A 288,358-nucleotide genomic window follows, 5' to 3' on the forward strand; every position below is an offset into this window, starting at 1 on the left:
TACTGTTACAAGGTCTCAGGTGTGAATGGGGAGCAGGTGTGTTAAATTTGGTGTTATCGCTCTCATTCTCTCATACTGGTCACTGGGAGTTCAACATGGCACCTCATGGCAAAGGACTCTGAGGATCTGAAAAAAGAATTGTTGCTCTACATAAAGATGGCCTAGGCTATAAGACAATTGCCAAGACCCTGAAATTGAGCTGCAGCACGGTGGCCAAGACCATACAGCAGTTTAACAGCACAGGTTTCACTCAGAACAGGCCTCACCATGGTCGACCAAAGAAGTTGAGTGCGTGTGTTCAGCTTCATATCCAGAGGTTGTCTTTGGGAAATAGACTTATTAGTGCTGCCAGCATTGCTGCAGAGGTTGAAGGGGTGGGGGGTCAGCCTGTCAGCGCTTAGACCATACACCACATCAAATTGGTCTGCATGACTGTTGTCCCAGAAGGAAGCCTTTTCTAAAAGATGATGCACAAGACCGCAAACAGTCTGCTTGTCTTCAGCAAACGAAGGACATGGATTACTGGAACCATGTCCTGTGGTCTTATGAGACCAAGATAAACTTATTTGGTTCAGATGGTGTCAAGCGTGTGTGGCAGCAACCAGGTAAGGAGTACAAAGACAAGTGTGTCCTGCCTACAGTCAAGCATGGTGGTGGGAGTGTCATGGTCTGGGGCTGCATGAGTGCTGTTGGCACTGGGGAGCTATAGTTCATTGAGGGAACCACGAGTGCCAACATGTACTGTGACATACTTCAGCAGAGCATGATCCCCTCCTTTCAGAGACTGGGCCGCAGGGCAGTATTTCAACATAACGACCCCAAACACACCTCCAAGATGACCACTGCCTTGCCAAAGAAGCTGAGGGTAAAGGTGATGGACTGGCCAAGCATGCTCCAGACCTAAACCCTATTGAGCATCTGTGCGGCATCCTTAAACGGAAAGGTGGAGGAGCGCAAGGTCTCGAACACCCACCAGCTCTGTGATGTTGGCATGTAGGAGTGGAAGAGGACTCCAGTGGCAACCTGTGAAGCTTTGGAGAACTCCATGCCCAAGAAGGTTAAGGCAGTGCTGGAAAATAATGGTGATCACACAAAATATTGACACTTTGGACATTTTCACTTAGGGGTGTAATTACTTTTGTTGCCAGCTGTTTATACAAGATATTTACAAAAATGTGAGGGGTGTACTCACTTTCGTGAAATACTGTAAGCAAGTATATACAATATATGTATATTAGGGAAACACCACAATAAGTAGTCATATAGTACAGTTATAAATACACACCAATGTTTATATCATCACAGTCAGTGGGTAAGGTAAAAAAAACAAATGACTGGTATAGAATAAAATAGGAGGAATCCTAGAATCCCTAATTAGCATACAATAGAATATATAATATATGTACAAAAGAGAAAAATTAATAAAATAGATATGAAACGAATAAAGAATGGTGTATGTTTGGGCTGCCTATATGGGCACAGTATATAGACCGAGATGTCCCGCTTTTTATGTGTTAATTATACATTGTGACAGCTATATGGAAAAATACACCAAACAAATGCAATCAGTCAACCAATTAGGTACACTATAGATCATATCCGCTAATCGGGTGCATTATTAATCATATAGTAAGACTGGACCCAGCATGTGCTACAATAGATGGATCACAGTGATATATATTATATATTAGTCCCATAGGCTTATATCTACATCAGCCACATCCACATATCTACATAGATTAACCATCAAATGCAAAACATGTAGGTGCACTACAGCTCATATATTGAAGTCTAGACTCAGCATGTGATGCAGTGATTAAATCAAAATTGTATTCAATAGTCCCATAGGCTTATATCTGCATCCAGTCAGAGGCCCCCAAGGGTGACTTTAGTGCTCAAGATATTTCCAGGTGACTTCTGTGCTCCCCCGTCTGATTTCCTACTCACCGACTCCTGGTACCCCTGAAGGGGTAATGGGCATGTAGTGCTTTAAAAGCTCCCTGTTTGCGGTGGATGCCTCAGGTGTATCCTGGCTGGTGGAAGATGTTCCTTACAGGAATCCGACTGTTTAGATGATATTAGATTGGTCCTCAATAGCAGCGACAAGGTGGTGAATCCAGAGTCCTTTCCAGGGGTCCACAGATGTGCAGGATGCGAATCTCTGTATTCCTAGTCCTGGTGACACGCACCTGGCCATTTACTTCTAGTTTTCGGTTGTTTGTGGATTTCCAGTTTGCGGAGATAGGATGAGGGCTAAGGAGTGATGAAAAGCCCAAGTTGGCTATCAGCAGAGGGCATGCGTAGGCACACACACCGACATGTTTCACCCACTTGTGACGTGGGTTTCTTCAGGGTCCTGAAGAAACCCACGTCACAAATGGGTGAAACATGTCGGTGTGTGTGCCTACGCAGGTTACCTTAAAATAATTTATAAGCCCCCCTCCCCTAAAATGTGTCCAAATGGTCAGTGTGTCCTTAAATTAATTTATAAGCCCCCCCTTAAATTTTATCAATGGGCCATCAGAGGGGTTGAGGAATCTAATAAGTGGGCCTTATATTTTAGTCTTTAAATAATACTAAAAATAAATGTTATACTGATGTTGGGCAAGAATGTTTTTTGTGTAATGTGCTTGCAATGTTATGTGCAAAAGTACTTTTTTTTTTCTTGTTTGACTCCCCAGTTTCCTTCAACGCCACAGGAATGGCAGACTGTGGCATCCTATTTTGCCACCCGTTGGGACTCTCCCAACTGTGGAGGGGCTATAGATGGGAAGCATGTCCACATTGTGCCACCACCCCATTCGGGGTCATACTATTTTAACTATAATGCCCTGTACACACGATCAGACATTGATCGGACATTCCGACAACAAAATACATGCATTTTTTCCGACGGATGTTGGCTCAAACTTGTCTTGCATACATAGTCACACAAAGTTGTCGGAAAATTGGATCGTTCTGAACACGGTGACGTAAAACACGTACATCGGGACTATATACGTGGCAGTAGCCAATAGCTTTCATCTCTTAATCTATTCTGAGCATGCGTGGCACTTTGTGCATCGGATTTGTGTACACACGATCGGAATTTAACCGTTCGGATTTTGTTGTTGGAAAATTTTATAGCCTGCTCTCATACTTTGTGTGTCAGAAATTCCAACGGAAAAAGTCCAATGGAGCCCACACACGATCGGAATTTCCGAAAACACAATCCGATCGCACTTTTTCCGTCATAAAATCCGACAGTGTGTACAGGGCATAAGGGGGTTCATAGTATTGCGTTAATGGCGGTGGTGTTGGCACAATATGAATTTCTGTATGTGGATGTCAGGAAGAATGGCCGGATGTCGGATGGAGGAGTCTTCGCCCAGACGAAGTTCTGCTAGCGTCTCCAGAGTGGTGGCCTGGGATTGCCACCTAATGCGCATAACGTGGAAGGACTCCCCTTTGTCTTCATTGCAGATAAAGCCTTCGGTCTGGGCGAGCACCTGATAAGGCCATTCCCCCAAAAGGACCCTCACCCCAGAGAGGAGGGTTTTTAACTACCGGCTGGCTAGAGCAAGAATAGTTGGAGAATGCCTTCGGGATAATGGCCAGCTGGTTCCTCCTGTTTCAGACAGCAATCCACATGGCGGACTACAAACTTAAATCACATTGTCCTAGCATGCTGCATCCTGCACAATTTTTTTTACGCAAAAATTCAAGAAATTATCTTGCATCAGTTGGGCCTGAGGCCGGACTTAGAGAATCCTCTGACGGGCCTGGATACTGGCCGCACTGGCTTGGCCCCCCAAAGCGCCTGTGAAATTCGGGATAAATATGTTAATTTTTTACAGGTAGGGGGGGCCATTGCAATGCCAGCCAATGTCTAGTTTTTATGAATAAAAAATAAATGATCAGATAAAATCTAGAAATGTATTTACTGCTTGCCTTTCTCCTAGGTTCTCCTAGTGCACTTGTAGTGCCAAGTGTATTTTCCTTTAGTAAATAAGCCTCATTGTCACTGTAAACACCAAATAACTTACAAAACTGGTATTGAGCATTGAAAGAAGAAGCCACACATTGTTGAATCGCAAACTTTTTAATCTGTGCTCATTCACATGTGTGTTTATAAAAAAATTTTAGAGAATATACAGTGGGGACGGAAAGTATTCAGAAAGTATTTTTCACTCTTTGTTATATTGCAGCCATTTGCTAAAATCATTTAAGTTTATTTTTTTTCCAAATTAATGTACACACAGCACCCCATATTGACAGAAAAAACACAGAATTGTTGACATTTTTGCAGATTTATTAAAAAGAAAAACTGAAATATCTCATGGTCCTAAGTATTCGGACCTTTTGCTGTGACACTCATATATTTAACTCAGGTGCTGTCCATTTCTTCTGATCATCCTTGAGATGGTTCTACACCTTCATTTGAGTCCAGCTGTGTTTGATTATACTGATTGGACTTGATTAGGAAAGCCACACACCTGTCTATATAAGACCTTACAGCTCACAGTGCATGTCAGAGCAAATGAGAATCATGAGGTCAAAGGAACTGGCCTGAAGAGCTCAGACAGAATTGTGGCAAGGCACAGATCTGGCCAAAGTTACAAAAAAATTTCTGCTGCACTTAAGGTTCCTAAGAGCACAGTGGCCTCCATAATCCTTAAATGGAAGACGTTTGGGACGACCAGAACCCTTTCTAGAGCTGGCAGACTGGCCAAACTGAGCTATCGGGAGAGAAGAGCCTTGGTGAGAGAGGTAAAGAAGAACCCAAAGATCACTGTGGCTGCGTTCCAGAGATGCAGTCCAGAGATGGGAGAAAGTTGTAGAAAGTCAACCATCACTGCAGCCCTCCACCAGTTGGGGCTTTATGGCAGAGTGGCCTGACGGAAGCCTCTCCTCAGTGCAAGACACATGGAAGCCCGCATGGAGTTTGCTAAAAAAAAACACCTGAAGGACTCCAAGATGGTGAGAAATAAGATTCTTTGGTCTGATGAGACCAAGATAGAACTTTTTGGCCTTAGTTCTAAGCGGTATGTGTGGAGAAAACCAGGCACTGCTCATCACCTGTCCAATACAGTCCCAACAGTGAAGCATGATGGTGGCAGTATGATGCTGTGGGGGTGTTTTTCAGCTGCAGGGACAGGACGACTGGTTGCAATCGAGGGAAAGATGAATGCGGCCAAGTACAGGGATGTCCTGGACAAAAACCTTCTTCAGAGTGCTCAGGACCTCAGACTGGGCCTGAAGGTTTACCTTCCAACAAGACAATGACCCTAAGCACACAGCTAAAATAACAAAGGAGTGGCTTCACAACAACTCCATGACTGTTCTTGAATGGCCCAGCCAGAGCCCTGACTTAAACCCAATTGAGCATTTCTGGAGAGACCTAAAAATGGCTGTCCACCAACGTTTACCATCCAACCTGACAGAACTGGAGAGGATCTGCAAGGATGAATGGCAGAAGATGCCCAAATCCAGGTGTGAAAAACTTGTTGCATCTTTCCCAAAAAGACTCATGGCTGTATTAGATCAAAAGGGTGCTTTTACTAAATACTGAGCAAAGGGTCTGAATACTTAGGACCATGTGATATTTCAGGTTTTTTTTTAATAAATCTGCAAAAATGTCAACAATTCTGTGTTTTTCTGTCAATATGGGGTGCTGTGTGTACATTAACCACTTCAGCCCCGGAAGGATTTACCCCCTTCCTGACCAGAGCACTTTTTCCAATTTGGCACTGCGTCGCTTTAACTGCTAATTGCGCGGTCATGCAATGCTGTACCCAAACGACATTTGCGTCCTTTTCTTCCCACAAATAGAGCTTTCTTTTGATGGTATTTGATCACCTCTGCTGTTTTTATTTTTTGCGCTATACACGGAAAAAGACCGAAAATTTTGAAAAAAAATGATATTTTCTACTTTTTGTTCTAAAAAAAATCCAATAAACTCAATTTTAGTCATACATTTAGGCCAAAATGTATTTGGCCACATGTCTTTGGTAAAAAAAAATGTCAATAAGTGTATATTTATTGGTTTGCGCAAAAGTTATAGCGCCTACAAACTAGGGTACATTTTCTGGAATTTACACAGCCTTTAATTTATGACTGCCTATGTCGTTTCTTGAGGTGCTAAAATGGCAGGGCAGTACAAAACCCCCACAAATGACCCCATTTTGGAAAGTAGACACCCCAAGGAAATTGCTGAGAGGCATGTTGAGCCCATTGAATATTCATTTTTTTTGTCCCAAGTGATTGAATAATGACAAAAAAAAAAAAAAAAAATTACAAAAAGTTGTCACTAAATGATATATTGCTCACACAGGCCATGGGCATATGTGGAATTGCACCCCAAAACATATTTAGCTGCTTCTCCTGAGTATGGGGATACCACATGTGTGGGACTTTTTGGGAGCCTAGCCGCATACGGGGCCCCGAAAACCAATCACTGCCTTCAGGATTTCTAAGGGCGTACATTTTTGATTTTACTCCTCAATACCTATCACAGTTTTGAAGGCCATAAAATGCCCAGATGGCAGCCCCCCCCCCCCCCCCAAATGACCCCATTTTGGAAAGTAGACACCCCAAGCTATTTGCTGAGAGGCATGTTGAGTCCATGGAATATTTTATATTTTGACACAAGTTGCGGGAAAGTGACAATTTATTTATTTATTTATTTATTTTTTGCACAAAGTTGTCACTAAATGATATATTGCTCACACAGGTCATGGGCATATGTGGAATTGCACCCCAAAATACATTCTGCTGCTTCTCTTGAGTACGGGGATACCACATGTGTGGGACTTTTTAGGAGCCTAGCCGCGTACGGGACCCCGAAAACCAATCACCGCCTTCAGGATTTCTAAGGGTGTACATTTTTGATTTCACTCTTCACTGCCTATCACAGTTTCGGAGGTCATGGGATGCCCAGGTGGCACAACCCCCCCCCAAATGACCCCATTTTGGAAAGTAGACACCCCAAGCTATTTGCTGAGAGGCATGGTGATTATTTTGCAGCTCTCATTTGTTTTTGAAAATGAAGAAAGACAAAAAAAAAATTTTTTTTTTCTTTTTTTAATTTTCAAAACTTTGTGACAAAAAGTGAGGTCTGCAAAATACTCACTATACCGCTCAGCAAATAGCTTTGGGTGTCTACTTTCCAAAATGGGGTCATTTGGGGGGGTTTGTGCCACCTGGGCATTCCATGGCCTCCGAGACTGTGATAGGCAGTGAAGAGAGAAATCAAAAATTTACGCCCTTAGAAAGCCTGAAGGCGGTGCTTGGTTTTCGGGGTCCCATACGCGGCTAGGCTCCCAAAAAGTCTCACACATGTGGTATCTCCGTACTCAGGAGAAGCAACAGAATGTATTTTGGGGTGTAATTTCACATATTCCCATGGCATGTTTGAGCAATATATCATTTAGTGACAACTTTGTGCAAAAAAAAAAAAAAAATTTGTCTTTTTCCCGCAACTTGTGTCACAATATAAAATATTCCATGGACTCGACATGCCTCTCAGCAAATAGCTTGGAGTGTCTACTTTCCAAAATGGGGTCATTTGGGGGGGGGTTTGAACTGTCCTGGCATTTTATGCACAACATTTAGAAGCTTATGTCACACATCACCCACTCTTCTAACCACTTGAAGACAAAGCCCTTTCTGACACTTTTTGATTACATGAAAAAATTATTTTTTTTTGCAAGAAAATTACTTTGAACCCCCACACATTATATATTTTTTTAAAGCAAATGCCCTACAGATTAAAATGGTGGGTGTTTCATTTTTTTTTTTCACACAGTATTTGCGCAGCGATTTTTCAAACGCATTTTTTGGGGAAAAAACACACTTTTTTACATTTTAATGCACTAAAACACACTATATTGCCCAAATGTTTGATGAAATAAAAAAGATGATCTTAGGCCAAGTACATGGATACCAAGCATGACATGCTTTACAATTGCGCACAAACGTGCAGTGGCAACAAAATAAATACATTTTTAAAAGCCTTTAAAAGCCTTTACAGGTTACCATTTTAGATTTACAGAGGAGGTCTACTGCTAAAATTACTGCCCTCGATCTGACCGTCACGGTGATACCTCACATGCATGGTGCAATTGCTGTTTACATTTGACGCCAGACCGACGCTTGCGTTCGCCTTAGCGCGAGAGCAGGGGGGACAGGGGTGCTTTTTTTTTTTTTTTTTTTTTCTTTATTATTTTTTTGCTTTTTTATCTTATTTTAAAACTGTTCCTTTCATTTTTTTTTTTTTTAATCATTTTTATTGTTATCTCAGGGAATGTAAATATCCCCTATGATAGCAATAGGTAGTGACAGGTACTCTTTTTTGAAAAAATTGGGGTCTATTAGACCCTAGATTTCTCCTCTGCCCTCAAAGCATCTGACCACACCAAGATCGGTGTGATAAAATGCTTCCCCAATTTCCCAATGGCGCTATTTAAATCCGGCGAAATCTAAGTCATAAAATGCTCGTAGCTTCCGGTTTCTTAGGCCATAGAGATGTTTGGAGCCACTCTGGTCTCTGATCAGCTCTATGGTCAGCTGGCTGAATCACCGGCTGCATTCTCAGGTTTCCTGTTGAGACAGGAGAGCCAGAGAAAAACACGGAAGACGGTGGGGGGGGGGGCATTCTCTCCCACTGCTTGTAAAAGCAGTCTAGAGGCTAATTAGCCGCTAGGATTGCTTTTACATGAAAGCCGACCGCTGGCTGAAAAGAATGATACCAAGATGATACCTAAACCTGCAAGCATCATTCTGGTATAACCACTCAAAGTCGTGAATGGTGTACCTGAAGACAAAAAAATGGTTAACAATAAAGCACAGTAAACGGTAAAGTATAAAAAATTGCATACCTGAAAAGCAAACATGATAAAACATAATAACAATAAAACATTGCAGAATAGAATACAGTAAAAAAGAGCAGAACAATAGAGAGAATAGAGAGAGAGAGAATAGAGATTTTTTTTTTTTTTTTTTTTTTTACACTTTTTTTGTAACTGTAACTTTTATAACTGTAACCGGTTCCAGGTTCGGGTCTCTCAAAATGCGATGGCATCTTGGGAGACCCTGTGAAAGTGTGCCTAGTCTGTGCAATGCTGTACCCTACGCTAATACTCAACTAGTGAATGGTAGCGTTCAAAACATTCACCAATGCAAAGACCAGGTTTGTCAGGACAGGAGGGACAATAATAGCGAGTGTCACGCCTATATCCACGCTTGCTGCAGACACAACATCTTTTTTGGGGGAGTTCGTTGGGTAGGGGTACTCGGGAGGACATAAAAATGCCTCTCATGCAGCCGACTGCATTTGGTTGGGGATGTGAATGGGGGAAGTACGGGCACTGCAGAAGTGGTGGGTTCCCAATTAGGATTGGCGAATGCAGCAGGAAGGGCATTATGGGCACGACGGGCCTGTGTTTGTCTTTTTGGTGGCAGCGGGACACTATTTGTGCTTGCCACCTCACCAGCTTGAACTGCACTTATGGGACTCGCCACGTCACCAAGTGTTACTGCAGTGCTGGTTTGACTACGACCGGGGTGTACTAGGCCGCTGGCGCTTGCCAGTTCACCAAAACGCTACCAAAAAAACTGTTAACGATCGCAGGGATCAGGCCTGACTCTGCGAACGCTGCAGTTATGCGTTTAGTGTTTTGTAAGTGACAGTGATCGATTGATACTGCACTTGGGTGGGCTGGGCTGGGCCGGGCGGAGGGGCAAAACGCAGGTGCTAGCAGGTATCTGGGCTGATCCCACTAACACTGCGTTTTTGGGAACCCTAAACTGCTGGGGACGCTAGTATAGATCTGATCAGATCAGATCAGATATTGATCAGTTCAGATACTATACCACTAAGGGAGGTGTACGGTGCGTGCGTGGGTGTTAGCGCTACTGGCACTAACCTGACGCTGCCTGGGGCTGGTGCTTGCCAGTTCACCAAAACGCTACCAAAAAAACTGTTAGCGATCGCAGGGATCAGGCCTGACTCTGCGAACGCTGCAGTTATGCGTTTAGTGTTTTGTAAGTGACAGTGATCGATCGATACTGCACTTGGGTGGGCTGGGCTGGGCTGGGCCGGGCGGAGGGGCAAAACGCAGGTGCTAGCAGGTATCTGGGCTGATCCCGCTAACACTGCGTTTTTGGGAACCCTAAACTGCTGGGGACGCTAGTATAGATCTGAACGGATCAGATATTGATCCGATCAGATACTATACCACTAAGGGAGGCGTATGCTGCGTGCGTGGGTGTTAGCGGTACTGGCGCTAATCTGACGCTGCCTGGGGCGACACATATCAGCGCCGGGCGATCAAGGGGTTAAACCTTTATTCGGTAATAAACGGCGGGTGCCCTGACACTATAAAAAATAAACGAACTAACCAGCGTCACCCGTAACGGTTATACGATGATCAGTGGTGAAAGGGTTAACTAGGGGGCAATCAAGGGGTTAAAACATATATTAGATAGTATATGGGGGTCCCTGTCGCTATAAAACGCTGACGGCGAACCTAAATATTTACGTCCCTAACTAGCGTCACCAGCGACACTAATACAGCGATCAGAAAAATGATCGCTTAGCGACACTGGTGACAGGAGGTGATCAAGGGGTTAAAACTTTATTAGGGGGGTTAGGGGGGTATCCTAGACCTAAAGGGGGCCTAACACTCACTGCCCTAACACTGTAACTGTCACAAACTGACACCAATACAGTAATCAGAAAAAAAAAAAAAACCTGCTTGGTGTCAGTTTGTGACAGGGGGGGGGGGATCGGGGGGCGATCGGGGGGCGATCGGGGGGGGGATCGGGGTGTTTTGTGTGCCTGGCATGTTCTACTGTGTGTGTGTGTGTTGGTGCACTCACATTACAGTCTTCTCTCCTCGGCCCGGAACGGAAAACACCGAGCCGAGGAGAGATGACATAATTTCCTCTGCCTCTGTGTACAATACAGAGGCAGGGAAATGATCCCATTGGATGAGAGCGATCGCGAGGGGGGGGCTACGAATGGATGGCCTCCCCCTCACCACCGATCGCCGGGGGAGATTTGCCGACCGCCGCAGGCACCGGGGGGGGGTCCGATTGGACCCCCCACCCGTGGGCAGGCAAGGACGTACAGGTAAGCCCTTTTGCCTGCCCGTGCCGCTCTGTAGACGTACATCGTCGTGCGGCGGTCGGCAACTGGTTAATGAGGAAAAAAAAACAATGAACTTAAATGATTTTAGCAAATGGCTGCAATATAACAAAGAGTGAAAAATTTAAGGGGGTCTGAATACTTTCTAAATACTTTCCGTAAAAATAAAAAAAATATTTTTTTTTTTGGTTTTAAAACTTTTTTTTTTTTTTTACAAACAGGCTTTTTTACAAAATTTGGCTTTTAACATTTTTAAAAAGTCAAAGCCCAGAATGTGGTCAGCAAAAAAGGAAGTAAAGAACATGATCAAAGTTTTTTTTGGGAAAAAGGGATTAGATTCTCCCCAAAACATCGATCATGTTCTTCATTTCCTGCTGCATATTGTCCAGCCGATTGCACATGATGTCAAGGCTATTGCACATGGCATCAATCTCCCCATTCCAGGCCATGATCTGGCCAATCAGTCTTTGGGCACTGTCCATTGTAAATGCTTCCCCTTCCACAACCAGCACATCACCTAAAATTGATGAAAAAAACATGTATTTAGAAATATGCAGTCATACTTAGATTACCTGAAGCTGGGGTGTCAGACACTCACCTGGTGGGGTGCGCATCTCGCCCACTTCCTCCACCTCTCCTTCGCCCACCTCTCCTTCCTCCACATCCCTGGGGGGGGGGGGGCGCAGGGAAATGGTTCTGCTTCCACAACATCACCTGAAATTGATGAAAAACATGTATTTAGAAATATGCAGGAATACATACATTACCTGAAGCTGAGGTGTCAGACACTCACCTGGTGAGGTGCCCATGTTTCCCACTTCCTCCACCTCTCCTTCCTCAACATCCTCGAGGGGCTGGGACTAATTTCCCATTCAGTCCGGTGAGGTCAGGGGTCCGTGAGATCCTGCTGTCTGAGTCTTTTCTCCCCTATGAGAATGAAACAAAAAGGTATACTTAGCACACAGATATTTGAATCTAGAAATAGGAATATGAAACATTGCTTAGAAGTGGTGTACAATTGTCTGTTTGGAAAGAGATCCAAGTTGAAGACATGATTAAAATTCCCTTTTAAACAAACTGCAATACTTACCTTTTTTGGCCAAGTTTTACAGATGGAGACACCCCAAGTATCCCCTGGAGCCCCTGTGTGGGTTACCCTAAAAAAAAAGTTCTCTGGTGTCCCACACTAATGCTCCTGAGTCCAGATGTGTAAACAGCTGCTGAGTGTCCTCTCCTTACATTCCACTGAATGAAGTTTGCTATTCATTCTAGTTTTAAAGACATCTAGACAACAATGTCCTAAACGTCTTTTAATAAGACAAATTACAAAGACCAAAATGTTGCTTAAACTCTGTATCAACTAAATACACCGTATATATTTTTTGAACGATGTTTCCTACGAACAATTCATGTGTACACGAACATGAAAGTAGCCATTTAAAACTGTACAACAACAATGAAAAGCACATGGAGCAGCATGCAAGTTAATAATCAGAATAAAGAACACGACAAGTACATTTTTTTTTTTTTAGGAACTTTCTTTATTCTTCTGTACTGATCCGGCTCCCTCAATTTAAGGTCGGACCAGCCTTTCCTCAATTGGTCTTTAGAGCCTCGTACCCCAAAATTCTGATGCAGGGTCTTCACTACTTTGGACATGATTTTGGCCTTGTGCAAATTTGGCTGGGTGTACGATCCATGCTTCCCATCATTCGTCGTTCCTCCGCAAGATGTACACCATCTCTTCAAAGGCCATATTGGAGGCCTTAAATATCCTCTTCCCGAATCTGGACATTTTGGGCTCCTCATTACTGGAAGAATACACACCTGTTGTGTCTCCACCATATTGCTCCTATTGCAGAAGGGGCAGGGAATATTCATGAAAAAGAACGTCAGGGGCGGGCAACGCAGGTGGAGTTTCACGTATGTGCACTGTATATAAAGCTGACACGCAAGTGCCGTACTTACGTTCTGTACGTAGAGAAGGGGCGGAGAATATTTGTGAAAAAGAATGTCAGGGGTGGGCGAAGCAGGCGGTGTTTCACGCATGAGCATTGTATATAAAGCTGACACACAAGTGCCGTACGTACGTACTGTGCGTAGAGAAGGGGCGGGGAATATCCATGAAAAAGAATGTCAGGGGCGGGCAACACAGGCGGAGTTTCATGCATGCGCACTGTATATAAATCTGACACGCAAGTGCTGTACGTGCGCAGAGGAAATAGGAACGGAAGTTGCGAGCGACTGAAACGAAGGCAATTTTTATATGAATTTTCGAACATCAGTGGCCTATACTGCTTATAGATTGAGGCCTATATTGGGATAAGATTATTTTTGTCTTGTGTATTGTCTTACAGAAAAAATTAATAATAAGTTTAAAGGACCCTGAATTCATGTCACAATTTATTGACAAGTACAGGGAGATGAGGAATCTGTGGGTAGTCAAGCACAGTGCATATTACAACAAACCAGTAAGGAAGGCAACGCTTGAGAGACTTCTTGCATTTGTGCAGACTTTGATCCCAGAAGCAACCTTGGAGATTTTGGAATGTAAAATTGGGATCTTGAGAAATATGTACAGGAGGGAGCATAACAAGATCCAGGCTTCCCTGAGATCAGGAGCATCAGCAGATGATGTGTATGTACTCCAGCTGTGGTACTTCGAAAAACTGCGTTTTCTTGATGACCAGACTGAAGCCAGGGAATAGCTTTCGACACCCTTCCCTTCACCCCAGCAGAGGTTGATGAGGAACAACCTGGGCCTTCCATCCTGGAAGAACCGGATGCGCCAAGCTGGAGCCAGGTATATTTTAATTTTATTAATAAATTATAACAACATTTAGTTAACATTAACTATTAAGGATTTTATCCAAAAAATTATATATACATATCAATTGACAGTAGTGGCCAAAAATGTTTGTCACCAGCTTGAAAAAATGCTGGGGTCAGAATGATGCAAATTCAATGTTAATACATATAAAAGAGTAAGTCATGAGCTGAAAATTGTGTGTGATTGATGAACCAAAAACTAAGTCCCTTTTCTATACACAGGATGAGCTCAGCCAGGAGGAAGTTATGGAAAGTGGCAGGCAGGAGCAGGCCAGGCCCAGTGACAGCCAGGAGGTGGCCGGGCCCAGTAGAAGCATCACCGAAACACAGGTGCCTCCCCATGCAAACAAAAAGGCCCAGGAAGGGGACGGTGACAGAGGAGGCATCACTATGCCTCATTAGAGAAGCTCCAGAGGTCCTGAGGAGCCCACTCGAAGCTGAAGAGGCCTATGGATGCTATATACTGACCAGGTTGTTCGAATGTGAGAGGGGCCAATGCCTCCTCTGTGAACAAATTATTAGTGATGCCCTTCACAAGGGGCTAAAGGGCAGGTTAACTGCCAACAGCAAAATATATGATCTCACCCATCCTTCTCATCCTCATCCTCCTGCAACAAGTCCACCACCAGAGCCACAGCCTCCATGGAAGGCTGCAGCAAAGAGAAGAACGTGATGACTTGGGTTCAGTCTGGTCTGACAGAAGACGCAGGCTGGTGTAGTACCATAGCCTGGGGACATATACGGTATGTCATCTGCTGCTGGTCTTGATCACTGGGACTCCTGGACCAGATTGTGCTCCCTATTATATGGACTCCTCAAGATCCCAATTTTCTTTTCCAAGGACTTGATGTGCGCTCTGTGTGTTTTTATTCAAATACATTTCTAAAAGACAATGTCAAATTAACAAGGGGCACCAACTTCCTTGAGGTTCCAAAAAAAGAAAAAAAAAAAAAATAAATGTATATGTATATGTATATATATATATATATATATATATATATATATATATATATATATATATATATATATATATATATATATATATATATATATATATATATATATATATATATATATATATATATATAAATTTATTATTTTTTTTTCTTTTTTTTGGAACCTCAAGGAGGGTGGTGCCCCTTGTTAATTTGACATTGTATTTTAGAAATGTATTTGAATAAAAACACATAGGCAAGTATTTTCAGAAAATAAAATATCCATTTATTCTGGTTAACAAGATAAAGATGAAGGGAACGCTGGGGAGACTTTAGGAATTTATGAAGCCTTTTGGCCCCAGAGCACACATCAAGTCTTTGGGAGAGATAGATAGATATTTTTTTTTTTTTTTTTTGTGTTAACTAATACAAAAAAAGGGAGACCACTAGAAAATAATTTATAAATAATCTTAAAAAAAAATCTTGATGAAATCAAAAATAATAAAAGGATGACTCAAAAAATAAATTTGTAAACATTATCATGGAGCTATTTTAAAAAATACAATATCATGAGATCAGGAGAAATAATTCAGAAATCTGTTTGAATATAAGCAGCAAAACAACTTTGTTCTTCTAGCATTATAAAGAAGACAATAATGCGCTGCATTAAATGATCACAGAATTTGCAGCATGATGAATATGCTAGCTCCAATACGAACACTAGTTTTACTAGACCGATCGCTTCCGTCTCGTACTGTACTTGCTTCAGAGCATGCGTCGTTTTTTGTCCATCAGACCGGCATACAGACGAGCGGATTTCTCGATAGGAACTGGGTCCAGCGGAGTTCCGGCGGAACAATTTGAAACATGTTCCAAATCTAAAGTGATTTTCAACAGAAAAAGGTCAGCTGAAGGTCCGATGAAACCCACAAACGGTCGAAAAGTCCGCTCGTGTGTACACAGTATAAGGGTCAACAAAGCATGTACACAAATCAATCCGATGGACCAAACTCTGGTGTTCAGGTTCCTTTAAGAACAATGGAATTCCCAAGTTGGCTCCACACAGCTCACACATAGGTCATAGGCAACAAACACAAAAAAACAACCTCAAATAGTGCAGTACCTGTGTTATTAGGCGCAACAAACCACACAAAACCCACTTCATAAAATGCACTCACATTAGGTAAAAAAACAAGCATATAATAAAATCCAGCATCTTGCATAATCCAGTGAAAACTCAGCCGCCAGGCTCAACCTCTATGCGTTTCACCACCAACGCACGTGGCTACATCTGGAAGGAAGCCGAGTGGCGTGGTATATTTATATGAAAAGACAAATGATAATGGCCGTGTATCCACTTCCGGTCTGCGCATTCACAATGCTGCCGGAGAGCCACGCATGCGCATTGTGCACAGAAATTTGAGATCGTGCAATGCGTGCAGAAATTCATGCATGCGCAATAAAGGAAAAACAGCAGTCTGTAAAATAAAGGACTACAATAAAAATTGCATGCGTGCAAGTTTCCGTGCTCGCGCAATGTGCTCCTGAGTTAGCGCAAGCAGGATTGCTAAAAAAAAATAAAAAAAAAAAAAAAAAAAAAACAGTAGTCTTATAGTAGGGACTACAAGAAAATGGCTACATAAAAAGTGGGGCTTGGTAGCTAAAGGGATAGATGCTGACCTTTAGTGAGAGACAATAAATCAAATCTAGAGACATAAATATAAACAAGCAAATCATGATTAAACAATAATGATACGAAGAGTCAATAGGTAAATTACATCAAATAAAAAAAAAAAAAAAAAAATCAAGGTAAGAACTAGAGTATTAACAGTTTGTAGCATATAAAATATACATTTTTATAGTAAAATTGTACATCCTAAAACCAAGTAATAAAACTAAATTTATAAAGTATATAATGAAATGAAATAAAATCTACTGTTTGTAATATGTGGACATGACCAGTCACAATGTGTGCAACTAAAAGAATATTCGAAGATACGAGCTACTTTGTCAGGAGTGTGTCGGGCCTTCCATTTTGTGCTCAGCTACGGGTACGTTGAGGTTGTTGAACACTACTCTCAACATGTCTAGATCTGCTGGGGGTGTGCGTGGCTGTTCGATGAGCAGGAAGTCATCGAGGTAGTGGATGAACGTCTGACAGTGGGCCTGGTGTGACAGATTCCATGTGAGGGCCTGAGCGAAGACGTCGAACAGCCACAGGCTGCTCTTGGACCCGAAGGTCAACTTGGTCGCAAAATAATAGGACTTCCTCCACTTGATACTGTGCTACCGCCAGAGGGATGGCTTAATAGGGAGGAGTTTGAAAGTGTCTGAGATGTCTGCTTTGGACAGCCAGGTGCCGGGACCTATCCTAATGATGGCCTGAATGGCCATGTCTACTGAGGCGTATTTGAGGGAAAATTCCTCGGAAGGAATCAGGGAGTTCAGGCTCGGTATGTGAGAGGAATGAGGCACAGACAAATCGTACACTAAGTGGAGTTTATTAGAGAATATGCCCTTGACAAGCCCAATAGGGCTGACTCTCCAGACTGGAAAAGGTGATTGAGAGAAGGGGCCGATAATGAAGCTTCTGTCCAGTTCCGTCTGTAGTAACGCGTCTATGGCCTGTTTGACAATAGCTGCTGACTGGAAGTTCCTGCATTTGTGGGTTGTAAGGGGTAAGGTGATGAAGCCAGTGTGGAACCCCGTTGTGAAGTCATGCACTAGGAATACGGGCCATGAGGGGTTGGGGTGTGTAGAGAGGAAGAAACCCAACCAACTGACAGCTATCCGGCCTAGTCAGGACTTTCCCCCGTGTTTTAGTTGACGGTTGGCTTTTGAGTGTGCTTTGTGGCATTCTGTGCAGACGTGGAGTAGCCTGCACTGGCCATGGAAGCATTCGCCTTGATTGTAGTTGTTACAAATGGCAGAGCCCCCTACAGAAAAGATAGGCCGTCCTAATCTGTCCAGTTGCCGCGACTGACCTGTGGCTGCGTCAGAGCACCAGTTTTCCGTGCGGGTAGCGGACTGGCAAAATCATACAGAGCGGGGAGCGGAGGCCTGCGAAGTGGCGGCAGAACAGCTCTGTGTCAGAAACACTCCAGTCAGTTTTGATCTGGAACTGACTGAGCCTGGCTGCTGCCTTGGCCGAAAACAACCAGTGATAGTGGTTAAGGGCGTGCCTTCCTTACTTGTATCCCAAGTCCGTGGCTGAGTGGAGATATAGGTCCAGCTCTTGCCTCCTGCTGGGGGTGGCTGAGCAGATGACATCTCTAAACATTCCAAATGCCAAGACAAACTCGGTGACCATTAGTTGAGCCTGGGGTCTTTTAACTTGATAAAACAAATGCAGGCACCTCTGAGTTAGACTGTAAAGTGTGTATTATTAAAAACATAGTAACTTACATCAAGGTATACAAGGAAGGTTACATCTGTGGGTAAACGCTCTGTGGGGCATCCATCACACTGATCAGTAGAAGGTATGCTTCAGCTGCTCTGTTGGCTCTCCCATCCGGCAGGAAGATGGTATGGTGGTGTAAAGTTGGAGAAGAGGCTTGGAACACTTCCTGCAGTGACTGCAGCACTGGAGGGGATGACATCACAGGTATGATCGCGACATGTTTCTGGGTTGGCGCACCCTGGTGGTGGGAGGAATGCATGCTCCTTTTTCAAGCTAGTTCAGATGAGCTGGATGTACTGGTATTTATATATACATATTGCTGCCATCTAGTGGAAAGTTTGTATTGCTACAGGCAGCATTTTTAGTAGACGTTTAACAATAAATGGATAGGAGGTAAAATACATTCTCGGATAGAGAAACACACACACACACACACACACACACAATATATATTCCAAATATTCCATATGTGCATTCAAAAAAGGCAATGGCAATACGTATTTGTGATATGGAAATAAATATAATGTAATATGGGTGGAAATTATATCACACTAGCGATAGATTATAATTAGGTATATCTGAAATACCATTATGTACAGTATTAATATGACATCACTGGTTATGTTTACGTAACCTTTAATATGTAAATGGGCTATAAGCAGATATTGTCTGATAAAAAAAATATAGATTTTACATAAAATTCAAATAATTACAATTGTTGATAGTATTCTACAGGATGGGAGCAAGAGTCTCATTAATAGGAGTAAAATGGCAGGTGGTATAGTATAAAGGGGAAAAAACAATGAGATAAAATATGTACAGTATCTCGCAAAAGTGAGTACACCCCTCACATTTTTGTAAATATATTATATCTTTATGTGACAACACTGAAGAAATGACACTTTGCTACAATGTAAATTAGTGAGTACAGCTTGTATAACAGTGTAAATTTGCTATCCCCACAAAATAAAGACACACAGCCATTAATGTCTAAACCACTGGCAACAAAAGTGAGTACACACCAAGTGAAAATGTCCAAATTAGGCCCAATAAGCCATTTTCCCTCCCCGGTGTCATGTGACTCGTTAGTGTTACAAGGTCTCAGGTGTAAATGAGGAGCAGGTGTGTTAAATTTTGTGTCATCGCTCTCACTCTCTCATACTGGTCACTGGAAGTTCAACATGGCACCTCATGGCAAATAACTCTGAGGATCTCAAAAAAAGAAATTGTTGCTCTACATAAAGATGGCCTAGGCTATAAGAAGATTGCTAAGACCCCAAAACTGAGCTGCAGCACAGTGGTCAAGACCATACAGCTGTTTAACAGGACAGGTTCCACTCAAAACAGGCCTTGCCATGGTCAACCAAAGAAGTTGAGTGCACGTGCTCAGTGTCATATCCAGAGGTTGTCTTTGGGAAATAGACGTATGAGTGCTGCCAGCATTTATGCAGAGGTTGAAGGGGTGGAGGGTCGGCCTGTCAGTGCTCAGACCATACACTGCATCAAATTGGTCTGTATGGCTGTCGTCCCAGAAAGAAGCATCTTCTAAAGATGATGCAGAAGAAAGCCTGCAAACAGTTTGATGAAGACAAGCAGACTAATGACATGGATTACTGAAACCATATCCTGTTGTCTGATAAGATAAACTTATTTGGTTCAGATGGTGTCAAGCGTGAGTGGCGGCAACGAGGTGAGGAGTACAAAGACAAGTGTGTCTTGCCTACAGACAAGCACGGTGGTGGGAGTGACATGGTCTGGGGCTGCATGAGTGCTGCCGGTGTTCTGCCGAGAAAGTTCCTCTCGACGGATAAGGACCCCCCTCTACTGCGCAGGCGCAGTGCTTGCGCAGTAGGAGCCGGCGAAAATAGCCAAAGAGAATAGAAATCAGTTGTACACGGCGCCTGTAAGAGGGCCCCTCGCGGGCTCGCTTCGCTCGCCACGCTTCGGGCACGGCCTCACTTCACTCGGCACTTTTTTATTCTCCCTCTAGGTCCACTTGGATGGTGGGGCTTGAACCTGGACCTAGGGCGCAGGCACAGTGTACAGCTGATTGAAGTTTTTCAGCTTCGGCTATTTTCGGCGGCTTCTAGTCGTTCGTGCTGCGCCGTACAGGGGGGGTCCTTATCCGCCGGGGGGAACTTTCTCGGCAAGACACCGGCACTGGGGAACTACAGTCCATTGAGGGAACCATGAATGCCAACATGTACTGTGACATACCGAAACAGAACATGATTTTGACCCCAAACACAACTCCAAGGCAACCACTGCCTTGCTAAAAAAAAAAAATCTGAGGGTAAAGGTGATGGACTGGCCAAGCATGTCTCCAAACCTAAACCCTATTGAGCATCTGTGGGGCATCCTCAAAACGGAAGGTGGAGGAGTGCAAGGTGTTTAACATCCACCAGCTCCGTGATGTCGTCATGGAGGAGTGGAAGAGGACTCCAGCGGCAACCTGTGAAGCTCTGGTGAACTCTATGTCCAAGAGGGTTAAAGCAGTGCTGGAAAATAATGGTGGCCACACAAAATATTGACACTTTGGGCCCAATTTGGACATTTTTACTTAGGGGTGTACTGACTTTTGTTGCCAGCGGTTTAGACATTAATGGCTATGTGTTGAGTTACTTTGAGGGGACAGCAAATTTACACTGTTATACAAGCTGTACTCTCACTACTTTACATTGTAGCAAAGTGTCATTTCAAGTGTCAGTGTTGTCACATGAAAAGATAGAATAAAATTTACCAAAAAAAAAAAAATTATTATGCATCATGGTACCAATGTCAGATACATTTACTTACTGATCTGGGAATCCCACCACCCCCGATATATCATGCTCATGGATCACATGACGGACTATAATGTTTTGCAGAAAAAAGGTGGAAGGTGGGGGAAAGAAGTTAATATTATGAAGTTATAAAATAGTGGACACCTCTATTTCTGCATTCAAGCCGCCAGATGAGAGGGTATCTAGAGAATAGATCCAGAAAGTCTCGCGTTCACAAAGCCTGTGGAATCTTTCGGCTTCAGAGAGGTTTCTGGAAACCTGTTCTAATATCCACACCTCTAGACCTACAGACGATTCCTAATGGTATTTGGCAAAGTGGCGAGGAACGGTGTTTGTCAATGCCTCCCTCTACCCACCCATGTTCTCCAAATCTCTCTCTGAGTGGACGAATAGTACGTCCTATGTATAATAAATTGCAGGGGCAACTTAAACAATATACTACATGGTCAGAAGAGCAGTTGTAAAAGTCAAACTTGTAAGTTTTCCCTTTTGCAACAAACTCTTTTTTCCCCCCATGTTTGATGAACGCACAAGTTTTGCACAGGGGTTTGTTGCACCTATACATGCCAACAATGGGAATGAGACAGAATTGAGTGGAGGGAGTGCAATGATTGAGTTTGCTTGGGGCTATTTTTTTTTTTTTTTTAAGATTGGGGGCTTGCCTGTACGTTACTTGTGGTTGTTCTGGGAGAAGAGTTTGAAGATGAGGATCTTCCAGCAATATGTTTCAATGTTTTTTGAGAATGTGCCCCATTTTTTTGTGTTCTGCATGGTATTGGGTGGTGAAATGAATTGTGTGATCAAAGGGCCCTTTGTTTTTTTTTGTTTTGTTTTTTTAGACAGTTGGTCAACTAGGTAATGTGAATATGCTTGTTGAATCAGGGAGTCGGGATACCCTTTTTCTTGTAGCTTACTTTTCAAGATGACCTTATGTTCTATAAAAACTTTCATTCTGGTACAGTTACGTCTGAGTCGGCAAAACTGGCCTTTGGGAATATTGTCGGTCCATTTGTGATAGTGGCAGCTCTTGTAATGTAAAAGAGAGTTGCCTGCCATGGGCTTACTGTAATTTTTGGCGTGTATAGTATCCCCAATGTAGTATAGTTCTAGATCGAGGAAGGCCAGCTTGTGTTAGTCTGTGAAGGATAGGGATGAGCTTCGTGTTCGAGTGGAACCCATGTTCGACTTGAACATCGTCTGTTTGATCATTCACTGAATTGCGAACGATATGGGCCGAGTGGCGCGTCACGGCCCATAATTCACTGCGGCATCACAGTGCATTGCTGGCTGATTGGCCAAGCATGCACTATGACTCGCATGCTTGGCCAATCACAGCGCCGTCTGTACAGAGCTGTAATTGGCCAAAGCCAGGGTGGCTTTGGCCAATTATGGCTCAGGGGGTTTAGTACACGCCCCACACTATATAAGGCCGCCTGCACATCGGCCCTGTGTAGTGTGTTCCGGCGTTGAGACAGAGAGACAGTGTCATTTGATTAAAGTTAGATAGATTGGGCAGGACAGTCAGCTGCAGATAGATAGATAGACAGATAGATAGATAGATAAAAAGGGAGGGGCGTGGCCTAACACCGGACCAAGATGGATGCTTAGGCCGAGCTCTCCAGCACACAGGAGCAGCTAAATTAAGCATCAGGATCCCACAACACATACCTAACCATGGTAAAGGGTGACCGGAGCTCCTCATCTACCAGGGAATCGCAGGAGCCAAACCAACAACAGGTTAGCAACATCCCAGCGATGTTCCGAACATCGCAGGGTGAAGGCCTCGAAGCCGCGGCCTCGCCTAACTATCCCGTCCCGCTCGGCGGCTCCAGCCCTGCCGCGGACAGCGCGAACGGCGCTCACAACCCTGTAATGCTAACAGGTCTCCCAGCACAACAACCTCAAGCCCTATGCCTAGCAGACTTGCAAGCTGTGGCCCTTGACATAAAAGCAACCCTAGCAGCAGCAGTTACAGATCTAAAGACTGATATACAGGCTGTAGCAGCAAGGATGGGATCAGTGGAGCAGGCCACAGCACGCCATGCAGAAGCTATTAAACAAGTACAGAAAAACTCAGACATGCACCTCTCTCATATCATTGAGATTCACCGTCACCTGGAAGACCTCGATAACAGAGGAAGAAGACATAACATTAGAATAAGAGGAGTCCCAGAATCATCAGATCAAAATCCAATAGAACAGACTGCTGCAACAATCTTTAATGATCTGCTAGACAGACCCCCAGACTCCCCCATCGATTTTGAAAGAGTTCACAGAGCCCTCAGACTGAGAGGAAGGGACACTGATCCTCCTAGAGATATTATTTGCTGCTTGGTAAACTTCCCTCTGAAAGAAGCTATTCTAAAAAAAGCAAGGGAAAAAAACAGAGTCCTATTCAATGGAAATGAAATTAAGCTATACCAAGATCTGTCAAATATTACACTACAGCAACGCAGAGCTCTGTGTCCAATTCTTGATCAACTGCGCACCAGAGGAATACCGTATAGATGGAAATTTCCATTCTGTCTATCAGCATCATGGAGAGGACACAAAGCACTACTACGCACACCCGATGATCTTCAATCCATCTGTGACACATTAAATATCCCTTCAATCGATGTCCCAGAATGGTACAATTCATTCATGATAAACAACTCTTGGATTGAAGTAACCAACAACTATACTCCCAGAGCCCAAAGGAACCGAGATCGCCGTCGCAGATCGCCATCAGCTCAACACAACAGAAGAAGACTAAATCAAGGGAGCCCTGGAATCTCACCACCCAGATGCAGGGACCGTATGGACCATCAGGATCATATGGACACCTGAACGTTATCTGTCTATAGCCGTGATGTCTTTTACCCTCTGCCTAAATAGACATCTTCAACTAAGCTATAATATGTGGATACACCTCTCAGAGGAAACAGAAGTAAGAAGATTAACAGACTTCTATCCAAACACAGAGATCCAAGCTTTAAGTTAAAAGAAAAAAAAAAAAGTTGACTGTTAACCTTTATCTATCCCCACATATTCTCTTTCTACCCATTTACATTTATGTTACATACCTAAATTCAAGGCAAGTATACTATCCTCTAAAATACTCAAATATTTACAACTACTTTGGGGAAAACAATATTTTGATGGTATGTTGAATAAGATATGATCTATGGGAAGAGGTCCGTAAATATTGTAATTTATGCTACCACTCTGATACTCGGGTAATCTGAAAAAAGAAAATAGGAAAAAAAAAAAAAAAAATCAATAGTCACAATCTCAGTTACCCAATGTCAGACATGCTGTATACTCCAAAAATTGCAATATCTACATACACTGGACTCCCCAGGTAATAAACAAAACTTTCAAAGAACATAATCAAAGTTTGACTTGGAATATCCTCTACTATAAAAATAAGAGGAGAGTTATTAGTAGCTTGTGGTTTAATTAGCAGATCCAAACTAAAGTTACATCTAGTTTATTCAGACACAACTTACGTTACTATCACTTCATTTTGTTGATCGATCAATTTTAGAGCAAAGGAAACGTATCAAGGTGGATTATACTAAAGGCCTTCAAAAATCCAAGGTCCATGATATCTAATTCAAAGGCTCTCAATCACTCCCTCAAAGAACACATAGGGGAATGTGCTATACAACTCGTTGATAACATCCTCATTCAAATAGAGGTATCAAATATATTAAAACAACATGCATCTCATTAAACCACCGTGATACCTTTCATTTGTATCTGATGAAAATAGAAATACAAGTAAGTACAGTTATTGGACATACCCAATAGAAGATTAAACAGTTGCCTAATCATTAAGGCATAATTTGCTGAAAATTTATGACCTCTCTCTAACCCCTTTTTTTTTCCTTATTCTGTGTATCTAATTTTCCATCCATATATTATGTACTGTTTTTCTTTAATTTACAAGAAAGTTATGTTATTGAATACAAGGGTTCCCTCTAGTGGCCGAAAGTCATAATTGTAAAAGTTGATCTCAATAATTTCTGACCTAAAGAACTCTACTCATAGTAAGGCATAGGTTTATGTATTACCTTATAAACATACAAAAGTTCAACACACCCTAGACCACAAACTATATTAAACTTTAATTATTCTAATATAGGTATTTTTTATGAAATTTAATAAAATATACCAGATTTCTGAAGTATTAAAACATTATATTATGCTAGCTGCTCTGAAGTGCTAGAAAATAGTAACAAGTAAGAAAGAACTGTTGTATCTCATACTGCTTATTAAAAATAAAAAAAAGAGAAAGAGAAACACAATAAGAATTCATCTTGCCCTACTTAGACCTCGTACCCACACAAAGGGTAAGGAATCTCTCTACCCTTTGACCCTTCCGGATTTTTTTTTCTTAGGGTAGACTAGCTGGTCTAACCTACCTCCGGAACATTTACTCCTCCCACCTATAGTTGGGGTTTTTCCTTTTTTTTTTTTTCTCTCCCTCTCTCCCTCCCCCAAACTTAAGTACTCTATTTAGACTAAAGTAAAGACGAACAAATATAATAACCAGATTTTCCATAACATAGGTCATTCCCACAATACCAACATCTTAGAATCCAGTTTTTCGAGTGACCGAAAAACTACCTCCAAAATGCCTATCCAAAATCAACAGAAAATTTTATCAACAATAAAATTACTCTCAATAAATGCGAAAGGACTCAACATACCGGAAAAAAGAACCAAATTTCTTAATGAATTCCATAAACAGAAAGCAAATATCATTTGCATACAAGAAACCCACTTTAAATCTGACAAAATTCCAAAAATACAAGACAAAAGATTTCCAACAGCTTTTCACGCCACCAATCCAGAAGGGAAAACTACAGGAGTGTCAATTCTGATATCTAAACAAACACCAATCCAGATCCATGATACATTGCTTGATCCGGGGGGGAAGATACATATTTCTGAAGGGTAAGATAGGGCCACACACCATAACAATAGCAAATGTTTACGCCCCCAATTCAAAACAGGTGGCTTTCTTTCGCAAGATAAAAGACCTGTTAACAACCTTCAAATCAGGCATTCTTATCCTTGGGGGAGATTTCAATACTCCTTTAAACCCCCTCATTGACACCTCAAGTGGAACATCGAGCCTTCCCTATAAAGCACTGAAACAAATCAAAATTCAATTTCAGGAACTAATGCTGCACGATGCCTGGAGAACTCTATATCCACAAACTAAAGACTACACCTATTTCTCCTCTGTCCATCAAAAATACTCTAGAATAGACTATTTTTTTCTCTCACAACCTGACCTCGACTTACTGACACATTCCACAATCGAAACCATGACTCTTTCTGATCATCACCCGATAACCTTGACATTGACCTTTCCGGAAAAAAAGACGATTACTAAAACTTGGAGACTTAATACCACCATACTAAAAAGATCCCATAGATGTATTAAATTTTAATACATTAAAAGAATATTTCTCACAAAATGAAAATGATGAGACTTCTGTAATCACACAATGGGATGCGCACAAATGCGTTATTAGAGGAGAATTTATCAAAAAACTAGCCAATTTAAAGAAAGAACAACAATCCAAAATAAAATCACTGATAGAACAAATCCACAAATTAGAAATAGCACACAAAAGAACTGTTGCACTCTCAACATTTGAGGAGCTAACAAAAGCACGAACATTACTATCAGAAGAAATTAACATGAAAACCAAAAAAGACAATATATCCTAAGACATAAGATATATTATGAACAAGGAAATAAGAGTGGGAAATTATTAGCAAAAGCAGTTCAAAATAAGAAAGTTGCTTCCACAATACATCAAATAAGAGATAAACAAGGTACACCATACTCGTCGAATGAGGAGATTGCTAAACAGTTCGAAAATTATTATCAATCCTTATACAACATCCCTTCCAATCCTAAATGCCCACATAACACAGATAAGAGAACAAAACTCATTCAAGACTTCATAGAGAAATATAGTCCCCCTCAAATAGCAGGAAACATAGCTCAAGAGCTTGAAGCTCCTATATCAGGCCCAGAATTTGACAAGTCTATAAAGGATATGAAAATAGGCAAAGCCCCAGGACCAGATGGACTACCCTTACAATATTACAAGACATTCACCAATATACTGAAACCAAGATTTCTAAAAACCTTCCAATCACTACATACTGAAACAGCCCCCAAAACAATTACTAGAAGCTCACATAACTGTAATTCCCAAAGAAGGAAAAGACACTAATTTGGTTACTAACTACAGACCAATTTCATTAATAAACGTGGACTTAAAAATATATGCCAAAATACTAGCTAACAGACTCTTACCCCTATTAACCTCCCTTATATCTTTGGATCAGGTGGGATTTATCCCAGGGAGAGAGGGACGCGACAATACAATCAAAGCATTAAACATAAACCACTGGTTAACATCCAATAAGAAACAGGGATTTTCTCTCTCCCTGGATGCTGAGAAGGCGTTCGACAGAGTGGCCTGGGACTTCATTGACGCAGTAATAAAACATATAGGAATTCTGCCTATAATGAGATCATACATTAGAGCATTATACTCAAATCCAACAGCACGAGTTCGTGTCAACGGCCACCTGTCGAACGCCTTCCACTTATGAAATGGTACTAGACAGGGATGCCCCTTATCTCCACTTTTGTTTGTCCTCACACTAGAACCGTTACTAAATAAAATCAGATCAAATCCAGACATTAAGGGAATAGAAATCCAAAACCACACGTATAAAGTCGCAGCTTTTGCAGATGATATGCTTCTTTTTCTCTCAGAACCGCACATCTCTATACCCAATCTTGTACAAGACCTAGAACACTATCAATTACTATCAAATCTAAAAATTAATTACTCCAAATCTAACGCCCTCAACATCTCCCTTTCCCCAAGTTCAGTAGAAATTTGCCAAAAAAACTTCTCCTTCTCATGGGCCAAACACAGTATTACATACCTCGGAATTGAAATACCTACAAATCTAAATGACCTCTTTAAACTTAATTTCACCCCTATCCTAAAAGAAACACATGACGATTTAAAAAGATGGAACTCCTTAAACGTATCGTGGTTTGGACGAGCTTCCCTAATAAAAATGACAATTCTGCCCCGATTTCTATATGTGATGCAAACAATTCCCATTAGACTACCAACGGCATTTTTTGAATCCTTTTGCAAAGCTTTCTCTACCTTCATATGGAAAGGCAAATCTCCCAGAATCAAATTCACTAGACTAAATCTACCTAAAAATAAGGGGGGGAATTGCATTACCTGACCTAAAGAAATATCACCAGGCTGCCCTCTTAGCTCGAATAGTAGACTGGAACATCCATAACACAGTGAAAGACTGGGTATCTTTAGAACAAAAACAACTCTCCCAACAGCTTAAATCTCTTCCATGGGATTCATCCAAAAAATCATTCAAAAGATATCAAAACACACCCCCTAATAGGCCCCACATTAGAAACCTTTCGAATCACCTTTAAAAGAATGAATCCCTCTCCTTGGCTTAGCCCCCTCACACCGCTTAGAAACAACCCAGACTTCCCCCCAGGGCTAGAACAAAATTTCCTTGCAAATTCATGGCCGCATAAGGAAATCCTGGTCAGTGGTTTCTTTCAAAGTAAGAGACTTCTGTCCAGAGAAGAACTAAACCAAAACATCAACCCAAACCAAATTTCACAATGGAACTACTTACAAATTAGACATTTTTTGACCAGAAACGAGACAGCCCAATCATGGACAAGACAATTCACGACGTTAGAGGAACTTTGCACAAGAAAAACCCCACAAAGACACATTCTATCTATTCTATACAATTCGCTTTTTGAAGACAAAACGGAGTTCTCCATTGCGTCGTGCCAAGCGTGGGAACAAGAGCTTGATATATCTCTTACAGAAGACTGGGAAACAATATACATGCATGCACATAAAGGATCTCTTAACGTAGCCACCCAGGAGTGTGGATTCAAAATAATTACCAGGTGGTACAGAATTCCCACCCTACTACATAAATTCTCTCCATGTATTTCAGACAGATGCTTGAGATGTAAACAGGAAGAAGGCTCTATGCTCCATATTTGGTGGTCATGCCCTCTATTACAAAACTTCTGGAAAATGGTTCATGAAACCATTATCTCACTCAGTTCAGAGAACATAAGTTTTAATCCAGCACAATACCTCCTACACTATAATTCAATCCCCAAAAAACAATATTTAAAATCTTTGATAAATGCAGCAAGACACTGTATCCCATGCCACTGGCGCTCAAACTCTATTCCATCGAAAAAAGAATGGTTCCGGAGAATAAACAATATAGAAAAGATAGAAGAACTTATAAGTATTTCTCAGGAGAAGATTTCGAAATTTACATCAACATGGTTTAACTGGTTTGAATTCAAAAATTCACAGTCTTACAAAGCTATAATTAACTAATTAATAATAGGATTTCTTCACTAAAACAAATCATACAGAAAAACCAAAGAAATCACTAGACTACTATAATAAATAAATAGTCTTTATTCACCTTCTCCACCCCCCCAAAAATTTTTTTTTTTTTTTTTACCCCACCTTGCTCATATAGTGTGTTAACTCACCTTAATATTCATTAAGCAACTATGTATAAATATATAATATGTATTTGCTATAGTTATTAAAACTGTCCAATTCATTTTGACATTACTATTGATTGTGAAATCCACCTTAACCCAAATGTTACTCTGATGACTATGAGATTATGTTATATTTCATTTATATGACAACGTTGTATTACATCTATTTGTTCAATCAATAAAAACTTTATGAAACAAAAAAAAAAAAGAAAAAAAGTCCAAGAGGTTGCTGCACTTAAAAATGTCCTTGCTTTATTTCACAAAATCTTCAGAATTACAAAGCAAGCATAGTCATTCCAAAAAATATCAAGGCAACAGATGCCTATACAGTTTCAGATATGAGTGGATTACGTGTCGGGCTGGTATGCTTACGCCCTTCCTAAGATCCGTTGAAGCACATCTGAAGGTTTCATTGCAATCACTCATTTAAATACAAGTTTAAATGAAGTACTTCACACATTGAATCAATATGGCTAATTAGTTCAAGTCACATAACATTTAACATCTCTATATGTGTATATATCTATAGTATGCCATAAATACAAGGACTAGCAACAAGTATCTAATCTCTCTATCTCTTCACTCTTATTTTTCAGTATACCTATAGAGGTACAGAAAAATAATACTTTCATAAGTAAAAACAAAAAGATATCCCCATCTTAGAATCGCTTTATCTGGCTATTTTTAAATATTTATTCCAACAATTAAACAAATAAATAAAGGTCCACATCAACATTTAAGCCGTAAGGAACAATAGTATTTAAAAACAATGTATCCAGTATACTTCTCTTTTCCTTAGAATCAATTCACGGTTACCCCCTCTCCTGTTTTTCTCAATACCTTCCAGGACCATGTATTTTAATTGTGATACATTGTGACCAAATTCCAAAAAGTGTCTCGCCAACGGTAATTGGGTTAGTTTGTCACGTATTGAGTATTTGTGTCTAGCTATCCTGTCTTATTTTTTGTGTAATTTCTCCTACATAAACTAAACCACACGGACACTTTATGGCATAGATTACATATGAAGATTGGCATGTGTAGTGACCACGTATAGGGATATTAAAACCCCTATGTGGATGTGTAAAGTATTTACCTTTAATCATAGAGTTACAGTACATTGTATGTATGACAAACAGGGATATGATCCCAAGAAGGTTAATTTGGCTGCTGTAGCCACAGGTTGGTCCGATTTTATCAATCGGTCCCGTATCGTTCTGCCCTTTCTATAGGAGGACATGGGTGGGTTCCAGAATTCTTGCACCATGGGGTAACTAGTTCTTAAAAGATTCCAATGTCTTTTAACAATTTGAGAAATTTTGTTAGAGAAGGGGTGATACTGCATAATAAGGGGGATTCTCTTGTTTTCTCTTCGGGATGACCTGCTATGGTCTATGTTAGCATAATCAATATTAACTAAGGCTTGTGGATATCTTCTATTGGTAAGTTTATTTTTCATTTCATTGAGTCTCTGATCACGGCACAGCGGGTCACTCACGATCCGCTGCACCCTCATCATCTGACTCTTTGGAATGGATGAAAAAACATTTGGAGGATGAAAACTGTTGAAGTGTAGCAATTGGTTACGATCTGTAGGTTTCACATATAAAATCGGTAATAATCCGCCCATTACTCAATTTAAGTATAGTATCTAGAAAAGAGATCTCATTTTTACCAATTTCAATATTAAACTTGAGTCCAGGTATTAAATGGTTAATATATTTATCAAACAGGTATAAACTTTCCATGTTACCGTCCCATATAGCGAAGATATCGTCCACAAATCTATACCAACATTGGCAATGTTTAAAAAATAAATTATTAACATAAAAAAAAGACGTCTCGATCATGTTCATGAATGCATTTGCATATGGGGGTGCAACATTTGAACCCATCGCTGCTCCATTCAGTTGTAAAAAATGAATATCTTTGAAAAGAAAATAGTTTTCCTCAAGTGTAATTTTCAAAAGGTCAAGCAGAAATGAAACTTGTTCAGTTTTATAAATGCCTGATTGAGTTAATAGTCGCTGACATGCCTCCACTCCCAAATCGTGTGTGGGATAATAGTACATAAACTAGAGACGTCCCATGATATTAGGATGGAATCTGATGACACATTTGTATCTTGAATTTTTGACAAAAAGTCAGTAGTATCTCTTATATATGATTTAGTGTTTAGCAATAATGGTGTCAAACACTTATCCAGATATTGTGCTAAATGAGTTGTCACAGATTCCATCCCCGATACTATGGGACGTCCTGGGGGATTTTTAGGGTCTTTATGGATTTTCGGTAGCATATACAGTACCGGTGTAACCGGATGTTCACATATCAAAAACTCTATGGTTTCATCGTCAATGATTTTTTGTTTAACTGCATTGGTTAGGGTTGTTTTTATTCTTTTTTGTACTTTAAAAACCGGACAGTAGTCAAGTCTTTTATAAAGTAAGGAGTATCACTAAGATGTTTCATGACTTCATATTCCTACATAACAGTGTCCATTACCACAATAGCTCCCCCCTTGTCAGCCGGCTTAATAGTGATATCACGCCGGACTGACAAGGAGTTTAACGCTGCAATCTCGTCTCTTTTAAATTGTGAGGTATATGGTCTCTCTTCTTTCTATCACACAAAAAATTTCTTTACATCATTTTCCACTTTCTCTATATATACACACCTCTACTGCAGCACACGAGGTAGGTGGTACCTTGGTACTTTTTGGTTTTAAACCCATATTTTTAATTAATATTGGTAGTTCTTTAATTGTGGCAGTGGACACACCAGAAAAGTGCGCTTTAAATCTTAATTGTCTAAAAAATCTATACAAATCCTGTTTAAGTACAAAATCATTCATTTTCTCTTTAGGGCAGAAGCCCAAACCCTTATTAACCACTTGCTTACTGGGCACTTAAACCCCCCTCCTGCCCAGACCAATTTTGAGCTTTCAGCGCTGTCGCACTTTGAATGACAATTGCGCGGTCATACAACACTGTACCCAAATGAAATTTTTATCATTTTTTTCCTACAAATAGAGCTTTCTTTTGGTGGTATTTAATCACAGCTGGGGTTTTTATTTTTTGCTAAACAAAAAAAGATGGAAATTTTTGAAAAAAAAAAAATCATGTTTAATAGTTTGTTATAAAATTTTGCAAACAGGTAATTTTTCTCCTTCATTGATATGCGCTGATGAGGCGGCACTGGTGGGCACTGATAGGCTGCACTGATGGGCACTGATAGGCACAGTTAAGGCGGCACTGATGGGGACAGATAAGGCGGTACTGATGGGCACAGATAAGGCAGCACTGATGGAAACGGATGGGCGGCACGGATGGGCGGCACGGATAGGTAACACTGATGGGCGGCACTGATGGGCACTGGTAGGTGACACTGATGGGCACTGATAGGTTGCACTGATGTGGGTGCTGATGGGTGGCACTGATGGGTGGCACTGTGGGCACTGATGGGTGGCGCTGATTGATGGCACTGTGGGCACTGATGGGTGAAGCTGGTGGGCACTGGTAGGCAGCACTGCTGCCTATTGCTTTGTGTCAGAAGATCGCCGTGATCGGGACTGATGTCCCGATCACGGCCGCCGGTGATCAGGTTTTTTTTTTCCACCTCACGCTGTCAGCGCGAGGAGGAAAAGTAGCCGATTACCGGCTCTGTTTACATCACATGATCAGCTGTCATTGGCTGACAGCTGATCATGTGGTAAAGGGTCGGGACCAACCCCTTACTCTGATCTGTGATCAGGCGAGTCTCATAGACTCGCTGATCACCGAGCGCGCCGCACGCGCCCTGTAGGGGGCGCGCAGGCTGCTCGTGCACGGGACGACGTCAATAGACGTAGTCCCGGCAATTTAGATCCGCGCTGTTGCCGTCATTTGGCAATGGCCCGGATCTGAAGCGGTTAAGTACACTTAATTCAGCTTTAGACAAAACAATGGAAGAGATATTGTGTACCAGATTTTCATCTCTCTCTTTCATTTCATGTCTCTGGAGGTTCTGGCGTCTGGTGGTTACACCCCCTGCTATGTCTTTTCTTTGTTCGCCGGCCACCCCTCCTGGTCCGGATTCGGTCAGGTTTCCTGGTAAAAAAGTAGTTTATTCACTGGTCGATGACCCAGTAGATGTCATAGACGAGTTTGAACTAGCAAGATGTTTACGTTGTGTTTTTCTGTAGCCTTTTGAATGGTAATATGTAGGATCAGTCCAATTGTAGACACGGTCATTTTTATAATCTTCATGGTCTCGTTCAAGTTTTGTACGCTTGCGGAGTTGAATATTGGTACGAAATCTCTCTAATTTTTCATTATTAGTTTTCTTAAATTCCTGTAGTTCCTCTTGATTAGAACATTGTTGTAGCTGTCTTTCAAGTTCAGCGATCTCTTGCTGTACGAGAATCCTCTCTTGTTGTAAAAATTGTACAGTTAATGTTATGATATCAAAGGAACATTTATTGAGGATCTGAGCAAATTTGGTTTTAAAGTCCATATTCTGTGAGAATAGAGTTGGGATCAAACGAACCCTCAACCCTCTGGGTATCATTTGCGTCTTATAGTATTCGGCTAACGTTACCTCGTGAAGTTCCATGGTAATGGCTCTTTGCATTCGTTTCTCCATTTTTCTGGTAAGTTGTATTGAGGAAAACTGGATCAGAAAATCCCTGGATCCCGTGGTGTCAGTGAAGATCCTTGAAGCCTCGGTTTCAGAGAATGAGTATGAGCCACTCGTTGCCATCCTTGCGGTGATTCCTTGATAATAGCTGGTGCTCGTTCCCAAGGGAAAAATATATTCGATTGTAGAGGAGAACCGCACTCTGCTTACAATTTAGTGCCAGCAATCAGGTCTTCCCACCGACCTCATTATATAGAGAAAAAAGTCTAAGAGGTTGCTGCACTTAAAAATTTCCTTGCTTTATTTCACAACATCTTCAGAAAAGAATTACAAAGCAAGCATAGTCATTCCAAAAAATATCAAGGCAACAGATGCCTATACAGTTTCAGATATGAGTGGATTACGTTTCGGGCTGGTATGCTTACGCCCTTCCTAAGATCCGTTGAAGCACATCTGAAGGTTTAATTGCAATCACTCATTTAAATACAAGTTTAATGAAGTACTTCACATGTGGAATCAATATGGCTAATTAGTTCAAGTCACATAACATTTAACATCTCTATATGTGTATATATCTATAGTATGCCATAAATACAAGGACTAGCAACAAGTATCTAATCTCTCTATCTCTTCACTCTTATTTTTCAGTATGTTCAGTATACCTATAGAGGTACAGAAAAATAATACATTCATAAATAAAAACAAAAAGATATCCCCATCTTAGAATCGCTTTATCTGGCTATTTTTAAATATTTAGTCCAACAATTAAAACAAATAAAGGTCCAAATCAACATTTAAGCTGTAAGGAACAATAGAATATATATATATATATATATATATATATATATATATATATATATATATATATATATATATATATACACACACACACACACACACACATATATACATATACACACACATATACATACATATACACACACATATACATACATATACACACACACACACACACATATATACATCCCAGGTGTTATATATACACATATATACACACACACTGTACTCACACAGACAGGCTACTGCCAGGCAGGCGTTACAGTATTTGAAGAAAATTGCTGGTGTTCTTCTGATCCCATTAGCTACAGTATTTACAGTTAGTGTAGTGCGTCCTCTGCACAGTGTGCACCTAAAGCTACCTGTAGAAGATTGGTGGTGTTTTTCTGATCCTATCACTACCGCAGGCAGCTACATTATTTTTTAGTGTAGTGCGACCTCTGCACAGTGTTCAGCTAAAGCTACATCTCACTGCAGGCCATTAGTATGTCTGGAAGGCCAACAAGGAGAGGCAGACAGTCACAAGCCAATAAAAGCGGGCAAGCAGTCTCTGTGTCTAGAGGCAACAGTGCTGGTCGTGGACATGGTGCATCCTCATCAGCACATGGCCGTGGGACACGCTTGGCTTTTTTTCGGCAGCTGGCCCTGTTGAGCCGCAACATGCGGAAGACTTGGTCAAGTGGATGACCAAGCCGTCCTCATCCTCTCTCACCCATGCTCAGGGTACTTTGTCTGGCAAAGCAGCTGCCAACGCGGCCTCTTCCCTCGGCTGAATGGCATCAGTGACTCCTTCCCTAGCCCCACCATGTCCTCCTGAGGTGTCCCTCAAACTGTTTGACCACAGTGTTGGGTACATGCTCCAGGAGGATGCCCAGCGTTTAGAAGGCTCTGATGATACTGAGCTAGATGAAGCCAGTAACGTGAGCATGGACAGAGGGGGTGCCCAAGAAGGACAGCAATCTGGCAGTCATGTTCCCCCTGCTGCAGCATACTGCCAGATTTGCTCCAGTGATGAGGAGGGAGGGGATGATGAGGTCACTGACTCAACATGGGTGCCTGATAGAAGAAAAAGGGGAGAAAGAGGGGAGGAGAAAGAAGGGAGGAGAAAGAAGGGAGGAGAAAGAAGGGAGGAGAAAGAAGGGAGGAGGAGGAGAAGCATCACCGACAAGGCCGGATGCCCTCCAGGGGCCAGCCTAAGGGCAGCACACTGAGTGAATCACACCCCAGAGCTCCGCATGTGCAGGGCGCTGCTGTCTCTGCGCGTTATTCCAAAAGTTCTTTGGTGTGGGCCTTTGAGACAAGTGCATCAGATGGCACTGCTGCTATTTGCAACATATGTCTCAAGCGTATCTTGCGTGGCCAAAACATCTCTCGCTTGGGCACCACATGCTTGACCAGACATATATGTTGACCTGCCATGCAGTTCGTTGGCAAGCGTACCTAAAAGACCCACACCAAAAAACAAAGAGGACCTCTCCTTACTCATCAGCTGGGATCTCCAACCCCACTATACCTTCAGTCCTCTGAGACCTGCACTGAGAGGAATGAAGATGTAGAATTAGGTGTCTCATAGACACCTACATACACCGACGTCAGATTGTATCAGGCAAAATTTCCCTGCCCCAGCTGCTGCACCGCAAAAAGAAGTTTGCTCCCAGCCATCCACATGCCCAGCAGTTGAATGCTAGCTTGGCAAAATTGCTAGCACTTCAACTGCTACCTTTTCAGTTGGTAGACTCTGCCCCCTTCCGTGAGTTTGTGGAATGTGCGGTTCCTCAGTGGCAGGTTCCCAAACGCCACTTTTTCTTACGAAAGGCAATTCCGGCTGTCTACCGGCATGTGGAAGGCAATGTCTTGGCCTCGCTGGACAGGGCGGTCAGCGGTAAGGTGCATATTACCGCTGACTCATGGTCCAGCAGGCATGGACATGGATGTTACCTATCTTTCACCGCGCACTGGGTGACTCTTCTGGCAGCTGGGAAGGATACAGGACAAGGTGCAGTAGTGTTGAAGGTTGTTCCGCCACCACGCCTCCAAAATGCCACTACTAGCGATTCTGACACACCTCTCTCCTCCACCCCCTCTTCTTCCTCCATGGCCTCTTCCTGTGCTTTGTCCTTGGAACCAGAGGTGCTCCGTAGGCATTCAAGGGGCTACGCAAATACGCAGGCCAAAAGATGCCATGCGGTGCTTGAGCTGGTGTGCTTGGGGGACAGGAGCCACACTGGGGCAGAGGTTCTGTCAGCTCTGCAGGGGCAGGTTCAGAGGTGGTTGACGCCATGCCAACTTAAGGCAGGAATGGTGGTTTGCGGCAATGGCACCAACCTTCTTGGGAAGGTACCCGGGCTTGCAGGATGTCCTGAGGCAGGCCAGGAAAGTCTGTGTGCATTTCCACTGGTCATATAATGCCAGTGCTCGGCTGGCAGACCTCCAAAAGGAATTTAACCTGCCCAATAACCGCCTAATCTGTGACATGCACACCAGGTGGAACTCAACGTTGGCCATGCTGCAGCGGCTGCACATGCAGCAGAGGGCCATCAATGAGTACCTGTGCGACTATGGCACCAGGACAGGGTCAGGGGAGCTTAGTTTTTTTTTCCCCCCACGCCAGTGGGCCATGATCAGGGGTGCATGCACTGTCCTGTCACCATTTGAGGAGGCCACGAGAATGGTGAGCAGTGACAGTACATGCATCAATGACACTGTCCCCCTTGTCCACCTGTTGGAGCACACGCTGCATGGAATAATGGACAGGGCACTTGAGGCAGAACAGAGGCAGGAAGAGGAGGACTTCCTTAGCTCTGAAGGCCCCCCTTTATCCAGACAGTGTTCTTGCGTGCCCGCCGATCACACAGGAAGAGGAGGAGGAGGATTGTGTCAGTATGGAGGTGGAGCCTGGAACTCAGCATCAGCAGCAGTCTTTAAGGGATCATTTACAGTCCCAAGAAACACATGGACTTGTACGTGGCTGGGAGGAGGTGGCTGCGGATCATGTCGTCCTTAGTGACCCAGAGGACTCCAGACCGAATGCCTCAGCAAACCTACGCTGCATGGCCTCCCTGATCCTGCAAAGCCTGCGGAAGGATCCTCGTATTCGTGGTATCAAGGAGAAGGACCAATACTGGCTGGCAACCCTCCTTGATCCACGTTACAAGGGTAAGGTTGTGGACCTTATCTTGCCATTGCAGAGGGAGCAGAGGATGAAACATCTTCAGGAGGCCTTGCAGAAAGGTCTGTGCAAAGCGTTCCCAGAGACTGGGAGGTTACAAACTCCTGTTTCTGGACAACGTGTTGCTGAGGCTTCGGTCAGTCAAAGAAGGAGCGGTGGAGAAGGTGGCCATCTGACTGATGCGTTCAGACAATTTTTTAGTCCGCAGCCCCAAGGCATAAATCGGTTCCAGCAACCATCGCCAGCGTCTGTTTTACATGGTGCAGGAATACTTAGGGGCAAGATCTGACTTGGACACCTTTCCCACCGAAAATCCTCTGGGTTACTGGGTCTTGAGGATGGATCACTGGCCAGAGCTTGCACAGTATGCAATTGAGCTACTGGCCTGTCCTGCATCCAGCGTTCTTTCAGAACACACATTCAGTGCTGCTGGAGGCTTTGTAACCGATCACAGGGTGCGTCTGTCCACCGACTCGGTTGATCGACCTTCATAAAAATGAATCAGTCTTGGATCACCACCAGCTACCAAGCACCTGATGCTGATGTAACTGAATATTTTTTTTTTGAAATGTCAGATCCCTTCAAAGACTGCCTATGCTGATGCTGAGTGACTATCCTGTTATGCTGAGTAATTATCCTCTTCCTCCTCAATGATCATGCTGATAGCTTGTAAGAACATTTTTGGTTCTGGGCGCCGCCACCAGTGCCTAAGGCCCAATTTTTCAGCCCCTGTTACAATTTTTGATGCAATTCTTTGCAGCAGGGCTAGTTCCTGCGCTCCAACTAGAGTATCTGTGAGGGGTTGCAGTTTTGTGGCACCAGCACCAGTGCCTAAGGCCCAATTTTTCTGCCCCTGTTCAACAGGGGCATGTAATTACAATTCTTGATCTAATATTTCACAGCAGGGCCCTGTGAGGGCTTACAGTGTTGTGGTCACAACAACACCTAAGGCCCAAATTTCTGTTGAGTATATAGGGCAGGCCCCTACATTCAAACATCCAACTTACAAACGACTCCTACTTGCAAACGGAAGGAGACAACAGGAAGTGAGATGAAATCTACCCCTAGGAAGGGAAATTCTCTTCTGTAAGTTAATATGGGAAAAAACATTTCTCCTTTACACTGATGCTTTATCACCAATCCTTGTTTCACTAAAAACCCCAAATTTTCAAAAAACATTTGTCATTGGGACAAAAAGTGAGGTGAAATCTTCTGAAGAGGAGCACAGACAGCAAAACAAATGTCACAGGGGTGATAACCCTTCCCTATGTTTTCCAAAAAGCTTAAAATAGATTTTTTGGCTGGAGCTAAACACATTAAAAATGTACCAGTTCAAAATTACAAACAGATTCTACTTAACAACAAACCTACAGTCCCTGTCTTGTTTGCACCGCCTGTATACTGCTGTTCAGAGTATATAGGGCCTGGGGGGCCCCACACCTTTCCTTTTTTAATTTGGGTGCGGAGTTCCCCCTTAATATCCATACAAAACCCAAAGGGCCTGGTAATGGACTGGGGGGTACCCATGTCATTTGTCTCACTGATTTTTATCCATATTGCCAGGACCCGACATTACATTAAAGCCGCAAGCAGTTTTAAATGACTTTTATTCCTTTAAAAATGTCATTTTGTGCAGGGACTGTTCTAAGCATGGGAAACACGCGCCACTTTACAGGCATATAGACAACCCCCAGGTATGATATTTAAAGGAATATTTCACTTTTTTTTTTTTTTTTTTTTTACTTTAAGCATCATTAAAATCACTGCTCCCGAAAAAATGTCAATTTTTAAAACTTTTTTTTGCATTGATACATGTCCCCTGGGGCAGGACCCAGGTCCCCAAACCCTTTTTAGGACAATATAAAGCAAATTAGCCTTTAAAATGATTTCGAACGGTCGAGTCCCATAGACGTCAATGGGGTTCTAAAGTTCGTGCAAATTTTCGGTCCGTTCGCAGGTTCTGGTGCGAACCGGGCGTGTTCGGCTCATCCCTAGTGAAGGCAAGCCCGTGTGAATTGTTGTTGCAATGTGCAACAAACTCTAATGGATTCATTAGGCCTGTCCCAGATTAGGATATCATCGATGTAGCAACCGGAAAAAAATAATTTTTTGGAAAAAAGCTTGTGTCATATGTATTGTGCCTCCCACAGCCCTGTGGCCAGGTTGGCAAATCATGGCGCAAAATTGGTGCCCATAGCGGTGCCTTGTGTATGTAGGAAGAATTGGTTGTTGAAATTAAAATAGTTGTGGGTTAAACAAAATTTAGTTGCTTTCGGAATGAAATGGGTTTGGCATTGGCTCATGTAAGGGTCCTGTGACAAGAAGTGTTCTAAGGCTGTAAAGGCCAAACTGGTGAGGAATGGATGTGTATAAAGAATTAACGTCCAGAGACGAAAAGAAAGGAAGTGCATAAAAAAATAGCCACGTCCGTAAATTATTGAAGACAAAAAAATAAGGTAGTACTAAGTATTACCAGCAGGGCAGACTTTATGGGCTAAGAAACAATGGAGAGGAAGCAATTTAAAATATTCAAATTTATTGAGGTTAGCAATTACATAGAAAAGATAGGAAACATGAAGGGAACACAAAGACACTGAATTTCAAAAGAGCCAACTTCCCTAAACTACAAACCTTGCTAAAAGGCATAAATTGGGATAAAATATTAGGAACAAAGAATACGGAGGAGAGATGGGTTTGCTTTAAGAGCATATTAAATAAGGGCATTAGCCAATGTATCCCATTGGGTAATAAATTTAAAGGGGCTGTAAAGGTATTTTTTTTATTTTTTAAAAATAACAAACATGTTATACTTACCTTCACTGTGCAGCTCGTTCTGCACAGAGTGGCCCCGAACCTGCTCTTCTGGGGTCCCTCGGCGGCTGTCTCAGCTCCTCCCCACAATAATTAACCACCTTAATGCGAGCTCCCTCGCATGGTGGTTAGTTATTGCGGGCGCGCTCCCGTGATACAGCCGGCGGCTATAGCCGCTCGCTGTATCACTCGGCCCCGCCCCCAGCGCGCCGCGTCATTGGATGTGATTGACAGCAGCGCGAGCCAATGGCTGCGCTGCTTCCAATCCATCCACTGTAGCCAATCAGCGGCCAGGCTGAGCAGCGGAATCGAGGACGTGAACGAGCAGCCGAATTTCAAGGGGTCAGGTAAGTAAAACGGGGGGGGGCTGGGGACGGCGGTATTGTTAGTAGTTTTTTCACCTTAATGCATAGAATGCATTAAGGTGAAAAAATGTTTACCTTTACAACCCCTTTAAAAGAGCGAACAAACATCCTAGATGGCTTAACTCCAATGTAAAAATGCATATAAAAAGCAAAGGATAAGGCCTTCAAAAAATACAAGGTTGAGGGATCATCCTCAGCATTCAGAATTTATAAAGAATGCAATAAGAAATGTAAGGGTGCAATTAGGATGGCTAAGATAGAACATGAAAGACACATAGCGGAGGAGAGCAAAAAAAATCCCAAGAAATTCTTTAAGTATGTAAACAGTAAAAAAGGGAGGACAGACCATATTGGCCCCATAAAGAATGAGGAAGGACATCTGGTTACAAAGGATGGGGAGATGGCAAAGGTATTGAATTTATTCTTCTCCTCAGTCTTCACGAGTGAATAGGGGGGCTTCAGTAACCAAAACTGCAGTGTTTATCCTCATGACACAACACAGGAAGCACCTACATGGTTAACAGAGGACGGAATTAAAATTAGACTTGAGAAACTTAACATTAATAAATCACCAGGACCAGATGGCTTGCATCCGAGGGTACTTAGGGAACTCAGTCAGGTGATTGCCAGACCGTTGTTCCTAATTTTTACAGACAGACAGTCTATTGACTGGAATGGTGCCAGCTGATTGGAGAAAAGCCAATGTAGCACCAATATTTAAAAAGGGCCCAAAAAACATCCCTGGGAATTACAGACCAGTTAGCCTAACATCAATAGTATGTAAACTCTTGGAGGGGATGATAAGGGACTATATACAAGATTTTAGTAATAAGAATGATATCATTAGCAGTAATCAGCATGGATTCAGGAAGAATCGTTCTTGCCAAACCAATCTATTAACCTTCTATGAGGAGGTGAGTTGCCATCTAGATAAAGGAAGGCCCGTAGACGTGGTGTATCTGGATTTTGCGAAAGCATTTGACACAGTCCCCCATAAACGTTTACTGTACAAAATAAGGTGCGTTGGCATGGACTATAGGGTGAGAACATGGATTGAAAACTGGCTACAAGGGCGTGTTCAGAGGGTGGTGATAAATGGGGAGTACTCAGAATGGTCAGGGGTGGGTAGTGGGGTTCCCCAGGGTTCTGTGCTGGGACCAATCCTATTTAATTTGTTCATAAACGACCTGGAGGATGGGATAAACAGTTCAATCTCTGTATTTGCAGACGATACTAAGCTAAGCAGGGCAATAACTTCTCCGCAGGATGTGGAAATCTTGCAAAAAGACCTGAACAAATTAATGGGGTGGGCGACTACATGACAAATGAGGTTCAATGTAGAAAAATGTAAAATAATGCATTTGGGTGGCAAAAATATGAATGCAATCTATACATTGGGGAGAACCTCTGGGGGAATCTAGGATGGAAAAGGACCTGGGGGTCCTAGTGGATGATAGGCTCAGCAATGGCATGCAATGCCAAGCTGCTGCTAATAAAGCAAACAGAATATTGGCATGCATTAAAAGGGGGATCAACTGCAGAGATAAAACGATAATTCTCCCGCTCTACAAGACTCTGGTCCAGCCGCACCTGGAGTATGCTGTCCAGTTCTGGGCACCAGTCCTCAGGAGGGACGTACTGGAAATGGAGCGAGTACAAAGAAGGGCAACAAAGCTAATAAAAGGGTCTGGAGGATCTTAGTTATGAGGAAAGGTTGCGAGCACTGAACTTATTTTCTCTGGAGAAGAGACGCTTGAGAGGGGATATGATTTCAATTTACAAATACTGTACTGGTGACCCCACAATAGGGATAAAACTTTTTCGCAGAAGAGAGTTTAATAAGACTCGTGGCCACTCATTACAATTAGAAGAAAAGAGGTTTAACCTTAAACTACGTAGAGGGTGCTTTACTGTAAGAGCGGCAAGGATGTGGAATTCCCTTCCACAGGCGGTGGTCTCAGCGGGGAGCATTGATAGCTTCAAGAAACTATTAGATAATCACCTGAATGACCGCAATATACAGGGATATGTAATGTAATACTGACACATAATCACACACATAGGTTGGACTTGATGGACTTGTGTCTTTTTTCAACCTCACCTACTATGTAACTATATAGGAATAAAAAAATTATAGCATATATGCATTTATGTAATTGCTAACCTCAATAAATTTGAATATTTTAAATTGCTTCCTCTCAATTGTTTCTTAGCCCACAAAGTCTGCCCTCCTGGTAATATTTAGTACTACCTTATTTTAACATCCAGAGACATCCAGACATAATTTTGTTTCCATTTGTAGGCTTGTAGCTGTTCTAAAACATGTCTACCGTCCCTGATGTAAGACTGTAAACTCTGCGCTAGGGGTTGTAAATATATGTCAATGTACACAGAGAAACCTGAAGAGATGCTGTTCATGGATCCGATAATGGGACAGCCCGGGGGACAAAGAGGAGGATTTTTGTGTATTTTGGGAATGTGATAGAAGTAAGGGGTGTTGTAAAAATCCTTTTTAAGAAAGGATGCCTCTGCCTTGTCAATGATGTAAGAGTGAATGGCCTCAATTATTAAACAATGTGCTTCTACCTTGAACTCAGGCAAAGGATCTTTGCTGAGTTTTTGGTATGCAATGGAATCTGAAAGTAGTTTGTAATCAGTGCAATTCTGCATGACTATGTCGTCCCCTTTGTCGGCATTTTTAATGATAACGGTATCATTATTGGTAAGGGACAATAATGCTTTATGTTCCGAGAGGGGAAGGTCAATTGATAGTGTGGAATGGGAAGATGTATGCTAGTATAATTTGAGTAAATCGGAGTAAACTATTTTGTAAAATGTCTCAAGGTATGGACCTTTTGTCCGATATGGGTAGAATATGGATTTGGGCTTCAGAGAGGAGTGTATGACAGGTGGGGAGGTGTGAAGGTGTTGAGTGAAGAGTTCAAGATCTGAAATGGAATGGTGATGATGTATTTCTAATGCCCTGTACATACAACCGGTTTTCCCATCGGAATAAACTCTGAAGGTTTTTCCGACGGAATTCCGCTCACACGGAACTCCGTGTGTATGCTGTCTTGCATACACACGGTCACACCAAATGCCGACTGTCCAGAACGCAGTGACGTACAACACGTACGACAGGGCTAGAAAACGGAAGTTCAATAGCCAGTAGCTTCCATCTCATACTTGCTTCAGAGCATGCGTCGTTTTTGGTACGTCAGAACAGCTTACAGACGAGCGGTTTTCCCGATAGGAATTGGTTCCGTCAGAAAAATTTAGAACATGTTCTGTTTCTAGGTCCGTCAGAATTTGCGACGTAAAAAGTCCGATGGGGCATACACATGATCGGAATATACGATGAAAAGCTCCCGTCAGACTTTTTCTGTCAGACATTTCGCTTGTGTGTACACGGCATGAGGTGTCTATTAAATCATTATTAGAGTTGGATTCTGACATGTCTAACATACTGACTGAAGGGTCCTCTATCATATTGGAGATGTCTGAATATTTATTGGCTTGCATGTGAAAAAATCTTTTAAGTGTTATGCCACGTACACACGAGCGGATTTCTCGTCGGAAAAAGATATGATGGCTTTTCAGACGGGATTCTGCTTAAGTTTGCCTTGCATACACACGGTCACACAAAAGTTCGCTGAAATTACAACTGTCAAGAATGCGGTTACGTACAACACTACGACGAGCCGAGAAAATGAAGTTCAATGCTTCTGAGCATGCATCGAATTGTTTCCGAGCATGCGTAGGGATTTTGCACGTCGGAATTACCACAGACTGGAACAAGAACAAGAGTAGAATCAATTCTTATCAGCAGTACCTTTTACATTGATCAGCGTGAACCCACTTCTCCATCTCCTTCTTTTACATGCCTTTTGCACCCTTGTTGTCAATGAGCCGCTTCACTTTGACCACCTGATCACTAAGGGTCATGGTGACTGTGAAAGGTCCGGTCCAGTTTGCATCCCATGAAGACTTGGAAACGAAGTTCTTCACCATAACCCAGTCTCCAATCTTCAAGCTAATGGAAGGCCTTTAAGGCTACTCCTCTTTAGGTGCCATGTTATTTGCAGCGAATTGCAAATACCCCCTGTACCTGTTCTTGCAGCTGGACCAGAAATTTGTTCCTTTCAGCAGTCTCTCTCATGGGGGTACTAAGTATTGGGTCTGCTGGATTTCTGAGGTTCATCATTCTCCCCGTCATGGGGTTAATGATGTACCTTTCGCTGCAGACCCTCATATGGCCATCAGGATTGAAGGCAGATGGATCAGCCAGTCCTTTCCTGATTGCAGTACCATATTCTAAAGCCTCTCTTTCAGCGTTTGATTCATTCTCTCAACCATACCCGTAGACCATGGATGGTATGGTACATGGAATCTCTGTTCTATTCCCAGCAGCTCAGAAATATTTTTCATGACCCTGCTGGTAAAGTGAGTCCCCCCATCTGATTCCAGGACTTTGGGTAATCCCCATCTTGAAAATACGTTGGTCCATAAAGCTCTAGCTGTGGCAGTAGCAAAGTCTTTTCTCAGGGGGTAGAGCCTCCATCCACTTTGAAAAGACATCCACAACTACCAGCAGATATCTGTATCCTTCAGGGGCATTTGGTAATGGACCAACAAAGTAAATCTGCAGGTTTTCTCAGGGTCCAATAGCTACCGGTACCCTTGCTAATACTGGTTTCTGTCCCTTTGGCCTAGGGTTCATTTGTGCACAGATGAAACATTCCTGCACTACCTGTGAGACTGTTACCCAGTGTCTCCCGCCAGTATCTAGCTTGCACAAATGCCAAGGTACCGTGAACACCCATGTGACCTGTTAACCTGTGATTTTCACGGGATAAATCTTTTTGATACTGGGAGGGCACTACAAACCTTCGTCCTTCTGAAGTCTCTTAACAGTAGATTGTCTTGTAATACATAACTTTGGGGAGCATCTGCCGCTTTTACTCTAAGCTGCTTTTTGATTGAGCTCAAGGCCTCATCCTTATATTGTTCATCTGCTAAACACGGGGTAGGCATCCTTAGCACTGGCAAGAGTTCATGAGAACCTACTTTCACCTCCTGCTCCTCAAAAAATAATGTTCCCCCCAGGCCTGCCTCCCTTCAGCATCATACGGGGTTCACTTGACTCCTATCAGGGCCGCCTCCTTTGCCAGCTCATCTGCCTTATTGTTGCCCACGGTAACCTCCTCTCCACCTCTTTGGTGAGCATTCACCTTAATAATAGCCACTCCGAGGCGCCCCACTCACTCTTTCCCAAATATCTCTTAGCACCGCACTATGTACCAAGACATTCCCGGAGGCATCACTGAAGCCCCTTGACTGCCACAAAGGCATGTATTCGGTCAAAGACCTTGTTATATAGGCATTGTCAGAGAATATGGTTATGGGACCTGAACTGAAATGTGTGATGGCCCCTCTTACTGCCTACAGTTCAGCTCTTTGGGCAGAAAAGCTTCTAGGGCATTTGCTCATGATTTTCTCATTGGTCTGCGGGCACCACAGGGCATACCCTGTGTGAAAAATTCTTCCATCCCAGTACCTTAATCCATCCACCCAGATTTTAAGGTCTTCATTACCTGTTGCTAACTTGAACACCTCCTGTGTTCTGGTCCGATGTACCTCCCCACAGTCATGCTGCTCTCCCTCATACTGCATCAATTGTGAGAGAGTGTAGGTGGCATTGTGGGTCACAGTAAGGTTTCAGGGTGTTAAATCCACTAGCCATCTGGCTACCCTTTGGGAGGATACTCCACTAAGAGTATGTTCCAAAAACATTTTGAACAGAGAATGAGGTGTCTGCAGAATTATTTTGCCAAATCCCACAACATGCTCTGTGGCAAGAATTGCCCAGTGTGCTGCCAAAAGGTTTCTGACACATTCATCGAATCCCCTCTCTACAGGGCTTAAGACCCTGGCCCAGTATTCAACAGGTACCCATTTGCTGTTACTGCAGAGGCATACACTTGTAGTGCAAAGGTCAAATCAGCATTCCGATTGCTCAAGGCCGGGGCCTGCATCAGACTTACCTTTAGCTTGGTGAAACCTTGCTCATGATCTCCCAACCAGTCTAAAGGGTCCGTTTCCTTCTTGTCTCCTTTGAGAAAATCATACAGGCATTTTGCCTTTTCCACAAAGCCTTCAATGAAGTCCCTGCAGAACCCGACCATCTCTAGAAATGTCTCAGTACAGTCTTAGTGCTTGGTCTTGGTAATTTCCTGATAGTTTCACATTTGTTTGGGTCTGGAGTCCTTCCCCCTTGTAAAACTATCACACCCAAGAAACATACTGAATCCTTCATTAATTGTGCCTTTGTAGGGTTTAATTTCAGACCTGCATTCTCAGTGTCAGGAGCTCCTCCAGCAGAACATAATGCTGCTCTTTTGTCTCTGTTTGAAGCAAGATGTCTGTCAGGGACTAACCCGCAGGAGGACTGACAGTACACTATTTAAAGCATGCTGCAGCAGTCACCAACTGCTGCATGACCTTCAGCTTCTTGTATATTTCCCGAGTTCCTGTTCCTATTGTCTTGGATTACCTGCTAACGACCCGGCTTGCCTTGACCTTTCTGACCTGCATTGACCCCGGCTTGCCCCTTGGCTTGTTCTTGTTACTCCGCTCTGATCTGCTGCCCTGTGTATGACCCCTGGCTTGTTCCATTGACTTTGCTACTGCTTGCTGTCCTGTGTATGAACCCCGGCCTGGCTCCTGACACTGCTCCTGGTACTCCCTGCTGCCAGAGGCAGCTCTAGACTTTGAGGCCTTAGGCAAAAAACTTAGACATGAGGCCCCACTCACTCCCATAATGGGAAAAATAATTCAAGGGATGAAAATGAACTGTATTAGGAGGGTACAGTATAGGGGAGTGCACAGTACAGGGGGTAGGTAAGTGGGCATAATAAAGATATATTTTCCTCAAGCAGAGCTGCACAGGGAGGCTGCTCTCACAGATCCTACCTATTCTGGTAGACAGAAAGAAAGAAAGAAAGAAAGAAAGAAAGAAAGAAAGAAAGAAAGAAAGAAAGAAAGAAAGAAAGAGAAAATCCCCTACAATCAGTGTACTCACTGGGAGGCAGGAGGGACTGGATGGATGGATCAGACTCCCCTTGTCCTTTTCTGTTTGCTGGGCTTCAGCTTGAATCTTCCCGCCCACACATCCCCTTCTTTGAGGCAGAACACAGAACACTGCCAAGGAGAGTGGGCGGGGCAGACACAGGAGGAGAGGGCAGGAGGAGGAGCAGAAGCTCTCTCGCCTCTTCTGTCTGGCTGTGCGGGCAGCAGGGGGAGGGGGGAGATCTGTCAGAGCAGGCTCTACTGAGCGGCTCTCCCTATCTGTGATCCAGAGATGTAGGTGAGCTCCGATCACACGTCTCACTCGCAGCCTGTTATCTCTCCCTGTAGCAGAGCGAGAGGACTCGGGACTGTGTGATGGCAGAGATCTCTGCTGCTGGAAGAGGCGGCTCTCTAATTAGGTACACTAGCCAGCTGTGCGAGGCCCCTGTGACTGCGAGGCCTGAGGCCACCGCCTATTTCACCTAATTAGAGAGCCGCCTCTGCCTGCTGCACGATCTCATCTGGTACTTCGAGGTACCCCTGCCTAGCAGTCTACCCTGCCTGTCAGCTGCCCACCAGTGGACTTTTCTTCAGCTCAGCTTGCTGCAGCCAGCAACCCCTGCCACTTTGAGTATAGCTCCCCCTGTGCCACCTTCAGGGGGCGCTCTGCACTTAGTCACAAGGGAAGCCCTCCCAGCATTTCAGCCTCCGATCAGGTACGTGATAATGTCGTCCACATACTAAATGATGCATTCTGGCTCAGAAAATGTCTTCAGAATGTCCACAATACAGATGTGGAAGTATGTAGAGCTGGATTTGAACCCCTGAGCTAAATCAACAGAATGCATACTGTTTCCCCTGAAACGTAAAGGCCAGTTTGTATTGGCTATCCTCATGTACGGGAATTGAAAAATAGCCATTTGATATGTCAATTGAAGAGGTTTCAGTGCTGTCATCATGTCTGGCATCTTAGCAACTACATTTGTAATAGATGGGGTGCATCTGTTTAGTGCATGGAAATCTACAGTGGGCCTCCACCCCCCCTCCTTTACTGGCCAGAGGGCTGCATTCATTTTAGATTGGCACTATTTAATTACATTTTGTGCCAACAAATTCCTCACTGCGCTCTCTATGCATGGGATAGATTCGGGCGGAATTTTGTACTGACGCTGAGGTGGCAGATCAGGACCCTCAATTTTAACAATCATGTTTGAAACGCTACCACATTGCGCTTTAGACGTTCCCCACACTTTGTTATGTTGCCACAAGATTGTAGCCAATACTTGGTCCTCTGTTTTCAGCAGTGCCTATGGGTCGAGGATCTCATTTGTTTTAACTGATGTAACCTCGCAGCTGTCCATGACCACATGTACCTTGCCTTTGTATGTAGACCCTTTCCACAGCTCCCAATTACATAGATTGAGAATCCGTCCATGTGTCCCCATGACATCAGAGCCCAAAATAGTGCCCTCGTGTTGGTGAAAGAAACAAACTGTGTTCTAAACATAACCTCTTTATTTCTATGGGTACAGGTATTGACTGCTCAGAAGGTACTAGTTGTCCTCCAAATCCTCTAAGGAAAATTTGTCCCCAAGTAGGATCCTTTTGAAGTTCCATATTCGTTACGCTGACAGCTGCTCCCGTATCCAAAAGTATATTTGTGTGATGGCCCCCTAGCACCCCTTGGATACGTGGTCTGCCGCCTTTGTCCCTCTCCAGATGACCTACTAAGGACAACACCGGGGCCTAACATCCCTATTGTTTAAAATAAGGATTGGTTGGGGGTGGGATTTTATATTCCTCCTGGTTTTCTTTAAATCCTTTTCCTATCCTCTGTAGCTCCCTCAAAAGAGGACCATATATTGTAGCATCAGGTGCCTTGCTCGGCTCCGTTGCCATCTTATCTGATACAGGTTTTTGCTGTTCTTTCTTATGCCAAGGCTTTTTATCACCCATGCGCCTCCTAGGCAATTTACAGTCCTTCATTAAATGGCCTGCATTTCCACATCTGTAACACCTGCCTGCAAATATCACTCTGCCTTCACTTTTAACTATCTCCGAAATTCTTTTGTGGGGCCTAGTGTCTTAATCTGTCTCCTGAACCCAGTTCCTTAATATGTTTATAAAGGTCTGGTATGAGGTGGCCCTCAGTGCAATTCTGGTATGGTAATCAATGCATGTGCACTTATTAGCCATAGAACACAGAAAACTGTCATCAGGAGACATATCAGGACAATTGTATGTGGCTTTATAAAAGGAAGTATTCACTACAAAAGAGTATTGGATCTATTCCCCTCCTAAATTTTGTATTTTCTAGGGCGTCTGAATCCCTAGTATCTCTTCCTCCCATTATGCGCTGCATTTCCCTCAGTCTGTCTGCCGAGTTTCCCCAATTTGAGTTTAACTCGGGAGATAGACCTCTGACTCCCGACTGGTGGTTACAGTTTTTCACATACTTGCAATGGAAGCCATGCACGGAGGAGTGCGCATGCATCCCTATTTAAAATGTACTGTGCCACCACGGCTTCCAGCCTGTTTGAGAGATTAATGGGTGAAGCGCAAGTGTCAAATTTCCCAAAAATCTGGCCCAGTCCTTCCTGACACAGGAGTAAAGAGAGAAGAACTCTGAGTTCTAAAGATGCGATACACTGTTCCCTCAACAAACATATTTCCTCCAACTCATCCAATCTCTGCTCCAACGAACCATTCTCAGTCACCAGTTCAATCTCATCCCTCAGTTCATCACACTCACAAACATTTGCATCTGCAGCTATAGCCGAAATACCTTTATTTACATATTATATCTTTTCTATTAATTCTGTTCTATCTTTACACCACTCTAATGCCCCATACACACGGTCGGACATTGATCGGACATTCCGACAACAAAATCCTAGGATTTTTTCAGACGGATGTTGGCTCAAACTTGTTTTGCGTACACACGGTCGCACAAAGTTGTCGGAATGTCCGATCGCCAAGAACGCGGTGACGTACACCATGTACAACGAGACTAGAAAAGGCCAGTTCAGAACCAAGCGCGGCACCCTTTGGGCTCCTTTTGCCAATCTCGTGTTAGTAAAAGTTTGGTGAGAGACGATTCGCGCTTTTTCATACTCGTGGTTTTCAGATCGTTTTCTGCTGTTCAGTTTGTGCTTGTGGGTTTGTATCTGCTCTTCAGTGCGTGCAAGCTACGTGTGACTTTGTCATTGTGTTCTTGTTCGTTCCTGTTTTTCAGGTCGCTCTTCACAGGCCTTGCTGTTCTTCAGTGCGTTCTGTTACTTCGTTCTGAGCAGCCGACCGTTTTCTAACCATGTTGCGTATATGTACTCCTCGTAGAGTTCGTGCTGTGCGGGGGCTTGGTGTTGGGGTCCTGACCTTGACACAAGTCCAGTCCATGAACAGGGCGGGGAGGAGTTCATGGACCAAGAATTGGTTGCTTCAGCATGACCAGTTCTGTCATATGCCTTTGCTCCGTGAGAATAATCCTGATGATTTCAGGAACTTTCTCAGGATGACGGACCCCGTATTTCACCATTTGTTGGCTTTGCTGACCCCCTATATCAGCAGGCAGGATACCTGCATGAGGCAAGCCATCACTCCGGAGCAGAGGCTCATCGCCACCCTGCGGTACTTGGAGACGGGGAGAAGCCTGCAGGACTTGAAGTTCGACAGGCATCTCCCCCCAGGCTCTGGGAATTATTATGCCAGAGACCTGTTCTGTCATCATCCAGGTCCTGCAGAAGGATTATATTAAGGTAAGATTTTTACCCTTTATCATCACATTTTATTGTATATAATGTTTGATAATATATTGTATTTCTTTCCTCATTCCCTAATTACCATGATTGGAATATGCTGTGAATGTGCCCTTTGTCCTCATGCATGCTGGATTTTTAGGTAATTATTTTTTTGTCCTTCATAAATATTTGCCTTCACTAACCTCCCCAGCATGGTCTCCTGGTCCTGTATTCACCTCATGTAGTCACTTAACAATGTATTTTGTCAGCTCGATAGTAGTGCTTTACCCCAAACACCCCCTAAAATGTGTTGAAATGTGATTTGTGCGTTAAATTCAGGCAGAGTGCCAGAGGCTTTTTTTGGGTGGTCCCCAAATCATTTGGAACCCTCCCTCCCCCCAACTGCTAAGTCAGCTGATACCAATTCTCTATCTATCCTCAATCATCTATCTGCTGACTTTGCAAAACCCGTACACACTATACCCAACTCTTTTGTGGTCAGATTTATGGATGAATTCCCCAAAGCATGTAGTGCAAGGGCCTTCCTGTATACTTTCAAATGGTACTGTTTAAAGTTTTTGTATACTATTATTATCTTGATAGGGAATAGCAGAATGTCCAAATGTGCTCAAATGTGTACAGTGTGTATTTATATCTTTGTATTATGACACTTCCTACCTGTCCAGTGGGCTGCCAATAGTGTAACTAAGGAGGGGCTGTTCAAAATAATACCCATTATTTATGCATTCATCTCTCAATGAAGTAGAGAGGGTTACCTGTCCAAGAGCTCCCCCCCCTATAATGTTAGAACTGGCCCAGGAGAGGGGGGGGGATATGATAGGTGTACCTTATACTTTGGTCTTTAAAAATTCCCATAAATAAATGTTATCTTGATGTTGGCCAAGAATGTTTGTGTCTAATCTGCTTTCCATGTTTATGTGCAAAAAGACTAATTTTTATTGTTTTCCACAACAGTTTCCTTCCATGTCACAGGAATGGCAGACTGTGGCCTCCCACTTTGCCCAGCGGTGGGACTTTCCTAACTGCGGAGGGCCAATTGATGGGAAACACGTCCACATCATCCCACCATCCAACTCGGGGGTCGTACTATTATAATTATAAGGGGTTCAATAGTATTGTGATGTTGGCGGTGGTGTCGGCTACTTATGAATTTCTGTGTGGGGAAGAATGGCCGGATGTCCGATGGTGGAGTCATCGCCCAGACGGCGTTCTACAGGCATCTCCAGAATGGCAGCTTGGACTTGCCACCTCCAGAAGACAAATGTGGAAGGACTCCTATTTGTCTTCATTGCGGATGAAGCCTTTGCGCTGGGGGACCATCTTATGCGGCCATTCCTGATGAGGACCCTCACCCCGGACCAGAGGGTTTTTAATTACAGGCTGGCCAGAGCCAGAAGAGTGGTGGAGAACATGTTTGGAATCATGGCCAGCCGGTTCCACCTATTTCTTACACCCATACATATGGCGGAGTATAAACTGAATCATATTATCCTGGCGTGCTGTGTTCTACAATCTTTTTAATACCTGCACAAACACATGTGCATTTAGAAAAGGTTTTTAAAACAAACCAACATGTTTGTTGTATAACAATTTTTCGGGTCACATTAGAAAAAGTAGAAATGTCCATTTAAGATAAAACAGGCATGTTTAAAACCCACAAGAAGATACAAATCTTGAACTTACAAAGTTCACATTTGTTAGAACTTGAAGGCAATATCAGACATGAGTATTTAGGAACTGTGTTTGATATTGCGTGCAGATGAGGTGAAGTCACCCCTGGAAAAGCCAAATTTTGAAGATGCACACAAATAGCCGAAGGTCAACATGTGCTAGCTGCCATCACGGGGGATCAAGGGACATGGTTTGGGGGAGCCACCCCTTCCCCACAGCTACTTGATTGAGGAAGGGGTTGCACCCCCAAAAACGCGTCCATTGATCTCCCGTGATGGCAGATAGCACATGTTGACACACTGTGTGCCTCCTCAAAATTTGGCTTTTCTCCAATTAGACAAAAAATGTTAAAATTGTAGCACATCATAAAAGAAAGGGATTTGGAGGGGTTTTAAACTCTCCCCAAAACATCAATGATGTTCTTATTTTTTTTGAATAACAGCATTAATGTTTTTCAAGTCCCTATTACACCCCATGATCTCGCCAATCAGGATCTGTGCACTTTCCGAGGTGAAATGCCCTGGATCCACAACATCACGATCACCTAAAAAGATAGAAACCAAAGAAAAAAAAAAAAACACACCACACACACAACATGTATTATAAATATGCCAGCATCCATCTCTTACCTGAGGCTGTGGTCGCAGACACTCACCTGTTGTGGTGACAATTTCCACCACGTCTTCCTCCTCCTGCTCTTCTTGTCTTTGGGGGATTTCCCCTTCTTCCAGAGGTGGGGGGTCTCTGGTCTCCTCGGATGAGGGGTGTCCGAGTCTTTTCTCCCCTATGTAAAAAAATAAATAAATAAATTATGGTATACTTAGCACACAGATATTTGATGGCAGAACTATAAATATGAAACATTGCTTGGAAGTGGGGTACAATTGTCTGCTTTGGCAGAGTTCCAAGATGTAGAATTTAGTGTCCTTTGTCAAGCTCCAATACTTTACCTGTTTTGTCCAAGCTTCACAGATGGAGACACCCCTATAGTATACACTGGAGCACCTGTGTAGGGGCCCCCCTAATAAAAAGGGTGTTCTTGTGTCCCCACACTAGTGCTCCAGCGGCCAGATGTCTAAACAGCTGCTAAGTGTCCTCTCCTTACACAGAATCGAGTTTGCATTTCATTCTAGTAACAAACCCATCTACACAACCAAAATATTTTCATACAAGTAGGCCCTAAAAAATGTGGTCAAATACATATGGCCAAAACAATGGTGTTTTATAGGCCGAAATAAAAATGTTTGATACAAACGAATAATGTGCCCATGAACATGAAAGTTGACATTGTAAACTGGATAACAGTTAAGAAAAGCACATGGAGCAGCACGAACGTAAGAACCATAAAAAGAATCGGAACACAGCACAACTACTTACTTTTTTGCAGCACTCTCCGGATCTTTTGGTTCTGCTCATGCTCTTAATTTTAGGTCCGACCACCGCTTCCTGAGCTGATCTTTCAATCGTCATACCCCGAAATTCCGGTGCAGACTTTTGACCACTTTCGCCATTATCTTGGCCTTTCTGACATTGGGGTTGGGGTAAGGTCCATACTTTTCATCATAGTCGGTCCTCTTCAGGATGTCCACCATCTCCCCAAAAGGACATATTTGAGGCCTTAAATCTTCTCCGTCTGGATCCAGACATTTCCGCCTCCGGGCTTTCCTCCCCCTCCTCCTTGTTGCTATAATTAGCACGCACCTGCTGTGTCTCCGCCATGTGCTCTTCCCCCACTGCGCCGAACGAAAAGGGGCGGGGAATAGACTAAAAAGAACGTCAGGGGCAGGCGGAGTTACACGCATGCGCAGTGTGTATAAAGCGCAACACGCGTGTGTAGTACGTACAATCTGTGAGCGGAGGAAGGAGTATCGGAGGCATCGATCATGATAACGAAGGTAAGGTCTAAACTTCGGCCTATACTGCTTCTAGATTTTGGCCTATACTGTAACGAGATTAGGAGAGTTTTGCCTGACATTAGGGTTTGTCTCGTGTTGTGTTTTGCAGATAAAATGGATGGCTTCAATGACCACAACTTCCTCCCCCTTTTCATAGACAAGTACAGGGAGCTGCCCTGTCTGTGGCAGGTGAAACATCCACATTACAATCATAAACAAAAGAGGCAGGCAGCACTGGAGAAACTGCTGGAGTTGGTGAAGCCGGTGGTCCCCACGGCAACCATCCCCTATTTAAAAGCCAAAATTGGTGGCCTGAGGAGCACTTATCTTAGGGAGCGCAAGAAGGTCACAGATTCCCAGAGATCAGGAGCTGGAGCAGATGACGTTTATGTCCCCAGGCTGTGGTACTATGAGAGACTGCGATTTCTGTCAGACAAGACTGGAGTCAGGGAATCCCTCTCAACCCTTCATTCCACTCTTCCTTCCACCCCAGCTGAGACTTCCGATGTCCAACCTGGGACTTCCAGCCAGGAAGAAGTGGAGGAGACCAGATGGAGTCAGGTATAGCATTGTTCTCCAGATTTCTGGTCAATAAAGAAATGATCTTTACTAGATGTTATTATTGATCACTAATTGCTGATTTCATAAAGTGTTTTACATATCAATAGACAGTAATGGGCAAAAAAAATATTGGGACAAGAATGAAAAATGCTGGGCTCAGAATTATAGTCTGTTATATTTGTTAACATTCAATTTGCAACAGTCATGAGATGAAAATTGTGTGATTGATGAATCAAAAACTCAAACTGTTTTTTTTTTTGTTTTGTTTTTTTTTAATATACACAGGAAGACCTCAGCCAGGACGAGGCTGTGGCAGCCAGGAGGAGGCGGGGGTTAGTGGCAGCCAGGAGAAGCCTGGGACCAGTCGTAGCCTGACCGAATCGCAGGTCCCTCCCCTCCACCTTCCACACAAAAGACCCAGGAAGGGGAGTCACGTTCAGGATTCAGCACTCAAGCTCATTCAGGAGGCTTCTGCGTCCCTCAGAGCCTTGCCCACTCCTGAAGAGGCCTTTGCCTTCATGGCTGCCACCAAACTGAAGGGCATGCAGGAGGGTCAACGCCTCATGTGTGAGAAACTTATTTATAAAGTCCTAACTAAGGGGGTGAGTGGCGAAATCACACCCAAGACCGACGTGATTGAGTTGGACCATCCTCCTGCCACAACTCCACCACCAGAGCCACAGCGTGGAAGGAAGACCAGAGAGTGATGACCTGGGTTCAGTCTGGTCTGACAAAAGATGCAGTCTCTTGTATGACCACAGCCTGGGGACACAGATGTCATCTGCTGCTTTCTGGATCTCTGTGACTTCTGGACCAGACTGCACTCCCTTAGATATGGACTCCTCAGGCCACTAATTTTGCAGTAAAATAATTGATGTCTGCCCTGGGGGCCAAAGGCTTCGCCAATTTCAGCTGTTTCTCCAGTGTTGCCTCCCTCTTTGTTTGGTTGTGAGCCCTTAATAAAGGAATTTTTGGTTCAATTATACTCGCCTATGTGTGTTTTTTTTTTTTTGAAGGAAAAGTTTGTTGGCGAGGAGGCAGGTACATTAAATAATACAAGATAATAATGGTGTTGTGGTAACTTGACACACAAAACACACACAAAAATATTCTGGAATAAAAAGCAAAAAAAAAAAAAAATTGGTCAGATGTGACAAATCAAAATATATTGAGGGAATCCCGATAAATAATAAAGAAAGAAGTTTGTGAGAAGTCTGTGTGAATATGAGCAGCAAAACTACTTCATTCTTCTCACATTATAAAGAAGAAGAGAGTGCGCTGTATTAAACCATTCTTTACATTGCAGCGTGACTTAAGTGCTGTATCCATTGCGAACACCAATTTTACCAGACCGAGCTGTTCCGTCTTGGAATTTCTTCTGAGCATGCGTGGAACTTTGTGCATCGGAACTGGCACGATCGGATTTTGTTGTCGGAAAATTTTCTAGCCTGCTCTCACACTTTGTGTGTCGGAAAATCCGATGGAAAATGTCCAATGGAGCCCACACAAGGTCGGAATGTCCGACAACACGCTCCGATCGGACATTTTCCATCGGAAAATCCGACCATGTGTACGGGGCATAATTCTTTTTTTTCTGCGATATCTTTAGTTTTCAACAACATTGACCATTCTTGCTTTCCTGTCTTTTTGCAATGACTTTTTATGTTTTGTCACATCATTATGAATATTACATAGTTTCAAAAGTTCATTAAGTTGATGTGTTAAAGCGTTTTCTGACATAGTGTTGAATTTAACACAGGCATGTTTAAGAAAGTCTTCAATGACTTCCATTGATATGCTAAGTTCACACTGAATAATGTTTAACCAGTCTATACAGTTGCTTGCACAATGCACAGACACAACACACAGATACAAGCCGTTTAAAAGCTAACCTTTACTTGTCACAAGGCAGAGCACACTCTTAACCACTTCAGAGGCTGGCCATCATTCCTAACCACTTCAGCCCCGGAAGGATTTACCCCCTTCCTGACCAGAGCACTTTTTACAATTTGGCACTGCGTCGCTTTAACTGCTAATTGCGCGGTCATGCAATGCTGTACCCAAACGAAATTTGCATCCTTTTCTTCCCACAAATAGAGCCTTCTTTTGATGGTATTTGATCACCTCTGCAATTTTTATTTTTTGCGCTATAAACGGAAAAAGACCGAAAATTTTGAAAAAAAAAATTTGCAACTTTTGTTATAAAAAAAAAATAAATAATATCCAATAAACTCAAATTTTAGTCACACATTTAGGCCAAAATGTATTCGTCCACATGTCTTTGGTAAAAAAAATGTCAATAAGCGTATATTTATTGGTTTGCGCACAAGTTATAGCGTCTACAACCTAGAGTACATTTTCTGGATTTTACACAGCTTTTAGTTTATGACTGCCTATGTCATTTCTTGAGGTGCTAAAATGGCAGGGCAGTACAAAGAGGCATGTTGAGCCCATTGAATATTAATTTTTTTTGTCCCAAGTGATTGAATAATGACAAAAAAAAAAAAAAATTTACAAAAAGTTGTCACTAAATGATATATTGTTCACACAGGCAATGGGCATATGTGGAATTGCACCCTAAAATACATTCTGCTGATTCTCCTGAGTACAGGGATACCACATGTGTGGGACTTTTTGGGAGCCTAGCCGCGTACGGGGCCCTGAAAACCAAGCACCGCCTTCAGGATTTCTAAGAGCGTAAAGTTTTTATTTCACTCCTCACTGTCCATCACAGTTTTGAAGGCCATAAAATGCCCAGATGGCACACCCCCAAATTACCCACTTTTTGAAAGTAGACACCCCAAGCTATTTGCTGAGAGGCATGTTAAGTCCATGGAATATTTTATATTTTGACACAAGTTGCAGGAAAGTGACATTTTTTTTTTTTTGCACAAAGTTATCACTAAATGATATATTGCTCAAACATGCCATGGGCATATGTGGAATTGCACCCCAAAATACATTCTGCTGCTTCTCCTGAGTATGGGGATACCACATGTGTGGGACTTTTTGGGAGCCTAGCTGCATACGGGGCCCCGAAAACCAATCACCACCGTCAGGATTTCTAAGGGCGTAAATTTTTGATTCACTCCTCATTTGTGGGGATAAATAGATCCTCCTCTCCACGGTAGTTTGAGTCTAAGAGGCGTGCCATTTCCAAGCTTGAAATGGAGTGGATCTATAAAATGCACTCTCTTAGGCCTCTAGGATTAAATGTGGATATCGAGATAAACGCGTTTATCGACAATTCCTAAGATATGATTTTTCTGTATTATAGCCACTAATAAGCTTTCATTTTTATTCATTTTAATAACTTTATTGTAACTTCATATGTTACTTTTCATATTTTTATTTATGGGCATTTTCACAGGTATTATTCTGTTAATTTTTTACAGTGGCTTCTTCCCCTAATTATTTATCTGATTGTATAATTTTACACTATCTGGTGTTCCCCATTCAGATGAAAGCTCCATATTTCACTTTGCCCAGATAATAGGTAGAATGGGGGAATAATGGGTAATCTATTCAAATATCTATCTTTTAAGTACATATTGTGTTGTCTATTCTTAATATTTTTTCCACTTACAAGTGGTTTAAACCCTGACATTATAAACCACATTTTATGATATTTTGAACTAGCTCAGTAAATGTCATTTTGGTTTACTCTGTGGTTCCGGATTTGGAATTATACACACACACACACACACACACACACACACACACACACGACCTACTTCTAGATCAGTTTATTTTTGTTTATTGTCTTGTACTGTTAGTCTCCTTTTTGTTCCTCTTTGAAGAGATTCTAGTATGGAGCGTTCGTTCCGTGATGAGCACCAGATAGAGGCTTGGTCTCCCCTCCTTACTTCCTTTTTGTTGCTAAGCACTGAACGATACCCAGAGGAAAACGAGGTCTGTTTTTCATCCAGCGCTATATAGGTGATGGCTCAGTGCATCGCCCGTGCCCCTTTGAAGATGTCATTTATGATGAAACATGTAGGGCGTAGCTACGCACTGTACGCCATTCGCCCCATGTTATGCACGGGTGTTCGTTTTTTTATATGCCGGCTTTTTATAACGTTTTTTAAACATTGCAATACAGAGTTTGGTTCTCCGGTCCTGTTTTTACAAATAAATTTACCTTTAATTTACAACACCATTGGAGCCCTCTTCTGCTTTTTTTCACCTACCACCTTCGGGTAGAGTGGGTGTCCCCCTTCAGGCAGACGGATTGGACCAGTCTCGTTTGGGAACGCTCCACTCACCAGCCCAGTCAGGCCACCATTCAACTGTCCCCGCAGAGGGCTATATCTGCACACGCACAAGACTTCGCTAATAGGGAGGTCCACCACTTTGGGTAAGGGTCCATCCTTAATGTTCTTCGGATTCACTGTTTCTATGGGATACATCCTTACATCTTCCTCTCCTCCTTCCACTCATATGGGCTGTTTTTGGTGAATTGTGGATTTGTATTCCTGCCTTCGTGGATCTGATGCACTTTTACTGAACTTTTTTTTCTTTTGAAATGGACTTCACTCATAATATGGTTTGATTCCTGATCATGTTTTTTCTTTTCACATGTTTGATCACACATTGAGCACTTGATTTATTTACCATTGATTTATTTAGTTTCTTATTTGATTGTATTCATTCATTTTTATTTAAGGATATTTAACCTTATCAAGTATTTATTATTTATATTCACTTATAAGTAACATATGAACTTTTGATTGTAAGCGCAGTTATTTTTACTTATTGCCGCTGGTGCTTGCCAGTTCACCAGAAGGAATAGTGGCACTAGTACTTCTCTGCTCCATCTGAGGGACCTGCGGTTCTTGCACATCAAGGACAGAAGAAGAAGTTCGGGGTCTGGTACGCCTCACCTTGGCAGGGACCACAACTCTGTCGTCAGAGCTATCTGTCATGGAGGCACTGTCGTCTACAGGTTCGTATTCTGAGCCTGAATCTGACAGATGAGTGACTTCCTCTTCACTATCTGTCATGCTCAGAAACGTGTAGGCCTCTTCACTAGTGTACCTTCGATTTGCCATTTTGGGCTCTAAATTTAGTGGTACACTAGTGAGACTCACAGGCAAAAAAGCTCCTGACTGTTAGCGACTGTATCAAAACTCTACCAACAAAAACTGTTAGCGATCGCAGGGATCAGGCCTGACTCTGCGAACGCTGCAGTTATGTGTGTTTAGTGTTTTGTAAATGATAGTGATCGATCGATACTGCACTTGGGTGGGCTGGGCCGAGGGGCAAAACGCAGGTGCTAACAGGTATCTGGGCTGATCCCGCTAACACTGCATTTTTGGGTACCCTAAACTGCTGGGGACGCTAGTATAGATCTGATCGGATCAGATATTGATCCGTTCAGATACTATACCACTAAGGGAGGTGTATGCTGCGTGCGTGGGTGTTAGCGGTACTGGCGCTAACCTGACGCTGCCTGGGGCGACATAGCTTGCATAGGTTGAAAAAGGAACTATTGACGGTTCCGAAACACGTCCCTTCTTTATGATGTCACATCCCCCCTCTGGCTGTGTGTTTGCGGTCCAGGCTGGTTACAGAGTCTCCCAGTGGATGACATCACTTCCGGGTCCGTCTCTTCTCCTCGCTGACGACGCCGGCTCCACAGCGGCTTCCAGTGTTCCATCTCGCTGCAGGCAGTGACGAATTCAACTAGCCATACATCTTTCTCCCTGAAGGCTCTCCTCCACCATGACCCCTTCCAATGCAGCCGTTTACCATGTTTATGATGTGCCCGATTATTTCCTCCATCCTGTAAGTGTTTTTAACCCAGTTGGGGCATTAAAAACAGCTTTTCTTCTACACTTAGAGGCGCCTTTTGTTTTGCTTATGTTCCTATAGATCCTGCTTCAGTCTGTTAAAGCCGCAGCCCTCTGTGTTGAAGATATCACCACATCATTGTCATCACCAGCATTTTTTTGGACTATTTATATAGAGACGTTTCTTAGATTAATGAAGTCCTGAGCGCCCTAAATCTTTGCTGCCTGGGGCGACGCAGACCTTATCTGACCCTAAAACTTAACTTATATCACCGCCGGGCGATTAGGGGGTTAAACCTTTATAAGGTAATAAATGGCGGGTGCCCTGAAACTATAATAAACAAACTAACTAACCAGCGTCAACCGTAACACTTATACGGTGATCACTGGTGAAAGGGTTAACTAGGGGGCAATCAGGGGGTTAAAACCTTTATTAGGTAGTATATGGGGGTCCCTGTCGCTATAAAACGCTGAAAGCGAACCTATATACTTACCTCCCTAACTAGCGTCACCTGTGTCACTAATACAGCCATCATAAAAATGATCGCTTAGTGACACTGGCGACGGGGGGGTTAAAACTTTATTTGGGGGGTACCATAGACCTAAAAGAAGGGGGCTAACCCTAACTGCCCTACCACTTATAACTGTCAAACTGACACCAATGCAAGAAAAAAAAAAAAAAAAAAAAAAAAAAAAAAAAAAAAGCACCTGCTATTGGTGTCACTGTGACAGGGGGTACAGGGGGGTGATCGGGGGGTGACTGGGGGGTGAAAAGTGTGCCTGCGTGTTCTACTGTTAGTGTAATGTTGGTGCAACTCACATTGATGTCTTCTCTCCTCGGTGCCGGAATGAAAAGACCGGCTCGAGGAGAGATGACATCACTTCCTCTGCCGCTGTTTACATTACAGCAGCAGAGGAAGATTTTCATTCGCGGGGAGTGATCGCAAGGGGGTGGCCATGAATGAGTGGCCTCCCCCTCAGCCTGCATCGCTCCCCTAACGAAGCCGACTGCTTTGGGCACCGGGGGGGCGCGATGCGCCCCCAGCTCGTGGGGGGCAGATCACGTACCAGGTACGTGATTTTGCCTGCCCGTGCCATTCTGCCGCAGTACATCTGTGTTAGCCGGTCAGCAAGTGGGTAATCAATGTTCTACTATACCACTAACTTTAGCCCTATTATCTCAGAACACAGGCCACATTAAAATTAAAATATAAAATTAAAAAAAAAAAAAAAAAATCTATATTTCTCCCACTTTCTCCTCAAAGATGTGTGATTTATCCTGTCAATCTGCAGTCTACATCATCACCCTTGGTTATCAGTCCCTCACTCGCCAGCACACTTGACCAGCTACACAGGCCTAAAACAATTTGCATTAGCAATACAACAAACATTAAAACATATACATATACCAGCCAAAAATCTCACCAGGTTTTGCGCGTCCGCTCACTGATGAAATATTTCATAGAACTTTCAGAACCACTCACGCAGGGCTTCATAATTCACGAACCAGCACAAATCTTGTCCACAGTAGAGAAGGCTTTCAGTTCTGGGTGTAGTTGAGGACTCCTTAGCTTATAGGGACTCAAGACTAAAATACAATAGGGTTTGGATTCAGTGCAGAAATAAAATTCCACACGCCTTCTGGGGTGCCAATTGAAATAAATATTATCCGAGGGTGGTTACGGATTCCCTCTATTTATTCCATATATGTATAAAAATTTGTCTATTCCTATAGTTAATGGTTTGTAGCAAGAGAGGTAAAAATAAGCCGCCTTGGTTATCTCACTCCACCAAAGACCAGTGACAAAACTAAAGGCTTGTTGTGTACATACAGTGTACAGTGAAAAGCTGCCACTTAAATGTGTAAATTATTCTGAATCCCAAAACTATACCTCTCACATGTGTACAGATAGAGATGGCGCTAATACATATTTGTAAAGATAGGAGTCAAAACAGCATGATACCGGTGACATTCTGATTCTATACAAAAAACAGTAATAAAGATAGAACTATAACATCCCATGAAGTGTCAGTATAAAAATAAAAACATTACAAAAATGAGTTTATGATTTTTGCTGAGATGAATAATCTGATATGCTACAAAGCTTTGATGTGCAACTTACATTGCTGACAGCCCCTCCAAGAATGCGAAGGTTTGGTATAGCCAAAATTCATATTTCAAACACCTCTTGTATTCATGAAATAAAACATGTTGCCTTCCAACACCCTCTCAAGTGTCCCTTCTCCAGAGAGAATAACTTCAAACGGGGTTCCACCCAAATTTTGAACATATCTGTATGTATTCTCTTCCTTGCCTAGATGCTGACATGCCGTTTAAAAAATTTTAAATCGCCGTAATTACCTTTTATTTTTCTATTCTTCTTTGCAATTCCTGGTTCTCCTCCCGTGGGAGTAGGCGTGTTTCTAGCCTCTCCCAGACTCCGCACAGTCTCCTGGGAGCTAGTCTTAGGCTTCCCAGGATGCCACTGAGCATGTGCGGGAATGAGCGGTGAATGCTGGGAGCACAGCATTCACCACATCCAGGAAATAAATGCTTGTGGGCTTCAAATGCCCACAATGAAGATGGAAACCGCCTGCAGTGAATAATATAAGTTATTTTTTCTGACGAAATCTGACACAGGCGGAAATATTACACACAATATGTGAGTATGTAATGCTGAGAAGAAAAGTTTGTGAATGAACTCAAAAAAAAAAAAAAGATAGATAGGTGGACCCCCGCTTTCAGTGCTCGCAACCTTTCTTCATAACTAATATCCTCCAGAACCTTTATTATCTTTGTTCCCCCTCTTTGTACTTGCTCCATTTCCAATACATCCTTCCTGAGGACTAGTGCCCAGAACTGGACAGCATACTCTAGGTGCGGCCAGACCAGAGTCTTGTAGAGTGAAGGAATTATCGCTTTATCCCTGGAATTAATCCCTTTTTTAAATGCATGCCAATATTCTGTTTGCTTTGTTAGCAGCAACTTGGCGTTGCATGCCATTGCTGAGCCTATCATCTACTAGGTCCTTTTCCATCCATCCCCCAGAGGTTCTTCCCCTAGTGTACAGATTGCCTTCATATTTTTTACCACCCAAATGCATTATTTTACATTAAACCTCATTTGCCATGTAGTTGCCCACCCCATTAATTTGTTCAGATCTTCTTGCAAGGTTTCCACATCCTGCAGAGAAGTTATTGCCCTGCTTAGTTTAGTATCATCCGCAAATATAGAGATTGAATCGTTTACCCCATCCTCCAGGCCATTCAGGAATAAATTAAATAGGATTCGTCCCAGCACAGAACCCTGTGGGACCCCACTACCCACCCCTGATCATTCCGAGTACTCCCCATTTATCACCACCCTCTGAACTCTCCCTTGTAGTCAGGTTTCAAGCCATGTACTCACCCTATGGTCCATGCCAACGGACCCTATTTTGTACAGTAAACGTTTATGGGGAAGTGTGTCAAATGCTATTGGAAAATCCAGATACACTGCATCTATGGGCCTTCCTTTATCTAGATGGCAACTCACTTCCTCATAGAAGGGTAACAGATTAGTCTGGCAAGAACGATTCCTCATAAATTCATGCCGATTACTGCTAATGATACTGTTTTCGTTACTAAAACCTTGTATATAGGTTTTAGTAATGTTCCTCATCCCCTCCAAGAGCTTGCATTATATTGATGTTAGGCAAACTGGTCTGTAATTCCCAGGGGTGTATTTTGGGCCCTTTTTAAATATTGGTGCTACGTTGGCTTTTCTCCAATCCGCTTGTACCATTCCAGTCAGTAAAAAGTCTGAGATGAACGAGGGATGGAGGGAGAAAGAAAGAGAAGGAAGGAAAGAAAGAAAGGATAGCAGGCACAGATCCTACACCACAATACAAATGTGTATGCCAGAAAGTTTAACAATCAGCAGAAAAAGATACTCCAAATATCTGGTGTTAGCGCTTCAATCATCCCGGCACCATGGTTGTTATGGTGTCAGGATGATTGAAGCGCATTATTTCTATTATTACATTGTAATATGAAATAGTTCAACTCACCATAATGCAGAATCAGTGGAAGCCCTGAGTGTGTCACTTGCCACGTCGCCTGCCACCAGAAATCCATTAGACATCCCCTGCGGAGTGCCTCCTTACATCAGGCATCCCCAGTGCAGTAGAGTCCCTTGGCTCTGCCTCACAGACCGGTGTTGTGCCAACATTGGTTTTCCCCAGGCTCTGCCCCTCCAGCCTACTGCACTCCAGCTCCTCCGTCCCTCCAGCCCTCTGCACTGCAGCTTTACCTGCCCCCCCCCCCCCCGGCAATGTTATTTGGCTGTCTACCACCCCACCCCCGGTGTTCATGGGGAAAACTGTTTCATTACAACATGATGAGAACAGGGGGCGCGGACAGGGGCGGTAGACAGCTGAATAACATTGCAAGGGAGAGTTGGAGGAGCTGCAGTGCAGAGGGCTGGAGGGGCAGAGTTCAGATCTGAGCTGAGAGCTAGGGGGAAAAAAAAAAAAAACAGGAAAGATCTTGCGGCGGTCATATTTTTTGGAGCAAATGGGATGGCCTCAGATCGGGACAAGGGTCCCAAAATCGGGACTGTTGGAAAGTATGCTACTGGGAGGGTCATAATCTGTGTCTGCTGTAAAAAAAAAAAAAAACACTGCACACATATACCAAAATCATTGTATCCACAAAATACTAATTACTGTGCCAAAACTTAGCCACACAGACCCAAATAAACCTCAGTGCAAATTATTTTATTTTAATAAAAAGTTTCCAATACACAAGTTTTTATGCACAAAAAACTAATGCGTTTCCTGTTTCAGGGAGGAGGAGGAGCCTCTCTCTCGGATGCTGCCCTGGAAGACGATTTGAGAAAAAAATATTTTTGTCTTACTGTGCCTACCTTAAAGAAGAAATTCATAAAAAAGGAGTAACTGTAGAGACGATGAACACCTTGGTCAGTTCTATGTACAACATAGTGTATAGAGTACAGGGGTCATAAGTAACAAACAAATTAACATGGAATACTGCAGTCAGGATGAGTGTCACATTTACACTAGAGTCCCTCTTCACATCAATGTCCTCAGCATTCTCCCTGTATATCAGAGTCTGCAAAGTCCTCCCTTACATTAGTGCCCCCAAAGTCCCACCTGTCATCACAGCCCCAGAGTGCCCCCTTACATCAGTTAGTGCCCCCATACATTAGTCAGTATGCACCTAGAGTGCCTCCTTACATCTGAGCCCCAGAGTGCCTCCTTATATCAGTCAGTACCACTAGAGTGCCCCCCTACATCAGTGTGCCCCCAGAGTGCTCCCTTACATCACTCAGTGTGCCCTTAAATGAGCCAATGCCACAGAATCCTGGCATAACCACAAAAACCTTGGCAAACAGATGACACCAGAAGTCTCAAAAAACATAGCTGCACTCTTGAGTGTCTCCCTTAGGTTTATTGGATCTGGGAGAGCGAGTCCAGAGAAGACCGCCACGAGAGAGGGAAGCAGGAAAACTCTAGACTTACCTGACGATAATTTTCCTTTCCTGATACATAAATATGACAGCATACACGTATGGGTTAGGCTCCACCCCTTGCCCATTTAGGACTGGTTATACTATATATAAATGAGTCTCCTCCCCCTAGGCGGCATTCTCGTAACTATACTGAAATGCGAAACCCACAAGGGAGGGACCTGTATGCCTTCATGCTTATGTATCAGGAAAGGAAAAATTACCATCAGGTAAGTATAGAATTTTGGGTAATAGGAACAATCCGCGCTAACCCCAAAACATACAAATCCAATTATATAAAATTGTGAATAATGATTGTGAATAGTAAAATGTGAATAATAAAAGTGAAGGTGCTGCATCCTAAAAAACCTGACTATGCGGTTCAATATATATATGTATATGATTACCGTATTTATCGGCGTATAACACGCACTTTTTTCCCCTTAAAATCAGGGGAAAATCGCGGGTGCGTGTTATACGCCGATCCCCTGCGATCCTGAGCTGACAGATCAAAAATCGCCAAACGCGATTTGAAAATGGCGCCGCCGAAATACACAGAGCCTGTCCTCGGCTCTTCTCGGCCACTTTCGGCTTCACTCAACGCCGCCCGAACCTAGCCGAGTGTACTTGGCTAGGTTCGGATAGCTCCGCTCACAGTCACGCCCATCCCGGGTGGGACTACGAGTGGAGCCGAAAGTGAACGAGAGCCGCCGAGAACCGGCTCTGTGTATTTCAGCACCATTTTCAAATCGCGGTCGGCGATTTTGAAGCTCAGGATCGCAGGGGATCAAACTGCGAGCTGCAAGGCTGCACTGGGGCAAGGCTGCACCGACAAGGCTGCATCGACAAGGCTGCACCGATGGGCATTTAAATGTAAGTTTTTTTCCCCCTTCAACTTCCCTCCTAAAAGTTTTTTTTTCCTTAAAATTCCCTCCTAAATTGGGGTGCGTGTTATACGCCGGTGCGTGTTATATGCCGATAAATACGGTAAGTGCGCAACCTTTGTCATACAGACATAATTGTATATAATTAAAAAATAACTAATGAAAAGACAGCATATAATGATCAGCCTTGAGTGGCAAAACTGCAAAATAAAAATAAATATTACAATAGAAAAATCAATTCCATATATGTATTGTCCATCAGGGGGCTTAGTAGCATCCTTAACGGATAACACCCCAAAATATATGTAAAACTTCACTAGGAACAAGTTCTTTTGTCAGAAGGAGAAATGGTCTTCCTCACATATATCAGGCAAAGATGTACAAAAAGGCCACTTACCAGACTTGTAGGACCCCTATGACAGAGATCATATAGGCTCAGGTATACCAGATCACCCAGGCAAGGAAGGATTTGATTCAAACAGCCGACAAACTCCATTCCTTCTCAGGTGTTTCAGCACACTGGGATGTTGGCTTAGCGGACTACGGTGTTCTCCTTGTACTCCTTATCCAGATAGGATCACTCGTGGGGTAGAAGTTATTTAAAAGAGGAAAATAGGCGCTTCATGGTGCAGCAAGTTTAAAAAATCCTTTTTATTCCATATTGATGGACAGCTAACATCTTAAAAGCATTTGGCAAAAATATATGCAAACGAACAGCAAACAGCCGCGGCAGAAGCCAGCCAGCTAGAACATGGTGACGTCCGGTCCTACAGCTCTACCCAACGCTGCGTTTCTCCATATTAGGCATCGACTGGGAAAGAATTTTTCATTTTCCTGACACAAGCATGACAGCATACATGTATGGGAAGTAGCACGCCCACAAAACCCATAAGGGAGAGCCATGCTGAAGTGTTTTAATCAACATATCATTAGATTAATTTAGAACTGAAGTCAATTTCCCTGCTTCTAATGTTGCTTGCTTAAGTTTGCAATAGGCAAAAAAAAAAAAAAAAAAAGGGGTTTGTAGTATATGAACCTTGTTGGTATCCTGCAAAATACTGGACCTCTGAATTTTGCCCATGAGTATGCCACCCGTCTGGTAAAGTGAGCTCTGCACTAGATTGATGAATTCATCTTCGTTCTATAAGCCCCTCAGGCTACTTTGACCCAAGATAATGCCATTGTCCTAATGGACCGTAAAAGGTCTTTTTCTGATACCGCCAGGCCTGAAGAGGCCACTGTCTGACCTTCTAGAGAAGAATATTCGTAAAAAGAGACCATCTGTAAGTCATTTACTGGAATCCTATGCTTCATCCCAAAATGCAGAGAAAGGGAAAAAGGGGGTTGTGCCCCTAGGGATTTTGTGGGCAAGGAAAAATACCAGATATAGGAGTAGGAAAAAAAAAAAAAAAGGTGGGGGCCATAAATGTCACATAGAATAGCTTAAAAACACAAAAAGATATTTATATGGAAGTTATAATAAACAGCTGAATTCTAGACCATATGATGATCTCACAGTTTGGAGGTCAAAACAGTGTCGATGGACACCAAAGATCCCAACAGGTTTCAAAATATATATATATATACTTGGATATTTAATTCCTTCTTCAGGGGGTGGTTTAGAACGGGCTGTATTCTCTATAAAATAATAAGAAAGTATCAAAATAAATATACAGTGAATATAGATAATATACGGTCAGTGGATACAGACATGGCAATGAAAAACAGGGCAGGCATGGAAATCTGTAAATACTCGCATAATAATGAACATCTTTGAGTAAACAATGCTACACAAATGGGTCCAGAGATCCAGCATCTCCAAGGCATCCCATCGCATAGATATTTAATCCAGAGAAAAAGGAAATACCTCAAAGAAAGGGAAGGACACGCACCCCAACAATCACAGATAGGGTGCTGACCAACACTTCCAGGAAAACTCCACATTAGGATGTAAGGGGAAGAAGAGGAGGTAATAATATTGCCTCAGGTATGCATGGACTCACAAGGATCGTCAATTATGGAGACGGTCTGATCACAAAAAAGTATATATATATAGATATATATAGATAGATATATATATATCTATCTATATATATATATACCTGTGTATATTTATCTATTGCACAGGCATAAAGTAAAAATAAACTTCATAAGCGAAGCATATAGGTAGCATGGGAGGCACAGATAAACAGTGCAGATTCAAATGAACATATCATGCCAAGTAAAACCTCACATGAAACAAATAAGCAGCGCATCATGTAGGTATTGAACAGGGAGGGAAGAAAGTGTAAATAACTCTTACTTGTAAAGCATAAGCAAGGCTTCACTCTCATTCCAGGCTGCTGTGCAATCTCAGAGTGTGCAATTTATGTTTGAAGTACACTTTATATGAAAGCAAAGCACTGGAGGTACACGCCCAGTGGTGTGAATAACATCCAATGTCTGCAGTGAGTGGACATTAGGTGACTGGAGGCCCCATCAAGGAAAATCATTCCAGCACCTGTGTTCAAATTGTGCATAGGGAGAAAGTCAACCAGACTATCCCCCTAGCACAAAGAGCCACCGATGTCAACACACACAGTCCTATCACAAAAAAGTATAAAATGTATTTGCATCTATGTGTGTATATTTATTGCACAGGCATAATATGAAAATAAACTTCATAAGAGCCGTATAGATAGTATGGTAGGCACAGATGAGCAGTGCAACAGCAAAATGAATGTATAAAATGTAGTGCATGAACTGCCAAAGTTTCAGAGGTAAGGAAAGATTCAAATAAATTAATCATGTCAGGTAAAACCACACATGAAACAAATAAGCAGTAAATCATATAGATATTAGGCCCCTTTCACACGATCGGACCGTTCAGGTCCGCCTGTCAGTTTTGACGGCAGACCTGAACGGGCGCTCCATGTTAGCCTATGGAGCGACGGATGTCAGCGGAGACATATCCGCTGACATCCGACCCCGTCCGATCCGCTAAAAGCAGACGGATGGCCCTACGTCCAGATCCGTCGCTGGCAGATCGGGTGAGATCTGATGAAAACAGACATGCTGTCCGTTTTCATCCGATCCCTCCATAGGCAGCAGTGGCGCCTGACAAGCCCCTCCCCGCTCAGTGAGCAGAGAGGGACCTGTCATCCGCAGGCTCAGCGGAGATCAACGGACTGATCTCCCGCTGAGCCGGCGGACCGAGGCGGGCTCCGTGGAAACGGAGTCCACCTCGTGTGAATGAGGCCTTAAACAAGGAGAGATGAAAGTGTAAGTGAATCAGGCCTCATGCACACGAGATGTTAAAATAACGTTATGAAAACACCAGTAGCTTTGCAGTGATTTTTTTAAACTTTTTTCAACGTTTTTGCAATATCGTTTTTTAGCGTTTATTAGCGTTTTTAGCGCTTTTCCGCGTTAGCGTTTTTTAGCGTTTTTTTTTTTTTCAAAAATGTTTTTTTTAATGGATCAAAAAACGTTAAAAAATGTTGGTGAGCGGTGTTTTTGAACGTTTTTGAGCGTTTTTGAACATTTATCAGCGATAGAGCGTTTTTACAGCTGAAAAACGTCTCTCAGAACCCACTGGTCCTGGGTTTTTTTTACAGCTTAAAAACGCCTATGCCATTTGCAGCTTAAAAACGCCAAGGTGGGCATGAAGCCATAGACTAACATAGACAGGCATTTTTAAGCTGCGAAAAACACTCAAAAAAGCAGCTGTAAAAACGTCCGTGTGCATGAGGCCTTATGTTACTTGTAAAGCAAAAGCGGCGCTTATCGTCTCATTCCATGATGCTGTGCTATCCCAGAGTGTGCAGCCTGTGTTTTAACCTCCCTGGCGGTATGATTATTTCGGATTTTAGGTGCTGAAAGCGGTACAATTATTTTGCATGGAAATTTGGCGTTTTATATTGTAGGTCTGTAAATCTTAACAATAACACACTTAAATCTGTCCAAACCAGAGTCTAGTAGATATCCCGGGTATGATAAAGTTTGAAACACAAAAACATAAATTATAATATAATAAATAAAAATAAATATTTAAAAAAAATAAAAATAAATAGTAATAAAATAAATTTCCCCACAATTCACTATCGCTCAATTCTGCAAGTGTTCTAATTTACTATCGCTGTTTTCTAGCTGGTCTAAAGCCACTTTTGACGTAAAGGGACACTTTTTGGTTGCTATGGACAATCTCCAGTTTCCAGGCAGAAAGAACAGTGTATATCACATAAAACTGCATGCAGGGCATGGGCCAAAGCACTGGGGACAAAAGGGATGTGAAATCATTTCATACAGTACTGTAATCTGTAAGATTACAGTACTGTATGTGTTATGATTTTGACTTTTTTTTTTATTTGCCGCCAGGCTCCGCCCCGTGCGTCGCGACGCTCGCAGGGAACGGAGCCTGGCACAGAGAGGCTTCGGAGGAGGACGGAGCCCTCGGACACTGCGGGGGACATCGCAGGATCCCGGGGACAAGGTAAGTAAGGAGGCACCAGGATCCTGCGATGTAATCCCGAGTGTGGCTCGGGGTTACCGCTAATGGTCCTGAATTTTAACCCCGAGCCACACTCGGGAAAACTGCCAAGGAGGCTACAATACACTTTATATGGGAGCAAGGCACTGGAGGTACACACCCAATGGCGTGAATAACATCCAATGCCTGCAGTGAGTGGACACCGGATCATTCAAGCACCTGTGCTCAAAATGTGCATAGGAAAAACGTCAATCAGATGATCTGTTGTGTTACACTATGTGATTTATTATCGCTCTCTGCCTTTAACCACTTCAATACAGGGCACTTATATACCTTCCTGCCCAGACCAATTTTCAGCTTTCAGTGCTGTCGCAGTTTGAATGACAATTGTGCGGTCATCCAACATGTACCCAAACAAAATTTTTATAATTTTGTTCCCACAAATAGAGCTTTCTTTTGGTGGTATTTGATCACCTCTGTGGTTTTTATTTGCTAAACAAATAAAAAAAAGACCTAAAAATTTGAAAAAAATTAAAGTTTTGCTTTTGTTTCTGTTAAAAACTTTTGTAAATAAGTAAGTTTTCTCTTCCACTGATGGGCACTGATAAGGCGGCACTGACAGGCACTGATAAGGCGGCACCGATGAGGTGGCACCAATGAGCGGGCACTGACGGGCACTGATATGCGGCACTGATGGGCACTGGTAGGCGGCACTGATGGGTGGCACTGATATGCAGCACTGATGGGCATTGATAGGCAGTACTGATGGGCACTCATGGGTGGCACTGGTGGGCACTGATGGGCACTGATGGGCGACACTGATGGGCACTGAAATGCTGTAAAGATGGGTTCTCATGGGTGGCACTGATGGGCACTGATAGGCGGCACTGATGGGCACTGATACGTGGCACTGATGGGCACTGATACATGGCACTGATACGCGGCACTGATAGACATCCCTGGTGGCACTGGCAGTGGAAGGCATTGTGAGTGGGCACTGATTGGCAGCTGCCTGGGCACCGATTAGTATTTCCCTGGGGATCTAGGGGGCATACCTGGTGGTCCAGTGTGGATGGCTTCCCTAGTGGTCCTGGGCGGCTTCCCTGGTGGTCCTGGGTAGGGATGAGCCGAACACACCCCCGGTTCGGTTCGCACCAGAACCTGCGAACGGACCGAAAATGCGCACGAACGTTAGAACCCCATTGACGTCTATGGGACTCGAACGTTCGAAATCAAAAGTGCTCATTTTAAAGGCTAATTTGCATGGTATTGTCCTACTGGGTTTGGGGGCCCGGGTCCTACCCCAGGGGACATGTATCAATGCTAAAAAAACTTTTAAAAACGGCCGTTTTTCGGGAGCAGTGATTTTAATGATGCTTAAAGTAAAAAAAAAAAAAGTGAAATATTCCTTTAAATATCGTACCTGGGGGGTGTTTATAGTATGCCTGTAAAGTGGCACGTGTTTCCCGTGTTTAGAACAGTCCCTGCACAAAATGTCATTTTTAAAGGAAAAAAATCTCATTTAAAACTGCTTGCGGGTTTAATGTAATGTCCGGTCCTGGCAATATGGATGAAAATCAGTGAGACAAACGGCATGGGTACCCCCCAGTCCATTACCAGGCCCTTTGGGTCTTAAACCCCGCACCCAAATTAAAATAAGGAAAGGTGTGGGGCCACCAGGCCCTATATACTCTGAACAGCAGTATACAGGTGGTGCAAACAAGACAGGGACTGTAGGTTTGTTGTTAAGTAGAATCTGTTTGTAATTTTGAACGGGTACATTTTTAACATGTTTAGCTCCAGCCAAAAAATCTTTTTTAAGCTTTTTGGAAAACATAGGGAAGGGTTATCACCCCTGTGACATTTGTTTTGCTGTCTTTCCTCCTCTTCAGAAGATTTCACCTCACTTTTTGTCCCAATGACAAACGTTTTTTGAAAATTTGGGTTTTTTTGTGGAACAAGGATTGGAAAGCATCAGTGGAAATGAGAAATGTTTTTCCCATATTAACTCTTACAGGAGAGAATTTCCCTTCCTAGGGGTAGATTTCATCTCACTTCCTGTTGTCTCCTTCCGTTTGCAAGTAGGAGTCGTTTGTAAGTTAGATGTTTGAAAGTAGGGGCCTGCCCTATATACTCAGCAGAAATTTGGGCCTTAGGTGTTGTTGTGGCCACAACACTGTAAGCCCTCACAGGGCCCTGCTGTGAAATATTAGATCAAGAATTGTAATTACATGCCCCTGTTGAACAGGGGCAGAAAAATTGGGCCTTTGGTGGTGGTGGTGGTGGTCCTGGTGCCACAACACTGTAAGTCCTCACTCGCTCTTGGTGGGTGCAGAAATGGGCCCTGCTGTGAAATATTAGATCAAGAATTGTAATTACATGCCCCTGTTGAACAGGGGCTGAAAAATTAGGCCTTAGGCACTGGTGCCACAACACTGCAACCCCTCACAGATTCTCTAGTTGGAATGCTGAAATGAGCCCTGCTGCAAAGTATTGCATCAAAAATTGTAATTACACGCCCCTGTTAAACAGGCAGAAAAATCGGGCCTTAGGCACTGGTGCTGGTGCCACAACACTGCAACCCCTCACAGATACTCTAGTTGGAATGCTAAAATGAGCCCTGCTGCAAAGTATTGCATCAAAAATTGTAATTACACGCCCCTGTTAAACAGGGGCAGAAAAATTGGGCCTTAGGCACTGGTGCTGGTGCCACAACACTGCAACCCCTCACAGATTCTCTAGTTGGAATGCTGAAATGAGCCCTGCTGCAAAGTATTGCATCAAAAATTGTAATTACACGCCCCTGTTAAACGGGCGGAAAAATTGGGCCTTAGGCACTGGTGCTGGTGCCACAACACTGCAAGCCCTCACAGATACTCTAGTTGGAATGCTAAAATGAGCCCTGCTGCAAAGTATTGCATCAAAAATTGTAATTACACGCCCCTGTTAAACAAGGGCTGAAAAATTGGGCCTTAGGCACTGGTGCTGGTGCAACAACACTGCAACCCCTCACAGATACTCTAGTTGTAACGCAGAAACGAGCCCTGCTGCAAGGTATTGCATCAAAAATTGTAATTACACGCCCCTGTTAAACAGGGGCTGAAAAATTGTGCCTTAGGCACTGGTGGTGGCGCCCAGAACCAAAAATGTTCTTACAAGCTATCAGCGTGATGATTGAGGAGGAAGAGGATAATTTCTCAGGGATAGTCACTCAGCATCAGTATAGGCAGTCTTTGAAGGGATCTGAGATTTCAAAAAAAATTATTCGGTTACATCAGCATCAGGTGCTTGGTAGCTGGTGGTGATCCAAGACTGATTCATTTTTATGAAGGTCAGTCGATCGACCGAGTCGGTGGACAGACGCACCCTGTGATCGGTTACAAAGCCTCCAGCAGCACTGAATGTACGTTCCGAAAGAACGCTGGATGCCGGACAGGCCAGTAGCTCAATTGCATACTGTGCAAGCTCTGGCCAGTGATCCATCCTCAAGACCCAGTAACCCAGAGGATTTTCGGTGGGAAAGGTGTCCAAATCAGATCTTGCCCCTAGGTATTCCTGCACCATGTAAAACAGACGCTGGCGATGGTTGCTGGAACCGATCATACCTTGGGGCTGCGGACCAAAAAATTGTCTGAACGCATCGGTCAGACGGCCACCTTCTCCACCGCTCCTTCTTTGACTGCCCGAACCCTCAGCAACACGTTGTCCAGAAACAGGAGTTTGTAACCTCCCAGTCTCTGGGAACGCGTTGCACAGACCTTTCTGCAAGACCTCCCGAAGATGTTTCATCCTCTGCTCCCTCTGCGATGGCAAGATAAGGTCTGCAACCTTACCCTTGTAACGTGGATCAAGGAGGGTTGCCAGCCAGTATTGGTCCTCCTTGATACCACGAATACGAGGACTCTTACGCAAGCTTTGCAGGATGAGGGAGGCCATGCAGCATAGGTTTGCTGAGGCATTCGGTCCGGAGTCCTCTGGGTCACTAAGGACGACATGGTCCGCAGCCACCTCCTCCCAGCCACGTACAAGTCCATGTGTTTCTTGGGACTGATCCCTTAAAGACTGCTGCTGATGCTGAGTGGCAGGCTCCACCTCCATACTGACACAATCTTCCTCCTCCTCCTCCTCCTCCTCCTCCTCCTCTTCGTCCTCTTCCTGTGTGATCGGCGGGCACGCAGGAACACTGTCTGGATAAAGGGGGCCTTGAGAGCTAAGGAAGTCCTCCTCTTCCTGCCTCTGTTCTGCCTCAAGTGCCCTGTCCATTATTCCACACAGCGTGTGCTCCAACAGGTGGACAAGGGGGACAGTGTCACTGATGCATGCACTGTCACTGCTCACCATCCTCGTGGCCTCCTTAAATGGTGACAGGACAGTGCATGCATCCCTGATCATGGCCCACTGGCGTGGGGAAAAAAAAACAAGCTCCCCTGACCCTGTCCTGGTGCCATAGTCGCACAGGTACTCATTGATGGCCCTCTGCTGCATGTGCAGCCACTGCAGCATGGCCAACGTTGAGTTCCACCTAGTGGGCATGTCACAGATTAGGCGGTTCTTGGGCAGGTTAAACTCCTTTTGGAGGTCCGTCAGCCGAGCACTGGCATTATATGACCGGCGGAAATGCACACAGACTTTTCTGGCCTGCCTCAGGACATCCTGTAAGCCAGGGTACCTGCCCAAGAACCGCTGCACCACCAAGTTAAGGACGTGAGCCAAACAGGGCACATGGGTCATTTGTCCCTGTCGGAGGGCAGAGAGGAGGTTGGTGCCATTGTCGCAAACCACCTTTCCTGCCTTAAGTTGGCGTGGCGTCAACCACCTCTGAACCTGCCCCTGCAGAGCTGACAGAACCTCTGCCCCAGTGTGACTCCTGTCCCCCAAGCACACCAGCTCAAGCACCGCATGGCATCTTTTGGCCTGCGTACTTGCGTAGCCCCTTGAACGGCTACGGAGCACCGCTGGTTCCGAGGACAAAGCACAGGAAGAGGCCATGGAGGAAGAAGAAGAGGAGGGGGTGGAGGAGAGAGGTGTGTCACAATCATTAGCATTTTGGAGGCGTGGTGGCGGAACAACCTCCAACACTACGGCACCTTGTCCTGCATCCTTCCCAGCTGCCAGCAGAGTCACCCAATGCGCCGTGAAACTTAGGTAACATCCCTGTCCATGCCTGCTGGACCATGAGTCAGCGGTAATATGCACTTTACCGCTGACCGCCCTGTCCAGCGAGGCATGGACATTGCCTTCCACATGGCGGTAGAGAGCCGGAATCGCCTTCCGTGAGAAAAAGTGGCGTTTTAGTACCTGCCACTGAGGAACCGCACATTCCACAAACTCATGGAAGGGAGCAGAGTCTACCAACTGAAAAGGCAGCAGTTGAAGTGCTAGCAATTTTGCCAAGCTAGCATTCAACCGCTGCGCATGTGGATGGCTGGGAGCAAACTTCTTTCGGCGGTGCAGCAGCTGGGGCAAGGAAATTTGCCTGGTACAATCTGACGTCGGTGTACCAAAAGCAGATTGCCCACAAGTACTTGGCTGTGACACACCTAATTCTACACCTTCATTCCTCTCAGTGCAGGTCTCAGAGAGGGCTGAAGGTATAGTGGGGTTGGAGATCTCAGCTGATGAGGAGCAAGGAGAGGTCCTCATTGTTCTTTGGTGTGGGTCTTTTAGATACGCTTGCCAACGAACTGCATGGCAGGTCAACATATGTCTGGTCAAGCATGTGGTACCCAAGCGGGAGATGTTTTGGCCACGCGAGATACGCTTGAGACATATGTTGCAAATAGCAGCGGTGCGATCTGATGCACTCGTCTCAAAAAAGCCCACACCAAAGAACTTTTTGAATAACGCGCAGAGACTGCAGCGCCCTGCACATGTGGAGCTTTGGGGTGTGATGCAGTCAATGTGCTGCCCTTAGGCTGGCCCCTGGAGGGCATCCTGCCTCGTTGGTGATGTGCCGCCTCCTCCTCCTCCTCCTCTTACTCTCTTCTATCAGGCACCCACGTTGAGTCAGTGACCTCATCATCCCCTCCCTCCTCATTACTGGAACAAACCTGGCAGTATGCTGCAGCAGGGGGAGCATGACTGCCAGATTTCTGTTCTTCTTGGGCACCTCCTCTGTCCGTGCTCACGTTACTGGCTTCATCGAGCTCAGTATCATCATCAGAGCCTTCCAAACGCTGGGCATCCTCCTGGAGCATGTACCCAACACTGTGGTCAAACAGTTCGAGGGACTCCTCAGGAGGACGTGGTGGGGCTAGGGAAGGAGTCACTGATGACATTAAGCCGAGGGAAGAGGCCGCTGCTTTGCCAGACAAAGTACCCTGGGCATGGGTGAGAGAGGATGAAGAGGATGAGGACGGCTTGGTCATCCACTCGACCAAGTCTTCCGCATATTGCGGCTCAACACGGCCAGCTGCCGAAAAAAAGGCCAAGCGTGTCCCACGGCCACGTGCTGATGAGGATGCACCGTCTCCACGACCAGCACTAGACACAGAGCCTGCTTGCCCTCTCTTATTGGCTTGTGACTGTCTGCCTCTCCTTCTTGGCCTTCCAGACATACTAATGGCCTGTAGCTGCACTAAGCTGGGATATATATATATATATATATATATAGATATGTACTGATACTGCAGCTAGCAAAATCAACTGCCTGCCTGTAGTATGAGAACACCACCAACCTTCTACAGGTAGCTTTAGCTGAACACTGTGCAGAGCTCACAAAAAACTAACTTGTAGCTTTTTTAGCTGCCTGCGGTAGTGATAGGATCAGGAAAACACCACCAACCTTCTACAGGTAGCTTTAGGTGAACACTGTGCAGAGCTCGCAAAAAAATAACTTGTAGGTTTAGCTGAACACTGTGAGGTGGACGCACCACACTAACTTGTAGTTTTAGCTGAACACTGTGAGCAGGACGCACAGCACTAACTTGTAGTTTTAGCTAAACACTGTGAGCAGGACGCACTGCTCTAACTTGTAGCTTTAGATGAACACTGTGCAGAGGTCTCACTACACCAACTTGTAGGTTTAGCTGAACACTGTGAGCAGGACGCACAGAACTAACTTGTAGTTTTAGCTGAACACTGTGAGCAGGACGCACTGCACTAACTTGTAGCTTTAGATGAACACTGTGCAGAGGTCTCACTACACCAACTTGTAGGTTTAGCTGAACACTGTGAGGTGGACGCACCACACTAACTTGTAGTTTTAGCTGAACACTGTGAGCAGGACGCACCCCACTAACTTGTAGGTTTCGCTGAACACCGTGAGCAGGACGCACTGCACTAATTGTAAATAGTCTAGCTGCCTGACTGTGGTACTAATAGGATCAAAATAACACCAGCAATTTTATTCAGGTAGCTGTAAATACTGTAACAAGACAAGCCTGCCTGTCAGTAAGAAGATAACAGGAACGGATCTAGCTGAACACTGTGAGCAGGACGCACTGCACTAACTTGTAGCTTTAGATGAACACTGTGCAGAGGTCACACTACACCAACTTGTAGGTTTAGCTGAACACTGTGAGCAGGACGCACAGCACTAACTTGTAGTTTTAGCTGAACACTGTGAGCAGGACGCACAGCACTAACTTGTAGTTTTAGCTGAACACTGTGAGCAGGATGCACTGCACTAACTTGTAGCTTGAGATGAACACTGTGCAGAGGTCTCACTACACCAACTTGTAGGTTTAGCTGAACACTGTGAGCAGGACGCACAGCACTAACTTGTAGTTTTAGCTGAACACTGTGAGCAGGACACACTGCACTAACTTGTAGCTTTAGATGAACACTGTGCAGAGGTCTCACTACACCAACTTGTAGGTTTAGCTGAACACTATGAGCAGGACGCACTGCACTAACTGTAAATAGTCTAGTTGCCTGACTGTGGTACTAATAGGATCAAAAGAACACCAGCAATTTTATTCAGGTAGCTGTAAATACTGTAACAAGACAAGCCTGCCTGTCAGTAAGAAGATAACAGGAACGGATCTAGCTGAACACTGTGAGCAGGACGCACTGCACTAACTTGTAGCTTTAGATGAACACTGTGCAGAGGTCTCACTACACCAACTTGTAGGTTTAGATGAACACTGTGAGCAGGACGCACCCCACTAACTTGTAGGTTTAGCTGAACACTGAGCAGGACGCACCCCACTAACTTGTAGGTTTAGCTGTACACTGTGAGCAGGACGCACCCCACTAACTTGTAGTTTTAGCTGAACACTGTGAGCAGGACGCACCGCACTAACTTGTAGGTTTAGCTGAACACTGTGAGGTGGACGCACCACACTAACTTGTAGGTTTAGCTGAACACTGTGAGCAGGACGCACCACACTAACTTGTAGTTTTAGCTGAACACTGTGAGCAGGACGCACCCCACTAACTTGTAGGTTTAGCTGAACACTGTCAGCAGGACGCACTGCACTAAATGTAAATATTCTAGCTGCCTGACTGTGGTACTAATAGGATCAAAAGAACACCAGTAATTTTCTTCAGGTAGCTGTATATACTGCCTGACTGTGGTACTAATAGGATCAAAAGAACACCAGTAATTTTCTTCAGGTAGCTGTATATACTGTAACAAGACAAGCCTGCCTGTCAGTAAGAAGATAACAGGAATGGATCTAGCTGAACACTGTGAGCAGGACGCACTGCACTAACTGTAAATAGTCTAGCTGCCTGACTGTGGTACTAATAGGATCAAAAGAACACCAGTAATTTTCTTCAGGTAGCTGTATATACTGTAACAAGACAAGCCTGCCTGTCAGTAGGAAGATAACAGGAACGGATCTAGCTGAACACTGTGAGCAGGAAGCACTGCACTAACTGTAAATAGTCTAGCTGCCTGACTGTGGTACTAATAGGATCAAAAGAACACCAGCAATTTTCTTCAGGTAGCTGTAAATACTGTAACAAGACAAGCCTGCCTGTCAGTAGGAAGATAACAGGAACGGATCTAGCTAAACTGAATACAGTTTATATATATATATATATATATATATATATATATGCAACACCTGGGATGCATATATATACACAATACACTGTAAGTGCAGCTAAACTGACTGACTGTTCTGCCTAATCTATCTAACTCAAATCAAATGACACTGTCTCTCTGTCTATCTCTTTCAACGCCGGAACACACACTACACAGGGCCGCCGTGCAGGCGGCCTTATATAGTGTGGGGCGTGTACTAAATCCCCTGAGCCATAATTGGCCAAAGCCTCCTTGGCTTTGGCCAATTACGGCTCTCTGTTCAGACGGCGCTGTGATTGGCCAAGCATGCGGGTCATAGTGCATGCTTGGCCAATCATCAGCCAGCAATGCACTGCGATGCCGCAGTGAATTATGGGCCGTGACGCGCCACACGAATTTGGCGCGAACGGCCCATATCGTTCGCAATTCGGCGAACGGGCGAACAGACGATGTTCGAGTCGAACATGGGTTCGACTTGAACACGAAGCTCATCCCTAGTCCTGGGCTGCTTCCCTGGTGGTCCTGGGTGGGATCTGAGGGGGAGCTGTCCTGATAAACAATCAGCACAGACCCCCCTGTCAGGAGAGCAGCCGATCGGCTCTCCTCTACTCGCGTCTGTCAAAAGCGATTGAGGAAAAGACAATCACCGTCTCTTCCTATTTACATCACGATCATCTCTGATGGAGACTCTTTACCTAGATCGGTGTTGCGGGTGTCAGACTGACACCCCGCAACAACGATCGTCGCGATGCGCGCCCCCGGGGGCACGCAGCGGCTCAATATCCTGAGGACATCATATGACGCCCAGTCAGAATATTGAAACCACTTTGCCACCGTCATTCTGCTACAGTACCTGACCGCGAGATTGTTTCCAGCGCGATACCATCGCGCAGGTTCACAGCGACAGGATACTGTGCATGTCGAGCTGGCTCGCTCATCTGGAAAGGAAAACTTTTTTCCTTTCACGATGAGTGACAGGCAGTGCTGACAGCTGTCTGGTATGAATCCTGAGGGGGGAAACGCCACGCCAAATTTTAAATAAAAAAACGGCGTGGGTTCTCCCCCCCAGGGGCATACCAGGCCCTTAGGTCTGGTATAGATTGTAAGGGGAACCCCTACGCCGAAAAATCGGCGTGGGGGTCCCCCCAAAATCCATACCAGACCCTTATCCGAGCATGCAGCCCGGCCGGTCATGTTGATGAGGACAAGGGCCTCTTCTCGACAACCCTGGCCGTTGGTTTCGGGGTCTGCGGGCGGGGGGCTTATCGGAATCCGGGAGCCCCCCTTTAATAAGGGGGGCCCCCAGATCCCGGCCCCCCACCCTATGTGAATGAGTATGGGGTACATGGTACCCCTACCCATTCACCTAGGGAAAAAAAAGTGTCAATAAAAAAAAAACACAGTACACAGATTTTAAGAGTAATTTATTAGGCAGCTCCGGGGTCTTCTTCCGACTTCGGGGATCTCCTTCCGACTTCTCCCGGTGTTCGGCCTCTTCTCCTGGTGTTCCGCCTCTTCTCCCGGGCCCCTCCGCTATCTTCTTCCAGCTCTTTTGCCAGCGAGGGGCCCGGTCTGCTGCCGCCGTCTTGTCGCCGCTGTCTCGTCGCTTCTTCTCCCGGGCCCCTCCGCTATCTTCTTCCAGCTCTTTTGCCAGTGAGGGGCCAGGTCTGCTGCCCGGTCTGCTGCCGCTGTCTTGTCGCCGCTATCTCGTCGCTTCTTCTCTTCTTCCGATGTTGACACGACACTCTCTCCGGCTGGAATGCTGTGTGCGAGCTGCGGAGCCATTTATATAGGCGGTGACCCCGCCCCCTTGTGACGTCACAGTCCCAACATGCGCAGGGACTCTGGGGTCACGCCCCCTTATGACGCCAGAGTCCCTGCGCATGCTGGGACCGTGACGTCACAAGGGGGCAGGGTCACCGCCTATATAAATGGCTCCGCAGCTCGCACACAGCATTCCAGCCGGTGTGAGCGTCGTGTCAACATCGGAAGAAGAAAAGAAGCGACGAGACAGCGACGACAAGACAGCGGCAGCAGACCGGGCAGCATACCGGGCCCCTCGCTGGCAAAAGAGCTGGAAGAAGATAGCGGAGGGGCCCGGGAGAAGAGGCGGAACACCAGGAGAAGAGGCCGAACACTGGGAGAAGTCGGAAGGAGACCCCCCGAAGTCGGAAAAAGACCCCGGAGCTGCCTAATAAATTACTCTTAAAATCTGCGTACTGTGTTTTTTTATTGACACTTTTTTTCCCTAGGTGAATGGGTAGGGGTACCATGTACCCCATACTCATTCACATAGGGTGGGGGGCCGGGATCTGGGGGCCCCCTTATTAAAGGGGGGCTCCTGGATTCCGATAAGCCCCCCGCCCACAGACCTCGACAACCAACAGCCAGGGTTGTTGGGAAGAGGCCCTTGTCCTCATCAACATGGGGACAAGGTGCTTTGGGGTGGGGGGGCCGCAGGGAGCCCCCCTCCCCCAAGGCACTCACCCCCCCATGTTGAGGGCATGCGGCCTGGTATGGCTCAGGAGGGGGGGCACTCGCTTGTCCACACCCCCTTTCCTGGCCGGCCGGGCTGCGTGCTCGGATAAGGGTCTGGTATGGATTTTGGGGGGGACCCCCACGCCGATTTTTCAGCGTAAGGGGTTCCCCTTACAATCCATACCAGACCTAAGGGCCTGGTATGCCCCTGGGGGGGAACCCACGCTGTTTTTTTATTTAAAATTTGGCGCGGCGTTCCCCCCTCAGGATTTATACCAGACAGCTGTCAGCACTGCCTGTCACTCATCGCGAAAGGAAAAAAAAGTTTTCCTTTCCCGATGAGTGAGCCATCTCGGAGCTGGCTCCCACGACGGGGCTCGCAGCTGTCAAATCTCGCCTAGAAATGCGGCGAGATTGACACAATATTGCAGTCACCTACTGTATATGGCGGGCAGCAAGTGCTTAAGATTTGTTCCCTCTGTCTATCTGAACCCTCTCTCCCACCGTAGTTCTTTATATCCCACTCCCCTTCCTCTCTCTGATTCATTGTGCTCAGTATACCTCATGCTGTAAGATCTCTCCATGTGGCTTACAACACCAAGGTTTTTCTACCTATGAATATCCATCATTAAAAGGAACAATCGAAAGGATCCATTGTCTGTCTCTCTAAAAGTGAGTTATTCATTGAGTTAAGCTGTCTGAATTGATGCAAGGGATGAATAGAACACTAGGTCATGTAAGCTCTATATGAAGCTGGAGATAAAGTTATTGCCTTGTAGTTGAGTCAGAACATTAGAAAAATGGAGTTCCACAGCCTAATTACAAGATTTCTGCATGACAGTACTGATAAAGACAAGATTTACTGCTCTCATTGCAAGAAAGAATGAATCAGCAGCAGTGGAAGCTTCATAACCTGAGACCAGGCTGCATGGTGTCATATTACAGCACACAGATTCTGCCTGCTTATCATTCAGCCATTGTCTGCCATGAGTTCCCACAGCTCTGAATGCGAACACACAGCAAACCCAGCACAAGATCCTGAGCCAACTGACGTACTCAAACGCTCAGTCAAACCAACTTGGAAAGTAATGGAGAATTATGAAGCCTTAAGAACTGAATTGTTTAATAGCTTGAAACTATTTTGGGAGAAGATTGCTTCTGAATCTAATACAATGTCTGTTGAATGTGAACTACTGACACTAGAGGGTACCATTAAACAACTTTCTGTCTCATAAGAGCTTTATCAGCTTACCAGTGACAAGTTCATTAATATCTTACAAAATATGAACACAACAGATTCACTGGAGGAATTAAAGAATTTCAAGGCTCTTAATCTAGAAAGAGACAGTTTTATCCAGCAAACCAAATTAAAGGCAAAAGCAAAGATAGAGCTGCTACAGGACACTGCATCTCACAGATCTTTTTCCACCAGACATTCTAAAAAAAACTTCTAAAACCCATAGTTCAAGATACTCAACACTCAGTGAGCGACCTATTAGTGTCCACGCCGAAGCGGAAGCCAGCAAGGTGCAGGTCGCATACACAGAAAAGACAGCACGTCAAAGAGCAACAATAGAAATCTGCAGGTTTAAGTACAGTGTAAACATGATGCAGCTATAGCAAAGTTAAGGGTCCTAGAGCAAGCTATCAGTGCAGATGAATTTGCAAGTGAAAAAGACAGAATTAACCTAAACATAGCAGATATGGAAGATCCCCTCAAACAAACTAAAGACTATGTCCTAAGTCACTGCAGTGTACACTCCATCGTCTCCAATGCTCCTGACAACATAGAAACTCTTTCACAGCTTCAAGTTAAAGAGGTTCCAGCAACTTCCTGCACATAAAATCACTCCAATGCATTTCCTGCTTGCCTACCTAACCTTCCTTCTTATGTCACAGAGCATCAGAGCAAGCTGCAAGCAAGTCATCAATTTCAAGTCATCGGTACAGCCTTGAATCAACGTACCACTAGAACAATTGACTTCAAGCAAGCAACTTATCTGAAAGCATCTGTTACACCACATTTCCGTGTCCTTTAACAACAAAGATAGCGGAAGCAGCACCATTCAGCCAACATCTCGCATAAAGGCAGAGACAACCGAGACAGCAGAGTTTGTGAGGTACATACTTCGCAGAGAGCTCACAAAGACTGGTCTTACAAGTTTTGATGACCAACCTGAGAACTACAGAAGTTGGAAATATGCTTTCAGAACTGCAATCAGTGATCTTGGTATTAGAGCTGCTGAAGAATTGGATCTGCTGATAAGATGGCTGTCCTCTATCTGCTGCACGTGTTAAGCCATTAAGATCGGTTTTCATGGACAATCCTACAGCAGGCCTCACAGCTGCATGGGATCTACTAGAGCAAAGTTATGGCAGTCCAGAAGCTATAGAAAATGCTTTGTTCATGCGTCTGGAAACTTTCCCAAGAATATCTGGTAAGGACAGCAAGGAGTTCCAGAGACTGAGTGGCTTTCTCCTCGAACTTACGCTAGCCAAGGAAGACCCAAAAAATACCTGGACTCAGTTAGCTTGACACTGCCAGAGGGGTAAACCCAATCGTCTCCAAGCTCCCGTATGGTTTACAAGAGAAATGGTCTGCACTAGGGTCATGATACAAAAAAGAGACGAAGGTTTCCTTCCCTCCATTCTCTTTCTTCTGCAAATTCATCAGGAAAATTGCAGAGACCAAGAACGATCCAAGTTTTTCCTATGTTGAGTACAGTCTCTTCTCACCCTTTCCTAAGAGTACCAGTCTTCAGGGCCACTAAAGAAGCCATAGAGGCCCAGTATCTGTAAAAAAGACTGACATCCTTCCCACTCCTACCACAGTTGTGGCCACGAACAGAGTAGGAAGATTGAAAACCCTAACAGAGAGTGTCCCATTCACAAGAAGCCACACCCCTTCAAAAAATGTATCGGCCTTAGAAAAAAGCCTCTTGAAGAGCGTAAGGAGCTTTTAAAGACATTTAGGGTATGTTTCAGGTGCTGTGCGTCTACAGAACATTTCGCAAGGGACTGTAATGTGTCCATTAGGGATGTGCTTCGAGTTTGAGTCGAACTCATGTTCAACTCGAACATCGGCTGTTCGCCAGTTCGCCGAACAGCGAACAATTTGGGGTGTTTGCGGCAAATTAGAAAGCCGCGGAACACCCTTTAAAAGTCTATGGGAGAAATCAAAAGTGCTAATTTTAAAGGCTTATATGCATGGTATGGTCATAAAAAGTGTTTGGGGACCTGGGTCCTGCCCCAGGGGACATGTATCAATGCAAAAAGAATTTTTAAAAACGGACGTTTTTTCGGGAGCAGTGATTTTAATAATGCTTAAAGTGAAACAATAAAAGTATAATATTCCTTTTAATTTTGTACCTGGGAGGTGACTATAGTATGCCTGTAAAGGGGCGCATGTTTCCCGTGTTTAGAACAGTCTGACAGCAAAATGACATTTCAAAGGAAAAAAAGTAATTTAAAACTACTCGCGGCTATAATGAATTGTCGGTCCAACAATACACATGAATGTTAATTGATAAAAACAGGGAAACCCCGAACCAAAATTTAAAAAAAAAAATGGCGTGGGGGTTCCCCTAAATTTCATACCAGGCCCTTCAGGTCTGGTATGGATATTAAGGGGAACCCCGCTCCAATATTGAAAAAAAAAATGGCGTGGGGGTCCCGAAAAAACGGCCGTTTTAAAAAATTATTTTTGCATTGACACATGTCCCCTGGGGCAGGACCCAGGTCCCCAAACACTTTTTATGACAATAACTTGCATACAAGCCTTTAAAATGAGCACTTTTGATTATTCATGTTCGTGGTCCATAGACTTTAACGGTGTTCACGTGTTCGAACAAATTTTTTGCCTGTTTGCAAGTTCTTCGGCTCATCCCTAGTGTCCATCAAGTTCAAGTTGCTCGGCACATTCCTAGTGTCCATCAAGTGCATAGAGTGTGGCTCTGAAGAGCATGTGCAAGCCCTCCATCCACTTGAGCCCAGCTCTGCACAACCTGCTAACTCTCCTCCCAGGTTCACGCATGGCGGGGAGAATACAGACCAAGTGCCTAATTCTACCATAATTTCTTCATCCTGCACTGAAGTTTGTGGAGAAGACCACTGTGATGAGTCCTGTGCTAAAATATGCTTGGTGAACATATACCACAAGGACCAACCAGAAAAGACTACGCTATCTTAGATGATCAGAGCAATAGATCGATTGCAAAATCAGAAAATCAGAGCTCATCCTTACACCTTGGGTACCTGTAGTGGAACTACAGAGGTTTCTGGAAGAGAGGGCTCATGGACTCATGGTATCTTCTCTCAAAGGTAACTTGCAATTACCCCTACCTACACTTGTTGAGTGCAATCAGATACCTGCTAACAGGGAAGAAATCCCTACTCCAGTTGCTGCTTTCCACCACCCTCACCTGAAGGTAATAGCAAATGAGATACCGCCACTTGACAAAGATGCTCAGATCCTTCTTCTGTTAGGAAGAGACATTCTAAGAGTTCACAAGGTACACAGACAAGTCATTGGACCCCCAGATGCCCCATTTGCCCAGCGCACGGATCTAGGGTAGGTCATTATAGGCAATGTCTGTATAGGCAAAATGAATAGACCTACCAACATTTCATCATTCAAGAAGGGATTGATCTAATCACCAGAACAAAGGAGATGCTGTCTATAGCAAACCTTAGACTGCACAAGATTATATCCAACAGCCAGGAACTTATGAATGCCTTTCACTCTGAGGACTATGCCATTAGTCTAAAAAACCTTGATTTGGGTACAGATGTGCCTCCTGTACAGCGAAGTCTGGGTTTGTTGTGGAACATCAAACAAGACACATTCACCTTCCAAGTGTCAACTAAGAGAGGAGTCCTGTCGGTGGTAAATAGCATCTATGACCCACTCGGTTTCCTTGCTCCAGTTACCATTCAGGGTAAGATTCTGCTAAGACAGTTATCTACTGAGAACATAGACTGGGATACTCCTTTGCCTAGTGAGAATCAATACAAGTGGGAAAGATGGAGACATTCTTTGAAGTCACTATAAACACTTCAGATTTCCCATTGCTATGTTTCAGGTTCCATTTCAACTGTTAAAAGGAGAGAAATTCATATTTTCTCTGATGCATCAGTTGAAGCTACTGCTACAGTAGCCTATTTGAAGACCTCTGAAATGAATGGAGAATCAGACTGTAGCTTTGTCCTAGGCAAGGCAAAACTCACTCCCAAACCTGCACATACCATACCAAGACTTGAACTTTGTGCAGCTGTGCTAGCAGTAGAAATTGCCGAAGTCATACGAAGTGAAATTGATACTAGAATTGATTCTTTCACCTTCTATACAGACAGTAAGGTAGTACAGGCAGTCCCCTAGTTACAAACATCTGACTTACAAACGTCTCCTACTTACAAACGGAGGGAGACAACAGATAGTGAGAGGAAAGCTACCCCTAAGAAGGGAAATTTATTCCTGTAAGAGTTATTATGGGAAAAAGGTACCTCCACTGATGCTTTATCACCAAGGTTTGTTTCCACAACAACCCAAAATTTTCAAAATCTATTCATTGGATTCATTGGGACAGAAAGCGAGGTGAAATCTTCTGAACAGGGGCACAGACAGCAAAACAAATGTTACAGGGGTGTTAATCCCTTTAAGCTTAGAAAATGTACCTGTACCAATTCAACTTAAGAACAAACCTACAGACCCTAACTTGTTTGTAACCCGGGGACTGCCTGTACTTGGTTACATATACAACCAAACAAAACAGTTTTATGTGTACGTCAGCAACAGGGTTGAACGTATTAGGAGATTCTCTCTACCAAGTCAATGGCATCACGTTCCTACCAAACTCAACCCAGCTGACTATGGGACCAGAGCCGTGTCATCTGCTGTTCTTCAGGGCAGCTTATGGCTGTCACCTCCAAGCTTTTTGTGTGAGGAGTCCTACTCACCCCCTATTGACTCCATGTTGCAGACTCACAAGTCCTTACCACTCACCCACATAACTTTGTCTACCTTTCTCGCTGAAGTGTCTGCCATAGTGAACGCAAGACCTTTAGTGCCGGTATCTTCAGATCCTGATGCTCCAGTGATCCTTACTCAAAAAATTGGGACTGCTGTAATATCTTCAAGTGAGATCAAACCCAAGGATATCTACAGGCATTAATGGAAGCAGGTGCAGCATCTAGCCAATGTGTTTTGGCATCGCTGGAGGAAGGAGTATCTTCATCACCTTCAAGGTCGTAACAAATGGCAAACATCTAAGCCTAATCTTAAGGTAGAAGATTTCATCCTTCTAAAAGATAAGGAAGTTTGTCGGAATGAGTGGCCTATGGGTCTTATTACTAAAGTTATGCTCAATAACGATAACGAGGTCCGGAAGGTAAAAGTCAAGGTAACCAACGGAGGATCGACACGAACCTTTACTTGACCAATTAGAGTTAGTACTCCTTTTGCCAGGTGAGTGACTTATGCAAGGACTAGCTATGTTGTTGGCACGGCGGGGAGTACATTGCTGCTATCTTCAGGTTCTACTCGGAACTTTGGAATTCTTTGAAGACATCGGACTACATGTTCTTCAATCCTGTTGGACTTATGTTAATGCTTGCTTGTTGCATGTTTTTCATTACAGGTTCCAGGACATTTAACAGTATTGGACTTATTGAATATATATATATATATATATATATATATATATATATATATTAGTTTATGGTTATGAAATCTAGAGATTTCAGACGGGGAGTGTTGTGTTACACTATATGATTTATTATCACTCTGTGCCTTTAGGATTTGTTCCCTCTGTCTATCTGAACTCTCTCTCCCACTGTAGTTCTGTATATCCCCCTCCTCTTCCTCTCTCTGATTCATTGTGCTCAGTATACCTCATGCTGTAAGATCTCTCCATGTGGCTTACAACACCAAGGTTTTTCTACCTATGAATATCCATCATTAAACAGAACATTCGAAAGGATGTCTCTCTAACAGTGAGTTATTCATTGAGTTAAGCTGTCTGAGTTGATGCAAGGGATAAATAGAACACCAGGTCATGTAATCTCTATATGAAGTTGGAGATAAAGTTATTGCCTTGTAGTTGAGTCAGAACATGATCCCCTAACACAAACTTTTTGCTCTTTCTCCTCTTTCCTGCCCCGCTGACTGTTGACATTTTTCCAGTTATATCCTGTCCTCCATTTTGATGCGTTTTGCTCTGTTTTTGCACTTCTTGTGCACTGCTGTTCTATATTTAATGCTATTTCATCTTTAAAGGTGTGTTGTGCTTTGTATCATTGTACTGTATACTGTCATGATTTAATGTATGTGCACTAATTGTTGCTTTCTCTCCATTTCAGGCAGCCCCTCTCATCTTTGTCATTATTAAATGTATTACAATAACTATGATTGCCGCCTCTGCAGGTTCTCCCCGACACAGGTAGGCCCTTGGTGCATTTGCATCCCAGGGCATACTTTGGGCTAGTCCCACTGTGGGTGCTCGGATCGCCGTTTCGCCGTTTCAAGGCGTGTGCAAATGGTTTAAATGGGGGTGTGGTTAGAGTCTGAGATGAATGAGAGATGGAGAAAGAAAGGGGAAGAGAGGGAGAGAGAAAGAAGGAAAGAAGGAGGGAAGGAGAGAGAAGGAAGGAAAGAGGGATGGAGGGACAGCAGGCCCAGATCCTACACCACAATAGAAATGTGTACTCCAGAGTTTAACAAATCAGCAGATAAAGATATTCCAAACACCTGGTGTTAGCGCTTTAATCATCCCAGCATCATGGTTATCATGATGGTGTCAGGATGATTGAAGCACATTATTACTATTATTACATTGTAATATAGAATTAAATAATTCAACTCACCATAATCCAGAATCAGTGGGACCCCTGAGAGTGTCGCCTGCCACCAGATGCCATCAGGTGCCCCCAGCAGAGTCTGTCCTTACATCAGGTGTCCCCAGCGGAGTGCCTCCTTACATCAGGTGTCCCCAGCAGAGTGCCTCTTACATCAGGTGTCCCCAGCGGTCAGTGTCCCCAGCAGAGTGCCTCTTACATCAGGTGTCCCCAGTACAGTACCTCTTACATCAGGTGACCCCAGCAGAGTGCCTCTTACATCAGGTGTCCCCAGCGGAGTGCCTCTTACATCAGGTGTCCCCAGCGGTCAGAGTCCCCAGCAGAGTGCCTCTTACATCAGGTGTCCCCAGCGGAGTGCCTCTTAAATCAATGCTCCCAGCAGAGTGCATCTTAAATCAGTGCCCCCAGCGGAGTGCCTCTTAAATCTGTGCCCCCAGCAGAGTGCCTATTAAATCAGTGCCCCCAGCGGAGTGCCTATTAAATCAGTGCCCCCAGCGGAGTGCCTCTTAAACCAGTGCCCCCAGCGGAGTGTTGGCTGCAGACGGAGTGTTGGCTGCAGTATAGCTACATCTCCTCAAGAGTGGTGACAAGGGGGGGAGAGGTGTGTGGGTGGCGGCATGGTGACTTGGGGTGTTACAGGCTGACTTGGGGAAGGGTGGAGGCATGGTGGTGATTTGGGGGGTGCAGGCATGATGGTGACTTGGGGGGTGCAGGCATGATGGTGACTAGGCGGGAGGGGGGTGCAGGCTTGGTGGTGACTTAGAGAAAAAGAAATAACCCCTCAAAAATTGATGGGACTTTGAAGGCAACAAAGTAATAAAAACAATTTTATTAGTACAAATATACAATACACATAAGAATGAGGCTAAAGCAATAACATTGAATGTACAAAAAAGTAGTAAAATGAGGAATATACTGATGTAGAGACTGAATGTATATTCGTGTAGTCTTCCACCTGGGCCTGCGCGTTTCGGGACTGCCCATAGAGTCCCTTCATCAAGGGCAACTTGTAGGAGGAATCACACCAAGTATATTCAGAAAAGGAGACGTCACTGTCCTGCTCGGCGGCGTTGGTCATAGATCTGACGAACGGAGCTCCCCAGCACACTACAGCACAGCCCCATTACTAACACGAAATTGTCATCTTTTGCAACCTTCTGAGCTGCGTATGCCTTCAAGGGACCCTCGCTCTTTTGCTGACACCTTGGGGGCATCTGTTTATATCTACTAATGAAATTCTTTACGAATTAGCATTAGGACAATCCCCCATTGGTTCTCTGTTGTTTTGGATCCCTCCGGGATAAGTGCTACCCCTCTAGCTCCCCCGGGGCCGCACGTTGGGACCAGTGTGGATAAGGCGGGGCCAGACACGCGCCCACTTCCTTTCTGGATTTCGGTGGTGTTTTTGCGTACTTACCTCCGAGACTTTGACAGTGAGCCTCCTTTTCTGAATATACTTGGTGTGATTCCTCCTACAAGGGATGGTGGCAACCTATATGACCTAGTTGGATGGTACTCCCTTTTTTATATTTTGGTGGTGACTTGGGGGAGGGGGTGCAGGCATGGTGTTGACATGGGGGGGAGGGGGATGCAGGTATGGTGTTGACATGGGGGGAGGCGGGTGCAGGCATGATGTTGACATTGGGGGAGGGGGATGCAGGCATGGTGTTGACATGGGGGGAGGGGGGTGCAGGCATGGTGTTGACATGGGGGGAGGGGGGTGCAGGCATGGTGTTGACATGGGGGGAGGCGGATGCAGGCATGATGTTGACATTGGGGGAGGGGGATGCAGGCATGGTGTTGACATGGGGGGAGGGGGGTGCAGGCATGGTGTTGACATGGGGGGAGGCGGATGCAGGCATGGTATTGACATGGGGGGAGGTGGGTGCAGGCATGGTGTTAACATGGGGGGAGGTGGGTGCAGGTATGGTGTTGACATGGGGGGAGGGGGGTGCAGGTACTGTGGTGACATGGGGGGAGGGGGGTGCAGGCATGGTGTTGACATGGGGGAGGGGGTGCAGGTATTGTGGTGACATGGGGAGAGGGGGGAGCAGGCATGGTGTTGACATGGGGGGAGGGGGTGCAGGTATTGTGGTGACATGGGGGAGGGGGGTGCAGGTATGGTGGTGATATGGGGGAGGAGGTTGCAGGTATGGTGGTGACATGGGGGGAGAGGGGAAACAGGTATGGTGGTGACATGGGGGATGGGGTGCAGGTATGCTGATGACATGGGGGAGGGGGGTGCAGGTATGGTGGTGATATGGGGGAGGGGGTTGCAGATATGGTGGTGACATGGGGGGAGGGGGGGACAGGTATGGTGGTGACATGGGGGGAGGGGGGAACAGGTATGGTGGAGACACGGGGAGGGGGAACAGGTATGGTGGTGACATGGGGGGAGGGGGTTAACAGGTATGGTGGTGACATGGGGGTAAGGGGTGCAGGTATGGTGGTGACACGGAGGGAGGGGGGAAACAGGTATGGTGGTGACATGGGGGGAAGAGGTATGGTGGTGACATGGGGGAGGGGGTTGCAGATATGGTGGCGACATGGGGGGAGGGGGTTGCAGGTATGGTGGTGACATGGGGGGAGGGGGTGCAGGTATGGTGGTGACATGGGGGGAGGGGATGCAAGGGGAGGGCCAGGACCATCAGTGTCCCCAGCCAGCTGCAATCACCAAACGGTATCAAGCCTGTCACCGAACACAAGGAAATGAGGGAGAGATGAAAGGAAGAGGAAGATGCCCGAGCTTGATCACAGAGGGACTACATGTTTCAGGGATTAGCATGTAAACAGCGGAGCCCCGGTCCTTCCATCAGTGTCCCCGCTCGTCGGACACACGGGGCGGAGGGTTGGCGGCGGCGGCGGCAGGTGGGGGCTGATCACTTGCTTGTGTTCAGTGGAGAGCAGGGAGGGGTCGCCAATCCCTGCAGCCAATAGGCTTCAGTGTACAATAGAATTTTCTACTTGTACACTGAAGAGAGAAGCCGATTGTCTGCCCCTTTCCTCTGCACTGAACAAAAGGGGAAACAACACTCATTTTTGTGTAGGCGTTGCCGTTTTTAGCCAAAAGCAAAATCCCGGGAAAATAATCGGGACAAGCTTAAATCTGGATGAGGGTCCCAAAATCGATATTGTCCCGGGAAAATCGGGACTGTTGGCAACTATGGATCATCTGGTTGACGTTTTTCCTATGCACATTTTGAGCACAGGTGCTGGAATGATTTACCCCTTGATGGGGCCTCCAGTCATCTGGTGTCCACTCACTGCAGGCATTGGATGTTATTCATGCCATTGGGAGTGTACCTCCAGTGCCTTGCTCCCATATAAAGTGTATTTTAAAACACAGGCTGCACACTCTGGTACAGCATCATGGGATGAGGAGAGAAGCTCTGCTTTTGCTTTACAAGTAAGATTTATCCATTTATTCTTTCATCCCTCCTTGTTTAATACCTGTATGATTTGCTGCTCATTTGTTTCATGTGTGGTTTTACTTGACATTATCCATTTATTTGAATCTTTCCTTACCTCTGAAACTTTGGCAGTTCATGCACTACATTTTATACATTAATTTTGCTGTTGCACTGCTCATCTATGCCTCCTATGCTATCTATATGCCTCTTATGAAGTTTATTTTCATTTTATGCCTGTGCAATAAATATACACACATAGATACACATACATTTATACTTTTTTGTGATAGGACTGCGCCCGCCGAGCATACGTGAGTAGCGCCCGCATATGAAAACAGTGTTTAAACCACACATGTGAGGTATTGCCGCGATCAGTAGAGCGAGAGCAATAATTCTAGCCCTAGACCTCCTCTGTAACTCAAAAACATGCAACCTGTAGATTTTTTTTAAAACGTCACCTATGGAGATTTAAGGGTAAAAGTATGTCTCCATTCCACAAACGGGTGCAATTTTAAAGCTTGACATGCTGGGTATCAATTTACTCAGCGTAAGATTATCTTTCACAATATAAAAAAAAATTGGCCTAGCTTTACTGTTGTCTTATTTTTTTTAATTCAAAAAAGTGTATTTTTTCCCAAAAAAGTTTGCTTGTAAGACCGCTGTGCAAATACTGTATGACAGAAAGTATTGCAACAACCACCATTTTATTCTCTAGGGTGTATCAGAACCCCCAAACAGTGTGTGTGTATGTATATATATATATATATATATATATATATATATATATATATATATATATATACACATACACATTTTTTTTTTTCTTTCTAAGTAATTTTCTAGCAAAAAAAAAATGTTTTTAACTTGTAAACAACAAATCTCAGAAAGAGGCTCAGTCCTTAAGTGGTTAAATTCTGCGAGATTTCCCATGTTCTAGTATACCTGGAGTTTGCCATAGGTTCCCCCGGCTTCCACAACGTTTCAAATACTGAAGGTGAGACCCCTAGATAAGCCTTCCTAACTTGGTTGCCCAGTTGCGAGATCTAATGTGGCTGAATTTGGATACACTTGGCTCAGCTGTGTAAGGTCTGAGATCTCAGGAAGACTAGGAGGTTCTTGGGCCGAAGACTGGACTTTGAGGACACCACGGCCTGTAAGGCCACAGGATCATTATTGCCCTTATCATAGCTGTATGACTACGGATCCTGGTGAGGAGCTTGGAGATCACTGAGTCTGGTGGCTATAAAGGCTAACCTGCTGATCCAGCTGTTAGTAGATCCACTGCTTCCACTTCTAGGAAGCTCCTCTTGCAGGAATAACTTCCATTCCTGACTAGGGATGAGCTTCGAGTTCGAGTCAAACTCATGTTCGACTCGAACATTGGCTGTTCGCAAGTTCGCCGAACAGCGAACAATTTGGGGTGTTCGCGGCAAATTCGAATGCCGCGGAACACCCTTTAAAAGTCTATGGGAGAAATCAAAAGTGCTAATTTTAAAGGCTTATATGCAAGTTATTGTCATAAAAAGTGTTTGGGGACCCGGGTCCTGCCCCAGGGGACATGGATCAATGCAAAAAAAAGTTTTAAAAACGGACGTTTTTTCTGGAGCAGTGATTTTAATAATGCTTAAAGTCAAACAATAAAAGTGTTATATTCCTTTAAATTTCGTAGCTGGGGGGTGTCTATAGTATGCCTGTAAAGGGGCGCATGTTTCCCGTGTTTAGAACAGTCTGACAGCAAAATGACATTTCAAAGGAAAAAACCCATTTAAAACTACTCGCGGCTATTGCATTGCCGACAATACACATAGAAGTTCATTGATAAAAACGGCATGGGAATTCCCCACAGGGGAACCCCGAACCAAAATTAAAAAAAAAAAAAATTACGTGGGAGTCCCCCTAAATTCCATACCAGGCTCTTCAGGTCTGGTATGGATATTAAGTGGAACCCCGGCCAAAATTTTTTTAAAAAATGACGTGGGGTTCCCCCTAAATTCCATACCAGACCCTTATCCGAGCACGCAACCTGGCAGGCCGCCGGAAAAGAGGGGGGACGAGAGTGCGGCCCCCCCCTCCTGAACCGTACCAGGCCACATGCCCTCAACATTGGGAGGGTGCTTTGGGGTAGCCCCCCAAAACACCTTGTCCCCATGTTGATGAGCACAAGGGCCTCATCCCCACAACCCTGGCCGGTGGTTGTGGGGGTCTGCGGGCGGGGGGCTTATCGGAATCTGGAAGCCCCCTTTAACAAGGGGACCCCCAGATCCCGGCCCCCCCCCCCCCTGTGTGAAATGGTAAGGGGGTACTTACCCCTACCATTTCAATAAAAAACTGTCAAAAATGTTAAAAATGACAAGAGACAGTTTTTGACAATTCCTTTATTTAAATGCTTCTTCTTTCTTCTATCTTCCTTCATCTTCTTCTTCTTCTTCTTCTTCTTCTTCTGGTTCTTCCTCCCGGCGTTCTCGTCCAGCATCTCCTCCGCAGCGTCTTCTATCTTCTTCTCCTCGGGCCGCTCCGCACCCATGGCATGGGGGGAGGCTCCCGCTCTTCTCTTCGTTTTCTTCTCTTCTTCTCTTCTTCATTTTCTTCTCCGGGCCGCTCCGCATCCATGCTGGCATGGGGGGAGGCTCCCGCTGTGTGACGGCGTCTCCTCATCTGACGGTTCTTAAATAAGGGGGGGCGGGGCCACCCGGTGACCCCGCCCCCCTCTGACGCACGGTGACTTGACGGGACTTCCCTGTGACGTCACGGGGAATGCCACAGGGAAGTCCCGTCATGTCCCGTGCGTCAGAGGGGGACGGGGTCACCGGGTGGCCCCGCCCCCCATTATTTAAGAACCGTCAGACGAGGAGACGCCGTCACACAGCGGGAGCCTCCCTCCATGCCAGCATGGACGCGGAGTGGCCCGGAGAAGAAAATGAAGACGAGAAGAAGAGAAGAAGGAAGAAGAGAAGAAGAGAAGAAAACGAAGAGAAGAGCGGGAGCCTCCCCCCATGCCATGGGTGCGGAGCAGCCCGAGGAGAAGAAGATAGAAGACGCCGTGGAGGAGATGCTGGACAAGAACACCGGAGGAAGAACCAGAAGAACCAGAAGAAGAAGAAGATGAAGGAAGATAGAAGAAAGAAGAAGCATTTAAATAAAGGAATTGTCAAAAACTGTCTCTTGTCATTTTTAACATTTTTGACAGTTTTTTTAGTGAAATGGTAGGGGTAAGTACCCCCTTACCATTTCACATGGGGGGGCCGGGATCTGGGGGTCCCCTTGTTAAAGGGGGCTTCCAGATTCCGATAAGCCCCCCGCCCGCAGACCCCCACAACCACCGGCCAGGGTTGTGGGGATAAGGCCCTTGTCCTCATCAACATGGGGACAAGGTGTTTTGGGGGGCTACCCCAAAGCACCCTCCCAATGTTGAGGGCATGTGGCCTGGTACGGTTCAGGAGGGGGGGCCGCATTCTCGTCCCCCCCTCTTTTCCTGCGGCCTGCCAGGTTGCGTGCTCGGATAAGGGTCTGGTATGGATTTTTGGGGGGACCCCACGCCGTTTTTTTTTTTTTTTTTTTTGGCGTGGGGTTCCCCTTAAAATCCATACCAGACCTGAAGGGCCTAGTATGGAATTTAGGGGGACTCCCACGTCTTTTTTTTTTTTTTTAATTTTGGTTCGGGGTTCCCCTGTGGGGAATTCCCATGCCGTTTTTATCAATGAACTTCTATGTGTATTGCCGGAAAACAATTATAGCCGGCGCTAGTGATAGTAGTTTTACATGACTTTTTTCCTTTAGAAATGTAATTTTGCTGTCAGACTGTTCTAAACACGGGAAACATGCGCCCCTTTACAGACATATTGTAGACACACCCCAGGTACTAAATTTAAAGGAATATTACACTTTTATTGTTTCACTTTAAGCATTATTAAAATCACTGCTCCCTAAAAAACTGCCTTTTTTTGTATATAATCTTTATTGTCGGCAATGCAATAGCCACGAGTAGTTTTAAATGGTTGATAATATATAAGGAAGGAATTAGTGGGACTTTATATGAGGTATAGGGGTGCTGCTCAGGTCCCCCCCTCCATCCCGATTGGATGAAAATAATTAAAAATAAAAAATAAAAAAGTAGCGGGACTTTATATAAACACACGGGAGCAAAAATAAAATTGATAGCTTTTAATGGATTCAAATGGTCATAGAGTTTTTGTATTCAAATAATTCAATGCATGATGCTATATAAAACCATTCGTACAACTACTACAATTCATTGGAGCCAGAAAAGATATACATACATACATATTCCAACAAGGAATCAATACATGATATATAATATAAAAACATTTAGAGCATGATTGAATGGAGAAAATAATCATATATGAAAAAAAAAAAAAAAAAATATATGATTATTTTCTCCATTCAATCATGCTCTAAATGTTTTTATATTATATATCATGTATTGATTCCTTGTTGGAATATGTATGTATGTATATCTTTTCTGGCTCCAATGAATTGTAGTAGTTGTACGAATGGTTTTATATAGCATCATGCATTGAATTATTTGAATACAAAAACTCTATGACCATTTGAATTCATTAAAAGCTATCAATTTTATTTTTGCTCCCGTGTGTTTATATAAAGTCCCGCTACTTTTTTATTTTTTATTTTTCATAGTTTTAAATGGGTTTTTTCCTTCGAAATGTCATTTTACTGTCAGACTGTTCTAAACACGGGAAACATGCGCCCCTTTACAGGTATACTATAGACACCCCCCAGCTACGAAATTTAAAGGGATATTACACTTTTATTGTTTGACTTTAAGCATTATTAAAATCACTGCTCCTGAAAAAACTGCCATATATAAAACTTTTTTTTGCATTGATCCATGTCCCCTGGGGCAGGACCCAGGTCCCCAAACACTTTTTATGACAATAACTTGCATATAAGCCTTTAAAATTAGCACTTTTGATTATTCATGTTCGTGTCCCATAGACTTTAACGGTGTTCGCGCGTTCGAACGAACTTTTTCCTGTTCGCATGTTCTGGTGCGAACCGAACAGGGGGGTGTTCGGCTCATCCCTATTCCTGACCATTGGGTTCACTGCCAAGTTGAGATTCGTTGAACTGCTCGTTGGTCTAGGGACTCACCCTTGACATCCAAGGCTTCGTATTTTACCGTGTCTGACAGTAAGTTCTAGGAAGCCAGAACACAAAGAGCAATGTGATGAGACAGGTTCTACTGTTGGCGAACCTGAATGGAAGATACCTCTGATATGAGCTGAATAATCTTGTATTCCTTTTTACCATGATGATAGGAGATTACCTATTGCCGTCTGTATGGAGCATAACTGAGGCCTCCTAGGCTGTGTTGCCCAAATGACTTCACAACTTGGGAATCACTGCACCCTTGATGTTAGACACTTCGTCCTCCGTTGGCCTATGTCATTGACCTTGAGCTAGGTCACTGAGGTGAATACCAAGAAAGTGAATAGACTTTGATTGGTATGCCTGGAAGCTGATGAAAGCTGACAAGTTTAACTATCCTTAGCCACCATCAATAGGACTTGTCTCATATGTGGGGTAATCTTCCCTGGAATAGGAAGCAAACCTTCCATTACCTTAGAAGGCCAGATTATGATGTTCTCAATCTTCTAGTGCATCCAACTGACTGCATGGATTAATGCAGTCTACTTCTTGACCATTTGAGACCATGGGATAAATCTAGGACTTGCCTCCACATAAGACCCTAATACTGTCTCCCTCTGGGAGGGCAACTCTACAGTATTCTCCTGAGTGTCTAAAATGTAATTAATATGAGATTAGTTGTCCTTCCCCAGTTGATGATCTGTCCAAATTTGATATGAGTCTGAATCAGAATTTGCCCAGACCTGGAGGAGGTTGAGCCACCCGCAGCTGTTGTCCAGCTAAGGAACCTGCAGCCCATGCTTCCTCAAGATGGCCACTACTGGAAGCAATGTTCTGGAAAATGTCTTGAGTATGTGGAAAGATCAAAAGTTTGTTGAATAAACCTGAAGTGAAACTCTCAGAAGCCTGGGTGTGCGTATGTACACATCAGCTAGATCTAGAGCAACTGCAGCTGCTTTATCTGATGGTTTGAGTGATTGTTCTCAATGACTCCATATAAAGTTTTTGGATCTTGATCCTTCTTTCCAAATCTTGCCTAAATTTGCTTTCTGACTAAGAACAATGGACCTATGGTTCCTGTTGGACAAGATTTGGTAACATTTGCTTAAAGAGGAACTGCAGTCTGCTAATATAATTTGTAATAAAAACATCTTTGCCATGCTGAAGCTTCCCACCAACCACTTTGCATATTTTATATATGCTGTAATTCTGTGCTTGCCAAATATGCTGCAGAAATCTCCCTCCACTGAATCTAGCTGAATCCATTTTAACTGTGGGCAGCTGAAGCTGCTGCCTGTTCGCTTCCTGGATTTACACAGACACACGGAGGCACACCTCCAGCTCTGCAGCTCTCACTGGCCCTCTTATGACTCCCCCCCCCCTTCAGGCAAACTCTCACAAGAGTGAGAGAGAGAGCACTGTGCATGATGTCATAAGCCTAGGCTTTTTACCAAACAGAAAGTGGGTTGTATAAGGTATTTGCTGGCAGAAAAAAATGTTTTACTACCCAAAGTTAAAAACAACAAATGCAGAGGATTAAATTGATGAAAAAAATTGACTGAAGTTCCTCTTTAAAGCCTTGACTGCTCTAAAGAACCATATTGGGAATTAGAGGAGTTGGAAGAGTGGAAAGAAATTGGCATTGACTTCCTTACTGCACAAAGTACATATTCACCAGCACAGCAGGAATTTTCCATTGTCCCAAGGTTTTGTTGCAGACAGATCATATCACGAAGAAAGTTCTGCACAGACCCCACTGATCCTGAGCCTCCTGCCCAAATTTGCATTAATATCTGCAATATAATACCTACTGGGGCCATTTGAGTGAAAAGGAACTTTGCTGCTCCTCGAGAGGAGTAGACTTGGGCTTAGGCGATCAAAGACGATTATGGATCTGCCCATCTCGTCTCCGGCCCCGTCACCAACTCTTTGTTCTGGCTTAGTCCCTGATCTAGACATCACTGATTCCATCTTAAATCACATTCCATTCGACATAGAAGTAGCATATGCCATCAGTGGGTTAAGCCATAGGCCTTGACTAACCCCATAGCATAGTAGAAGAACAGCCTACTGCATCAATAGTGGTAGTACTGCCTCGCTGGTCACTTTAATTTCACTCATGGATCAAACGCCACAAGGACGCATTACTGGCTAAGTTTGCCTTCAACTCATCTGCTGAGAACCAAATAGCCTTGGCTACTGAAGTGAACTCCAACACAGGCCACACAATACCAATTGAAGTATAAACCTTCTTCATTTCCAACTCCATATTGCTGTTCCCATGCTCCAGCCAAGGCTATCGCATTGTCCACTGTCAGACTGGGACTTCTGGCTAGTATGATGAAGATTACTTCGCTAACTGCCTCTGGCCAATCTGATGAACGCTCCTCAGGCCTGCTGCTTTTGAGGCAGCGGTACCCCTTTAAACAAACTCAGCTGTTTGATTAGCTTAGTACCTGAGCGTTAGCGACTAGAGATCCACCCAGGCAGTTTGCACTTGAATCAACACATCTGCCTTTGTGTTTACTGCCACCTGATATGTAACTTGGCATAGCATCTTGGCAGGCATGCCAGCTAACCACACTCCCCATAGTGCCCAGGACGGTCCTTATTCTGATTTCCTTTAGTCTGCCCCTTCTGGCAGCACTTTGAATGTATAGCAGTTTTCTTCAGAGCCAAAAAGGCCTTGTCGCCTTGTCCTTTGGGGAGTGGTGCTGGTATTTAAGGGCTGGAGAGTTTTACCATCCATGCTGCCCATGCTTTTTTTAGGATAGCATACCTACCTGACCTTCACCTTACTAATTGTGGCTGGTCTCTGTGTAAGCTCATGGCTCAAGATATGAGCTGCAGGTTTGTGGTCATATTAAATAACTGGAAGTACTGACTAGGACATAGCCTTAACACGATATCAGTGGACATCCACACATCCATTTGCAGACATTGAGGCAGCAAATGGACCTATCTGCTAGTGTGATCAAGGGTTAAAGGGTTAAACCCTTAGACAGAAGCAATTACAGATATTAGTGTAATAAACCAATTACTTAAGGCACTGTAACCTAATCAGAACACTGAATTTCACTCTGACATTTAGACATGGTTAATGCATAGCAACACAATGCAAAGCAGTGTCATCCATACTAAAGCATTACTCTGTCATAAGCAGCGCAATGAAGGGTTATTTTACCTGGCAGGATCATCTACACTAGGCCACTGACCTTTAACGATTAAACAGCAAATCCAAGCATTAGAGGACTAACACAGAGATCCCAACCCTGGAAAGCCAGGCCTTGCTGAGTTAATGGGAAAGACTCAACTTTGCAGCAAACACCTGTATATCAGTTCATGCATTAGTAATCCTACAGACAAGCAAAACCTGTGAGGCAAAATGAAACAGAAATAAAAATACACATCCATTTAACCTACTTTGGCAGCTTGTATATTAACAGCATAATTATCCAGACACACCATGATGGTGCTGGTCATACAGAGAGACTGACTGAATGAGGAGACTCTGGCCACCAAGCCATCCCCTGGAGCTCCCGGCCGCTACTACAGCGGGCCAGAATTTGAGAAGTTACATCAATGTCATCTTGCTGTTTCCTGCCGACTGGAAGCCTGTTGGGTACCTCTTCCACACTTCCATCAGGAAAGGGCAACCCGCAGTCCAGCCACAGGAAGCAGACAAGGAGCCATCTTGGAAGGGGGCAGCCCTACAGTTGCCACCTCATCCCTTTAAACCCAAACACATATGAATTGCACAGGTTCTGTGGCTGATTAAGTTGGTAATTAACTCACTTGGTGCTATATCTAAACCACTGGCAACAAAAGTGAGTACAACCCTAAGTGAACATGTCCAAATTGGACCCAATTAGCCATTTTCCCTCCCGGTGTCATGTGATTCATTAGTGTTACAAAGTCTCAGGTGTAAATGGGGAGCAAGTGTGTTAAATTTGGTGATATCACTCTCACTCTCTCATACTGGTCACTGGAATTCAACATGGCACCTCATGGCAAAGAACTCTCTGAGGAGCTGAAAAAAAATAATTGTTGCTCTACATGAAGATGGCCTCGGCTTTAAGAAGATTGCCAAGACCCTGAAACTGAGCTGCAGCATGGTGGCCAAGACCATACAGCAGTTAACAGGACAGATTCCACTCAGAACAGGCCTCGCCATGGTCGACCAAAGAAGTTGAGTGCACGTGCTCAGCTCATATCCAGAGGTTGTCTTTGGGAAATAGACGTTTGAGTGCAGCCAGCATTGCTAAAAAGGTTGAGGGGGTGGGGGGTCAGCCTGTCAGTGCTAAAACCATACACCGCTCACTGTATCAAATTGGTCTGCATGGCTGTCATCTCAGAAGGAAGCCTCTTCTAAAGATGATGCACAACAAAGCCTGCAAACAGTTTTCTGAAGACAGACTAAGGACATGGATTACTGGAACTATGTCCTGTGGTCTGATGAGACCAAGATAAACTTATTTGGTTCAGATGGTGTCAAGCGTGTGTGGCAGTAACCAGGTGAGGAGTACAAAGACAAGTGTGTCTTGCCTACAGTTAAACATTTTGGTGAGAGTGTCATGGTCTGGGGCTGCATGAGTGCTGCCGGCACTGGGGAGCTACAATTCATCGAGGGAACCATGAATGCCAACATGTACTGTGACATACTGAAGCAGAGCATGATCCCCTCCCTTTGGAAACTGGGCCACGGGGCAGTATTCCAACATGGTAACGACCCCAAACACACCTCCAAGATGACCACTGCCTTGCTAAAGAAGCTGAGGGCAAAGGTGATAAACTGGCCAAGCATGTCTCCACACCTAAACCCTATTGAGCATCTGTGGGGCATCCTCAAATGGAGGGTGGAGGGGCGCAAGGTCTCTAACATCCACCAGCTCCATGATGTCCTCATGGAGGAGTGAAAGAGGACTCAAGTGGCAACCTGTGAAGCTCTGGTGAACTCCATGCCCAAGAGGATTAAGGCGGTGCTGGAAAATAATGGTGGCCACACAAAATATTGACACTTTGGGCCCAATTTGGATATTTTCACTTAGGGGTGTACTCAATTTTGTTGCCAGTGGTTTCGACATTAATGGCTGTGTGTTGATTTATTTGTAGGGGACAGCAAATGTACAGTTATACAAACTGTACACTCACTACTTTACATTGTAGCAAAGTGTAATTTCTTCAGTGTTGTCACATGAAAAGATATAATAAAATATTTACAAAAATGTGAAGGGTGTACTCACTTTTTTGAGATACTGTGTGTGTGTTAATATATATAAGTAACACACACAGTATAACTAATCCTGATTGGGCAAGGGGCGGAGACTAACCTTTATGTGTATGCTGTCATGCTTGTGTCAGGAAAAGCAGAGTTGGATTCTTTTCAGCCAGGTTTCAGTAAAAGCAAGTAGATTAACCACTTGACCTCCAGAAGGTTTTACACCCTTTCCTGATCAGAGCATTTTTTGCTATTTGGCACTGTGCTACTTTAACTGGTAATTGCGCGGTCATGCAACGCTGTACCCAAACAAAATGCATGTCATTATTTTCCCACAAATGGAGCTTTATTTTGGTGGTATATGATCACCACTGGGATTTTTATTTTTTACGGAATAAATTAAAAAAGACCACACATTTTGAAAAAAACGATTCTACTTTTTGTTATAAAAAAATATCCAATCAACTCAAGTTTTACCATACATTTAGGCCAAAATTTATTCAGCTACATGTTTTTTGGTAAAAATAAACTCAATAAGCATAAAAGTTTTATAGCATCTACAAACTATGGTACGTGTATACTGTATACTGGAATTTACTTTCTGACTGCCTATCACATTTCTTGAGGTGCTAAAATGCCAGGGCAGTACACAACCCCCTCCCCCCAAATTACCCCTTTTTGGAAAGTAAACGCCCCAACATGCTCAACATGCCATAGGTATGTGTGAAATTACATCCCAAAATACATTCTGCTGCTTCTCCTGAGTATGGGGATGCCACATGTTTGAGACTTGTTTGGGAGCCTAGCCGCATACGAGTGCCAATCATCACCTTCAGAATTTCAAAGGGCGTAAATTGCTTATTTCACTTTCTCACTACCTATCACAGTTTTGGAGGCCCTGAAATGCCAAGATAGCACAAAACCCCGTTTTGGAAAGAAGACATCCCAAGCTATTTGCTGAGAGGCATGTTGAGCTTCTGGAAAATGACAAAAAACATTTCTTTACACAAAGTTGTCACTTACATTATATGTTTCTCACACATGCCATGTGTATATGTGGAATTACACCCCAAAATACATTTTGATGCTTCTCCTGAGTATGAAGATACCACATGTGAGACTTTTTTGGAGCCTAGCCACGCACGGGTGCCAACAACCAGGACTACCTTCAGGCTTTCAAAGTATGTAAATTGCTCATTTCACTTCCTCACTACCTATCACAATTTTGGAGGCCCTGAAATGCCAAGATACTCCGCAAATGACCCCATTTTGAAAAGTAGACACCCCAGCTATTTGCTGAGAAGTATGTTGAGCCCATGGAATATTTTTTTTTTTTTTTTTTTTGCCACAAGTTTCTGGAAAATTACTTTGTGTAAAAAAAAAAAAAAAAAAAAAAAGTTGTCACTTAAAGCGAAGTTTCACCCGAAAATGGAACTTTGTGGCACCGTCTCTCGGAAGTTCGGCCCCCTCCTCCTTCCTACGCTGCTGGGCCAATCAAAAAGCGTAGCGTGCTTTGCGCATGCGCAGTAGGGAACTGGGCATGAAGCTAATAGGCTGCACTGCTGGGTTCTCTTACCTAGAATGACGGCGGCTGCACCTGACAGTCGATCCGAAGATCGGCTGGGGTGCCAACATCGCGGGCTCCCTGGACAGGTAAGTGTCCATATAGTAAAAGTCAGCAGCTACAGTATTTTTAGCTGCTGACTTTTATTTATTTTTTTTCCCCAAGGCAGAACTCCGCTTTAAATGAGATATATTGCTCACACATGCCATGGGTATATGTGTAATTTGTCAGAAACCATGAAATCAGACTGAGACAGAAGTACAGTTAAATCACAATTGTTTAATAATGTGTGATTTGACCAAGGTGAAGGCAGAGTTCTTCTGGACTGGACGGCTTAAGTAGGCAGGACTGACAAGCAGGATCATCAACAGCTGGGTAACTGTGGAGAGAGATGGGAGCTGGCAATTATCCGACAGCTGAGTGGCCAGCTCAGAGAAGGAAGGTCTAAGCCCAGCCCTGACATAATTACACCCCAAAATACATTCTGCTGCTTATCCTCAGTAGGGGCTACAACACGTTTGAGACTTTTTGGGAGCCTAGCTGCGTACAGGACACCGAAAACCAATTGCAACCTTCATGCCTCAAACTCCCTCATCCATGCGTTTATTGACCTTGTTTGTGCACTGGTGTGCAGTCATGTTGGAACAGGAAGGGGCCATCCCCAAACTGTTCCCACAAAGTTGGATGCATGAAATAGTCCAAAATATCTTGGTATTCTGATGCCTTAAGAGTTCCCTTTACTGGAACTAAGGGGCCAAGCCGAACCCCTGAAAAACACTACATCCTAATCCCTCCTCTATCAAATGATTTGGACCAGTGCACAAAGGAAGGTCCATAAAGACACGGATGAGCAAGTTTGGGGTGGGGGAACTTGACTGGCCTGTGCAGAGTCTTGACCCCCAACCCGATAGAACCCCTTTTGGGATGAATTAGAGCAGAGACTGCAAGCCAGGCCTTCTCCTCCACATCAGTACCTGACCTCACAAATGCACTTCTTGAAGAATGTTAAAACATTCCCATAGACACACAGCTAAACCTTGTGGACAGTGTTCCCAGAAGAGCTGAAGCTGTTATAGCTGCAAAGGATGGGCCAACTCAATAATAAACCCTACAGACTAAGACTGGGATGCCATTGAATCTTCGTGTGTGTGAAAACAGGTGTCCCAATACCTTTGGTAATGTATTTTATGGTGTAATTCCACATATACCCATGGCATGTGTGAGCAATATATAATTTAAGGATCTGTGATCTCCGAGCGCGTAGCCTTTTATTCCACAGACAGTCCTGATCCCTTCCTCCTGCCCCCCTGCTGGTGACATAATTTCTGCTTCCGGTTCAAGCTGAACAGCATGGAGCTGACTACTTCCTGGTTTTCCTGAATGTACAGCTATTCAGCACAACAGCACACCAGAACCTTTCCCAGCTACCTGGATCCTGCAAGGAGCCTGTGGGACACAGTATAACTGCCAGGACTACATACTTATGACAAGCATGACTCCCATTTATATCTTGTTAGTGTTTTTAATCTTGTGCAATAATTGATACTGTTTTAATACTACACTTAGAGAGGCGCCTCCCCCCTTGTTTCTTTTATATGTTTTACAGAGTTGCTGGACACTCTGAGGATGGCTGCCTCTTTTTAAATCACCCCCTTACCATGGTTCAACTTTGTTTTTACCTAAAAAAGACTGACTAATCAAATGTACATTATTACAAACTAAGGGCATTGCCTCCTGGAGAGCCAGATACCCAATTTACCTTAAATTGAAGTAAACTCTGCTGCTGGAGATAAAGAGAGTAAGGAAGAAACTGAGAGACTCAAATCAGAGCACAGAGCAATGGAGGAACGGATAGAGAAATGAATGTCCCCGTTAGACTAAGAATCCATGAGCCGAGCTCGCTTAGAGAAACTGGAAATGGGCCACAAGCTAAGAGGGAGGGCGGGCCTGATGAGGGAGCCTGACAGATGCAGCTGCTGCTGATGACCTGAGAATCCTGCGAACCTCCCCCGGCATGAGAGAGTGAGGAATGGACATCCTCTCTGCTCCCTGTTCCTGTCTTCTCCCCCCTCCTTAGCTGCCTGGTGATCGGATGAGTGACTAAATGCAAGACGCAATGGAGCGCTCCCAGAGTATCTGCACGAACGGCAGCAAGAACCTGTGGTGATGGTGGGAGCACACAGCGGTTCTCTGGGGCTCGTACACGGAGAGACAGTGTACTAGGAGCTCACCAGACACTCGGGTCCACTGCGTGGTGGCGGCATCCTGGCTGAGAGGACAGGAGGCTGAGAGGAGTTGTGCTGCTGCTAAAGTGGATGGCGGGTCGGACTGAAGGACAGGAGAGGACCGCGGCGCTCCCCCTCCCCCTCAGGACCTCATATTCTGCTAACCTGGTACTCCCTTCAGAAACCTCCAGGAGTGAGCCAACAGAGGGGTGAGTGATCTGCTTTTTATTTGCTCATAATATATCTGTGCTGCAGTACTACTGGATGGATTAAAAATAAGGATATAGAGAGACTCTCCCGCTGGTACAAGGACTACTGTGAAAGACTGGACTGTGTTCACAGGGGTGTTATGTACAAAAATAAAAGTATGGGAAGCAAATAAGCAAGGCAATCCAGTTGAATAAAGGAGGATCTTGGATAATTAGTGGAAGCAGAGACTGGAAAGGTCTGGTGATAAGAGAGTTCCGGCAGAGCAGGGATGGTGGGACCCTCCCCTCACCAGCATATACGAGTTTTATAGCCCACTCTTACATCTGTCTCTAACAAAGGAAAAGTGTCTGAATATAATATATTAGAACTGTAAGATAATAAGCATTGCGTTGTTCATTTAATAGCAGTGAATTGTTGGAGTACTGTTAAGAACAACCTGTATCAACCAGTACCAACCAGTGTGACAGCGGGAAGGGGGACTGGGTCACACACTAATTAAGCAGTCATTCTCTGTTCTCTCCCCACCTTACCAGACCCGATTGTGGCCAGCAGCTGTTTTTTTATTTATTTTATTTTTGTCAAAAATTACTGGGAAACTGTTGGGAGAGCAGGGATGGTGGGAGCCTTCCCTCACCAACATATATGAGTTTCATAGCCCTCTCCTACATCTCTCTCTAACAAAGGAAAAGTGTCTGAATTCAATAAATTAGAACTGTAAGATAATAAGCACTGTGCTGTTCACCTCATAGCAGTGAATCATTGAATTACTGTTAAGAACACCTGTATCAATCAGAAACAACCAGTGTGACAGCGGGAAGGTGGATAAGGTTAGACATTATCTAAGCAGTCACCTAACTTCCCCCTCCACCTCACCGGATCCGTTTGTGGACAGTAGCTGATCTCTTCAAAAATTATCGGGAAATGGTCAGGCGAGCAGGGATGGTGGGAGCCTCCCCTCACTAACATATATAAGTTTCTCAGCCCACTCCTATATCTGTCTCTAACAAAGGAAAAGTGTCTGAAATCACTATATTAGCACTGTAATAAGCATTGCGCTGTTCATCGGATAGTAGTGAATCAGTGAATTACCGTCAAGAACACCCTGTACCAACCAGTATCAACCTGTGTGACAGCTGGTAGGTGGATAAGGTTACACACTAACCAAGCAGCTACTCACCTTCAACACCCCCCCCCCCCCCCCCCCCCCGCTCCCACCTCACCGGACCCGTTTGTGGCCAGCAGTGGAATTTTTTTTTTTTTTTTTTTTATAAAATTACTATATCGAACTTATACCCGAAATATAAATAAAGAACAAGATGAAGGGGAAATCCATAAGGGGGCAAGTGCAAATCCATCCAGAATGAGTGCAAGCCCTGGCTTTATTAAAAAGTATATGACACAGGATGGGGGGACAGAGAGCCCGGGAAACCAACAGGGGCTAAGAGTAAAAAAAAAACCCAGAGGGAGTACAAAAAAAATGGACAGAGAAAACAACCAAAGGACCCAGAGACGCCAGATATCTCAGAGAGCATTTGTGAGGACAGAGAGGAAGAACTGGCAACTGAACCTAGACAAAAAAAAACAATTGCCAACCAAAGGAGAGATGGCGGAGATGTTCGCAAAATTAGAAACATCTATCAAGGGGGAAATGGCCACCCTACATGAGGATTTGAACCACATCTTGAGAAGGGTGGAAGGCACAGAAGAGCAACTAGATCTACAAGCAGTAACAATAAAGGATTTGAAAGAGCAGATGGTAAGACTACAAAGAGACCAGAGAGATGCAATGTATCGGCTAAAAGACCAGGAAAATCGGAATAGAAGGAAAAATCTTTGAATAAGGGGAGTACCAGATATGCAGGGAGAAGATCTACAGGTAAAAATGGATAAAATATTCGGGCACCTGCTGGGACTAAAAGAGACTGAAAAAATAAAGTTTGAAAGGGTGCACCGGGCAAGAAAGCCAGCTACACTGGCAGCAGAAATACCAAGAGATATAATAGCAAGATTTCATTATTTCCAAGATAAGGAACAGATCTGGCAAGTCTGAAAAACAAACAACCGATTCAATACGAAGAGTCCATCCTGCAGATATTTCCGGACTTATCAGCCGAGACCCTGGCCAGAAGAAGAACACTGAAACCCTTACTGGAGCACCTGAAACGTAATAATATACAATACTTATGGGGTTTTCCAGCATGTCTAACAGGGAGAAAAGAGGGACGGTCAGCTACCATGAGATACCCAGAAGACACGGCCATTTTTTGTGATAGATTGGACATACCACTTGTCGAAATACCAGGCTGGTGGGAAGCACAAAACAACACTTCGACCATGGAGGAACAAAGGTGGCACCCGATTATAAGGAAAAATAAGAAGAACTGGGTGCCGAAGGGGGGACAGAGAGGGGGGGAAGGGGAGGGAGAGGGTAGAATAAGAGTAGGAGAATGAGTGAAATACTGCGGGGAGAGGGGGCGGGGGAAGGGTCATCCCTATTTTTGGGGGGCAGCTGGTCTAACGGGACCCACAAGTAGAGTCTAACCTCCGGGGGAACCAAAGAGTCTAGGAGGAGAAGGAGGGCCTTGGATCCATGGGTCACGGGAAGGCCAATTACCTCAAAGGAAGGGGGTGGGGGGGATGGTAGAAGGGAGAGGGGAAAAAAGGAGGGGTTCTCTCTCAGGGATCTGCTCTGGAAAGGATCAAGATTTAGATGAGGGGCAGGAGGGTCTCTGCCCACTGTGCTCCCGGAAGTGGGAGAGGGGAAGAGATGTTCCGGAGCTCAGTGTGCAGAGATGACCACCTTTAACTTTATGACTTACAAGGTCTGTGGTTTAAACGCTCCTTTAAAGAGAAATAATGTAATAAAAGAACTTAAACATTATAAAGTGGACGAAGTCCTATTACAAGAGACGCATATATCATACGACTCAAATTTAAAAATATTATCAAGAGACTATCCAGGATGGTATTACGGGGACTCTCCAATAAAAAGTGCTAAAGGGATTGCTATAGGATTTGCCAGAGGTGTAAGGTTTGCCCTAGAGGACAGAGTCACAGACCCGGAAGGGAGATATCTGTTTCTGAAGGGTAAAATTAATGAGGAAGAATACTCCCTGGCAAATATCTCTCGCCCCAATAATAATCCAATAAAATATACAATTAACATCATAAAAAAGTTTATGGATTTTAAGAAAGGATATACCATCCTGGGTGGAGATTTTAATTTTAGTATGACTCCAGGGATCGACAGTACGCCAAGTGCATAGAGGACTGGGAATGTTCGACGGAAGGCTTTAAAAAAGATCTTAAAACAGAACCAGCTGATAGAAATGTGGCGAACGCAAAATGCCAATTGCCGAGATTATACATTCCACGGGACATACTCAAGAATAGATTTTTTCTTTGTAGATCATAGATTGCTCGATATACCCATCCCACGCCTTGATGGGGCGGGCCGCGACCTTGGCGCATCGACGTCATGTTTCCACATCCTGCACGCGGTGCCCTGTGACACCGCAGTGCGGGAGCCAGTAGGAGTTTCCACACAGGCTTTGGCAGCATGGGGGCGGGAGGTCACCGCGATACTTGCATCATGGAGGGAGTGCTCCCTCCCCCTTCGATGCCGTCATTACGCCCTCAAATGACGTTGGCGTGAGCACGCCCCTGGCCTGCGGCATATAGCGGCTGCCCTGGACCATCTCACTCCAGGCATTGCCATGGCTGGGGAAGGACCTTCCGCTTTGCACCGGTACCATTCAGGTAACCACATCTTTCCTTCACACTCCCTTTTCATCACTTTGTTTAATTTGATTGATTCTTCAAGCACACACACTCCATGCCTTCTTCCCTCAACATCACCCATTACCCACTACACCTTCACTTGTTTCCTATCATTCACACACAACACCCATCTATCACTTCACCACACAGTCTTCACTGATACATCCATCCTTCACACACACACATCCATCCTTACCCCCTCTTCCTTTCACTCTCATACAATTTTCCTCCTTTTTACACGTAGAGTTACCAACTTATGGATGCACATATTGTTTTATTATAGAAGAATAACAATATCCTCTTTCTTTCTGTAACTGCCTCAATTACATGAATTATACCTTTTGCCTTACTGCCTGTATATGTCTAACCATGTTGTACAATGCATTCCATGAAGTATGTTTTACGCAAACCCTATTAAAATATTTTGTATAATTTTATACTTTGAATATCTTTGGAGATTATGGTATCCCAGGTTATATGTACATTTATGGTTATTATAACATTTTACCAACTATAGATATAACACTTGTTTCAGATCAACCCCCTTTGATCTGGAACAACTAGTCTTTGTATCCATTGACATGTCTCAACTAAAGTCCCGCCACCATCCCCCCCCCCCTTTTTTTGCCATAAATTACTGGGATGGAGACATGTCAATGCAATTATTGGTGTGGACAGGTCACAATCCTATTTCATTTGCTCAATATAGTTGTTAAGGTAGACATTAAAATTGCCACAGTCATGGATCATGCGCCGGTAATGATGGGAATTAGGCACGAGGAAATGCCAAATAGGAAAACCCCCTGGAGACTAAATGAAGAGCTATTACAGGATGTAAAGACAGAAACGAAGATCAGGCAGGAATTAGAGTGGTACTTTAAAACTAATGATACGGAAGAAATATCAGAAGCCACACTATGGGAAGCCTACAAGGCCTATGTTAGAGGTATACTGATCCAGATGGGCACAAATGAAAAAAGCGTGAATAAGGAGAAAGAATGCTCTGATAAAAGATATTGCGAGGATACAGCAAGACAAAAAAATAGGAAAAGCAGAGATTCTGGTGACTCTTATTCGTAAAAGGGAAGAATTTAAAGAACTAGTCAAGCAAGATACATGATCAGCCTATAATAAGATCAAAAAAGGAAAGGTATTTGTGGGGCAATAAAATAGGAAAACCCCTGGCTTGGATTTACAACACATCAAGGATAGCTAAAATCTTTCAAAAATATTATGCGAAACTGTACGCGATTAATAAAAATGATTCGCCCGAGCAAAAAAATAACAGAAAGGATAAAACCAGGGTTTTCTTAGAAGAGATAGATCTAAATAAGATCTCAGAGGAACAAAGGAATGGGTTGGAAGAACCTGTAACAGAGGAAGAGATAAGACTAAGAGAGACTCCTCTGGGTAAGAGCCCAGGTCCGGACAGGCTGACAATGTGCAATTATAGAAAGTTTGGAGATATCCTGATCCCTAAATTATGTTCATACATAAACAGGATTGGAACGAAGTGGGCAATAAGGAAGGAGGCTTTAAAGGCGGCCATAACCATTATACCAAAAGAGGGGAAAGATACTTCTTTAGCTCAAGTTATAGGCCAATTTCCTTGCTGAACAATGATATTAAAGCGGAGTTCCACCCTAAAGTGGAACTTCCGCTCATCGGATTCCTCCCCCCCTCCGGTGACTCAATTGGTACCTTTCAGGGGGGAGGGGGGTGCAGATACCTGTATAATACAGGTATCTGCACCCACTTCCGGGAATAGCTAGCCGCAAATGCCTGCCCCCCCGTTGTGTTGTGGGAAACACACAGTTCCCACAACACAACGGGGACCAGTGTAGACGAGCAGCGCGACTCGCGCATGCGCAGTAGGGAACCGGGCAGTGAAGCCGCAACGCTTCACTTCCTGATTCCCTGACCGAGGATGGCGGTGAGGGCAGCCGAGAGACGAGCGATCGATCGGCTTTGGCTGCCGACATCGCTGGACCCTGAGACAGGTAAGTGTCCATTTATTAAAAGTCAGCAGCTGCAGTATTTGTAGCTGCTGGCTTTTAATATTTTTTGTTTAAGGTGGAGCTCCTCTTTAAGCTGTTTGCTAAGGTAATGGCGGAAAGGATGAAACCTTTAATGAGCGAACTAGTACATCCTGACCAGGCAGGGTTTGTACCCGGTAGAGAATGTCGAGACAATGGAATCAGGACATTGTTGGTGGTGCATGAAATAAAGCAATCCGGGACCCCCGGTCTACTCCTGTCGATCAACGCTGAAAAAACTTTTGACAGGGTAGACTGGGGGTTCATGCAAGACGCCCTAGCGGGGATGGGCATAGGTACTAGATATATGCAATGGATAGGGGTGCTTTACAACTGTCCCACAGCTAGGGTGAAGGTGAACAGATCCACTTCAGAACCCTTTGAAATGCATAGCAGCACTTGATCAAGGGTGCCCCCTGTCCCCCCTACTGTTTGTCCTGTCACTTGAACCATTATTGGCGAAAATATGACAGGACATTAGAGGGATCAGGGTGGGAGAAGTGGAACATAAGATGCCCGCATATGCCGATGATATATTGTTTTTGTTTCATGTCCCAGGATAACTCTGCCAAACTTGATGAAAGAACTGAAACAGTATGGTGATTGTTCAAATTTTAAAATAAACCCAGTTAATTTGGAGACCCTGAATATAGGTGTCCCTTCTCAGGAGGCACTTGTATATCAGGAGTTCTCATTTATCTGGAGAGAGAAAGAGCTAAAATATTTAGGGGTCAAGATTACAAAGTCCACGGACATGCTTTACCAATCAGACTTCCTGCCCTTACTGAATGGAATTAAAAAGGACTTAAGTAAGATAGCGTCTAGACATGTGTTTTGGCGGGGGAGAATCAATATATTTAAAATAAGTCTATTGCCAAAGATCATGTATCAACTTCAGATGCTGCCGATACCTCTCCCACATGCTTATTTTAAAACTTGGAAAACAATACTCCTTAGGTTTATTTGGAAAGGGAAAAAGCCAAGAATAAGCTTACAAGTACTAACTAGAGACAGAAAGCAGGGGGGCCTCTGAGTCCCTGATACAAAGAACTAATGTACAGCAGTTCTCCTCACGCGGGTTATCGACTGGGCAAAAAACAATAAAAATATAAGATGGGTGGAACTGGAAAATACAATTAGTAAGACAGAGTTGGGGAAAATGATATGGGTACCTGCACATTTGAGGAATTTAGGAAAGAAATCACATAGGATGACACTTAAAACCTTAGAGACGTGGGATATGATACACAAAAAACAAAAATGGAGCTATAACTCCCCATGTATTGCACTGAAGGACACGGAGTATTTTCCACTGGGGAAAAGTAATTTGTTTGGAAATTGGATTAAAAAAACGAACGCACAATTAAAAGATGTGATGGTAAGCGAAAGGTTATGCACATTTTAAGAGTTAAAACAAATAGATAATATAATGGTGATAGACGAAAAGCGTTTTTCCCATCTAAAACTTTTTTTGATTCCCTCCCTCAACCAGTGAGGTCAGCAGATAATCTGCTACAGATGGAGAAACTATGTATGGAGGTAGAAAAAAGGAGGGGGATATCGGTATTATATAAAATCCTAAGAGGGAACTGGGATGGGAAAACCGCCATACATCAGCAAGTGGGAGAAGGAATTAGGGTCACAAGTGAATGAGTCAGACATGAGAAAAATTATGAGTTTGGTTTTTGTAATGTCACAAGATAGCAATATGATAGAAATTAGTCTTAAATGTTTAGCACGGTGGTATATGACTCCAGATAAAGCCCACAAGTTTCAAATGGAGACCTCGCAGTGCTGTTGGAGGGGGTGCGGAGAACGGGGAACTATGTCTCATATTTGGTGGACGTGTCCCAAAATTAGACAATTTTGGAGAGAGATAATTCAGAAAATAAAAGAGATAACAAAAGAGGAAGTCCAAGAAGATCCGTAGGAGTGTTTATTCCACTGGGCGAAAACACCAGTTAACCAATATCTGAAAACCCTGGTCCCCTCACTCCTGAACGCAGCCAAAAGTTTTTTTTTTTTTTGTTTCACAAAGGTTTTTATTGATTGAACAAGTAATGACATTACAGCATTATAATAATACCTCTGCATAAAAGTGGTACATATGGCAATGGGTTTTAATACAGTTTCGGATAGTGTATGAATACAATATGGTTGTATATAGTTACACAAATAAACATTTTTCTTTTTATGCTAATTATATTTTCAAGTAGTATCAAGGAAATCTTGAAATATCGTAGTAAATATTAGGTAACTCGAGTTATGATTTGGGGGTGAGAGAGGGAAGGGAGGGGAAAGGAGAAAAAAAAAAAAAAAAAAAAAAAAAAAAAAAAAAAAAAAAGGGGGGGGGGGGGTAGTAGATGGTAGTTATTGAAAAGACATATTAATTTCTTTCCATTTTTGAACCTTCTTATGAGCCTTTTTTATTAAATGTAGTTTTTTAATTAAATATTGATTGCTTTGTATTCCTGAGAGTTTTTAAATTCTATCCATTTGTACCATGTTGAAGCAAAGTAAGTTATTTTCTCTTGAGATATGCTTATGAGTTCTTCTATTCTTTCTATATTGTTTATTCTGCGAAACCATTCTTTTTTTGAAGGAATAGAATTTGAGCGCCAATGGCAGGGGATACAGTGTCTTGCAGCATTTATCATAAACATGGTTAAAGATTTTAGGTATTGTCTTTTAGGTAGTGAGTTGTAGTGTAGGAGGTATTGTGCTGGGTTAAGGTTTAAGTTTTCTGAAGTGATTGACTTGACGGTTTCGTGAACCATGTTCCAAAAATTTTGGATAAGCGGGCAAGTCCACCAGATGTGGATCATCGAGCCTTCCTCATTTTTGCATCTCCAACATCTGTCGGTTGACTGAGGAGAGAATTTGTGCAATAGGGTGGGGGTTCTATACCACCTAGTGATGATTTTATAGCCACATTCTTGAGTGGCAACATTAAGGGAACCTTTATGTGCATACATAAAGATCCTTTCCCAATTTTCCTCTGTCAGATTTAGGTTAAGATCTTGTTCCCAGGCTTGACATGACGAGCTGGAGAATTCAGAATTGCTCATAAAAAGTGAGTTGTATAGAATAGAGATGATGTGTCTCTGTGGGGTTGATTTTGTGCAGAGTTCTTCTAGTGTCGTAAGAGGTCTAGTCCAGTGTTGGGTTATTTCTTTGCTAGTCAAGTAGTGTCTAATTTGTAGGTAATTCCACTGAGAGATCTGTGGAGGGTCACTGTCTTTATTAATTTCATCTCTTGATAGAAGTTTACCATTTTTAAAGAAGTGTTTGACAAGGATTTCTTTGTGTGGCCATGATTTAGAAAGAAAGTTTTTTTCTGTACCTGGGAGAAAATCTGGATTATTTCTTAATGGTGTTAGAGGACTCATCCAAGGTAAAGGGTTGTTTTTTTTATAGGTGTTACTAAATATTTCTAGTGTGGGACCGATAAGGGGGTGAGCTTTAATGTTTTTTGAGTGGTATTTTGGGCAGATCCACGGAAAGGAGTTTATTTGGTGTGAGAAGATTGTTTGTTCAAGAGTCACCCAGTCTTTAACTTTATCGTGAATGTTCCAGTCTACTATTCTTGTCAGAAGAGCAGCCTGGTGGTATTTTCGGAGGTCCGGTAGAGCTATCCCCCCTTTATTTTTGGGGAGGTTTAGTGTCGTAAATTTGATTCTGGGAGGTTTGCTCCTCCAGATAAAAGTAGAGCATGCTTTGCGGAAGGAGTCAAAGAAGGCAGATGGGAGCCTAATGGGAATTGTTTGCATCACGTATAGAAATCTAGGTAATATTGTCATCTTGACCAGGGAAGCTCTACCGAACCAAGATATATTGAGGGAATTCCATTTTTTTAGGTCGTCCTGTGTATCTTTTAGAATGGGTAAGTAATTTAGTTTGAAAAGATCATTTAAATTTGTAGGAATTTCAGTTCCAAGATATGTTATACTTTGATTAGCCCACGAGAAGGGAAAGTTTTTCTTACATAATTCTACTGAGTTTGGGGGTAGTGTAATGTTTAGGGCGCTAGATTTTGAGTGGTTAATTTTTAGGTTTGAAAGTAGTTGGAAATATTCTAAATCTTGAATGACGTTGGGTAAAGAGATATGGGGTTCTGAGAGGAATAGGAGCATGTCATCAGCAAAGGCTGCAACCTTATATGTGTGTTTGTGTATCTCTATACCCTTGATGTCTGGGTTGGATCTAATTTTATTTAATAGTGGTTCTAATGTGAGGACAAATAATAGGGGTGAAAGGGGACATCCCTGTCTTGTGCCATTGCGAAGGTTGAAGGCGTTTGACAGGTGGCCATTGACTCGAACTTTTGCTGTTGGATTTGAGTATAGTACTTTGATATAAGATCTCATTTGGGGCAGGATTCCTATTTGTTTTAACGTTGCATCAATGAAGTCCCAGGCCACTCTGTCAAACGCCTTCTCAGCATCAAGGGAGAGGAAGAATCCTTGTTTTTTTTGGGTTGATAACCAGTGATTTATGTTTATTGCTTTAATTGTGTTGTCTCGACCTTCTCTTCCCGGTATAAAGCCTACTTGGTCTAAGGAAATGAGGGAAGATAGTAAGGGTAGGAGTCTGTTTGCTAGTATTTTGGCATATATCTTGATATCGACATTAATTAGGGATATTGGTCTATAATTAGTAACCTGGGTTGTATCTTTGCCTTCTTTTGGTATAACCGTTATATGTGCTTCCAGTAGTTGCTTAGGGGGGTGTTGTTCAGAGTGCAGTGATTGAAAGGTTTTTAAAAATCTTGGTTTTAGTATGTTTGTAAATGTTTTGTAATATTGAAGGGGTAGTCCGTCCGGACCTGGTGCTTTTCCTATTTTCATATCTTTTAAGGCTTTATCAAATTCTAGGCCAGTTATGGGTGACTCTAGGTCTTGCGCTGTGTTTTTTGATATTTGGGGTGGGCAATATTTCTCTAGGAACTCTTGAATAAGCTTTGTTCTTTTGTCTGAGTTTTGTGGGCATTTGGAATTTGATGGAATGTTATAGAGGGATTGGTAGTATAATTCAAACTGTTTGGCAATCTCCTCATTCGAAGAGTGTGGTGTACCTTGTTTGTCTCTTATTTGGTGAATTGTCGAAGCCACTTTCTTGTTTTGGACTGCTTTTGCAAGCAACCTTCCACTCTTGTTGCCTTGCTCGTAATATATCTTGTGTCTTAAGATATATTGTCTTTTAGTTTTCATGCTCAACTCTTCTGATAGTAGAGTTCTTGCTTTATTTAAATCTTCAAATGTAGAGAGTGCCACAGTTCTTTTATGGGTTGTTTCTAATTTATGAATTTGGTCTAGTAACGATCTAATTTTGGATTGTTTTTCCTTCTTTAGTTTGGCTAATTTATTTATAAATTCGCCTCTCATGACACATTTGTGTGCTTCCCACTGAGTAATCAAAGATGTCTCATCATTTTCATTTAGTGCAAAGTATTCATTTAGTTTATCATTAAAATGAATTACATCTATAGGATCCTTCAATACAGTGGTGTTGAGTCTCCATGTTTTAGTTATGGTAGTTTTTTCTGGGAAAGTTAATGTTATGGTAATCGGGTGATGGTCAGATAAGGTCATGGTTTCAATTGTTGAGTCTGTCAGTAAGTCAAGGTCTGGTTGTGAGATAAAAAAGTAATCTATTCTGGAGTATTTTTGATGGAGTGTAGAGAAATAGGTAAAGTCTTTGGTTTGAGGGTTTAGGGTTCTCCAGGTGTCATGTAGCATTAGCTCCTGTAGTTGGAGTTTGATTTGTTTCAGTGCTTTATAAGGAAGGCTCGATGTGCCATTCGAGGTATCTATGAGCGGGTTTAATGGGGTATTGAAATCTCCCCCTAAGATGATTATACCTGCTGCGAAGTTTGTTAATAAGTCCTTTATTTTACGAAAGAAGGTTACCTGTTTTGAGTTGGGGGTGTAAATGTTAGCTATTGTGATGGGATGAGGTCCCAACTTTCCTTTTAAGAATATGTATCTTCCCCCTGGATCAATCATTGTGTCATGAATCTGAAGGGGAGTCTGTTTGGAGATCAAAATAGAGACTCCTTTGGATTTTCCTTCAGGATTGGTGGCATGAAATGCCATTGGAAATCTTTTGTCATGCATTTTGGGTACTTTATTAGCTTTAAAGTGAGTTTCTTGTATGCAAATGATATTTGCTTTGAGTTTATGAAATTCATTGAGGAATTTGGTTCTCTTTTCAGGGATGTTAAGCCCTTTAGCGTTTACTGAAATTAGCTTGATTGATGTTGATATGGTCTGCGGTTTGTGGAAAGGCATTTTGAATATAATCCTGTATCCAAATGTCTTGTTTTATGTCTGCAAAACTTTCCCTAGGTTTCTAGGGGAGTGGAGGGGGGGAGAAGTGAAGAAAAGAGAAAAAAAAAAAAAAAAAAAAAGGGGGGGGGAGGGGGATGAGGAAAGGGGTTGTCCTTCCTCAATGAGAGGATGGAGAAGTGTTCCGGAGGTAGGTTTAGACCTGCTGGTCTACCCTATTAGAAAGGTCCGGTAGGTTCAAAGAGCGAAAAATATTTCACTCCTTGTGTGGGAGCTGGGTCTAAGTAGGAACAGCTGGATTTTTATTCAACTATTAATGTTCTCTTCTCTTTTTTCCTTACTTTGTGTACTAGGGCTTTTAGCACTTTGGAGCAGCTAACTAATTGTTTCGATCTTATATTACAGGATATATGCCGAGCATTATGAACATAGGAGAATGTGGGAAAATAAATGCAATTTATGTGTGAGTTGAATTTTGGGAGCAGTTGAATATCTGTGTGCACAGATGTGGATATGTCGTCCCCTGTTATATATAAACACCTCATGCACTTTATATTGTATTTGGATTAATAGGTGCTTACAAAATATAGTAGCTCTGGTAATTATACTTGGTCGCCACTAGGGGGAGTCCTTGTCATAGGGGTTTAGAACTTCTTGTATTTAAGGGGTTTGTTCTGTATCTCCTATGGTATTTTTTCGTATGAGTTAAGTAGTACCATTTTTTAACATATTCTCTTATACTATATATGTAACAAACAAACTTGCATATAGAAAAAGAAGAACTCTTGCTTCCAAAATGTTTCTTCAAAGATAAGTAATATAGGTATAAGGCATTATGGTGTACGAGATGACTTGTGTTTAGTGTTTCTTTTCATTTTACCTTCCTTTTTTTTTTTTTTTTTTTCTTTCCCTCCTCTCCCTTCTTTTAGAAAAGATCGATTATAGTCCAAGAATCGACTGTTATTAGGAGTGATATTTAACAGTATTAATTTCCTCTTAATCATTTGGTTTAAGCAGGAAATTTGCATTTTTTGTGAAGAAAAGTTACCTTCTGTGGATTAATTTAAAGTTAATCCTGAGTAGTCCACCATCATGCCTGTTTCCTATTTGAAATATATAAACAACCTCTGAATTAACCGTGTTGATTATGATTCAGCTTTTGTTAAGGAACTCAGAACTTTCTTGAATCATTGTTAACCTAAATGATTCTAAGATAAACATAACCACAGTAGCTTATGCTCATTCTGTTATTTTAAAGTACGAGTGTGACAAATATGTATATGCACTAAAAAAAAAACCGTAGATCCTGGATAATCAGGTCTGACTAATGGTCAGTAGTAAGGGAAGTATAAGGTCTAGTCAAAACCTGAAGTATCTCTGGGTAACTGGATAAAAGTGCTCAGAAAATCGTACTTACAATCATATATTCTTTAGTTCAGACACATCTCGCATACCCTTATGTTGATATTTCTGACCAGGAAATCTGCATATATTCCTTTTGACTTGAGTGCATTGATTTGTTTGAGATCTGGTGTAACACCGTAGCTATAAAAAAGAAAAAAAAATGGAAAAGAGAAATGGAAAAAGAAAAAAAAAAAAGGAGAAAGAAGTACACATGGGATGTGGGGGGGGGGGGGGGGGGGGTAAAAATAGGAAGTCAGTTAGCTTTTACGCTGAAGATTTTCTCTCTGTGATTTGTTAATTTCTTGTTGGATGGTTTGGAGCTGTTCCAACTGAAAGAGATGAGGATGAATAGATGACTGTTAGTTGATTGAAGGTAGGCGTACGTAGGTTGTCGTCTGTGTTCATTGTGGAAGCTTGATTTTCAGGTGTCCATTTGATCTGGTCTATCCATGCGATCTCGGCGTCTAGGAGGGGAGAGGCCAGGACTTCCTTGATTCGCTCCTCTTCTATTTTGGTGATATGAAGGTGATCTGCGACGTCTATCTCTGTTTCTCTGAGCTCTAGGAGTGTAGTTGTTTGTTACTTCGATCCACGTATCATTCAGCATGAATGAATTATACCAATCTGGAGCTTCAGTCGGGGGGATATTTAGTGTTTCGCAAAAGGATTGCAAGTCCTCTGGTGTGCGCAATAGTGCTGTGTGACCTCTCCAGGTGGCTGAGAGACAGAAAGGAAACTTCCACCTGTATGGTATACCTCTGGTACGTAATTGTTCGAGAATGGGACGCAGAGCCCTGCGTTGCTGTAATGTGATGTTGGATAAGTCTTGGTATAGTTTTATCTCGTTCCCATTGAACAGCACTCTGTTTTTCTCTCTCGCCTTTTTTAGTATGGCTTCTTTCAGAGGGAAGTTTACCAAGCAACAAATTATGTCCCTGGGGGGATCAGTATCCCTTCCTCTCGGTCTGAGGGCTCTGTGAATTCTTTCAAAGTCAATGGGGGAGTCAGGAGGTCTGTCAAGTAAATCATTGAATATGGTTGTAGCTGTTTGTTCTACAGGGTTTTGGTCTGCTGCTTCTGGGACCCCCCTAATTCTTATATTATGCCTTCTTCCTCTGTTATCGAGGTCTTCTAAGTGGCGATGGATTTCAATTATATGATTCTGGTGTATGTCAGAAGATTTTTGTACCTGTTTTATGGCCTCTGCATGGCGTGTTGTGGCTTGTTCCACCGATCCCATCCTTGCTGCAATGCCCTGCATCTCTGTCTTTAGATCTGTGATGGCTGCAGACAGTGTGGCTTTAATGTCCAGGGCTACTGCTTGTAGATCTGCCAGGCATAGAGTTTGTGAGGCTGGTGGGTTATGAGGTGGGGGAGATGAGAGCTGTGATGCAACCTGTGATGTGGGGCCTTGAGCGCCGATCGCGCCGTCCACCGCGAGGCCGGGGCCGCCGAGCGGGCCTGGAGGTTTAGGCGAGACCGCGGCTTTGAGGCCTTCTCCCTGTGATGACCGGAACATTGCAGGGATGATGTTTTGGGACATCTGATTTGGATCCGCGGGTTCACGGGTTGTTGTGGAGCTCCGGTCTCCCTTTCCCATGTTTGGGATTGTTTTAGTGTCTCCTGTGCTCGTTTTTAGCTGCTCCTATGTGCAGGAGAGAGTGGATTAGGCATCCATTCTGGTCCGGAGTTAGGCCACGCCCCTCCAAAAGTTTAATTTCCAGACATTGACAAGATCCAGATAGCCCCACGCTGGGGAACTGGGGTAATAGAGTAGATGATATTTATAATTTGGAATACCAGAGATTTAGTGGAGAGGAGGGTTGGGCAGGATTTAAGAGAAAATGGAAAGATTGGCACTTATTTAAGCTTACTTTGAAGTTCGCAGAGATGGTAGGAGCCTGATTGGTTTAGGAGCTGGTACCGAGTTAGATGCAAGCGACATTAAATGTTGGCTCCAGAGCAGGAGAGGGGAGGGGAGAGGATAGTATGGGGATGGGGGGAGGGGGTTTAAAGGCTTTGAGGTAATTTGTATCTAGTTGTAGAGAAGAAAGTTTTTCGGGGGATGAAATGTATGTTATTAAACTGTATTGGAACTTTTTCGTATTTAAATTTAATAATAATAAAAGATATTGGGAAAAAAAAAAGAAGAGGAACTGGAAATGGAAAGATGGAAATATTCATATTTTCAGGGGACATAGGTAAGTCACGATGAGACAGGGTCAGAATACAGGTCACCCCATAAGCTTCAAAAATACTCCCTAGAGTGTACAGAAGAGGAAGTAGAAATATGGGCAGAAAGGGAAGCCTAGGACCCCAGTTAAAAGGTATGACACCCCCAAAATGATAAAATTCTTAAGAGCCTGTTCCCATTTTTTTCCAAGAAAGGATCCCCAACCATCACTAACCATCTAGAAACATATGAACGTACCTTAAAAATCTTAGACATTCAAGACGATCGTACCAAAATTGAGTTACTGCCATGGATTTTTGAATAAAAGTACAGACAATGCTTTGATTCATTACAGGCCCTGTATGGTCAGTCATGGAGGGAGATTAAACATAGGTGTCAAATGGAGTTTGGACCCTACAAATCTGTTACCACTACCAAAGCCGTGGCCTACAATTTAAAATGTGCCCTAATCAGTGTCCCACAGAATTTCTGGCCGTATTGAGAAGTGCTTACTTTCTGGCTGAAAAGGACCCCAATCCGGACCAGCAAGAATTCAAGACTCTATTTTGTGAAGCATAACCTGCTTATATAAAATTGGGGCTGGCAAGGGATGTTCCCTGGATTGGTTAGTCAGAGAGAGTGATCACCTATACTCAATCCAGCAATCTAGTGAAGATGGTGTGAAAAGAGAAGCCAAACTCAACCCTAAAACCATAGCAGCCACTGCTGTGACCCCTCAACCTCTCGGTCTGCAAACAGAGAGAAAATCATATGCTGAGGAGATGGGAAACCAGCGGGACCTCCCGGAGTTATGCCCCAGCCACAGCAGATGATGGAGGACAGACAGAGGTTGAAAGGTTACAGTAGTGAGGGTGAAAGGGGCCCCAGGCACAGAAATTGCCAGAGGGGATATTTGCAGGAGTCCCAGAACAACCAATTTTAATCGGTACCCCTACTTTAACAGGAACCCTAATTTTAACAGACCCCAACTTCCAAGGGTACCCATGCTTTAACAGAAACCCCAACTTCCGTGGGTACCCTGGTTATTACAGAAACCTCAGCTTTAACCAAGATCCCAACTTCATAAAAGACCCTAATTTTAATGAAAATCCTGATAATCGCAGGTCAACTCTCAATCAGGAACACGTAAGTAACCCCAGGGTTGGTGTAGCTTCCCTAAATCCCCAAAATCAAAGGGAACCATGGGAACTCCTGAGAGGCTGCAGCATCAAGACCAGAGGAGTGGTGATGAGTCTGATACACCCCTGCAGTCCCGTCCAGAACGTTACCAGGTCAGGCAAAATAGGGCAAATCATCAAGTGTCATAGGCCGGCAAATTGAACAGTAGAGACCCAGATTAAATTGAATGTGTGAACAAATGACACACCTTATTAACCACCAATCTGTTAACCCGTCTTTTTTAGGGGCCACTCTTGTGACCAACCCAGGGTCACAGAATGCATAAAACCCCAGACAGTCCTCCAGCAGGGGACAACCCTGGGTGTAATGACAGGAGACACACACCATACCCCTGACATACCCCTAAACAGGGAGCTCAATCAAAGGGCCAGGGGAAATCCATGTTGGGTTGTTAATTATGTTGTTAATAATTTGCGACTGGTCTAAACTACATGGTATGTTCACCTATGCCAGGAGCCTGGCGGACAAGATGGGTAAACTAGAGATACTGCTGTACAAGGAGGATTTGGATTTTGTGGGAATTTCAGAGACCTGGTTCAACTGCTCTTATGATTTGCTGGCAACCATTCAAGGGTATACCCGTTATCACAAGGATAGAGAGGGTAAAAAAGGGGGAGGGGTATGCCTATATATCAAGAATAATGTACAAGTGAATATGAGTGATGATATCACTAAGGGAGCTAGGGAGGAGGTGGAATCCACATGGGTAGAGCTCCAAACGGATGAAGCTAAGGGGAAAATACTGGGAGTATGCTATAGGCCCCCTAACCTGAGGGAGGAAGGGGAGACAGAACTCCTATCACAAATTGGATTAGCAAGGATGGGAAGTGTTATCATAATGGGGGATTTTAATTATCCAGACATAGACTGGGAGGAGGGAACCACTTATTCATCTAAGGCTCGTCAGTTCCTAAATGTCTTGCAGGACAATTTTATGGATCAGATGGTAGACGCACCAACTAGGTTTGGGGGCGTGGCCGAGCTAGACATGTAGGAGGACGTGCAGCCATTAGCTCCGCTGACCATCCTGAGGAATCCGATCTACAGCACTGCCATCCTGCACCCTACAGCCTCGGGAAAGGTACCGCTACACTCCGCAGACTCTCCTGCATACAAGGCCAGTATTTTTGGTTTTTACAATGTCCAGGCACGGACAAGGCCCTCGTATCCCGCCGGACATTGCGGCCCAACTTGGCGGCCTCCCGCCCCGCTCCGCCAAGGAAGCAGCCCAGCGTCTGTTTGGTAACAGGGGGAAAGACACCCCATCCATCCTAGGGACTAGCGGACATGATCTGGAAGGGGATGACAGGGATCTGGATGATACCCCCCGATCCTGGCTCATCCACATGCTCGGCCATCCCTATCCCTCAGCCCCACACAGCCTTCCAATATGGCGGCCCAGCATGCATGGCCATGATGATAGCACTGACCCAGAGCCAACTCTCAGGGATATACTAGCTGCGGTTACTGCCTGCAACTCCTCCATCACTAACCTAGCAGGAGAAGTGAAAAGCATGAAAATGGAAATGTCATTTGTGCATCAGGATATGCAAAAGCTGCGCAAACGTACATCTGCAGTGGAGGGGCGCGTTAGCACATTGGCAGCCATTGCAGAGGGACGTGAAATACGCTCACTCCGTGGTGACCGCCAATGCAGCTAGGCTGGAGGATATGGAGAACTGCCTGCGCAGAAACAACGTATGCGCAGTGGGCATACCAGAAGGGGCGGAAGGCAAAAATCCTGTGGCGTTCATCGAAGAGTGGTTGACCGACACGTTTGGGACAGATACATTCTCGCCCATGTTCGCGGTCGAGAGGGCCCACGGGGTCCCAGCGCATCCGCCACCACAAGACGCACCCCCAAGACCATTCCTCTTTCGCCTACTCAATTACACAGACAGGGATACAATATTGTCCAAAGCCAGAGTTACCCCATCTCTCAAAGTGGATAATGCAAAAATATCGCTGTTTCCTGACTTCTCTGCGGAGGTACAAAGGCAAAGAGCGAAATTCCTGGATATCAAGAAACATCTGAGGGCGGTGAATGTTCAATATTTTATGCTCTACCCGGCAAAATTGAAGGCAATCTCCAATGGAGCATTGCATTTTTTTGATAACCCCACGTCTGCCATGCACTGGATGGACAGGGAGTAACGTAATCTGGAGCGGCGAAAGCCCGAAGGTTGAAAGCACAAGGAATTCTTTATTTGGTGCTAAGCAAGAGAAATGAGTTATGCGGAGGGGCAGGTAATGTTTGTTTGAATCGTTTGTTCTGGTTGCCTGATTGGGCTACGTTATTGCTTCCCCAGCAAACTGGTCCTGAGTGGACACACCTCCCCTCACAATGAGGGGTACGCTATGATTATCTGGGTCCTGTTGACCCGGAACTATGGTTCTGGTTATAATTTGGAGTTGTATTTTCTACAATTTTTATTACAGCAGTACTGTCTTTTCTTTTTATTTCCATTTTTTCTACAACTGAATCTGAATTGGGTGAATCCACAGCTGCCTATTTTTCAACTTGTCACTAGAGGGAGCTCCAAGTATGTGTTAATATTGCAGTTTAATGATTTGTTTCATTATGGGCCTAGTTCTACAATATAGCAGACAGGCCAATAATACTCCCATATATTTTGTCTCTACGTATTATGTCTACTAACAATAAGGGTTTAATCTTCCTTTCATGGAATGTGAGGGGTTTGGGTGATGGGACAAAGAGAGAAGCAACGTTCCACTATCTAAATAGAATGAAACCACATCTCGTGTGTCTCCAGGAGACACACTTACAACCTGACTCTGTTGTCCGCCTGCTTAAAACCCGTAAATTTCCGATACAATTTCACTACTGGGTGAAGGTGCTTCATAACGAACCTCGGGCCAGTGTGCGAATTAATGGCTCCCTCTCCCAGCCCCTTCAACTACACCGGGGCACTTGTCAGGGCTGCCCGCTGTCCCCTCTTTTATTTGAGCTCACAGTAGAACCTCTTGCAATGAAAACATTGTGGGTCAGCTGGAGGACAAGCTGTCTCTGTATGCCGACGATGCCCTACTTTATCTGGCAGACTCAGGGGATTCATTACAGACACTGATGGCGACCACTAGGGATGAGCCGAACACCCCCCTGTTCGGTTCGCACCAGAACATGCGAACAGGAAAAATGTTTGTTCGAACACCGTTAAAGTCTATGGGACATGAACATGAATAATCAAAAGTGCTAATTTTAAAGGCTTATATGCAAGTTATTGTCATAAAAAGTGTTTGGGGACCCGGGTCCTGCCCCAGGGGACATGGATCAATGCAAAAAAAAAGTTTTAAAAAAGGACGTTTTTTCAGGAGCAGTGATTTTAATAATGCTTAAAGTCAAACAATAAAAGTGTAATATCCCTTTAAATTTCGTAGCTGGGGGTGTCTATAGTATGCCTGTAAAGGGGCGCATGTTTCCCGTGTTTAGAACAGTCTGACAGCAAAATGACATTTCGAAGGAAAAAACCCATTTAAAACTACTCGCGGCTATTGCATTGCCGACAATACACATAGAAGTTCATTGATAAAAACGGCATGGGAATTCCCCACAGTGGAACCCCGAACCAAAATAAAAAAAAAAAATGACGTGGGGGGTCCCCCTAAATTCCATACCAGGCCCTTCAGGTCTGGTATGGATTTTAAGGGGAACCCCGCGCCAAAAAAAAAAAAAAAAAAACGGCGTGGGGTCCCCCCAAAAATCCATACCAGACCCTTATCCGAGCACGCAACCTGGCAGGCTGCAGGAAAAGAGGGGGGGACGAGAGTGCGCCCCCTCCTGAACTGTACCAGGCCACATGCCCTCAACATTGGGAGGGTGCTTTGGGGTAGACCCCCAAAACACCTTGTCCCCATGTTGATGAGGACAAGGGCCTCATCCCCACAACCCTGGCCGGTGGTTGTGGGGGTCTGCCGGCGGGGGGGGCTTATCGGAATCTGGAAGCCCCCTTTAACAAGGGGACCCCAGATCCCGCCCCCCCCATGTGAAATGGTAAGGGGGTACTTACCCCTACCATTTCACTAAAAAACTGTCAAAAATGTTAAAAATGACAAGAGACAGTTTCTGACAATTCCTTTATTTAAATGCTTCTTCTTTCTTCTATCTTCATTCATCTTCTTCTTCTGGTTCTTCCTCCGGCGTTCTCATCCAGCATCTCCTCCGCGGCATCTTCCATCTTCTTCTCCTCGGGCCGCTCCGCACCCATGGCATGGGGGGAGGCTCCTGCTCTTCTCTTCTTCTTTTCTTCTCTTCTTCACTTTCTTCTCCGGGCCGCTCCGCATCCATGCTGGCATGGAGGGAGGCTCCCGCTGTGTGACGGCGTCTCCTCATCTGACGGTTCTTAAATAACGGGGGGCGGGGCCACCCGGTGACCCCACCCCCCTCTGACGCATGGTGACTTGACGGGACTTCCCTGTGACGTCACGGGGAATGCCATAGGGGAGCCTCCCTCCATGCCAGCATGGATGCGGAGCGGCCCGGAGAAGAAAATGAAGAAGAGAAGAAGATGAAGAGAAGAGCGGGAGCCTCCCCCCATGCCATGGGTGCGGAGCGGCCCGAGGAGTAGAAGATAGAAGTCGCAGCGGAGGAGATGCTGGACGAGAACGCCGGAGGAAGAACCAGAAGAACCAGAAGAAGAAGATGAAGGAAGATAGAAGAAAGAAGAAGCATTTAAATGAAGGAATTGTCAAAAACTGTCTTTTGTCATTTTTAACATTTTTGACAGTTTTTTAGTGAAATGGTAGGGGTACTTTTGTACCCCCTTACTATTTCACACGGGGGGGCCAGGATCTGGGGGTCCCCTTGTTAAAGGGGGCTTCCAGATTCCGATAAGCCTCCCGCCCGCAGACCCCCACAACCACCGGCCAGGGTTGTGGGGATGAGGCCCTTGTCCTCATCAACATGGGGACAAGGTGTTTTGGGGGGCTACCCCGAAGCACCCTCCCAATGTTGAGGGCATGTGGCCTGGTATGGTTCAGGAAGGGGGGGCGCACTCTCGTCCCCCCCTCTTTTCCTGCGGCCTGCCAGGTTGCGTGCTCGGATAAGGGTCTGGTATGGATTTTTGGGGGGACCCCACGCCGTTTTTTTTTTTGTGGTACGGGGTTCCCCTTAATATCTTTTTTTTTTTTAATTTTGGTTCGGGGTTTCCCTGTGGGGAATTTCCATGCCATTTTTATCAATGAACTTCTATGTGTATTGTCGGCAATGCAATAGCCGCTAGTAGGTTTAAATGGGTTTTTTCCTTCGAAATGTCATTTTGCTGTCAGACTGTTCTAAACACAGGAAACATGCGCCCCTTTACAGGCATACTATAGACACCCCCCAGCTACGAAATTTAAAGGGATATTACACTTTTATTGTTTGACTTTAAGCATTATTAAAATCACTGCTCCTGAAAAAACGGCCGTTTTTAAAACTTTTTTTGCATTGATCCATGTCCCCTGGGGCAGGACCCAGGTCCCCAAACACTTTTTATGACAATAACTTGCATATAAGCCTTTAAAATTAGCACTTTTGATTTCTCCCATAGACCTTTAAAGGGTGTTCCGCGGCATTCGAATTTGCCTCGAACACCCCAAATTGTTCGCTGTTCGGCGAACTTGCGAACAGCCAATGTTCGAGTCGAACATGAGTTCGACTCGAACTCGAAGCTCATCCCTAGCGACCACTATTAAATTTGGTAAATTCTCTGGATTCACTATTAACTGGTCCAAATCCGTACTTATGCCCCTGGATCCACTAGTGTCAGCTCTCCCCCCAGAGGCGTCCCAAATAGCCATTTGGTAGAGCTTGCATTAGCCTAACAACACTACAATCTGGCAAGGACAAGGGGGGGGCTTGGCGGTACCGCACTTCAAGATGTATTTCTTAGCATCACAGCTGCAACAACTTGCTGGCTGGGATCTACACGAGTCAGATGGCCCCATTATACAACTGGTGTCTCGCACCAATTCCATGTTAACAGCTGGCTCACATTTGGAGATGGGTCTGCCGGGTATCCCCTCATCCTCCCCAATGACAATACTACTACAGGAGGTTTGGAAGGCAGTTAAAAAAGCACTGTCCATAGATGGCACGATGGCGTTTACTCCTATTTGGAATAACCCTAATTACCCCGAGTTACTCAAATTACAGGGCTTTGTCGCTTGGTCAAAAATAGGGATATGGTTCTTTACACAACTATATAGCGGCACTGTACTCAAATCATTTGAAAACCTATGCAGGTTTATGCAAAATCTCACTAACAAAGAACCAATTCTATCAATACCTTCAGCTCAGACATGCATTGCAGACCCAAACTCGGATGGTGAACCTGAATATTACTAGTTCTCACCTGATACAGGAGGTCCTACAAGCTGACAGTCGCAAGGGGTTGATTTCCAGGGCATATGCTACCTTGGTGGCCACAATCCAAAATCCGACTCTACTAAAATGTAGAACACATTGGTCCACGGATGTGGATGATATAGACGATAACCAATGGGACATCGCACTGGAATCCATCCCAGGGGTGTCAATTGCGGCATCTCACAAGGTCCCACAATTGTTTATACTTCACAGGTCATATCGTACACCTGTACAACTATTTGAATGGGGCAGAAGAGACTCCCCCTTGTGCCCTAAATGTGCCACACACAGGGGAGATTTCATACACCTATGGCGATGTCCAAAATTGCTAGATATTGGACAGAGGTCGCACAGACTGTATCCGTTGTAGCACAGATGCCCATTCCATGTACACCTTTGATATGTCTCCTGAGTTCGGTTGATGCTGAAATGTATCCAAAAGGCGTATATATAAAATGGTAACTAGATTATTATACTTGGCTAGAAAACTTATAGCACATTATTGGCTTGCGAATAACGTGCCTACGAAGGCTCAGTGGATTGCATATGTCAACTCCCTCCTCATTAGAGAGCAGTTGGCATATAGACACAGGAAGGCTCCAAAAAAAATTTGACCTAATATGGCAAAACTGGCTGGATGACCCCAACCTTGCTCCAACCCAATTAATAATGGATAGACTGCTAAGGTTATAAGAACTTTAACGCTGTAAATAGGCACTCCTCTAGCACCTGAGGCCTCTCCTGAAATGCATTTGCTGTGCAGAAGGTAACTCATATGGTAATAAGGCCCATAGACAAGCCTGGAGGAGTGAACCGATGCCATGTAACATTAAATATTACATTATTACTTAGGTGAACTTTCTCTCCTTTTCTTCTCTGTATTTCTTTTATTTTTTTAAGTTTTAATTGTGTTAATTTTATGTTCTACAAAAAACGAAGGTATACGTACCTAATCCTAGGTAACGGAGTTATATATATGCATGTCTGATGTAATGTATATGTACAGAATGGGGAAATGTGTATGCCCCCTTTATTGTAAAACTGTTACCCAGTGATTTTTGTCAATAAAAAAAAGTTTTGATTAAAAAAAAAAAAAAAAGAAATAAAGAGTTACTGGATCTACTGACTACCAACAATACAGACCTGATCACGGATGTGGAAATACGGGGCAATTTAGGTAACAGCGATCACAGGTCAATTGGCTTCAGTAAAAATAACACAAATAGGAAACATAAGGGGAATACAAAGACACTGAATTTCAAAAGAGCCAACTTCCCTAAACTATGAACCTTGCTAGAAGGCATAAATTGGGATAAAATCTTAGGAACAAAAAACACGGAGGATGGGTTTGCTTTAAGAGCATATTAAATAAGGGCATTAGCCAATGCATCCCATTGGGTAATACATTTAAAAGAGCGAACAAAAGTCCTGGATGGCTTAACTCCAAATGTAAAAATGCATAAAAAAGCAAAGGAGAAGGCCTTCAAACACAAGGTTGAGGGATTATCAGCATTCAGAAAGAATGCAACAAAAAATGTAAGGGTGCAATAAGGATGGCTAAGATAGAACATGAAAGACACATAGCGGAGGAGAGCAAAAAAAAATCCCAAGAAATTCTTTAAGTATGTAAACAGTAAAAAAAGGTAGGACAGACCATATTGGCCTCATAAAGAATGAGGAAGGACATCTGGTTACAAAGGATGGGGAGATAGCGAAGGTATTGAATTTATTCTTCTCCTCAGTCTTCACGAGGGAATCTGGGGGCTTCAGTAACCAAAACTGCAGTGTTTATCCTCATGACACATCACAGGAAGCGCCTCCATGGTTACAAGAGGACAGAATTAAAATTAGACTTGGGAAACTTAACATTAATAAATTACCGGTACCAAATGGCTTGCACCCGAGAGTACTTAAGGAACTACTGACTGGAATGGTACCAGCTGATTGGAGAAAAGCCAATGTAGCACCGATATTTAAAAAGGGCCCAAAATACATCCCTGGGAATTACAGACCAGTTAGCCTAACATCAATAGTATGTAAACTCTTGGAGGGGATGATAAGGGACTATATACAAGATTTTAGTAATAACGGTATCATTAGCAGTAATCAGCATGGATTCATGAAGAATTGTTCTTGCCAAACCAATCTATTAACCTTCTATGAGGAGGTGAGTTGCCATCTAGATAAAGGAAGGCCCGTAGACGTGGTGTATCTGGATTTTGCAAAAGCATTTGACACAGTTCCCCATAAACGTTTATTGTACAAAATAAGGTCTGTTGGCATGGACCACAGGGTGAGTACATGGATTGAAAACTGGCTACGGGGGCAGGAGGCGGAGCCTAGCAGAGCAGACATGCATTGTTAGAGCTCCACACCGCTGAGGAGAGAAGAGAAGGACAAAGCGGAGCCTGCAGGCTCAAAAGGTATCCATTTGAACCTTTTTGCCCCAGGGAACAAACTGTGAAAGTTTGGGCAGGAAATATGGTACTGGGAGGAAACCGTGGCAGAAATAAAAATCACCTCACAAAGAGCTCACAGGCACTCACTGCAGCTGAAGCAGCTCCAGTCACCTCACAAGATACAGCATCAGGGCGCTCTCACAGACAGAAAATGTCACAGCAAGACTCTCCATTTGAGTCAGATACAGAACAAATCCTCTCACAAACTTCTTCACAAGCCTCCTCAGTATCCCCAGTAATATTATTACAATTTGAAAAGATGCTTCATAAGGCTTTAAAACAAACCTCAGACCAAATAACAAAAAGCCTAACCAAAGAAATAGGAGAGCTGGGAAACCGCACCGCAGCCTTAGAAATAAAAATGGATGAAATTGAAATTACAACCCAAGAAAATATAACAGAATTGGAACAATTAAAAAAAGAGAATTTAATACTTCAAACTAAGCTCGAAGATTACGAAAATAGAGCCAGACGTTCAAACTTGCGCATAAGGGGAATACCTGAAACTGTGACAGACCTGCAATCTACTATTACTGCTCTATTACAAGAACTAAAGCCAGATATCCCTATTGAACGTTTAGAACTGGACAGAGTACACAGAGCCCTCACAGCCAAAAAGAAAGATGGACCCCCACGTGATATAATCACAAAATTTCATTATTACAGAACGAAAGAACAAATACTAATTGCTACAAGAGAAAAAAAGGAACTTAATTTTCAAGGACACAATTATCAAATTTTTGCTGACCTATCCCAACTTACTATTACTAAAAGACGATCCATGAAACCCCAACTAATGGAACTGCAACGCCACAACATTATGTATCAATGGGGCTTCCCCTTTTCAGTCAGATTTAACTACCAAGGTACAATTTACAGAAGCAGATCAGCAGATGAACTACAACAAACCCTTTTAAAATTAAATCTGACAGAACCCACAAGCAGCAACCCTCCCACACGCAGAAGAATAGCGTCATCTTCACCTTCAGGCAGCACCCAGAAAATTTCAGAACAAAATGGGAATCATCATTCTCACAAAAGAGGCCGTTATGCCACATCATCCATGGACCAAGAAGATTCAATGGACTGACATCCTAATTCCTGATATCTCTTCATTTATTATACTAAGAGAAGGTTCTCTATAAAAAAACCTATATTTATAGCTGAATGTAACTGCATTCTGATAGTCACACACTGTGTAGGATCATGTTACATTCCAGTTATATTTCTTATTACTTCTGATTCATATAGCCTTAGAATATATAAGTGAAATAAGGAAATTCTTGTTCAGTTATATATTATCAGGTAATAACAATAGATTTATTACTTTTTAGGACAAATATGTTCAATAATCCAGAAGTAATGGAAGCTTTTTCTTTCTTTTCTTAAAACAAATATATTATTACCTAACTAGTTCCTAGAATTATGTTTTTGTTTATTCTAATCTGAAGCAATACAACCTCAATTTTATGAGTTAACATATCTAAACAGTTACATATAAATAAAATATGTAATTGTTTACTCTAAAAGGGTTAAAATCCCAAAATAATTCAAACTATCTTCATCAATACCAAAGTTATTAACAGTACCTTTCTAACTGAATTATTTAGCCTAGGGCAAGACTAACCATATACAACCACCCTGGAATAAATAATTTCAACAAAAACTATATTCTGCACTCCAATTAATGAAACATCATTTTGATGTCTTTTGACATAGCACTTCTCTCCTGTAAGCGGAAGATCCGTGTACCCCCATTAGCCCTCCTCATTCTCCCAACCATATTATGTGGGAGTGTGACGAAGGCACTTATTCCCCTGAGAGAGATATTTATTCTCTTTCACGGGTAAATTGTGATTACTTGCAAAAAATAATTTATACAATGTATCATCTAATCTCATATGTTTTTTGTTTACTCTTTACTCCAGAATTCACTGGTTCCTTTTCTATCTATTCATCTCTTCAGTCCACACAGGTTGATCTGCGCAGTCAGCTCTGCATAACAAAAAGTAAGTCAAAACTATTTGATCTATTGCCATGGCACCACTGAATATACTTTCCCTGAATGTTCAGGGAATAAATGTCCCTCAAAAAAGGACCAAAGCCTTCCGTACTTTCCATAACAAGAAGGCTCACATAGTATGCCTCCAAGAAACACACTTCACCAAAGATTCTACTCCAAAATATATTTCTCCTTTTTATCAACAAATTTACACGGCTTCTGCCTGTACCAAGCAAAGGGGAACTCTAATTGCATTTCACCGATCCACACCATTCACCTTATCATCAGAAATTAAAGACCCAGAAGGTAGATACCTGATACTCATGGGTTATATAATGGATACAGCAATCACGGTGATTTCCTACTACGCTCCTAACAAACAACCTACACCATTCCTCTCACATATATTACAAGTTATTAATACACACAAAATAGGAACAGTGATAATGTGTGGGGATTCGAACCAGGTCCTCCTCCCATTTCTAGATAAAACACCTTTTACACCATCCAAAATAACCTCTAGATTACCTTTTTCTCAACTTCTTTCCAAATACAATTTGGTAGATTCATGGAGAGAAAGTAACCCAATGAAAAAGAAATTCACTTATTTCTCGCACCCTCATCAAACCTTCACCAGAATAGATCATATTTTTCTAACAATAGGAATGATACCAGAAATTATTGCATCAGATATAATTCCGATTCCGTGGTCTGACCATAATGCAGTATACACTACTATAGCCTCAGCCATACCAAAAGCGCATGACCCAACGTGGTACTTACCGGACATAATGCTCAAACACCCACTACATCAGATGGCCATTGAACAAGCTTTAAAGGAATACATATCAATTAATAATACAACAGACATCTCCCCAATAACACTGTGGGAAGCTCATAAGCCTGTCTTGCGTGGTACAATACAAAGACAAACGGGAACGCAAAAATCTAGCAAAAAAACTAGAACTCAATTTTAATGCAGCCTACATATCATTTCAAGATAATCCATCTCAGAGTACAAAATCTCATCTGGAAAAATCTAGATTGGAATACGATCTATTTCTCACTGAGTCAGTTGATAAATCCCTCAAACGCTCCAAACACAATTTCTACATGAATACAAACAAACCAGGTACATATTTGGCTCGGGCATTAAATTCAACTAACAAATCTTTCAAACCAATACGTTTGAAATTATCAAAAAATGTTTACACTTGTAATCCAGTTAAAATAGTCCATAAATTTCACTCACATCTCGCAACTTTATACAAGACAAACAATGAATTTAATCCTACAGAAGCTGAATCCTTCTTCTCAAAAATAACCTTACCTGAGTTATCTCAGAATCAAAAAAGCAGTTTGGATGAGCCTATAACTATAGATGAAGTTGCTAACGCCATAAAAGACCTAAAACTTAACAAAAGACCAGGCCCAGACGGCTACTCGGCTTTATACTATAAAACATTCTCAGAAATACTCTCTCCCATTCTCACTGAAACTTTTAACAAACTTCTAGATGGACATTCTTTTCGGCAAGAAACACTAATGGCAATTGTTTGTATGATCCCAAAACCCCTTTCTGATGATACTTCCTGTGTGAATTATCGGCCTATCTCTCTGTTAAACCTCGATATTAAATTATTAGCAAAAATAATAGCAAAACGCCTCAATAACATTATAGGAAAATTAATACATAGAGATCAAGTAGGCTTCATGCCAAATAGACAGGCAGGCGATAATATACGCAGGGCAATGTTATTGGCACATATTGCTAAAAAACGGAAAATCCCTTTATGTTTTCTATCTCTCGATATTAAGAGGGCATTTGACACAGTATCCTGGCAATATATGCAATATTCATTACAAAAGTGGGGTTTTGGACCCCACTTTTTAACATGGATCAAAGCATTATATAATAAACCCAAAGCCTATATAAAATATGCTGGATACAAATCTGAAGCCTTTAATATCGAAAGAGGTACCCGACAGGGTTGCCCATTATCTCCCTTATTATTTGCCCTTATACTCGAACCCATGGCCCAATACATCAGAACAAACCAAACTATAACTGGCATTGAAGTAGGAGGTATTACACACAAATTATGTATATTTGCAGACGATATATTACTTTTTCTATCATCACCACAGGTCTCTGGTCCTAACTTAATACCAGCTCTTGATGGATTTGCAGCCCTATCCGGCCTTATGATTAATCCTAAGAAATGCCTAGTGCTTAATATTTCACTCACAAACATGGAATTGATCCCGGCTAGGGCTGCACTCCCATTCACATGGGCAGAAAAATCAATCCCATATCTTGGAATTCATTTAACAGCATCTCATTCTGACTTATTCTCAACCAATTATCCTCCTGTATTAAGACAGATCACAAATCTAATAAAACAATGGTCGCAACTTCCTTTATCCTGGATAGGGAAGATTAATGCAATCAAAATGACTATTCTACCCAAATTGCTTTATCTATTCAGAGTCCTCCCTATTCCAATTCCTTCCTATTTTTTGAGAATAGTACAAAAAAGAGCAACTTCGTTTATATGGGGATCTTCTAAACCACGTATACCTATACACACACTACATCTTCCCAAAAATAAAGGAGGCCTGGGATACCCTAATTTTACTAACTACTACAGAGCAGCACATTTGGCCAGTCTGTCCAAATACCATGCAAAACAGGAAATCCCATTATGGGTATTTATAGAGGCTTCAGAAAATGACCCTCTATTAATATCAAATTTATTATGGCTTGATCCTAAAGACCGCTTTAAAATTCATAATCCCATAACTAAACACTTCTTATCTCTCTGGGATAAACTAAAAACCAAATATCAGTTACAATCTCCACACAATCCTCTCCTTTCTTTTATCAGAAATCCGGCCTTTTATCCGGCATGGATCTACCCAAATTCTTTTAAGGCTTGGACAACATCAGGCATTCAGACACTAAATGACTTCATAGCATCTAAATCATTCCTTTCATTCCCATTGCTTAGAGAAAAATATGATCTACCAAACTCTGAGATATTTAGATATCTCCAAATCAAAAATTTCTATACACCATTCCTAAAGGGGGATACACCATTATCCCAATTATCCATTTTTGAATCAATCTGTACAAAAGATCCATTTGCTAAAGGTACAATTTCATCACTTTATAATCAATTATATGGAGTAGCAAATCTTAATAGACCCTCTTACGTTCAGAGGTGGGAGGAGGACCTGGGACGAACTTTAGAAGACACAGACTGGTCTAATATATGGCTCACATCTAAGTCATCTTCACCCAACATCTTGGCACTGGAGACAAATTATAAAGTCCTAACTCGCTGGTACCTTGTACCCGCTAGAGTGGCAAAATATTCACCTAATACCTCAGCTCTTTGTTTTCGAGGATGCCCAGAAATAGGCACATATTTACACTTATGGTGGACATGCCCAGTAATCCAAACCTTCTGGAAGGAAGTCTTCGTGATTGCATCTAAAATATTTAAAAAAATAATACAACCAGATCCATATTTAACTTTACTTAATCTAAAACCGGAATAGTTAACACTCTCTCAATTCAAACTTATGATCCAACTAATAACGGCTGCAAAACAAACAGTGGTACATTGGTACTAGCAGAAACAATTCACAGAATGAATAATACAATGTCCCATGCTAAGATGGTAGCCATCGATCAAAATCAAATTCCAAAATTTGAAAAACTTTGGCATCCTTGGATAAAACAACAGTTCCTGTCAAATTTCAATGACTCTGTCCTGTTGCCATGGTAACAGATTAAATGACTTACAGAGACACCCATTCTAAGGCTTCAAAGAGAACTAAAAAGAATAATAAACTGACGAGCGGGACAACCTTGTGGACCATACCTCTACCTTTCAACCCTTTTTCTTCTTTCTCTTTCCTTTTCTCCACCTTATGATTAAAGCTCATTATCAGAATTTATTTGACCTATATACACTCTACTTGTAAACAATATGTATAGTAGGTATAAATCATTTAAATACCTACAAAAGTAACTAAGGAAATGATATATATCTTTAATTTAGGTTTACGTGAACCCAATGTTTAATATTTGAAATTTCATGATATTTACCTATATAAACCCTACTGTAAAACAATGAGCTTACTTTATAGATCCTTGTAAACTTACTTTATGTATCTTTATGTATCTTTATAACATTGTATACTCAATAAACTTCTTTTGACAAGGAAAACTGGCTACAAGGGCGAGTTCAGAGGGTGGTGATAAATGGGGAGAACTCAAAATGATCAGCTGTGGGTAGTGGGGTCCCCCAGGGTTCTCTGCTGGGACCAATCCTGTTTAATTTGTTCATAAATGACCTGGAGGATGCGGTAAACAGTTCAGTCTCTGTATTTGCGAACGATACTAAGCTAAGCAGGGCAATAACTTCTCCGAAGGATGTGGAAACCTTGCAAAAAGATGGAAAAAAATGGAGTGAGTACAAAGAAGGGCAACAAAGCTAATAAAGTGTCTGAAGGATATTAGTTAAGAGGAAAGGTTGCGAGCACTGAACTTATTGTCTCTGGAGAAGAGACGCTTGAGAGGGGATATGATTACAATTTATAAATACCGTACTGGTGACCCCACAATAGGGATAAAACTTTTTCGTGGAAGGGAGTTTAACCACCTCCAATACAGGGCACTTTCACCCCCTTCCTGCCCAAGCCATTTTTCAGTTTTCAGCGCTGTCGCACTTTGAATGACAATTGCGCGGTCATGTTACACTGCACCCTAATGAAATTTTTATAATTTTTTCTCCACAAATAGAGCTTTCTTTTGGTGAGATTTGATCAGCTCTGTGGTTTTTATTTATTGTGCTATAAACAAAAGAAGAGGGACAATTTTGAAAAAAACACAATATTTTTTACTTTTTGGACACACCATCGGTCTCCTCTCCTCCCTGACAAGACGTGGATCTGTGTTTACATACACAGATCCACGGTCCTGCTCTGTTACCCGGCAATCGCGGGTGCCCGGCGGACATCGCGGCTGCCGGGCACGCGCACCAGGTCCGAGCAACGCAGTGGGTACGCACGCGCTGCCGGCGGCACGCGTGCGCCCCCTAGTGGCTCGGGAGGGCGATCATGTCATATGAGGTCCGCCCAAAACAAGAGCTGCCTCGTCCTGCCATCATATGACGGTGGGCGGTGGCTTAGTGGTTAAGAAGACTCATGGCCACTCATTAAAATTAGAAGAAAAGAGGTTTAACCTTAAACTACATAGAGGGTTCTTTACTGTAAGAGCGGCGAGGATGTGGAATTCCCTTCCACAGGCGGTAGTCTCAGTGGGGAGCATTGATAGTTTCAAGAAACTATTAGATAACCACCTGAACGACCACAACATACAGGGATATACAAGGTAATACTGACATATACTCACATACATAGGTTGGACTTGATGGACTTGTGTCTTTTTTCAACCTCACCTACTATGAAACTATGTAACTATGTAATTCTGCTCCTATTTTTCAGTATCCTTCTAAACCCTCTAATGTAGCTGAGCCACTGGGAGTCGTAGTAAATGACCAATCGGGTGGGATGCCTCCTACTCCTTGTGCTTCTGTCTTGAGTAAGCCCCGCAGGCCATCCTGCAGAAATCATAAGCGCAAAGAAGTTGTGACATGCGGTGAGATAAATGCCAACTGTAAATTATTGGAAAGCCCACAGATCCTCAACCACGTTAATTTCATGTGTAAGTTGACTGAATCTAATGGAAGATATTTCACTACAGTAAAAGGTACATGAGGCCGGTGATCACCCCATTTCAGGTTTAATTGACACGGGATCCCAAGCCACCATCCTGTCGCAGGAACAATTTAATGAAGTAGTAAACTCAATGCCCAAGAAATCAAAACTTAGGAGCTTTTATTGCTCGCTAATCGGGGTGGGGGATAGCCACTGCAAGCCATGGGTACTGCCTGGCTTAAACTTAAATTGGGTAATAAGGAAATTAGGCACCCTATTATATTTATTATTGCAAATCTCCCACACCATCATATGATAATTGGAATGGTTCTCCTTAAGAGGCTCAACACAATTGTTGACTGTGTGAACCAGAGTGTAGTCACGGGTCAACTCCCCGATTTTAAAGCGGAGTTCCACCCAAATTTTGAACAATATCTGTATGTATTCTCTTCCTTGCCTAGATGCTGACATGCAGTTGAAAAAAATTTAAATCGCCGTAATTACCTTTTATTTTTCTATTCTTCTTTGCACTTCCTGGTTCTCCTCCCGTAGGAGTAGGCGTGTTTCTAGCCTCTCCCAGACTTCTGGGAGCTAGTCTCAGGCTTCCCAGGATGCCACTGAGCATGTGCGGGAATGAGCGGTGAATGCTGGGAGCACAGCATTCACCACATCCAGGAAATTAATGCTTGTGGGCTTCAAATGCCCACAATGAAGATGGAAACCGCCTGCAGTGAATAATATAAGTTATTCTTTCTGACGAAATCTGACACAGGCGGACATATTACACACAATATGTGAGTATGTAATGCTGAGAAGAAAAGTTTGTGAATGAACTCAAAAAAAAAAAAAAAACGATAGATAGGTGGACTCCCGCTTTAAATATGAGAGACTTAAAACTCCCCATTCCCTGCAACACTGCCACCTGGTGGAAGAAAGGCCTGGTTCCCTTGAAATCCATTTCAGGAATAGTCAATTCCCCGATGTTACGGTTATCCAACCTGACATTAATGGCTTGGGAGTAGGAGATGAGGACCATATTTTTAAAATTCCCTGTGATAAAATAAGAGATCTCCCTCCAAGATAAGGTACTGACCATATCCTTCCATCAGGAAAAAAAAAAACTAAGAAAGGGGAAAATCGCGCCCAGTTCCTGACAGAAGTGGACAGGGTTAGCAGCAACACATTTATCCCTATTCATTCAAATGGTCTTAATAGGTCAAAATATGCCAAAATTGATTTAAAGCAAGAGCATAGCCATGGGCTTATTCGCAACCTTTCCGAAATGGAAATGATCCGTTTCTCCACCCCTCAGCGACATTGGATGTCAGATGCCCTTGATGATTCTGAGGACCATAACTCAATTGCTAGATGCCTTTTAAATATCACTATAGGTAATAAGACAACCACTCACGTGTTCATAGTCCTGGATAATCCCCAATCCCAAATTTACCACGGCAACGACTTACTGCATCGTTTTGCCACCCAAATTGACCTGATAAATGACTGCTTATGCAGTCAACTAAAAGGGGACCCCGAGGGATACCAGGGTATGACCATCCGGGATGCCCGGTCTGCATCTATCCACTTGGCTGTTCAAGTAAGTTAAGTTCTCATTAATATACTCCTTGCACCCTGGGATTTGTATTTTTCCTCTAAATTATGGATATTAAACTGAGTGTTTGACTTACTCTCTTCCATTTCCCTTATCCCAGGATGCTTATACTCAACTAGGCTTTTTACTTTTACAGCATCCTGGTTTTTTCAGTACGGACTCTTATTCTCCTACTTACCTGACCACCTAAGGATATATAGATATATATATATATATAGATATATCTATATATATATATATCTATATATATACACATATATATACTTCTCTGTATATCCACACCAGGTAGGCTGTTTGTGTCGCAATATTATTTTGTCATCACACTGTATTCCAGTATAGCTAATGATCCTTTTCTCTCTGCCCCTCTCCCCCCTTTTTGGTGTGCCTTTTTTGATCTTAGGTCCTTAGCCTTGTGGACCCCAGCTTACCCACATATGCTGCACCTCTTTTCTGGGTGCAACAATTTCCAGTGTAATTGCGGGCATTGTTTCCCCCTGGCATTTTCCTGATACAGCCTAGGGGACTTTTGGTCCAACTTTTGAGTGGAAGCTGCTGGGGAGACACCCGTGAAGCTGACTTTAAGGAAGTTTCTCTAATAACAGTAAATGTAGCAAATGTGCTATATTTATGCAAATGGTTTTAATCGTGTTTAAGCTGTATTAGCAACAATTGGGGAGTTTAAAATGTTCAATTTCAATATTTAACAGTATTATAAATAAAGAGGAAGTTTATGTATTCTGGGCGTCTGTGCTAGATTTAGGCCCCATTCACATCTGAGCGTTTTGTAGTCTGAAAAAAAAAAAAAAAAAATTATTCTGTATGGAGATGGTTCACATCTCCACTCTAAAATGCCTGAAGCCAATATGTGTACAAGAAGTTTACTGATATGGGTTTTAGCGTGCTGAACAGAGCGCATAGACACATGTTAGCTGCCGCATTTATTTCAGGTCTTAAAGAGTCAATCCAAAAGGGTTTGAGTATAGAGAACCCACAACCTTGGAGCTTGAGACGTTGTTATTATTAGTTATTAGGTCCAGAATCCTCACAGAGCAGTAGTGAGTATCTCCTCTCATTATGGCCTCTGACACACCCTACCTGCGCCCACCGGTACCAACTCCATGTGTCTGCTACAACTGCGGAAGACCCGGCCACTCCAGAAGGGAATACCAAAGCCCATGGAAATTCACCCACAGTCAACCAAGCCCCAACCATGGTCCACATAAAACCACCCAGTACCAGGGACATGACACCCCACCTCATCCACCACCCCACCCCACTCCTGTTCATATGGAACTTCTCCACAAGGATTCAGGTAAGCCTGTGTCACCTGCCAGCTACACCTGGACTGTTATGCCACAAGGTGCCCAGAACTCCCCCTCCCAATTCACCAAGGCAATGGCCCTCATTCTGGACACCTGGATGAAGTTACACCCAGACATTGTACTCCTTCAGTATGTAGATGACCTCCTGCTTGTGATTGCCTCAATCTTCTCTGAAAGCCTCCTCCACTACCTGGTTGAGCAAGGTTGCAAGGCCTTAAAGCAAAAAGTCCAGAAAGAAGGTGATTTTCCTAGGTCAAAAGCCCCTTCACGCCTTTCTTGGATGAATCTCCTACTGCCGTTCTTGGATCCCAGTTCCAGAAGCCTCCCTTTCGATGCAATCCCTTTATGATGCCCTGAAATCTGACACTTTCCTGCTTTCACCAGAAGATGTGGACAATTTTGAAACTCTGAAGGAGATCCTCTCAACAGCCCTTTGGGCCTCCCAGACTAAAAGACTTTCAAACTGTTTGTCTCAGAGAGTACCAAGTACAGCCCTGTCCCCAGCAAGACACCTCCTCAGACTCCAGTGTGCTTTGCTTCTCCCCGATAACATCACCATCCTCCGATGTGATACCCTCAACCCATCCACTCTGCTTCCTCTTCTCGGGGGGGAACCTCTTTGGAGAATAATCCTCATATCACTGCTCATAACTGCTTCAAAGTGATGACAGCCCTTGAGAATCCTGACTTGACAATACTGGACGGTACCACACAGGATACGCAGTCACCACCAAAGATACAGTTCTTCAAGCTTCAGCATTACCCTCCTCCATGTCTGCCCAGGAAGCAGAACTCCAGTCCCTAACTATGGCATGCAAATTGGCAGAAGGGCAGTTTGGGATCATCTGGAAAACCAGAGGCCCTACTCCTCCCAGCACAAGTGGCTATACTTAAGGTAAAGATGCACGGCAAGCTGGTTTCCCAAGAAGCACGAGGCAATCACCTGGCAGATAACGCTGCGAAACAAGCTGCAGATTGAACGCGAGAAGTGGTCAGCAGAGTGAATGCACCTATCCTGGATGATACTGTAGAAACCACTATGATTCTAAAAAACCCTCCTGTAAACAGGACCCATGTCAAGGAGCAACAAGAGACAGCTGACAAAGAAGAAAAAGAAGTGTGGATCAAAAAAGGAGCCACAGAAGTTGAAGGAATCATGGAATTAAACAAGAGACTGTGTCTGCCAAGTAGGCCGGAAGCCTATCCCGTTACCAACATGACGGCAAAGACCACAGCTAAAAGACTCTTAACAGAAATAGTGTGCAGATATGGTGTCCCAGAGGTTATAGAGAGTGACCTGGGGCCGGCTTTTACAGCCTCAGTAACCAAAGAGATATGGACAGCCTTAGGGGTCACACTAGCTTTCCACACCCCATAGCAGGGGCGTTGCTAGGTCTGTAAAAGATCTGGGGCTAGAGCCGATAGCAGCAGTCACCAACCTTTTTGCATGCCTGCGGTGGGGAGGTGGTAAGCAATTTTTCACGGGCGATGGCTGGTGTGGGCGCTTCAATCATCATGGCACTATGGTTGATATGGTGTCAGGGTGATTGAAGTGCATTATTTCTATTGTTACATTCTAATATATAATAAAGTGGCTCAACTCACCATACTGCAGAATCAGTGGGAGCCCTGGACGTGTCACTTGCCACATCTCCTGCCACCAGATGCAGCGTGTCACTTGCCACTGTCACCAGATGCAGCCTGTTACTTGCCACCGTCACCTGCCACTAGATGTGGATTGTCAATTGCCATGTCACCTGCCACCTCATGTGGATTGTCACTTGCCACATTCACCTGGCAGCAGATGTGGATTGTCACTTGCACGTCACCTGCCACCATTTGCAGATTGCCACTTGCCACGTTACCTGCCCCCATTTGCAGATTGCCATGTCTCCTGCCACCATTTGCAGATTGTCACTTGCCACATCTCTTGCCACCATTTGCAGATTGTCACTTGCCACGTTACCTGCCACCATTTACAGATTGTCACTTGCCTTGTTACCTGCCACCATTTGCAGATTGTCACTTGCCACGTCTCCTGGCACCATTTGCAGATTGTCACTTGCCACGTCTCCTGGCACCATTTGCAGATTGTCACTTGCCACGTCAACGGCCACCAGATGTGGGTTGTCTTTTGCCAACTGATGTGGATTGTTACTTGCCATGCCAGCCAGTTCCACCAAATGTGCATTAATGCTGCAATGGTGGCAGGCTGATAGCACTAGTCCATTTAGTGAGAGCAGGAGAGCGGTGATCCGGGGCGGGCAGTGAGAGATGATGTCATCCTGCTGCACCCCGCCACACCTCCGACATTGAAGCAAGAGGGTCTGGGTGCAAAGTGGAGCTCCACGATGACAGGAAGCATGTGACCTTCACTCCACCGTGCTGTGAGGGCGGAAGAGCAATGATGTGTGGCAGGCAGTGAGAGATGATGTCATCTCTCTGCCGCTCGCCACACCTCGATCCCAGATTAAAGAGGCCAGGCTGTAAAGAGCGCTGATGTGGAGCGGGCGGAGAGAAATGTCATCTCTGCTTGTCAGCCCGCTTCTCTCCTCTCCTCCGCCTCTCTCATGCAGCCAGCCTGCCCGCCGTAGCAGCCGCAACCCGCTGGTTAGGCAGGGACCCTGTGGCATGAGACTCGGGGCTATGGGCTCCAGATTTGGGGCTATAACCCCAATAGCCACCCCCTAGCAATGCCCCTGCCCCATACCATCCTCAGAGTAGTGGGAAGGTGGAAAGACTGAATGGCACAATAAAGTCTAGAATGCTGAAAATGTCTCAGGAAACAGGAATGAGTTGGCCAGATAGCCTACCCATTGCCTTGTTCAGTGTTAGGTAAACCCCAAGGGGAAATCATGGTTTGTCACCCTATGAGATATTGTTTGGTTCAGCCCTCAGTCTAGGTTGTTATTTCCCACAACAGTTGCAGCTCCAATCTGATGTATTAACTGATTATGTGATTGTTTTATCTCAAGAATTAACCCGTATCCATTCGGAAGTGTTTTCTTCCATTCCAGATCCTGAGCTAGATACAGGAACGCACAAGCTGGTTCCTGGTGACTGGGTCCTGATAAAAGAAGTTTGTGAGGAAACACACCCTTGAACCCAGATATGATGGTCCTTTCCAAGTCCTTCTGACAACTACCACATCAGTAAAAGTGGCCGGAAGGAACTCGTGGATACACGCCTCTCACTGCAAGAAAGTCCCTGTGCCCGAAGAAGAGACCAAGAGGAGACCAAGTCATGATCCTGTTTATCCATTTTGTTGTGATTTTTGCTCAGGCCCAGGAGGTAGCCATCAAACAGAAAGATGGTATAACCCAATTCTGGTATAATTTATCCAACTACCACTTTCATATCCCCTTATATTAAGATACTTCCAGGTACTGATTACAGTGCCCGGTCCAATAAAAGAGCAATAGTTCCCATGACCGTGTATGTATGTGTCACTAACACATATTGAAGTCACTCTTAGATAGAATGACAATCAACAAGCACACAGATCAATACTTCACCAAAGAGTTCAGACTGACCATTGAGAATCCCAGCCCAGGGGACAGTGGGACCTATGTATTGGGCCTATGGTGGGGAAATGGGTATTACGGTTTTAGAAAACCTTTCCAACTGAAAGACATGTTCAATAACCCAGAGTGGACAGTTCCCCAATCTACATCCAACTCTAACCCCCTAAAGCCTCACATGCAAACATTAGGGGACATGGTGGCCATAGCAGACCCTACCTTTGAGGACACCATGGCTGCAGAAACCGGTTTCTCAGATGTCAACTTGTGGCTTGAATGGATGAGGTACAATGCAGGGAAGCACAATAAGACCAATTGCTATGTGTGTGTGTGTGTGTGGGGGGCTAAACCACATCTAGGAACAGTGCCCCTTAATGTACTCCCAGAACATGAGACCTGTGTCCTTAGCCTATTTACGAACACAACCACTAACTACTCCCTGTGTGAGAAAAAAGAGTACCCCATAGTCACTAAGGCTCCCAAGCCAGCAGAAGGTATCACCATATATCCTGGCAATTATACATGTTATGGAAAGTACTATGGAGCGGGAAAGCCCCTTGGAAATTTCACCAAAGGTTACTGTGAGTCTTACAGTGAGGTGTCTGCAGATCTAACGCAAAATCAAGTTCAGTCCTTAGGGGATGTGTACTGGATCTGTGGAGACATGAAAATTAGAAGTAGAATGACAGGACAGTGGACAGGAGAATGTGCAATGGCTAAATCCATAATGCCCCTGCATATTCTCTCAGAGAACCCAGAGCCAGAAGCAAGCGATGTACCCAAACTCAACAGAAGATGCAGGAGTGCCCCAGCAAGATGTTTTGACCCTCATGTATAGATAGATGCCATAGGGGTCCCAAGGGGGGTCCCAGATGAGTTCAAAGCAAGAGACCAAGTAGCAGCAGGTTTTGAGTCACTGATTCCCATTATCACTGTAAATAAAAATGTAGACTGGATAAATTACATCTACTATAATCAACAAAGATTTGTCAATTACACCAGAGATGCACTCCAAGGTTTAGCCGAACAGTTGGAAGCAGCTTCACACATGACTTTCCAAAACCGTATGGTCTTAGACATGCTCCTAGCTGAAAAGGGGGGTGTATGTAAAATGATCCCCGAGACAAGCACGTTGCACTTACATCCCAGACAACAATGGCCCAAATGGTAAAGTGACTTTAGCCATCCAGAAACTTGAGGACTTGTCCAAAGAACTAAAACAGAATTCAGGGCTCACCAACCCCTGGGATCAGTATTTTACCTGGATAAAGGGAGGATGACAGGGATTGTTGACCCAGATAGGAATAGCTATCCTGGTAATGGCGGCTATAATTTGCTGCGTTCTCCCCTGCATCAGGAAGTGTGTGGAAAAGGCTGTTGACCAAACTACCCCCGCGTTCATGAACCAAGAGATACCAAATGATGATGACGATGTCTATGTAAGGCTTGATGAAAATTATGATGAAAATTATGTGTTACACTCCGTTACAGTCACCCTCCCCAGAGGGCATTTCAAGGGGGGAACTGTAATGGATGTGACTATGAGTGTTATGGTGAAATGCCTATTTCCAATATAACCATATAGATATAAGTGCTTACTTCAGCCTCTGCTATCAGCCTTAACCATATTCAATTAGATGTATGCCAGCTTATCATCCCTTCATGTGGAACAGAACTGCTAGGGTTGAGAACAAGTTAAAGAACATTGCGCCTCCGAAGAGACTGGAGACAAGACACCCTATTTAGCTATGATAGTTTGCTATTCCCTTATATAGATATAACCCAGCTAAAAGCTTAAACTTTGTCACAATAATGAATATGTATATCTTGTGGTCCGCATACGCTTGTCTTATTTGATATTTGTTTTGATAACAAAATATCCGCCTCACAGCATATTAGCCGGAGTCCCGGAAGTAATAAAGGAGAAGTATCAATGTACTGAACTCGTGTATGTGTCAGTAATTTGCTTCAAGTGTGCACACTTTTACATTGAAGGTTAATTTGGCCAGGGGGACAGAAACAAAAGTACCGAACGGTTCTGGTTCGGTCCAAAACATAACCATATGGATACTTATGCACTATCAATGCATTGCAAGTAAGTGTTTTCCATCCCTTGGCTCCCTCTATAGGTGCTGATACTTAGAACTAATCATGTTTCTTATTCTGTAACCTTTAGATGTATTTTCACTAAATGATGAAGGAAAAGTTCTGAAATGCGTTGGTTCAGTGAGATCATGCATTTTCATTGATGGTTCTCTTTTATGCATTGTTTACATTTTTGTATCCATATTTATGTTTTCTGTTGATATATGTGATTATTGTACATTTTTGTTTTCGATTTATATTTTTGCCATGTAATAAAATTACTTTTTTATACTGTATTATTGTGTGGTAGTGCCTTTAAAATCCCACCCCAGGGGATCTTTGCTTTTTTTTATGCATTTGGGATGTGGCACACCCATGGAGTCTACTCTCTGTCAGATCTCTTTTTCTTTGACAATTGCTCTGTAAACTTCTCCTTGAATTCCAAGAAATGTTTGCTCAGGATTCTTACGATTGTGGGAGTACTGAACTCCACATCGCAGAATCCAGACCGACCCTCAGGCCCCACCAGTATTTGTAAAGCAATATAGACTTCCGCTAGCCTCCTATGAGTCTCTAGCTGAGATCATTAGGAAGTTAGACGAACGAGGTATAATTGGGCCCATTCACAGCTCATACAATCACCCCATCCTGGGTATTTTGAAACCCAATGGACAGTGGTGCTTGTACACTGATATAACAACTCAGCAAGCGTGTCTACATATCAGGATGGTCCGTACCCTACATAGCCCAGTGCCTTGCCCAACTCCAAGGGTCCCAGGTATTCTCGGCCCTTGACTGTACCCCGTGGTACTGGACCATTATTACATACCTAGTAGGTGAGCCCGAATTGCAGAGGATGGCCTCTCTTATGCCTCCAACTCGAGGCCCCTGGTAGTGAAGACAGGAGCACAGGAGTGAGGAGTGGTACGAGTGCCTGGCAGGATCAACAGCAGAAGATCAGTCCAGTGGTTCAGGAGACTCAGGTAGGAGTTGGAAGTGCAGGCTGGAACCGAACTCCGAGGACAGGAATCAGAACAACTGGAACAGCAGAAGGGCTGGAACTGGATAACCAGACCGGAACCAACAGCAGATGGATCATGTAACAGGCACAGCAGACTGGATGGCTAAGCAAGTAGGAGCAGCGGACAGGGGCTGGAGCTGGATGGCTTCAGCAGGTAGGTATAGCAGACTGGAAGATAGTCTTGGAAGGTCAGTTATCAGGCGGGCAGCAGAAGAACAAGAGGAGCAGGCGGCAGAATCGTCAGATGAGCTGGGGGTCAGGTGCAGGCGGATAGCAGGAATAGTCTTCAGACAAGCCGGATCAAAGTAGAAACAGGTTTTTAGATTATCAGGGAACACACGGAAAGCTGCAGAGCAAACTGGGGGTGCATGCATGTGCATAGGCACCCGCAATTGCGCACCAATAGGTCTGGAATGCCTGTTAATGGCAGGATCTTCCTGACATTGCCCCCCCCCCAAGGGGCAGCCTCCGGATGCCCATGCTGGCCAACTTTTCAGGATGGGACCTTTTGAAGGATTGGATCAGACTCTTATGCAGCCTACACACGATCGGAAATTCGGCCAGCAAAAGACCGATGAGAGCTTTTGGTCGGAAAATGCGACTGTGTGTATGCTCCATCTGACTTTTGCTGGCTGAATTTCTGCCAGCTAAAGATTGAGAGCATGTTCTCAATTTTTCCGACGGAAAAAATTTCTAACGCAAATTCTGTTCGTGTGTATGCAATATCGACTCGCAAAAAATCATGCATGCTCAGAATTAAGTACGAGACGGAGCCGGTCAGTCTGGTAAAATGACCGTTTGTAATGGAGATGGAACATTCGTCACACTGCAGATTTTTAAATCTTTCAATGCAGCGCATTCTCTTCTTCTTTATAATGCTGGAAGAATGAAGTTGTTTTGCTGCTCATATTCAACAGAGTTCTCACAAACTTATTTCTTTATTATTTCTCGTGATCTCCTGAATAATCTTTTTTGTTTTTCAAGCCAGATCTCCCTAATAATGTTTAGAATTAATTTTTATAGTCTTTTTTTTTAATCAATATCTCCTGTTGTATTTTTTGTTTTTAAATTATTTTATAGTCATCTCCATATTTTTGGAAAAGACGATCGAGCCGGACATTGCAGACTAGGACGAAGCCGGGGACTCGCCTAGAATTCCTGCCTGCAGCCTCATGGGGCCAGCGCAGTAACCGTCCGGACGTTGGGAGAAGGGTCCCAGCAGGTTCTCCCTGTCCCCCTCCGCTCCTGGTACCCTCCCTGGGGTATGCAAAGGAGGAAGAGCCAGCCCTGCTCCCGAAAAAAGGCCGCAAAGCCCGACATTGCAGACAGGGCCGAAGCCGCGGCCTGTCCTAAGAATCCTTCCCAGATGGAGAACCAGGCCGAAGACCCCGATAGGCTGCCTGCTACAGCGGCTGATTTCAAGGCAAACCTACAGACCATAACTACACTGACTGGTAAGGTGGATCATATTCAAGCCAATGTGGAGTTCATTAGGAAGGACTTTGATGCCTTTCGTGGCAGAATGACTGAGGTGCAGCACAGGGTCTCCCAGGTGGAAGATACGGTACGTGATCATGGGGCCAACATTCACGCACTTAAAGCCAGGGTTAAAATGCTTGAATCCCGTGCAGAAGATGCAGAGAATCGTAACAGAAGAATTAATTTGCGCATTCTGGGACTCCCAGAGGGGGCGGAGGGAACGAACCCTACGGCCTTTGCTGAACGCCTACTGCAACAGCTACTCCCTTCAGCAAGTTTTTCTCCATTTTTTACTGTGGAAAGGGCTCATCGACCCACCACCAGGGGACCCCAAGGAGCACCGCCCAGGCCTTTATCTTTAAACTCCTTCACTTTATGGATAGAGATATTGTGATGAGGGAAGCTAGGGCCCAAGGCGAACTCCGCTTCGAAAACGCCGAGCTCCTAATCTTTCCGGACTATTCGCTGGAAACCCAGAATCAGCGGAAATCCTTTGATGCTGTAAGAGCAAGGCTCTGCTCCCACCATATCAAGTACAGTATGCTGTTCACGGCCAGGCTGAGGGTGGAAGATGGGGAGTCTGTTCGGTTCTTCATGTCCCCAGAGGAGGCCTCCGGATGGATCGACACACTCCTTCTCAGATAAGTGTCCTACTTGATCGCCCGATTGAGCGGGCTGCTGTCGTCTGCTGTTTTCTTCAATGTGCCTTTTTCTACTCATTGGCCTGGGTCTTCCTACTGGGTTCTGCTTCCCTCCACGTGCTCCGGTTTCCCGCTTCCGAACACCGAAGGCCAGCAAGCTAAGCCTTGGAATGCCCTTTGAGGCCTCATTGAAGGGACAATGGCTCCAGGTCTGTACCCTACTTTTTCCCTCCTTCCCCCCTTCCCCATCCTGGATCAAGGCCCCCCTGAATGTAGCAGCATGAACTCAGCTACTACTATCCCTATGGTAGGGAATTCAGCTCATCAGTGCCATAGCCACCTGTGCCTCTCTTATACATTGGCCCGAGTAGGGCCTCTTGACTCGGATCATACACTGAGTGCCACTTCATACCCACCCTTATGAGTGACAGGAGTATCGGGAGAGGCTGATTGAGGCATACCGAAGGGGGATATATATATAAAAGTTGACTCCTGCCACATCCTCCCCCCCCCCCTTTGCCACCCTGTTTTTCTCCTTTGGCACTGGCCGGAATAATTTGGTTAACTCTGCAACGTTAACGTTTAAGTTTATACCTATGGCAGCTGCCGGGAGCCTGCACCCGCATTTTCTCTGATCCGGTCTCCGGCAAGAGACTAGATGTAACATCTGACTGCTGAACTGCGGATGCTGTTTTGCACGCGTTCCCCCATTACAGGCGTGTTTGCCTTGGTTCTAAGTTGGGATCCTGAGCCTTCCCAAAGTTGGGGCTGGGGTTGGCGGGGTGGGGAGTGGGGGGGTTGGTTGTGTATATTTTGTTATAATTGGTTCTTTTGTTGTTTTTTCACAAACGATGTAAACATGTATGTCACTGGATGTTTGGGATGCCACGTCCTGACCCACATAGCGGTCCGGACCTTGCATCTAATTTTGGGTGTAGATCCGCAGCTTGAAAGTGTACCATTAGATGATTATGGCTGACTGTACTATTGTTTCATGGAGCATTAGGGGTTTGAACTCCTCTGTGAAGAGGTCATTAGTGTTTCAGTTTCTCAAAACCTATCATCCTCAAATATGTATACTGTAGGAAACTCACTTGACAGGCAGTAAGCTTTTGAGCCTTAGACGGCACTGGGTGGGACATCAGTACCACTCCACATACACCAATTACTCTAGAGGGGTCAGCATTCTTTTTCATAAATCTCTACTGTTCAAACTGCTGGCGCTGGAACTAGACCCGGGGAAAGAAACGGCCGGCTGAGGTCCCGGGAAAAGACGATCGGGCCGGACATCGCGGACTAGGCCGAAGCCGGGGACTCGCCCGCAGCCTCATGGGGCCGGCGCGGTACCTGTCCGGACGTTGGGAGAAGGGTCCCTGTCTGCAATGTCGGGCTTTGCGGCCGTTTCCCGGGAGCGGGGCTGGCTCTTCCTCCTTTGCATACCCCAGGGAGGGTACCAGGAGCGGAAGGGGACAGGGAGAACCTGCTGGGACCCTTCTCTCATGTATAGACCTTGCCTATGCGGGGGGATCTGTCCTACCCAGGGTCAGGGATATCACCATTCTCCCCCACAGAGTATCCAATCACTACCCGCTTGCCTTGAAACTGTGCATGTCCTGTACACCGGGGGAGAGTTTGTGGAGACTGTCCAGGTTCTGGCTGTCTGATTCCAGAATATCGGAACCATATAGGTCTGAGGCAATGCAGTATTGGCAGGAATTGGATCAATCAGTGTCACTGATCAAGTCTTGGGACACATTTAAGGCCTTCGCCAGGGGTAGCTTGCAGTCGCATATCTGCAAGATACGTAAGGATTTAAGCGAGGAGACCTGAAGGGCTGAGGAGAGGGTGACAGCACTTGAGGAGGAATACTCTGAGCCGGGGATTCTGAGAGCATACTCTAACTTCCAGGCAGCGTTGAGAGATGTTCTCCTGCTATGAACATCAGCCACCAAAACAAAGTTCTACATCAGTCCCAAAGAATCTTTGAGCACGGGGAGAAGACAGGCAGTATGCTGGCATGGCTGGCGAGGGAAAGCTCCTCCCCGGTGACTAACTCGTCCATATGTGACTCGGATGAGACGACTCTGACAGAGCCCTCTTCTATAAATGACAGATTCGCATCATTCTATCGGGAGCTCTATAGTTCTCGAATGGCGTTCACAGACGAAGAACTGACGGCATACCTCGATGGGGTGGAGCTCCCTTGCCTGACATCCACATTTAGAGAAGCTTTAGATGGTCCTATCCTATTAGAGGAGTTACAGAGGGCCGTAGCCTCCTTGCCAGATAGCAAAACGCCAGGCCCGGATGGGATACCTGCCGAATTCTTTAAAACTTATGCAGAGGAAATATTACCACCATTTAGACTAGTACTGCAAAAAGCCATGGAAGGGAACTCATTATCCCCGACAATGGCTGAGGCAGTTATAGCGGTCATCCTTAAACCTGGTAAGCCCCCTGTGTTCTTCGTATTGCCCAATCTCCCTCCTCAATGTGGACGCCAAGCTGTTGGCTAAGGTGTTGGCCGGCCAATTGAACACTGTGATTACGGCATTGGTGTACGTGAACCAGTCTGGATTTCTGCCAGGCAGAGGGACCGACATAAACATCCAACGCCTCCTTACACATCTCTCTAGGGCAAGCAGGGACGGCCGGCGGTAGTCGCCTCCTTAGACGCAGAAAAGGCCTTTGACTCGGTTGAGTGACGCTACCTCTGGGCGGTCCTTCGCAAATTCGGGTTTGGCCCTCGTTTTATCAGCTAGGTCCAGATGCTATACCACAATCCCACGGCCCGTATACGCACTAATAATTCGCTCTCCTTGCCATTTCCCCTGTCCAGGGGCACCAGACAGGGTTGCTCACTATCCCCTGGATTATTCGCGCTAGCCATGGAGCCCATGGCAGCTCATATTAGATCCGCCCCTTCAGTAAAGGGAATCCAAGTCGGCGTAGTAACAGATAAAATATCCTTATATGCCGATGATACCCTCCTCTTCCTCAAAGACATCTTCTCCCTCCCACCAGTGCTTCAAATAATAGATGAATTCAGCTAATTTTCGAGCATCAAGGTTAATTGGGGGAAATCACCTTTTTTCACTAAATGCGTCAGGTCACCACCCACCAACAGCCACCCCCCTCAACTGAACATCTGAATTCAAATACTTAGGAGTAAAGGTTGGGACTCCATTGTCCTCATACTATGAGCTGAACCTTCAACCATTACTTAAAAACTTTTTGCAGAAATGTATAGCCTGGAGGACCCTCCCCCTATCACCAGTAGGTAGGGTAAACTTAGTTAAAATGGTTTATCTCCCCAAATTCTTTTACCTTTTTCGAAATGCCCCTTTGATCCCTCCGGCTTCATTCTTCACCAAAATAAAAAGTATAATATCTTCCTTTGTTTGGAATGGAAGGCCTCCACGACTAGCCATTACCACCCTTCAGCTGCCCGTCACCCAGAGAGGCCTGTCCTCGGAGACTATTGGTCAGAGATAGCTGACACCCTTAGCTGGGTTACCTCCCTGGAACTTGGAACAGACCCCCAAATTATGCTGCTCAATGTTTATGACTCTAGGGTAAGGGGCAAATATACTAGGCTATTCCAGAATTACGCTACTTTCTATGCCCGCAGGGTGATATTCCTCCATTGGAAGGACAATACGCCTCCCAGGGTGTCCTCATGGAGCCTAACACTGAATTCAGTGTTGCCATTGTATAAGCTTACCTATGCCAACCAAAATTGCCCTAGCAAATTTGACAAAATATGGTCGGGATGGATAGATGCCTTGGGCATGGAGGTGGCGGATGACCATTGAGGGATTGCTGCTGGAACTACCCCGCAATAGTGTAAAACTGCTATGATCTCCTGAATGTCTAACCATTGTTTGAGCTCTGTGAACTTAGCAAAGCAGATGAGGTCCCTCCTTCGCCCTCTGCCCTCCTCCTATTTGAATCAGCCAGTGCCTTGCCCCGGTGCTGCCTTGTCTTCAGCCTTAGTGTTCCTGAGTTCCTGTATCTGATTCCAGTTGTCCACGCGGCTTGTCCTGACTATTCCTTGAACTCCACCTGCATCGACCCCAGCTTGTTCTGTGACCAATCTCCTGTCTCCTCTTTGGCACCTGCACTTCTGATCCGGTTTGACCTGGCTTGCCTCCTGACCACGATCCTGTCTGAACCCAGTACCTGATTCTGCCCGCCGTGTTTGACCCTGCCTGCCTGACCTTGCTACTTGTTGCTGCCATCTGCACCAGCTGCCTACCTGTCGGTGACCTTGCTGTGTCCCTCCTGTTCTCCAGTTCCTCCAGGACCAGCCGCCCTGTTGCCACCAAACACTTTTTGGCACTCATGCGACTCTGTACTCTGGTGCCTTCTGTCTGCACTATCAGGGCCCTGAGTCAGAGTGGTAAAGGATGCCTTGCTCGCCCATTCAGGCTCATCTACCAGGTACGTGATAGGGACATAGTTTTAGTTTTTGGTTCATCAATCACACACAATTTTCAGCTCATGACTGTTGCAAATTGAATGTTAATAAATATAAAAGATATTAAAAAAATATATATATAATATCATTCTGACCCCAGCATTTTTCATTCTTGTCACAATCATTTTTGGCCTCTACTGACTATTGATCTGTAAAACACTTTTTGTTAAATCATTAATTAATTTGTTAGCAATAATAACATCTAGTTAACAACAGTCATTTTCCCACAAAAAAATATGTTTAAAAATACTATACCTGGCTCCATCTGGGCTCCTCAATTTCTTCCAGGATGGAAGGCCCAGGTTGGTCCTCGGAAGCCTCAGCTGGGGTTGAGGGAAGGATGGATGGAAGGGGGGCCGGAAGAGTCGAAAGTGATTCCCGGCTTCAATCTGGTCTTCTAGAAAATGCATCCTGTTGTAGTACCACAGACTGGGTACATACATGTCTTCTGCTGCTGCTCCTGATCTCAGGGACTTCTGGACCTTCTGAAGCTCCTTCCTATGTGTGCTTCTCAAGCTAGCAATTTTCTTATTCACAAACTCGATGTCTGCGTCAGGGACCCGAGTTTCTCCAGCGATGCCTTCCTTGCTTGTTTGTTGCGATATAAGGGTTTTTTCACCTCCCACAAATTGCGCATATCCCTGTACCCCCGATCCCTCCATAAAGAGTACCTGTCACCAACTATTACTGTCACAAGGGATGTTTACATTCCTTGTGACAGCAATAAAATTAAAAAAAATTTTTTTTTTTTTTAAACACAATTTACAAGTATAAAAAAAAAAAAAATAAATAATAAAAAAAATGTTTTTAAAGCGCCCCCGTGAGCTCGCGCAGCGAAGAAAACGCATACGGAAATCGAGCCCGCATATGTAAACGGTGTTCAAATCACACATGTGAGATATCGCCGCGATCGTCAGAGCGAGAGCAATAATTCTAGCCCTAGACCTCCTCTGTAACTCAAACCTGGTAACCGTAAAAAAAATTTAAAGCGTCGCCTATGGAAATTCATAGGTACCGTAGTTTGTCGCCATTCCACGAGTGCGTGCAATTATAAAGGGTGACATGTTTGGTATCTATTTACTCGGCGTAACATCATCTTTCACATTATAGAAAAAAATTGGGGTAACTTTACTGTTTGGATTTTTTAAAATTCATGAAAGTGTTCCTTTTCCAAAAATTTGTGTTTAAAACACCACTGCACAAATACCATGTGATATAAAATATTGCAACAATCGCCATTTTATTCTCTAGATTCTCTGCTAAAAAATATATATATAATGTTTGGGAACTCTAAGTAATTTTCTAGCAAAAAATACGGATTTTAACTTGTAAACACCACATTTCAAAAATAGGCTTAGTCATGAAAGGGTTAAAATGTTACCTTCATTATTACGTTCGTCGCTTGCGTTCCTCCTTCCTCCGCACACAGATCGTACATACGACACACGCATGTTAGCTTTATATACACTGCGCATGCGTGAAACTCCGCCCACGTCGCCGCCCCTGACGTTCTTTCTAGAATATTCCCCGCCCCGTCTCTTTCATCGCAGTGGGGGAGAGGAACATGGCAGAGACAAAGCAGGTGCATAATAGCAGTAACGATGAGGAGGAAAGCCCGGAGCCAGAAACGTCCCGATCCAGTAGGAGATTTAAGACCTCAAATATGTCCTTTGTCGAGATGGTGGAGATGGTGGACATATTGAGGAGGGCTGACTATGATGGGAATTATGGACTGGACACTTGGGATGAGCTTCGTGTTCGACTCGAACATCGTCTGTTTGACCGTTCGCCGAATTGCGAACAATATGGGCCGTTCGCGCCAAATTCGAGTAGCGCATCACGGCCCATAATTCACTGCGGCATCGCAGTACATTGCTGCCTGATGATTGACCAAGCATGCACTATGACCCACATGCTTGGCCAATCACAGCGCCGTCTTTACAGAGAGCTGTAATTGGCCAAAGCCAGGGTGGCTTTGGCCAATTATGGCTCAGGGGGTTTAGTACACGCCCCACACTATATAAGGCCACCTGCACGTCGGCCCTGTGTAGTGTGTTCTGGCGTTGAGAGACAGAGACAGAGAGACAGTGTCATTTGATTTAAGTTAGATAGATTAGGCAGGACAGTCAGTCAATTAGCTGCACTTACAGTGTATTGTGTATATATATATATATATATATATATATATATATGCATCCCAGGTGTTGTGTGTGTATATATATATATATATATATATATATATATATATATATATATATATATATATATATATATATATTGATAAGGTTGGAAATAATAGGTTAGAGTTCTACTTAAGTAGTTTTTCATTTCTCTGTATAATGTGTGCGTGTCAGTTGTAAGACTAGCTTAAGTTTTTCCAGATGTGTAAGACTAGCGTGATGTATGTTGAAATTATACTGCTTGTTACCTTATATGGAAATTTGCTGAAATATGTGATTCTGTAACCAGCCTATAAAAAGCCCCAATAAAGAGCGACAGGTCAGTAGACAGTACGGGACCTTTAAGGCTCGGATCTGATATACAGAAACTCTTGATTCTGTGTTTTACTTCTAATAGAGCTAATTTGGCAAAGCAATATAAACTAGAGGCAATTCAGTTAAGAACTGCACTTAACATTTCTGGCGCCCGAACAGAGACTTACCGATGACACTTCAAGAGGTGGATGAATGAGTACTGACGGAACAAAAGGACAGGCATTCCGGGAACCACAGATTGAAAACCTGGCCAGGTAAGAAAAAGCTTTATTTTTCTTATATTCTGTGCTCCCCTGATTTGTGCCTATCCGTTCTGTCAGTTACGGTTCTCCTGGTTTTAAAACACCAGCCTCTGTAGTGGTGAGTCTAGAATTACTGCATATTTTGGTTTATATTGCTGGAAGTATTTGTTGTTTGTTGTCTGTCTGTCTTGTTGAGAAAGTGAATGAGCCTTGTCAAGGATGGTATGAGTTAGAAGGGGATTGCCGAACTAAGCAACGGAATGCGCCCTTACCTCACTCACATGAGTTTTGGGGCTCTGACACTTATGCTTAACCTCACATCTAACTCATAAACCATAGACGGGTTGAGAGTATAAGCCCTGTCTGCTCCATAAAGCAGGGATAAGAGTGTATGAGAGGGATCCCAGATACGGGGAGGAATAAGGTCTCCATAAAGCCCGGAGATCTAGTCGGATACCTGGTCACTTAAAGGAATGCTTGTATATGTTGTAGTCGTCAGTCTGGTCATAATATTTGTCAGTTGGCTAGCATATAAAGTAATTCGATTTCAGAAATCTCATCCTGGAGAGGTTTTTAGTATTCTGGCACCCTAGAAGGAAGGCAACGAGGAACTAGTGTAGCTTTTTTAGTATTTTGTATTGTACACTAAGTGTCCCACACGCTACCTAGGCACGGACTGTCAGAATGGGCCAGCAGAACACGAAACCCCGTCAGGGAATTGTGGCGCATTATACAGTGCCACAGATAATTAAAAACATCTATGGGAAAGATGAAGCGCGGGACTTAAAGGATGTCCTTCGTAAATTTAAGGTGAAAGGAGCAGCGGGTTTAAACCCGGATGTATGGAGTGAAATAAAAAGGGACAGACAAGGAGAGGTGTTAGAGAAGCAATGGATGCGTCAGGTTCAATGCTTAATTAAGGTCTCAAATAGAGCGAAAGAAGAGGGGTGGAAATATAATCCAGATTGTGATGGTTGGGATATGAAAGATAGAAGAACAAAAAATGTTGAAATTTTAAATAATCTTAGTTCAACCATCCCACCCCCATACACTGACATAGAGCAAAATTCGCATAAGCCAGGGTTATATCCTGTACTTGAGGGGAGAGGATGGGTTTGTCAGGTTTGTGGAACACAGAATCCAGAATGGGCAATAGAATGTGTGCATTGTGGGGCACAAAAACCTCATTCAGAAACTGTAGCCCCCGTACGCACTGATACACGCATTGTACAGGTAAATAATCCAGAATTTGGACAAGTAGCCCATCCACACGCCCCACCTACTATTACTCGTAGGATGCAAATAAGGACTTGGAAGCCTTGGTCAGCAGACACCCTTATGGCATTAATACAGAGCGCCCCAGACCCGGTAGCAAAGCCAGCTGCTTTCTGTAGATTTGTGACACAGTTAATGAATACACATGAAGCAACCTGGCAGGATGGGGAGGATTTATGCAGACATAAAATGACTCTGACTCTGTTTAACCAGTTTATGACTGAAATAGGTCCGCACCGACCTGCAGACCGAGCTGACGGGGATGGCAATCTAGAGGCAGGACACGTCAGACACATAGACTCAAGGGCCCCTTTTATTGTTAGATTAGAAGCTTTCTGTCAGGCAAAACAACAGGAGAGGGGGTCAATATCACCCATGAAACAAATGCCAGGACAGACTGTATCGGAATTTTACTTATCTATGGAAAGTATGATGGCAGATGAGGGATTGGATTTGGCTCTGCCAGTCACGATCCGAGCCTTCAATAAACAGTTTATGGAAGGATTAAATCCACAGATAAGTGAAAGACTGAAAGCCTGCACACCAGAGTGGAGGGCAATTAGAGATAGAGGGTCGTTGTTACAGAAGGCACAAGGCATAGAGGCGGACTTAGCAGAAACCAAAGGGAGGAAACATCATGCAATCAATGCGATTGTGGGTCCCCAAGAGCAAGGTAGAGGTTCCTCTCGCAAACCCCTTACCTGTTACTACTGTAACAAGATTGGTCACATCAGACGCCACTGCAGGAAAAGAATAAGGGATGAAGGAGAGGAAGGTGTTGATTCTCCAGTAAATCAGAGAAGAAACCAGCCCAGGGGCAATAACAATAATGGTGACGTAAGGCGACAGGGAGATGATCCACGGGCATGACTCGCCCCGGTTTTAGAAAGATCCAAAACAAAGATGCTTAAGACCACTATAACGGTTGGTAATAAGAAAATTTCTTGTTTAGTTGACACAGGAGCTTCACGCTCGTTACTTTCTGATTCTGAACTACTCCCTGAGCAAGAATCACCTGACACTATATTGATAACTGGATATGATGGCATTTTAGCCGACGCCCCGCTGACAAAACCTCTAAAAGTTAAAATAGGGAACCACATGTTCCTTTCACGTTTTCTGGTATCTAGAGGAGCCCCCACTAATTTGCTAGGAGCTGACATTTTGCAGAAAATAGGAGCTAACATTACCTATCACCCAGATGGTACTGTCACCTTAGCTATAGGGGATAATCAAGAACACATGGAGATGTGTAACCTGATACAATACCTGGAGGAGGAATTGGAACTGTCCGGTCCATCTTCTCCAGATTTGGATCAGATCTTGTCATCCCTTCCGGAAGAACTATGGGAGAAACATCCAGCTGATGTTGGACTTTTGCCCATACCTCCGGTTACCCTACAGCTGATTCCAGGAGCAGTGCTTCCAACAAAAACAGTATCCACTCAGTGCACCCCAAGAGGCGGCCATAGAAATGCAGGTCCAATCCTTGTTAAAAAGTGGAGCTCTAAAAGAGGTAAAATCACCGGCGAATACTCCTTTGTATCCGCTTAAAAAGAAAACAGTAGCCGGTAGTCCGGTTAAGTACAGAATGGTCCAAGACCTCAGAGCGGTCAACAAAATACTAGCCCCGATGACACCTTTAGTACCCAATCCACATACGTTACTGTCACAAATACCATCAACCAGTATGTACTTTACGGTTATAGATTTGGCCAACGCTTTCTTTTCCGTCCCGCTTGCGGAAGAATGCCAACCGTGGTTCGCATTTTCCCTCAAAAATCGACAACTAACCTGGACACGCCTACCTCAGGGTATGGCGCATTCACCTACCTTGTATTCGCAAGCATTGCAAACGGTGTTGGGAGAATGGGCACCACCAGATTCCTGTGTGTTGTTACAATATGTGGATGATTTATTGTTATGCTGCCCGAACAAGGAAACTTGTTTGGCTACCACCCTTAATTTGTTGCGATTTTTGGCAGAAAAAGGTTGCAAGGTTAATAAGAAAAAGTTGCAAGTATGTCAGAAAAAAGTTATCTTTTTGGGACATTGTATATCACAGGGTACAAGACATCTCACTGAGGAGAGGGTTCAAGTGATAAAGGGAATGTTAACCCCACGGAATTTCAAACAATTGCGTATGTTTTTAGGTATTCTGTCATATTGTAGACAATGGATACCACACGCTAGCGCTTTGATGCAGCCATTATACGATTGTTTGAAAATTGTACCATATATGCTTACAGAAGTAGCTTATGAGTCGTTTGTCACTTTGAAAAAGTTGTTGATTTCTGCCCCGGCTATTGGTATTCCAGATTACACCAAGACATTCATTTGTACATTGCTGAAATCACTGGACACGCCACAGGTGTTTTGACACAGGCACATGTAAAACAAAGACCCGTTGCTTACTTTTCAGCAGCATTAGATCCAGTGTCCAGAGGTTCACCGTCCTGTGTACGGGCGGTAGCAGCGGTGTCGATAATCCTAGATAAGTCATCAGAGATTGTTCTAGACAATCCAGTTGTAGTGCACACCACACATGACATACATGCAATCTTGTCTCAAGTACAGCCCAAACACATTTCAATGGCTAGGCAATTGAGGTTACAGTGTACTTTACTTTTACCTCCAAATGTCACTTTTCAGCGCTGTACAACCTTAAATTTGGCCACCTTTTTGCCTCTTCAGTCACCAGATTTGGCAAGGGGGAATAATAGTGCTAATAAGGAAGGAGATGAGGAAACTGACACCCTTCTGTTTAAAGAGATAGATGAGCACGATTGTTTTCAGCTCATGGAACAGGAGACAATGGGATTCCCACATGTTACAGATACACCAATCTTAAACGCTGAGCATACTTTGTACATAGATGGCAGTAGGTTTGCTGATGACAAGGGTAAATATCACCCAGGGTATGCTGTAGTGACTGATACACAAGTGATTGAAGCACAGCCCTTACCAGCCCACATGTCAGCACAAGAAGCAGAATTAAAAGCTTTAGAACAAGCCCTAGAATACTTAAAAGGATGAGAAGGGAATATTTACACTGACTCTGCCTACGCTTATGGTGTAGCGCATGATTATGGTCACATATGGAGGGCTAGAGGTTATCTGACAGCAGCAGGTACACCTGTAAAACATAGAGAAGGGATTAAGAGAGTCCTGAACAATCTTCAAAAGGTTAAACGAGTGGCCATTATGAAGATAGCAGCACACACGAGCGCAAAAACAATTGAGGCAAAAGGAAATGCATTTGCAGATTTGACTGCAAAACAGGCAGCTCTAGGGGAAGGAAGCCCTGAGACCTTAGCAGCGGTAGAGGTGAGTATCCCAGAACCAACATGGCAGCAGCTGAGTAAATTACAGGAGCAAGCAGGGGAGAGCGAAAAAAGATAAGTGGGTCAGGATGGGAGCAGCACCAGACCTTGACAATGTATGGAGGGAAGGAGGCAAAGTATGCCTACCTGCCTCTCTGTACCCAGCAATGGCAGCGGCAGTTCACCTACCCACACACGTCAGTTCCAATTCCATGTATAGGATTGTGAACCAAGGATGGCTCGCCCCTGGATTCAGTAGTACTGCAAGAAACTACTGTGCAGCCTGCCAAATCTGTCTCCTGAATAACCCAGGACAGAGAGTAAAAACCCCACGAAAACACCAGGTTCGGGCCCAATACCCCTTCCAGAGACTGCAAATTGACTACATACAAATGTCTAAGAGCGGCCCCTTTGAATTTGTCCTCGTGTGTATCGATTTATTCTCAGGTTGGCCCGAAAGCTATCCAGTAAAATCAGCCACAGCAAAAGCCACAGCCAAGAAACTGATTACTGAGTTAATACCTAGGTTTGGTCTTCCTGAAACTATAGAATCAGATAGGGGGACACACTTTACAGGAGAAATCATGCAGAATGTGATGACCATGTTAGGGGTTCAACAAAGTTTCCACACCCCTTACCATCCACAGAGTTCAGGGTCAGTGGAAAGAGTAAATGGGACAATAAAGTTGAAAATACAAAAAGCCATGCAAGAGTTAAACAAGCCATGGCCAGAATGCCTGCCTTTGGCTTTGTTCTCCATAAGATACACTCCAACAGGGAAAACAGGATTGTCCCCATATGAAATACTTTTTGGGAATGCACCTAGATTAGGTCTATACTTTCCACAGAGTATGCAATTGCAATGTGATAGTTTGACTGCATATGTAATACAATTACAACAACGTCTAACTAAGATCCACAAAAGTGTGTATTCTTCTCTTCCAGACCCTAACTCAATAGCAGGTACACATACACTGCTACCAGGAGATTATGTATATGTTAAGAAACACACCAGAAAGACATTGGAACCTAGATTTGAAGGTCCTTATCAAGTGCTTTTGACCACAGCCACTTCAGTGAAATTGGAAGGAAAAGCAACCTGGATCCACGCATCACACTGCAAAAAGAGTCTTGAACCGAGAGAAACAGAATGAAGATCCTTCTAACTATGATAATAGTGCTTGAATGTTTTCAAATGTTTGTTTATACATGGACTACGGGTATTAATGTAACAGTTCATGAAAATAGTACTGATCTTAGATGGGTAAATCAGGATAAGAGTATAACACAATATCCTTACTACGAATGGTATACGGTAGGAAATTTCACGGTGTCAGGACAGGAGGGTCCTTTTTATATGTTGCAGAATATGGAATCACCAGTAGTGTGGATAAAAGCTAAATCACAAGCACAAGTAAACATAACTTTCCATTGGAGGGACAATTTAACATGGCCCTTTAATAACACACCGCATAAATGTCATAAGTTAGGTCCATCTGAAACATGCAGAGAAGTAAAAGACAAATTACTACAGTTACTTAGAACTCCGAATTCAAAAGAATACGAGATAGCACAGAAGGGAAAAGGTCCTAGACCAGCAAGGGGAAGTGGGCAATTCAATCTAATAGGTCCTCTTAGTACCAATCAATCTGCAACTTATATTTGTACAGCATGGTATTTTGTACCAGTAAGGAAATGGGAAAACACAACAGGAGGATATATACAATGGCAACATTATGGTTTCAATATAAAGATAGAAGACGCTCTACCCACCATCTTCGAATCCTCTGTATTAATTCCTATTCCTAGATCTTGCATAAATGTTTCGGTATCACAACAGAAAACAAAAATCAAATTTAATGTAACTTTTCCCCAGCTACCAGAATGTAGGTATCGCCGAGAATGGTATGATACAGTTCTGGGAGCTGCAGGAACTGGAATGGGAATAATGAATGGGATACAGATGGAAATGATACAAAATAAGTGGAACCGTGCAGGAAGTCACATAGCTGATAGTTTAATAATTACAAGCAAATGGTTACCTACAACATTCGAAACACAAATTAGCCAGGTACAATTAACTAAATATCTCAATATTATGGTTAATCACACAGCACTAGCCAGTCTGGAGTTGTGGAAAGAAAATCAGGAGTTTATAAACATTACTCAATGTGCTTTTTCTACACTATCTTATCACATTCAAATTAATAGAGCTCGAGATGAGCTACGATTAGGGAATTATCGCACTTGGATGAACTATTTCAAGGGTTTAAATTTAGAAAGTACATGGTTTGAAGTACCAGGAAAAGAAGTTGAATGTGAGGAAAGATGGTGTGCTGGAAGGTTTGATGTATACAAAGTGGAGGAGGTCCAGGTAATGTGTAAGTTAATAGTGATGCTACTCCTGATAGGAAAGGATCTACCTGAATTTTGGTATCCTGAGATTTATGGACACTATGTAGATACACAAAACATGACTCATGATCTAAGTCTATGTGTTAAAACTAATAAGGGAATAGTCTGTGGAAGAAGTTCTCCAGTCTATGAACCTTGCTTATTGAAACATCAATCTAACATATGTAAGTTTCAGAGATTACCAGTAGGTGTAGGAAACAGATTTATGGAGATAGGACCACAACATATTTGTTTAGTCACAAATGATCAGGAAACTATGGAAAGTTTAAATAAAACGGCCCCTTTTTCAGGATGCATAAAGAATGTTAAAATGCTTAAATGGCAAAATGACACTTTCCTTTTTGAACCAGATGCACATAGAATATTTAATCTAGAATGGACGGTAGATAATCTTACTGATACTACTCCTTTTATAATATCATTAGAGCCCTTACGGCAAATTTTAAATGAGTCCGAAATACTTAGAAAACACATAGAGACACAAGAACATACCCTTCAAAATAATCTAATATCTGCGGTTATAGATAAAGGGAAATTAATACATTTATCCTCACAAATAAGAGATGAAACAACACATCATTGGTATGATGTATTTGCTGGATGGTCACCCACTGCTACGGCAATTTTTAATTGGATGCTCAATCCGATACTTATTCTAATTTTAGCTTTTGTACTGCTTACCGTGATAAACTGTTGCTTATATAGGAAGATTAAGGCACGAACAGACAGAATGGAAAGAGAAAGGTATTAGGAACTCTAATGACAAAAAGGGTAACTTGACATCACCCCTTTTCTATTCTCTTTGCTTATAAGATGCAGGTATGGATTTGAGGGATGAGGGTAAATAAAGAAGACTTATCCTCCTCTGACAACCCGCGGTCAGGGATAGTACTCTTTGAAGTATCGGCTGTTCACTTGTTTGCAAGGACCCAGAATCGTGGAGGGGATGATGTCAAAGAGGGAAATTGATAAGGTTGGAAATAATAGGTTAGAGTTCTACTTAAGTAGTTTTTCATTTCTCTGTATAATGTGTGCGTGTCAGTTGTAAGACTAGCTTAAGTTTTTCCAGATGTGTAAGACTAGCGTGATGTATGTTGAAATTATACTGCTTGTTACCTTATATGGAAATTTGCTGAAATATGTGATTCTGTAACCAGCCTATAAAAAGCCCCAATAAAGAGCGACAGGTCAGTAGACAGTACGGGACCTTTAAGGCTCGGATCTGATATACAGAAACTCTTGATTCTGTGTTTTACTTCTAATAGAGCTAATTTGGCAAAGCAATATAAACTAGAGGCAATTCAGTTGAGAACTGCACTTAACAATATATATATATATACACACTGTATTCAGTTTAGCTAGATCCGTTCCTTTTATTATCTTCCTACTGACAGGCAGGCAGCTGTTGTTACAGTATTTGAAGAAAATTGCTGGTGTTCTTCTGATCCTATTAGCTACAGTATTTACAGTTAGTGTAGTGCGACCTCTGCACAGTGTTCAGCTAAAGCTACCTGTAGAAGATTGGTGGTGTTTTTCTGATCCTATCACTACCGCAGGCAGCTACATTATTTTTTAGTGTAGTGCGACCTCTGCACAGTGTTCAGCTAAAGCTACCTGTAGAAGGTTGGTGGTGTTTTCCTGATCCTATCACTACCACAGGCAGCTACATTATTTACACGTTAGTGTAGTGCGACCTCTGCACAGTGTTCAGCTAAAGCTACCTGTAAAATGTTGGTGGTGTTTTCCTGATCCTATCACTACCGCAGGCAGCTACATTATTTACACGTTAGTGTAGTGCGACCTCTGCACAGTGTTCAGCTAAAGCTACAAGTTAGCGTAGTGCGACCTCTGCACAGTGTTCAGCTAAAGCTACAAGTTAGCGTAGTGCAACCTCAGCACAGTGTTCAGCTAAAGCTACAAGTTAGCGTAGTGCGACCTCTGCACAGTGTTCAGCTAAAGCTACAAGTTAGCGTAGTGCAACCTCTGCACAGTGTTCAGCTAAAGCTACAAGTTAGTGTAGTGCGACCTCTGCACAGTGTTCAGCTAAAGCTACAAGGTGGTGTTGTGCGACCTCTGCACAGTGTTCAGCTAAAGCTACCTGTAGAAGGTTGGTGTTGTTTTCCTGATCCTATCACTACCGCAGGCAGCTACATTATTTACACGTTAGTGTAGTGCGACCTCTGCACAGTGTTCAGCTAAAGCTACAAGTTAGTGTAGTGCGACCTCTGCACAGTGTTCAGCTAAAGCTACAAGTTAGTGTAGTGCGACCTCTACACAGTGTTCAGCTAAAGCTACAAGTTAGTGTAGTGCGACCTCTGCACAGTGTTCAGCTAAAGCTACAAGTTAGTGTTGTGCGACCTCTGCACAGTGTTCAGCTAAAACTACCTGTAGAAGGCTGGTGTTGTTTTCCTGATCCTATCACTACCGCAGGCAGCTACATTATTTACACATTAGTGTAGTGCGACCTCTGCACAGTGTTCAGCTAAAGCTACCTGTAGAAGGTTGGTGGTGTTTTCCCGATCCTATCACTACCGCAGGCAGCTACATTATTTACACGTTAGTGTAGTGCGACTTCTGCACAGTGTTTAGCTAAAGCTACCTGTAGAAGGTTGGTGTTTTCCTGATCCTATCACTACCGCAGGAAGCTACATTGTTTACATGTTAGTGTAGTGCGATTCTGCACAGTGTTCAGCTAAAGCTACAAGTTAGTGTAGTGCGACCTCTGCACAGTGTTCAGCTAAAGCTACCTGTAGAAGATTGGTGGTGTTTTTCTGATCCTATCACTACCGCAGGCAGCTACATTATTTTTTAGTGTAGTGCGACCTCTGCACAGTGTTCAGCTAAAGCTACCTGTAGAAGGTTGGTGGTGTTTTCCTGATCCTATCACTACCGCAGGCAGCTACATTATTTACACGTTAGTGTAGTGCGACCTCTGCACAGTGTTCAGCTAAAGCTACCTGTAAAATGTTGGTGGTGTTTTCCTGATCCTATCACCACCGCAGGCAGCTACATTATTTACACGTTAGTGTAGTGCGACCTCTGCACAGTGTTCAGCTAAAGCTACAAGTTAGCGTAGTGCGACCTCTGCACAGTGTTCAGCTAAAGCTACAAGTTAGCGTAGTGCAACTTCAGCACAGTGTTCAGCTAAAGCTACAAGTTAGCGTAGTGAGACCTCTACACAGTGTTCAGCTAAAGCTACAAGTTAGCGTAGTGCGACCTCTGCACAGTGTTCAGCTAAAGCTACAAGTTAGTGTAGTGCGACCTCTGCACAGTGTTCAGCTAAAGCTACCTGTAGAAGGTTGGTGTTGTTTTCCTGATCCCATCACTACCGCAGGCAGCTACATTATTTACACGTTAGTGTAGTGCGACCTCTGCACAGTGTTCAGCTAAAGCTACAAGTTAGTGTAGTGCGACCTCTGCACAGTGTTCAGCTAAAGCTACAAGTTAGTGTAGTGCGACCTCTGCACAGTGTTCAGCTAAAGCTACAAGTTAGTGTTGTGCGACCTCTGCACAGTGTTCAGCTAAAGCTACCTGTAGAAGGTTGGTGTTGTTTTCCTGATCCTATCACTACCACAGGCAGCTACATTATTTACACATTAGTGTAGTGCGACCTCTGCACAGTGTTCAGCTAAAGCTACCTGTAGAAGGTTGGTGGTGTTTTCCTGATCCTATCACTACCGCAGGCAGCTACATTATTTACACGTTAGTGTAGTGCGACCTCTGCACAGTGTTCAGCTAAAGCTACCTGTAGATGGTTGGTGGTGTTTTCCTGATCCTATCACTACCGCAGGCAGCTACATTATTTACACGTTAGTGTAGTGCGACCTCTGCACAGTGTTCAGCTAAAGCTACCTGTAGAATGTTGGTGTTGTTTTCCTGATCCTATCATTACCGCAGGCAGCTACATTGTTTACACATCAGTGTAGTGCGACCTCTGCACAGTGTTCAGCTAAAGCTACCTGTAGAAGATTGGTGGCGTTCTCATACTAATAATACTACAGGCAGGCGGTTGATTTTGCTAGCTGCAGTATCAGTATATATATATATCCCAGCTTAGTGCAGCTACATCTCACTGCAGGCCATTAATATGTCTGGAAGGCCAACAAGGAGAGGCAGACAGTCACAAGCCAATAAAAGAGGGCAAGCAGGCTCTGTGTCTAGAAGCAACAGTGCTGGTCGTGGACACGGTGCATCCTCATTAGCACGTGGCCGTGGGACACGCTTGGCCTTTTTTTCGGCAGCTGGCCGTGTTGAGCCGCAACAGTCGAGTGGATGAGGACCAAGCCGTCCTCATCCTCTCTCACCCATGCTCAGGGTACTTTGTCTGGAAAAGCAGCTGCCAACGCGGCCTCTTCCCTCGGCTGAATGGCATCAGTGACTCCTTCCCTAGCCCCACCTTGTCCTCCTGAGGAGTCCCTCGAACTGTTTCACCACAGTGTTGGGTACATGCTCCAGGAGGATGCCCAGTGTTTAGAAGGCTCTGATGATGATACTGAGCTAGATGAAGCCAGTAACGTGAGCACGGACAGAGGGGGTGTCAGGTCCCACACTTACCAGACAGATGAGTCCGCTTGGGCAGAGGGTAGGCTCCCTTACGTATCCGATTCGGGGCCCCTGGTAGAGTAGACAGGAGGCCCACGAGTGCGGAATGGTATGAGGGCCTGAAGCTAGGGTCCTGGAGCAAGATGGTCTGGCAAGCAACCGGTAGAGCTTCAGGGCTGGATGGAGCAGATGCTGAGCAGGAGCTAATCAGGCTGGTCACACACAGGCAGAGGTCGGCAACGGGCTGGCAGCAACGGTACAAGGGAGAAGGCAGAAACAAGGTCAGACAAGCCGGGGTCGGGTTCAGGCAGCAATCAAGGGAGGTCCAAAGGCAAGCCGGGTCACAACGGGTAAACACTACGGAGATACAGGAACACAAGATGATCACGGAACAAGACACGGAGCTGTTTGATCAGGCAGCACCGAACAGGGACAGAGGCAGACTTAAATAAGCTGATTGGCGCCAAAACGCCGTGCACGTGCGTACGCCCATTCGCCAAAGCGCCGCGCGTCCCCCGCACACGCCCGAGCGCGTCCCCGATGCCGGCGTGCACGCCAACGCCACCGGGCACGCCTGCGGTAACGCCCATAGGCTAGCGCGGATGCGCCTTAGCGCGAACACGCGTACGCACATCCGCCCGGATGCCACCCTGCACGCCACGGCCGGTCAGACCAGACACGCCAGCACCCCCTGGAACACGCGCCCCAGCACGCACGGAGACACGGGCACCAACGCGCACCGGCGCCCAACCAGGTAACCTCTCTGACAGTGCCCCCTCCTCAAGGGCAGACTCCGGATGCCCAGCTGGGCCATCTTTGCGGCATGAGAAGTTTTAAAGGACTGAAGAAGTTCTCTGGCATGCAGGTTACTTTCTGGCTCCCATGAATTGTCTTCGGATCCATAGCCCCTCCATTTTACCAGATATTGAATCTGATTGCGTCTTCTTCTGCAATCTAAAATTGCCTCCACCTCGAACTCCTCCTCGCCGTTAACCAAGATAGGTTTGGGTGGCCCAATACTACGGCCAGAAAAAGAGTTGGGGGTAACCGGCTTCAAGAGGGACACGTGGAAGACTGGGTGTATCCTCAGGGAGTTAGGAAGGTCAAGTTCGTATGCCACATTGTTGATTTTCCTTTTGATCAAGAACGGACCCAGGTATTTGGGGCCCAGTTTTCTGGACGGGCAGGCCAACTTGAGGTTAGCGGTAAACAACCAGACAGAATTGCCGGGTTCCAGGACAAGTTCTCCCCGTCTTTTCCTGTCAAAGATTTTCTTGTAGTCTTCCTGAGTCTTGATCATGGTTTCCTGCAGCAATTTGTTGTTGTTTGAAAAAAAAATCCAAAGTTTCGGATACCGCAGGAACAGGGCACTCAGGAAATGGTCCAGGCAAGAAGGATGGGCGGAAACCATAATTGGCATAAAACGGAGACTGATTAGTAGCTGAGTGTAGTGAGTTATTGTAGGCGAACTCTGCGATGGGAAGCAGGGAAGCCCAGTCATCCTGGGAGAATGCAGAAAAACAGCGGATGTATTGCTCCAGGGTTTGATTCGTCCTCTCGGTTTGTCCATTTGACTGAGGGTGGTAGGCCGAGGAAAAGGACAATTCGATTTCAAGGGCGCCACAAAGGGCCTTCCAGAATCTGGAGGTAAATTGGACGCCCCTGTCTGAGACTATATTGGTCGGAACCCCATGCAGTCTGACGATCTCCTTAATAAAGATGGAAGCGGTCTCCATGGCCGAAGGGGTGCCCTTCATGGGGAGAAAATGGGCCATTTTTGACAGTCTGTCCACCACAACAAAAATGGATGAAAAGCCTTCTGATGGGGGGAGTTCAACGATAAAGTCCATTGAAATCATGGCCCATGGTCTCTCTGGACTGGTAATGGTCTCAACAGACCCCATGCTCTTGTCCGGCTAGTCTTGTTTCTGGCACACGTGTTACAAGACTCCACATATTCCTTGCAGTCCTTAGTAAGGTGAGGCCACCAAAAGGTGCGTTGGACAAGGTCAGTTGTCTTCCGTGTGCCAAAGTGACCAGCAAGTTTGTGATCATGGCACAGGTTTAACACCCGTACTCTTAGCTCCTCAGGGACCTCAATTTTATTCTTGAACCAGAACAGCCCATCTTTGGCACAAGCTTCAGCAGGTGGAGACATTCCCATAGAGGCTCGTCTGATTTGGGAGATTAGATCTTCCTGTAGGATTAGGAAATTTCCAGAGGGCAAGATGGTGTCTGGAGACAGGGTCTTCTCAGAATCGGGAAACATTCGGGAAAGGGCGTCGGATTTGACATTCTTGGATCCGGGTCTATAGGTGATATGGAAAATAAAATCGGGAAAAAAAAAGTGCCCATCTGGCCTGCCGTGGTTTCAATCTCTTGGCCGTTGTTAGATATTCTAAGTTTTTGTGGTCTGTGTAGACCAAAATGGGGTGCGCTGCACCTTCCAGGAGATAACGCCATTCCTCCAGAGCTGCTTTAATGGCTAGAAGTTCCCGATTTCCCACGTCGTAATTTTTCTCAGAAGAGGAGAGTTTACGTGAGAAGAATCCCACAGGGTACAGGAGTGCCTTGGCGCCTTGTCTCTGTGAGAGCACAGCTCCAACTGCAACTTCGGAAGCATCCACTTCCAGAACGAAGGGCAAGGCAGGGTTGGGATGCTTGAGAATAGTGGCTGACGTGAACAACGCTTTGAGTTTTTCAAAGGCCTCTTGTGCCTTAGGTGTCCAGCAGAACCGGCTTCCTTGTTTAATAAGTTCTGTAATGGGAGTTATGATCGAAGAGAATCCCTTAATAAATTTCCTATAGAAATTGGCCAAGCCAATAAAACGCTGTACCCCCTTCTTGTCTATAGGTGCAGGCCAGTCCAGGATAGCGGATACTTTTTGTGGATCCATTTTAATGCCGTCAGGGGAAATGATCAGGCCTAGGAACTGGATAGATTGGAGCTCAAACTCGCATTTCAAGTTTGGCGTAAAGCCCATGTTGTCTAAGCCGGGTGAGTACGTTTCGTACGTGTTGGCGGTGTTCCATCAGAGAAGCAGAGAAAACCAGGATATCGTCCAGGTAAACGATGACGTATAAGTCCAGGAGGTCATGAAAGATATCGTTGACAAAATGCTGGAATGTAGCCGGTGCGTTGCACAGACCAAAGGGCATGATGAGGTACTCGTAATGTCCGAATCGAGTATGAAAGGCCGTCTTCCATTCGTCCCCCTCTCTTATGCGTATCAAATTATAGGCTCCACGGAGGTCTAGCTTAGTGAAGATGGTAGCAGATCCTAATCTCTGAAATAATTCGGGAACCAAAGGTAGTGGATATCTGTTCTTTATAGTGATCTTATTAAGCTCCCGGTAATCAATACAGGGACGTAAAGAGTGATCCTTTTTTTCCACGAAAAAGATGCCTGCCCCAGCTGGTGATGTGGAAGGACGGATGAACCCTTTCTTCAGGTTTTCATCTATATAGTTTTTCAAGGTGCCCAGCTCCTGCTCAGTTAGAGGGAAAATCCTCCCGAAAGGGACTTCAGTACCCGGTAAAAGTTCTATTGGGCAATCATAGGGTCTATGTACTGGAAGGGTTTCTGCCCCCTTTTTACTGAACACATCCAGGAAATCCCGGTAAGGTTCGGGAAGATCTTGGTTGGACTTAGTTTCTGAGTCCATGCACAGGCATTGGGAGGAAGTTAAAGGAGTCCCTCGTAAGCAATGTTGTTTGCAATATTCAGAAGAGAACTGGATCTTGCCCGTAGACCAGTTGATACTAGGATTGTGGGCCTGTAGCCAAGGTATTCCTAGGATAATTGGGAAGAGGGGAGAGGAGATGACATCTAGGCGTAAAAGTTCCTGATGTTCCGGGCCAATGGTGGCCAATAGGGGAACCGTTTCTTGGGTAACAGGTTCGGAGCGGAGGGTGGAGCCGTCCGCTAAGAAAACTGCCAGTCCCTGGGCTTTAGTTTGAGTAGGGATGTGATGGTTTTCGACGAAGGTCCGGTCAATGAATCCACTACATGCTCCCGAATCAATGATGACCGGTACTGGGATGCTCCTTCCAGGTAACTGTAATACAATGGAAAATGTTAGGTGGTTACCGACACTGGGTAAGACAGGTGCACACAACGAGGAGGACGGCAGGCACTTACGTCTTTTATTGGGGCATGCTTTTGCAAAGTGTCCAGGCTCCCCACAGTACAGGCACAGATTGAGTGTGCGTCTGCTTGTCTTTTCCTCTGGGGTCAGAGAGGGACGGAGCAGTCCCAACTGCATGGGCTCAGGGGCTTCCTGGGCTGGAGTAGACGAGACGAGCGGAGCTTGGTTTGGGGCACTAGGGACCCTGGGCAACATCCAGGTGAGGCGTGGGTGGCCAGCAGATCTCTCAGAGCGTCTCTCCCTGAGGCGGCGGTCAATCTGGATTGACAAGTTGATTAATTCTTCAAGTGTCTGAGGTACCCCCACCCGTGCTAATTCATCCTTTAGGGGATCCGACAGCCCCAGCCGATATTGGTGACGCAAGGCTGCGTCATTCCACTCCGTATCAGAGCTCCAACGCCTAAATTCCACAGCGTAATCTTCGGCCGCTCTGCGGCCTTGTTGAAGGGAATGCAAGGCGGTTTCTGCCGTGGCTGTTAGCTGAGGGTCCTCATACAGCTGAGACATGGCTAAGAAAAAGTCACTCAGAGAATCTAGAGATTGGGCCTTTTGCTCCAGCAGATGGTGGGCCCGGGTCTGAGGCTCGCCGGTTAACAAGGATATGACGAACCCCACTTTGGTAGCCTCCAAGGAGAACGTACGGGGTTGTAATGCAAAGTATAGTTCACATGCATTACGGAACGCCCGGAACTTGCTACGATCTCCGGAAAACTTTTCGGGTGTAGGCACCCGGGGCTCTGGTGGAAGCATAACTACAGAAGGTGCTGAGGCAGGATTAGCAGATACTGTTCCCGGAGGAGGGGCCGAGAGGGCCTGGACCTGTCCTTCCAGTCTGGTATAGCCCTCCTGTAGGCTTTTGACAGCTTGGGTAAGACCCGCTAGATGTCTGCACAGTTCATCCATGGGGGAGGCCCCCTGCCCGGACTCAGTCATGGCTGCCTGATACTGTCAGGTCCCACACTTACCAGACAGATGAGTCCGCTTGGGCAGAGGGTAGGCTCCCTTACGTATCCGATTCGGGGCCCCTGGTAGAGTAGACAGGAGGCCCACGAGTGCGGAATGGTATGAGGGCCTGAAGCTAGGGTCCTGGAGCAAGATGGTCTGGCAAGCAACCGGTAGAGCTTCAGGGCTGGATGGAGCAGATGCTGAGCAGGAGCTAAATCAGGCTGGTCACACACAGGCAGAGGTCGGCAACGGGCTGGCAGCAACGGTACAAGGGAGAAGGCAGAAACAAGGTCAGACAAGCCGGGGTTGGGTTCAGGCAGCAATCAAGGGAGGTCCAAAGGCAAGCCGGGTCACAACGGGTAAACACTACGGAGATACAGGAACACAAGATTATCACGGAACAAGACACGGAGCTGTTTGATCAGGCAGCACCGAACAGGGACAGAGGCAGACTTAAATAAGCTGATTGGCGCCAAAACGCCGTGCACGTGCGTACACCGATTCGCCAAAGCGCCGCGTGCCCCCGCACACGCCCGAGCGCGTCCCCGATGCCGGCGTGCACGCCAACGCCACTGGGCACGCCTGCGGTAACGCCCATAGGCGAACGCGCGCCAGCGCGTACGCACATCAGCCCGGACGCCACGGGCGGTCAGACCAGACACGCCAGCGCCCCCCGGAACACGCGCCCCAGCACGCACGGAGACACGGGCACCAACGCGCCCTGGCGCGTACCGGTGCCCAACCAGGTAACCTCTCTGACAGGGGGTGCCCAAGAAGGACAGCAATCTGGCAGTCATGTTCCCCCTGCTGCAGCATACTGCCAGGTTTGCTCCAGTGATGAGGAGGGAGGGGATGATGAGGTCACTGACTCAACGTGGGTGCCTGATAGGAGAGAGGAGGAAGAGGCACATCACCAACTAGGCAGGATGCCCTCCAGGGGCCAGTCTAAGGGCAGCACACTGACTGCATCACACCTCAGAGCTCCGCATGTGCAGGGCGCTGCTGTCTCTGCGCGTTATTCCAAAAGTTCTTGGGCCTTTTTTGAGACGAGTGCATCAGATGGCACCGCTGCTATTTGCAACATATGTCTCAAGCGTATCTCGCGTGGCCAAAACATCTCCCGCTTGGGCACACATGTTTGACCAGACATATGTTGACCTGCCATGCCAGAAGTTCGCTCCCAGCCATCCACATGCCCAGCGGTTGAATGCTAGCTTGGCAAAATTGCTAGCACTTCAACTGCTATCTTTTCAGTTGGTAGACTCTGCCCCCTTCCGTGAGTTTGTGGAATGTGCGGTTCCTCAGTGGCAGGTTCCCAAATGTCACTTTTTCTCACAGAAGGCGATTCCGGCTCTCTACCGGCATGTGGAAGGCAATGTCTTGGCCTCGCTAGACAGGGCGGTCAGCGGTAAGGTGCATATTACCGCTGACTCATGGTCCAGCAGGCATGTACAGGGACGTTACTTAAGTTTCACGGCGCATTGGGTCACTCTGCTGGCAGCTGGGAAGGATGCAGGACAAGGTGCAGTAGTGTTGGAGGTTGTTCCGCCACCACGCCTCCAAAATGCCAATACTAGTGATTCTGACACACCTCTCTCCTCCACCCCCTCCTCTTCTTCTTCCTCCATGGCCTCTTCCTGTGCTTTGTCCTCGGAACCAGCGGTGCTCCGTAGGCGTTCAAGGGGCTACGCAAGTACACAGGCCAAAAGATGCCATGAGGTGCTTGAGCTGGTGTGCTTGGGGGACAGGAGCCACACTGGGGCAGAGGTTCTGTCAGCTCTGCAGGGGCAGGTTCAGAGGTGGTTGACACCACGCCAACTTAAGGCAGGAATGGTGGTTTGCGACAATGGCACCAAGCTCCTCTCCGCCCTCCGACAGGGACAAATGACCCATGTGCCCTGTTGGGCGCAGCGGTTCTTGGGCAAGTACCCGGGCTGTGTGCATTTCCACCAGTCTTATAATGCCAGTGCTTAGCTGGCAAACCTCCAAAAGGAATTTAACCTGCCCAAGAACCTCCTAATCTATGACATGCCCACCAGGTGGAACTCAATGTTGGCCATGCTGCAGCGGCTGCATACGCAGCAGAGGGCCATCAATGAGTACCTGTGCGACTATGGCACCAGGACAGGGTCAGGGGAGCTTGTTTTCATTTCCCCACGCCAGGGGCCATGATCAGGAAAGCATGCACTGTACTGTCACCATTTGAGGAGGCCACGAGGATGGTGAGCAATGACAGTGCATGCATCAGTGACACCGTCCCCCTTGTCCACCTGTTGGAGCACACGCTGCGTGGAATAATGGACAGGGCACTTGAGGCAGAACAGAGGCAGGAAGGGGAGGACTTCCTTAGCTCTCAAGGCCCCCTTTATCCAGACAGTGTTCCTACATGCCCGCCGATCGCACAGGAAGAGGATTGTGTCAGTATGGAGGTGGAGCCTGGCACTCAGCATCAGCAGCAGTCTTTAAGGGATCATTTACAGTCCCAAGAAACACATGGATTTGTACGTGGCTGGGAGGAGGTGGCTGCGGATCATGTCGTCCTTAGTGACCCAGAGGACTCTGGACCGAATGCCTCAGCAAACCTATGCTGCATGGCCTCCCTGATCCTGCAAAGCCTGCGGAAGGATCCTCGTATTTGTGGTATCAAGGAGAAGGAACAATACTGGCTGGCAACCCTCCTTGATCCACGTTACAAGGGTAAGGTTGCGGACCTTATCTTGCCGTCGCAGAGGGAGCAGAGGATGAAACATCTTCGGGAGGCCTTGCAGAAAGGTCTGTGCAACCCGTTCCCAGAGACTGGGAGGTTACAAACTCCTGTTTCTGGACAACGTGTTGCTGAGGCTTCGGTCAAAGAAGGAGCGGTGGAGAAGGTAGCCGTCTGACTGATGCGTTCAGACAATTTTTTAGTCCGCAGCCCCAAGGTATGATCGGTTCCAGCAAACATCGCCAGCATCTGTTTTACATGTTGCAGGGATACCTAGGGGCAAGATCTGACTTGGACACCTTTCCCACCAAAAATCTTCTGGGTTACTGGGTCTTGAGGATGGATCACTGGCCAGAGCTTGCACAGTATGCAATTGAGCTACTGGCCTGTCCTGCATCCAGCGTTCTTTTGGAACGCACATTCAGTGCTGCTGGAGGCTTTGTAACCGATCACAGGGTGTGTCTGTCCACCGACTCGGTCGATCGACTGACCATCATAAAAATGAATCAGTCTTGGATCACCACCAGCTACCAAGCACCTGATGCTGATGTAACCGAATAATTTTTTTTAAATGTCAGATCCCTTCAAAGACTGCCTATGCTGATGCTGACTGACTATCCTGTTATGCTGAGTAATTATCCTCTTCCTCCTCAATGATCATGCTGATAGTTTGTAAGAACATTTTTGGCTCTAGGTGCTGCCACCAGTGCCTAAGGCTCGATTTTTCAGCCCCTGTTTAACAGGGGCATGTAATTACAATTTTTGATGCAATTCTTTCCAGCAGGGCTAGTTCCTGCATTCCAACTAGAGTATCTGTGAGGGGTTGCAGTATTGTAGCACCAGCACCAGTGCCTAAGGCCCAATTTTTTAGCCCCTGTTTAACAGGGGCGTGTAATTACAATTTTTGATGCAATTCTTTGCAGCAGGGCTAGTTCCTGCACTCCAACTAGAGTATCTGTGAGGGGTTGCAGGGTTGTGGCACCAGCACCGGTGCCTAAGGCCCAATTTTTCAGCCCCTGTTCAACAGGGACATGTAATTAGAATTCTTGATCTAATATTTCACAGCGGGGCCCTGTGAGGGTTTACAGTGTTGTGGCCACAACAACTCCTAAGGCCCAAATTTCTGCTGAGTATATAGGGCAGGCCCCTACTTTCAAACATCCAACTTACAAACGGAAGGAGACAACAGGAAGTGGGATGAAATTTACCCCTAGGAAGGGAAATTCTCTCCTGTAAGAGTTAATATGGGAAAAACTTTTCTCCTTTCCACTGATGCTTTATCACCAATCCTTGTTTCACTAAAAACCCCAAATTTTCAAAAAACATTTGTCATTGGGACAAAAAGTGAGGTGAAAACTTCTGAAGAAGAGCACATACAGCAAAACAAATGTCACAGGGGTGATAACCCTTCCCTATGTTTTCCAAAAAGCTTAAAATAGATTTTTTTGGCTGGAGCTAAACACGTTAAAAATGTACCAGTTCAAAATTACAAACAAATTCTACTTAACAACAAACCTACAGTCCCTGTCTTGTTTGCACCGCCTGTATACTGCTGTTCAGAGTATATAGGGCCTGGGGGCCCCACACCTTTCCTTTTTTAATCTGGGTGCGGGGTTCCCCTTAATATCCATACAAGACCCAAAGGGCCTGGTAATGGACTGGGGGGTACCCATGTCGTTTCTCTCACTGATTTTCATCCATATTGCAAGGACCCGACATTACATTAAAGCCGCAAGCAGTTTTAAATAACTTTTATTCCTTTAAAAATGTCATTTTGTGCAGGGACTGTTCTAAGCACGGGAAACACGCGTCACTTTACAGGCATATTATAGACACCCCCAGGTACGATATTTAAAGGAATATTTCACTTTTTTTTTTTTTTTTACTTTAAGCATCATTAAAATCACTGCTCCCGAAAAAACGGCCATTTTTAAAACTTTTTTTTGCATTGATACATGTCCCCTGGGGCAGGACCCGGGTCCCCAAACACTTTTTAGGACAATACCATGCAAATTAGCCTTTAAAATGAGCACTTTTGATTTCAAACGTTCGAGTCCCATAGACGTCAATGGGGTTCTAACGTTCGTGCAAATTTTCGGTCCGTTCGCAGGTTCTGGTTTGAACCGGGGGGTGTTCGGCTCATCCCTACCGGACACCAACCCTAATGAGAGAAAGGCCAAGATCATGACTAAAGTTGTGAAGAGTCTGCACAGGTATTTTGGGGTACGACGATCCAAAGAGCAATTGAGGAAACACTGGTCAGACCTGAAATTGAGGGAGCAGGATCAGTACAGAAAGATCAAGAAAGTACTTCTAAAAAGTAAGTAGTTGTCATATGTTCCTATTCTTATTATTACTTGCATGCTGCTCCATGTGCTTTTCTTTACTGTTGGACAGTTTAAAAAATGGCTACTTTCATGTTCGTGGGCACAGTAATCGGTCATAGTAAACATTGTTCGTTCAATGTTTTTTCCAGATACAGGGTTAACTACATTTGGTCATGATAATTTGTCTAAAAAGAAGTTTAGGACATTGTTGTCTAGATATGTTTGAAACTAGAATGAATTGCAAACTTGATTCAGTGTAATGTAAGGAGAGGACACTCAGCAGCTGTTTACACATCTGGACTCAGGAGCACTAGTGTGGGACACAAGAATAAACTTTTTAGGTTGTCCCACACAGGCGCTCCAGTGGATACTAGGGGTGTCTCCATGTGTGAAACTTGTCCAAAAAAGGTAAGCATTCCAGCTTTGGTAAGGGAAAAAATCATGTCTTCAGCTTTGAACTCTGCCAAAACAGACAATTGTACCCCACTTCCAAGCAATGTTTCATATTCATATTTCTGGCCTCAAATATCGGTGTGCTAAGTATACCTTTTGTTTCATTCTCATAGGGGAGAAAAGACTCGGGACATCAGAGGACACCAGGGACCCCCCACCTCCTGAAGAAGGGGAACAGAGGTCACAACCTGAGGACGTGGAAGAAGGAGAGGTGGTGGAGATTGTCAACACAACAGGTGAGTGTATGACACCACAGATTCAGGTAATAGATGTATGCCAGCATATTTTTAATACATGGTGTGTATTTTTTATTTTAGGTGATATGCAGGTTGTGGAAGAACAATCACATAATTTCACAAGTGACAGTTCCCAAAGGCTAATCCGGGACATCATGTTTTGTAGTCGGGATTTAGACTTTATAAAGCAAAAAACAAATGAGATAGAACAAAAACTGAAGAACATGATTGATGTACTAGAAAGAATATAAATACCCGAAAAATGGCACTATTTTTGATATTTGTGAACACATTTTTTACACATTTTAAAAGCCAAATTTTGAAGATGCACACGGTGTGTCAACATGTGCTATCTGCCATCAGGGGATATCAGTGTACGCGTTTTGTGGCTGCAACCCCTTCCTCAAGTGTGAGGAAGTAGTTGCACCCCCAAAACACGTCCATTGATCCCTCATGATGGGAGATAGCACATGTTGACATTAGGCATGGGATCAGGAGGAAAATCCCCATTTTGACTCCCAATTTGTGTGCATCTTCAAAATTTGGCCTTTACGGGGGTGACATCACCGCACCTGATGAAGGCAACATCAACACATTTTGAACACTATTATGTCTGATATTGCCTTCAGTTTTTCAATGTTGAACTTTGCAAGTTCAAGAGTTGTGTATGTTATATTTTGAAACATGCCTGTTTATGTACCCTACAAAAAAAGAACCCAAAATTTTATAAAACCAAGAATTTGGGTTTTGAACAAAAATATGTTTTACAATGCACGTGCATGTGCACGGAATAAAAGGTTTTATACTCAACAATGTGTGGCTTCTTCTTTCAATGATCAATACCAGTTTTTGTGTTAAGTTGGTGTTTACAGTGAAAATGGGTGTTATTTAATAATGGAAAAACCACTTGGCACTACAAGTGCACTAGGAGACAGCAAAAATAAACCCAAGCAGTAAATGAAAATCAAGATTTTATCTGATAAAAGAGAAAATGTATTCAAAATTTGCTGGCATAGCAATGGCCCCCCTACCAGTAAAATATTCTACATATTTTTCTCGCACTTCACAGGTGCTTTGGGGGGGCAAGCCAAGACAGCCAGCTTCCAGGGCCATCATTGTTTCCTGAAGTACAGCCTCAGGCCCAACTGAGGCAACATAATTAGGATTATTGCATTTCAAAAAGTTATGTAGGATGAGGCAACCTAAAATTATGCGATTTAGTTTGTACTCCGCCATATATATGGCTATTTGCAATAGGCAAAACCAGTTGGTCAGTATCGCAAACGCATTCTCCACGACTCTTCTGGCTCTGACCAGCCGGTAATTAAAACCCTCTTCTCCGGGGTGAGGGTCTTCTGGCGGAATGGCCTCATCACGTGGTCAACCAGACCAAATGCCTCATCATGACAAAGACAAATGGCAGTCCTTCCACGTTCTCCTCTGGAGGTGGCAATCCCAAGGCACCACTCTCGAGACATGGATAGAACTCGGTCTGGGCAAAGACTCCACCACCTGACATCCGGCCATTCCTCCCCACGTCCACATACAGAAACTCATATGTCGCCGACACCACCGCCATCAACACAATACTATTAAACCATTTGTAATTATAATACTATGACCCCGAATGGGGTGGTGGGACGATGTGGACGTGCTTCCCATTGATTGCCCCTCCACAGTTAGGAAACTCCCACCACTGGGCAAATTGGGAAGCCACAGTCTGCCATTCCTGTGGCGTTGAAGGAAACTGTGGAGTCAAACAAGAAAAAAAAAATAGTAATTTTGCACATAAACATTGCAAGCAGATTAGACACAAACATCCTTGGCCAACATCAGTATAACATTTATTTTAAGGAGTATTTAAAGGCAAAAAAATAAGGCCCACTTATCAGATTCCTCACCCCCTCTGATGGCCCATTGTAAAAATTTTAGGGGGGGGGGAGATGTTTTGGACAGGTAACCCTCTCCACTTCATTGAGAGCTGAATGCATAAATAATGTGTGTTACTTTGGCCAGCCCCTCCTTACTTACACTATTGGCAGCCCACTGGACAGGCAAGAAGTGTCATAATACAAAAATATGAATACACACACTGTACAAATGGAAGCACATTTTTACATTCTGCAATTAGGAAAAACAAAAAGTGTAGTGCTATAACTGTGATAAAAATCCACATAAGGGGTGTGGAATCCCAATGGTGAAAGTGATATCAGAAAATTCACAAGTGTGTAGACCACCTCTACATTTGTGTACTAAAAATAAAAAGTGAGTATTTTCAGAGATTCATGTATAGGTAAATGTCTATAGATAGTGCAAGTGTATCACATTAGGAAAAACATCCAAAAAAGCAGGAGATAAAAACAACAGTAATACAACATATAAAGATGGCTAGACCCAAATAAATGAGAAATCTGGGTTATTATAACAACATATCCATGCAGACATATAGAGGCAAATCCACATGTATAACGTGGCTATAAGGACCAGGGATTGTAAACACAGGAATATGATGGAATGGCTAATGGACATATATAAAATAAAAAGTCTACATAAATTGACAGTTCTTGAAGGTACAGGATGTTCAGAACTTGTGTATATGTCCTTCACAGCCAGGTATACAGCATACCAGCATCCAGGGCCAAATCTTATAAAACACACACTTTCAACTGGAAGAAATGAAATGCACTTACCAGAAATGTTGGACTCACTGGCCGTTAGCGGTGAGTCGTATAGGCTTGTACAATCTGAGCGGTAAAGTTAAAGTTGATTCCAATCCTGGAAAGGTGCCGGATTGGCAGGAAGAACCTCACAGCTTCAACACTCCTAGAAGGGATGGAGGTAGGCCCGATGCCCAATGCTCCTGTGCTTGTTTTTCTTGATCAGGTTTCTTATCCAGATATGGGATGGGGTCTTCCACCGGATTCTAGCGTAAAGCATCCAACGCGTTTTTTCTTTCTAAGACCCCAGGTGAAGTCTTAGCAGACGAAACGCATCGGTTGCTTTACGCTATCACAGCTACCTTTTACTGCGCCAATTCAGTTGAATTGAACCAAATTTTTACCATTCATTTTATCATTTATTGAAAATATTTTTTATCAATAAATCCTTCCTTGTACTATGGGATTTACACCATGTGGAAGCCTTGTTTCTTCCGTATTATATGTGGGGGGTTGCCGCTGAGCGAGTAGAATCTGGTGGAAGACCCAATCCCATATCTGGATAAGAAACCTGATCAAGAAAAACAAGCACAGGAGCATCGGGCCTACCTCCATCCCTTCTAGGAGTGTTGAAGCCGTGAGGTTCTTCCTGCTTATCCGGCACATTTCCAGGATTGGAATCAACTTTAACTTTACCGCTCAGGCGGTACAAGCCTGTACGACTCACCGCCAACGGCCAGTGAGTCCAATATTTCTGGTAAGGGCATTTTATTTCTTTCAGTTGAAAGTGTGTGTTTTATATAAGAAGATTTGGCCCTGGATGCTGGTATGTCGTATACCTGGCTGTGAAGGACATATACACAAGTTCTGAACATATTGTACCTTCAAGAACTGTCAATTTATATAGACTTTTTATTTTATATATGTCCATTAGCCATTCCATCATATTCCTGTGTTTACAATCCCTGGCCCTTATAGCCACGTTATACATGTGGATTTGCCTCTATATGTCTGCATGGATATGTTGTTATAATAACCCAGATTTCCCATTTATTTGGGTCTAGCCATCTTTATATGTTGTATTACTGTTGTTTTTATCTCCTGCCTTTTCGGATGTTTTTCCTAATTTGACACACTTGCACTGTCTATAGACATTTACCTATACATGAATCTTTGAAAATACTCACTTTTTATTTTTAGTACACAAATGTAGAGGTGGTCTACACACTTGTGAATTTTCTGATATCACTTTCACCATTGGGATTCCACACCCCTTATGTGGATTTGTATCACAGTTATAGCGCTACATTTTTTGTTTTTCCTACTTACCTTGCACAATTAGTCTGATTGTTAGGGTTGGCTGCTTTTTGTACTGCAGTTCCCTTCATCTATCTACATTCTGCAATTACCTATCAAGATAATAGGAGAACAAAACTTTTAAATGGTACCATTTAAAAGTATTCAGGCAGGCCCTTTCACTACATGCTTTGTGACTTCATCCATAAATATGACCACAAAAGAGGCAAGTATAGTGTGTATGGGTTTGGCAAAGTCAGCAGATAGAGTATTGGTATCGGTTGACTTAGCGGTTGGGGGGGGAGGAGAGTTCCAAATGATTTTGGGCCCCCCAAAAAAAGCCTCTTGCACTATGCATGAATTTAAGGACACAAATAACATTTGGACACATTTTAGGGGGTGTTTAGGGTAAAGTACTACAATGGAACTGACCAAATACATTGTTAAGTGACTAGGCTAGGTGTATATGGGCGCAGGATAGCATGCTGGGGAGGTTAGTGGAGGCAAATATGCATGAAGGACAAAAAACAAACTTTTAAAAATTCCAGCAAGCATGAGGACAAAGGGGACATTCACAGCTTATTACAATCATGGTAATTAGGGAATGATGAAAGAAATACAATATATTAGCAAACATTAAATACATATAATGTGATGTTAAGGAGAAACCTTACCTTAATATAGTCCTTCTGCAGGACCTGAATGATGGCAGAACAGGTCTCTGGAATAATGATCCCCAGAGCCTGGGGGAGATGCCTGTAGAGAACTTGAGGTCCTGTAGGCTTCTCCCAGTCTTCAAGTACCGCAACGTCGTCACTAGCCTCTGCTCAAGAGTGATGGCTTGCCACATGCAGGTGTCCTGCCTGCTGATATAAGGGGACAGCAAAGCCAACAAATGGTGAAAAATGGGGTCCGTCATCCGGAGAAAATTCCTGAAATCATCAGGGTTATTCTCCTGGATCTGCCGCAACAAAGGCATGTGAAAGAATTGGTTACGCTGGAGCAACCAATTCTTGGTCCATGAACTCCTCCTCGCCCTGTTCAAGGACTGGGCTTGTGTCAAAGCTAAAAGCCCAACACCAAGCCCCCGCACAGCAGGAACTCCACGACAAGCCTGTACCCGCAACATGGCTTCAAAACGGTCGGCTGGTCAGAATGAACTAAACAGAACACACTGAAGAATAGCAGGACTTGTGAAGAGCGCGCTGAAAATCAGTAACGGGCGGCCAAGAACGCACTGAAAAACAGATACAAACTGACTACACACACTGAAAACCAGATACAAACCCACAAGCACAAACTGAACAGCAGTAAAGCGATCTGAAAAAGCAGGTGTCTGAAAAGCGTGAATCGTCTCTCACCAAACTTCTACTAACACAAGAAAAACACGAGATTAGCAGAAGGAGCCCGAAGGGCACTGCCTATTGAACTTCCCTTTTCTAGTCCCATCGTACGTGTTTTACGTCACCACGTTCTTGGCGGTCGGAATTTGGTTTGACCGTGTGTATGCAAGACAGCTTGAGCGAAATCCCGTCGGAAAAACCATCAGAGCTTTTTCTGACCAAAATTCCGATCGTGTGTATGCGGCTTTAGCGTGGATGTTTTCTTCAGATTCCCATGAGTTTTCTTCTGGCCCATACCCCTTCCATTTGATCAGGAATTGAGTTCAAATTGTTCCTTCTCCTGCAATCCAGGATTGCTTCTACCTCAAACTCCTCCTCCCTGTCCACTAATACAGGGTCAGGAGGATCCGAGCTTCGGCCAGGAAAGGGATTGGAAACAGAGGGTTTTAATAGTGTCAAATGGAAAACAGGATGGATTTTAAGTGACTCGGGAAGTTCCAGTTCGTAAGCCACTTTGTTGATTTTCCTTTTTACAGGAAACAAGCCTATGAATTTGGGACCCAACTTCTTCGAAGGACATGCCATCTTCAGGTTCCTTGTGGACAACCATACTAGATTACCAGGTGCCTGTATCAGTTCCTCATGTTTCTTCTTGTCCAAAACCTCTTTATTGTGTTCTTGTGTCCTGGCCATGGTTTTTTTTTTTTTTCAGAAAAAAAAAAAAAAAAAAAAAAAGTTTTATTTTTGTTTTGCACAGTACAAAATTTAAGCCATTCAGTGTTTAAGAATGTTCTAAAAGGAAATGAACAGAAAACATAAGACATTACAATATACATCAATGTGCAAAACTCATACTGTTTGTTTTGTATCAGTATTAAGTTATATTGAAATAACATAAAAAGGAACCAAGGAAAAAATAAAAATTACAAATAGTCAACCAGTGCAGTTCTTTTAAACCTTCATATCACCACAGTAGGTTTAGTTAATATGATTCAATTATAACACCTTGACCCACCAGCATCAGTAGTATCTTATTGTGTCTTTTGTGACCCTAATGTTTAATAGTCACCTGGTTACCGTTCACCTTGTATCTACCCCAACAAGAGCCTGTTTTTGATCAGTTGGTAAGGGGCTAATCCCGGAACATCCAGCCACGCTTGCCACATTGAGTAGAATTTGTGTGGAACATTTCTGTGTTGATATGTTAGTTTTTCTCTTATCAATAGTTTGTTGACACTGTCCACCCATTGCCCCCTAGTGGGCACTCTAGAAGTGATCCACAGTTCGCGATTAGCATACGTGCCACGTACAGTAACTGCAGAATCGCTGTGTAAGCTGATGGAGTCAGTGTTTCCTCATTCATCGCTCTTAATAGGCATATAACTGGATCATTTGGTACAAGAGTAATATATACCTTAGATATTGTATCTATGACCTCCCTCCAGTATCTGAAAAGTTTGGGGCATTTCCAGAGTAGGGATGAGCTTCGAGTTCGAGTCGAACTCATGTTCGACTCGAACATTGGCTGTTCGCAAGTTCGCCGAACAGCGAACAATTTGGGGTGTTCGCGGCAAATTCGAATGCCGCGGAACACCCTTTAAAAGTCTATGGGAGAAATCAAAAGTGCTAATTTTAAAGGCTAATATGCAAGTTATTGTCATAAAAAGTGTTTGGGGACGTGGGTCCTGCCCCAGGGGACATGGATCAATGCAAAAAAAAGTTTTAAAAACGGCCGTTTTTTCAGGAGCAGTGATTTTAATAATACTTAAAGTCAATCAATAAAAGTGTAATATCCCTTTAAATTTCGTACCTGGGGGGTGTCTATAGTGTGCCTGTAAAGGGGCACATGTTTCCTGTGTTTAGAACAGTCTGACAGCAAAATGACATTTTGAAGGAAAAAACTCATTTAAAACTACCCGCGGCTATTGCATTGCCGACAATACACATAGAAGTTCATTGATAAAAACGGCATGGGAATTCCCCAAAGGGGAACCCCGAACCAAAATTAAAAAAAAAAAAGACGTGGGGGTCCCCCTAAATTCCATACCAGACCCTTCAGGTCTGGTATGGATTTTAAGGGGAACCCCGCGCCAAAAAAAAAAAAAAAAAAAACGGCGTGGGGTCCCCCCAAAAATCCATACCAGACCCTTATCCGAGCACGCAACCTGGCAGGCCGCAGGAAAAGAGGGGGGGACAAGAGTGCGGCCCCCCCTCCCTCCTGAACCGTACCAGGCCACATGCCCTCAACATTGGGAGGGTGCTTTGGGGTAGCCCCCCAAAACACCTTGTCCCCATGTTGATGAGGACAAGGGCCTCATCCCCACAACCCTGGCCGGTGGTTGTGGGGGTCTGCGGGCGGGGGGCTTATCGGAATCTGGAAGCCCCCTTTAACAAGGTGACCCCCAGATCCCGGCCCCCCCCCTGTGTGAAATGGTAAGGGGGTACCCCTACCATTTCACAAAAAAAGTGTCAAAAATGTTAAAAATGACAAGAGACAGTTTTTGACAATTCCTTTATTTAAATGCTTCTTCTTTCTTCTATCTTCCTTCATCTTCTGGTTCTTCTGGCTCTTCTGGTTCTTCCTCCGGCGTTCTCGTCCAGCATCTCCTCCGCGGCGTCTTCTGTCTTCTTCTCCTCGGGCCGCTCCGCACCCATGGCATGGGGGGGAGGCTCCCGCTCTTCTCTTCTTCTCCTCTTCTCCTCTTCTCCTCTTCTCCTCTTCTTCTCTTCTTCTCTTCTTTTCCTCTTCTCTTCTTTTCCTCTTCTCTTCTTCTCTTCTCTTCTCTTCTTCTCTTCTTCTCTTCTTCTCTTCTTCTTCATTTTCTTCTCCGGGCCGCTCCGCAATCCATGCTGGCATGGAGGGAGGCTCCCGCTGTGTGACGGCGCTCCTCGTCTGACAGTTCTTAAATAACGGGGGGCGGGGCCACCCGGTGACCCCGCCCCCCTCTGACGCACGGTGACTTGACGGGACTTCCCTGTGACGTCACGGGGAATGCCACAGGGAAGTCCCGTCAAGTCACCGTGCGTCAGAGGGGGGCGGGGTCACCGGGTGGCCCCGCCCCCCCCGTTATTTAAGAACTGTCAGACGAGGAGCGCCGTCACACAGCGGGAGCCTCCCTCCATGCCAGCATGGATTGCGGAGCGGCCCGGAGAAGAAAATGAAGAAGAAGAGAAGAAGAGAAGAAGAGAAGAAAAGAAGAAAAGAAGAAAAGAAGAAGAGAAGAAGAGAAGAGCGGGAGCCTCCCCCCATGCCATGGGTGCGGAGCGGCCCGAGGAGAAGAAGACAGAAGACGCCGCGGAGGAGATGCTGGACGAGAACGCCGGAGGAAGAACCAGAAGAACCAGAAGAGCCAGAAGAACCAGAAGATGAAGGAAGATAGAAGAAAGAAGAAGCATTTAAATAAAGGAATTGTCAAAAACTGTCTCTTGTCATTTTTAACATTTTTGACACTTTTTTCGTGAAATGGTAGGGGTACTTATGTACCCCCTTACCATTTCACACAGGGGGGGGGGCCGGGATCTGGGGGTCACCTTGTTAAAGGGGGCTTCCAGATTCCGATAAGCCCCCCGCCCGCAGACCCCCACAACCACCGGCCAGGGTTGTGGGGATGAGGCCCTTGTCCTCATCAACATGGGGACAAGGTGTTTTGGGGGGCTACCCCAAAGCACCCTCCCAATGTTGAGGGCATGTGGCCTGGTACGGTTCAGGAGGGAGGGGGGGCCGCACTCTCGTCCCCCCCTCTTTTCCTGCGGCCTGCCAGGTTGCGTGTTCGGATAAGGGTCTGGTATGGATTTTTGGGGGGACCCCACGCCGTTTTTTTTTTTTTTTTGGCGCGGGGTTCCCCTTAAAAGAATTTAGGGGGAACCCCACGTCATTTTTTTTTTTAAATTTTGGCCGGGGTTCCCCTTAATATCCATACCAGACCTGAAGGGCCTGGTATGGAATTTAGGGGGACCCCCACGTCATTTTTTTTTTAAATTTTGGTTCGGGGTTCCCCTTTGGGGAATTCCCATGCCGTTTTTATCAATGAACTTCTATGTGTATTGTCGGCAATGCAATAGCCGCGGGTAGTTTTAAATGAGTTTTTTCCTTCAAAATGTCATTTTGCTGTCAGACTGTTCTAAACACAGGAAACATGCGCCCCTTTACAGGCACACTATAGACACCCCCCAGGTACGAAATTTAAAGGGATATTACACTTTTATTGTTTGACTTTAAGCATTATTAAAATCACTGCTCCTGAAAAAACGGCCGTTTTTAAAACTTTTTTTTGCATTGATCCATGTCCCCTGGGGCAGGACCCAGGTCCCCAAACAATTTTTATGACAATAACTTGCATATAAGCCTTGAAAATTAGCACTTTTGATTATTCATGTTCGTGTCCCATAGACTTTAACGGTGTTCGCATGTTCGAACGAACTTTTTTCCTGTTCGCATGTTCTGGTGCGAACCGAACAGGGGGGTGTTCGGCTCATCCCTATTCCAGAGCATATGGAGGAGGTCACCATGATCACATTCACATTTGGGCAGAGGGGGGAATCCCTAAGTCCCCATTTGTGAAGTTGCAGAGGAGTCCTATAGGCTCTATGCAGTAGGTATAAGTGCGATAGCCTCTAGAACGCTGATACTGAGACCAGAGGGGCAGCGTAAAGGCATAGATCCCAACTTTCCCCATCAATAGCTCCAATATCATTCTCCCAACAATTCCTACAGGGTAACCTGGATGAGTCCTGCAGTTGTTCAAGAAGAATCTTATAGCACCTGGATAACATCCCTTTTTTATCCTTTTCCCTGAGAATGCTTTATATTAGCATGTAGTCAGTCAGCTGGAGCTGAGTGGTTGTTGCTTGGGTTTGTATGGCGTGGCGTAACTGTATGTATTTGTAAAAATTGGTGCGTGGTATTCCAAACTCCTCTTGAATCCCTGCCAAAGATTTAAAAGGAAGGGCCGTTATATAGCTGGGAAATATATTTTATGCCTGCCTCTTCCCAGTTTCTAAATCCTCTGAGTTTCAATATTTCTTTATATTGCCTATTATATCACAGGGGTGTATGGGTCTAGAAGCCCCGCATCCCCAACAACTTTCTAATAGAGGACCATAATGTGTTCAATAATTTTACTGTGGGGGCCCCAGGATCTAAATGCATGTATCCCACTTCTAACCATGTAAGTGCAGACGCGCTCTCGCATGGTATGTCTAAAAGTCTGCGGATAGAGTCAGCCAGATCCATCATTCCCCAGCCCCCCAACTATTGAAGCTGGGACGCCAGGTAATAAGCTCTGGGATGAGGGACCGCGAGCCCCCCCCCTCATCTTGTATTGTAGTGTTCATAATCTTATCCTAGCCATTTTCTTGCGCCACATTAGTTCTCTAAATTGGGATTAAATTCTATCAAACCATTTCCGAGGGATCCATACTGGGGAAATATTAAATACGTATAGTAATTGTGGTGCCCAGACCATTTTGATGAAATTTATGCCCCGTACACACGGTCGGACTTTGTTCGGACATTCCGACAACAAAATCCTAGGATTTTTTCCGACGGATGTTGGCTCAAACTTGTCTTGCATACACACGGTCACACAAAGCTGTCGGAAAATCCGATCGTTCTAAACGCGGTGACGTAAAACACGTACGTCGGGACTATAAATGGGGCAGTGGCCAATAGCTTTCATCTCTTTATTTATTCTGAGCATGCGTGGCACTTTGTCCGTCGGATTTCTGTACACACGATCGGAATTTCCGACAACGGATTTTGTTGTCGGAAAATTTTATATCCTGCTCTCAAACTTTGTGTGTTGGAAAATCCGATGGAAAATGTCCGATGGAGCCCACACACGGTCGGAATTTCCGACAACACGCTCCGATGGGACATTTTCCATCGGAAAATCTGACCGTGTGTACGGGGCATAACTCTCCCAACTACTGATAGAGGTAATTTACACCAGGTAGTGCATTTTTCACAAAACCTATTGAGGAAAGGGATTAAGTTGAAAGTAATGTATTGGGATGGGTCTGGGGTCACCTGAATGCCCAAGTAGCAAAACAAAGTCACTATCTGTACCATCTCTGCACAAGCAGGCAGTGGGGCATCCAGGGGATCCAGTGGTAACAGCACCGACTTGTCCCAATTAATAGAGAAGCCGGATAGCTCCCCAAAGGCCCTAATAAGGGTCATAACGGCCTGTAAAGTATTCTGAGTGTCCCCCAGATAAAGTAGAGTGTCATCAGCATACACTGACACAATGTCAGTGCCCGTGCTCCACTGAAACCCTATAATGTTAGTGTCTACCCATATTCTTGCCGCTAGGGGTTCCAGAGCCAGAGCAAATAGCAGGGGTGACAAAGGGCACCCCTGTCTGGTGCTCCGTAGCAGTGGAAAGGGCTCCAATAATTGTCCATTGATTCTGATCCTAGCTGAGGGCTAGGCATACAGAAGCCTAACCCATCTAATAAAATTATCCCCCAGCCCCATATGCTTCAATACCTTCCACAGGTAAAGGCATTCGACACTGTTGAAGGCCTTAGCTGCATCCAGTGAAAAGATTGCTCTATTTTCAGTGTTATCTATGGGGAGCTGTAGGCTTAGAAAAAGTCTCCTAATGTTTTGGGCTGTGGATCTTGTGGGTATGAACCCAGATTGGTCCCTGTGCACTATTTTGTGTATCACCTTTGCCAATCTGTTTGCCAGCACCCGGGCCAGTAGTTTGATGTCTGCTATCAGCAATGATATGGGCCTATACGAGTCCGGTATTCCTGCGTCTTTGCCCAGCTTCAGCAAGACACCTCAATCACCTCATTCATGGAGTCGGGCAGAGACCCTTCCTTAAATGCCTCATTATAGACTTTTAATAGCAAAGGAAGTAGTGTACCTGAGTAACGTTTGTACACCTCTGATGGGAGGCCATCCATACCTGGTGATTTGCTGTTTTGAGATTGTGATAAGGCTGTAGCCAGTTCTTCTCCTGTCAATGGTGTATCAACGCATCTATTTCCATATCAGTGGGCCTTACCTTGGAGGCGTATAGATCAGTATAAAAAACTTTAAAGACCTGTACGATGTCTGGGGTCCATGATTGTGGAGTACCCTGAGCATCGCAGATGACCGAGATGAGGGATGAGGACCTCTGTGCACGTGCCATTACCGCTAGCATGTGTCCGGTCGACTCTCCCTCTTCAAAATGCGATTGTTGTAGGAAAAAGCTTTTATTCTTGGCCAACTGCAATGCCAGTTGTCTAGACATGGATTTTGCTCCTAGCCAGGCCAGCCAGGCCCTTTTTGTATCTTCTGTAGGATTGGTGGTATATTTGTCCTCTGTCTCTGTAACCATCCCTTGCACCGCTGTTTCCCATTCCTTTGTGTCTGTTTTAATACGGGTTATTAATTTTATAAATTGCCCTCTCATAAAGGCCTTTGCCACATCCCACACAACTCCAAGTTTGGCTGTGCTAACGTTATCCTGCAGAAAAAAGTTTTGCATGTCTCGCATTGGGTCCGGCTCTGGAAACAGGGAAAGCCAGAAAGGGTTAAGCCTCCAAATTGGTCTCAAACCGTGTCTGGCAGTGAAAGGGCACCCAGAACGAGGAGTGGTCAGAAACATGCCTATCAGCGTACCCTGAAGCTATAACGAGCTGCATCATTGCGTCATTGCCTAGTCCCAGATCTATCCTGGACAGTCCTCCATGCGAGGCCGAGTGGCACGAGTTTTTTTTTTTAAATCTGAATGCCTGCTACGCCACACATCCGTCAGTCTGAGCTCCCCAAGCACTCTGGCAAAGGGTGTATGTCCCTCTTCACCCAAATTGATGTTAGTGGGGACAGGTAGTTTATCCTTAAAATGGTTCAAGTAATTGTTATAGTCTCCTACAGCCAGCAGTGGGACCTCTGGGTATTGTGCCATAAATCTCGCCAGACACCTGAGGACCTCAGACGAGTACAGTGGTGGTACATACAGTGGGGACGGAAAGTATTCAGACCCCCTTAAATTTTTCACTCTTTGTTATATTGCAGCCATTTGCTAAAATCATTTAAGTTCATTTTTTTCCTCATTAATGTACACACAGCACCCCATATTGCCAGAAAAACACAGAATTGTTGACATTTTTGCAGATTTATTAAAAAAGAAAAACTGAAATATCACATGGTCCTAAGTATTCAGACCCTTTGCTGTGACACTCATATTTAACTCAGGTGCTGTACATTTCTTCTGATCATCCTTGAGATGGTTCTACACCTTCATTTGAGTCCAGCTGTGTTTGATTATACTGATTGGACTTGATTAGGAAAGCCACACACCTGTCTATATAAGACCTTACAGCTAACAGTGCATGTCAGAGCAAATGAGAATCATAAGGTCAAAAGGAACTGCCTGAAGAGCTCAGAGACAGAATTGTGGCAAGGCACAGATCTGGCCAAGGTTACAAAAAAATTTCTGCTGCACTTAAGGTTCCTAAGAGCACAGTGGCCCCCATAATCCTTAAATGGAAGACGTTTGGGACGACCAGAACCCTTCCTAGAGCTGGCCGTCCGGCCAAACTGAGCTATCGGGGGAGAAGGGCCTTGGTGAGAGAGGTAAAGAAGAACCCAAGGATCACTGTGGCTGAGCTCCAGAGATAGCAGTCGGGAGATGGGAGAAAGTTGTAGAAAGTCAACCATCACTGCAGCCCTCCACCAGTCGGGGCTTTATAGCAGAGTGGCCCGACGGAAGCCTCTCCTCAGTGCAAGACACATGAAAGCCCGCATGGAGTTTTCTAAAAAAACACCTAAAGGATTCCAAGATGGTGAGAAATAAGATTCTCTGGTCTGATGAGACCAAGATAGAACTTTTTGGCCTTAATTCTAAGCGGTATGTGTGGAGAAAACCAGGCACTGCTCATCCCCTATCCAATATAGTGCCAACAGTGAAGCATGGTGGTGGCAGCATCATGCTGTGGGGGTGTTTTTCAGCTGCAGGGACAGGACGACTGGTTGCAATCGAGGCAAAGATGAATGCAGCCAAGTACAGGGATATATGGGAGGGTACTAAATAAGTAACCAAAAACCGGACTTTAGAGGCATAGAAACAATGAAGAAGTACAAAAACAATGAAAACCTTCTCCAGAGTGCTCAGGACCTCAGACTGGGCCGAAGGTTTACCTTCCAACAAGACAATGACCCTAAGCACACAGCTAAAATAATGAAGGAGTGGCTTCACAACAACTCCATGACTGTTCTTGAATGGCCCAGCCAGAGCCCTGACTTAAACCCAATTGAGCATCTCTGGAGAGACCTAAAAATGGCTATCCACCAACGTTTACCATCCAACCTGACAAAACTGGAGAGGATCTGCAAGGAGGAATGGCAGAGGATCCCCAAATCCAGGTGTGAAAAACTTGTTGCATTTTTCCCCAAAAAGACTCATAGCTGTATTAGATCAAAATATTAGATCAAAAGGGTGCTTCTACTAAATACTGAGCAAAGGGTCTGAATACTTAGGACCATGTGATATTTCAGTTTTTCTTTTTTAATAAATCTGCAAAAATGTCAACAATTCTGTTTTTCTGTCAATAGGGGGTGCTGTGTGTACATTAATGAGGAAAAAAAATGAACTTAAATGATTTTAGCAAATGGCTGCAATATAACAAAGAGTGAAAAATTTAAGGGGGTCTGAATACTTTCCGTCCCCACTGTATATACCAGCTAATATACAGGATAGTCCATGGAGTTTACATAGCAAAAATACATATCTTCCCCCCGGGTCTATAATTTTTTTAGAGCAATGGAACCGGACATCCTTACATATTAGTATGCTTACCCCCCTAGAATATGTGGAATAAGTGGAGTGGAATTGAATATCATACATGCGGGGACTCATACTAGGGGGCGGGTCTGGGGAGAAGTGTGTCTCCTGCAAGCACACAATACTGGCACCCATTGATTTAAAGCGGAGGTTCACACAAAAATTGAACCTCCGCTTTTCAGAACCCTCCCCCCTCCGGTGTCACATTTGGCATCTTTCAGGGGGGAGGGGGGTGCAGATACCTGTCTAAGACAGGTATTTGCACCCACTTCCAGCATAGACTCCCACGGGAGTCTATGCCTCTTCCCGTCCCCACCGCGCTTTCTGCTGGGACACACACGGGTCCCAGAGACAGCGGAGACCAGTTAGGAAGCGCAGTGCGACTCGCGCATGCGCAGTAGGGAACCGGGAAGTAAAGCCGCAGCGCTTCACTTCCTGATTCCCCTACAGAGAATGGCGGCGGCAGCATTCGGGACGATTCGGTCTCGGGTGCCGACATCGCTGGAAACTGGGACAAGTGAGTGTCCTTATTTTAAAAGTCAGCAGCTGCAGTATTTGTAGCTGCTGACTTTTAAATTTTTTTTTTCTCGGGACTCCCTCTTTAAGGTGTTTAAAGACCGCTATTCTCTTTACTGGGGAACCTAGGCCTCTAACATTTCATGACAGGATTTTTAAGTTAACCACCATAGGGGAATATTACCATTATTAGCAAGAGTATAATCGCCTTCTGAAGGGCCACAGTGATATAGAAGATAACAGTGGTACAGAGAGAGTATACATTAGCTTGCATACCAACATTACCAGGAACATAGGTGGTGATCCATACAAAGTCCACGTTCATGATGATCATGTGTTTAAGTACTAGTGGGTCGGAGTAAGAACATATTATGTGACAACAAATCTTAAGTCTACAAGTGGTTATTATAGGTAAAGTAACTTGTTGAGCCAACTGGGGTCCCAGCCAGGAAGGCTGCATAGTAGTCTGTCCCCATGCATCCGCTATGAGGGGAGGGGAAGGCCGTGGAAACTCCTGTTAAACCCTGGGGTTAGTTGAAAAAAGGGTTTTCACCCCTGCAGCGTGCATGGGACACCCCACTATGTAGGCAGTTCAAGTGTTCTCCATCAGCCGCCTTGGCCATAAGTGAAAGTAACTAAATTAAGTCAACAATTAATATGGTATAAAGAGGATCAATTAGTCAAAACCATAGACCGTCATCAATGAGGAGAGAGTAAACTAGGACAACTATCAACGTTGCGACTTAGCATCTTTGAGTGCTCTGTCCTCTTGATCCAACCATTGTGCTGCGGTGGTAGGGCAATCAAAGAAGTGGGTCTCCCCTAGTGCAACCACCCGAAGTCAGGCAGGATACAGCATAGCATATGGCAAGTGGAAATCCTGCAATCTTTTCTTGACGTCAGTGAATTTTGCAGCTCAGCAGAGAAGTCTGGGAATAAGGAGATCTTGGAATTGTCTATGGCCATCGCACCACTCATGGTCCTGGCTTTAGACAGGATGGCATCCCTGTCCTTGTAATTAAGCAGCTTAAAGAGGAAGGCACGAGGATTATTGCCCGGTGGTAATGGACGGGATGGGACCCTGTGCGCCCGTTCAACTGCAAAAAGTGGGGAGAAAGCTTCTTTGCCAAAAGTAGAAATCAGCCAGTTTTCAATGAAGGCAACTGGATTTTTACCCTCAGCCCTTTCAGGGATGCCTAGGGTGTGCACATTATTGCGTCGCATACGTTTTTCTAAGTAATCCAAATGGGCAGCATGCTGGGCTGTGAGATGGCAGTTATATTGTAGATCCTTTTGCATAGGGGCTATGTCATCTTCAACTGCACTTATCCTGCCCTCAATGGCGGCCGTGCGTTCCCTCAGTTTCTGCATGTCTTGCCTCACAAACGATATCTCCACCTTAACCCCTTTAACTTTATTTGCTAATGTGGAGATGGACATATTGCATGCAGTTACCGCAGAGAAGATGTCCATGAGAGTGGGTTCTGTATTGTCAGATGGCAGGGAGGCAGATTGGGGCCCTGTGAATAAGTCTCTGGGTGTACTCACTGTGTTCCAGTCTGGGGACGATTTGCCGGCATCCTCCAGCGGGACCATATCATCTGCCTCAGATTGACCCCCTGTAGCTTCTTCCAGAGCAGATGAGGAAGGCTGCTGGTCTTTTGATGCTTTTCCTCCAAAGAAGAGTCTCTGAGCTGCCTCCTTATATTTCTCTTTCGACGAGCGCTGTGGCGAGGCGCCATCTTGGCTTAGGTCATTATAGAGCCTCGGTTCTCCTTATTTCATTTTGCCATGCTCCAGAGAAGCGGGAGAGCTGCAATATGTTTCGCTGGCACGGCAACAGGTACAATTCGGTTGTGGTTCGTTCCGACCCAGGATGAGTGTGTAGCAGGATGATTGCCCGGATTCTCTGCGGAGAGGAAGACAAGTGCGACCATCTACACTCACTGCCTAGCCACGCCCCCTGACCATGGTTTCTTGCAAGAGCTGATTGTTGGAAGAAAAAAAATTATTGTTTCATGAACTGCTGGTACAGTTCATTCTGGGATGGAACTAGGCAGGAATGATGGATGAAAGCCATGATTGGCTAAAAAAAGGGGTTTGCTTTGTAGAGGAATGTGTAGAGTTGTTGTAGGCGAATTTAGCCAGAGGAAGCAAGGAGATCCAGTCATCTTGGGTAAATGAAAAAAAGCAGCGGAGGTATTATTCAAGGGTTTGGTTGGTCCTCTCCGTCTGCCCATTTGTCTGGGGGTGATAAGGGGAAGAAAAATGATAGCTCGATCTTTAAAGCTTTACACAAAAACTTCCAGAATCGGGAAGTAAATTGTACCCCTCAATCAGAGACAATGTTGGCCGGTACTCCATAGAGTCTGATGATTTCTTTGATGTATACCTGCGCAGTTTCGGAAGCTGTGGGAGTGCCTTTCATAGGGATAAACTGTGCCATTTTTGACAACTGGTCTACCACCACAAAGATAGTAGTATGGTCCTCTGCTGGGGGCAATTCAACAATGAAGTCTATGGATAACATCTTCCATGGTCTATCCGGAACAGGCAGTGGTTTCAATAATCCCCAGGCCTTAGCTCTGCTGCTCTTGTTCTGAATGTAGGTGATACAGGACTCCACAAACTTTCTGCAGTCTCCACCTACCTGAGGCCACCAAAAGGTTTATTGTAACAAATCGGTGGTCTTGGTTATGCCAAAATGCCCAGCTAGGGCGTGGTCATGACAAAGCTCCATTATAGGAACTCGCAAGCTCTCGGGTACAAAAATCTTGTCTTTGTACCAGAACAACCCATCCTTTGCTTGTAGCTCTGATGCAACGGGGGGCGCCCACCCCAGGGTAGCTTGTTTGTTCCAAGCAGGTCTTCTTGTACCAGAAGGAAATTCCCTGGGGAAAGGATAGTATCAGGGAGAGTCGTTCCTTTATGTGAAACATTCTGGATAGTGTGTCAGGTTTTGTGTTTTCGGAGCCTGGTCGGTAAGTGACGTGAAAATAAAACCTAGAGAAAAACAACGCCCACCTGGCTTGCCGTGGTTTCAACATCTTTGCTGACCTCAAGTACTCCAGGTTCTTATGATCAGCGAAGATCAAAATTGGGTGAGATGCTCCTTCTAATAAGTACCGCCATTCTTCTAGTGCAGATTTTATTGCCGGTAGTTCCCGATCCCCCAATTCTTCTCCGCAGCCGATAGTTTACGGGAGAAGAAGGCTACCAGGTGGAGCAGAGCCTTGGTTCCTTGGCGTTGGGAGAGAACTGCTACAACAACGATCTTGGAAGCGTCCACCTCAAGTACAAATGGCAGGATGCTTTAAAATGGAGGCAGATGTTAATAATTCTTTGAGGGATTCAAAGGCAGCTTGAAGCTGTTCCCTGTTTAGTTAGTTGGGTAATAGGGCCAATGATGGCAGAAAACCCTTAATGAATTTCTGATTGAAATTAGCGAATCCAACGAAACGTTGGACTCCTTTTTTATCTACAGGAAATGGCCAGTCAATTATTGCAGCAATCTTCTGAGGGTCCATCTTGATGAGATGATTAATCCCAAGGATGGAATACTCTTCTGCTCGAATTCATATTTTTTTGGACTTCGCATACAGGCCGTGCTGTTGGAGTTGTGTCAATACACATCTGACATGTCTGCGATGAGCATCTAAGGAGGAAGAAAAGATTAGAATATCGTCCAAGTAGACAATAACAAACAAGTCTAAATAGTTCCGAAAAACATTGGAACATGGAACATGGCACGAGCATTACATAACCCGAAGGGCATCACTAAGTACTCAAAGTGCCCAAAACGGGTGCGAAACACCGTCTTCCACTCATCTCCTTCCCTGATACGGACCAAGTTATAGGCTCCTCGGAGATCAAGTTTGGTAAAGATGGTAGCGGTTCCCAGTCTCTGGAATAATTCAGGGACCAAGGGAAGAGGATACAGATTTTTGACAATGATTTTATTTAGCTCACTGCAATGCAAGCTCGAAGGGTGTGATCCTTCTTCTCTACGAAAAAGATACCTGCACCTGCCGGGGAGGTGGATGGACGAATGAAACCCTTCTTTAAGTTTTCATTGATATACTCCTTAAGTGTCCCTTGTTCTAATTCGGTTAGCGGAAAGATTCTACCGAAGGGAATTCCGGCCCCTGCAAGGAGCTCAATGGGGCAGTTATAAGCCCGATGGGGCAGTAGAGTTTCTGCTCCTTTCTTTCTGAACACGTCGATGAAGTCATGGTAAGCTTCCGGAACAGATTGGCGTAACTCAGTTTCAATGTCCAGGCATAGCAGAGAAGAAGGCCCATGGGAGTCTTTCGAGCCACAGAATTGCCAGCAATAAGGAGAGGAAAAAGTGACTTCCCCTGTGGCCCAGATGACAACAGGATTGTGGGCTTGTAGTCAAGGCATTCCAAGGATTACAGGGAACAGAGGTGAGGAGATGATGTCCATACGAAGTAGTTCTTGGTGGGCAAAGGCAATCTCTTGGGTAACTGGCCCAGATTTTATAGTGGATCCATTGGCCAAGTGAATGGAAAGTCTTAGAGCTTTAGGAAGCAGAGAAATCTGATGTTTTGCTGTGAAGGATGAATCCATGAAGCAACTGCAGGCTCCTGAGTCAATAATGGCGGGCACTGACAAAGTCCTTACTGGGAGCTGCAATGAGATAGAGAGGGCAAGGTGAGAAGAGGTCTGGATTCCAGTAAGCGCATGATCAGGAGATTTTGACAAACACTTACGAAGTTTGGCAGGGCAATTCCTGACATAGTGCCCAGGTCCTCTGCAGTATAGACATAGGTTATTTGCCCGGCGGCATTGACGTTCTTCCATAGTAAGAGAAGGGCGAGGTGCCCCTAGCTACATGGGTTCAGATGTGTCTGTTGTAGGGGTAGACTGGTAGGAGTTGGGTGCAGGTGACTGGGCACTCTAGGCAACATCCAGGTTGGTCGGAAAACCCCGTCACCCTTTCTGCCCTTCGTTCCCTCAGACGCCAGTGACACGTACCTTGGAGGTGAGCCTGACGTGCAGAGGGAGACCTCTCGTACGGCTCTGGTTCCAGGATCACTGGAGTGAGAACAGTGACCCTCGGAGCACAGCGGAGTAGGAGAGCCTGCAGGGTCCGCTTGACTAAAGATGAAGTCAGCTTGGCAGAGACAGGAACAGGCTTGATTGCTGCGGATGCAGGAATGCTGAGAAGTAGCAGGCAGGTGCGCACAGATGCAGGACTTGTAGGCAGATGCACACTGATGCAGGACTTGTAGGCAAGAGCACACCGGAGCAGGACAGCAGACAGAAGCAGGGTCAGAAAAGCCAGGTCACAGCAGCGGATCAGACAGAAGCAGCTGGCAGAGAATGGTCAAGTCCAGGCAGAATCGGCAACAGGGGATCAAACAAACAGGAACACAGAGCAGGTCAAACTGGCCAAGGGGTCAGGACTGCAGACAGCAGCGAGGTCAGGAGAAGCCGGGTAACACTGGAGCAGATGTGGGTTCAGGATCGGGTACAGGATGAGCTGCAGATCAGACAGCAAGGATGCATTCTGAAGAGGCCCCCTCCAAGGATCACTGGGTGCCAAAGCTGTGTCACTGTGTGCGTGTCCACGATCCGCGCACGTGCATTGGTGCACGTCTATTCACTGCTGAATGCCTATGGACTGGAACACGTGCCAATGGACCCGTGCACCCGTGGCCAGTTGCAGAGCCATACGCAGTACGTCCATGACAGCCAGTCAATCTGTATGGCAAGATTGATTAGCGCGTCTAAGGTCTGGGGTGCACCGACTCGGGCTAGCTCATCCTTCAGAGGATCAGACAGTCCCATGCGAAACTGGTAACGGAGGCAGCATCATTCCAGTCAGTGTCTGCACTCCACCGCTGGAATTCGGCTACATAATCTTCAGCCGCCCTGTGTCCCTGCTGGTGAGCATGCAGTGCGGCTTCTGCGGTTGCAGAGAGCTGAGCCATTGCATTGTAGAAGATAGTGAGGTTGGTTAACACTTCAACTTTCTGTTCCAGGAGGTGGTGGGCCCAGGTTTGGGGTTCACCCGAGAGCAAAGAGACAACAAAGCCCACCTTGGTGGCTTCCACGGAGAAGGTACGTGGTTGGAGAGCAAAGTACAGTTCACAGGAATTGCGAAACGCCCTGAATTTGCTCCATTCCCCGGCAAACTTTTCAGGTGTGGGGACCCTTGGTTCAGGTGGAAGCATCACAACCGTAGGAGAGGATGCTGTGCCTGTAGAGGAAGTTAAGGCTTGAGAGGTTCCCTGGACTCCAGTGGGAGAAGACAGTACTTGAACCCATTCCTCCAACCAGGTGTATCCCTCCTGGAGGCTCTTAACAGCCTGGGTCAGGCCTGCCAAGTGCAAGCAAAGTTCCTGCATAGAAGAGGCTCCCTACTCGGGCTCAGACATGGTTGTTTGCTACTGTTACGTACCTAGTAGGTGAGCCCAAATTGCAGAGGATGGCCTCTCTCTCAACTCCGACTCGAGGCCCCTGGTAGTGAAGACAGGAGCGCAGGAGTGAGGAGTGGTACGAGTGCCTGGCAGGATCAACAGCAGAAGATCAGTCCAGTGGTTCAGGAGACTCAGGTAGGAGTTGGAAGTGCAGGCTGGAACCGAACTCCGAGGACAGGAATCAGAACAACTGGAACAGCAGATAGGCACCAAGGGCTAGTACTGGATAAGCAGACCGGAACCAACAGCAGATGGATCAGGTAGCAGGCACAGCAGACTGGATGGCTCAGGAGACAGGTATATCAAACTGGATGGCTCAGCAAGTAGGAGCAGCAGACTGGGGCTGGAGCTGGATAGCTTCAGCAGGTAGGTATAGCAGACTGGAAGATAGTCTTAGGAAAGTCAGGCAAGCTGGGTCAGTTATCAGGCAGGCAGCAGAAGAACAAGAGGAGCAGGCAGAAAAATCATCAGACAAGCTGGGGGTCAGGTGCAGGCGGATAGCAGGAAATCTTCAGACAAGCCGGATAAAAGTAGAAACAGGTGTAAGATTATCATGGAACACATGGAAAGTTGCAGAGCAAACAGCAACATCTACTGGACATGTTATCATTCTACTCCTGGGAACCCACGTACATATGGGCATCCCTGGATGTCAACTCCTTTTTCACATCCATTCCCCATAATGTAGGTCTGATGGCAGTAGAACACTTCCTATCCACCGATCCACTTATCAACCCACGACAAGCCCATTTCATACTTGAGGCAACAACTTTTTGCCTCAAGCATAATTACTTTGATCTTGAAGATCAGTTCTATCTACAAACCCAAGGCACTGCCATGGGGGCTAACTTTGCCCCAAGCTACGCAAATCTAATGATGGGTTATTGGGAACTCCTCTACATCACACACAACAATCCCTTTGCTGCCAACATCATTTTTTATGGGCATTACATCGATGACGTAATAATCATCTGGGATGGCACCATGGAGAACCTCACGCAGTTTGTTTCCCATTGTAATCACAACTTGGGACTCTCTTTCACCTCCGTAGCAGACCCTGACAAACTGGCCTTCTTGGATCTAGAACTCTACCACAGTGGCACACAAATAGATGTCACCAACTACGTGAAACCCACTGCAGGAAACTCATACATACACTACCAGAGTTGCCACCACCCCAGATGGAAGAACAATATCCCCAAGAGCCAGTTCCACAGGATCCGACACAATTGTACCAGAGATGAGGATTACCAGACCCAAGGCCAACTCTTAACCCAAACATTTTTGGACAAGGGATACCTCCCATAGATGATGCTTTCCATCAGTATATGGTTAAACAACACCTAAACCCAACACGCCAGAAGGGCTCCAGCCAACAAGGTTTACCACCCAGTTCCATGACCGCTACAGACAAATGGAAAAAATCAAGAACTGGCCCATCCTGCTGGAAGATCCTTTTTTGGGTTCCACCCTAACATCCAAACCCAAAGTTTCCTACTGCAAGGCCAAAAATATCAAGAGCCGAATTGCGCCAAGTAAGATCCGCAAACCTAAGGCAAGGTCCCACCACCTACACCCCCCTGATCCCACTTGTGGGCATGTTTCAATGCAAGAAAAAATTATGCATGATGTGTAAATTTGTCCAGCATGGACAAAAAAAGTTTCTCTACAAGAGGAAATACTTACCCTATAAAAGAGTTTCACAATTGCTCCAGTGATCATGTAGTATACTGTCTGACCTGTCCTTGAGGCCTCCTATATGTTGGCAGAACCACCCGTCCCCTCCAATGGTATGGCAAGCACAGGCGGTTCATCAAACAGGGATGTGATGAGCACAGTGTGCCAAGACATTTTTTGACTGAACATCAAAAGTCCACCGAAGGCCTGAAGTTGTGGGTCATAGAGGCCATCTCCAGAGGTTTGCCAGCTGCTGAGCATTTCAAATGACTCTGCCAGCGGGAGACTTTCTGGATATATTCCCTCAATTCCCTCTAGCCAGGGGGACTCAATGAGGAGTTAGACTCATACACCTTGTTATAACAGATCACATGCCCATTTCTGGTTTGTTTCTCCCCCCCTTCTTCCTATCCTACCTTCCTCTTACACCTGTCACCCCCCCCCCCCCCCACAAACAGGTCTGTCTCTGCTCTACCGGCCGGGAGTGGTATAGCAAATATATTATATTAATATTTCATTTATATGTATGTATGTATGTGTGTGTATGTATATATGTGTATGTGCAGACATATATGCATGATCCATCTTTAGGTGCACCCCACTTGGTATCCACACCATGAGGGGACATACACACATATACATCCCTTGTATACCACTAGGGGGAACACAGCACCAACTTTATCTTTACTGTTCATTATTATTATTAATTCTTTACACTACAGCCTGTTCCCCCTCCATCGCCTCTTCATGTTTACATGCATACAACCCCCCCTTTTTTTCGAAAGTTTAAAAAAAAAAAAAAAAATTTAAAAATTATATATATATATATATATATATATATATATATATATATATATATATATATATATATATATATAATTTTATTTTTTATATATACATATATTATTATTATTATTTATTTTTTTACACACACACACATATACATATATATATATACATATATATATATATATATATATATATATATATATATATATATATTATATTTTTGTCAATCCGAGACTGTTAACCTCTGCTTCACCTTGCCCCTTGCTATAAATTATTGTTTACTGATTGGTCTGCTGAAAGTTCCGATTCCACGGCCACACCCACATGCTCTCCATTGTGTATATATAGCTGTCCTCTTCTAGAGGGCAGCAGGCCAAAAGAAGGATCAGTCAGCTCCGAACGCGTAGCCTTTCATCACTGCAGCCCTGATTGACAAGATTCCAGTGCTGCCTAGGTCCAATCAGATGCTGGTGACTTCACTTCCTGTTCCACGGTCCATGCTGGTCTGTATGGAGCTGCTTGGTTCCTTTGCTCCTGGAGAAACACTGTGATCCATTCCAGCCAGCTGCACAATCCTTTCCAGCTATCTGGAACAGCGGTGGGACCCACAGAGCCATGTGGAATGCCAGGACTGCACTTTACTTTGACAAGCTATCTGGAACAGCGGTGGGACCCACAGAGCTATGTGAAATGCCAGGACTGCACTTTACTTTGACGAGCATGCATCTTCTATCATCTTGTAAGTGTTTTTAATCTTATCCTATTAAAGTCATCATTTTAATGCTACACTCAGGTTGGCGCCTCCCCCTCCCTGTTTTTTCCAAACAGCAACGTTTACCTGTGACAGTCAGGTTTAAATAGCCTGTCAGATGCTAACGGGCGCGCGCGTGTGCATAGGCACCCGCAATCGCGCACCAACAGGTCTGGATTGCTCGTTACTGGCAGGATCTTCCTGACAACCATAAAAGTCAGTGAAGAAGACCAGTATAAACTAGCCTTAGTTTTGGGCATCAACAGTACTGCTGGGTGCGTATGCCTTTTGGCTGTCTTAATTATGCCCATGAATTTGCTGTCTTCATGCACAAGGCTATGCCAGATGGCTTAGAGTGAGGAATATTGGCATATGTCGATGACATCCTCATCAAAAGTACTGATATGACCAAGCACCTTACAGAACTCAGACATTTCTTGGGCCAGTTAAAGATGGCCGGAGTGAAGTTATCCATTCAGAAAGCACAGTGGTGTCGCACCCGGTTAAATTTATTAGGCCATGAAGTTACCTCAGAAGGTTTAAATCCCCAAAAGAAAAAGGCTGAGGCAGTACTCAACTGTAAGGTCCCTACTAATCTTAAAGAATTTATTTAACTATTCGCATAAGTTCATCGACAATTACGCTGAAATTAGAAAACTGTTTCTTCATCTGCTGAAGAAAGACACCGAATGGTCATCGGGCAAGGAACAAGCAGACGCTGTGAAGGAACTGAAGGTACGACTCACACAGGCCCCCTGCCTTGCGTATCCACTAGGGGGAACACAGCACCAACTTTATCTTTACTGTTCATTATTATTATTAATTCTTTACACTACAGCCTGTTCCCCCTCCATCGCCTCTTCATGTTTACATGCATACAACCCCCCCTTTTTTTCGAAAGTTTAAAAAAAAAAAAAAAAATTTAAAAATTATATATATATATATATATATATATATATATATATATATATATATATATATATATATATATAATTTTATTTTTTATATATACATATATTATTATTATTATTTATTTTTTTACACACACACACATATACATATATATATATACATATATATATATATATATATATATATATATATATATATATATATATTATATTTTTGTCAATCCGAGACTGTTAACCTCTGCTTCACCTTGCCCCTTGCTATAAATTATTGTTTACTGATTGGTCTGCTGAAAGTTCCGATTCCACGGCCACACCCACATGCTCTCCATTGTGTATATATAGCTGTCCTCTTCTAGAGGGCAGCAGGCCAAAAGAAGGATCAGTCAGCTCCGAACGCGTAGCCTTTCATCACTGCAGCCCTGATTGACAAGATTCCAGTGCTGCCTAGGTCCAATCAGATGCTGGTGACTTCACTTCCTGTTCCACGGTCCATGCTGGTCTGTATGGAGCTGCTTGGTTCCTTTGCTCCTGGAGAAACACTGTGATCCATTCCAGCCAGCTGCACAATCCTTTCCAGCTATCTGGAACAGCGGTGGGACCCACAGAGCCATGTGGAATGCCAGGACTGCACTTTACTTTGACAAGCTATCTGGAACAGCGGTGGGACCCACAGAGCTATGTGAAATGCCAGGACTGCACTTTACTTTGACGAGCATGCATCTTCTATCATCTTGTAAGTGTTTTTAATCTTATCCTATTAAAGTCATCATTTTAATGCTACACTCAGGTTGGCGCCTCCCCCTCCCTGTTTTTTCCAAACAGCAACGTTTACCTGTGACAGTCAGGTTTAAATAGCCTGTCAGATGCTAACGGGCGCGCGCGTGTGCATAGGCACCCGCAATCGCGCACCAACAGGTCTGGATTGCTCGTTACTGGCAGGATCTTCCTGACAACCATAAAAGTCAGTGAAGAAGACCAGTATAAACTAGCCTTAGTTTTGGGCATCAACAGTACTGCTGGGTGCGTATGCCTTTTGGCTGTCTTAATTATGCCCATGAATTTGCTGTCTTCATGCACAAGGCTATGCCAGATGGCTTAGAGTGAGGAATATTGGCATATGTCGATGACATCCTCATCAAAAGTACTGATATGACCAAGCACCTTACAGAACTCAGACATTTCTTGGGCCAGTTAAAGATGGCCGGAGTGAAGTTATCCATTCAGAAAGCACAGTGGTGTCGCACCCGGTTAAATTTATTAGGCCATGAAGTTACCTCAGAAGGTTTAAATCCCCAAAAGAAAAAGGCTGAGGCAGTACTCAACTGTAAGGTCCCTACTAATCTTAAAGAATTTATTTAACTATTCGCATAAGTTCATCGACAATTACGCTGAAATTAGAAAACTGTTTCTTCATCTGCTGAAGAAAGACACCGAATGGTCATCGGGCAAGGAACAAGCAGACGCTGTGAAGGAACTGAAGGTACGACTCACACAGGCCCCCTGCCTTGCGTATCCAGAAGGAGGTAAACCTTTTTTTCTTGAGACAGGGTACACGCAGGCAGAGTATGAATTCTGTTCTTTACCAAAAACAAGAGAATGTCAGTAAGATTATCGCAAATGCCAGTAAAACATTGTCCTCTGTAGAGATGACGTTTTCTGACTGCGAAAAAGCTTTATTGTCCACTGTCTGGCCATTACAGAATTTACGCAGTTATATTCAAGGTAAAATAATTATTGTTGATACCGCTCACCAGCCTTTACAGTATTTACAGAGAGAACGTATCAGGGATGGAAATGTGTCTAATAGCCGCATCACTGCTTGGACTTTGTCCTTGCAAGGGTGGCCCCTGGAAATTCGATACAAACAGAACAAGAAAAGTCCAGTGGCTCAGGGCTTTGCTGAGCTGCATGATTGTTCTGCCCCCGATTCCAACGCAGGGACCAAGGACGCTGACTTTTTAGAAGAACAACTGTTGTCTCCCTACAATGTTTATGACGATGAATACTGTAAACAGTTGCCGTGTGTATATGTAGATGGTTGTGCCTATCATCATAAGGACAAAGAACAGCTCCAACTAGTGGCTGGTATTAGGATTATATGGACCCAAGGTGTAGCCCCAATCTCTGTGGGATACAACCTTGGGCCGAAGAGCAGCCAAGTTGCTGAACTCGCTGCAATCCTGAAAGCTGTTGAGATGGCCATAGATTAACACCTTAAAGAATTTGCCATCACCGATTCAAATAATTTCAGGAATATTTTTGTTGAGTACCTTCCCCGATGGAAAAGGAACGACATGGTAAAAAGTAACCTCAAAACTGTCAAACATGGTAAGTTTTGTCAAATCGACCAATTGGTAAGGGAACACAAGATCACTCTGTATTTTAAGAAAACCAAGGGCCACTCCAAAGTCCTAGGTGAAGAAAAGGAAGGGAATGATCAGGCTGATTCCATGGCCAAAAAAGGGGCCCTAACAGGTGAAGATTTAATCACAGCCCAAAAAGAAGACCCAATAATTGGCTTACTTTATAACCATTAAGAAAAAACAGAACTCCCAGAAAGTGATGCGAAAAAAATTGCCAACATCCCTTAATGTATAGAAAGAGTAAACCTCAATAGTGGGATTTTAAAGGCAATTGAAGAAAAAGTGGAAGAAATCTTTTTATAGAAAAATAAATGAAATAAATTTATTGATATACAAAGTTTAAAAACATATAGCAAAAAGAACCACACAAAAAAAGACAATTACAAAGGTAGCATGATATAAAATCATATTTGACAGTAGTGGCAAATAGATCCCACTGCACAAATGAACATCATCCATGAGTGAGAGTCCGACGTGTTTCGAGAGTATACATAATTACAGTCTTCATCAGGGACAATTTGCCATCTCTGAAATTGCAAAATACAATATCAATAAAAAGAATACAAAAACATTCATATGATCTGCAGGACGAACAGGTTTGTATGGCTCCCAAAAGGGATATACCAAAACTTACGTGTCAAAAAGGGTTGCTGTGCACCATCCGACATCCACAAAGTCTGTATTGGCCCTTACACATGCAAAGGAAGCCCCAGATATTGTAATCCAATCAAGGTGCCAAGAAAGAATATAGTTTCAACTTGGAAAAACCCAAGATGACACAGAGTGGGAATCTACAACGGAAAATAAATACCAATGATAAGGCTAGCATTATAATCTATAGGAGGTCTGGAGTATTTGGTCAATTTTCCGAATTTGGGCACAAAAAAGTGCGGACACACCCACAACACACCCCTATAGATAAGGGGGAAGGAGGTCTGTCAGAGGAGCTTAAAAACCACATCCCACAAATGTGGAAAGGGGCTAAAGACCACACGGTATATAAACTGATACAGGTGACACTTACAGATAAATCACCGTGACTTGGCATGAAAGGGTGCTTCAATAAAAATCCTCCAAGCCACCCTGAGGGACAGAGATTCAAGCTCCAAGATCCAAAAATGGAGAACACAAAAAGAAACCACCATCTGAAAAATTGGACAGAGGAGATAGTGTCAATGCTCAGATGATGAGTCCAAGAGTGCTCATAAACAGACATTGGTTCAGTTATAATCAATTAAAGCTGAAACTGCACATTGAATGGGAAGAGGAAAGCGGGCAAAAACCTACTGCAAAACAGACAGGAGGATTGCAAAACCCAAACATCCCATTCAATCAAAAGTTTTTTTGAAAAGAAAAAAAATATGTCAAAGAGAAACTGCTGTGCTTACCAGTGGTATTGAAATCTCCAAGACTCCCCAGAAGGGGGGAGAGAAACTAATCCTCCACCTTGCCTGTCACAGCATCAAACAATCAGAGTACTGTCATGGATAAGAATGGCACCTAGAGGGTTCCCGTGTTCTCCTTATATAACCCAGCTCAAAAAGATACAATTCTCGTGGAGCGTAGATGACGCCACACCACGTGGAGGTCGTGACGTCACTCCCCATATGCCGCTATAGTAATAATACGAACAGCTGATGATCAAGAGAGAGCCCGGTGTTGTGTCGATGAGTGCCTCCTATCGAATAATGCCTCCTACGTACTGCGCATGTGCAGTGCATGACGTCACGCCAGCTGATTTCCCGATCAGCTGGCTTGGTGTATCAACTGCACATGCGCAGTTCGTCGGATGCATTTTCCGACGGGAGTCACAGAACACAGTGGAGAGGCACAGTGTAGGACAGGCTAGAGGAGATATTTTGAGCTCCGATTTCCGGGGACCCACTTGGTGAAAACCCACCAAACTTGGCACACCTTTAGGGAACACCGCTGGCTGCATGTGGAAAAAATTTCGGGTCCAGAGAACCGAAGGGCAGCCGGTACCGACTCCCGAAAGTGAGCCGCTTGCTTCATTTTTCCGCTGACAGGAAGAGAAAACAGTGTAGGAGTGTAGGAGAGGCTCGGGAGATATTTTGAGCTCCTGTATCCGGGGACCCGCTCCATGAAAACCCACCAAACTTGGCACACTTATAGGGAAGACCCATGACTGCAGGTGAAAAAAATTTCGGGTCCAGAGAACCAAAGGGCAGCCGGTACCGAATCCCCAAAGTGGGCCACTCGCTTCATTTTTCTGCCTGGGGGAAAAATTGGCGAATTTGAGCTCCGGTTTCTGGGGACCCACCGGGTCAAATCCCACCAAATTAGGCACATATTAGGCTATATGTGTAAGAAATTTTGGGTCCAGGGATCCGAAGGAAGGCCGGTACCGACTCCCCAAAGTAGGCCCCTCACTTAACATGGGAGTCTATGGGGAAACCAGGCAAAATTGTGACAGATTTCACTTATCGCTCAACCATTCGACGACCAAATGGGCTAGCGACATCAAACTTGCACCCCTTTTTCCCAGATATCACAGCTACACCTCATAAAAATGTGGAGGTTCGGGGACGATTTACCGGGGCCACAATGTTGACCGTCTTCACGGTACCGGTGCTCCCTGACCATGGGTTACAAAATTACAAAGCTTGGGGGTGATGTAGAGACACTCTATGGGTACCCCCACACCGAACCGGGGCCCAGTACCCCAACCGGAACCCTCCGGTTACCGGAAAATGGCACTTTGAAATGGTGTAGCTCGGACCCGGTTCACCGGGGAAGGCTCCGGTCGGTCTCATTTGAATATTTCAGGCCTTTTCTACAGAATGGCATCCACTTTCGAGGACCAGTGGACCCCTCACAAAACACCGGCAAAGACGTGCACGGCGCTCTCCAGTTCTATGGGTCTTAAAAATACACAGACACCGGGAGGCTGTGGGGATGCTCTTCAGGTACTCACTGGCCAAGTTTGGGGTCCAGGGAACGTTTGGCGGGCAGGTAGCACCCTAAAAGGTCAACCGGTAGAAACCGCACATTTAACATTGGAGTCTATGGGAAACTCGGTTAACTTGGGGAGCTGATATTTCCTCGGCTGTTGGTGTTAGGAACACCAAACTTGGCACACTTGTAGGGGAGACGATGCACTACATGTGGTCCACATAGGGGTTCCTAGACTCTAGGGTTGGCTCGTAACCATCTCCCAAAGACGGCACACCTAGGGCGGTAAAACCGGTTCTGCTACTCAGAAAATTCAGACTTAGGTTCTGGCGTCTACCGGTTGGATGACTTTGAGGGCTCATATCTCCGGAACCCCAAATTTGGTGTGCCGGCTCATGGGATCTAGATCTACAACATATCCAAAGATGACTTTCCTGGAGCCCAAAAAATGCTTGAGTTTGAAAGTTAGGTCGACACAAAGCATGCATGGTGGTTTTCAGAAAAGTCATTTCGGGCACCTTTCGTTCCAGAGACCTCAAATTTGGCCTGCAGCTAGGGGGCCTCTATGAACCCCCAACTACCAAGTTTGAAGTTCCTGTGACCTACGGTTCCGGAGATATGGACCGGTAAAGCGAAAAGTTCATACTGGCCATGGGGCACCAAAGGACCGGTTCCGATCTCGCTGCCCCCTCGGCCTTGGTGGGCACCATGGGTCGGTCCCCTTTGGAAGTCCATATCTCCCCAATACTTTGAGCTAGAGACCCCTAATTTGGCAGGTCGGTACCGGTGGATTTTAGACACAAGATCCGGGTATACCGACACTCCTGCAAGCAACCGTGTGGAAGTTTCTCTCCGATTGAGCCCAAAATACCACCCCAGGAAAGAGGGGACTCGTAGTATGCATTTTTCAACGGGAGGCAATAATCAACACTACACCGTTGTAACGTTGATTATTGCCTCCTGTCAAACAATGCTTCCTACGTACTGCGCATGCGCAGTACGTCACATCACTCCAGCTGATTTCCCGATCAGCTGGCATGACGTATCGACTGCACATGCACAGTTTGTCATATGCATTTTCCGACAGGAGGCAAGCCATGGGGAGCGTGTGGAGGGAGAGAATCTTAAAGAGGGAGTCCCGCGAAAAATTTTTTAAAAGTCAGCAGCTACTGACTTTTAAAATAAGGACACTCACCTGTCTCAGGGTCCAGCGATGTCGGCACCCAAGACTGAATCGTCCCTCGGTCCTCGGGTGCTGCCACCGCCATTCTCTGTAAGGGAATCAGGAAGTGAAGCGTTGCGGCTTCACTTCCTGGTTCCCTACTGCGCATGCGCCAGTCGCGCTGCGCTTCCTTACTGGTCCCCGCTGCCTCTGGGACCTGTGTGTGTCCCAGCAGACAGCACGGGGGGTAGGGACGGGAGGGGGCACAGACTCCCATGGGAGTCTACGCCGGAAGTAGGTGCAAATACCTGTCTTAGACAGGTATCTGCACCCCCCTCCCCCCTGAATGGTGCCAAATGTGTCACCGGAGGGGTCGGGTTCCGAAAAGCAGAGGTTCAATTTTTGTGTGAACCTCCGCTTTAAATGTAAGATTCTGCCTCGCTCTCTGTGGCGTGACGTATCGACTGGGCATGCGCAGTTCATCGTATGCATTTTTTGACGAGAGGCAAGCCACGGGAGCGCGCGGAAAGAGAACACTGACGTAAGAGAGAACTCCACAGGGAACACTGACGTAAGGAAGAACTCTGCAGGGAACACTGACGTAAGGAAGAACCCCGCTGGCTTAATAACGTCAGCGGCAACACCGCATCCAGCCCCGCGCCCAACACACCCCTAGGCTGCTCTAGAGAAAGGGGGCAAGCGCCATGCATAAGCAGTGTATTTGTCAGGGAAGCTTGGATTGACACAGCGGTGCCAGCCGGAGGGCCAAGGTCTGTGCTTCCAGAGGGGGCGGGGCCCTGAATAGCTATGTATGTGTAAGTGACCTACACTGCAGTTTAAGAAAGCCCATCAGAGATCCCGTTCCCAAGAGCTTGCAATCTATTAAAATGACATACAGTTTATCTATGTTTACGTTTTGTTCTTTTGACAAGTGTGCTTTAGATAGAGCATGTCAAGCCGTAGCTGTGCTCCCTGGGGATATGCTGATCGCCCATCCGTGCTGCTGCTGGAGGGAGCCCAGGTGACCATAAATGAGCCCTACAGACTTGGTCATGGTGAGTGACCAAGTCACCAAGTGGTATATCCCCCACACCATCCCATACCCCACTCCATCTCCCCTGAGGACTTAGGACCCTCTAGGCAACTCACCTGGGGACTGGGACCCTCTAGGCCACTCACCTGTGGACAGGGACACCCATTTTCCCTGGGGACCGGGACACCTTCTCACCTTCTCACCTGGGGACTGGGACCCCTTCTCACTTGGGAACTGGGATCCTATCTCACCTGGAGACAGGGAACCCACCTCCACTAAGAACAGGAACCTGATCACCCTGTGTGTGCCAAACTCACCTCCCTGCCCCTGTGTGTGCCAACCTCACCGTCCTGCCCGATCGCTCTGTGGAAGGTGGTCTCTGGTCAGCAGAGTCCCCCCCCCCCTCCCACATCAGACTTAACGGCGTTTCCCTTTACATCAGAGTCTGCAGGATTCCCCCTTGCAGTGCAAAGGAACTCAGATGTAAAGAAAAATGATGCAGAGCATGATCTAAAGAGGAACTCTGATGTAAGGGGTTCCTAACTACATCAGAGTCTTTACATCAGTGTTCCCCTTTTCATCAGGGTTCACAAAGTTCCCCCTTGCACTGTAAGATTAAAAGGGATGGAGGCCCAGAGACATGTCCAGGGTACACAGAGGAGGCCTCCGTCCCTTCTAATCTATCTCATGTATCCTCTGTGTACCCTAGACATGTCTCTGGGCCTCCATCCCTTATAATCTATCTCATGTATCCTCCGTGTACCCTGGACATGTCTCTGTGCCTTTATTTCTTCTAATCTATCTCATGTATCCTCTGTGTACCCTGGACATGTCTCTGGGCCTCCATCCCTTCTAATCTATCTCATGTATCCTCCGTGTACCCTGGACATGTCTCTGGGCCTCCATCCCTTCTAATCTATCTCATGTATCCTCCGTGTACCCTGGACATGTCTCTGGGCCTCCATCCCTTATAATCTATCTCATGTATCCTCCGTGTACCCTGGACATGTCTCTGGGCCTCCATCCCTTATAATCTATCTCATGTATCCTCTGTGTACCCTGGACATGTCTCTGGGCCTTCATCCCTTATATACAGTCGTGTAGTGAGAGCACATCCATGTAGGGGAGCACCAAGTGGGTTAAAGTCCTGATAACAGCTGTCACAGGAGGGCCCTCACACAGGACACATGTCAGGCAGGGCGGTGAGGTTGACACACACAGGGTGTTCGGGCAGGATGGTGAGGTTGGCACACACAGGGGCAGGGAGGTGAGGTTGGCACACACAGGGTGATCAGGTTCCTGTTCTTAGTGGAGGTGGGTTCCCTGTCCTCAGGGGAGATGGAGGTCCTGTCCCCAGGTGAGAGAGGATCCCAGTCCCCGGGTGAGAAGGGGTCCCTGTCCCCAGGTGAGAAGGTGTCCCAGTCCCCATGGGAGAAGGGGGTCTCAGTCCCCAGGGAAAATGGGTGTCCCTGTCCACAGGTGAGTGGCCTAGAGGGTCCTAAGTCCTCAGGGGAGATGGAGTGGGATATGGGATGGTGTGGGGGATATACCACTTGGTGACTTGGTCACTCACCATGACCAAGTCTGTAGGGCTCTCATTTATGGTCACCTGGGCTCCCTCCAGCAGAAGCATGGATGGGCGATCAGCATATCCCCAGGGAGCACAGCTACGGCTTGACATGCTCTATCTAAAGCACACTTGTCAAAAGAACAAAGAGTAAACAGAGATAAACTGTATGTCATTTTAATAGATTGCAAGCTCTTGGGAACGGGATCTCTGATGGGCTTTCTTAAACTGCAGTGTAGGTCACTTAAACATACATAGCTATTCAGGGACCGCCCCCCTCTGGAAGCACAGACCTTGGCCCTCCCGCTAGCACCGCTGTGTCAATCCAAGCTTCCCTGACAAATACACTGCTTATGCATGGCGCTTGCCCCCTTTCTCTAGAGCAGCCTAGGGGTGTGTTGGGGGCGGGGCTGGATACGGTGTTGCCGCTGACGTTATTAAGCCAACGGAGTTCTTCCTTACGTCAGTGTTCCCTGCGGAGTTCTCCCTTACATCAGTGTTCCCTGTGGAGTTCTCTCTTACGTCAGTGTTCCCTGTGGAGTTCTCTCTTACGTCAGTGTTCCCTGTGGAGTTCTCTCTTACGTCAGTGTTCTCTTTCCGCGCGCTCCCGTGGCTTGCCTCTCGTCGAAAAATGCATACGACGAACTGTGCATGCCCAGTCGATACGTCACGCCACAGAGAGCGAGGCAGAATCTTACATTTAAAGCGGATGTTCACACAAAAATTGAACCTCCGCTTTTCGGAACCCGACCTCTCCGGTGACACATTTGGCACCATTCAGGGGGGAGGGGGGTGCAGATACCTGTCTAAGACAGGTATTTGCACCTACTTTCAGCGAAGACTCCCACGGGAGTCTAAGCCCCCTCCCGTCCCCTCCCCCCGTGCTGTCTGCTGGGACACACACAGGTCCCAGAGGCAGCGGGGACCAGTAAGGAAGCGCAGTGAGACTGGCGCATGCGCAGTAGGGAACCAGGAAATGAAGCCGCAACGCTTCACTTCCTGATTCCCTTACAGAGAATGGCGGTGGCAGCACCCGAGGACCGAGGGACGATTCAGTCTCGGGTGCCGACATCGCTGGACCCTGGGACAGGTGAGTGTCCTTATTTTAAAAGTCAGCAGCTGCAGTATTTGTAGCTGCTGACTTTTAAAAAATTTTTCGCGGGACTCCCTCTTTAAGATTCTCTCCCTCCACATGCTCCCCGTGGCTTGCCTCCCGTCGGAAAATGCATATGACGAACTGTGCATGTGCAGTCGATACGTCACGCCAGCTGATCGGGAAATCAGCTGGAGTGATGTGACGTACTGCGCATGCGCAGTACGTAGGAGGCATTTTTTGACAGGAGGCAATAATCGACGTTACACCGGTGTAGTGTTGATTATTGCCTCCCGTTGAAAAATGCATACTACGAGTCCCCTCTTTCCTGGGATGGGCTCAATCGGAGAGAAACTTCCACACGGTTGCTCGCAGGAGGGTCGGTCTACCCGGATCTTGTGTCTAAAATCCACCGGTACCGACCTGCCAAATTTGGGGTCTCTAGCTCAAAGTATGGGGGAGATATGGTCTTCCAAAGGGGACTGACCCATGGTGCCCACCAAGGCCGAGGGGGCAGCGAGATCGGAACCGGTCCCTTGATGCCCCATGGCCGGTCTGAACTTTTCGCTTTACCGGTCCATATCTCTGGAACCGTAGGTCACAGGAACTTCAAACTTGGTAGTTGGGGGTTCATAGAGGCCCATTAGCTGCAGGCCAAATTTGAGGTCTCTGGAACGAAAGGTGCCCGAAATGATTTTTCTGAAAACCACCATGCATGCTTTGTGTCGACCTAACTTTCAAACTCAAGCATTTTTTGGGCTCCAGGAAAGTCATCTTCTGAACCGTTTGAGCTAGGAGTCCAATTTTTGGATATGTTGTAGATCTAGATCCCATGAGCCAGCACACCAAATTTGGGGTTCCGGAGATATGAGCCCTCAAAGTCATCCGACCGGTAGACGCCAGAACCTAAATCTGAATTTTCTGAGTAGCAGAACCGGTTTTACCACCCTAGGGGTGCCGTCTTTGGGAGATGGTTACGGGCCAACCATAGGGTCTGGGAACCCCAATGTGGACCACATGTAGTGCATCGTCTCCCCTACAAGTGTGCCGAGTTTGGTGTTCCAAACCCCAACAGCCGAGGAAATATCAGCCCCCAAAGTTGACTGAGTTTCCCATAGACTACAATGTTAAACGTGCGGTTTCTACCGGTTGATCTTTTGGGGTGCCCCCGACCGCCAAACATTCCCTGGACCCCAAACTTGGCCAGTGAGTACCTGAAGAGCATCCCCACAGCCTCCCGGTGTCTGTGTATTTTTAAGACCCATAGAACCGGAGAGCGCCACGCACGTCTTTGCCGGTGTTGGGTTAACAGACCCCGGTTCGGTGTGGGGGTACCCATAGAGTGTCTCTACATCACCCCCAAGCTTTGTAATTTTGTAACCCATGGTCAGGGAGCACCGGTACCGTGAAGATGGTCAACATTGTGGCCCCGGTAAATCCCCGGTAAAAGGTCCCCGAACCTCCAAATTTTTATGAGGTGTAGCTGTGATATCTGGGAAAAAGGGGTGCAAGTTTGGTGTCACTAGCCCATTTAGTCGTCGAATGGTTGAGCGATAAGTGAAATCCGTCACAATTTTGCCTGCTTTCCCCATAGACTCCCATGTTAAGTGAGGGGCCTACTTTGGGGAGTCGGTACCGGCCTTCCTTCGGATCCCTGGACCCAAAAGTGCCTAATTTGGTGGGATTTGACCCAGTGGGTCCCCAGAAACCAGAGCTCAAAGTCGCCCGTTTTTTCCCCCAGGCAGAAAAATGAAGCGAGTGGCCCACTTTGGGGATTCGGTACCGGCTGCCCTTTGGTTCCCTGGACCCGAAATTTTTTCCACCTGCAGTCACGGGTCTTCCCTATAAGTGTGCCAAGTTTGGTGGGTTTTCATGGAGCGGGTCCCCTGATACAGGAGCTCAAAATATCTCCCGAGCCTCTCCTACACTCCTACACTGTTTTCTCTTCCTGTCAGCGGAAAAATGAAGCAAGCGACTCACTTTCGGGAGTCGGTACCGGCTGCCGTTCGGTTCTCTGGACCCGAAATTTTTTCCAAATACAGCCAGCGGTGTTCCCTAAAGGTGTGCCAAGTTTGGTGGGTTTTCACAAAGTGGGTCCCTGGGAATCGGAGCTCAAAGTATCTCCTCTAGCCTGTCCTACACTGTGCCTCTCCACTGTGTTCTGTGACTCCCGTCGGAAAATGCATCCGACGAACTGCGCATGTGCAGTCTTACGTCATGCCAGCTGATAGGGGAATCAGCTGGTGTGACGTAGTGGATGCATTATTCGACGGGAGGCACTAATCGACAAGACACCGGCCAAGAGATGACAGAGACTCAAGGAAACTCCGCAACCCAGAGGCCGGAAACAGTCCTCCATGTAGATAGAGTATACAAAAGTGTCCTGATTGTGTCCACCTAATAAACAGATAGACACACAAAAAGGACAACTGTAACAAAATAATATAGAGTAAAAGCTGGGGCAAGAGAGAGAAGAAAAAAACCCACAAGGGAAAGAAACACTCCCTCTCCAAGGAGAAAATATTACACCCCCGACACAGAAAATATCCTCACGAACTCCACGTGGTGTGGCGTCATCTACGCTCCACGAGAATTGTATCTTTTTGAGCTGGGCTATATAAGGAGAACGCCGGGAACCCTCTAGGTGCCATTCTTATCCGTGACAGTACTCTGATTGTTTGATGCTGTGACAGGCAGGGTGGAGGATTCGTTTCTCTCCCCCCTGCAGCGATCTTTTCCTTTTCTGGGGAGTCTTGGAGATTTCAATACCACTGGTAAGCACAGCACTTTCTCTTTGACATATTTTTTTCTTTTCAAAAAACGTTACAATGTTTGATTGAATGGGATGTTTTGGGTTTTGCAATCCTCCTGTCTGTTTTGCAGTAGGTTTTTGCCCGCTTTCCTCTTCCCATTCAATGTGCAGTTTCAGCTTTAATTGATTATAACTGAACCAATGTCTGTTTATGAGCACTCTTGGACTCATCATCTGAGCATTGACACTATCTCCTCTGTCCAATTTTTTCAGACGGTGGTTTCTTTTTGTGTTCCCTTTTTTTGGATCTTGGAGCTTGAATCTCTGTCCCTCAGGGTGGCTTGGAGGATTTTTATTGGAGCACCCTTTCATGCCAAGTCACTGTGATTTATCTGTAAGTGTCACCTGTATCAGTTTATATACCGTGTGGTCTTTAGCCCCTTTCCACATTTGTGGGATGTGGTTTTTAAGCCCCTCTGACAAACCTCCTTCCCCCTTATCTATAGGGGTGTGTTGTGGGTGTGTCCCCACTTTTTTGTGCCCAAATTCAGAAAATTGACCAAATACTGCATACCTCCTATAGATTATAATGCTAGCCTTATCATTGGTATTTATTTTCTTTTGTAGATTCCCACTCTGTGTCATCTTGGGTTTTTCCAAGTTGCAACTATATTCTTTCTTGGCACCTTGTATGGATTACAATATCTGGGGGTTCCTTTGCATGTGTAAGGGCCAATACGGACTTTGTGGATGTCGGATGGTGCACAGCAAACCTTTTTGACACGTAAGTTTTGGTATATCCCTTTTGGGAGCCATACAAACCTGTTCGTTGTGCAGATCATATGAATGTTTTTGTATTCTTTTTATTGATATTGTATTTTGCAATTTCAGAGATGGCAAATTGTCCCTGATGAAGACTGTAATTATGTATACTCTCGAAACACATCGGACTCTCACTCATGGATGATGTTCATTTGTGCAGTGGGATCTATTTGCCACTACTGTCAAATATGATTTTATATCATGCTACCTTTGTAATTGTCTTTTTTTGTGTGGTTCTTTTTGCTATATGTTTTTAAACTTTGTATATCAATAAATTTATTTCATTTATTTTTCTATAAAAAGATTTCTTCCACTTTTTCTTCAATTGCCTTTAAAATCCCACTATTGAGGTTTACTCTTTCTATACTTTATAACCATTTAGAACACCTGGACCAAAGTCCCCTTAGTCAAGAAAATTATACTGGCAAGGAAGACGTACGTATATTAATGAAATCCAAATCCCAGTTTACGCTGCATCAGGGATTGTTGATCCACACCTCAAAAGGGGGTATCCAACAATGGGTAGTCCCCCTTAAATTCAGAGGTTTAATGCTACAGCATGCCCATAATGCCCCTACGTCCGGGCACAGAAAAGATCACCTATGAAATCCTTCAGAATTACGTCTACTGGCCTCATATGCTGCGTGATGTGAAGGCATGCTTCGCCCACCCATAGGGCACCCCTTCAGAAAAGTGGGATCTGCATGTCTTGGTCAGACCTTCAAATGGATTTCATTGGACCTGTAACTAAAACTTCACAAGGAAATTGATATATGCTAACCGTGACATGTTTATTTATCAAGTATGTTGAGTGTATTCCAGCACCAAATAACAGCTCCGACACATGTGCTGCTCTATTGATCAATCATATCTTTTCACACTTCGGTCTTCCACAGAGAATAGAGCCTGACAGGGGTACACATTTCACTAGTGAAGTAATTACTAAACTGTGGAAAATTTTGGGCGTAAAAAGGAAATTACACATCACCTATCGGCCCGCCTCTACTGGTGGAGTAGAACGGTACAATCAGACAATTGTAAACATACTCAAGAAATTTATCAAGGAAACAGGCAAAGACTGGGATGTAAAGCTTCCCTTAGTCCTGATGGCCTTAAGGGCAACCCCCGAATACGGTCACGAAAATGTCACCCTTTGAACTCGTGACCGGGAGGCGGATGGTCCTGCCCCAACACCTCTTGTACTGCACTACTGACCATAATTTGTTCAATGCCACCACAACTTACCAATACATAGAGGATTTATGGAAACACTTACAAAATGCATTCTCCTTCGCCCTCTCAAAATATTGAGAGACCCGCAATTAGCGCTAAGACATACTATGATCTTAAGACCACCAAGAAGAAGTATGAAATTGGGAATAAGTTGTATATCTCTACAATTTCGTGAGGAACCAGGTAGAGGAATGGAAAGTTCCTGCCGTCCTGGGAAGGTCCATTTAACATTGTTGACCTCCCCCCGTGGCATGTAAATTGTGTATTCCACGGAATGGTGAAATCAGTGAGAGATGGGTGCACATCAATCAATTACATGCTTGCCAACCCAAGTCCCAATTACAGTTGTTGGACTAACCCACCTACTGTCCCTTGGTGATTGAAAGATCGTGATTGGCATTTGGCAACCTCTAAATTAAAGATGAATTGAAAATGTTACTTCACCAGAATATCAATATCTTTCTATACCTACGTGATACTCAAACTGTCTATTCCCTTGCAGCATGCGTGAGCACAATGAGGTCCCTGTCACCATCCAAACCAGTGATCGGAAGTGGTAATGACTGGGCACTAAAAGGGGGGGTCCTTTCCAAGTCAGGCTGGTCTCATCGCCCGACCAGGGCTTCTTCTGAAATTCTCATCCCCAAAATGCACCTGGAGTCATCTGAAACAACTGAGAGAAAAGGCCCCCGGATCCCTACAAAGTTGCCATCTATCAGTGGAGGCTACAAACAAACATCTGATTATCGCCAAGTAATGGAGTGAATTCCACGCATTTTCTGTACATACCTGGAATGCAAAGGGGGATTTGTCATGGCCAGGATACATAAAAATTCATAATTCAGGAAACACTCAGCCAAGGAGTCATCATACCAGGGGAAGCATCCCCCCCCCCCCCCCGCCAGAGAAAAGGTTGAGTGGATTATTCCCTCCAGTGGAGGATTATGGTCAATATACAAATCTTATGTTGAAACAGAATAACCTGAACAATGGTGCCACTTTACACAAAACCAACCAATGATGGTCAAACTGGTATATTGTGAGACCAGGATATCAAGACCTTTGATTAAGGAAAAGCCAGGGTCAATAACCCCATTGTTTCAGAGGGTGAGATTGTCTCTTCGGTAAGCACCCAGTGTTGACTCAGCTTTTCCCCAGACAATGGCAGAAGACGCCCCGGTTAATTATACACCAGAAGGACACCAATCACAATTTGAAACAAAACCAAGAGTGTGTGTGTATGTGTGTGTGTGTGTGTGTATGTGTATATATATATATACAGTATATATATATATATATATATATATATATATATATATTAGGGCTGCTGAAATTAATCGCAGCATCGATGCATCGCGATTCGGGTGTCCCCGATGCGGCATCGATGCATGCGACCTGAAAAATCGATGTCTGGCCCCGCCCCCTCCCGGGAGAGTGCTCCGTGCATAAAGTTGTTATTAGTGTGTGTATATTCCGGTCATGTGATTCTCAGCCGCGCCTCCCTCCTCTCAGTCTCTCCTGGTGTCAGCTCCGCCCACTGACTGGAGCTATCAGGTCAGAAGAGAGGCGGGCGGGGCTGACATCAGGAGAGACGTGAGAGGAGGGAGGCGCGGCTGAGAGTCACATGACCGGAATATACACACACTAATAACAACTTTATGCACGGAGCGCTCTCCCGGGAGAAGTCACTGCTGACCTGAGACGTGACAACCGGTGGAACACCGGCCGCTCGAATGGAGATCGGGGGGAGATGGTGAGCAGGCAGATCGCCCTGCTCATTACAGAGCAGCATGTAAGTACAGGGGGGGGGGGGGCGGGCGCTGTGACACAAGTCCATATCATAGAATTGTCTTCTATGTGCCTTCATCACACCACAACTCTGCATTATTGTCCACAGTCTGTGACCATCTCCTGTGCCATGTCCCAGTGTCTGACCATCTCCTGTGCCATGTCTGCAGTCTGTGACCATCTCCTGTGCCATGTCCCAGTGTCTGATCATCTCCTGTGCCATATCCCAGTGTCTGATCATCTCCTGTGCCATGTCCCAGTGTCTGATCATCTCCTGTGCCATGTCCCAGTGTCTGACCATCTCCTGTGCCATGTCCCAGTGTCTGACCATCTCCTGTGCCATGTCCCAGTGTCTGACCATCTCCTGTGCCATGTCCGCAGTCTGTGATCATCTCCTGTGCCATGTCCGCAGTCTGTGACCATCTCCTGTGCCTTGTACGCAGTGTCTGATCATCTCCTGTGCCATGTCCCAGTGTCTGACCATCTCCTGAGCCATGTCCCAGTGTCTGACCATCTCCTGTGCCATGTCCGCAGTCTGTGACCATCTCCTGTGCCATGTCCGCAGTCTGTGACCATCTCCTGTGCCTTGTCCGCCGTGTCTGACCATCTCCTGTGCCATGTCCGCAGTGTCTGACCATCTCCTGTGCCATGTCCCTAGTGTCTGACCATCTCCTGTGCCATGTCCCCAGTGTCTGACCATCTCCTGTGCCATGTCCGCAGTGTCTGACCATCTCCTGTGCCATGTCCGCAGTCTGTGACCATCTCCTGTGCCATGTCCGCAGTCTGTGACCATCTCCTGTGCCATGTCCGCAGTCTGTGACCATCTCCTGTGCCATGTCCGCAGTCTGTGACCATCTCTTGTGCCATGTCCGCAGTCTGTGACCATCTCCTGTGCCATGTCCGCAGTCTGTGACCATCTCCTGTGCCATGTCCGCAATCTGTGACCATATCCTGTGCCATGTCCGCAGTCTCTGACCATCTTCTGTAGCATGTCCGCAGTCTCTGACCATCTCCTACCATCTCCTGTAGCATGTCCGCAGTCTCTGACCATCTCCTGTAGCATGTCCGCAGTCTCTGACCATCTCCTGTAGCATGTCCGCAGTCTCTGACCATCTCCTGTAGCATGTCCGCAGTCTCTGATCATCTCCTGTAGCATGTCCGCAGTCTGTGACCATCTCCTGTGCCATGTCCGCAGTCTGTGACCATCTCCTGTGCCATGTCCGCAGTCTGTGACCATCTCCTGTGCCATGTCCGCAGTCTGTGACCATCTCCTGTAGCATGTCCGCAGTCTCTGACTATCTCCTACCATCTCCTGTAGCATGTCCGCAGTCTCTGACCATCTCCTGTAGCATGTCCGCAGTCTCTGACCATCTCCTGTAGCATGTCCGCAGTCTCTGATCATCTCCTGTAGCATGTCCGCAGTCTCTGATCATCTCCTGTAGCATGTCTGCAGTCTCTGATCATCTCCTGTAGCATGTCTGTCTGCAGTCTCTGATCATCTCCTGTAGCATGTCTGTCTGCAGTCTCTGATCATCTCCTGTAGCATGTCTGTCTGCAGTCTCCGATCATCTCCTGTAGCATGTCTGCAGTCTCCGATCATCTCCTGTAGCATGTCCGCAGTCTCTGATCATCTCCTGTAGCATGTCCGCAGTCTCTGATCATCTCCTGTAGCATGTCCGCAGTCTCTGATCATCTCCTGTAGCATGTCTGCAGTCTCTGATCATCTTTTGTAGCATGTCTGTCTGCAGTCTCTGATGAAAACCATGAGTACCTGCGGACTTGCGCTGTAATCGTGATGCATCGTGATGCATCGCGGAATCGAATCAAATCGAATCGTTGACTTGATAATCGTAATCGAATCGAATCGTGAGGCCAGTGAAGATGCGCACCCCAATATATATATATATATATATATATATATATATGTGTGTATCTAGATATATGGATGTATAATATAATGTTAAATTACAATGTTGCAACGCATTTTGTAAGAATCAATGTGTTCTGTAGTCATTCATATATTGGACAAGGATTTGGCACCAGTTTTTTATGGTTAAAAGGTGGTGTTGGATTCCATAAATCTCTGTCAATCTTAATATATTTCGTTCGGTAGAAATTTCTTATAGCCAGCAAGGTACACGAGATGGGGACAGCAAATAACAGGGCATAAGGCAAGATTATTATATTAACATGAATCATATTAAAATACATTTCATAACAGCACTAGACATCATATTCTGATTACACCTTTACCATGATCACAGATGGGCGGGTGAGAATTAGGGCAGTTACCTCCCATATTTTGAACCAACCAATCACGAGATGGTAAACATGAGGCAAGGGAGGTAACACAATTTGCACCTTACAAAAAGAGACACACTGTCAGGAAAGAGGCAAGTACCGGTCTCGCCAATATCGCTGCCTTCCTTCACACATGCGCGGTAGAGCAGCACTCCGACGCATCCCTGGGCACAATACAGTGAAACGGCTAATGCGCGTGCACAATTCGGCTAAACGGCTAATGTTTGTGTGCAATTCAGCGAAACGGCTAATGCTCGTGCGCGATTCAGCGTAACGGCGAACGCGCGTACGCAATAGCACGCACAACATGAGCCTCCCACTGGCCTATAAAAGCCACTCTGTGCCATGACCAGATTGCTGGTTTGTCTTTCAGCTCCCCGTGTGTTTCCTGCTTTGTATCCTGATCCTTGATTACCTGTTGTGACCCGGATTGACCTTGACCTGCTCTGATCTCTACCTGCATCTGACCCTCGGCTTGCCTCTCGGACTTCTCCACTTGCTTACTGTGTTTGACCTTCGGCCTGTCTATGGATATTGCTTCCTGTCTCCAGTGATTGACCCTCAGCCTGCTCCTGGACTTTGCTATTGTCTTCAGTGCTCGACCCCTGGCTTGCTCACAGACTTTGCTTCAAGTCACCTGTGTTTGACCCTCGGCCTGCCTACGGACTTTTGCTATCAATCTTCAGTACTAGTCATCAGCCTGCTGACAGACCTGCTAACAGTCCTTGTACTAGACTGTGTTGCCTATCTAGAGATTCTTACTAGTCAACGGTGTTTGACCCCCGGCCTGTTGTTGAATCAGCTGTTTATCCTCCTTCCTGAGCTTCAGCATCTTCCAGTCCCGCACAGCTCTCTCCCTGCCAGTGACCTTCACGCAAGACCTGCCCAGCCTGCTGGTGACTCGTGCCTCTTTGTGCCCTTCACCCCCTGTACCACCTCCAGGAGTGGAGTGCTTAGTCGCAAGAGGTTACCGCTCTCAGCATCTCGGCCTTGGTGAGTACCCTTATCTGACACACACACATGATTCAAGAGACCGAGGACCACAGATCCACACGCTGACATACACCCTCTGAATGAATACAAGCTTGGTAATAAGTGACCACTCCCCATCTCGTTGGACGTTGCTGTTAGGACGAGTCGAATATACATCCTTTCCTTTTAAACAGTGGTGAGATATTGACCATATAAATATTGATCAACCTTTTCTTCCCAAAATTATCAGAATCGTATTTTACTATTTATATTTTTTTCTTATCAAACACTGTGTGAAGGGTAGTTTAGTATTTAATAATTGTCCCACGTTATTTGTCTTGCCGTGTGTGGGCGAAATTAAGATCAACCTGTATTGCAACTAATTTGGCTATTGTGGTTCCAGGGAAATTATTTATTGCCCAATCCAATCTGGGAACCCTGTTAAATTAAGACTTCTTTCAAATTGATAATATCTATCTATTGCCTCCTCAAGACATTTTTTTATTTTCTTCCAGCCGGAGAAAGGCATAAAATTGTCTTCCGAGTGGCAAGAGATATTGTGTTTTTGAATTTAAGGTGCGCTTAACCACACTCTTTTTAACAGTCGATTGGGGCTACCTCAGGGTTATTTGTCAAATATTAACCACTTGACGACCGCCGATGTACGTCGGCAAGGCGGCACGGACAGGCAAAATCACGTACATGTCAAATCAGCACTGCAGTAACACTTGGTGACGTGGCGAGTCCCATTAGTGCAGTTCAAGCTGGTGAGGTGGCAAGCACAAGTAGTGTCGCGCTGCCACCAAAAAGACAAACACAGGCCCGTCGTGCCCATAGTGCCCTTCCTGCTGCATTCGCCAATCCTAATTGGGAACCCACCGCTTCTGCAGCGCCCGTACTTCCCCCATTCACATCCCCAACCAAATGCAGTCAGCTGCATGAGAGGCAGTTTCTTTATGTCCTCCCGAGTACCCCTACCCAACGAACCCCCCCAAAAAAGATGTTGTGTCTGCAGCAAGTGTGGATATAGGCGTGACACCCGCTATTATTGTCCCTCCTGTCCTGACAATCCTGGTCTTTGCATTGGTGAATGTTTTGAAATCTACCATTCACTAGTTGAGTATTAGCGTAGGGTACAGCATTGCACAGACTAGGCACACTTTCACAGGGTCTCCCAAGATGCCATCGCATTTTGAGAGACCCGACCCTGGAACCGGTTACCGTTATAAAAGTTAGTTACAAAAAAAGTGTAAAAAAAAAAAAAAATATATAAAATAAAAAAAATAGTTGTCGTTTCATTGTTCTCTCTCTCTCTATTCTCTCTCTCTATTGTTCTGCTCTTTTTTACTGTATTCTATTCTGCAATGTTTTATTGTTATTATGTTTTATCATGTTTGCTTTTCAGGTATGCAATTTTTTTTACTTTACCGTTTACTGTGCTTTATTGTTAACCATTTTTTTGTCTTCAGGTACGCCATTCACGACTTTGAATGGTTATACCAGAATGATGCCTGCAGGTTTAGGTATCATCTTGGTATCATTCTTTTCAGCCAGCGGTCGGCTTTCATGTAAAAGCAATCCTAGCGGCTAATTAGCCTCTAGACTGCTTTTACAAGCCGTGGGAGGGAATGCCCCCCCCCACCGTCTTCCGTGTTTTTCTCTGGCTCTCCTGTCTCAACAGGGAACCTGAGAATGCAGCCGGTGATTCAGCCAGCTGACCATAGAGCTGATCAGAGACCAGAGTGGCTCCAAACATCTCTATGGCCTAAGAAACCGGAAGCTACAAGCATTTTATGACTTAGATTTCGCCGGATGTAAATAGCGCCATTGGGAAATTGGGGAAGCATTTTATCACACCGATCTTGGTGTCATCAGATGCTTTGAGGGCAGAGGAGAGATCTAGGGTCTAATAGACCCCAATTTTTTCAAAAAAGAGTACCTGTCACTACCTATTGCTATCATAGGGGATATTTACATTCCCTGAGATAACAATAAAAATGATTAAAAAAAAAAAAATGAAAGGAACAGTTTAAAAATAAGATAAAAAAGCAAAAAAATAATAAAGAAAAAAAAAAAAAAGCACCCCTGTCGCCCCCTGCTCTCGCGCTAAGGCGAACGCAAGCGGCGGTCTGTCGTCAAACGTAAACAGCAATTGCACCATGCATGTGAGGTATCACCGTGAAGGTCAGATCGAGGGCAGTAATTTTTGCAGTAGACCTCCTCTGTAAATCTAAAGTGGTAACCTTTATAGGCTTTTAAAAATGTATTTATTTTGTTGCCACTGCACGTTTGTGCGCAATTTTAAAGCATGTCATGTTTGGTATCCATGTACTCGGCCTAAGATCATCTTTTTTATTTCATCAAACATTTGGGCAATATAGTGTGTTTTAGTGCATTAAAATTAAAAAAAGTGTGTTTTTTCCCCAAAAAATGCGTTTGAAAAATCGCTGCGCAAATACTGTGTGAAAAAAAAAAAAATGAAACACCCACCATTTTAATCTGTAGGGCATTAAAAAAATATATAATGTTTGGGGGTTCAAAGTAATTTTTTTGCAAAAAAAAAAATAACTTTTTCATGTAAACAATGAGTGTCAGAAAGGGCTTTGTCTTCAAGTGGTTAGAAGAGTGAGTGATGTGTGACATAAGCTTCTAAATGTTGTGCATAAAATGCCAGGACAGTTCAAAACCCCCCCAAATGACCCCATTTTGGAAAGTAGACACCCCAAGCTATTTGCTGAGAGGCATGTCGAGTCCATGGAATATTTTATATTGCGACACAAGTTGCGGGAAAGAGACAAATTTTTTTTTTTTTTTTTGCACAAAGTTGTCACTAAATGATATATTGCTCAAACATGCCATGGGAATATGTGAAATTACACCCCAAAATACATTCTGCTGCTTCTCCTGAGTACGGGGATACCACATGTGTGAGACTTTTTGGGAGCCTAGCCGCGTACGGGACCCCGAAAACCAAGCACCGCCTTCAGGCTTTCTAAGGGCGTGAATTTTTGATTTCACTCTTCACTGCCTATCACAGTTTCGGAGGCCATGGAAAGCCCAGGTGGCACAAACCCCCCCCCAAATGACCCCATTTTGGAAAGTAGACACCCAAAGCTATTTGCTGAGAGGTATAGTGAGTATTTTGCAGACCTCACTTTTTGTCACAAAGTTTTGAAAATTGAAAAAAGAAAAAAAAAATGTTTTTTCTTGTCTTTCTTCATTTTCAAAAACAAATGAGAGCTGCAAAATACTCACCATGCCTCTCAGCAAATAAATATCATTTAGTGACAACTTTGTGCAAAAAAAAAAAGTGTCACTTTCCCGCAACTTGTGTCAAAATATAAAATATTCCATGGACTCAATATGCCTCTCAGCAAATAGCTTGGGGTGTATACTTTCCAAAATGGGGTCATTTGGGGGGGTTTTTTGCCACCTGGGCATTCCATGGCCTCCGAAACTGTGATAGGCAGTGAAGAGTGAAATCAAAAATTTACACCCTTAGAAATCCTGAAGGCGGTGCTTGGTTTTCGGGGCCCCATACGCGGCTAGGCTCCCAAAAAGTCCCACACATGTGGTATCCCCATACTCAGGAGAAGCAGCTGAATGTATTTTGGGGTGCAATTCCACATAGGCCCATGGCCTGTGTGAGCAATATATCATTTAGTGACAACTTTTTGTAAATATTTTTTTTTTTTTTGTCATTATTCAATCACTTGGGACAAAAAAAATAAATATTCAATGGGTTCAACATGCCTCTCAGCAATTTCCTTGGGGTGTCTACTTTCCAAAATGGGGTCATTTGGGGGGGTTTTGTACTGCCCTGCCATTTTAGCACCTCAAGAAATGACATAGGCAGTCATAAACTAAAAGCTGTGTAAATTACAGAAAATGTACCCTAGTTTGTAGACGCTATAACTTTTGCGCAAACCAATAAATATACGCTTATTGACATTTTTTTTACCAAAGACATGTGGCCGAATACATTTTGGCCTAAATGTATGACTAAAATTTAGTTTATTGGATTTTTTTTATAACAAAAAGTAGAAAATATCATTTTTTTTCAAAATTAGTTTATAGCGCAAAAAATAAAAACTGCAGAGGTGATCAAATACCATCAAAAGAAAGCTCTATTTGTGGGAACAGCATTGCATGACTGCGCAATTAGCAGTTAAAGCGATGCAGTGCCAAATTGGAAAAAGACCTCTGGTCCTTAGGCAGCATAATGGTCCGGGGCTCAAGTGGTTAAGGAATATTTTTTTTTTCATTGTCTTAGGTAATGTGTATGAAATATTAATCACCAGAAATTCCCATTATTGTATGAAGTTGTATAATTATACTTGGAAATTAATAAAATGTATTTACTTATTAATTTGATTGGGAGATATTTATATATTGGTAAGAATTCCCCATAGAATAACAAACTCAGGAAATTATTGTGGTATGTTCTGGATTGTCTGAACAAAGTTTTTTTTTTTTTTTTTTTATTAATTGCCGTAACTGAACTCCCAATATTTATTATCATTAAGATTGCATACCACACTCACAACAGGGTGCAATTAGGGCGGCTAAGATAGAACACGAAAGACACATAGCGGAGGAGGGCAAAAAAAAAAATCCCAAGAAATCCTTTAAGTATATAAACAGTAAAAAAGGAGGACAGACCATATTGGCCCCATAAAGAATGAGGAAGGAAATCTGGTTACAAAGGATGGAGAGATAGCGAAGGTACTGAATTTACTCTTCGGGAATCGGGTGGGGGCAGCTTCAGTCACCAAAACTGCAGTGTTTATCCTCATGGTTAACAGAGGACAGAATTAGAGATAGACTTGAAAAACTTAACATTAATAAGTCACCGGGACCAGATGGCCTGCACCCGAGGGTCCTTGGGGAAGTCAAGTAATTGCCAGACCATTGTCCCTAATTTTTACTGACAGTCTACTGACTGGAATGGTACCAGCTGACTGGAGAAAAGACAATGTAGCACCAATATTTAAAAAAGAGAAAATTTGTTGAAAACTACCTATTTGGGGCCTGGAACCCAAGCCGCATCCCATATCAAACGAGAGAACAAAGAGAGAGGGTGCCCCAGGGATTTTATGGGTCAGCGTTGAAGCCAGGCAGAGAAGTAGAAGGCATATATAAAAGAGTATTACAAAATGTATTAGTTTATAAGACATACACAATTGCATATAAAGGTATTAAAATCACAAGACCAGTGGTTAATGTATGGTAATTTACAGCAAAAAAATTCTGAGTGATGAAATGGGTCTCATTGTAAGAGGCCAATCAATATACATGAGTTCAGAGCTCCCAATATGTTTTGGAATATTTACATTTTTAAATTCCTTCTTCAGGGACTGATTTGCATTAAGCTGTAATGTCTAATGATATAATGGCAAGAAAAAAATATATGTCATGACATATACAATTGATTTGGCTGACTTTTATATTTTTTTCTTGCCATTGTATTATTAGATACAATTTTAGATTTTTTAAAGCGGAGGCCCTACAGAATAAAAGGTGTTGCATTTTTTTCTTTTGTCACACAGTATTTGCACAGCGATTTTTTTTTTTTTTTTTTTTTTTAAACTAAATTTTTTGTAAAAAAAATACACTGTTTTGAATGCACAAAAACACAATATATTGCCTAATTGTTTGGGAAAACATAAAAGATGGATACCAAACATGACATGACGCCCGTGCAGCAGCGACAAACTACATACACTTTTAAAAGCCTTTAAAAACCTTTACAGGTTACCACTTTAGATTTAAAGAGGAGGTCTAGTGCTAGAATTACTGCCCTCAATCTGACATTCGCGTTGATACCTCACATGCATGGTGCAATTGCGGTTTACATAAGACACAAATCAATGCTTGCGGTGTGATCAGATGCTTTCACAATTTAAAAATTACACTGTTTATATCAGGAGAAACCGAAGTGATAAAATGCTCATAGCTGCCAGTTTCTTAGGCCATAGAGATGATTGGAGCCATTTTGTTCTCTGATCAGGTCTCTTCTCGGTGGGACAGGAGAGTCAAAGAAAACCACGAGGGGGGGATGTCCCCTCCCACTGCTTGAAAAAGCAATCTAGTGGCTAATTAGCTGCTAGGGTTGCTTTTAAATGAAAGCTGACCGCCGACTGAAAAAAAACAATACCAAGATGATGCCTACACCTGCAGGCATCATCCCGGTTCAACCACTCAAATTCCAGCGATGTGTACATTGCTGGTACTTGTTAGGCATAAATTGTAATGTTCCTTTTTTTTCATGCAGTCTGTGGGTTGAACAAAAAAAGAGAACCTAACAGATTCTTCCATTCACATCGATCAATGTGGATGAAGAGATCTCTGCCAGAAAGTGTGTGGTATGCCCACCATTAGAATCGCCCTGCATCCACCTACTTCTAATAATGGGCATACATGCAGTCTTCTTTTTTTTTTTCGTTTTGCCTGTGGGCTGAATGAAAAAAAGAACCTAACAGATTCCTCCATTCACATTGATCAATGTGGATGAAGAAATCTCTGCCAAGAAAAGTGAAAATATATATATATATGTATGTATGCTGAAGCACAGGAACGTTTTTTTTTGTTTGTTTTTTAACTGCGGTGGAGAAATCTCCTTCTACAGCACTGCAATCACTGATGTATGTATTCTGAAAGCACACCCTGCTGCTGTCAGAAGCAACAGATCAGTGCTGCAGCTTAATGGCGTTCCTGCTAAGCAAATAACGGTTAACAATAAAACACAGTAACGGAACATTAACCTGAATAAAACGACAACTATTTTTGCATTTTTTTTATGGGTTTTCAATACTTTTTTTGTAACTGTAAAAACTGTAAATGTTCCAGGTTAGGGTCTCTCAAAATGCGTTTCCTGACTATCTAAAATCTTTAAAGACCCTGTGAATGTGTGCCCTAGACTGTGCCACGCTATACCCTATACTAATACTCCACTAGTGTGTGGCATCGAAGGAAACAGTCTTTGAGGCAGAAACCAGGCTGGCCAGGACAGGAGGGACAATAACGAGTGTCACGCCTAAATCTGCGTCTACTACAGTCGCAACATCTTTTTTGGGGTGCTCTTTGGGTCAGGGTACCAGAGAGGACATCTGGAAAATGCCTATGCAGTCGACTCACTGCATCTGGACAGTGAAAATGGGCTACAGCACCTTCTGGATACAAAAGGGCTGTGATAATCTCTTCCTGAAATTTTAGGAAGGATCCACTTTTTCCTGACGCTTTGTATAGTACAAAAGCGTTGAACATGGCCAATTGGAATAAATATACAGACACTTTCTTGTACCAGCATCTGGCCTTACAGGAAATTAAGTATGGCGCAATCATCTGGTTTTTGAAGTCCACCCCTTCCACGTTAAAGTTGTAGTCGTGGGGCTTCTCAACAACACCAGTCGCCGTTGCAATTTGGATTGTCATATGCGTGAATGGAAAACAGGACTAAAACATCCAGTTTGTCTTTCCACTTCACCGCAAACAATTCATTGGGGGTCATTAACTATAGCGCTGCTAATTAGTGCTAAAACGGTATTCACTATAGCGCTGGTAAAAATATACTCCCAAAATCAAATTTACTATAGTTCCCTGAAAACAAATAGCGCCCAAACCCTAATGCCACATACACACGATCGGAATTTTGGTCAGAAAAAGCTCTGATGGTTTTTCCGACAGTATTCCGACGGGATTTCGCTCAAGCTGTCTTGCATACACACGGTCACACCAAATTACGACCGTCAAGAACGCGGTGACGTAAAACACGTACGATGGGACTAGAAAAAGGAAGTTTAATACCCAGTGCGCCACCCTTTAGGCTCCTTCTGCTAATCTCGTGTTAGTAGAAGTTTGGTGAGAGACGATTCGTACTTTTCAGACTCGTGCTTATTTACGATCGTTTTACTGCTGTTCAGTTTGTGCTTGTGTGTTTGTATCTGGTTTTCAGTGCGTGTAGTCAGTTCGTGTCTGTTTTTCAGTGTGTTCTTGTCCGCTCGTTTCTTATTTTCAGCTCGCTCTTCACAGGCCTTTCTGTTCATCAGTGCGTTCTGTTAGTTCGTTCTGACCAGCCGACCGTTTTGAAGCCATGTTGCGGTTACATACTCGTAGTAAAGTTTAAGCTGTGCGGGGGCTTGGTGTTGGGGTTCTTACTTTGACCCAAGCCCAGTCCATGAACAGTGTGGGGAGGAGTTCATGGACCAAGAATTGGTTACTCCAGCATGACCAATTCTCTCATATGCCTCTGCTGCGTGAGATCCAGGAGAATGACCCTGATGATTTCAGGAATTTTCTCTGGATGACGTACCCCATTTTTCAACATTTGTTGGCTTTGCTCACCCCTTATATTAGCAGGCAGGACACCTGCATGCGGCAAGCCATCACTCCCGAGCAGAGGCTAGTCTCCACCTTGCAGTACTTGGCGACGTGGAGAAGTCTACAGGACCTCAAGTTCTCTACAGGCATCTCCCCCCAGGCTCTGGGGATCATTATTCCAGAGACCTGTTCTGCCATCATTAAGGTCCTGCAGGAGGACTATATTAGGGTAAGTTTTATCCTTTAACATTACATTATATGTATTTAATGTATGCTAATTCATGCAGAGTGTCAGAGGCTTTTTTTGGGCTCACAAACTCATTTAGAACCTCCCCCCCTAAAATTATGACAATGAGCCATCAGAGGGGGTGAGGAATCTGATAGGTGGACCTTATTTTTTTGTCTTTAAATACTCCTTAAAATAAATGTTATACTGATGTTGGCCAAGAATGTTTGTCTAATCTGCTTGCAATGTTTATGTGTAAAATTACTAATTTTTTTTTCTGTTTGGTCTCCACAGTTTCCTTCAACGCCACAGGAATGGCAGACTGTAGCATCCCACTTTGCCAGTCGTTGGGACTTTCCCAAATGCGGAGGGGCAATAGATGGGAAGCACGTCCACATCGTTCCACCACCCCATTCGGGGTCATACTATTTTAACTATAAGGGGTTGCATAGTATCGCGTTGATGGTGGTGGTGTTGACGACATACGATTTTCTCTATGTGGACGTGGGGAAGAATGGCCAGATGTCGGATGGTGGAGTCTTTGCCCAGACCAAGTTCTACGGACGTCTCCAGAGCGGTGGCTTGGGATTGCCACCTGCAGAAGAGAACGTGGAAGGACTTCCGTCTGTTTTTATTGCTGATGAAGCATTTGGTCTGGCCAATCACGTGATGAGGTCATTCCCCCAGAGGACCCTCACCCCGGAGAAGAGGGTTTTTAATTACCGGCTGGCCAGAGCCCGAAAAGTCATGGAGAATACCTTTGGGATAATGGCCAGCCGGTTCCGCCTATTTCTAACGGAAATCAACCTGGCGGAGTACAAACTGAACCACATTGTTTTATGCTGCTGCATCCTGCACAACTTTTTAAAAAGAAATGCTCCAAATTATATAGCCTCAGTTGGGCCTGAGGCCAGACTTCGGGAACCAACACTGACGGCCCTGGCTTGCCCCCCCAAAGCGCCCGTGAAGTGCGTGAATAATATGTGGAATATTGTACGGGTAGGGGGGCCATTGCTATGCCAGCTAATTTCTAAATATTTTTGAAATAAACAAAAAATTGATGTGATAAAATCTTGATTTGGATTTACTGCTTGTGTTTGTTTTATCTATCTCCTAGGTTCTCCTAGTGCACTTGTAGTGCCAAGTGGTTTTCACATTATTTAAATAACACCCATTGTCACTGTAAACACCAACTTAATACAAAAAGTGTTAATGAGCATTGAAAGAAGAAGTCCCACATTGTTGAGTAGAAAGCCTTTTACTCCGTGCACATTCACGTGTTTTATAAAACATTTGGCGGTAAAAAAAGCACATCTTTTTTTTTTCAAAGTTTTAACTTTAAATTTTTGAAAAAATACAGAAACAGGCATGTTTCCAAACATAACATACACAACTCTGGAACTTACAAAGTTCAACATTGCAAAAAAGAAGGCAATATCAGAGATTTTATAGTGTGAAAAAGGTCTTGATCTTGCCTTCATCAGATGGGGTGAAGTCACCCCTGTAAAAGCCAAATTTAGAAGATGCACACAAATTGTGAGTCAAAATGGGGATTTCCTTTCTGATCCCATACCTAATGTCAACATGTGCTATCTCCCATCATGGGGGATCAATAGACGTGTTTTGGGGGTGCAACCACTTCCTCTCACCTACTAGAGTTGGGAGGAAAGGGGTTGCACCCACAAAATGCGTACATTGAAATCCCCTGATGGCAGATAGCACATGTCGACACACTGTGTGCATCTTCCAAATTTGGCTTTTAAACTGTATTAAAACTTTAGATAACATTTAAAAAAAAAAAATGTAAAAATCCAGGAATTTTTTTAGGATTTAGATTCTCCCTAGTACATCAATCATGTTCTTCAGTCTTTGTTCAATCTCCTTGGTTTTTTCCTTGATAAGGTCCAAATCACGACTACAAAACATGATTTCCTGGATAAGCCGTTGTGCACTGTCACTGGTGAAATGACACGATTTTGGTACCACAACCTGAAAATCACCTAAAATAAAAATACACACCATGTATTAAAAATATGCAGGCATACATTTATTACCTGAATCTGTGGTGTCTGACACTGACCTGTTGTGGTGCCAAATTCAAGCACTTCTTCCACCTCTCCTTCCTCCACATCCTGAGGTACCACAATACTCTGCTCCCCTTCTTCATGAGGTGTGGTGTTGCTGGTGTCCTCCGATGGAGCGAGTCTTTTCTCCCCTATGAGAATGAAACAAAAGGTATATTTAGCACACAGATATTTGTGGACAGAAATATGAATGTGAAACAATGCTTGGAAGTGGGGTACAATTGTCTGTTTGGGCAGAGTTCCAAGTTGAAGACATGATTAATTCCCTTAACCAAGCTGGAATACTGTCATGAAAAGGTTCACCCGTTGATTCCGCTGTCGGTCTCTTGGATCGCTTTACCAGTGTCCACCAGCGGGTGTCTTCCATCACCCAGGACCTGTAATAAGAGGATTCACCTGCTGGTGGCACTGTTGCATCCTTGGGCTCTAGTACCAGTGTCCACCAATGGGTGTATTCCGGCAGTATGGAGCAGACAGCACCTTCTGCGCTCAGGTGTAACGTGAGGGCAATTACTGTAGGCTGATAAATACCCAGCAAGCCCTCACATGCTTGCCTTGGTGTCTCTCTCCCTGCATTCTGACCTTGCTGCCTGTTATTTTGACCTTGAGCCTGCATCCGCCCTGTCCTGACCTGACCTGATCTGATCTGATCCAATCCCTATCCCGAGCCCTTCCTGGTCCTGTCCCTTCTGTTCCTGGTTACCTTGGATCCCTGCCCTGTATCCCATCCATCCTCTCCCTGTCCTGTTGGTTTCCCGTCCTTACCATCTGCTGATCTCCCGGTGAATGACCTTGGCCTGGCTTCTGTTTACGGTTCCGGTATCTCCCATTTTATTGTATATACTATTTTGTTGTTTGTGGGTCTTGTGGTTGGTTGTGCGCTGTTATATTCACTTATCTGTCACTTATGTAATTAAACACCATTTTTATTCACTTATATACATTTCTGGTTTCTTCTGTGCAGTCCACACAGTCTAGATTACTAATTCCCTGACAGTACACCAAGGCCATCCCTACCAGAGGTGGCTGCACTGAGGAAACACCCTGTTTTGTTGGACGTATTAAGATAGATTTAAATGAAATTACCTATTATTCTCTGCTAGCGGAAGAGGATGGCAAATATTGCCGCCAGATTTTAAAAGATTGGACCAGTGACCAGCTGTGGATCAGGGTTACATGTCTTTTGAAGATGTTCAGCCCCTGATACGGTTATGTGCAAAACCAGCCCTGTCGTGTTTTCCCGAAGGAAGCGATGATTTTTCTCCCCCCTTTAATTATGGATAAGTTGAATCCCTGGTATGGCATGATGATCCAGCCTTTTTCATGGAACGTTATGCCTCTTGTTCACAGCAGGTGTTGTCTGTTTGCATCCATTCAGTGCAATCGCTGGTTAGTCAGGCTCTGTGCGAATCAATGTTTGTTCAACCTGTGCTACAGGCATGGTCAGATCTCCTTTATTTAGCCAAGCCACAACAACCCAGCCCTGCCATTAATCACCTGCCTTCCCAAGAATCTATTCCCCCGTCGCTCATGGCAACCTCAGCTACAGCCCAGTATACACAGCTTTCCACCAAGTATTATTACCCAGTCTCTACTCACTGCACCAATCCTGCTTTCAATCCACCTGCCTCTTCTCCTCCACCTGTAATGCCGCGTACACACGGTCGGACTTTTCATCTACAAAAGTCCAACGGACGCCGACGGACTAAAGCTGGCTGGTAATCCGATCGTGTGTGGGCTTCTCCGGACTTTCAGCAGACTTTTTCAGCCTCAAATCCGACGGACTTTAGATTTGAAACATGCTTCAAATCTTTACGTCGTAACTACGACGGACCCCGAAATCCGCTCGTCTGTGTGCTAGTCCGACGGACAAAAACCCATGCTAGGGCAGCTATTGGCTACTGGCTATGAACTTCCTTATTTTAGTCCGGTGTACGTCATCACATACGAATCCGTCGGACTTTTGTGTGGTCGTGTGTAGGCAAGTCCGTTCGTTAGAAAGTCTGCTGCAAGTCCGCCGGAAGTCCGCCGGAAGTCTGTCGGACAGGCTGTCGGACTTTTGTAGACGAAAAGTCCGACCGTGTGTACGCGGCATAACAATCCCACAAAACCCTCCTCCAGCCACTGTTCCCTGGTCTTCTTTTTGCCCAACTACTTTCTTTTCTTACAGCCCTGCACCCATGTACAAAGCTGCAGTGGCTAAAACAAAAAAGAAACAAAAGTTCTTTCCGACCCACACAATCCAGCCAGTAAACCAACCTGCCTCCACACCAACCAACCTATTCCAGCCTGCGTTCACGCCAGTTGAACCTGATGACCCACCTAAGTCTGCCAACCCAGTGCCTGCTACCCAGTCTAACGTCCCAGTGCCTGCTACCCAGTCTGATGCTCCAGTGACCACTGTCCAGTACGATGTACCTGTTGTTCAGCCTGTTGTGCCAGTACCTGCTGTTTTGCCTGTTGTGCCAGCACCTGCTGTTTTGCCTGATGTGCCAGCGCCTGTGTCTGCTGCCCAGTCTGAAGTTCCAGTATCTGCTGCCCGGTCTGATGTCTCGGTGCCCGCCGTCCAGGCAATGAGTCTGCCCTCCAGTCCGATGTGCCCGCTTCCCAGTCTGATGAGCCTCTGTCTGCTGCCCAGCCTGATGTGTTCCTGTCCGCTGCCCAGCTTGATGTGTTTCTGTCTGCTGCCCAGCCTGATGTGTTCCTTTTCTCTGCCCAGCCTGATGTGTTCCTTTCCGCTGCCCAGCCTGATGTGTTCCTGTTTGCTGCCCAGCCTGATGTGACAGTGTCTGCTACTCAGCCTGTTGTGCCAATGCCTGACATCCCAGCGTCCATGTTCAAGTCTGACACTCCAGTGACTACTGTCCAGTCCGATGTACCTGTTGTTCAGCTTGTTGTGCCAGTACCTGCTGTTTTGCCTGTTGTGCCAGCACCTGCTGTTCTGCCTGATGTGCCAGTGCCTGTGTCTGCTGTCCAGTCTGAAGTTCCAGTACCTGCTGCCCGGTCTGATGTCTCGATGCCCGCTTTCCAGTCTGATGTGCCTGCCTTCCAGCCTGATGTGCCTGTGCCTTCCTTCCAGCCTGATGTGCCTGCCTTCCAGCCTGATGTGCCTGCTTTCCAGCCTGATATGCCCGCTTTCCAGTCTGATGTACCCGCCTTCCAGCCTGATGACTCAGTGCCTGCCTTCCAGCTTGATGTCTCCGCTTCCCATTCTGATGTGCCCACTTCTCAGTCTGATGTGTCTGCTTTCCAGTCTGATATCCTGGTACCTGCCTTCCAGCCTGATGTCTCGTTACCTGCCTTCCAGCCTGATGTCTTGAATTTGGAATCTCAGCCTGAAGTTTCGGTGCCCGTGTCTCAGCCTGAAGTTTCGTGCCCATGTCTCAGCCTGCTGAACCAGTGCCCGTTACCCAGTCAGCTGAACCGGTGCCCGTTACCCAGTCTTTCTAAACCGTAGTCTGTCACTCAGCCTGTTAAGCCAGTACCCGTTATTCGGCTTGCCGGACCAGTGCCCGGTGTCCAGCTCGCTAAGCTGGGGCCCGTTACCTAGCTTGCTGAGCCGGTGCCTATGATCCAGCCTGCCCTTACGGTGCTCGCTGTTCGGCCTAATGTTCCAGAGCCTGCTGCCCAGCTCAACAACCCGGAGCATGCTGCCCAGCTCGATGACCCGGAGCATGCTGCCCAGCTCGACGACCTAGAGCCTGCTGCCCAGCTCGACGACCCAGAGCCTGCTGCCTGCTCTGATGTGCCCGCTGCCTGCTCTGATGTGCCTGCTCTGATGTGCCCGCTGTCTGCTCTGATATGCCCGCTGTCTGCTCTGATGTGTCCACTGTCCGGTTTGACGTATTAACTACCCAGTCTAAAGTACCCGCTGCCCAGCCGGATGTGTCCTCATCCGTTGTTTAATTTAGTTGGAGCGTCCGGAGGCCGCTCCTTTGAGTGGGGGTACTGTCATGAAAAGTAATATTACTGTATAGTAGGAAAAAACCCCACAGAGGGTATTTTAGTGCAATAGACTGTTACCCACCAGTACCCATACCGTCTAGAAGATGTGAGATATTAGTTCACAATGGTTAAGGTGGGATACATGTAAAAACCCCTAAATCCCTAGGCTAAAGTTTAGGGTGTATAATGGTATGTGGTGAAAAAAAAGACTGGTAAGTATATGTGTTGACTGTATCAGTACAGTGTGTAGACAAAAGGACCTCAACATACATGTACCAATATATGCTGTCATGTCTAAATAAATAAATGGATCAAACATGAACAATCAGCCAAACGGGCACACTACACAGACAGTGGGGCTTAAAGCCAAAGTATGTTGTAATGTGCAGATCAAATTGATATGAAATAGTCCCATAGGCATTTAGCTGCATCAAGCTAGAACAACATCAGGGTGACTTTAGTGCTTAAAGATGTTTCCAGGTGACTTCTGTGCTCCCCCTTCAGACTTCCTACTCACCGGATCCAGGCACCCCTACAGGGGTAGTAGGCATGTAGTGCTTAATATGGAGATCACTGCTCCCTGGTGTCTGCGGTGGATATCCCGGATGTGTCCAATCCCTATCCTGAGCCCTTCCTGGTCCTGTCCCTTCTGTTCCTGGTTACCTTGGATCCCTGCCCTGTATCCCATCCATCCATCCATCCATCCTCTCCCTGTCCTGTTGGTTTCCCGCCCTTACCATCTGCTGATCTCCCGGTGTATGACCTTGGCCTGGCTTCTGTTTACGGTTCCGGTATCTCCCATTTTATTGTATATACTGTTTTGTTGTTTGTGGGTCTTGTGGTTGGTTGTGCACTGTTATATTCACTTATCTGCCACTTATGTAATTAAACACCATTTTTATTTACTTATATACGTTTCTGGTTTCTTCTGTGCAGTCCACACAGTCTGGTTTACCAATTCCCTGACAAATACTTACTTTTTTGGACAAGCTTCACACATGGAGACACCCCAAGTATCCACTGGAGCACCTGTGTGGGTCACCTTAAAAAATGTGCTCTGGTGTCCCACACCAGTGCTCCAGAGTCCAGATGTGTAAACAGCTGCTGAGTGTCCTCTCCTTACATTCCACTGAATCAAGTTTGCAATTCATTCTAGTTACAAACACATCTAGACAACAATGTCCTAAACTTCTTTTTATACAAATTATCATGACCAAATGTAGTTAACCCTGTATCTGGAAAAAACATCGTATTTCGTTGGCAAATGAATGATGTTTACTACGACCGATTACTGTGCCCACGAATATGAAAGTAGCCATTTTAAACTGTACAACAGTAAAGAAAAACACACAGAGCAGCATGCAAGTAATAATAAGAATAGGCACACACGACAACTGCTTACTTTTTAGAAGCACTTTCTTGATCCTTCTGTACTGATCCTACTCCCTTAATTTGAGGTCCGACCAGCTTTTCCTCAATTGCTCCTTGGATCATTGTACCCCAAAATTCCGGCGCAGACTCTTCACAACTTTAGTCATGATCTTGGCCTTTCTCACATTTAGGTTTAGGTAAGGTCCATACTTCCCGTCATAGTCGGCCCTCTTCAATATGTCCACCATCTCTTCAAAGGACATATTTGAGGCCTTAAATCTCCTCCTCTGGGATCGTGACGTTTCTGGCTCCGGGCTTTCATCCTCGTTACTGCTATTAAGCACCTGCTGTGCGTCAACCACCTCTGAACCTGCCCCTGCAGAGCTGACAGAACCTCTGCTCCAGTGTGGCTCCTGTCCCCCAAGCACACCAGCTCAAGCACCGCATGGCATCTTTTGGCCTGCATACTTGCGTAGCCCCTTGAATGCCTACGGAGCACCGCTGGTTCCGAGGACAAAGCACAGGAAGAGGCCATGGAGGAAGAAGAAGAGGAGGGGGTGGAGGAGAGAGGTGTGTCACAATCATTAGTAGTGGCATTTTGGAGGCATGGTGGCGGAACAACCTCCAACACTACTGCACCTTGTCCTGCATCCTTCCCAGCTGCCAGCAGAGTGACCCAATGCGCCGTGAAACTTAAGTAAAGTCCCTGTCCATGCCTGCTGGACCATGAGTCAGCGGTAATATGCACCTTACCGCTGACCGCCCTGTCCAGCGAGGCCAAGACATTGCCTTCCACATGCCAGTAGAGAGCCGAAATCGCCTTCCGTGAGAAAAAGTGGCGTTTGGGTACCTGCCACTGAGGAACCGCACATTCCACAAACTCACGGAATGGGGCAGAGTCTACCAACTAAAAAGGTAGCAGTTGAAGTGCTAGCAATTTTGCCAAGCTAGCATTCAACCGCTGGGCATGTGGATGGATGGGAGCAAATTTCTTTCGGAGGTGCAGCAGCTGGGGCAGGGAAATTTGCCTGGTACAATCTGACGTCGGTGTACCAGATTGCCCACAAGTACTTGGCTGTGACACGCCTAATTCTACACCTTCATTCCTTTCAGTGCAGGTCTTAGAGAGGACTGAAGGTATAGTGGGGTTGGAGATCTCAGCTGATGAGGAGCAAGGAGAGGTCCTCTTTGTTCTTTGGTGTGGGTCTTTTAGATATGCTTGCCAACGAACTGCATGGCAGGTCAACATATGTCTGGTCAAGCATGTGGTGCCCAAGCGGGAGATGTTTTGGCCACGCGAGATACGCTTGAGACATATGTTACAAATAGCAGCGGTGCGATCTGATGCACTCATCTCAAAAAAGGCTCACACCAAAGAACTTTTAGAATAACGCGCAGAGACAGTAGCACCCTGCACATGCAGAGCTTTGCGGTGTGATGCAGTCAGTGTGCTGCCCTTAGGCTGGCCCCTGGAGGGCATCCTGCCTCGTTGGTGATGTGCCTCCTCCTCCTCCTCTCTCCTATCAGGCACCCACGTTGAGTCAGTGACTTCATCATCCCCTCCCTCCTCATCATTGGAGTAAACCTGGCAGTATGCTGCAGCAGGGGGAACATGACTGCCAAATTGCTGTCCTTCTTGGGCACCCCCTCTGTCCGTGCTCATGTTACTGCCTTCATCTAGCTCAGTATCATCATCAGAGCCTTCTAAACGCTGGGCATCCTCCTGGAGCATGTACCCAACACTGTGGTCAAACAGTTCGAGGGACTCCTCAGGAGGACATGGTGGGGCTAGAGAAGGAGTCACTGATGCCATTGAGCCGAGGGAAGAGGCCGCGTTGGCAGCTGCTTTGCCAGACAAAGTACCCTGAGCATTAGTGAGAGAGGATGAGGAGGATGAGGATGGTTTGGTCATCCACTCGACCAAGTCTTCCGCATGTTGCGGCTCAACATGGCCAGCTGCCGAAAAAAAGGCCAAGCGTGTCCCACGGCCACGTGCTGATGAGGATGCACCGTCTCCATGACCAGCACTGTTGCCTCTAGACACAGAGCCTGCTTGCCCTCTTTTATTGGCTTGTGACTGTCTGCCTCTCCTTGTTGGCCTTCCAGACATACTAATGGCCTGTAGCTGCACTAAGCTGAGATATATATATATATATACAGTGGGGACGGAAAGTATTAAGACCCCCCTAAATTTTTCACTCTTTGTTATATTCCAGCCATTTGCTAAAATCATTTAAGTTCATTTTTTTCCTCATTAATGAACACACAGCACCCCATATTGACAGAACAACACAGAATTGTTGACATTTTTGCAGATTTGTTAAAATAGAAAAACTGAAATATCACATGGTCCTAAGTATTCAGACCCTTTGCTCAGTATTTAGTAGAAGCCCCCTTTTGATCTAATACGGCCATGAGTCTTTTTGGGAAAGATGCAACAAGTTTTTCACACCTGAATTTGGGGATCCTCTGCCATTCCTCCTTGCAGATCCTCTCCATTTCTGTCAGATTGGATGGTACACGTTGGTGGACAGCCATTTTTAGGTCTCTCCAGAGATGCTCAATTGGGTTTAAGTTGGGGCTCTGGCTGGGCCATTCAAGAACAGTCACGGAGTTGTTGTGAAGCCACTTCTTCATTATTTTAGCTGTGTGCTTAGGGTCATTGTCTTGTTGGAAGGTAAACCTTCGGCCCAGTCTGAAGTCCTGAGCACTCTGGAGAAGGTTTTCGTTCAGGATATCCCTGTACTTGGCCGCATTCATCTTTCCCTCGATTGCAACCAGTTGTCCTGTCCCTGCAGCTGAAAAACACCCCCACAGCATGATGCTGCCACCACCATGCTTCACTGTTGGGACTGTATTGGACAGGTGATGAGCAGTGCCTGGTTTTCTCCACACATACCACTTAGTATTGAGGCTAAAAAGTTCTATCTTGGTCTCATCAGACCAGAGAATCTTATTTCTCACCATCTTGGAGTCCTTCGGGTGTTTTTTTAGCAAACTCCATGCAGGCTCTCATGTGTCTTGCACTGAGGAGAGGCTTCCGTCGGGCCACTCTGCCATAAAGCCCTACTGGTGGAGGGCTGCAGTGAAGATTGACTTTCTACAACTTTCTCCCATCTCCCGACTGTATCTCTGGAGCTCAGCCACAGTGATCTTTGGGTTCTTCTTTACCTCTCTCACCAAGGCTCTTCTCCCCCGATAGCTCAGTTTGGCTGGATGGCCAGCTCTAGGAAAGGTTCTGGTCGTCCCAAACATCTTCCATTTAAGGATTATGGAGGCCACTATGCTCTTAGAAAACCTTAAGTGCAGCAGAAATTTTTTTGTAACCTTGGCCAGATCTGTGCCTTGCCACAATTCTGTCTCTGAGCTCTTCAGGCAGTTCCTTTGACCTCATGATTTTCATTTGCTCTAACATGCACTGTGAGCTGTAAGGTCTTATATAGACAGGTGTGTGGCTTTCCTAATCAAGTCCAATCAGTATAATCAAACACAGCTGGACTCAAATGAAGGTGTAGAACCATCTCAAGGATGATCAGAAGAAATGGACAGCACCTGAGTAAAATATATGAGTGTCACAGCAAAGGGTCTGTATACTTCAGACCATGTGATATTTCAGTTTTTCTTTTTTAATAAATCTGCAAAAATTTCAACAATTCTGTTTTTTTTTTTATCTGGGGTTCTGTGTGTACATTAATGAGGAAAAAAAATGAACTTAAATGATTTTAGCAAATGGCTGCAATATAACAAAGAGTGAAAAATGTAAGGGGGGTCTGAATACTTTCCGTCCCCACTGTATATATATATATATATATATATATATATATATATATATATATATATATACTGATACTGCAGCTAGCAAAATCAACTGCCTGCCTGTAGTATGAGAACACCACCAACCTTCTACAGGTAGCTTTAGCTGAACATTATGCAAAGGTCGCGCTACACTAATGTGTAAATAATTTAGCTGCCTGCGGTAGTGATAGGATCAGGAAAACACCACCAACCTTCTACAGGTAGCTTTAGCTGAACACTGTGCAGAGCTCGCAAAAAACTAACTTGTAGCTTATTTAGCTGCCTGCAGTTGTGATAGGATCAGGAAAACACCACCAACCTTCTACAGGTAGCTTTAGCTGAACACTGTGCAGAGGTCGCACTACACTAACTTGTAGTTTTAGCTGAACACTGCGAGGAGGACGCACTACACTAACTTGTAGCTTTAGCTGAACACTGTTCAGAGGACGCACTACACTAACTTGTAGCTTTAGCTGAACACTGTGCACTACACTAACTTGTAGCTTTAGCTGAACACTGTTCAGAGGACGCACTACACTAACTTGTAGCTTTAGCTGAACACTGTGCAGAGGTCGCACTACACTAACTTGTAGTTTTAGCTGAACACTGTGAGGAGGACGCACTACACTAACTTGTAGCTTATTTAGCTGTCTGCGGTAGTGATAGGATCAGGAAAACACCACCAACCTTCTACAGGTAGCTTTAGCTGAAAACTGTGCAGAGCTCATAAAAAACTAACTTGTAGCTTATTTAGCTGCCTGCGGTAGTGATAGGATCAGGAAAACACCACCAACCTTCTACAGGTAGCTTTAGCTGAACACTGTGCAGAGGTCGCACTACACTAACTTGTAGTTTTAGCTGAACACTGTGAGGAGGATGCACTACACTAACTTGTAGCTTTAGCTGAACACTGTGAGGAGGACGCACTAACCTAACTTGTAGCTTTAGCTGAACACTGTGCACTACACTAACTTGTAGCTTTAGCTGAACGCTGTTCAGAGGACACACTATACTAACTTGTAGCTTTAGCTGAACACTGTGCAGAGGTCTCACTAAACTAACTTGTAGCTTTAACTGAACACTGTGAGGAGGACGCACTACACTAACTGTAAATAGTCTAGCTGCCTGAATGTGGTACTAATAGGATCAAAAGAACACCAGCAATTTTCTTCAGGTAGCTGTAAATACTGTAACAACACAAGCCTGCCTGTCAATAGCAAGATAACAGGAACAGATCTAGCTAAACTGAATACAGTGTATATATATATATATGTATATATATATACAACACCTGGGATGCATATATATACACAATACACTGTAAGTGCAGCTAACTCACTGACTGTCCTGCCTAATCTATCTAACTTAAATCAAATGACACTGTCTCTCTGTCTACCTATGTCTCTATCAACGCCGGAACACACACTACACAGGGCCGCCGTGCAGGCGGCCTTATATAGTGTGGGGCATGTACTAAATCCCCTGAGCCATAATTGGCCAAAGCCTCCTTGGCTTTGGCTAATTACAGCTCTCTGTTCAGACGGCGCTGTGATTGGCCAAGCATGCGGGTCATAGTGCATGCTTGGCCAATCATCAGCAAGCAATGCACTGCGATGCCGCAGTGAATTATGGGCCGTGACGCGCCACACGAATTTGGCGCGAACGGCTCATATCGTTCGCAATTCGGCGAACGGGCTAACAGACGATGTTCGATTCGAACATGGGTTCGACTCGAACACGAAGCTCATCCCTAGTAGGCGGTATAACTCTGCTAAAACCTGGAATAGTGCACATAGAAATAATGTTTAAAGCATGTTATATTTGCCTAAATGGTACTAAAATATGTGGTATATTGTTTAAAGATAATCTGCTTTTAAACTGTGTGAAAAAGTAATTTCTACACTGAATTATCTTTAAAAGTCTGAGAAAAGATAAATTCCCCATCTCTGTACAACTAGGTGCCAACACAACTGAGCATGCTCAGACCTGCAAATAGCTCTCATTTTAGCTCCAATGTCTTTTTTTACAGGGCGCTAAAGTAAATACCACAATGAGCACTGTGTTAAAGAGCGTTTTTTGGGAGTGAAAATCTGCTCTATTATAGTCCAGTGCAAGTTTTAGCCATTGATTCTAATTGTAACTTCCCCAAATAGATCCTTTTTAATGTTGAGATGAATTGTATCTTTCTCTGAAATTTCCCTTGCAACATTGTTGCTTCTACTTAATCTCCCGTCCGCGCTATAGCCGGAAGATGGCTACAGCGCAGACCTAATTTGCTGGGAGGTCGTCCATGGACTGGTAGCGTGAGGAGAAAAAACAAGGCCAATCACCGGTGGCTGTTAGAGTGACATTAGTCCCGATCATAGAAAGCCTCTGCAGAAGCTTCTGTGCCCACCTGTGCCACCTACCAGTGCCCACCAGCGCCACCTACCAGTGCCCACAGTGCCACCCATCAATGTCACCAATCAGTTCCTCATCACCAGTGCTGCCTATCAATACCACACACCAGTGCCCATCAGTGCCCATCAGTGACATCCATCAGTGCCGCCTTATCAGTGCCTATCAATGTCGCCTTTTCTGTGCCCATCACTGCAGCCCATCAGTGCAGCCTCATCAGCGAATATAGAGGTAATAGTAACTGTAAGCGCAAGTACAACAATGCATACAATACTTGGGATGTATGGGCTATTAGGCATTTAGTCCATAGCTATGGTACTGGCAATCCAGGGGTTAAGTCGGTCACAGTTCAGAGTATATAAAAACTGGTATAGTGGCTGATCTGAAAGGCGGCTGCTGTCCTCAGAGAGCTGGCTCTGTGGTAGGCAAGAAAGGGGTAAAGAAGGGAAGCGCCACCTGAGTGCAGTATTAGTATGTACTTTAATGACACATCGTATGGTAAACACTTACAGGAAAGACATAGATAAAAAGCTCATCTGTGGGTGGTCCGTGATGGATTCCTAAAGTCCTGATCTGGATGGTGCTGCAGAGGTGTAGAGCTGCGGATGGATGGTTATCGGCCAGGGGTTCTTCCTGTGGCCATCAGGGAGAAGCTGGGGCCGGCGTGGAGCGCACGGAGGGTGTGTGTGACGTCATGGGTCATCCAACGGCTTCCGGGTACACTTCCGGGGGAGGGCTTACACCAAGACAAAAGTCTGGCAGTGGATAGGCTACGTGCTCGGAGCAGCTGCTCCTTCAATAGGCCTGAGGGAGAAGTGTCAGTGGTGTGCTATTTATATGCCGGCGCTGTGGGACAACAAGACCCAGCGCTGGCTAAAACCGCACAATACTGAATATGGCCAGAAACGATGAACAGGAGTACTATGAATGGGGAAGCACAAGTGGAAGAGAGTGTAAAACAAAAAAACTATAGTGTACGAGTGATAGATCACTATTGTTCCATCAATAATAATATTATGGCTGCAAAAAAAGCATAAATTTGACTGACATATGAGGAAAAGGCATATAAGAAATGTATAAAATAAAAGATATAAAATATATAATTTAAAATAAATAAATAAAAATATATTTTATGAGTAAAAACACATGTACATTCTGTATGCCAATAATTCAGACTAATAATTTTAAACTAAATAAACTAATAATTAAAAAATGATAATTTAAAAAAGAGGTAGGACATGCATATAAGGAGAACACAAAGGACATGTGGGTGAGGGGAATGTGTGCTTGCGCACAATAGTGCGCCGCACGCATGTAATAACGTTGGGTGGTATTAACAAGAGGACTCCAAAAGGGGAGGGGAGATAAACGTATCCATAAGTGAATCTATATATTAGTACATATACACACATTAGTACATATACACACCAAAAATGTATGTAAAATAATGGGGAGGGGGGGTGTTTGGGGGGGGAGAAGAGGTAAGGGAGAGTGATATGGGGGGAAGGGGGGAGGAAAAGTGGAGGGGGGGGAGGCCAGGGGACAGGGCAGGACAAGGGGGGGTAGACAGGGGGGAATGGTTGGGAAGATTTTCCGAACAATAATGTATGCATAGTAGCTATATATGTGTAAAAGCATGGGCTGAAGGATAATAACCATTCATTCCCAAAAGTGCACATGCTCATATATGAGGGCAGAAAGTAAAAACTGTTAGGATGGCCTCATGAGGAGACGAGGCAATGTGTGTACCGCGATTTGTTCGTTTATCCCGCCAGGTGTAAGGGTACCCAAGGAGTAGATCCAAAAGGTCTCTTTTTGGCACAAACGTTTATAACGTTTGGCTGCAGGATATGTGGCGGGAATGGAATCAATAACCCACACACCAAGACCAGCCGTAGACTGGCCGTGGTGTGTTAGGAAGTGTTTAGGGAAGCTGTGGTGGTCTCGGCCTTTTTCAATAAAGCGCCGATGTTCCCCGAAACGTGCCCTGAGTGCCCTGATGGTTCGGCCAACATAAAATAGCCCACAAAGAAAGGTTAGGCAGTACTCAACAAAGTCCGTGGAGCAATTGTAAAATTCTTTAAGGGTGTAACTTTTCCCTTTGACATTGAAAGTTTTTTTACCATGGCGTACGAACTGGCAAGTGAGGCAGAGGGTTTTTTTGCATTGATACATCCCTCTGAGGGGTATGAGAACAGGTTGTGAGGAGATCGGTTGGATAGACTTGATTTTGCTAGGTGCGATTTTGCTCTTAATGTTCCTAGATTTTCTATATGTTACTTTTGGTTTGGTACCAACTGTAGTTTTCAAGTGGGGGTCTTTTAGGAGAATAGACCAATGTGAGTCCAGTATTTTTTCTATGTTCTTATGTTTATCATGAAACTGTGTAATAAAACGGGTTGGTTGCTTGACGACAGGTGAGGAGTTATTGCGACTGGTGGGAAGCTTGCGGTAGTCGTTGAAAGCTGCGTCTATGAGTGGAGCAGGGTATCCTTTGTCTTGGAATTTCTTAGACAAAAGTTGGCCATGGAATTCATAATCAGAGTCTCTAGTGCAGTTCCTCTGAAGATGGCAGAACTGTCTGCGGGGGATATTACTGACCCATCTGGGATGGTGGCAGCTGGTGTAATGTATGAAAGAATTGCCTGCAGTGGGTTTAATAAAATCCTTAGCGTATATGGTTTCATTGTCATGGCAAAGTTCAAGGTCTAGGAATGCCAAAGTATCGGGGTCAGCCACGTGGGTAAAGGGTAGGCCCAAGGTGTTAGTGTTACAATACTGTACAAAAGTGACAATGTCATCCAATGTACTATGCCAAATGATCACTATGTCATTGATGTATCGACTGTAATATATTACATGTGCAGCAAAGGGGTGGTCGGCTGCAAGGTACGTGTGTTTCCAATATCCCATAGTGAGATTAGCGTAGCTGGGGGCAAAGTTAGCCCCCATGGCTGTACCGTTAATCTGAAGGTAGTGTGTCCCTTCTGACTCAAAGTAGTTGTGTTTAAGGCAGAAGACTAAGGCTTCAAGTATGAAGTTAGCTTGCCGGGGATTGGTAAGGGGGTCGTTGGCTAGGAAGTGTCCGACAGCCCTTTCTCCTACATCATGGGGTATCGATGTGTAAAGTGATGACACATCAAGGGAAAGCCACCAATAGTTCTTATTCCATGAATAGGGTTTCAGCATCTCAAGTAGGTGGGGTCCATCACGTATGTAGGAAGGGAGGTTCTGTGCCAAAGGTTGGAGAAATTGGTCAATGTATATGGAAAAGCCACTGGTGACACTGTCCATGGCAGCTACTATTGGATGACCTGGAGGATGAGTGAGATCTTTATGAATTTTTGGTAGGTGGTAGAAATATGGGACTTTGTAGAAGTTTTTCTTAAAGAACGCGGCTTCTGATTTGGAGATGATTTCATCGGTAAAGGCTTTGTTGACAAGTGTGGTGGCTTCAAGCGCAAACTGGGATGAGGGGTCACTTGGGAGCATGGCATAGATGTTTGTGTCTGAGAGTAGTCTTCCTGATTCGAGGATGTAATCATCCTTCTCCTGAATCACTATGCTACCCCCTTTGTCTGCAGGTTTGATGACAATGGACTCATTGTGGGTCAGCTGTTCTAAAGCCTTACGTTCCAGTGGGGAAAGGTTGGATTTAATATGGGTGTGCTTAGAGTTAGTATTGCACATTTTGATGAGATCTGAATAGACTACCTGGTAAAAAGTCTGTAGGTAGGGACCCTTGTTAGATGTTGGATTGAAAGTAGACTTTGGGCATAGTGTTCTGTGTCTGGGGGTGAGGTAGAACAATGTTGAGTAAGCCATTCAAGATCAGCATTGTAATTCTCGGCATATAACTCCTCAAGTTGGGCAAGTGCAGGTCTGTCTGATTCATCGAGTGAGTCAGGGTCTGTAGTACATGAAGTTGGATTAGTGGTGTCAGAGGTAGAGGCCTGTTTAGATGATTAGATATTGAAGTATCTCTGGACTGTAAGGTCTCTAATGAATTTATTGAGATCTTTGAATAATGTAAAGCTATTGGGCTGCGTAGTAGGGGCAAAGGTGAGTCCCTTACTGAGAAGGGATATGTCATATGCGGTTAGTGAGGTATGTGATAGGTTGTACATTTTTATAGTTTCTGCATCTTTCCTGACCTTCTTCCTTGTCCCCCCCTCCGTCCTCTTCTAGGTGTTTTCTTTTAGTGAGGAGCGGCAGGGGGGTAGGTACTAAAAAATCATTATCTAGGTTGGTGGCTATGGTCTTAGGGGATTTGGGCTTATGCAACTGTGTGAGAGGAAGATTCTCTATCCAGGCTAATGGTTGTTGTTCATTGGTTGTTCCAAGGTGGTCATTGGGTATGTTGTGTGAGTCATTAGGGGGGTCATGTTCTTGATTGGGGACAGGTACTTGGGTGTGTAGGGAGAATCTGTGCGATCTATACCTTGGGTAGGGGAAGGTTGTTGTGTATGGTTGCCATTGTTAGTAGGGAATGTCTGTGCCTGAGTCAGACCTGTAGGGGCTTTTTTAGGTCTGTTCCTGAGGCGTTTAGGTTTGGGGGTAAGTGGCTTGGGTCCAGTGGGGAACTGAGGGATGTGTTGGGACAACTGCCCTGTCTGAACGTGTATTGGTATGGATGTGGCGACATAGGTTTGGGTGCCAGACAGGGTCTGGAAAGGCTCCCATGTGGCTGGATGGACATGAGTGGACGAGGGCCCGAGCCTTAGTCTTGGCTGGGATGTTTGTTCTTCTTGTGCCACCACCGCTGGTTGGCAGTGGAGATTAAGTCCTCAAGTTTTTTGAAAAGGGTGCATAGTTTGGGGATGAGGATCTTGGAGCCCACGATAGGGCAATCATTTTTGAAAAAGTTGGTGGGAAATAGGTCAAGAAATTCCTCCAAGACAATATGTTTGTTGTCTTCAATGGCAGTGAGAAGGTCCATAGAAGCAGTGATACTACAGTAATTTATCAATAGTTGATAATAGATATCAAATGTAACACAGTAATGCAGCTCAGAAGGGTGTACCCTTACACCTGGTGGGATAAACGAAGAAATCGAGGTACACACATTGCTATGAGTCACCTCGTCTCCTCATGAGGCCATCCAAACAGTTTTTACTTACTGCCCTCATATATGAGCACGTGCACTTTTGGGAATGAATGGTTATTATCCTTCAGCCCATGCTCCCCCCCTTGTCCTGCCCTGTCCCCTGGCCTCCTCTGGCCCCCCCCTCCACTTCCCCCCCCATATCAATCTCCCTTCCCTCTTCTCCCCCCCCCAATACCCCCCCCCATTATTTTACATACACTTTTGGTGTGTATATGTATACTAATATATAGATTCACTTACGGTACGTTTATCTCCCCTCCCCTTTTGGAGTCCTCTTGTTAATATCACCCAACGTTATTACATGCGTGCGGTGCACTATTGTGCGCAGGCACACATACCCCTCACCCACACCCACTCTCCTTATATGCATGTCCTACCTCTTTTTTAAATTATCATTTTTTAATTATTAGTTTAAAATTATTATGCCCCGTACACACGGTCGGATTTTCCGATGGACATTGTCCGATCGGAGCGTGTTGTCGGAAATTCCGACCGTGTGTGGGCTCCATCGGACATTTTCCATCGGATTTTCCGACACACAAAGTTGGAGAGCAGGAGATAAAATTTTCCGACAACAAAATCCGATCGCGTCAATTCCGACCGTGTGTGGCCTGTTCCGACGCACAAAGTGCCACGCATGCTCAGAAGAAATTCCGACACGGGACAGCTCGTTCTGGTAAACTTAGCGTTCGCAATGGATACAGCATTTTCGTCACGCTGCAATGTTAAAAATGGTTTAATACAGCGCACTCTCTTCTTCTTTATAATGTGACAAGAATTAAGTCGTTTTGCTGCTCATATTTACACACACTTCTCACAAACTTTTATTTGTGTTTTTTTAGTGGGATTCCCTGAATATATTGTTATTAGTTGTCACATCTGACAGTTTTAAATTTTTTTATTTTTTTTTATTTTGGATTTTAAGCCTTTTTTTTTCTTTAATGTTTGGATTTTTTCCAAGGCTGATCTTTGTTCAATGTTATTTTTATTTTTACTCCAGAATATTTTTGGGTGTGTTTTGTGTGTCAAGTTACCCCAACACCATTGATATCTTTTATTGTTTAATCTCCAGGAGATTGTTTGGTGTTGGTGTCCCTTGTTCATTTCACAATGTATATTTGAAATGTACCTGAATCCTCACAAACCAACTGTCATTTTTGAAGTAAAACACATAGGAGAGTATAATTCAAAACAAAAATCCTTTATTAAGGGATCAGAACCAAACAAAGAGGAAGGCAACACTGGATCAACAGGAGAAATTAGCGAAGCCTGGGACCCCCACGGCAGACATCAATTCTTCAACATCAAAATTGGTGGCCTGAGGAGTCCATATGTAAGGGAGGGCAGTCTGGTCCAGAATTCCCAGAGATCTGGAAAGCAGCAGATGACATCTGTGTCCCCAGGCTGTGGTACCACCAGAGGCTGCATCTTTTGGCCGACCAGACTGAACCCAGGGCAATCACTGTCTGGTCTTCCTTCCACGCTTCCTTCCGGGCTGTGGCTGTGCAGTTGGAGATGTGGCAGGAGGAGGAGTAGGACCTGGAGGAGGAGGAGGAGGAGGACCTGCAGGAGGAGGAGGACTGGGAGGACCTGGAGGAGGACTGGGAGGACCTGGAAGAGAAGGAGGAGGAGGAGAAGGACCTTCAGGAGGAGGAGGAGGACCATCCCAAAGATGTGTGTGAGGTGTAATTTGGCCCCTCATACCTTTCTCCAGAGCCTCCGATATGAGGGCCTCACACAAGACTTTTTGGCCCTCCTCCATCCTCTGCATTTTATATGCTATGAAGGCAGCAATGTTCTCCTGCATGGTGTGGGGTGCTCCCAGGACCTCTGTAGCCCTCCAAAAGAATGCTATAGCCGCCTCCTCTAGGGTACTCGTCCTACTGCCACTTTCTCTTTTCAGGGGGGGTGGAGGGACCTTGATATCAGCCAGCCGGCTCGGCCCGGCCACCTCCTGGCTGAGACTTTCCTGTGTATGAAAAAGGGACATAGTTTTAGTTTTTGCATCATCAATCACAATCCTAAATTAGTACTCCCAACTAACATCTAGTTAACATCATTGATTGGACAAGCAGAAATATTTAGAGGAATGCTATACCTGGCTCAATCTGGGCTCCTCCACATGTGGCCTGGAAGGCCCAGGTTGGGCGTCAGAAGCCTCAGCTGGGGGGGAAGGAAGCGTGGAAGGAAGACTGGAGAGGGATGGCCTGGGTTCAGTCTGGCCTGCCAGAAAGTGCAGCCTGTCATAGTACAACATCCTGGGGACATAGATGTCATCTGCTGCTCCTGATCTCTGCGAATCCAGGACTTTCTTGCGCTCCCTCAGATATGTGCTCCTCAGGCCACCAATTAATATCTTTAAATAAGTGATGTCTGCCGTGGGGGTCACCTGCTTCACAATTTCACACAATTGCTCCAGTGCTGCCTTCCTCTTTGCTTGGTTCTTGAAATGGGGGTGGGTAATCTCCCACAGACAGGGCAGCTCACTTAGCATATCTATGAATACTGACATGAAGTCATTATCTTTCATTAAGATATCCATGTTCACTGCAAGACACAACACAAGACAAAGCCTAATGTCAGACAAAACTCTCCTAATCTTGTTGCAATATAGGCCTCAATCTAGAAGCAGTATAGGCACAAGTTTGTCTCTTACCTTCGTTCTTACGATCGGCGCGTCCAATGCTCCTTCCTCCGCTCACAGATCGTACGTAATACGCACGCGTGTTACGCTTTATACACACTGCGCATGCGTGTAACTCCGCCCGCCCCTGACGTTCTTTCTAGTGTATTCCCCGCCCCTTTTCGTTCGGCGCAGTGGGTGAAGAGCACATGGCGGAGTTACAGCAGGTGCGTGCTAATTCTAACAACGAGGAGGAGGAGGAGGAAAGCCCGGATCCAGGCACGTCCCGATCCAGAAGGAGACGTTTTAAGGCCACAAATATGTCGTTTGGGGAGATGTTGGAGATGGTCGACATCATGAAGAAGTCCGACTATGACGGAAAATATGGGCCTTACCCCAACCCGAACATCCGAAAGGCCAAGATCATGGCGAAAGTGGTCAGGAGTCTTGAGCGGAATTTCGGGGTCCGAAGATCAAAAGATCAGCTCAGGAAGCGGTGGTCGGACCTGAAGTTGAGAGAGCCAGAGCAGTACCGAAAGATCCGGAGAGTGCTGCAAAAAAGTAAGTAGTTGTGCTGTGTTCCTATTCTTTCTGTCTTTATTCCGTTCATTCTGCTCCATATGCTTTTATTAATTGTAACGTTTAAAAAGGTCAACTTTAATGTTCATGGGCCCATTATTCGTTCGTATCAAACATTTTTCTTTCGACCTCTAGAACACCATTGTTTAGGCCATATGCATTTTCACACATTTTTTTGGGCCTACTTGGATGCCAAATATTTGTTTGTGTAGATGGATTTGTTACTAGAATGAAATGCAAACTAGATTGTGTGTAAGGAGAGGACACTGAGCAGCTGTTTTCACATCTGGACACTGGAGCACTAGTGTGGGACACAAGAACACCCTTTTTATTAGGGGGGGGGCACACAGGTGCTCCAGTGTATACTATAGGGGGGTCTCCATCTGTGAAGCTTGTACCAAACAGGTAAAGTATTGCAGCTTGACAAAGGACACTAAAAAAGATACATCTTGGAACTCGGCTAAAATAGACAATTGTACCCCACTTCCAAGCAATGTTTCCTATTTCTAGTTCTGCCATCAAATATCTGTGTGCTAATTATACCATTTTTGTTTTACATAGGGGAGAAAAGACTCGGACACCCCTCATCCGAGGAGACCAGAGCCCCCCCCCTCTGGAAGAAGGGGAAATACCAACCCAAGAAGAAGAGCAGGAGGAAGAAGAAGACGTGGTGGAGATTGGCACCACAACAGGTGAGTGTCTGCGACCACAGGCTCAGGTAAAAGAGATGGATGTTGGCAGATTTTTGAGGCCTTTTTTTTTGTTCTTTATCTCTTTTTAGGTGATCGTGATCCAGAACGCTTTACATCTGAAAGTGCCCAGATACTCATCGGGGAGATCATGGGGTGTAATCTCCAATTGCAAAACATCCAGCAACAAATCACTGATGTTATTAAAAAAAATAATAACATCATTGATGTTTTGGGGCGAATTTAAACCCCACAAAATCACCTGTTTTATCTTACGAAAATTTTTACAATGTTTAGAAAAGCCAAATTTGGAGGATGCACACAGTGTGCCAACATGTGCTATCTGCCATCACGGGAGATCAATGGACGCGTTTTGGGGGTGCAACCCCTTCCTCAATTATAAAGTCGCATTGAGTTCCTAAATATTCATGTCTGATATAGCCTTCAGGTTTTACCATATGTGAACTTTGTAAGTTCAAGTTTTTTGGCTTTCTTGTTGGTTTTACACAGGCCTGTTTTATCTGAAATGGATATTTCGATTTTTGAGAATGCTACTGCAAACATTGTTATACAACAAACATGTTGGTTTGTTTTAAAAAACCTTTGGGAAATGTACATGTGATTGTGCAGGTATAAAAAAGTGCCTTACTCAAGAATGTGTGGATTATTGTCTCAACACTACAACACTTTTGGGGTGATGTAATTGCTGTTTTATGCAAAAATGGGGGTTATTTCCTAAGGGCAAATACACTTTGCACTACAAGTGCAGGTTCAGTGCAGTTGCAAGTGCACTTGTAGTGAAATGTGTTTTGGCATTTAGGAAGTACCAGCCAACACTGTTTTTTATAAGGTTACCCAATCACGACATTTTCTGCACTCAACACATTTCTGTCAGGGTCAGCTAAAACAAACACAAGCAGTAAATGTCCACAAAGAATTTCTTTTGGTTGTTTTTTATTTGAAAAAGGTGTCACAGATTGTCTGGCATATTGATAGCCCCCCTACCCGCAAAGAACTCCAGGTAGCGTAACCGGACATCACGGGCATTCAGGGAGGGAAAGCCAGGACGGCCACTTTCAAGCACCATCAGTGTTGATGGATTAGGGATTCCGGCCTCAGGCCCAACTGAGCCAGCATAGTTGGCTGAATGTTTTCTTAAAAAATTATGGAGAACACAGCAGGCAAGTATTATATGGTTCAGTTTATACTCCGCCATATGGATGGGTGTCAGAAATAATCGGAACCGGCTGGCCAGGATTCCAAATGTGTTCTCCACCACTCTTCGGGCTCTGGCCAGCCGGTAATTAAAAACCCTCTGTTCCGGGGTGAGGGTCCTCATCGGGAATGGCCGCATCAGGTGGTCCCCCAGCGCAAATGCTTCATCAGCAACGAACACAAATGGGAGACCTTCAACATTGTCCTCTGGAGGTGGCAAGTCCAAGCTGCCATTCTGGAGACGCCTGTAGAACTCCGTCTGGGCGGAGTTTATACTCCACCATCGGACATCCAGCCATTCTTCCCCACGTCCACATACAAGAACTCGTAATTAGCCGACACCACCGTCTGGGCGGAGTTTATACTCCACCATCGGACATCCGGCCATTCTTCCCCACGTCCACATACAAGAACTCGTAATTAGCCAATACCACCGCCAACATCACTATACTATTAAACCCTTTGTAATTATAATAGTACGACCCCGAGTTGGGTGGTGGGACGATGTGGACGTGTTTCCCATCAATTGCCCCTCCGCAGTTAGGAAAGTCCCACCGCTGGGCAAAGTGGGAGGCCACAGTCTGCCATTCCTGTGGCGTTGAAGGAAACTGTTGAGGAAAAAACAATAAACATTACTATTTTTTCTAAGATACATGGCAAGCAGATTAGACACAAACATTATGGGGAAACCTCCAGATAGCATTTACTAAGGGGAATTTAACAAGGCCAAAGTATAAGGTACACCTATCATATTCCCCCTCCCCCCCTCTCATGGGCCTTTTCTAACATTATAGGGGGGGAACTCTTGGACAGGTAACCCTCTTCACTTCATTGAGAGATGAATGCCTAAATACAGGGTATTACTTGTAACAGACCCTCCTTAGTTACACTATTGGCAGCCCACTGGACAGGTAAGAAGTGTCAGAATACAAAGATATAAATACACACTGTACACATTTGAGGACATTTGGACATTCTGCTATTACCTATCAAGATAATAATAGAATAACAAAACTTTAAACAGTACCATTGGAAAGTATACAGGCAGGCCCTTGCACTACATGCTTTGGGGAATTCATCCATACATCTGACCAGTAAAGAGATGGGTATAGTGTGTATGGTTTTGGCAAAGTCAGCAGATAGATGATTGAGGATAGAGAATTGGGATCAACTGACTTAGCAGTTGGGGGAGGGAGGGTTAAAAAAAATTGGGGGACACCACAAAAAAAGCCTCTGGCACTCTGCCTGAATTGAAATCAAAAATCACATTTCCAAACATTTTAGGGGGTGTTTGGGGTAAAGCACTACTATAGAGCTGATAAAATACATTGTTAAGTGACTACATGAGGTGAATATAGGGCAGGAGACACCATGCTGGAGAGGTTATTGAAGGGCAAATATGTATGAAGGACCTAACATAATAATTACATAACAATCCAGCATGCATGAGGACAAAGGGGACATTCACAGCATATTACAATCATGGTAATTAGGGAATGAGGGAAGAAATACAATATATTATCAAACATTAAAGACAATAAAATATGATATAAAAGGATAAAAATCTTACCTTCATATACTCCTTCTGCAGGACCTGTATGATGGCAGAACAGGTCTCTGGGATAATGATCCCCAGAGCCTGGGGGGAGATGCCTGTCGAGAACTTTAAGTCCTGCAGGCTTCTCCCTGTGGCCAAATACCGCAAGGTAGCGACCAACCTCTGCTCCGGAGTGATGGCTTGCCTCATGCAGGTATCCTGCCTGCTGATATAGGGGGTCAGCGAAGCCAACAAACGGTGAAACACGGGGTCCGTCATCCTGAGAAAGTTCCTGAAATCATCAGGATTATTCTCACGGATCTCACGGAGCAAAGGCATATGAGAGAACTGGTCACGCTGAAGCAACCAATTCTTGGTCCATGAACTCCTCCCCACCCTGTTCATGGACTGGACTTGTGTCAAGGTCAGGACCCCAACACCAAGTCCCCGCACAGCACGAACTCTACGAGGAGTACGCATACGAAACATGGCTAGAAAACGGTCGGCTGCTCAGAACGAAGTAACAGAACGCACTGAAGAACAGCAAGGCCTGTGAAGAGCGACCTGAAAACCAGTAACGAACGAACAAGAATACAATGACTACTTAAAGTCACGCGGAACTTGCTTGCACGCACTGAAGAGCAGATACAAACCCACAAGCACAAACTGAATGGCAGAAAACGATCTGAAAGCCACGAGTCTGAAAAAGCGCGAATCGTCTCTCACCAAACTTTTACTAACACGAGATTAGCAAAAGGAGCCCAAAGGGTGCCGCGCTTGGTTCTGAACCGGCCTTTTCTAGTCTCGTCGTACCTGGTGTACGTCAACGCGTTGTTGGCGATCGGAAATTCCGACAACTTTGTGCGACCGTGTGTAGGCAAAACAAGTTTGAGCCAACATCCGTCGGAAAAAATCCTAGGATTTTGTTGTCGGAATGTCCGAACAAAGTCCGACCGTGTGTACGGGGCATTAGTCTGAATTATTAGCATACAGAATGTACACGTGTTTTTACTCATAAAATATATTTTTTTATTTATTTTATATTATATATTTTATATTTTATATCTTATATTTTATATTTTATACATTTCTTATATGCATTTTCCTGTCAATGTCAGTCAATTTTATGCTTTTTAGTGTGTATTGTACTTTTTTAGTGCGGCCATAATATTATTTTTGATGGAACAACAGTGATCTATCACTCGTACACTATAGTTTTTTTGTTTTACACTCTCTTCCACTCGTGCTTCCACATTCATAGTACTCCTGTTCATTGTTTCTGGCCATATTCAATATTGTGCGGTTTTAGCCGGTGCTGGGTCTTGTTGTCCCATGACGCCGGCATATAAATAGCACACCACTGACACTTCTCCCTCAGGCCTATTGAAGGAGCAGCTGCTCCGAGCGCGTAGCCTATCCACTGCCAGACTTTTCCCTCGGAGTAAGCCCTCCCCCGGAAGTGTACCCAGAAGCCGTTGGATGACCCGTGACGTCACGCATGCCCTCCATGCGCTCCACGCCGGCCCCAGCTTCTCCCTGATGGCCACAGGAAGAACCCCTGGCCGATAACCATCCATCCGCAGCTCTACACCTCTGCAGCACCATCAGGTGCTTGAGGAATCCATCACGGACCACCCACCCACAGATAAGCTTTTTATCTATGTCTTTCCTATAAGTGATTACCATACGATGTGTCATTAAAGTACATACTAATACTGCACTCAGGTGGCGCTTCCCTTCTTTACCCCTTTCATCAGCGAATATCAATGAAGAAGAAAAATTACCTGTTTGCAAAATTTTATAACAAAATGAAACGTGTTTTTTTTTTTGTGTCTTTTTTTTCTGTCTTTTTTTGTTTGTTTCGCAAAAAATAAAAACCCAAGTGGTGATTAAATACCATCAAAAGAACAGTGTAGCATGACCGGCAATTGTCATTCAAAGTGTGACAACGCTGAAAGCTAAAAATTGGTCTGGGCAGGAGGAGGGTTTAAGTGCCCAGTAAGCAAGAGGTTAAGAATGCTAGAATGTGGAATGTTTTGGTAAAATATATTTTTCTCTGTCACTTTCACTTGTTACTCTCCATCTCACAACAATCCTTACCCAAACTCACACAGGTGTCTTTACAAACCACAAACAATACCATTGCTCAGGGCTGGTGCTACCACTAGGCGGACTAGGCAGCCGCCTAGGACGCCCAACCGCTGGTGACCCTCTTCCCTCTCTCTGCAGCCAGAAACTTAGTCAGTCTCAACACAACAGGCAGCCGCTCCCGAGGCCCTCTGTACAGTGTCAGAGGCGCAGCAGCGGCGGGCGGAGGACTGTGTCATCTGTGACAGTGACCCAACTGAATCAAATAGAGGAAGATAAGGAGACATCCCCTGCGCTGCATGCCTCTGATCATCAGTGCCAGATGGCCAGTGACCTGTATGTCTGTATTTCCAACTGCGTGCGGTCTCCGTCATGTCGTCTGTCACCACCAGTCTCTGATGTCCCGGTACAGCCAGCTCTGCCTTTCTGCCCAGTGCCGCACGGTCCAATCCGCACCCCTCCCCACCCCCCGTGGAGGTCGCTCTCCCTCCTTGCCTGTCCTCCTGAACAATGTCAGGCGTCAGTGGAGTCACTGGAGGCGCTCCGGGCTTGGTGATAGGTGGAGCCTGCATGGACTCGAGGCGGGCAGCATTTAAAATGGTTTGTTCCTCGCACTGGCAGTGGCAGGGTCATGTCGTCGGATGCAGAGAGACTAGTATACAGCTGCAGAGGTGGGCCCCAGTCAGACCGTCACCTGGTAAGTAAAAGTTTTCACTTGTTACTGAAATTGCATAATAATGTTTGTAAAATGTATATAGTTATATTCATATTTCATATTTTGAACCTTTCATTAGACAAACATTTAGTTATCAGTATATTTGCTGCGCAGAATGTGGGACCATTAAAAATTAAATATTTGACCAAAATAATGTCTGTAACTTTGTCTAATAGCACCTTTGCTTAAAGCTACAGCACTGATATATCGGTATGAACCCTTCATTACTGGCTCCAGATTGTATAAATATATTAAAATGGCTTGTTTTCTATCACGCTGTTTGTGTAAGAACTCCAGTTTCATGTTTCAAAAAGACAACTTTTTCCTGGCAATATTATAAAAAACGATAACAATACCCTGCGGTCATGCAGAAATGTCCATAAATCCAAAATATTCTTCTGCTTATAACACTGCACTTACAATAAAAGAGGCACATCATTTCACAATCCACACATTCTGCTTTGGATTTCAAAAATAAAAATAAATAAAAACAAAAGGACCAACAATATGTATGATGGACCAGAAAGCACTCAGCCACATCAAAAACTATAAAACAACTGGCTGCAGGTGGCATCTATCCTAACAGGGTGTGTGGACTTGATGTGACGGGTCTGTTAAATTTAAATTCTATTTATCATTACTCTCACATCATGGACCTCACATCAAGTTATTATCAGACCTTAAGATTTCATTTTTGTAGGAAAACTTCTTATGTATCCCATCCATCTTGGCTTTGTTAAACATTATGGCAGCTGTATTCCATTTAGCAACCTCATCAAAATTGTTATCTTAATCTAAACTAATCCCATTTTTACAAATTTCTCCATTAACCTGGACTTCATTTCCAACCAAAGGTTGTCTAAACCAGCTTCGCTCTTCCATGGGGACCACTGATATCACCTTTTGAGACAAGAGATGGTCCAAAGCTAGAAAGAGAGACTTCTTTTTTTCTGGATCTCTGGGAATGTTTGATCTGAGAAAACAAGGAGACGGGAACTCTCGGAACTCTAGTTTGTATCCTAGAGATGTTGAGGAAGACACCCATTTGTCTCTACATTGTTCCTGCCAGACCCTTGAGAACTGCAAAAATCTTCCCCCTGCTTGAGCGAGCGGGGGTGCCCCTTCATAAGGAGGTTTTAGTAACTTGTTTTGTGGGTTTCCTTCCCCAGGTCCTCTTTTGTCCTTGGGGCTGACCCTGAGGAACTTGACGGTGGAGGCCGTCGTGACTGCCTGGAGGCTGATGCTCCTGGCACTGGAGAAGAAGCTTGTTTAAAAGAAAAATGCTTAAACCTCTTCTTAACTGGCAAAAGGGAACTTTTCCCATTAGAAAATCTTTGGATGTAATTATCCAGATCATCCCCAAACAGCCGTTCACCACGAAATGGAAAACTAGCCAGGAGCTTTTTGCATGGCACTTCGGCTGACCAATTTTTCAACCATAGAACTCTACGCACATGCACCAGCCCAAGCATAAGTTGGGAGGCCTGGAGAATATAATCTCTCATAGTGTCTATTGTAAAACATAACGCCCCTGGTATCCCGGCCAAATCTTGGGCCTGCTGATCAGGAATAATCTTGAGCACCTGTTTAAACTGGTCTCTTAAGGACTGACATACACCGATCGCTGCCAGCGCAGGCTGAACCACTGAACCTGCCAGAGAAATATTGTTTTTAAATAGGAATTTCAACTTCTTATCCATTGGATCCTTCAGCATTTGAGCATTGTCTACCGGACAAGTCCAATTTTTATTCACAGAGGATATAGCAGCGTCAACTGCTGGAATCCCCCATTTCTTATTAAACACTTCCTCCATAGGATAAAGTGTTGAAAACTTTTTTGGAGGAAAAAACTGTTTATCTGGGTGATCCCACTCAGAATACATAAGCTTTTTTAGCAATGAATGGATAGGAAAAGCATGAATAGCCTGGGGAGGCTTTAGCGAACCCAAACAAGAAGTGGGCTCAACGACTGACTCAGCTAATGGCAGCATGAATGTGGAGCGGACCAATTCAGTAAGAGATTGTACCATCAATCTTTCAGATTGTGAACCTGATCCTTCCGTATTTGAAGAAGAGGAGTCATCAGCTTCTTCCTGGTCCCCTGAGAGAAATTCATCATCTCTCGCCCCCTGTTCCTCAGTTTGAGGGATTGGGATGCGATTAAAGCATCAATCTTTTGCTCCAAGCCTAAAATGGTTGAGGAAAAAACCTCTTCAGTAATATATACAGGGGCTCCAGTGTTAAGAGCAGCTGCAACACCCGACGGCCCTGATGGCTCACTCTGACCAGCCACTTCAGAACTCTCAGGGGAGGATGCCATCTTTTTTTAGATGGTTCTAGGCTTTTTTGAGGCTGTAGAAGTATTTTTTGAGGTTTTTTTACCCCCCCTCCGACCATAGCCTGATGCACAAAGCAGAGGTACTACCAGAAGGATCACATCCACTGCTTGAGCAATAGTCCAGCCACTGCCGCTGCTATTAATGCTCAGCCTGATGCAATAGTAAATGTGTCAATAGGAAATGCCTGTGTCACCAAACCTCTTTCATGCCCTTCTTTGCTCTTGTGTCCCTCCGTCAGCTTGCAGCAGCACAAATGGAGCTTTAACAGAACATTCCCGCGCTGGAGGACACCAACGCCGCATTATGCCCCTCTCCCTCTGTCGCATTCACCCACCCCTCCTCTTTCTTTAAAAAAGAGTTTTCCCGCGCAAGAGCAGGCCTATGATCCTACAGGATTGTTTTGCGAGGGAGGAATGGCGAGTAGGAGACCTGGAAGCCGCCGTCAAGTAGGGGCGACAAAAGAAAAAACGGCATTGCTGATCTTTTTTAAAAAATTTTTCAGCTCTCTCCTAACGCTCAGCCTCGTGAACAGGGGGAGAGTACAGCCCAGGTGGGAGGTGTCCGGTGAAGAAACCCCCCCCCCTCAGACTTACCGGAGGTCTGCCTGCTAGCTGGAGAAAAGAAGCCTGCTGCTCCTGACACAGCGTGATCTCTTGAGGAATCATGAGAAGGTACGTGCTCCATACAGGGTCTGCACTGCAATTGCCCTGAAACCACAAAATAATATATAATGTTTGGGAATTCAAAGTAATTTTCCAGCACAAAAAAAAAAACAATTTCATGTAAACAAAAAGTATCAGAAAAGACTTCATTTCAAGCGGTTCGAGTAGTGGGTGATGTGTGGCATAAGCTTTTAATGTTGGGCATAAAATGTCAGGATCGTTCAAACCCCCCCTCCAAATGTCCCCTTTTTGGAAAGTAGACACACCAAGCCATTTAGTGAGAGGCATTTTGAGTCCATTAAATATTTTGTTTTGCCACAAGTTTCTGGAATATGACATTTATTCTTTTTTTAACACAAAGTTGTCACTTAAATGATAAATTGCTCACACATGGCATGGGTATATGTGGTATTACACCCCAAAATACATTCTGCTGCTTCTCCTGAGTACGGGGATACCACATGAGACTTTTTAGCAGTGTAGCCGCGTACAGGAACCCGAAAACCAATTACTGCCTTCAGGCTTTTTAAGGGTCTAGATTATTCATTTCAATTCCGGCGGCCACTTGATGGGCACAGTGGCTGCATTTGATGGGCACAGTGGCTGCATTTGATGGCACAGTGGCTGCATTTGATGGGCACAGTGGCTGCATTTGATGGGCACGGTGAGACTGCATTTGATGGGCACAGTGAGGCTGCAATTGATGTTTTTTGTTCAGTATTTTTCTGAATATTTCAGTTTGTTTGCGCCCCTCCAAACATTTTGAGCACCAGCCTCCACTGCTCACAGTTAAAAAGCACCCAGTTGTCAAAGACTGTTTGAACTGCTACAAAATTTTTTACCTGCTAGCGCTAGCAGAGATCAGGTCTGATCCCACTAACACTGAAGTTTTGTGTACTGTGTAACAGAAGTGACAGTGATCTACTGACACTGCACTTGTTGGGAGGGGGGACTCTACGCAGGTGCTGGCAGGTGTCGGGGCTGATCTTGCTAACGCTGTGTTTTTGGGAACAATAGGGGATGCTAGTATAGTTCTGATTTAAGGGGTAGGTGTGTGTGTTAGTGTTACTGGCAATCAAAGGGTTAAAATTTAATAGTGAATATGTGGCGGGCAATCTGACGATGTCTGGAATTGACGTTAACATTATCTGGCATGACACTAATACATTGATCAGAAAAAAGATCTGTAAACTGTATTAACCACTTGCCGCCCGCCATATAGCAAAATGACGGTGGCAAAGTGGTTTCAGTATCCTGACTGGACGTCATATGACGTTAACACCCCCGGGGGCGCACATCGCGGCGATCGTTGTTACGGTGTGTCAGTCTGACACACCGCAACTCCGATCTAGGTAAAGAGTCTCTGATGGGGACTCTTTACCATGTGATCAGCCGTGTCCAATCACGGCTGATCACGATGTAAATAGGAAGAGCCGGTGATCGGCTTTTCCTCACTCGCGTCTGACAGACGCGAGTAGAGGAGAGCCGATCAGCTGCTCTCCTGACAGGGGGGTCTGTGTTGATTATTTATCAGCACAGCCCCCCTCAGATCCTGCCCAGGACCACCAGAGAAGCCGCCCAGGACCCCCAGGGAAATACCAATATGTGCCCAGGCAGCTGCCAATCTGTGCCCAGGCAGCTGCCAATCAGTGCCCACTCCAATGCCTACCACTGCCAGTGCCACCAGAGATGCCTATCAGTGCCTCATATCAGTGCCGCCTATCAGTGCCCATCAGTGCCACGTATCAGTGCCCAGCAGTGCCCAGCAGTGCCGCCTATCAGTGCCACCTATCAGTGCCACCCTATCAGTGCCCACCAGTGCCCAGCAGTGCTGCCTTTCAGTGCCCATCAGTGTCGCCTATCAGTGCCAACCAGTGCCACCTATTGCCACCCATGAGTGCCCATCAGTGCCGCCTATCAATGCCCATCAGTGCTGCATATCAGTGCCACCCATCAGTGCCGCCTACCAGTGCCCATCGTCAGTGCCCGCTCATTGGTGCCACCTCATCGGTGCTGCCGTATCAGTGCCTGTCAGTGCCGCCTTATCAGTGCCCATCAGTGAAAGAGAAAACTTTTTAAATGAATATATGAATGGGTGGTGCTGCGCTAATCCTGAATACAAAAACCAGTGTGGCTTAGGTGATAATCATATCTGGTATCCCCAGAGAAAGAAAGAAATATACAAACTGGTTAAATGACTAATATAAATAGTGCGTATCACTAAACTGAATATGAATAGCATAAAACGTGACAGAAATTAATATAATAAAACACACATATTAATGGATAAATCACCATAATAAATAACTGACTAAAAATCAGTAATTATAAAAAAATCATCCTAAATAAAGTGCAAAGTGGTTGAAGTTGTGTGCATCCACAACTCAAACGTGACAGTGTGTAAAGTGCAAGCAATGAGTACAATGTGAAAAACCTCTAAACCATGGGGTAATATTTCACATAAAGTGCATAATGTGCAAAAAACCATCAGAAATTGATACGATATAAATAAACACTAAGAGTAAAAATGAAAAAAGTGGAAAAAAAACTTTCACAGAACAAAAGAGTCTTTTTGAGATGAAATAAGTGACAGCAACGTCCTAGCATGCACACGTTGCAATTAGTGCTAAGGGTGAATCACATCAGGTGCTTCTTCGTGTGCAGACACCCAAGTGAGTAATGGCCCCTTACCTTAAGGTAATAGGGCGAATGCATATGACCAGGAGAGCTTTTATGGCATCCAGCTAGGGGCTCCAGCGTGTCCCTCTCCAACCTAGATCCTAGGATGGGGTTCCCTCAGATGTAGTACGGGGGGGTTTAAAATTGATAAAGCAGGAAGAGACCCAAATAGTGTAATTCCGTTTTGGTCAAAAAACACTTTTTTTAATTCAAAAATAAAGGTACTCACATTTAAAATTAAAAACAGCAATTTTATCCGACGAGCGGCGAGCTTGTATGCCTCTGACAGTTTATGCAGCCTGTCCCGTCCCTACGCGTGACGTCACACCACACGTGACTTCATCAGGGGATAAGTACAGGCTGAGAAAGTGTCCTTAAATAGTTTAATATTGGCCGGCAATGGGCGGCCATTTTCCCGGAGTCTAATGGATGTTAATGCCGTGGCCATTTTGCGAGAGATTGTAGGACGCTAGTTCCGCTTATGGTGTGCATCTATGTGAAGCATCAGCTGACTTTTAGGGCCAATAGGCGCTGTTCAATCAGTTTTACTCTCTAATACTATCAGCAGAGAGAGACAAGTACTGCTTCTGGCATTCGAAACCTAGCGGAAGAGAGCCGAATGGGGATTTTTTTTCTTAAGTAAATGAGGCTGGCTATAAAATAACTTATGAAAAAAAGAAGCTTTTAGCCCGGATCAACCTCCAAAGAAAAATGGTACTAATTTAATTACGTATGAACAGATATTCATCCAGAAAAATAATGGATGCAGTTTGGGTCGCCTTTAAGAGGCATACAAAAATAACAAGGAAAAGAGATTCCCCAAAAGAAGGCAGAAACCCAAACACAATCTGTCAAAAAGGCAAATTTATTTAATAGGCTATAAACACCACACAACAATACAAAATGGAAAAAATATTGGGCAATTTAGGGAAGAAATCAAAAGACTAATAAAATTGATAACGTTATCATTAAAAACAACAACAGAGCCGCGGCCAAAGCATACCCCATACACACACCAATCACAACAGCAGATTGATCAAGATGACCGGCAACATCTATGGTAGGCAGTAGTAACTCAGAGCATACAAGCAGAGCAGTTCATGTAGATAGCAAGCAGTGAGGGGGAGCACATAGGACAGGGCTGCATTGATATTAAAATAGGAGTGATACTCTCACCAAACGGATCAGCAGCTCTCAGGATCGTAGGCTCTACCCCAGATATTTACTTGTTGATGAAAGCAGTTGCATTTGCTTGTGCCGTCTGATTGAAAAAGTTCCGCTGTATCAGTGCCTTCTATCAGATGGTAGAAGCCGGTCGTCAGCTGTTAGTTCTCAGTGAGGCATTCAAACACCCTGTGATCGCGGCTCCGAGATGACGTGCTGACGTCACGTGCTAATCTTGATCAACCTGCACATGTTATATGTTCAGCTCCTGGACTGTTACTAACCCTCTATTGGTGTTTACACCACAGTGATACCTCCTGTGATAATCCTAAGCCGACCTGCATTCATCCACCCACCCCCACACCGCCATACCTTATACATTGTTGATTTGAGATATCCCATTACTTGGTTATTCAGTAGGAATCTGCTGTTGTGATTGGTGTGTGTATGGGGTATGCTTTGGCCGCGGCTCTGTTGTTGTTTTTAATGATAACGTTATCAATTTTATTAGTCTTTTGATTTCTTCCCTAAATTGCCCAATATTTTTTCCATTTTGTATTGTTGTGTGGTGTTTATAGCCTATTAAATAAATTTGCCTTTTTGACAGATTGTGTTTGGGTTTCTGCCTTCTTTTGGGGAATCTCTTTTCCTTGTTATTTTTATAAAATAACTTAGTTGTTAGTTTGCACGGCAGTTGTAACATATAATCATAAGTATTAAAAACAACAAACGCCCTAGTTTGAGTGTATACCGGACAGAGCCTATAAGTTACTATAAGTTACTATAAGTGATGGGTCTAATTCTTAAAGCAAGGGAAGAGAGAGGTAGCAAACACTGATAACACGCTAGGTGTACATAATAATTAAAATATATAAAAAACTATAAGACAGTTTGCACAGATATATAAAAAGTGATTGAAAAGTCACTGTGTTTGTTACCAAATGACATATAGTTAAAACCTATTGAAGACAGTATTGTAATTTTAGTTCATTATAAAATATATGATTAACAATAAAGGAGGCCAACAATATAAATAAATTATGCAAAATGACGGTGGCAAAGTGGTTTCAATATCCTGACCTGAGGTCATATGACGTTAACACCCCCGGGGGCGCACATCGCGGCGATCGTTGTTGCGGTGTGTCAGTCTGACACACCGCAACTCCGATCTAGGTAAAGAGTCTCTGATGGGGACTCTTTACCATGTGATCAGCCGTGTCCAATCACGGCTGATCACGATGTAAATAGGAAGAGCCGGTGATCGGCTTTTCCTCACTCGCGTCTGACAGGGGGGTCTGTGTTGATTATTTATCAGCACAGCCCCCCTCAGATTCTGCCCAGGACCACCAGGGAAGCCGCCCAGGACCCCCAGGGAAATACCAATATGTGCCCAGGCAGCTGCCAATCTGTGCCCAGGCAGCTGCCAATCAGTGCCCACTCCAATGCCTACCACTGCCAGTGCCACCAGAGATGCCTATCAGTGCCTCATATCAGTGCCGCCTATCAGTGCCCATCAATGCCACATATCAGTGCCCATCAGTACCCAGCAGTGCCGCCCATCAGTGCCCAGCAGTGCCACCTATCAGTGCCACCTATCAGTGCCACCCTATCAGTGCCCACCAGTGCCCAGCAGTGCCGCCTTTCAGTGCCCATCAGTGTCGCCTATCAGTGCCAACCAGTGCCACCTAGTGCCACCCATGAGTGCCCATCAGTGCCGCCTATCAATGCCCATCAGTGCTGCATATCAGTGCCACCCATTAGTGCTGCCTACCAGTGCCCATCGTCAGTGCCCGCTCATTGGTGCCACCTCATCGGTGCCGCTGTATCAGTGCCCATCAGTGAAAGAGAAAACTTACTTATTTACAAATTTTTTTTAACAGAAACAAAAGCAAAACTTATTTTTTTCAAAATTTTCGTTCTTTTTTTATTTGTTTAGCAAAAAATAAAAACCGCAGAGGCGATCAAATACCACCAAAAGAAATCTCTATTTGTAGGAACAAAATGATAAAAATTTAGTTTGGGTACAGTGTAGCATGACCGCGCAATTGTCATTCAAACTGCGACAGTGCTGAAAGCTGAAAATTGGTCTGGGCAGGAAGGTGTATAAGTGTCCTGTATTGAAGTGGTTAATGATACTGTGACAGGCCAGTGAAAGGGTTAACTGGGGGCGATCAGGGGGTTAAATCTTTATTAGGGATTATATGGCAGGTACCCTGATTGTATTTAGGACTGATGCCAACTGCCACTAAGGCTATCTAGCATAACCAGTGACAATAATACAGTGATCAGTAAAAGATCTGTTCCAGGAACAGACCCAGAAAAGCTCATACGGGTCTTATTCAGGTACAGAAACCCTCCAAAAATGACAATCTTACACAACCATCTGCTTCTGTCCAAGGAATAGATCCCACGGATGTTTCCCAATACACCCAATTACCTGTTCCTACCCAAGAACAGGATCCCCCCAATGATCTACAAAATACACAAGGTAATCACCCTGAATCCACCAATGAACAGCAATCACTAGCCTGGAGAGAAAATCTACCTCTTACCCAACTATATAAGCCCAAATCCCCTAAGACTGCAGCCACCAGTAATACCTTGGCCCTAAACTTAGACAACGATTTTTTAGGATCTACCCCCCCCCCGCCAATCCTCACCAAAAGAAAACACGGAGAAGAGGACAGAGGGGGGGAAGAGGAAGGAAGACTAGGAAATATGCGGAAACTATAAAAATGTACAACCTCTCACGCACTGAACTAACCATATATGATACCTCTCTCCTCAGTAGGGGACTAACCTTTGCCTCCACTATGCAACCCAACCCTTTCACGATATTCAAATACCTTAATAAATTTATTAGATACCTTACGGTCCAAAGATATTTTAGTATCCAATCCTCTAAACATGCACCTACCTCGGAAGTAACCCATCAGACTCCATCTGTTACAGAAAATGTCTCACTCGATGATACAAACCGACCTGTACTTGCTCAACTTGAGGAACTATACGCTGAGAATTACAACGCAGACCTAGAATGGCTCACCCAACATTGCCCACCTCTCCCCCAGTCAGATATACTACACTACGTCCTAAATCAATCTTTAACCCCACACACAATAAAGGTCCCTATCTACAGACCTTCTACCAGATCGTATACTTCGACCTCATCAAAATGTGCAAAGCTGATCCCCAGCATACTTACCTCAAATCTAACCTTTCTCCACTAAAACACAAGGCACTTAAAAAGCTGACCCAGAACGAGTCCATTGTCATCAAACCTGCGGATAAAGGGGGCAGTATAGTGTTTCAGGAGAGGGTTGACTATACCCTCGAATCACGTAGACTACTCTCTGACACCAATACCTATTCAACTCTCCCTAGTTACCCTACATCCCAGTTTGCCCTCAAAGCCACTACACTTGTCAATCAAGCCCTCACAGATGAAATCATTCCCAAATCAGAAGCCTCTTTTCTTAAGAAAAATTTTTATAAAGTCCCATACTTTTACCACTTACCAAAAATTCATAAAGACCTTACCAATTCCCTGGGTTGTCCAATAGTAGCAGCCATGGACAGCGTCACTAGTGGCTTCTCTATTTATATCGACCAATTCCTCCAACCTCTGGCACAAAACCTCCCCTCATATATACGTGATGGACCCCACTTACTTGATATGCTTAAGCCTTACACATGGGAACAGAACTACTGGTGGCTCTCCCTTGATGTGTGCGTTATATACATCAATTCCTCATGATGTAGGCGTACGGCCGTCAAACATTTCTTGGCCAATGATCCCCTTACTAATCCTCGGCAAGCCAACTTTATTCTTGAAGCCTTAGTCTTTTGCCTCGAGCATAACTATTTTGATTTAGAGGGCACACACTACCTACAGATCAATGGCACAGCTATGGGGGCTAACTTTGCCCCCAGCTATGCCAACCTTATGATGGGATTCTGGGAAAACATGTATCTTGCAACTGACCACCCTTTTACCACCCATGTGATGTACTATGGTCGATATATCGATGATATAGTAATCATTTGGGATGACACTTTTGATGACATCGTTGCTTTTGTACAATACTGTAACCTTAACACTTTGGGTCTATCCTTCACCTATGTAACTGACCCCAATACTTTGGCATTTTTAGATCTTGAACTCTGCCATGACAATGGAAATATATATGCTAAAAATGTCATTAAACACACTGCAGGAAATTCCTTCATACACTATGACAGCTGCCACCACCCCAGATGGGTCAGAAACATTCCCCGCAGTCAATTTTGCCGCTTATTGTACTAGAGATTCGGATTATGACATCCATGGCCAACTTCTTTTAAAGAAATTTCTAGATAAAGGATACCCTACCCCACATAGATTCGGCCTTCCACAATTACCATAACTTACCCACAGGCTCTCGTACCCCATCCCCTGCCATTAAATAACCAACACGTTTCATCACACAATTTCATGATGAATACAGAAAAATGAAACAATTCTAGCTGCACACTGGCCTATCTAATTAGAAGATCCCCATCTAAAGACCACAGTCGACATTAAACCTAAAGTGGCATATAGGAAACCTAGAAACATAAAGAGCAAAATCGCACCCAGTAAAACCAAGCCTGTTCAACCTACCTCATCACAACCTGTCCTCATACCACTCAGAGGGATTTATCAATGCAAAAGACCCCTCTGTTTGACTTGCCAGTTTATAATTTATGGCCAGAAAACCTTTACTGTCAAAGGGAAAAACTATACCCTAAAATAATTCTACAACTGTTCAACAGACTTTGTCATATACTGTCTTACCTGTCCTTGTGGACTATTTTATGTTGGCAGAACCATCAGAACACTTAGGGCACGCTTTGGCGAACACAGGCGCTTTATTGGAAAAGGCCGTGATCATCACAGCATCCTTAAACACTTCCTAACACACTACAACCAATCTATGGTTGGTCTCGGTGTGTCGGTAATTGAGTCCATCCCAGCAACATACCCTGCTGCCGAGCATTACAGACGCTTGTGCCAGCAGGAAACATATTGGATCTACTCTTTGGGGACTTTAACACCAGGGGGGTTAAACAAGGATATCGAGGTGCATACATTGTTATGAGCTACCTCGTTTCCTCATGTAATCTCATGAGGAAACGAGGTAGCTCATAACAATGTATGCACCTCGATATCCTTGTTGTAGTCTTGTTGTGTATTTCTCCATCCTTTGTCATTATATGTGCATGTGTACGCATATGCAGATCTATGAGTACGTGCACATTTGTATGTACCATTTATCCGCGTATGTTTGTACCTGGGCATGTCTCATATGCATATATGTGTACAAATACATGTGTGCATTTTTTTTTTATCCATGTGTATGCCCTCAACTAACCTCTCTATGTCCCCTCCCTTCCTTTTTACAGATATCCCCTATCTTTTACAGCTACAGTAAGTACAATAGTTTTAAGGATAATAAGTACAATAGTTTTAAGGCTGGTAATGCTTTGGAGAAAAAGTCCTTTCTTTTAATATGCTCCTCTCCCGACATTTTATATATGTATGTGTATATGTATGTGTATATGTATGTATATATATATATATATATATATATATATATATATATATATATATATATATATATATATATGTGTATATATATTTACTGACTATTCATTGTATATTACCAGTATAATACATACCTCCAATTATGCATGTTGTCATTTTTTAATTTCTAATTATAATAATTTTTAATTATATATATATATATATATATATATATATATATATATATATATATATATATATATATATATATATATATATATATATATATATATATATATATATATATATATATATATATATATTTTTTTTAATTATTCATCATTCTGCATTTGCCAATATGCATGTATGCATATATAAATATATATATGTATATATATATATATATATATACGTGTATTTCTTAGATACACGCTAGTGCGATACTTTTTGAGCATTTGTACCTGCACCGTCTATTGCCTATGTGCTAGATGGCACCTAATTTCTCCTTTGCGGGTACATCTACGTGTATTTGTATACGTGCTATGCATAAATGTGTGTGGGCACGCATACATACGATCAACATGCCTTCTTGCCTTCCTCGCATTCATGCTTAACCTCTTTCTAAAATAGTACTACTTTCTTTCACAAATTGCTTAGAAGTATTATGATTATTACTGCGGTTTTATTAATTATTTAGTTATTAATTTATCATTTATGTATTGATTGATTCTTTCAATTAATTTAAATGCCATTCATTTATTTATTTATATCCATTTTCTAGATAGAGCCACTTTTATTTATATATATATATATATATATATATATATATATATATATATATATATTTTTTTTTTTTTTTTTTTTTAATATGTGTATAAATTGTGTTGTATTTCACTTTACTACACACTGCCAGTCCAATGTCCGCGCTTGTGCTCTTTTTGGCCGACACAGCCCCGGCATATAAATAGCACATTGCTGACACTCCTACTCCAGGCCAATTGAAGGAGCAGTAGCTTCGAGCGAGTAGCCTATCCAGCCTCTTCTCTCTCTTGTGGAAATCCTCCCCCGGAAGTGCCCCCAAGAGTGATCGCGTGACCTGTGACGTCACATGCGTTCCACGCCAGCCCCAGCCTCTTCCTGATGGCCACAGGAAATGCTCTAGGCTGAGCTACAATGGTTTGCAGCCCTACATCTCTGCATAGAAAACGGATTTGGATCAGAGGACCCCTACCATGGACCATTAACCTTACAGATGAGCCTTTTATTTCCTGTTTCCTGTAAGTGTGACCTTATACTGTGTCATTAACCACTAGCCTACCACCCACTGTCATATGACGGCGGGACGGTAAGGCTCTAGTTCTGGGCGGACGTCATATGACATGAGCCCGTTTAAACAGGGCATGCGTGTAATCGTGTGCGCGCAGCCCTGTATTGTCGGTGGCGGCGTGTCACTGGGCATGGCTGTTTACCACGTGATTGGCCGTGATGAAGTCACAGACGATCACGAATGGTAACTCCCCACATTGCACGGCGCATGCACGCGATCGTGAGCGCGCTGCGTGTGCACGTCAGTACGGCATGTTCCCGGGAATACTGCTCGTCACCGTTGATAGTAAACAACCATTGGCCAGGGCTGTGTACCACGTGATCGGCTGCGATCCATTCACAGCTGATCACTAAATGTAAACACAGAGCGGTAACTAGCTGTTACCAGCTCTTCTCTCCTCACACACCATTTCCAGTGTAAGGAGAGGAGAGCTAGGAGCAGTGAGTCACAGATCTGTGTTTAGTAGTGTTTGCACCAACACCACACCTGTCCCATCGCCCCCCCAATTGTCATCTGTCACCCAACAGTCACCCCATAAAAGTGCACCTGTCACATAAGAGACTGCCATCAGTGACCATCAGCGGTGCAACCGTCATCCATCAGTGACCTGCCCTGTCACCCGTCACCCATCAGTGACCGTGCCCTGTCACCTGTCACCCATCTGTGACCGTGCCCTGTCACCCGTCACCCATCAGTGACCATCAGCGGTGCACCCGTCACCCATAAGTGACCGTGCCCTGTCACCCATCACCCATTAGTGACCATCTGCGGTGCACCTGTCACCCATCACCCATCAGTGACCGTCAGCGGTGCACCCGTCACCCATCAGTGACCGTGGCCTGTCACCCATCACCCGTCACCCATCAGTGACCGTCGCCTGTCAACCATCTGTGACCATCACCCGTCACTGTCTGTGGCCTGTCACCCATCAGTGATCATCGCCTGTCACCCATCAGTGACCGTGCCCTGTCACCCGTCACCCATCAGTGACTGTGCCCTGTCACCCGTCACCCATCAGTGACTATCAGCGGTGCACCCATCACCTATCAGTGACCATGCCCTGTCACCCATCACCCATCAGTGACCGTCAGCGGTGCACCCGTCACCCATCAGTGACCATGGCCTGTCACCCATCACCCATCAGTGACCGTCGCCTGTCACCTGTCACCCATCTGTGACCGTGCCCTGTCACCCGTCACCCATCAGTGACCATCAGCGGTGCACCCGTCACCCATAAGTGACCGTGCCCTGTCACCCATCACCCATTAGTGACCATCTGCGGTGCACCTGTCACCCATCACCCATCAGTGACCGTCAGCGGTGCACCCGTCACCCATCAGTGACCGTGGCCTGTCACCCATCACCCGTCACCCATCAGTGACCGTCGCCTGTCAACCATCTGTGACCATCACCCGTCACTGTCTGTGGCCTGTCACCCATCAGTGATCATCGCCTGTCACCCATCAGTGACCGTGCCCTGTCACCCGTCACCCATCAGTGACTGTGCCCTGTCACCCGTCACCCATCAGTGACTATCAGCGGTGCACCCATCACCTATCAGTGACCATGCCCTGTCACCCATCACCCATCAGTGACCGTCAGCGGTGCACCCGTCACCCATCAGTGACCATGGCCTGTCACCCATCACCCATCAGTGACCGTCGCCTGTCAACCATCTGTGACCATCACCCGTCACCATCCGTGGCCTGTCACCCATCAGTGACCATCGCCTGTCACCTATCATTGACCGTGCCCTGTCACCCGTCACCCATCAGTGACTGTGCCCTGTCACCCGTCACCCATCAGTGACCATCAGCAGTGCACCCATCACCCATCAGTGTCCGTGCCCTGTCACCCATCACCCATCAGTGCCCGTCAGCGGTGCACCCGTCACCCATCAGTGACCATGGCCTGTCACCCATCACCCGTTACCCATCAGTGACCGTCACCTGTCAACCATCTGTGACCATCACCCGTCACCGTCCATGGCCTGTCACCCATCAGTGACCATCGCCTGTCACCCATCAGTGACCATCGCCCATCACATCATCGTCACTTCTCAGTGAACGTCACCTGCCACCCATCGCACAGCCCATTAGTGACCGTCATCTGCCACCCATCTGTCACCCGTCGCACAGCTACCCGCCACACAGCCATGTCCAAAAGAGTATATACTAGTGAGGAGGCGTTCCAGATCCTCTCCATGACTGATGAGAGCACCGGGGAGTTCTCATCACATTCCAATTCCAATTCTGATTCCAAATCAAATTCGGCATTTGAACCGATCGAGAGTAGTAATGATTCGGATGAAGAATGGGTCCCTCCTAAAAGGGCAAGACACTCTGGAAACCAGGCAGCCGCCAGCAACCAGGATTATATTCCCAGGCCCAGTGCTAGCGCTGCCGCCAGCAATAGGCACCAGGAACAAAGGCCTAGTGCCAGCGCTGCCGCCAGCAATAGGCCCAAGGAACAAAGGCCCAGTACCAGTGCTGCTGCCAGCGATAGGCCCCGCGAACAAATGCCCAGGCCCAGTACCAGTGCTGCCACATCACACCTGAGTACCAGCACAGGAAATTCAACTCCCCCAACCACTGGAGTGTCACGTACCCCAAGAGCCAGGGCCACTACATACATACCAGATGGTCTTGCCAACCCAACATGGCTGCCTTCCAACTCGGGATCACCAATTATTCCCCCTTTCACAGTACAGCCAGGTGTGCAGGCCAACACCCAAAATTTCACAGAGATCGATTGCTTTCATCTGCTTTTGCCCAACACTTTGCTGCAATTCATTGTGGACCAGACAAATTTGTATGCCCAGCAGTATATTGCCAACAACCCCCAATCATCTTATGCCCGTCCGTTTGAGTGAAGAGATCTGAATTTGGAGGAGTTCAAATTGTTTTTGGCCCTCACCCTAAACATGGGGCTTACAAAAAAAAATGAAGGACATGCCTATTGGTCCACCAACCCCATCCACAATATGCCCATGTATTCTGTCGCAATGCCCAGGTACCTGGCTTACCCACTTCTGAAAGAAGGATATCATATATACCCTGACAACTTTTATACCAGCCTGCCCCTTTTCAGACACCTATATGTCAAAAAAACCCTGGCCTGCGGAACCTCAAGAAAAAATAGAAAGGGCTTCCCACAATCCATAGTAAACAAAAAGCTGCAAAGGGGGGGAAGAGCAACACTGAGATGCAATGAAGGATGAAGGTGAGGTGGAAGGATAACGGGAACGTGCACATGATGTCCACCATTCACGATGACACTACAGTTGTAGTTCAGCGAAGACGAGGTCCCATAAACCGATATGTGTCCGAGATTATAATCTCTTCATGGGGGGGTGGATTTCAATGATCAAATGATTCAGCCCTATTTGTCAATAAGGAGGTCCCGATTCTGGTACAAGAAGGTAGCAATTTATCTCATCCATTTGGCCGTTTATAATTCCTACATAGTCTACACAAAATCCACAGAAAGGCCTGCTCCCTTCCTAAAATTCATAGAAGTAGTAGTCACGTCCCTCATCTATCAACAAAGACCCCCCCAGAAGACCTTCGCTCTGATGCTGTTAGCCGACTACATGAACGCCACTTCCCGTACAACATTCCACCATCGGAAGCAGGCCGAAGACGGCAAAAAAGATGTCGCGTGTGCAGCAGAAGAGGTTTTCGAAAAGATACCAGCTTCCATTGTCCCCAGTGTCCCTCCCAACCTGGCCTTTGCATTGGTGAATGCTTCAAACTTTATCATACATCCCTAAAATATTAGCCCATATTTTCCCCATTTTCATCATCTGTGCTGACCATTTTCCATGCTTCCCCAAATAACCATGCCACTGCCTTCCACGTGAACTGACTCTGGCCTGCTTTTTGACTATGCTTCTGCCTACCGTTTGGACTGCTTCCACATGAACTGACCCTGGCCTGTTTTGTGACTATGCCTCTGCCCACCGTTTGGACTGCTTGCACGTGAACTGACCCTGGCCTGTTTTGTGACTATGCCTCTGCCTACCGTTTGGACTGCTTGCACGTGAACTGACCCTGGCCTGTTTTATGGACTATGCTTTTGCCTACCGCTTGGACTGATCTGTTGCCCTGCTACTGTAGTACACAGGGGTCTCACATATGTGAGGGGCTCCAGAATAGTTTTTCCGGATGGAGAAAATTATTTTTTTTTGTTTTCTCCGGGTTTTGTCATTTCCGGACTAGGGTCTGGAGTCCAGAGGCTTCATAGAGATTTGGGTGGGTCGAAGCCTCTACCCCTGTGCCCCTGTACACAGGTCTTACCCGATTGCGGCCCTCAGCCTGCTGCTGACTTACTGCCACACCTCTGCCTGCTACCTGGACTATGCAAATAATTAGCTGTAAAGAGGCAGTATGTTTATGAAGGGCTGGAGAGTGGTACAATAATGAGTGTCTGCAGGTAACAGTGTACTAGGACCAATATTATGGCTGTGCTGGCTGTCTCTGCCTGGACAATTTCTATGGACAAATGCTTTGGCTGTGCTGACAATATCCTTGTGCTGACTATAGACAATATTCCTGCCTGCTGCCTGGATAATTACTATTGCTGTCCCTAAGCACATCCCTGACTGCTGCCTGGACCAGTGCTCTCTTCTGTGGGCACTACTAAAAACACAGGTAATACTTGTTTTTTTACCCTTTCAGCAATAAAATTTATTTTGGATTGTAATTCTTGGTATGTACATGCTATGTGTTAGAAATATGAAGGGCCTTCAAAAATGATAGGTTGCCAGGAAATTATCTATGTAATGTATGCTCCTAGAACGCCTGATGGTGCTACTTGGATATTGGGCCTCTGTATGTGGCCAAGCTGTGTAAAAGTCTCACACATGTGGTATCCCCATACTCAGGAGTAGCAGAATGTATTTGGTGTAATTTTTGCTATCTGTTGGAAATATCTTCTAAATGGACAACTTTGTGTAAAAAAAAAATGCGTTTTTATTTTTTTTCCACATTTTACAAAAACTTCTGGAAAAAAAATAACTGTTCAAAAGACTCATTATGCCTCATAGATTATATGTTGGGGTGTTTGCTTTCCAAAATGGGGTAATTTTGTTGGCAATTCCATTGTCCTGGTGCTCCAGGGCCTTCAAAAGTGTAATAGGTGGTTGAGAAAAGAGATGTGCAATTTATGCTCGTAGATCGCCTAATGGTGCTACTTCAATGTTGGGCCTTTGTATGTGGCCAGGCTGTGTAAAAGTCCCACACATGTGTTATCGCCATACTCAGGAGGAGTAGCAGAATGTATTTTGGGGTGTCATTTTTGCTATGTATTTGCTATGTGTTGGAAATACCTTATAAATGGACAACTTTGTGTAAAAAAAATGCGTTTTCATTTTTTTTCCACATTTTCCAAAAACTTCTGGAAAAAAAATAACCGTTCAAAAGACTCATTATGCCTCATAGATTATATGTTGGGGTGTTTGCTTCCCAAAATGGGGTCATTTCGTGGGCAATTCCATTGTCCTGGTGCTCCAGGGCCTTCAAAAGTGTAATAGGTGGTTGAGAAATGAGATGTGCAATTTATGCTCATAGATCGCCTGATAGTGCTACTTCAATGTTGGGCCTTTGTATGTGGCCAGGCTGTGTAAAAGTCCCACACATGTGGTATCCCCATACTCAAGAGGAGTAGCAGAATGTATTTTGGGGTGTAATTTGTTGTATGTATATGCTCTGTGAGAGAAATAACCAGTTAATATGACAATTTTGTAAAAAAAAAAAAAAAAAAAAATCTTCCTTTTGCAAAGAATTGTGGGAAAAAAATAACAACTTAAAAAAACTCACCATGCTACTTACTTAATACCTTGGAATGTCTACTTTCTAAAAAGGGGGCATTTGGGGGGTATTTGTACTTTTCTGACTTGTTAGTACCTCAAGAAATGAGATTCACCTGATGTACTGAAGGCCTGATCAGATGTTTTCAATTTTCAGTGATTTGTTAGTGATAGTGATAGTTTGTAGACTCTATAACTTTCACAAAGACTAAATAATATACACTAATTTGGGTTATTTTTACCAAAGATATATAGCAGTATAAATGGCCAAAATTTATGAAGAAAAATTACTAATTTGCTAAATTTTATGACAAAAACAAAGAAAAAGGCAATTTTTCACAAAATTTACAGTTTTTTTTATTTATAGCACAAAAAATAAAAAACCCATTATTGATTCAATACCACCAAAAGAAAGCTCTTTTTGTGTGAAAAAAGGACACAAATTTCATTTGGGTACAGTGTTGCATGACTGAGTAATTGTCATTCAAAGTGTGAGAGCACCGAAAGCTGAAAATCGGTCTGGGCAGGAAGGGGGTTTAAGTGCCCTGTATTGAGGTGGTTAAAGCTGTTTTTAATACTACACTCAGGTGGCGCTACTTTTTCTACCTTCTTCTAGTAAAAAATCTGTACACTGTACCTAATGACACTGGGGGGGCAATCAAGGGGTTAAATGTGCCTAACTATGTGATCTGGTGTCAGTGTAGTGCTTGTACTCACAGTTATCTTCTCTCATGCTGGATTCCAGGAGAGAAGATGCCTGCGTTTACAATACATAGGCACAGGGTGTTCTGTCATTTGTCAGAACTGATCAGCAGATCCAGGCCATAAATCATGATTCATGGCCTGGACCTGTAGACTGATCAGTTCTGAACATCGCCGGGCCGGCGGGCACATGCCCCCTGCCCGTGAATCATGTACAGGTACGTGATTTCACGCAGAGGCTACCGCCCCACAGTACCAGTCGGCAACTGGTTAAAGCAGTAGTAAAGTCCACTTTTTAACTTGTACCTACTGTATGTACTTATAGATAAGCTTATAATAAGGCTTACCTTAGGTAGAGTATCTCCTACACGTGCACCGCCTAGGAAATATTTACATGTGTAGCAGTCGGTGGTGTCACCGGCACATGCACACTACGCTCTCATGT

Source organism: Aquarana catesbeiana, linkage group LG06 (assembly GCF_042186555.1).
Source record: "Aquarana catesbeiana isolate 2022-GZ linkage group LG06, ASM4218655v1, whole genome shotgun sequence".
Lineage (NCBI taxonomy): Eukaryota > Metazoa > Chordata > Amphibia > Anura > Ranidae > Aquarana > Aquarana catesbeiana.